Below are 288,358 nucleotides of genomic sequence, written 5' to 3'. Positions count from 1 at the left end.
AAATAATCCTAAAATTTGTATGGAACCAGAAGAGACCCCGAATAGCCAGAGGAATATTGAAAAAGAAAAGCAAAGCTGGCGGCATCACAATTCCGGACTTCCAGCTCTATTACAAAGCTGTCATCATCAAGACAGTATGGTACTGGCACAAACACAGACACATAGATCAATGGAACAGGATCGAGAGCCCAGAAATGGACCCTCAACTCTATGGTCAACTTATCTTTGACAAAGCAGGAAAGAATGTCCAATGGAAAAAAGACAGTCTCTTCAACAAATGGTGTTGGGAAAATTGGACAGCCACATGCAGAAGAATGAAACTGGACCAGTTCCTTACACCACACACAAAAATAGACTCCAAATGGTTGAAAGACCTAAACGTGAGACAGGAGTCCATCAAAATCCTAAAGGAGAACACAGGTAGCAACCTCTTCGACCTCAGCCGCAGCAACTTCTTCCTAGAAACATCGCCAAAGGCACGGGAAGCAAGGGCAAAAATGAACTATTGGGATTTCATCAAGATAAAAAGCTTTGGCACAGCAAAAGAAACAGTCCACAAAACCAAAAGACAACCGACACTATGGGAGAAAATATTTGCAAATGACAGATCAGATAAAGGGCTAGTATCCAAAATCTATAAAGAACTTATCCAACTCAACACCCAAAGAACAAATAATCCAATCAAGAAATGGGCAGAAGACATGAACAGACATTTTTCCAAAGAAGACATCCAAATGGCGAACAGGCACATGAAAAAGTGCTCAACATCGCTCAGCATCAGGGAAATCCAAATCAAAACCTCAATGAGATACCACCTCACACCAGTCAGAATGGCTAAAATTAACAAGTCAGGGAACGACAGATGTTGGCGGGGATGTGGAGAAAGGGGAACCCTCCTACACTGTTGGTGGGAATGCAAGCTGGTGCAACCACTCTGGAAAACAGTATGGAGGTTCCTCAAACAGTTGAAATTAGAGCTACCATTCGATCCAGCAATTGCACTACTGGGTATTTACCACAAAGTAACAAATGTAGGGACCCGAAGGGGTACATGCACCCCAATGTTTATAGCAGCAATGTCCACAAGAGCCAAACTGTGGAAAGAGCCAAGATGTCCATCGACAGATGAATGGATAAAGAAGAGGTGGTATATATACACAATGGAATATTATGCAGCCATCAAAAGGAATGAGATCTTGCCATTTGCAACGACGTGGATGGAACTGGAGGGTCTTATGCTTAGTGAAATAAGTCAATCAGAGAAAGACATGTATCATATGACCTCACTGATATGAGGAATTCTTAATCTCAGGAAACAAACTGAGTGTTACTGGAGTGGTTGGGGGTGGGAGGGATGGGGTGGCTGGGTGATAGACATTGGGGAGGGTATGTGCTACGGTGAGCGCTGTGAATTGTGCAAGACTGTTGAATCACAGATCTGTACTTCTGAAACAAATAACGCAACATATTTTAAGAAAAAAGAAAAAGAAGAAGATAACAGGAGAGGAAGAATGAAGGGGAGTAAGTCAGAGGGGGAGACGAACCATGACAGATGATGGACTCTGAAAAACAAACTGAGGGTTCTAGAGGGGAGGAGGGTAGGGGGATGGGTTAGCCTGGTGATGGGTATTAAAGAGGGCACATTCTGCATGGAGCACTGGGTGTTATGAACAAACAATGAATCATGGAACACTACATCAAAAACTAATGATGTAATATATGGTGATTAACATAACAATAAAAAAATTAAAAAAAAAGATTGGTATTTGTCCTGGGAATTAATCTTACAGAGGTTGTGCTAGAGTTCGTGCATGAGAGCTATTTTAGCAGTTTTCATTTTAGAAAGTGCTCTTCCCTTTTTGCCCCTTCAGTCTCAGGTGACTGGGGGCTGTGTTTACATTGCAAAGCCATAAGGTTTATAACTTTAAAGGACAGAGAAAGAATGCCAGTTGTTGTTGTTTTAAAGAGATTCAGTGTAATTGTTATCTTTTTGAAGCACGGGGCAATTTTGTTCTAATATCCTGATCTTTTGTAATATCTGCAAGCATTTTGAGAGAAATAGACCAAGTTTGGGGTTATTAAAGACCAGCATTTCTGGTGTTGTAAAGATCTGCAAGGCAGAGGCTGTTTTTACCTCCCTCCCAGGAACTGGATTACAGCCTGAATACTAAGTGACTGAGTCACCTTTTTAAATTAAACTAGATACTTCATATCAGGGAGATTTTACCTAAAATGGGAATCAAGAGACTTAGGACTTTGTAAAGTCTGTATAAAGTACTTTAACAAAAGCCTTCTTTCTGAGTACACAATTCAAACTTGGCTTCTATTAGTCCCTGAACATCAATCTTCTGCTGATCATTTTCAGGCAGACCTAGGAGATGTTTTGGTCACCTGTTTTCTGTGCGGGGGCGGTGAGGGGTGGTGTTGTGAATGGCCACTAATCTTCCTAATTCCTCTCTAAATTTGTGAAGGAGGAGGATGGAGGTAAACGGGCTTTATGATTGGAAAGATCTGCTGTTGTCCAGGGGACATTAATTCTTTTGTGTTGGGGGGGGGCGGGTCTAGGATGGCAGAACCTGAGTACAGAGCCCTGGAAAGTAGGAGCAAATCCGGCCTTACTACCAGTCTCTGGAGCTTGTGTGAAATTCATTTCCTGACTTTCAGCACTTACATGAGTCATCTGTGTACTCTGAGCCTAGACATTAGGCCAGAGTGCTCTCTGTAAATCATATAGGGAAAAGGAAGTTAAAACAGGGAGGTGGCACCAGAGGGTGAGAAAGATAATTTGTTAGATGTAGATCCTAATTTTTGTGTTAAGTCTAATTTCTGTTCTTTCATCTTGTCAAGGGAGTCCCTAAGGCTGTTATACCAATAAAACAATTGAGAGATCTCTGTAAAGAATTTTTTCTTTCAGATATAGCCACTTTAAAGAACTCATCTTCGGGCCATTGATACGTAGGATCCTACTAATCCTCAATTGCTACTCAGACCAATACAAATTTTTTATGGAAAAACATGGAAGCAATGTTCCAGACCATGGACACAAGAGGTAGCCCTAGGAAGGGCACAGATGATGCAGGCCCTGTGATACACAAGGTATACTCCCCAAAGTAGTTTACAAAGCAAAAACATTTTTTTTTTGCATAGGCAGTAAGGATGGTGTAGTAAGGCAGCATCTCAGAGGTCTCCTGAAATTGTGAGACACCTGTAGTCACAGACCCACTCATCTGTGACACTGGGCAAGCGCTAGTGGAATGGAACTTTCCAGTACTAACAAGCAACAAAGATTGAGATGATAAAGGTCCCTTAGGGGCTGGGACTTCTTATCACAAATTCCCCTGACAGCTGACACAGCCAAACAAAGAAAATGCTGCCTGTAATTTTGTGTCTCAGAATCCCATTCTATTCACCTGGCCACCAAGGCAAACCTAGGTCAGTGCACCCTCTGGATTGTGGAGACCAGAGGGAATAATCTTCCTGGTGATAAAGGCAAGCTCTAAGGACACAGGAGACAAAGGAAGAACTTCATTTTGTTTTCACATAGAGGACCCAAACAGCAAATTTTGTCCAAACAGATGCCAGTCTTATAAGAACCACGAACACACCATTTTCTGAGGCTGGCTTGAACAGTAGTCTTCTAAGGGCATAAGACCTGTGTTCTTTCTCTATGGTAATTCCTTCTTATAACAAATGACTCCAAAGACAGAGACAAAGAAAAACCATGACCATCTCTGTGAGGAAATGGATCAGTCATACCAAGAGTACTTTACCAAATTTACCAGAATCACTAAGCCCAGGAAACTAGTTTCACAAATATTTTCTCCTTCTGATCTAAATTTAGAAAGAAAGAGAAGATAGACACTCACCAATCTCACTCCATTAGACCAGGCAAGCTGAGATCAGGAGACTGATGTGATAATGATTTCTACCTTCTGCCAAGGATTCTTACTTTCTGCTGGCTGTTCATCAGATGTTCTAGGATTTCTCAGCTGCAAAAGCCTCAAAGCAAATAGTATCCAGTGAGGGAAGTTTATCCTACTGACTATGCCAAATGTTGGGGAGGAAAACTTTTATTCTACCCTTTGAGATTCTTCTAGGTGGCCTAAGAATTAAATTGATATGAGACATTAATAGAATTAAAAACCCCAAAGTTTATTACATGTGCACAGAGGCCCAATATTAAAATTGAGACCCAAAGAAATGGTCAAGTCATGCAGCATTTTTTTTTTTTTTTAAGATTTTACTTATTTATTTGACAGAGAGAGACACAGCGAGAGAGGGAACACAAGCAGAGGGAGAAGGAGAGGCAGAGGGAGAAGCAGGCTTCCCACTGAGCAGGGAGCCGATGCGGGGCTCGATCCCAGGATCCTGGGATCATGACCTGAGCCGAAGGCAGATGCTTAACCGACTGAGCCACCCAGGCGCGCCACGTGCAGCTTTTGGGTGTTTTAGTCAAAGAAATCTAAATCTATGAGGAAGTGACAGAATAAAGAAAACTTATGTTCAGGAGCTTTGATTAGTAAGGAATTCTAAACAGAATTTGGGCTGTGGTAGTAAATCAGTAAAAGTAACAAGGGTCATTCACATAGGCTTCCTTGGTCCTGAATTTCCTCTTATGATAAAGATGTTTCCAAACCTCCTGGTACAAGGAGGGTCCTTCATGTGAGAGATTTACTCATTGGTTTCTGGGGAAAAGGAGTATCAGAGTGTTCTTCCTGCACTGGCTGTTTCTTAAGTAACTTTAAATTATTAATATGCAGTTGTTGAACATTTTGGGGTGGGCTGCCTTGGAACCCTGCTCTGGTAAATCTGTGACCCCACCAGGCAGATCAAAGAAGACTGTCCAGTTTAAAGCTCCCTTCCCAGAAAGATTTTCTTGGTGTGGATTTTCTCTATGCTGGAGAGTAAGCAGGTGGTTTGGAAAGGTTGCATCTCCACAGCGCAGAGGTCCTAGGCTGCCCAATGCCAGCTAATAGGTAGGTACTCTGCATGCATAGACTACACGGATCTGTTAAGGTGTCAGGCAATGCCAGTCACAGAAGTGGGCTATTAGGGGTATAAAGTATCTTCCTAATTCCAAACTCTGACCTACACCAATATGCATATTCTCTCAACAGCAGAGCTGTGGGAAACTGGACCACCCTGCTTGGGTATAGCCTGGCAGGCTGATGGAATATCCTCCAACAAGAGATAACTGGGAGCCTTGGTAACTGGTCCCATTCTGGCAAGGCAGACTGGTTTCCGCCAGTGATGCCTTCAGGCGGAATATGGGCATTTGTTTAGGTTAGAACTTGGAATTAGGTAGATGCCATGGACCTCCAAGAGCCTGCTCTTGACACCTAGACTCTCTCAACATTTGCCCCATTCCAGGTACCTGGCTTCCCTGGCCTGTGTGGCTGGGACATGTGCAGTATATACCCTGTCAGCCAGCCATGGGTAGCCAGGCCCCCAGCCGTGTGGAGCTGGGGCCAGTAGCCAACCATTTACATAGCTTCCAGAGCAAAAGAGAATCCACTCCCAGAAAAATCTTTCGGAGGTGGCAGCTTTAAAATGGCTACACTCAGTACATATTTGGACTGGTTGCCTAACAGGGTCCGAGGCTTCTTCCATGTGTCTATTATTGGAGGATACCTGGTCCAGTCTGCTCAGCCCCATCCGGCAAGGCAGTCCAGTTTTCATCAGTTCTGCCGTCAGGGGGATTCTTCACATTTATGTAGGTTATGGCTTGGAATTAGGTGATGCCTTGTACCCCCAAAAGCCCTCTTCAGTGACCTGGCCTCTCAAGACCTGTGCTCTATTCCAGTTGTCTACCCTGAAGTGAACTGCACCACATGCTCAGGGCACATCCTGTTGGCCAGCCTTGGGAAGCTGAGGCCCTCCAGGCCTGTGGAGCTGAGGCCCGTGCCTAATCATCTGTATAGTCTCCAGGGCAGAGGAAGCCCACTGGTCATAAATCTTTTTGAGACAGCAACCAATTCCCATTTGGATTGGTTGCCTAATGAAGTTCTGGGCTTACCACTGATTGAGGCTCCCAGGTGTTTTTTAGTGAACGATCCCCTGGCCGGCCAGCCAGCCAATTGGCCTCATCCTAGAAAGGCAGTCAGATTCCTCCGTTGCTGTGTATTGGTCTGATACAATTTCAAATCTACTTGTTTATGACAGACAAAAAGTGTTTTCAGAGGTAAAGTTGTTTTGATATAAGAATAAAGTGAAATGTGTCAGGAAGTCAACATCTCATCTGTTCTCACTGATGAGAACTAGTAGCTCAGCAGCTGAGGGGCCCCACTGAGGGCTTATCAATAAAAACACATGAAGAAGTAAGTATGGCAAGGGTACATTAGTCTATGAATACTGAGAGTTTGTGAGCTTGATCTGCACAAGGGTATACTTTGCTGATCTAAAATAGCTCTCAGAAAACACTGGGGCAATTAGTTCTTGCCATGATCAAGGGTATTCCTTTACTGATGGTGGCAAAAACCATGCAGAAGCCTTGCTAAGGACATCATCTTGCCCATCAACACTCTGGCCATCAATCCCTAGCAACCTGCTCTAGCAACACAGGACTCTCTCCGCTGCGGCGGCAGCTGGATGTCAGCTCTCAGTCGACTAACCTGTCTCTCTCCAGTATCAACTCAAAATCAAAATCAAAAAAAAGAAACAAGTAGTCCAAAATGGAGTCCTTTGCCCTCAACCACAGTAAACCAAGACTTAATGAATTTTCACCATATCCCGGGAGTGTGATCTTCAATTTGAAATTTCCTGATCAGCACCAGTGAGGTGACATGGTAACAAACCCCGCGGGTCCCTTTCCCCTTAAAAGAAGATGTCTTGGCCTGAAACACAATCCTTTCTTTTGCTAATGACTTCCTTGCTCTCCCCTCCTTCTTATAAAAACCTTTCATTTTGTATAACTCCTTGGAGCAGCTCTTTGCTAGATGGGAGGATGCCTTATTCATGAATTGCTTAATAAAGCTAATTAGATATTCTAATTTGCTAGGTTGAATTTAGTTTAACAAAATGTTCACTTCGCCTAAATTTAGACTATTCCTTTCATTGCCCTTTGCCAGGAACAATAGTATGATTAATCTATCATTGATTTGGAATATATTTCTTTGTTGGCTTATTAAAAGACATTATTGTATATGCTATTGGCTTGTAAAATTCCACATTGAAATATAGAACACTTAAAATTTGGTGCTAATGTTGCCCACAATAGTTCCTTTTTTTTTTTTTTTTAAGATTTATTTGGGGGGTGGACAGAGGAAGAGGAAAGAACGAATCCTCAGGCAGACTCCCCACTGAGCACAGAACCTGACATGGGGCTGAATCCCAGGACCCTGAGATCATGACCTGAGCTGAAATCAAGATTTGGCTACTTAACCGACTAGCCACTCAGGCACCCCCACCCAATAGTTATCTTAATACTGATTAACCATATTAAAAACCATTTGGAATGCTCTATTAAGCATCTTGATAAAATATCATAGATCTTTGTGACTGGCAGGAGTAAATAGTAAATGTGTCTTAATCACAAACCCTACCAAAATTACTCAAGAGGTGGTTTAGGCATAGAATAGGTTGTGTGTTAACTTCTGAAGATCCCTAGAAACCTATTGAAGACTTAGTCTGGGCAAAACTTTAAGGAAACTCCAGATGTTGGTCTGATCATCCAACCCAGTTATATCCTGTATTAAAAAGAAAGAGCAACTGGAAAAAAAAAAAAGAAGAAGATAGCAGGAGGGGAAGAATGAAGGGGGGTAAATCAGAGGGGGAGATGAACCATGAGAGATGATGGACCCTGAAAAACAAACTGAGGGTTCTAGAGCGGAGGGGGTGGGGGGATGGGTTAGCCTGGTGATGGGTATTAAAGAGGGCACGTTCCGTGTGGAGCACTGGGTGTTATGCACAATGAATCATGGAACACTACATCAAAAACTAATGATGTATGGTGATTAACATAACAATAAAAAATTTAAAGAAAAGAGCAACTAAGGAAGACATTATAGAGCTCTTCTTAGGAGCATTAAGATACATAGACACCTACAGGTAGAAAAGAAGAGTGCTAGTGAGATAGGGAAACTGAAGGACTCTATAAAAATCTGTTTTTCCTCCTTCTCCTGCTTCTATTCTTGCTAGAACATTCACCCCCACTTCACACATGCCTCATAATGCAGATAGTATAGGTCTTCTTTATAAGGGACAAGCAGTTAATGATTTCTCTAGAATAGATAACATCTAAAGAAGGACAAGATAAAGCCATCGTGCACATATTCTAGAACACCAGCACTACACATCTCAATGCCAAGACCTCCTGGCTCCAAGAAATAACACATATGCCCTCGTCTTTGTTCTAACCAGTTCCTGGATGCCTGAGAGGACACATATAACAAACTCACAATCCTCAGTAAAAACCCCAGATCCCAAGCAAAGATGAGACTCTCTTTTGCTTTCTGAGTCTCCCAGATACTTCGTCTGTATCTTTATTCTCTATATACCTTTGGTTAACTCTGTTTTCACTCTTGTAGCTCACATGTCAATTCTATCCCGTGTGCAGTCATCACTGGCACAAAAAGGTATCTCCAGGGTAGACAGAAACACAGATCCTTTTGCCTCTAAGGGCACTAATCCACATCCTGAGGATGATAATTATTTTAACTCTTTTGACACCAGTAACATTAACTAGAAGCTAAGCCCATGGTAATAGACAAAATGATAAATTTGATAATATGGAACCAATCAGAGTCACTGGAGAGCTTATACCAGACAAGAAATGGTAACAATTAAAATAGAATTCTGACAAACTGATTTGGTCACAGAAATTCAGTGGCTATTAGATTCATGTTTCAAAGGAGGACAAAACTTAATCCTCACAGAAACAGAGGTTGTATACCTCAAACCCATGACCACTAATGCTAAATTGAATTAACATCTTAGAGCATCTGGAAAGGATAATATTAATCTACAAAGATCTTCATTTGGGTAGCAGCAACCTGGAGATTAAGATGGCCTATACCTAATATATTATCCCTTAAAACATCTCCATGGAAAACAGCAGGGGAAGCTACTAATATGATGAAAGTAAGACTATTAACTGTGATTTATGATAGGAACAGACACCCACACTGCTAGATGTGGAAGCAACAGAACAAATTAAGAGGTCATCTTCTAAGCTGCATCCTCATAGGATGGATCCACATTATTTGCAGGCACCAGAAACACAGGAAAACTGATTAGTATGAACAGCTCAAGAAGTAGGTCAAGATAAAGGCTAGAGGAGCACCTGGCTGCCTCAGTCGGAAGAGTGTGCGACTCTTGATCTCGGGGTTGGGAGTTGGAGCCCCACTTTGGGTGTAGAGACTGCTAAAAAAATAAACTTTAAAAGCAAAAGATAAAGGCTGTAGCTTTAACCCTCATGTATGTAGACAAAACAGGCCTACACCTAATAAAAATAGACCGAATCAAAATAGATCTAGACCCAAATCTACAAGGCCTTTTTGGCCACCTACACCATTTAGACCACCACCCTTGAAAACAAATGATAAAAGTAGAACCTCAGATACCCCACAAACTACATACGAGAGGCAGAGAAACAGAAACAACCAGCTCATACTAACAGACCTACAGAAAATAAACCCACATATACCCACTAGTCCATTTCCTGTAAATACCGTCCCTTTATAAAACCTAATCCCATTAATAGACAAATCACTGCTAGCCAAAGAGAGCAAACCCTATGAGCTCCCCATAGGGATTCAGCAGTCTCTCCTCTTGGCTCAAGCCAGAGACAATTGCTCATATCAACAGAAACCTCTTTTGCAAATAAAAACACTACCTATACCACTGTGTTGTTAGATACAGGGTCCTAATAACAATGACACAAGGATATCCTACTAATTTAGAAAACTTAAGCAATAAAAAGGGACCGATTTAAGGATGAGAAGGAAAATTAACCCCACACACATGGGTACATAGATTCCTAACAATGAGGACAGACTTTAAAACTAAATGCCCTATAAGTCACAATTTAGAAAACATTCTTGGAATGGATATAATAGGGCACACAAATAATAAGGAAAACATTCAGGAACTTGGAACAAATTCTTGTGCCTACTATCTCACCATATAAATAACTTAATTTGGCCTATCAAAAAGCCAGACAGGTGATATAGATTTACAGATTTTAGGAATTTAAACAGATAATCTCCCCAAGCTAAGGGAGCACTCCCAAATATAGGTGCTATCATAAGCAATATCACCACTGGATCTGGAACTGATTGCATGGGGATAGACTTATCTGACGTGTTCTTTGCTATTCCAGTTGCTAAGGAGAGCCAACCCATGACTGCATTCACAAAGGAAGGCAGATGATACCAGTTTTCTAGGTTACCAACAGGATATCTTAACAACCCAGTAATAGCCCACAATCTTCTAACACAAGAATTCCAAGCCTTTCAGGAAAACACACCACACACACAAATTAGCATTTCTTGTACTGATAACATGGTTATTTATGGTGATAACTTGAAACACCTGGGTTACAACAGAGTTAATTCAATTCTCTACACTCAGAGGATGGACAACTGACCCAAGTAATGTCCAAGGACCCCATACTACAGGAAAATTTCTAAGTATAATTTGGTTCTCTGAAGGCAGAAAAATAACAGACCCAGTCATAAACAAGATACATTGCATCCCTATTCCTACCACAAAAGCAGCAGCTCAGAAACTGATAGGACTGTTTGGTTGCTGGAAATAGCACATGCCACTAAATGGGGATAATATCAAAACACATTTATAATAGCAAAAAAGATAGGAAATTCAGACAGACAGAGACTCAAGAGACAGCCTTAACTTATTTCAAAATGCTCTCAAACTTTTAATACATTGGTATCAGCTATTGAGGACTCCTAATATAAACTAAAGTGCCTAGGGGTGCCTGGGTAGCTCAGTGAGCATCTGCCTTTGGCTCCAGTCATGATCTCAGGGTCCTGGGAGGGATCCCCCTGTTGGGTTCCCTGCTCAGTGGGGAGTCTGCTTCTCCCTCTCCCTCTGCCCCTCCCCTCAGCTCATGCTCCCTCACACTCTTTCTCAAATAAATAAAATCTTTTAAAAAAACCAAGAAACTAAAGTGCCTATATTCACAAGGGTTTGCAACATGGTGTCTATGGACTAAGACATCGCAGGAACTCAATTTTACTAGATTGAATTTTGGACTAAGATTTTCCCATGGTTCAACAGGTATCAGTGAATTGTAAGACTCAAATGGCACAGTATGAGGCCCTGAAAACTAGAGAGCCACTAACAGAAAGTAAGTTAATTATACTTAAACTCCAATAGCCTGTTCTGGAGTTAAGCAGACCCCTGAAAAACAGAGGGGAATTATTCCTGACCATAAAGTCCTAACATAGAGAATGTCTGTTTCCAAGCAGGACTAAATGACGGAGGGTCAGCCCTCTGCATGAACTGAGTAAACCTCCAAAATTCCGGAAGTGGACTTTACAGAATTTCTGAGGGATGAACCTATTTAAGCTTGAGCAGTTGGGCAATGGAGACAACTCTGGTCCATGGCACTCAATGATGAATGGGTTTTAGATGGATCGGCTTCCATTACACCATCTAAAGAAGGCTGGCACACTGTGGCCTTGAGGACTAATGATGGTCTTGACAGAATCAGGTTCTGGAGAACACAGTATGATGAACAAATAGCCATAAATTGATGAATGAATAATCTGTTAAGGGAAGTGAGTGAGGTATATCTTTTCTCAGACTCACGGACAGTAGCTAATGGAATAGGAATTTTGGACATGAACATGGTGGGAAAATTACTGTAAAATACCAAATAAGAACATAATGAGGTAAGGACATAGGGCAGAAAATAGCACTATCTCCTTATTTATCACAGATGTCTCTACACCTCAGAACTCTGAAGTAACCAAACTTAATAACCAGGTAGACAAACTCAGTAGGTAAAGAGGTAGAAATGTGTCAAAGTTTAACTTAACTAACCCAATAATTTATGGCTAGTGAGGAAACCAATTCAAAGCATAACTTTATATAAGCAAGAAGGACAATGGGCTTACAACCTGAACACACAGCTATGCCAAATAACAGAATCATTCTATGGGCACAGCATCAAATAGGTCATGCTGGCACACATTGCACTAGAATATGGTTAGAGGAAAAAGACATGTATGTACAATTAAATACCTCCAATTTCAAATTAAATAGGAGAATTGCTAAAAGTTTAAAGCATGGAGGTCATTAATAAATACTTCAGATAAATCAGACTATTCAAAATTATACAAATGATTATATAGGACACCTGCCTATATTAGAGAATAAACTGTATGCATGCATCATTGTAGACACATGGTAAGTACGATTACCCTATTCTTTCAGGAAAATTAATAAAAAATCTACAATCTGAGCATTAGAAATATGGATGCTTGCTCTGGTATCCCAACCATCATAAAATCAGAGCACCACTTTATAAGAACGTGAGTATAAGACTGGGCAAAGAAATAAGGCACAATGTGGAACTTCCACTTATCCTATAATCCTACATCCTCTGGGTCAACTGAAAAGTATAATGATTTGTTCAAGCAAAAGCTTAGGTTGCTTCCTAACAATCTAGACGTGAAAGCTTGGACTAAAACAAAATGGGAGGTGACAAGATCTCTAAAGCATAGATATACAAAGGATGGAAAAACTCCTATTGAATGTAAATACACACACACACACACACACACACACACACACACACACACACACGTTCCCTAGAACTTTAGGCCTACAAAATAAAAGCCACTATGCATCTTCAACTCTAACAATATTATGAAGTGGATCAGTGCACCATTCTGCTTGCTGGCCATACTATTTTACCTATTGCTCAGTATTGGATATCATACTTATTATATGTATGGGTTTCTCTTCTAACAGTTTCAGCAATAGTAGTTATGCTATCATTCCAAAGTGGAAGGCACCTTCCAGTCCCAATACAACTCCACTGTCTGTGATATCCTCTACTTCCTTCGCAGATCACCATCCTGGGTCACCTTATTTTAAATGAGGACTCGACAGCATCACTAGCATCATCTATACTACCATCCCAACCTCTCCATCTCACCTGTCAGGATCAGCACTATCTGCTCACTGAGAAACCTTTAATCAATGGAAAAACCAAAGACTCAGGGAATCTGATGAAGCAGTGGAAGTCTCCAAAGAATCTCTTAAATGATATCCCCTACTAGAGACTGACTTGAAGGATGAAGACTGGCCTAAACTACTAATTGGCCCTTGTTATAACCCAGCTTATATACCAAGACAATCAGATATTGACTTTTCTATGTTCCTTATCATATCTTACTGAATTGAGTACGCAGATACATGGCAGACTGTGAAAATAACCTCAATTTCATTTCTGAGATACTTTCTGTGCCAGTATTTTGTAAAACAGTAGCTGCTGAATAAGCAGAATGAGCAATTGTATCTTTAAATATTAATAGGCCAGAAATTGATCAGTTACTACACTCAATTAACTGAATCCATATTCATCTATTAGAAAACAATCAATCAATCCATGGATACCATGTTCAGTCTTTACAAGAATAGGGACAACCTGTTAGGTGTATAGCAACATGTAGAAAACTTAGCATATAACACATATCATTATCCTTTATGGTGTACATCAGGCTTCTCTCTCACACCACAAGTTTCTACCCTCAAGAACATGGGAATTGAGGTTAGTAAAACCTATCCTGGTCATATTGGAACGTACAATAGTAGGCTATGCTTTGAAATTTAGTATGCAGAACTTTCAAGCCAGATACAAATCCTGAAATTATGTTCCATTTTATCCATATGTCCAATTTATAACCTATGCCAGAAACAAATTCACTAAAGGAAGGAAATTCTTGCAGTTCCTTGTTGGACTTGCAGGAGGTTTACCTGGAGGAACGATGGCAGTCACTTTTTTATTAACATACTTAATTGTGAAAAGCTGAATACTTTTCTATTAAGATCAGGAATAAGACAAGGAAGTCCACTCTGTATTTTTACTCACATAGTGCTGGAAGTCCTGCTGCACCAATCAGATATGAAAAAGAAATAAAGGGCATACACAATGGTAAGGGAGAAGTAAAACTGTCACTATTTGCAAATGACATGATTCTATACATATAGAAAACCCCAAGGACTCCAACAAAAAATTATTAGAATAAATGAATTCTGTAACGTTGCAAGATAAAAAAAATAACATACAGAGCCCTGTTATATTTCTATGCACCAATAGCAAAGTAGAAGAAATAGAAATTAAGAAAACAACTTCCCTTACAATTATACCAAAAAAGGATAAAATACCTAGGAGTAAATTTAACCAAGAAGGTAAAAGACCTATAGTCTAACACCATAAAACACTGACCAAAAAAATTGAAGACACAAACAAATGGGAAGATATACCATGTTCACAGATTGGAAGAATATTGTTAAAATATTTGTATTACCCAAAGCAAAATCTATAGATTCAATACAGACCTATCAAAATACCAATTGCATTTTTTATAAATAATCCTAAAATTTGTATGGAACCACAAAATACCCAAATAGAGAAAGCAATCTTGAGAAATAACAAAACTGAAGATATCACATTCCCAGATTTCAAGATACACTACAAAGCTACGGTAATCCAAACAGTGTGGTACTGGCACAAAAATAGACACATCTATGGAACAGAGGAGACCTGAGAAACCCATGCTTGTATGATTAATTACTCTATCAGAAAGAAGGCAAGAATATACAATGGGTAAATATAGTTTCTTTAATAAATGGTGTTGGAAACACTGGACAGCTACATGCAAAAAAATGAAACTGCTTTCTTACACTATACATAAAAATAAACTCAAAATGGATTAAAGACCTAACTGTGAGACCTGAAATCATAAAACTCCTAAAAGAAAACATAAGTAGTAATCTCTTGGACATCAGCCTTAGCGACATTTTTCTAGATATCTCCTCAGGCAATGGAAACAAAGCAAAAATAAACAATTGGGACTACACAAAAATAAAACCTTTGCATAGCAAAGGAAAACATCAACAAAACTAAAGTCAGCTTACTGAATGGAAGAAGATATTTGCCAATGATATATCCAATAGGGGATTAATAGCCAAAATAAATAAAGAACTTATGCAACTCAATACCAAAAAAAAATTGATTAAAAAATCCTAAGACGACATACAGATGGCCAACAGACACATGAAAAGATGCTCAACAACACTAATCATTTAGAAAATGCAAATCAGGTGCACCTGGCTGCCTCAGTCCATACAGCATGTGATTCTTGATCTGAGGGTCATGAGTTCAAGCCTCATGTTGGGCATAGAGCCAATTAAAAAAAAGAAAATGCAAATCAAAACCACAATGAGGTATCACCTTACACCTGTCAGAATGTCTAGTATCCAAAAGACAAGAAACAACAAGAATTAGGATATGGAAAAAGGGAACACTTGTGCACTGTTGATAAGATGTAAATTGGTGCAACCACTATGGAAAACAGTATGGAGTTTCCTAAAATACCAAATGGTCCAGTAATTTCACTACTGGGTGTTTACCCAAAGAAAATAAAAACAATAATTTGAAAAGATATATGCACCCCTATGTTTATTGCAGCATTATTGATAATAACCAAGATATGGAAGTAACCTAAGGATATGTTGATAGGTGAATGTATAAAAAAGTTGGTATACGTACATAATGATGGAATACTACTCAGCTATAAACACTGAGATCTTGCCATTTGTGACAACATGGATGCACCTAGAGGGTATGATGCTAAGGGAAGTAGAGAGAAAAAGTAATATACCATTTGATTTCACTTTTTATGTGGAATCAAAAAAACAAAACAAATGAACAAACAAAACAGAAATAGAACCATAAATACAGAGAATAAACAGGGGATGGGCAAAATAGGTGAAGGAGATTAATAGGTACAAACTTCCAGTTATTAAATAAGGCATAGAGATGGAAAGTACAGCATAGGGAATATAGTCAATAATATTGTAATAACATTGTATGACTGTGGTAGCATAATGTATAGAACTGTTGAATCACTACGTTGTACACCTGAAACTAATATAACATTGTATGTCAGCTATAATAAAGATGGACATAAAATATGTTCCTCTAACTATAGATTGCCAGTTGTTACAATAAAGATATGTTGACGTGTGGAATACTCTTAGAATAGCTATCATCTTGGGGTAATACTGGTTGCCTGAGATAACAGACAGCCCAACAAGAAGTAAAGTAGATACCACATACCCTAATGGCTATGATTCCTTGGGCAACTGAAAATTAAAATATTGGCACTTAAAGGAAAAAAAAACATGATATTGGGGTGCACACTTTTACAATATCAACAGGGAGAGTAGAGCCTACAGGCCACAGAAAGCTCCCTTAGGGTAAAAGGAAAACATGTTCCTAAGTACATGTTGTTGTAATGGAACCATAGTACCTTTCTCACTGCTGGACTGTGGATATACCTATGGTGTAAGGACCTACAAATATGGCCTTGAAGCTTCCTCAACCAGTTATGTACAATATGGAACACTGGACCAGGATAGAATGTTCTAAGCCAACGCTCCCCCTAACCTATTGGCGTTCAAGGGAAAAATAAGGAACACAACATGATGGGATGTGTAAAACTATAACAGGTAATGAATCTCACAATAGAAAGAGACTATCCCAGATCGGTAGAAGATGAAGCAACTATTAAAATAACTGTAGACATATTTCACATTAGACCTCCTCAAATCAATCTGATAAATGTAAATATATTAGAAAACTTAGGATAAGTAAAGGCACGTTTAGAAGAGACTAATAAAGTCAAAATAACTTTGCAGGAATTGAAAAGGGAACAAAACCATGCAGCCCTAAAATAATGACAGGCTTGAATTCTGATGTTATGACAACTAAGTACGTATTTAATAGTGCTATGCAAGCTTGTAACCCTGGAGCTTTATAAAAATGGTCTCCACTTGGGTACATATTTGTCAAGGAAGTTCAACAGAGTGGTTTAAGGTTAAGTTTTTGTTCTTTGGTCTTTCAATATGGTACCATGCTAAAGAGTTCTTTATTATGTTTATATTGATAGTATTAGGAATATGGTCATTAAACTCTGGTGTAAAAGAATGTGCATCAAAGGAAAAATACTCCCCAAATATGATTAACATTATGTAATACAGAATCACAGGGTGGATTAATATTTTGGTGAACTTAGATTTGGAAATCACAGGGTTCAGTGTTGTATATATGATTTCCTATACACTTGTTTATGACAAAGACAAAAAATGCTTTTAGAAGCAAAGTTGTTTCAATATAAGAATAAAGTACGTTGTGTCAGGATGTCATCATCTCAACTGTTCCCACTGATAAGAACTCAATAATAGCTCAGCTGCTGAGGGGGCCCAGTGTTTATAAAAACATATAAAGAAGCAATTATGGCAAGGGGGCATTAAGACTATAAACACTAAGAGTTTGTGAAGATGATCTGAGAGTGCTTGGTCAGAGCAAGATGACACTTTGCTGAACTGACAGCTCTTAAAGACCTTGGGGCAATTAGCTCCTGCTTGGGAAAAGCCACTCTTTCACAAGCAGTGGAGAAAGTTCTACAGAGGCCTCACAAAGATGATCACCTTGCCTGTTAACACTAGCGTGGTCGTTCGCTAGCAGTCTGCTCTAGCAACACAGGAATCTTACTTTTGTACTGGCAGGTGGACTTCAGCTCTTGGTTGGCTTAGCCGTCTCTCCCAGATACCAACTCTGATAAAGATACACCTCAACTAAATTTCGACTTTACTACTTTCATCTCTCCTTGCCTAGAACCATAGTGTGATTCATCTAACATCGGTTTGGAGTATATTTCTTTATGGGCTTATTTATTTTTATTATTTTTGAGAGCAAGAGAGAAAGAGAAGGAGAGCCCAAGCAGGTGTAGGGGTAGAGAGAGCAGATTCCCTGCTGGGCAGGGAACCCGACGTGGGACTTGACCCCAGGACCCTGGGATCATGACCCGAGCCAAAGGCAGACGCCCAACCGACTGAGGCATCCAGGCACCCTCTTTACTGGCTTATTAAAAGACATTATTCTGTACGCTATTGGCATGTGAAATTTGCAGTGAATCAGTATTAAATACATTGTTGGCAAAGACAAAATCAGTCTTTGAGCATTATTTGCTTCCCTAAACAAAACAGCCTTCAGCGGGTATATGTGCATTTGTGTAGGCTGGGGTTTGAAATTAGGCAGATGCCTGGTACCTGCTGTACCTACTTCTGTACCACAGCCTCAACCAACATTGCCCTGTTCCTGGTCTCTGGCTACCCTAACCTGCCTCACCTGCCATGTGCAGTCTACACCCTGTCAGCTGCCCAGAGCCAGCTGTGGCCCTCCAGGACTGTGGAGCTCAGATAGGTCCCCAACTACCTGCATTGCTTCAAGGGCGGAGAAAATCCATCTCCTGAAAATCACTGAGGTGGCCACTGAATGGGCAACAGTCAGTCCCCATGCGGACTTAACTCTTCACTGGGTCCCAGCCTTCTGCGGCAATCAAGGCTCCCAGCAGTCTAGCATTGGAAAGTATGTCAGCCAGCCTACCTAATCCAGCCCCAGCAAGGTGGTCCATATTCCTCTGCTCTGCTTTCAGGGGGAATATATACATTTGTATAGGTTAGGCTGGTATCCCCAGTAGCCTTACCCTATGACCTGGCTTCCCCGTACATTGCCCTGTTCCATATCCCTGTCTACCCTGACTTGTGCATTCCATGCACGTACAGCCCACACCTTGTCAGTAGGCCTTTGGTTGCAGGAGCCCAGCAGGCCTGTGGAACTGAGACCATGCACAACTACCTACTTGCCCTCCACAGTAGAAAGAAGCCAACCCCCCCAAATTTGAGGTAGCCGGTTTAGTGACTGTCAATCTCCATTTTGGACTGGTTTCCTGATAGGGTCCAGGCTTCTCCAGAAATCAAGGTTCCTCAGAGTCTCTTACTGGGGGATACCTTGGCCAGCTGTCCAGTCCCCACCTGGCAAAGCAGTCCTCCTCCAGCTCTGCTTTAGCGTGAATACACACAGTTGTGCAGGTAAAAGCTTGGAAGTAGGAGGACACCATGTATCCCCAATAGCATGCTCTGTGACCTGACCTCACCCAATGGTGCCCTGTTCCAGGTCCCTAGCTACCCCAACCTTCATGCTGTGCACATGTACAGTCATTCCCATGTCACCTGGTTCTGGGATTCAAGGGAAACTCCAGGCCTGTGGGGCTCTGGCTGAACTCCAAGCTCCTAAATGACCTCAGGGTGACCTCATAATCTTTCTGAGGCAGCAGCTTTAAAGTGGTGGCAATTAGTCCCCTTTTGTGCTGGCTGCCTGATGAGGTCCAGAACTTCTCCAGCAATCTCCAGGCTTCAAGGTGTCTGTTATTGGCCCAGCCCTCCCGGCCTAATCCTGTTAAGGCTGTTGAGAATCCTCCAGCTTTAATTTCAGAGGGAATATGTGTATTTGTGTAGGTTAGGCCTTGCAATTAAGCAGCTACCATGGACTCCCAGCAGCCAGTTCCTGTTACCCAGCCTCTCTCAACACTTGCCCTATTCCAGGTCTCTGCCTAACCTGACCTGCATGGCCTGCTCTTGTGCAATATGCACCTGGTTAGCCAGGGCCTCTAGGCCTGTGGAACTTGGGCTTCTCCACAAATAACAGCATAGAAGTCAGGCTCAAAACAACTTCAGATCGAGGGCAGGCACTCTCAATCTTACAGATTTTCCTATAGTTTCTATGTCTCTGGTGATCTTTTTGAGGCTCAGAGAACAACAGGCATGAAGATTATCTATATATGAGCTATTGGGGTGACCTCCCTGAAGTTTTTATCAAGACATTCATATTCAGTTTGCAGGGCTTCAGGAAAAAGAGCTGTTTTAGTTCTCAATGATTCCAAGTTGAAAGGATGGAGAAAATTGAAAATGTTATTTTTGAGAGGTATAGCCAGACACAGGAGGAAAATAGAATTCAGAATCTGATTTACAGATGAAAAACAAAACCTCAAAGATGATTAACAGAAATAGAATCTAATATCCACAAAGGTGTGTTACTGAAATATAACTTTTCTCTCTTAAGTGATCACATTTTTAGAGTTGGCCAAATTAACATTAGTTGTAAAATAAATTTAGTTTTAATAAACCAGACCTGATCATTTACATAAGTACAAAATAACAATTGATGATATAGCCTCTTTTTATATCTGCTTTGCTGGAACTTTTCATAAGGAATCTGCAGATTGAACTTTTAACCTCTCAAGGGTAAAAAGCCAAATACTTGCCATCAGACTTGCCTGTAATACACACAGATTTAGGCTACTTCCTCTCTTCTCAAGGTGCTTAAAATATCCAGAGGTTCTAACACGTGCTTGGAAGTCATCTTATTTACTTACCTAGTAAGAACCCTATAAACGAAGTATCAGGCTGTTTTTCTAAGGGGCTTTATTGGCTCCCTAAAGTCAACCTTGGTTCCTTAAAACTGCCTGTTTATAACTGAGTTTGCATTTTTTTTCTCTCAAATATGATATTCTAGTCAAAGCTTTGGGGATTTAAACAATGCTTCCAATTATATCCTGTTATAAGGAGATTTTTTTTTTTTGATCATATGCTTTTTAAACTTCTGCAAATCAATATATGGCCCCACAAAGTGGTTCCTGCCCCACACCTGGCAAGCAGTCCTAGCCTGGTCAGGTATCAGTCCAAAGTGACTCTTGCCCTGGGGTCAGAGGGGTGGTGGGAGGTAACCACACACACCAGCACACACAGTTTCTGTGGCCAGATCTCTTGGCTGGCTGCACAGGGAGCAAGCCCTCCCCTTTGGTGTAGCTGCAGCTGCACCAGACAGGCTAACTGCAAGACAGCTACGTGGACTGCTAGCCCCATCCACCAATAAGCTTACAGTGGCCACAGCCAGGCCTCTGAATGGAACAGGGAGCAAACCCTGTCCTGTGTGCCCACAGAAGGCAGAGTGGGTTATTATAGCTGGCTGGACTGAAGGCAACTGAGGCTCATCCACAACAAGAAGACATACCCACCCCAGACAGGGGACACCCTGGAGTGCCTGGAGCTGGTGAGCTGGGGACCGGCGGGGGGGGGAGCAGGAATTGTGCTATAAGGCACCACAGGAGTTGTTCTATACAAGGCCACTATTTTCAAGACTAGAAGACATAGCAGATCTATCTAATACATAGAAACAGAGAACTAGACAAATGAGGAAACAGAGGAATATGTCCAAAATGAATGAACAAGGCAAAAATCACAGAAAAAGAACTACATGAAATGGAGATCAGCATATGTCTGATAAAGAACTTGAATTGTCATAAAAATAATTGACTTGAGAAAAAAGTGGATGACTCAGTAAGAATTTCAACAAAGAGATAGAAAAAAACAATTTGAAAGGACCAGTCAATAACAGAAATGAAAAATCTATTAGAGAGAATCAACAGCAGATTAGGGGATGCAGAACAGATCAGTGATCTGAAAGACAGGGTAGTGGAAAGCAAACAAACTGAAACAGCAAAAAGAAAACAATAATAAAAATGAGAGTAGGTTAAGGGAACTTGGTGACATCATCAAGCATTATAACATTCACATTATAGGCATACTAGAAGTAGAAGAGAGAGAGAAGGGGACAGAAAACTTATTTAAAGAAGTAATGGCTGAAAACTTTTCTAATCTGGGGAATGAAACAGACACCCAGATCCAGAAATCATAGAGAGTTTCTAACAAAATGAACCCAAGGAGGACCACACCAAGACACATAATAATTAAAATGGCAAAACGTAACGATAAAGAATTTTAAAGCATCAGGAGAAAAGAAAACAGTTACACACAATGGAAACCCCAGAAGGCTATTAGCTGACTTTTCAGCAGAGACTTTGCAGGCCAGAAAAAAGTGGCATGATATATTCAAAGTGCTAAAAAAAAAAGGAAATACAACCAAGAGTACACTACCTGGAAAGATTATCATTCAGAATGAAAAGAGAGTTTCCCAAACAGAAGTTAAAGGAGTTCATCATTCCTAACCCAGCCTTTCAAGAAATATTAAAGGGAATTCTTAAATGGAAAGAAAAGGCCATAACTAGAAGGAAAAATTACAGTTAAAAGCATAAAGATAGATTAATCACTTATAAAGTCAGTGTGGACTCATTTTAATTTACTCCCATCTTAGCCAGTATTGGCCAGACATAAATTTCCTTTTCAAAGATTCTTTTTCCATAAACCTTTATTTTAAAGATTTATTTGAGAGAGACAGACAGACAATGGTGTGGGGCTCCATACCACAACCCATGAGATCATGACCTGAGTGGAAACCAAGAGTTGGATGCTCAACAGACTGAGCCACCCAGGCACCCCTCCGCAAACCTTTTACAACTTTCTTTTTTACACTCAGATTTTGTCTTATGCTGTCCCTCTTTTCCAGCCTTTGAACAAAATTACTCTCTTTTTCCCTTAACAAAAATGCATTTCCATTTCTCATACCTCCCTTTAATCGAAAGCATACATCCTGCTATTTTTTTTTCATATGGAGATGTTTCCTTTCTTATTTCTAGTAGCTTTAAGCACATATATTAATTAGAATTCTTAAACCTTAGAAATTAATGTCTAGTTAGATTTAAGTAGTAAGCAATTATGAAATGTTACATCTGATTTTTTAGATTGACAAATTTGTGAATACGTTTTATTCTGGACATATGTGTGTCCATTTGTTTAAATAAACACAAAACATGTATACTCCCAAACCCAAATTTTATCGTTAGTTTAATTGGGAAGACAGAAGTAGATAAACCTATATTCAGTCATTAATGTTTCATTATTTTATCTTATTTGGAAATATAGATATTCAATGAATTTAAATTAACTCATCACCCAACTTAGCAAAATTGTAGTTTCAAGTGACCAAAAATTTTTGGAAGCTATTTTTAAGTATGCATACTGTAAAATATAATTGTTGTTGCTAAAAGTTAATTTATAAATATTTTACTTACATCTATCTAAATCCTTTGCTCCCAAGAATTGTTTAGATTACCCACAAGAACTTCCTGAGACATTAAAGTCAATTATTATTCTAAGATATTTGCTCACAAATTTTATAACAGGGATAACATGAGCTTACTTGATTAATAAACCTGTACAGAAGTATACTTAATGCTGATAACTTTAAAGATATGTCTACTTTTTTTTTCCAGTCGGCTCCACACCCAAAATCAGGGCTTGAACTCAAGAGCCTGAGATCAAGACATGAGCTGAGCTCAAGAGTCAGAGCTTAACTGACTGAGCCACCCAGGCACCCCAACACATCCATTTTTTTTAAAGGCTTGTCTGTTTTAATTAAACCAACCGACTTAAATAGTTTTAACACCAAAAATTTTCCCAGATCACATAACCTGAAATTCATCTGTAGGGTTTTATTTTTGAGAATTTTATGTGCTTAAATTTAAGCCAATTCAAGTTTCTTTACAAATTAATTTTGGCAATACCATCCACAGGTAGAAAAATACTAAATAATGTACAACATACATATATGGAGATGACCTTTAAGATTTGTATTTGTCCCTGGAAGTAATCTTAAACTGTGCTAGAGTTTGGGCACAAGGGCCCTTTTAGCTGTCTGTATTTTAAAAAGGCCTCTTCCCTTTTTTTCTCCTTCAGGCTCACATGATTGTGGCCTGTGTTTACATTTCAAAGACGTAAGATTTGTAACTTTAAGGAACAGAGAAAGAATGTAATTTTTCTTTTCCTAAGAGTTTCAGGGTAATTGCAATATATCTTTTTGAAGTACAGGACGATTTTGTTCCAATATCCTGGCCTTTATCTGCAAGCTCTTCGACAGAAATAGGCAAGCTTTGGAGGTTAGTAAAGATAGGTGGGCTTTGACTTGTTTCTAGACTTGCATTTCTGGTTTTGTAGAGATTTGCAAGATGAAGTTGTTTTTAATTCCCCCAAAAGAAATGGATTACAGCCTAAGTATTAAGGGACTGACCTACCTTTTCAATCAAACTTACTACTTTATATCAGAAAGATTTTGACTAAAATAGGAATCCGTATAAAACATTTTAATAAAAGCCTTGTTTCTGAGTACATAATTCAACGTTCGCTTCTATGAGTCCCTAAACATTCCTTCTGCTGATCTTTTGTAGGAGGGCCCAGGAGAAATTTTGGTCACCTGTTTTATCTGTGAGGAGAATGTTGTGAATGGCCACTGATTTTTCTAATTCCTCTCTAACTTGGTAGGACCTTCTGAAAGTGGAGGTAAAAGGGTTTTGTAATTTAAGAGATGTGCTGCTGTTCAGGGGACATGAATTTCATTTTGGTGGGGTATCTAGGGTACATCTGCAAAGGACATCACATAGGAATGCCTGAAGCTGGCAGAACCTGATTACAGAGCCCTGGAAAGTAGGAGCAAATCCAGCCTTAATACCAGTCTCTGGGCCTTGCGTTAAATTCATTTCCTAGCTTTCAGCATTTATATGAGTAACCTGTATATTTTGAATCTAGAGATTAGTCCAGAGTGCTCTCTGCAGATCATGCAGGGAAAGGGAAGTTAAAACAGGAAGGTGGCACCAGGTTGTGAGAAGGGAAATTTACACTAGATGTGGACATTACTTTTTGTGTTAAGTCTAATTTCTGTTCTTTGATCTTATCAAGGGAGTCCCTAAGGCTAGCTGTTAATACTAATAAGACAATTTTGAGAGCTCTGTAAGGATTTTTTTTTTCTTTTAAAGGATCCACTGGCTAGCCATTGACAAGTAGGATCTTACTAATCCTCAATAGCTACTCAAACCAATAAGCCTCTCTATGGAATGACCTGGAGGCAGTTTTCCAGGCTTAGCTCATAGATGCAAGAGGCATCCCTGGAGAGGGCAGAGATGATGTAGCCCAGTGATCCAAAAGTTTACTCCCAAAAATAGTTTAAGAAAGCAAAAGCCTTTGCTGCACAGGCAGTAAGGGTGGTATAGTAAACATGGTAGCTCTGGTCCCAGGAAAATTTGAGACACCTCTAATCAAAGGCCTGCTAACTTGTGACACTGAGCACATGCTACTGAAATGAGACTTTTCTAGCACCAACAAGCAACAAAGATTAAGATGATAAAGTCCCTTAAGGGCTGGGACTTCCTATGACAAACTCTTCTGAGAGCTGGTATGGCTGGCAAAGAGACTACTGCTTGCAACTATATATCTTGCAATCCCAGGCAATTTCACTGGCCACTAAGGTACATCCAAGTAAGTATACACTCCAGATGGTGGAGACCAGAGAGAATATTGTCACTGGTCAGAAATCCATGCTCTTAGGACATAGAACACAGTGAAATGAAAAACCTCATTCAATTTTTACATATAGGACCCACAGCAAAATTTGTCTAAACAGACGCCAGCCAGTTTTATGAGAATCATGAACTCTCTGCTTTGTGAACCTGGCTCAGACAGCGGGCTGATAGATCCTATGCCTGCCTTTCTCTATGGCAATTCCTTTTTATGACAAATGACACAAACAGAAGAAGAAAAACTGTGACCATCTCTGGGAAAAAATGGATCAGTCAAACCAAGAGTATGCTACCAAATTTACCAGAATTGCTAAGCCCAAGAAACTAGTTCCACAAATATTTTCTCCCACTGATCTAAATTTAGAGAGAAAGAGGACTTTCCCCAGGGCTGCTGTGATAAGAATTCCTTCTGCTGGCTTTTGTCAGATGTCCCAGGATCTCTCAGCTTCAGCAATGTCCAGCCAGAATTTTATCCTGCTAACTATGCCAACTATTGGGGAGGAAAGATTTTCCTTTATTATTCAAAATTCTTCTAGCTGGCCTAAGAATTAAATGGATAGGAGCCCTATTAACAGGAGAAAAAACCCAAAACTTAACTGTGTATATAGGCCCAATATTAAAATTGAGACCCAAAGAAATGACCAACGCAGGTAGCTTTCATACTTTTTAGACAAAGAAACAATAAACTTGTGAGGAATTGACAGTAAAAAGAAAAACTAATGTTTGAGGGCTACAATTAGTAAGGAATTCTAAATGGAATTTGGGCTAGGGTAGTAAATTAGTAAAAGTAACAATATTTATTTAAATAGACTTCTCTTCTCTGAATTCTCTATCTCTGGTGATAAGGATGTCTTTCTACCACCTTTCTACAGAAAGGGTATCTTTCATATGAGACATCTATTTCCTGCTTTCTCAAGATAAATGTTGAGGGGGGGTCTGGGTATTCTTGCATTGGCTATTAAATAACTTCTAATTCAAAATAATCAATATGCTGAAGTGGCACATTTTGGGGCAGACTACCCTTGACCCCCACATGCACATTTGTGTAGGTTAGGGCTTCGAATGAGGCAGATGCTGTGGACCCCCGAGAGACCGCTCTCGAGACCAGAATACTCCAGACACCCCCCAGTTCCAGGTCTTTGGCTTCTCAGCATGTGCAGCATGCATGTGCACAGTATGCACTTTAACAGCCATACTTTGGCAGCTGGGGCCCTCCCGCGTGGAGCTTGGGCCAGTCTACAACCACCTGCCTAGCCTCCAAGGCAGAAAAAGCCTACCTTCAAAATCTTTCTGAGGCATCAACATTAAACAGTCAGTCTACATCTGACTAGCTGCCTGATGAGGACCCAAGTTTTTCCAGCAATCACAGTACCCAGGTCTCCTACTGAGGGATACCCCTGCTAGACTGCTCAGCTTCACCCTGGAAGGGCATCTAGTTTCCTCCAACTGTAACTTCAGGGGAAATATGCACATTAACGATCGTTAAGGCTTGGACTTAGGCAGATGCTTTTGAACCACAAAAGCTCGCACAGTAACATGGCATCTTCCAATACTTGGTCTGTTCCAGGTCTCTGGCTGTCCTGACCTGCATGGCCTACACATATGCTATATGCCCCCCCCCCCAACATCTAGCCACAGGCAGCCAGGGCCCTCCAGGCATGTGGAGCTCAGGCTCGTCTCCAACCACTTGCATAGCTTCCTGGGTAGAAGGATCCCTCACCCAAAAATCTTTCTGAGGAGGCAACTTTAGACAGGCAAGTCAGTCCACACTTGGACTGGCTGCCTGATGAGGTTCCAGGTTTCTCTAGAAATCTAAGGTAACAGGTGTCTCCTATTAGAGGGTATCCGGCCATCTGTCAGACACCACCCTGGCAAGGCAGTACATCTTACTTCTGATCTGCCTTCATGGCAAATATGAACATCTGTTTAAGTTAGGGCTTGGAAATAGGCAGATGACTTATACCCTAAACAGCCCCATCATATGACCAGGCTTCTGCTGACATTATTCCTGTAATAGATCCTGTCTAACCCGACATGTACAGCCTGCAAATGTGAAGTATGCACCCACATACCAGCCTTGGGCAGTTGGGCACTGCAGGCCTCTGCAGCTCCAACTGGTCCTCATCCACCTGCATACCCACAGGGTACAGGGTGCAGAATCCCAAAAAATCTTTCTAAGGCATTAGCTTTAAGATACAAAGAGCTCCCATTTGGACCGGCTACCTAATGGGGACCTGGGCTTACCAATAACCAAGGCTCCCAGGTGTCTTTAATAAAGGTTTCCCAGTCAGGTCACCTGGCTCAGTCTTGGCAGTCCAGATTAATAGTTTTATCTTCAAGGAAAATATGCAAATTTGTGTAGGTTAGGATTTGCAATTAGGCAGATGCCATGAACATCCAAAAGCCCAATCATGTGAACTGGATCCTCCGACATTGCCCAGGTCCTTGTGCTTGGCTTCCCTGACCTGAGCATTCCATGTATGCTCAGTATGCCTTCTGTCATCTAGCCTTGGTTAGCCAGAACCATCCAGTCCTGTGGAGCTTTGATCAGTGCCCCACCAGCTGGCATTCAGTTTGGTGACAGCCCACCCCCCAAAAGTATTTCTGAGGCTCTATCCTAAACTGGCAATTGTCAGTCCTCCTTTGGGCTGGCTACCTGATGGGATCCTGAGCTTCTCCAACAATCAAGGCTCCCAAGTATATCTTTTCAGAGGGCACCCCAGAAATCCCACCTGATGCCTCCAGCTCTGCCTTTAGTGCCAATATGCACATTTGTGTAGCTTAATGCTTGGAATTAGATGCCAGGAACTCCCTGTAACCCACTCCTATGGCCCAGTGTCTCCAGACACTTACCTTGTTTTAGATCCCTGGCAAGCCTGACCTGCATGTCCCACACATGTGCAGTATGCATCCTGTCAGCTGCCCATGGGCAACCCAGGCCCTCCAGACCTGTGGAGCTCGGGCCGCTCTACAACTACTGCATAGCCTTAATGTTGGAGGGAAACCATTTCATGAAAATCACTGAGGTGGTTGCTAAAATGAGAGATGGTCAGTTCCCATGTGGACTTAATGTCTGCTGGGGTCCCAGGTTTTTGCACCAACAAGGCTCCTAGGTATCTCTTATTGGAGAGAATCCTATAGCACCCCACTTGGTTCTATTCTGGCAAGGCAGGCTAGATTCTTCATCTCAGTCTTCAGCGGGAATATGCACATTTGTATAGGTTTGGGTTTAGAATTAGGCAGATGCCAGGTACCCCAACAGCACGCTCTTGTGACCTACTCTCTCCCAAATCTTGCCCTATTTCAGTTTCTTGGCTGCCATGATCTACATGGTCCACACATGCAACAGTATATGCCCTGAAAATAACCTTTGGGTAGTCGGGGACCTCCAGGCCTGTGGAACTAAAATTCATTTCCTAACATTGCATTTCAAACATTGGTGGAGGCCTCCCTTCCTGAAAATTGCTCTGAGGTGGCTGCTAAGATGGGCAATAGTTAGTTCAGTCCCCATTTAGCCTTACTGTCTGAGGTCCCAGATTTTTATAGCAATCAAGCCTCTCAGAGGAGTCTTATTGGAGGATACCCCACCCAGCTAGCCTTATCCAGCCATGGCAAGGTAATCCAGATTACTCTAGCCTTGCATTCACTGCACTTGTGTGGGTTCGGGCTGGTAATTAGACAGATGCCATGCAACCCAACAGTATGAACTTAAGAGCTGCCCTCCCTGGATGCTTACCCTGTCCCAAATACTTGGCTACCCTGACTTGGAGATGCACACATGCACAGTTGTACCCTGTAAGCCAGCCTTGAGCAGACCGGACTCTCCAAGCTTGTGAAACTCTGGCCAGCCCCAACCACCTGTAGAGCTTCCAGTGTGGAGGAATCCCACCTTTTGAAAATCACTGTAATTAGAAAGCTGCAGGGCGCCTGGGTGGCTCAGTTGGTTGAGCGACTGCCTTTGGCTCAGGTCATGGTCCCAGGGTCTCTGGAATCGAGTCCTGCATCAGGCTCCCCCTGCTCTGTGGGGAGCCTGCTTCTCCCTCTCCCTCTGCTGCTCCCCCTGCTTGTGCATGTGCTCTCTCTCTGTCGAATAAAATCTTAAAAAAAAAAATTAGAAAGCTGCAATGGGTGGCAGTCCCCACGTAGACTTGCTGCTTGTTGGAGTCAGGGCTTCTCTAGGAACCAGGACTTCCAGGTGCCTCCCAAAGGAAGATACCCTATCCTGCCAGCATGGCTGCTCCATGGCAAGGCAGTTGGAAAACTGCCCTGAAGGCAGGGGGGGGTATTCCAGAATGGGTAGGTTGTCATTGCACATTAGGCCCATGCCTTGTAACCCCAAAAATGCCTCCTCTGGTGACCCAGCCCCTCCTGACACTGCCCAGTTCAGGTAGCTGGCTACCTTGACTTGCATAGCCTGTGAACTTCATACCCTGTCAGTGAACTTTGGGCTGTAAAGGGCTCTCCAGGCCTAGAGAACTCTGGCTGGAATGCAACCACCCGAATGGCCTCAGGATGGAAGGAACCTTGAAAATCTGTCTGAGGTGGTAGCTTTAACCTGGGGATGGTCTGTCCCCATGTGGACTTGCTGCCTGATGTGGTCCCAGGCTTCTCTAGGAAGCAGGATGCCCAGCTGGCTCCCAGTGGAGGATACCTTTTCCGCAGGCATGGCCTTTCCCCAGCAAGGCAGTTGGAAAACCTCCAGCTCTGCCTTCAGGGGAACTATGAAACAATGGGTGGGTAGGCCCTGTACCCCCAATAGCACCCCACCTATGACCCAACCTTGCCAGTTTTTGCCCAGTTCCAGGTCCCTGGCTATTTTAGTTTGTGGGGCTCATCCCAGGGCAATTCTTACCTTGTCACCTGGCCTTGGGATGCAGGGAGCACTCCAGGCCTGTGGAGCTTTGGCCATGACTCAACCCCCTGAATGGCTTCAGTGTGGTTTAGATTATGTGACAGTCTGTCCCTATTTGGACTGGCTGCCTGATGAGGTCCCAGGCTTCTCCAGCAATCAAGACTCCCAGCCATCCCAACCAGCCATGCCCTGGCAAGGCAGTCCAGATTTCTCCAGCTGTATCTTCAGGGCAACTATGTACATTTGTGTCAGTTGAGCTTTGGAATAAGGTGGAATCCAGGTCCCTCCTCCCCCCATTCAGCTCAGGTGACCCTGACACTTACCCAGTTATCGGTCCCTGTCTGTGGGGTTTGCACATGTGCAATAAATCCAAAATGTCCCCTCTGTGCAACCAGGGCTCTCCAGGCCTGTGGAGCTAGGAGCCATCCCTCACCACCTGCATTGCTCAAGGGTGAAGGGGGCCTACCACTTCAAAATCACTACGAGGCGATTGCTAAAATGGGTGACAGTCAGACCCCATAGACACTTAATGTCTGCTGATATCCTGGGCTTTTGCACCAACCAGTCCTCCTAGGTGTCTCTTATGGAAGGATACCCCAGCCAGCACCCCCGTCCCCCATCCAACCCTGGCACAACATTCAAGATTCCTCCAGCTCTGCCTTCAAGGGGATTATTTGCATTTGTGGAAGCTAAGGCTTGGAATTAGGCAGAATCCTGCTACCCCTATGAAACCGAGTAAAGGAAACCCTATTAAAAATTGAATGGGGGAAGCTCTGAAAAGGGAGCGGTCATACTCCTACCACTCCTCGCAGCCTGCATATCCGGCAAGGGGAAGGAAGAGAATTCTTACCTTGACAAGGGAGGACATTTTTCATATAGGAATTTACCTCCTGCTTTTAAGGAAGGAAGAGCTCTCCTTATCCCAGCAACAGTGCACTGACCACCTCCTATAGCCAATGAGAAACCACCACAACTTCGCACTTTTCTCCAATGAACTTTTGTTCAAAAACCCTCCCCACTGGGCACCTGGGTGGCTCAGTCGTTAAGTGTCTGCCTTTGGCTCGGGTCATGACCCCAGGGTCCTGGGATCGAGCCCCACATTGGGCTCCCTGCTCGCGGGAAGTCTGCCTCTCCCTCTGGCCTTCCTTATGTGTGCTCTCTCTGTTTCAAAAAATAAAATCTTTAAAAAAAAAAACCCTCCCCACTTTCCTAAAAACCTAATAAAAGCTGACCTTCCCTTTCTTCCAGCTCGCCTATGATTTGCCATAGTTTGCTTGTCCCGAATCGCAATTCCTCTATTCCCCACCCCCCGCAAAACTCGCTTTGCTAGTAAAAATAACTGGCACTTTTATTTTGAGGTTGACACCCCCCCACCCCCAGCCCTCTCCCATAACCCTGCTGTGTTGGATATTGCCTGTTCCAGGTGCTGGGCTACTCTGACCTGTTGGCCCGTGCACGTGCCGTCCCCACCCCGTCACCCATCTTGGGCTGCAGAGGGCACTCCAGGCCTGTGGAGTTCTGGCATGATCAAAACCACCTGAATGGCCTCAGGGTTCAGGAGCCCAACACCTCCCTCCCCGCAGCCAATTTTTCTGAGGCAACAGCTTTATCAACAGTCTGCCCCAGTTGGACTGTTTGCATGAGGGGGCCTGGGGATTCCCCAGCAATCAAGGCTGCACGCTGTCCCCTGACCTTGAACTACACGGGGTGGGGGGTGGGAGGGACTCCAGGCCTATAGAGTGGAGGCTAATCCCCAAATGCTTGAATGGCCTCAGGGTAAAGGGAGCCCACCCCGAAATTCTTTCGGAGGCCCCAGCTGTAATCTGGCCACAGTCAGTTCCCAACTGGACTGGCTGCCGATGTGCTCTGGTGTCTCCTACAGGAGGCTACGCGGGCTAGGCTCCAGGTCCCACCCTAGCAAGGCATTCAGGATTCCTCCAGCTCTGCTTCCAGAGAAAATACACACATTCTTGTAGGTTCAACGGTGGAATTAGGCAGATGCCAGGTCTCCCCAATAAGCCCTACCCGTGACTCGGCCTCACTGACATTGCCCTGTTCCAGGTCCCTGGCCACCATAACCTGCTCACCCTGCAATGCATTCTGCACGTCAGTTCTCCGTTTGCTTTCAGGGTCCTCCAGGCTTGTGGAGCTCATGCCAGTGAACAAAAACTTGCGAGACTTCAAGGGGGTAAAGAGCCCCACACATTCCCTTCTCTGGAAATATGAGGTTAAACTGGTAACTCAGTTCCTATTTGAACAGGCTGCTGCTCAGTGGGTTCTCAGGCTCCTCCAGCCACCAAGGCTCCCAGGTGTCTCTTACTGGGAGCAGTACCCCAGCCATTCTGTCTGGCAACCATCCTTAGGGCCGTCTAGGGCTGTGGGACTAGGACCCATCCTCAACCACCTGCATAGTCTTACGTGTGGAGGAGGCTGACCCCTGCCCCCAAATTGCTCTGAGGTAGTTGCTAAAATGGATGACAGTCCCCAGTATGCTTACCATCTGCTATTGTCCCAGGCTTTAGCAGCCATGAAGGCATCCAGTTGTTGCTTATTGGCCATCCCACCTGACCCAGCCCTCTCAAGGCAGTACAGAGTACTCCAGCTCTCCCCTCAGGAGAAATATGCACATGTGTGGAGGTTAACGCTTGGAATGTGGGAGATGCCAGTTTCTCCAATAACCCCTCCTGGGACCTGGCCTAGACCTGGCCCTGTTCTAGGTCCCTGGCTAGCCTGACCCACATAGCCCACATGTGCACAGTACCCACCCTGTCAGGCTGCCTTTGTGCTGGGGTCTTCCAGATCTGTGGAGCTCATGCTGGTACAAAACCCCCTGCTAACTTCGAGGGTAGGGAGACCCCACAACTGAACACTTTTCAGAGACTCTTGCTTAAGCTGGCCATTGTCTGTCTGCATTTGAACCAGCTAGCCAATGGGGTCTGGGGCTTCTCCCCTGACCAAAGCTCCTAAGTATCTCTTATTGAATGGTACCCAGACCGATCTGCCCAAGCCCACCCTGCCAAGGTAGTCCAGATTCCTCCTGCTCTGCCCTCAGGGGGAAAATGAGCCTTTATGCAGGTTAAGCCTTGATATTAGACAGATGCCAGGTACCCACACCATCCCCCTCCTGTGACAGGGCCTCTACAGGTGCTTTCCCAGTTCCAAGGACCGGCTACCCTGACTTGGGAGGCCCACACATGTGCAGGACCCACCTCCTAAGTCAGCTTTAGGCAGCCGGGCCCTCTGAAATGGGTGAGTCAAACTCCATGTAGACTTACTACCAGCTTGGGTGCTGGGCTTCTGCAGCAATCTAAGCTCCCAGGGGTCTGCTATTGAAGCTATCCCAGCCAGCCCACTGATCCAAACCTGGCAAGGCAGTCCAGATCACTGAAGGTCTACCGCTAGTGGGAAATGTGGATTTGGGTAGGTAAAGTCTTGGAATCAGTCAGATGCCAAGTACCTTCAAAAGTCCCTGCGGGTGTCCAGGACTTGCCCAACTCTGCCCTGTTCCGTGTCTCTGGCCGTCCTGACTTGTATGGCCTGCACATGCCCTACACCCCCCTGAAACCAGCCTCAAGCAGACCCAGCCCTCCAAGCTTATGGGAGTCTGGCCAGGCCCCAAACACCTGCATAGCCTTTAGCCTGGAGGGAGCCCATCTCCCCAAAATTGCTCTGAGCTGAAAGCTGCCGATTGGTGACAATCAGTCCCTATATGGATTTGCTGCCTGATGGGGTCCTGGGCTTCTCTAGGGACCAGGACTTCTCGGTGCCTCCAAATGGGGGATGAGCTGTCTTGCCAGCAGGTTCCCTCCCTGGCAAAGCAGTTGAAAAACATCCAGTTCTACCTTCGGAGGAAACAATTCCACAATGCGTAGGTAGGCCTTGTGCATTAAGTCGATGCCTTGGTAGCCTCGACATCCCCTCCTGGGACCTGGTCGTACCCGATATTGCCCTGTTCCAGGATCCGGGCAATCCTCGGGGCCTGCAATGCACATTCTGCACCCTGTCTGCCAGCTTTCGGCTGCTGGAGTCCTTCAGGCCTGTGAAGCTCAAACCAGTTGCCTATCCCCTGCTAGGCCTCCGTGGGGAAAGAGCCCACATCCCCACAATCTTTCTGAGGCTCTAGGTTAAACTAGGAACTGTCAGTCCCCATTTGAACTGGCTGTCTGATGGGCTCCCAACCCCTGAGCCGTTAAGGATTCCAGGTGTATCCTATAAGGGGGCACCCCACCTGGTCCTAGTAAGGCAGGCCGGATTCCTCCAGCTCTGCTTGTTGGAGAATGTACGCATTTGGGTAGGTTAAGCCCTAGAATTAGGCAGATGCCTGGTACTTCCAATAGCCTGCTCTTGTGACCTGGCCTCACACGACACTCATCTTTTCTCAGGTCCACGGCTATGTTAACCTGTATGGCGTTTGCCAGGAGTATGTGCCCCGTTAGCTATCCTTTTGGCAGCTGAGGCCACCAGGCCTCTGGAGATAGGACTCATCCTCAGCCACCCGCACAACCTCAAGGGTGCAGGGACCCAACACCCTGAAAATCGCTCTGAAACAACCAATGGGAGTCGTTCAGAGCCCAGAGAGACTTACCGTCAGCTGGGGTCCGGGACTTCTACAGCGATCAAGATTCCTAGGTGTCCTTATTGGAGGATACCCCAGCCAGCTCGCTGATCTAACTCTGGCAAGGCACTCGCTCCATATTACTCCAGGTCTGCCTTCAGTGGGAATGTTTATTTGCGTAGGTGAAGGTTTGGGATTAGGCAGACGTCGGGTACCTCCAAAAGCCTCCTCAGGTAACTGGGCCTTGCCCAACTTTGCCCTGTTCTGTGTTCTGGCTTTACCTGTGTAGCCTGCACATGCGCAGTATGCACTCGGAGGCTGAACTCGGGCAGACCCCGCCCTTTACACTAGTCGACCTCCCACCAGGCCCCAATCACCTGCGTAGCCTCCAGCATGGGGGAGCCAATCTTCTGAAAAATCATTCTGAGCCAGCCGAAAGCTGCAAATAGGCGACAGCCCCCATGTGAACTTGCAGCCAGTGGAGTCCTAGGCGTCTCTAGGGACCAGGACTCCCAAATGTGTCTAAATGGAGGCTCCCCTGTCCTGCCAGTGTGGCCCCTCCCTGGCAAAGCAGATAGAAAACCCCCAGCCTTGTCTTGTGGGGAAAACTCCACAGCGGGTAGGTAGGCCTTGCAGATGTAGGCTGTTGACCTGTACTCCTAAGCGCTCCGTCCTGTGACCTGCCCTCGCTCCACATTGCTTTGTTCCAGGCCCCTAGCTATCCCGACCTGCGCAGTGGGCACATGCAGTCCAGGCCTTGTCAGCGGGACTAGGGCTGCAGGGGACACCCCAGGCCTGTGAAATTCTGATCAGAACCCAGTCACCCGAATTGCCTCCGGCTGTAGGGAACCGCCACATGAAAATCTTTGTTGGGAGGGTGGGGGGCGGGGCAGCTTTAAATTGGCGACAGGCTGTCCTCATTTGGATTGGCTGCCCGTTGGGGGTCCTGGGCTTCTCCAGCAATCGAGCCTCCCAGGTGTCTCTTATCCAAGAATACAATGGACAGCCCTCCCCGCCCCCGAGGGCCAGGCAGTCTGCGTTCCTTCAGCTCTGCCTATGTTGTCTATTGGTTTGGTAGGATTTCAAGTCCACTTGTTTATGACAAAGACAAACTGTTTTTAGAGGTGAAGTTGTTTCGGTGTAACAGTGAAGTAAGTTGTTTCCATCAGAACTCAGCAGCTGGCGGGACCTGGCTGCCGGCTTATCGGTGAAAACATACGACGGAACCGTCAAGGAGACGTTAGAGCACTAAAACAGAGCTGTGCGGGGCTACTGGAGAATGCTTGCTCTGAGCAATCAAAAACTTCGCTGATTTAAAATAGCTCTCAAAGAACTCAGGACAGTTACCTTCTGCCCCAGTAAAGGCAAGTCTCTTTTAAGCAGGGGCACAGCCAGGTAGTGTCCCTGTGAACATCATCTTGCCAAACAACGCCACTGCCCTTGTTGCCTAGCAACAGAGGACTTTTTTTTTGCGCTGGCTGCTGGATGTTAGCTCTCACTTGGCTAAGCCTCTCTTGATTTCAACTCCTCTAAAGTGTTTAAAAAGAGAAATCCAGGGTGCCTGGGTGGCGCCCTCAGTTAAGTGTCCCAGCCTTGTTTCAGCGCAGGCGGTGATCTCAGGGTGGTGAGATGGAGCCCCGGCTGTGGAGCTTTGCACTCAGCATGGAGTCAGCTTGGGATTCTCTCTCGTCTGCTCCTTCTGCCCCTCCTGCTTGTGCGCACGTTCTCGCTCTCAAATTAAAAAAATATATATAAATTTTAAAGAGAAATCCAAAATGGAGTCCTTTGCTCTAACTCACGATCCTGAGATCAAGAGATGCACACTCTTCTAACCAAGCCGGCCATGCATCCAGCAATGTGACCTTTTATTTATTTTTTATTTATTTTTTTCTTTAAATTTTTTATTGTTATGTTAACCACCATACATTATATCATTAGTTTTTGATGTAGTGTTCCATGATTCATTGTTTGTGCATAACACCCAGTGCTCCACGCAGAACGTGCCCTCTTTAATACCCATCACCAGGCTAACCCATCCCCCCACGCCCCTCCCCTCTAAAACCCTCAGTTTCTTTTTCAGAGTCCATCATCTCTCATGGTTCGTCTCCCCCTCCGATTTACCCCCTTCATTCTTTTCCTCCTGCTATCTTCTTCTTTTTTTTTTCTTAACATATATTGCATTACTTGTTTCAGAGGTACAGATCTGTGATTCAACAGTCTTGCACAATTCACAGCACTCACCATAGCACATACGCTCCCCAATGTCTATTACCCAGCCACCCCATCCCTCCCACCCTCCCACCACTCCAGCAAGCCTCAGTTTGTTTCCTGAGATTAAGAATTCCTCATATCAGTGAGGTCATATGATACATGTCTTTCTCTGATTGACTTATTTCACTCAGCATAACAGCCTCCAGTTCCATCCACGTCATTGCAAATGGCAAGATCTCATTCCTTTTGATGGCTGCATAATATTCCATTGTGTATATATACTACCTCTTCTTTATCCATTCATCTGTCGATGGACATCTTGGCTCTTTCCACAGTTTGGCTATTGTGGACATTGCTGCTATAAACATTGGGGTGCACATACCCCTTCGGATCCCTACATTTGTATTTTTGTGGTAAATACTCAGTAGTGCAATTGCTGGGTCGTATGGTAGCTCTATTTTCAACTGTTTGAGGAACCTCCATACTGTTTTCCAGAGTGGTTGCACAAGCTTGCATTCCCACCAGCAGTGTAGGAGGGTTCCCCTTTCTCCACATCCCCGCCAACATCTGTCGTTTCGTGACTTGTTAATTTTAGCCATTCTGATTGGTGTGAGGTGGTATCTCATTGAGGTTTTGATTTGGATTTCCCTGATGCCGAGCGATGTTGAGCACTTTTTCATGTGTCTGTTGGCCATTTGGATGTCTTCTTTGGAAAAATGTCTGTTCATGTCTTCTGCCCATTTCTTGATTGGATTATTTGTTCTTTGGGTGTTGAGTTTGATAAGCTCTTCATAGATTTTGGATACTAGCCCTTTATCTGATATGTCACTTGCAAATATTTTCTCCCATTCCGTCGGTTGTCTTTTGGTTTTGTGGACTGTTTCTTTTGCTGTGCAAAAGCTTTTTATCTTGATGAAATCCCAATAGTTCATTTTTGCCTTTGCTTCCCTTGCCTTTGGCGATGTTTCTAGGAAGAAGTTGCTGCGGCTGAGGTAAAAGAGGTTGCTGCCTGTGTTCTCCTTTAGGATTTTGATGGACTCCTGTCACACATTTAGGTCTTTCAACCATCTGGAGTCTATTTTTGTGTGTGGTGTAAGGAAATGGTCCAGTTTCATTCTTCTGCATGTGGCTGTCCAATTTTCCCAACACCATTTGTTGAAGAGACTATCTTTTTTCCATTGGACATTCTTTCCTGCTTTGTCAAAGATGAGTTGACCAGAGTTGAGGGTCCATTTCTGGGCTCTCTATTCTGTTCCATTGATCTATGTGTCTGTTTTTGTGCCAGTACCATACTGTCTTGATGACGACAGCTTTGTAATAGAGCTGGAAGTCCGGAATTGTGATGCCGCCAGCTTTGCTTTTCTTTTTCAACATTCCTCTGGCTATTCGGGGTCTTTTCTGGTTCCATACAAATTTTAGGATTATTTGTTCCATTTCTTTGAAAAAAGTGGATGGTATTTTGATGGGGATTGCATTGAATGTGTAGATTGCTCTAGGTAGCATTGACATCTTCACAAAGTTTGTTCTTCCAATCCATGAGCATGGAAAGTTTTTCCATTTCTTTGTGTCTTTCTCAACTTCTTTCATGAGTATTTTATAGTTTTCTGAGTACAGATCCTTTGCCTCTTTGGTTAGATTTATTCCTAGGTATCTTCTGGTTTTGGGTGCAATTGTAAATGGGATTGACTCCTTAATTTGTCTCTCTTCTGTCTTGTTGTTGGTGTATAGGAATGCCACTGATTTCTGTGCATTGATTTTATATCCTGCCACTTGACTGAATTCCTGTATGAGTTCTAGCAGTTTTGGGGTGGAGTCTTTTGTGTTTTCCACATAAAGTATCATATCATCAGCAAAGAGTGAGAGTTTGACTTCCTCCTTGCCGATTTGGATGCCTTTGATTTCTTTTTGTTGTCTGATTGCTGTGGCTAGGACTTCTAATACTATGTTGAATAGCAGTGGTGATAGTGGACATCCCTGCTGCATTCCTGACCTTAGGGGGAAAGCTCTCAGTTTTTCCCCATTGAGAATGATATTCGCTGTGGGTTTTTCATAGATGGCTTTTATGATATTGAGGTATGTACCCTCTATCCCTATACTCTGAAGAGTTTTGATCAAGAAAGGATGCTGTACTTTGTCAAATGCTTTTTCTGCATCTATTGAGAGGATCATATGTTCTTGTTCTTTCTTTTGTTAATATATTGTATCACATTGATTGATTTGCGGATGTTGAACCAGCCTTGCAGCTCAGGGATAAATCCCACTTGGTCATGGTGAATTATCCTTTTAATGTACTGTTGTATCCTATTGGCTAGTATTTTGGAGAGAATTTTTGCATCCATATTCATCAAGGATATTGGTCTGTAATTCTCCTTTTTGATGGGGTCTTTGTCTGGTTTTGGGATCAAGGTAATGCTGGCCTCATAAAATGAGTTTGGAAGTTTTCCTTCCATTTCTATTTTTTGGAACAGTTTCAGAAGAATAGGTATTAATTCTTCTTGAAATCTTTGGTAGAATTCCCCTGGGAAGCCATCTGGCCCTGGGCTTTTGTTTGTTGGGAGATTTTTGATGACTGCTTCCATTTCCTTAGTGGTTATAGGTTTGTTCAGGTTTTTTATTTCTTCCTGGTTCAGTTTTTGTAGCTGGTACATCTCTAGGAATGCACCCATTTCTTCCAGGTTATCTAATTTGCTGGCATAGAGTTGCTCATAATATGTTCTTATAATTGTTTTTATTTCTTTGGTGTTAGTTGTGATCTCTCCTCTTTCATTCATGATTTTGTTGATTTGGGTCATTTCTCTTTTCTTTTGATCAGTCTGGCCAGGGGTTTATCAATCTTGTTAATTCTTTCAAAGAACGAGCTCCTAGTTTCGTTGATCTGTTCTACTGTTCTTTTGGTTTCTATTTCATTGATTTCTGCTCTGACTTTATTATTTCTCTTCTGCTGGGCTTAGGCTTTATTTGCTGTTTTTTTCTCCAGCTCCTTTAGGTGTAGGATTAGGTTGTGTATTTGAGACCTTTCTTGTTTCTTGAGAAAGGCTTGTATTGCTAAATACTTTCCTCTCAGGACTGCCTTTGCTGTATCCCAAAGATTTTGAACAGTTGTGTTTTCATTTTCATTGGTTTCCATGAATTTTTTAATTCTTCTTTAATTTCCTGGCTGACCCATTCATTCTTTAGTAGGATGCTCTTTAGCCTCCATGTATTTGAGTTCTTTCCGACTTTCCTCTTGTGATTGAGTTCTAGTTTCAAAGCACTGTGGTCTGAACATATGCAGGGAATAATCCCAATCTTTTGGTACCAGTTGAGACCTGATTTGTGACCTAGGATGTGATCAATTCTGGAGAATGTTCCATGGGCACTAGAGAAGAATGTGTATTCTGTTGCTTTGGGATGGAATGTTCTGAATATGTCTGTGAAGTCCATTTGGTCCAGTGTGTCATTTAAAGTCTTTATTTCCTTGTTGATCTTTTGCTTAGATGATCTGTCCATTTCAGTCAAGGGGGTGTTAAAGTCCCCCACTATTATTGTATTGTTGTCAATGTGTTTCTTTGCTTTTGTTATTAATTGCCTTATATGATTGGCTGCTCCCATATTAGGGGCATAGATATTTATAATTGTTAGATCTTCTTGTTGGATAGACCCTTTAAGTAGGATATAGTGTCCTTCCTCATCTCTTATTACAGTCTTTGCTTTAAAATCTAATTTGTCTGATATAAGAATTGCCACCCCGGCTTTCTTTGGTATCCATTAGCATGGTAAATGGTTTTCCACCCCCTCACTTTCAATGTGGGGGTGTCTTTGGGTCTAAAATGAGTCTCTTGCAGATAGCATATTGATGGGTCTTGTTTTTTAATCCAATCTGATAGCCTGTGTCTTTTGATTGGGGCATTTAGCCCATTTACATTCAGGGTGACTACTGAAAGCTATGAATTTAGTGCCATTGTATTGCCTGTAAGGTGACTGTGACTGTATATTGTCTGTGTTCCTTTCTGGTCTATGCTGCTTTTAGGCTCTCTCTTTGCTTAGCGGACCCTTTTCAATAATTCTTGGAGGGCTGGTTTCGTGTTTGCAAATTCCTTTAGTTTTTGTTTGTTCTGGAAGCTTTTTATCTCTCCTTCTATTTTCAATGACAGCCTAGCTGGATATAGTATTCTTGGCTGCATATTTTTCTCATTTAGTGCTCTGAAGATATCATGCCAGTCCTTTCTGGCCTGCCAGGTCTCTGTGGATAGGTCTATTGCCAACCTAATGTTTCTACCATTATAGGTTACATATTTCTTCTCCCGAGCTGCTTTCAAGATTTTCCTTTTGTCTCTGAGACTCATAAGTTTTAGTATTAGATGTCGGGGTGTTGACCTATTTTTATTGATTTTGAGAGGGGTTCTCTGTGCCTCCTAGATTTTGATGCCTGTTTCCTTCCCCACATTAGGGAAGTTCTCTGCTATAATTTGCTCCAATATACCTTCTGCCCCTCTCTCTCTTTCTTCTTCTTCTGGGATCCCAATTATTCTAATGTTGTTTCATCTTATCGTATCGCTTATCTCTCGAATTCTGCCCTCCTGATCCAGTAGTTGTTTATCTCTCTTTTACTCAGCTTCTTTATTTTCTATCATCTGGTCTTCTATATCGCTGATTCTCTCTTCTGCCTCATTTATCCTAGCATTTAGTGCCCCCATTTTTGATTGCACCTCATTAATAGCCTTTTTGATTTTGACTTGGTTCGATTTTAGTTCTTTTATTTCTCCAGAAAGGGTTTCTCTAATAACTTGCATGCTTTTTTCAAGCCCAGCTAGTATCTTTAAAAAAAATCATAGTTCTGGACTCTAGGTCTGACATCGCACTAGTGTCCATATTGAGTAGGTCCCTGGCTGACGGTACTACTTCTTGTTCTTTTTGCTGAGGTGATTTTTTTCGTCTTGTCATTTTGTCCAGAGGAGAATAGATGAATGAGAGAACAAAATGGTAACAGGTTAAGAACGTCCCCAGAAAATATACTCTAAACAAATCAGAAAAGACCTGAAACCAGGTGAAAAGAAAGGGAAAGAAAGGCAAAAAAAAAGTAAAGGATAAAAACAAACAAAAACAGAACAAAACAAAAAAAACAGAATATGATCAAATATGATCAGGCTGGTGCATAGATCAGTGCCACACACTAGATTTTGGGTATATTTTGGTCTGTTAGAAGAAAGTGCCTCCTAAAATTTTAAAGAAAGAAAGAGTTATATAGGGTACAAAATACGGGTTGATACGATGAAGGGATGGAATATGAGTGTAAAGATGAAAATTATAAAAAATCTTTAAAAAGGAATTGATAAGAAGGTGTTTGAAAAAAGAAAGAAGAGGATTAAAAAAAAGGAAAGAAAGAAAAAAAGGTGGGAGAGAATGTGATCAGGCAGGAGACTAGAATAAAGCCATACACTAGAGATTTAGGGTATATTTTGATATGTTAGCAGAAACTGTATCTCAAGATTTTAAAGAGAGAACAACTTATATATATATATGCCAAAAATAAGGGTAACTACTATGAAGGGATAGAATATGACTCTAAAAATGAAAAATAAAAATATTTTTTTAAAAAAAGGGATGAATAAGATGTTGTCTGAAAAAGGGAAAAAGAAAAATTAAAAAAAAAAAACAGTTAAAAAATTAACTTTGAAAGACTAATGAATCATGGTAAAAAAGCCATGAATTCTATGTGCAGTATTCCCCTAGCACTGGAGTTCCGCTGTTCTCATTGATTGGTATACTTGGTCTTGGCTGGCTCTTCATGCTGATCTTTTGGGGGAGGGGCCTGTTGCCGTGGTTCCCAAATGTCTTTGCCGGAGGCGGAATTGCCCCACCCTTGTCCATCCGGGCTAAGCCGTCTGCTCGGGTTTGCTCTCGGGCGCTTTTTTGTTCCCTGCAAGCTTTCCGTACAGCATTGGAGGATGACAGTGAAAATGGTGGCCTCCCAATCTCTGCCCCGGAGGAGCCAAGAACTCGGGGCCTAGCTCCTCAGTGCGCCCCCAGAGAAAAGCAGTCAGTCGCTCCCATCTCCCCCGTCTCCGACCACACTCCATGCTCACCCGGCCTGTGACTGAGCATTTCTATCTCTGGCACCTGACCCCTGTAGAGTCTCCAAACCCAGCAGATCCCTGCAGTGCGCTTCCGCGCCGCTCCTCCCAGGGGGAGGAAGGGGAGTCTCCCCGGATCTGCCGCTTGTTGGGTCCCTTGCTTCCAGAAAGTGGTTGCTTTTCTGTTCAGAGAGTTGTTGCTATTCTTTTCTTCGGTCTCCTGTTGAGTTCGTAGGTGTTCAGAATGGTTTGATCCCTATCCAGCTGAATTCCTGAGACCGGACGAAATCCAGGTCTCCTACTCCTCTGCCATCTTGCTCCGCTATTTATTTTTTATTTTTTAAAACATTTTTATTTATTTGACAGAGCACACACAAGCAGGGGGAGTGGCAGGCAGAGGTAGAGGGAGAAGCAGGGTCCCCGATAAGCTGGGAGCCCTATGTGGGGCGTGACCCCAGGACTCTGGGATCATGACTTGAACTGAAGGCAGATGCTTAACCTGAGCTATGCAGGAGCACCATAATGGGACCTTTTAAAAGTCAGTCTGAAATTTCCTCATCAGCTTCCTTAAGGTTATCTGCATGATAACAAACCCTGCTGGTTACTCTCCCCTTAAAAGAAGATGCCCAGGCCTGAAACAATCCTTTTTTTTCTTTTGCTAATAACTTCCTTGCCCCACCGTCCTTCCTATAAAAACCATCAATTTTGTACAACTCCTCAGAGCATCTCTCTACTTGCTATATGTGATGCTGCTGGATTCATAAATTGCTTAATAAAATCAATTAGATATTCTAATTTGCTCAGCTATATATTTTTCAAATTTTTTTTATTTTTAACAAAAGTGCACCTCAGCTAAATCTGGACTTTATTTCATCTCCCCTTGCCTGGAACAATAGTGTGATTCATCTATCATTGGTTTGGACTATGGTATTTCTTAACTGGCTTAGTAAAACACCTTATTCTGTGTGCAGTTGGCTTGTAAAATTTCACAGTGAACCTACTGATATAGGGAAGATGTTAGGATTCGAAGCCAATGGCCAAGAAAGTGTTCTTGAGAGGTCTTTGGTGCAAAAAGGTGATTTTATTAAAGCACAGGGGACAGAACCCATGGGCAGAAAGAGTTCACTGGGGTCACGAGGGGTGGTTGATTAGATATTTTCAAGCTGGGAGGAAGTTAGGGATAGCATGTCTCTAAGGAATTTTGGAAGCAAGGTTTCCAGGACCTTGAGGGGGCTAGCTATTGTTGGGAAAAGGTCATTTATTACCGTCTAATAAAACCTTAGTTATGAAACCCTTCAGATGTATATCGGTGGGTCATATGCTTGGGGATGATTGCCAACACGTATCTTGGGGGGTTTAGAGATAAAGGGAGTTTCCAAAGGAATTTTTATATGTTAAAGTAGACTCACAGTATCTTGGGGGTTGGGCTAAGATTGCCTTTTGCCCTTAGCAAAATATCAACATCAAAGCAGTTGAGTCCCTAGAGGAATGTCACTCTTCCTGTTTCAAGGACTTGTCAATGGGCTGTAAGTAGTAAGGAAATTTAATAATTTTTCTTCTGCCTTTGCTTCCCACATCACCTATGTTGAATAAATTTTTGGCAAAGACAAACTCAGTATCTGAGCTTTAATTCACCTCCTCAAACAAAACAAATGGTATAGTCTGCAATAGCCTGCAACCTGAACCAAATTAATAATAATTAACATTGATCATTGCTATGAAATATATGTCATATTCCATGTAAATTAAAAACAAGTGATAAGTTATAATAAGTTTATAATTAACCAAAATCTGATAAAGCCCATTAATGGCTTGACAAATTTTAAACTTAATATACTGTTTACTATCTATGGCATCCTACTGAGATTATAACCAGCCTTTGAATAAGTAAAATTGATAGAGCTACTATAATTTGGATGTTAATGGTGGCCACAACAATTATCTTATTCTGCTTTACCATATTATAAATGATTTGGAATCCTATTAGGCATCTCTACGATAAAACACACATTGAACACAGTTGTTAAAGGCAGCAAAGCAATAGCAAATATGTGCTTCACTTACTAACCTTACCAAAACTATTCAAGTGGTAGTTTAGGGGTAGAATGGATTGTTTATTAAAGTCTGAGGATCCATAGAGACCTATTGAAGACTTTGGGAAAAACTTAAAACCTCCAGATATTGGCTTGATCACCCAACCCAGTCAGTTATATCATGAATTAAAAAGAGCAACTAAGAAAGATAATCCAGTGCTCTTATCAGAAGCATTAGTTAACACAGATGCCAACAGGCAGAAAGGAAAAGTGCTAGCACAAAAAGTTATCTCCAGGGTAGGAAGAAATCCAGAGCCTTTTGCCTCTAAGGCACCAATCTAAACCCTGAGGATAATAACTATTTCAACCCTTTTGACCCTGGTATAACGAAGGATAGCTGGAAAAAAGGCAGGCAGGGAAAAGGACCCCTGCCACCCCCCCGACTCCCTCCCCTTCCTAAGGGGAAACTACTTTTTTTTTTTTTTAAGATTTTATTTATTTGACAGAGAGAGCACAAGCAGAGGGAGAGAGAGGGAGAAGCAGGTTCCCCGTTGAGCAAGGAGCCCGATGTGGGACTCGATCCCAGGACCCTGGGATCATGACCTGAGCCGAAGGCAGCCGCTTAACCGGCTGAGCCACCCAGGCATCCCTACTTTTTTAATATATATTTTATTTATTTATTTGAGAGCGAGAATGAGATAGAGCATGAGAGGGGGGAGGGTCAGAGGGAGAAGCAGACTCCCTGCTCAGCAGGGAGCCCGATGTGGGACTCGATCCCAGGACTCCAGGATCATGACCTGAGCCGAAGGCAGTCGCTTAACCGACTGAGCCACCCAGGCGCCCAGAGGAAACTACTCTTAAACGGAAAAAGACCCCATCCTGTTATTCTAGGCTTTACTCAGTGCCCCAGCTTTAAGTCTTCCTACTGGGAAGACTTACAACTTGTCAGAAAGGAAGAGAATGGCCTTGGGTGTCCTCACTCAGGCCTGGGGGCCAGCTCAAGAGCCAACGAAATATTTAAATAAAGAGCTTGATCGGGTGGCCTGCACTGGCTGCCATGCCTTAGGGCCACCTCAGGGATCAAGAGGCCAGGAAACACCACCCTGGAAGGAGCCCTCCCCCCTTTCCCACTTTCCCACATGAACAACTGCCTGGTAGGTAGATGAGCTTGTGGACAAAAACCTGATTGGGTGACAGGTGCAAGGAGGGTTAATCAGATTAAAACAGTCCACACTAAAGAGCCCATAAAAACCCTTAGATTTAAATGCCAAATTGGCAACCCTCTCTGGTCCCCTCCCTCTTCAGGAGCATGGTCTTATCGTTCAATAAATTTTACTATCGCTCAATGAACTTTGCTTTGCTGCCCGCCACTCTTCCTGATTACCTCTTCATTCTTCAAAGAGGCATGACCAAGAGCTGTGGGCACCAGGAAAAAGAAGTCCTGCAACAGTAACATTATTTAGAAGCTAGAAGCCCATGATAATAGACAAAACTACAACAAATGATTAATATGGAACCAATCAGAGTCACTGAAGAGAATGCTAATAACAGACAAGAAATGACAAAAATTAGAATGGAATTCCAACAACCTGCTTTGGACATAGAAGGTCCAAAGAGGACAAAACCGGATTCCCCCAGAGTAGAGATCATGCACTTCAAACCCATTACCACTGATGCAAAAATGAATCAATACCCTAAGAGCATCTGGAGAAAATAATACTAACTTGCAAAGATCTTTGTTTGGGTAGCAGCAAACTGGAGGTTAAGATGACCAACACCTAATATATTATCCCTTAAAACATCTCCATGGAAAACTACAGTGGAAGCCACTAATATATTTCATTATTTTAAAATTAGGACTATTAACTCTGACTTGTGATAGAGGACATACATTCTCACTGATACATGTGGAAGCAACAGAACAAATTAAAAGGTCAGCTTAAAACCTGTATCCTACAGGATAGAACAGCATTATTTACAGTATTTGCATGAGCCAGAAAAACAGAACTGACTGACCTGATAACAACAGCTGAGGAATTAAGATAAAGGCTATAGCTTTAAACCTCATGTATATAGACAAAACAGGCTTACACCTATTGAAAATAAACCAAATTGAAACAGACCTAAGTCTATAAGGCCTTTTTGGCTCCCTAAATCATTTAGATCACCACCCTTGAACACAAATTATAAAAAATAGAAACTCAAGAATGCAAGAAAGTATGTACAGTGGCAGAGAAATGGCAATTTACCCTGCTGGCCCTGGCTACTGGGGGGTGGGGCCTCCTGATTAGGTCTCCAGGAACTCCCACCACCAGGGTCGATGGTCTCCAGGCGCAAGGCAGGCAGCAAGCCGAGGCTTCGAGGCACGGACGGTGGGAAGGCCTGGGGACCAGGCAGCCCAGAGGACCCCTCCTCACTACTGCCCCGGCTGCCACCGTCATTGCTCCTGTTGGGGGCCACCGGGGGCAGGCGGCGGCTCTGGGGTGAGGGGCTGTGGCTGGCACCACGGCGTGCACGGGATGAAGGCCGCAGGACAAGGCCAGGGAAGCGGGCCAGGCCTGGGCTGCCGCTACGGTGTCTCTTGGACTTGCGAGGGCTGGGGCTACGGGACTTGGGTGCGAGCAGCTCCAGGGTACTGTCATTCTCATCCTCGGAACTGGCACTTGAGCTGTCTGTGCTGCTGCTGGCCGGCTCCAAGGTGGGCAGCGAGATCTGGAAGGGCTCAGTGACACCGATGACGCTGTGCGTGTGGCTCTAATTGCCCAGGATGAAATCTCCATGGCCCTTAGGCAGTGACTCCTCACCGAAGGTCACCTGGTAGATGTTCCCAGCCACATCCTCGTGTTTGGCCCGGACGTAAGGCATGCAGTACTTGCAGTGGTGGAAACCCACCTGGGGTGAGAGGATTCAGGGTGGTGTCTCCTCTGTTTCACCGTATTGCACTTCTCTTCACTTCTGCTCTAGACTGGAAGCCACCTCCCCAGACCTCCTCTCTGTATGTACATCCTTATCCCCCCATGGCTGATTCAGGCAGCCCTTGTAGGCAGGTCAGTGGCCTTAAAACAGCTTCTTTCCCCACCCCAGAATTACAGATCAGGTCTTCTTGGCTGACTGGCATTTCTCCTATGCCGTTTAGGACAATATGAAAAACTAGTGAGTGGGAAATAATGCAAAGAGTCCTCCCCCCAAAAAACATTGGTCTTATATACTGGTGTGCCAATATCCATGGCAGCAAAGAGTCTACAGAGGGTAGAGTTTATTTGCCATTGTCCTTGAACTGTGTCTTCAGTTTGCTTCTCCAGTTTGGTGACCCAAGGTAAGGAATAAATCATGGTCCTCCATGGTGAAGTTCTACTAGCCCCAAGGTTGAATAGCAACCAACCTGCCTCTTTCCCAAGTTAGGTGGTGTAATGCCCATTCAATGTATGCAATACAGATTCAGGTATGTTCAATGATTTGCCCAATGACACAGCCAGTGCCAAGGCAGGTCAAGGCCGGGGTCCTTCCAGATTTCAGTCCAGATTCTTGTATGTTTTTGGATGGGAAGTGAATTAAAAGCAAAACAAGACTTGTTGGGTGTTGGGTTTCTTTTTTTTTAAATAAGTAAGGTGAGTCAAAAATAACCAGAATGGAAATAAACTTGAGTTTTAAGATACAAATTAATTTTTAAAAAGAGTAATCAAATTTATTATAAGATTAATTATTGTATCTTATAAATCTAATTTGTATTATAATTCATATTATTTGATAAATAATACCATGAGAGCATCAGAAATTAAAAAAAACACCCACACACTCATTATGACAACAAACTATTTTAATATTCCATATTCCACCTCACTTTATTTACATGCATGGAAGAGTTTTGCATAATTGACTTTCTATTGTATTGCTCCATTGTGATGCTGCTTTTTATTTTATTTTTTTAAAGATTTTTAAAAATTTTATTTATTTGAGAGAGAGAGAGAGAGCACAAGAGGGGGTAGGGTCAGAGGGAGAAGCAGACTCCCCACTGAGCAGGGAGTCAGATGCGGGACTCGATCCCAGGACTCCGGGATCATGACCTGAGCCAAGCAGTTGCCTAACCAACTGAACCACCCAGGCGCCCTGCCTTTTTTTTTTTTTTTAACATATAATGTATTATTTGTTTCAGGGGTACAGGTCTGTGATTCATCAGTCTTACACAATTCACAGCGCTCACCATAGCACATACCCTCCCCAATGTCCATTACCCAGCTACCCCATCTCTCTCACCCTCCTCCACTTCAGCAATCCTCAGTTTGTTTCCTGAGATTAAGAGTCTCTTATGGTTTGTCTCCCTCTCTGGTTTTGTTTTGTTTCATTTTTTCCTCTCTTCCCCTATGATCCTCTGCCTTGTTTCTCAGTTTCCACATATCAGTGAGATCATATGATAATTGTCTTTCTCTGATTGACTTATTTCGCTTAGCATAATACCCTCTAGTTCCATCCATGTCATTGCAAATGACAAGATTTCATTTTTTGATGGCTGCATAATATTCCATTATATATATATTATATTATATATATATATGTACCACATCTTCTTTATCCATTCATCTGTTGATGGACATCTAGGCTCTTTCCATTTTGGCTATTGTAGACATTGCTGCTATAAATATTGGGGTGCGTGTGCCCCTTCGGATGTGATGCTGCTTTTTAAAAAACAATATATACAAGCATAGAGTCCCCCCCCAAAATTGGTCTTATATACTGGTGTATATTGATTTATAGTATTTAAAATGACTGTATAATATTCTATCAATTATGTTATCAAAGATTGTTTAAACATCTTTTGACTTATTTTTATTTGCTTCCTCTTATTAATATGAATAACATTCCAAGAAGCTACTCTAAGCACATAACTTCATCCTTTTGCAAATAAAAAAATTATAGTTGTTGCTTGAAATATGTGAAATATGTGTCTATATGTGTGTGTGTATGTTTAATTTTAGTTCATTGAAGGAAAGTTAATTTAACTTCATTTTTTTGATGATTTTATTTATTTGTCAGAGAGAGAGAATAATCAGGGGGAGCGGCAGGCAGAGGGAGAAGCAGGCTCTCCACTGAGCAAGGAGCCCAATGCATGACTCAATCCCAGGACCCAGGGATCATGACCTGAGCCGAAGGCAGTCACTTAACGACTGAGCCATACAGGCACCCCAAAGATGCATATTCTTTATGTAGTTATCAAATAATATTTGGGACTCATATATATATATATATATTATTAATAATAGCTTGAGTCACAGCATAATACTACTTCTGCATCCACTTCTAATCATGAATATTTTCTTATTTTATTAAATATTTGTTTGTAGCCTGCACCATGATTTATTTAATTGCATTCTTCTTGTTGGACACTTAGTGTTTTTCTTTTTTAATTCTCTATAGTAATGACACTACAATTATTTTGAAATTAGTCTTTGTAAATACCTATTATTCTTTAGAGTTAAATTTCTAGAATTGGAATAACTGATTTAAGGGTCTTCATATTTTTGTTTTATATTACCATATTGCTTTCCAGAAGAGTTGTATCACGTAAATTTCTCCTTTTTCTATATGAGGGTGTCTTTTTTCCCTCAGGCTGGCAAGAGGAAGTTTATTTTAAAAAAAGAAGAAGAAAAGACCCCCCAAATATCTTTGTCAGTTTGGTAGGTAAAAAATAGACTCTCCTGTATAATTTTGGATTTCTGTGACTACTCTGAAACCAAAAATTTATATCATCCATTTGTGAATAATATTTTCATGTAAATGTTCATGTTATTTCTCCGTTTAAAAAAATGTGAGCTGTTCACTTTTTGTCATTTTTAAGGAGCTCTTATATGGACTAATGATATTAATTTCTTTATCAAATATGTTCTATGCATTCCTCCATTTAAATTATATTTGAATTTTGTCTATGTAAAATTTTGATGAATAAAAACTTTAGATCTTTATGTATAATGATATATCATTAATTTTTTTCAGATTTTTACCATAGTGTCGTGCTTAGGAAGTCTTTCTCTTTCTGAGATTACATGACTTCACCTTGAATTTTCTTTATTCTATTTTTAAAAAACATTTATCTCCTTAATTTAACAGAAATACTTTTGGTGTATGGCCTTGCTTCACTTAAACTGTATATATGTGTTGAAGGTGGTTAAAAATTTCCATGGACATTTCCACTGTCACCACTGCTATTCAACATAGTATTAGAAGTCCTAGCCACAGCAATCAGACAACAAAAGGCATCCAAATCAGCAAGGAGGAAGTCAAACTCTCACTCTTTGCTGATGATATGATACTTTATGTGGAAAACACAAAAGACTCCACCCCAAAACTGCTAGAACTCATACAGGAATTCAGTCAAGTGGCAGGATATAAAATCAATGCACAGAAATCAGTGGCATTCCTATACACCAACAACAAGACAGAAGAGAGACAAATTAAGGAGTCAATCCCATTTACAATTGCACCCAAAACCAGAAGATACCTAGGAATAAATCTAACCAAAGAGGCAAAGGATCTGTACTCAGAAAACTATAAAATACTCATGAAAGAAATTGAGGAAGACACAAAGAAATGGAAAAATGTTCCATGCTCATGGATTGGAAGAACAAACTTTGTGAAGATGTCAATGCTACCTAGAGCAATCTACACATTCAATGCCGTCCCCATCAAAATACCATCCACTGTTTCCAAAGAAATGGAACAAATAATCCTAAAATTTGTATGGAAACAGAAGAGACCCTGAATAGCCAGAGGACTGTTGAAAAAGAAAAGCAAAGCTGGCGGCATCACAATTCCGGACTTCCAGCTGTATTACAAAGCTGTCGTCATCAAGACAGTATGGTACTGGCACAAAAACAGACACATAGATCAGTGGAACAGAATAGAGAGCCCAGAAATGGACCCTCAACTCTATGGTCAACTCATCTTTGACAAAGCAGGAAAGAATGTCCAATGGAAAAAAGACAGTCTCTTCAACAAATGGTGTTGGGAAAATTGGACAGCCACATGCAGAAGAATGAAACTGGACCATTTCCTTACACCACACACAAAAATAGACTCCAAATGGTTGAAAGACCTAAACGTGAGACAGGAGTCCATCAAAATCCTAAAGGAGAACACAGGCAGCAACCTCTTCGACCTCAGCCGCAGCAACTTCTTCCTAGAAACATCGCCAAAGGCAAGGGAAGCAAGGGCTAAAATGAACTATTGGGATTTCATCAAGATAAAAAGCTTTTGCACAGCAAAAGAAACAGTCCACAAAACCAAAAGACAACCGATGGAATGGGAGAAAATATTTGCAAATGACATATCAGATAAAGGGCTAGTATCCAAAATCTATGAAGAGCTTATCCAACTCAACACCCAAAGAACAAATAATCCAATCAAGAAATGGGCAGAAGACATGAACAGATATTTTTCCAAAGAAGACATCCAAATGGCCAACAGACACATGAAAAAGTGCTCAACATCGCTCGGCATCAGGGAAATCCAAATCAAAACCTCAATGAGATACCACCTCACACCAGTCAGAATGGCTAAAATTAACAAGTCAGGAAATGACAGATGTTGGCGGGGATGTGGAGAAAGGGGTACCCTCCTCCACTGTTGGTGGGAATGCAAGCTGGTGCAACCACTCTGGAAAACAGTATGGAGGTTCCTCAAACAGTTGAAAATAGAGCTACCATACGACCCAGCAATTGCACTACTGGGTATTTACCACAAAAATACAAATGTAGGGATCCGAAGGGGTACATGCACCCCGATGTTTATAGCAGCAATGTCCACAAGATCCAAACTGTGGAAAGAGCCAAGATGTCCATCGACAGATGAATGGATAAAGAAGAGGTGGTATATATACACAATGGAATATTATGTAGCCATCAAAAGGAATGAGATCTTGCCATTTGCAATGAAGTGGATGGAACTGGAGGGTGTTATGCTGAGTGAAATAAGTCAATTAGAGAAAGACATGTATCATATGACCTCACTGATATGAGGAATTCTTAATCTCAGGAAACAAACTGAGGCTTGCTGGAGTGGTGGGAGGGTGGGAGGGATGGGGTGGCTGGGTGATAGACATTGGAGAGGGTATGTGCTATGGTGAGTGCTGTGAATTGTGCAAGACTGTTGAATCACAGATCTGTACCTCTGAAACAAATAATGCAATATATGTTAAGAAAAAAAAGAAGAAGAAGAAGATAGCAGGAAGGGAAGAATGAAGGGGAATAAATCGGAGGGGGAGATGAACCATGAGAGACGATGGACTCTGAAAAACAAACTGAGGGTTCTAGAGGGGAGGGGGGTGGAGGGATGGGTTAGCCTGGTGATGGGTATTAAAGAGGGCATGTTCTGTGTGGAGCACTGGGTGTTATGCACAAACAATGAATCATGGAACACTACATCAAAAACTAATGATGTAATGTATGGTGATTAACATAACAATAAAAAAATTTAAAGAGAAAAAAATTTCCCTGGACATTTATTAATGTAAGCTGCAAAAAAATTATTTTACCAACTATATGTATATATATGTGTATATATATATACACATGTATGTATATGTATGTATGTTGTATATATATGTACGTATACATGCTTATCATTTGTATATATATAAATGCATTGAAGGACAACAATTATACAGAAGATAGGAAGGAGGAATTAGGAGTATTTTGTGAGTATAGGGAACTTACACCACCCATGAAGTGGTATAGTATTATTTGAAAATAGACTTGAATTAGTTATAAATTCATATTGCAAATTTTTTTAAAAAGTTCAAAAAAGAAGTATAACTGATATGCTAACAAAGAGGAGAAAATTAAATCAAGAAAATGAAATCATACAAAAAGCTCACTTAAACCATAAGAGACAGAAAGAGTGGATGACAATACAGAAATAAAGAACAAAGGCAATAAATAGAAAACAACAACAAATATGGTAGATAACAATCCACCTATATCAATAATCACTTTGAACATCAGTCATCTAAATATAACAATTAAAATACAGAAATTGTCAAAGTGCATCAAAAAACAAGACCTAACTACACGTTGTCTATAAAAAACTTGCTTTAGATAAAAAACACATATAGATTATAAATAAATGGATGGAGAAAAATACACCATGCTAACACCAATCAAAAGAAAGCAGGAGTAGCCATATTAATTTCAGACATAACAGACTTCAAAGAAAGGAAAGTTATTAGGGATAAAGAAAGAAATTAAATAATGGCATTAAGGATCAGTTCTCCAAGAAGGTGTAACAGTTTTTAACATATGTGCACCTAACAACAGAGTGTCAAACTACATTAGCAAAAACAAATAACTACAAGGAGAAATAGATAATTCCACTATCATAGTTGGAGACTTCACCCCCTATGTCAGAAATGAGCAGATTCAGCAGGCATAAAATCAGTAAGAATACCAGTTGAACTCAGTAATATTATCAATCAACTGGATATAATTGACATTTATAGACTACTTCATCCAACAGCAACAGAACACTCCTTATGCTCAAGTTCACATGGAACATTTAGCAATATAGATCACATTTTGGGTCGTAAAACACACCTTAAAAAATTTAACAGACTAGAAATCATACAATGTGTACTTTCAGACCACAGTGCATTGAAACTAGAAATCAGTAACAGAACAGTAACTGGAACATCCCAAAATACTTGGAGATAAAATAACATACTTCTAACAACACACAGGTCAAAGAAGAAATATCAGAGAATATTTTAAAATATTTTTAACTAAATAAAAATCAAAATACAACTTATCAAAATCTATGAGATACTGTAAAAACACCACTTAGATGAAAGGTTATATCCTTCAATGCATATGTTAAAAAATAAGAAAGACCTAAAATTAATAATCTAAGTTTCCACATTAGGAAACTGGAAAAAGAAAAGCAAACTAAATCCAAAGTAGGCATGAAAATATAAATAAGAACCAGAGCAGAAATCAATGAAACTGAAAACAAGAGATTAAGAGAGAAAATCAATAAAATCAAAAGCTGATTCTTTGAAAAGATCAATAATATCAATAAACCTCTAGCCAGGCTACTAAAAAAACAGAGAGAGGACAAAAATTATGAATATCATAAATCAAATAGAGGACATCATTACAGATCCCATGGACATTAATTGGATAATAAAGGAATACTATGAACAGCTCTAGATGACAACGTAGATGAAATGAACCAATTCCTTAAAATACACAATTTGCCAATAATCACACAAGAGGAAATAGACAATCTAAATAGGCCTATATCTACTAAAGAAATTGGATCAATAATTAGTACACTTCCAAAAGAAAAATCACCAGGCCCAGATGGGTTCATTGGTAAATTCTATCAAATATTAAAGAAAGAAATTATACTAATCTCTACAGTCTCTTTCAGAGAATAGAAACAGAGGGAATACTAACTCATTCTATGGGGTCGGCATTATCCTAATACCAAAATCAGACAAATGTATTACAAGAAAAAACATAATCAATATCTCTCTTGAACACAGATGCAAAAATCCTCAACAAAATAATAGCAAATCTAATCCAGTAATATATACAAAGTATTATATACCACAACCAAGTTGGATTTCTCTCAGGTATACAAGGCTTGTTTAATATTCAAAAATCAGTTAATGTAATCAATTACATCAAATGACTAAAAAAGAAGAAAAAACTACGTGATTATATCAATAGAAGCAGAAAAAGTATTTGCAAATTCCAATACCATTTCATGATAAAAATCCTCAGTAAACTAGGAATAGAGAACTTTTTCAACTTCATAAAGAACAGCCACCAAAATGCTACAGCTAACATCTTACTTAGTAGTGAGAAACTTAAGCTTTCTCACTAGGATTAGAAACAAAGCATGGATGTCCCCTCTCACCAGTCCTTTTCAACAACGTACTATAAGTTCTAGCTAATGCCATAAGAGAAGAACAGGAAATAAAAAGTATACATTTTGGGAAGGAAGAAATAAAGCTGTTTTGTTTGCAGATGACATAATTATCTATGTAGAAGACCCAAAATATCAACAAAAAATCTGCTGGAATTAATAAGTAGTTAAAGTAAGTTGCAGGGTACAAAGTTAATATACAAGCACCAATCATTTTCCTATATACCAGCAATGAACAAGTGGAATTTGAAATTAAAAGCACAATACCAATTACATTAGCACCCTCCAAAATGAAATTCTTAGATATAAATCTAACAAAATATGTGCAAGATCTATATTAGGAAAACTACAAAAATCTGTTGAATTAAAGAAAAAAGGAAATGGAGAGATATTCTATTTTTATGTATAGGAAGACTCAATATTATCAAGATGTCAATTCTCAACTTGATCGATATATTAAATGTAAAGTCAATAAAAATTCCAGCAAGTTATTTTGTAGATATCAACAAAATTATTCTAAAGTTTATATGGAGAGCAAAAGACCCAGAATTGGCAATATAATATTTAAGAAGAAGAACAAAGTCAGAGGACCTAATTTCAAGACTTATAATAAAGCAACACTAATCCAGACAATGTGGTATTGGCAAAAGAACAGACAAATAGATCAGCAGAAGAGACAAATTTATCAATGGATAAAACAGACAAATGGATCAATTTTCAGAATAGAGAGTCCAGAAATAGACCCATATAAAGGACAAAGGAGCAAAGGCAATACAATAGGGCTAAGGTAGTCTTTCCAACAAATGGTGCTGGGGCAACTGGAATCCATATGCCAAAAAATGAATGTAAGCCCAGACCTTACACCCTTCACAAAAATTAACTCAGAATATACTACAGATCTAAATTTAAAGTTAAAAATGATAAAATTCCTAGAAGAAAAACACAGGGGAAAACCTAGATGACCTTGGGTATGCCTATGACTTTTTAGATACAAAACCAAAGATATCAACCATGAAAGAAAAACTGGTAAGCTGGTCCTCATTCAAATTAAACACTTCTGCTTTGTGAAAGACAGTGTCATGAGAATGAGAAGAGAAGCCACAGACCAGGAACAAACATATGGAAAAGACATATCTGATAAAGGATGTTATCTAAAATTGTGAAAAGAACTCTTAATTCAACAATAAGGAAATAAATAATTTAATTAAAAAATAGGCAAAAACTTTAATGGGAACCTCATCAAAGAAGATATACAGATAGACAAAAAGCATATGAATAGATGTTCCATCTTGTATGTCATAAGGGAAATACAAATTAAAACAAGAACAAGATACTGCTACACATCTACTAAAATGGCCAAAATCTAGATCGCTGACAACACTAAATGGTGGTGAGGATGTGGAGCCACAGGAATTCTCGTTCATTGTGGATGGGAATGCAAACTGCTACAGTCATTTTGGATGACAAAACTAAACATATTCTTACCATATGATCCAGCAGTCATGCCACTTGGTATTTGCCCAAAGGAACGGAAAACACGTCTACCCAAAAACCTGCACATGGATATTTACATCAGCTTTATTCGTAATTACTAAAACTTGGAAACAACTAAGATGTCCTTCAGTAGGTGAATGGATAAACAGACTGGGACATCCCGGCAATTAACTATGATTCAGTGCTAGAATGAAACGATCTGTCAAGGCATGAAAAGACATGGAGGATCCTTAAATGCATTTTACTAAGTGAAAGAAGCCAATATAAAGAGGCTACATACTGTATGATTTCAATTAGATGACATTCTGGAAAAGGCAAAACTATGGAGACAGGAAAAAGATCAGTGGTTGCCAGAGGCTTTCAGGGGAGAAGAGATAAATAGGCAGAGCACAGAGGCTTTTTAGGGGCAGTAAGAATACTCTGTATGATACAGTAATGATGGCATGTCATTACACATTAGTCCAAACCCTTTAGATGTACAACACCAAGAGTGAACCTAATGTAAACTCTGGACTTTGGGTAATTATGATGTGTTAACGTAGTTTCATCAGTTGTAACAAATATACCACTCTGGTGGTGGTGGTGGGGGCGCTGATAATGGGGGAGTTATGCATGTGTGTGGGGTAGGAGTATATGAGAAATCTTTGTACCTTTCCCCAGTTTTGCCCTGAACTTAAACCTGCTCTAAAAATAAAGTCTTAATTAAGAAAATAATTTGATATAAGGATGGATTTTTATTCGACTATTACCAAATTCAGCTGCTCTAGAAAGCAAGACATACCTATAATGCTGATTTTTGTTTTAAGATTATATAAGTCTCAGTGTTATTATGCTAAATGGAAAGATGCTTCATGTTCATGGATTGGATGACTTAATATTAAGATGGCAGTACTCCCCAAGTTGAACTGCAGATCACAAAAAATGTTCTAAAATTGTTTGTATTGATGACTGTACAACACTGTGAATATATTTTAAAAGATGTAAAATGTCATGTAGCTATTTCCTTTGATAATACCAAAAGAACTGGATCTAGCCCACAGAAGGCTGACTAGAATGACCAAGAAGACAAAGCCCTCTGTACTTATTCTCATTGCCTATTTTCTCTCCTTCAGCAGTAAAATGTATGTGGCACCTGTCAGTAGTTCTCAACCCTGGCTCTATGTTAGAATCATGTGGGCTCCATCCCAGACCAATTAAGTCAGAAACTTTGTGGGCCCAGGTTCAACCTTTTAAAAAATCTCCCAGGACTTCAGTTTTCTGATCCAGCATATAAGGAGCTTAGAAGTCATCACCCCATTCTATCAATAAGTAAAAAAACTGAACAAACTAAAAAATCAACAAGCCTTCTTAGATCTATCAAAGGAGGAAGATCACAGGGCAAACTGAAACAGGTGAGTACAGAGAATCTCAACTTACCAAAGCAGAAACCCACCTCAGTGAGAACCAAAAAATGGGGGAAGAAATTTAAGCTGTAACTGATAAATTGCTAGAGGTTCTGTAAAGACAAGTTGGGGACATAAAACAAAACAAAACAAAACAAATCCCAGGAAGACTCAATCACAGGAGCAGGACTCACAGTTTTGTGCATTTTACCTCCAGGAGCTCTACCAGGTTCTCACAGTAAAGATCAGAGAAAAATCCTTTTGGGCTTCCAGGAGGGGAGGCAAAAAGTAACCATTTTGAACACACCAGAGAATTCTGAGAAAGGCATGCCCACAAGAGAAACTATTTTACCAGACCTAACATATTGGGGTTTTATCAGAGTCTAACCAACCCAAGTGAAAGAAAAATAGCCAACTCCAGCTACTCTAGACTTCCATGTGGGAGAAGGCAAATACACAAATCCAGCCCCCTCTGGCCATCCTGGACCACCTAAATGGGTAAAGAAAAAAAAAAAGGAAAAACTGCTAAGCATTTGCAAAATTGACAGTCCAGCAGCACAGGCTCACTAAAAGCCTATGATCTAATCATAAGACTATGCAAGCATACCTTGGCTATATCATAGATTCAATGCCAAACCACTACAATAATGTGAATAAAGTGAGTCAAGTGAATTTTTTTGTTCCCACTGCATATAAAATTTATGTTTGCACTATACTGTAATCTATTAAGTATGCAATAGCTTTGTGTCTAAGAAACAAATGTCCATACCTTAATTAAAAAATACATTATTGTTAAAAATGCTAACCATGATTGAAGCCTTCAGAAATTCATAAGCTTTTTGCTGGTAGAGGGTCTTGCCTCCATGTTGATGACTGCTGACTGATCAGGGTGGTGGCTGCTGAAGACTGCAGTGGCTGCAGCAATTTCTTAAAATAAGACAACAATGAAGTTTGTCACATCAATTGACTATTTCACAAATGATTTCTCTGTAGCATGCAATACTGTTTGACAGCATTTTACCCACAGGAGAACTTATTTCAAAATTGGAGTTGATCCTCTCAAAGCCTGCCATTGCTTTTTCAACTAAGTTTACACAATATTCTAAATCTTTGGTTGACATTTCAACAACCTTCACAGCATCTTCACCGGGAGTAGATTCCATCTCAAGAAACCACTTTCTTTGCTCATCCATAAGAAGCATCTCCTCATCCATTCAAGTTTGACCATGAGATTGAAGCAATTCAGTCACATCTTCAGGCTCCACTTCCAATTCTAGTTCTCTTGCTATTTCTACCATATCTACCGTTATTTCCTCCACTGAAGTCTTGAACTTCAAAGTCATCCATGACAGTTGAAATCAACTTCTTCCAAACTCCTGATAATGTTGATATTTGGACCTCTTCCCATTAATCACAAATGTTCTTAATGTTCATTTGTGAATACTTTCCTGAAGGTTTTCAATTTACTTTGCTCAGATCCATCAGGGGAATCACTGTCTATAGCAGCTATAGCCTTAAGAAATGTATTTCTTAAATAATAAGACTTGAAAGTCAAAATTACTCCTTAATCTGTGGGCTGCAGAATAGATGTTGCATTAGCAGGCACGAAAACAACATTAATGTCATTGTACATCTCCATCAGGACTCTTGGGTGGCCAGGTGTATTGTCAATGAGCAGTAATCTTTTAAAAGGAATATATATATATTTTTCTGAGCAATAGGTCTCAGTGGGCTTAAAATATTCAGTAAACTATGTTATAAAAAGATGTGTTATCATCCAGGCTTTGTTGTTCCATTTAGGGAGCACAGGCAGAGTAGACTTAGCAAAATTCTTGAAGGCCCTAGAATTTTTGGAGTGGAAATGAGTATTGATTTCAACTTAAATTCACCAGGTACATTAGCCCCTAACAAATGAGCTTTGAAGCAAGGGTTTGACTTCTCTCTAGCTATGCAAGTTCTAGATGGCATCTTTCAATATAAGACTGTTTTATCTACAATAAAAATCTGTTGTTTAGTGTGGCTACCTTCATTGATTATCATAGCTAGTTTTTCTGGATAACTTCCTGCAGCTTCTACATCAGCACTTGCTGCTTCACCTTGCACTGTTATGTTATGGAGATGGCTTCTTTCCTTAAGCCTCATGAACCAAACTCTGCTAGCTTCATACTTTTCTTCGGCAGCTTCCTCACCCTTCTCAGCCTTCATAAAATTGAAGACAGTCAGGGCCATGCTCTGATTAGGCTTTGGCTTAACGGAATGTTGTGGCTGGTTTGATCTTCCATCCAGACTACTGAAACTTTCCCTATATCTGCAATAAGGCCATTTTGCTTTCTTACCATTTGTGTGTTCACTGGGATAGCACTTTTAATTTCCTTTAAGAACTTTTCCTTTGTGTTCACAACTTGGCTAACTCTTTGCTACAAGAGGCCTAGCTTTCAGGCTGTCTCAGCTTTTGACATGCCTTGCTCACTAAGCTTAATCATTTCTAGTGGGAAGACATGTGACTCTTCCCCCCACGTGAATATTTAGAGGCCATTGTAGAGTTATTAACTGGCCTAATTTCAATATTGTTGTGTCTCAGGGAACAGGGAGACCTGAGGGGAGAGAGGCAGGGGAATAGCCACTTGGTAGAGCTGTTCTATCAAAATACACATGATACTTATGATTAAGTTTGCTGTCATATAGGGGCACAGTTTGTGCTCCCCAAAACAATTATGATAATAACAACAACATCAAAGATCACTTGATCACAGAGAACCATAACAAATATAGTAGTAATGAAAGAATTTGAAACACTGTAAGAATTTCAGGAATTCCAAAATATGACAGAGACCTGAAGTGAACAAATGCTGTTAGAAAAATGGTGCCAATAGACTTGCTCAACACAAGTTTGCCACAAACCTCAATTTTTAAAAAAAATGCAATGTCTGCAAAGTGCAGTAAAGTGAAGTGCAATAAAACAAGGTGTGTCTGTAGGATGTTCTTTCTTCTTTCACACCATACCACTACATTATAAAAGGCCTGTTTACCACACTTTTTTTTTTTTTTTTTTTTTACTAAGTACATCATGTCTGGCTTTCAACAAAAAACTACAAGGCATACTAAAAGGCAAACAACTCAGTCTGAAGACAGGGCAAGCATCAGAAACAGACCAAGATATGGCAGGGATGTTGGAATCATCAGACCACAAATTTAAAACCACTATGCTAAGGGATCTAATGCAAAAAGTGGCCAAAAGACAAGAACAGATGGGTAACATAAGCAGAGAGATGAATATTCTAAGAAAAAATAAAAAATAAATGCTAGAGATAAAAAAAAAACTGAACAGAAATGAAGAATGCCTTTGATGGGCACATTAGTAGATTGTACACGGCTGAGAAAAAATCTGAACTCGAGGCTTTGTCAATTGAAACCTCCAAAACTGAAAGGTAAAAAGAGAAAAAACTAGAAAAAGGGAAGAGAACATCCAATAACTGTGGGACAATTACAAAAGGTGTAACATTCATGTAATGGGAAAACCAGAAAAAAAAAAGAAAGGAAAAATATAAATATTTGAAGCAATAACGATTGAGAATTTCCCCAAATTAATGCTAGAAGCCAAGCCACAGATCCAGGAAGTTTAAAAGAACACCAAGAATAACTGCCAAAAAAAACTACACTTAAGCACATCATATCCAAACTACAGAGTATCAAAGATAAAGGAAAAAATCTTGAAAGAAGCCAGAGGAATAAAACACTTTAGGAGCAAAGATAAGAGTTACATCTTACTTCTCAGTAACCATGCAAGCAAGAGGCAAGAAGAGACTTCTCTACAGATCTCCATTAGCTCACCTGTAAAATAAATCTGGTGATTTCCATCCCAGCTCTCACATAGTAAATGCTCCATGAAGGGTTGTGAATATTTTAAAGTATCTGTTAGGGGCTCAGGAGGAAAAAAAAAATTTTTTTTACCTCCTATTAATAGTAGATTCATAGGATATAAAGGAAATCCTCCAAGTGACTATGTAGAAATTACACAGAAATTCATGGGTTTGTGGATGTCCTGGCTACTCAATGCTCATGAACTGCATGAAGAAAAGCATTCAGATTCTTTTCAGGATTTAACTCTTCAACTATGTCACTCCTGGTCAATCATTTCCTTCACGTTCCAGGAAATTTAGGGAAAAGGTAGAAAGAGGGGGAGCAACTAATGTCCTCTCTGCAAGCTCTGTGCCTGGCCCAATGCAGAGCACTTGGCCTACATTGTTCCAATTTGGTTTCCAAACAAACCTTGGAGGTAGACATTAACATCTTTATTTTACACTTGTTGGGACTCAACAAGGTTAAGTAATTTGCTGATGATTGTGAAGGTACTAAGCAGTGGAGATGGGATTTAAAACTACCCTGCCTCCTGGAAAAGTATGAGCTCATAGGAATGGCAGCCGGTCCTCCTGGCCCAGACTCTTGTTCAGGGGAGGACCCATGTGTCAGAGCTTCTGGATGGGTCTGGCTGGTCCATGGTCTTAATCCAGAATGGGAAGTAATATTTCCATGAATTTCTTGAATGGAAAATGACCTTAAGAGCCTCTGGGGAGCAACATATTATTTTCCTGTGCCCTTTCCTTTAAGAAGAGTATGGGAGGCCCACCAATTGCGAATATGGATATCTTTATTCTGGTTAATGATCTGCAGCTCTGGTTGAAGTATAGGGGTGAGGACTGGCCCCCCAAGGTGCTACACACAAGCTGCCCTTTCCTTTGCAGCAACACTTTGGACCAGTTGGAGGCTTTCAAAATGAAGGACAGACATTTTTTCACACTTTTGTAAAAAGAGGGAAGATTTTATGTCATTTCCTGACACATGCAGCTGGAAGGCTTCTGAAGGTGGAAGGTGGAAGGTGGATCTCTGTCTCTCTTGCTGTTTTCCCCTGCCTCTTTCTGTTACTATTTAGTTTGAATGGGTTGTATGAACTTCCTAAAAAAATAGAGAGTTCTTAAAGTATCAAGAGTTATTGGAACATAAAAAAAATTCATAAGGAAAATTTGACATTTCTTCTTTAATGGGCTAGTCACAATTAGATTTGATTACTGATTTGATTTTTCTGGTAAACATCACGGTCTACACTAATTGTGAAGTCAGCATAATTAATTGGAAGGTCATGGCAGGCATAAAGTGCACATTCTCTTTTTTCCTCTGCATTCCCAAACCTAGCACCCTTCATTTACTCGTGCTATCAGCATGTATTTACGGGGCAACTATTATCTGCACAACTATTATCTGCATGTCACTCTGCTAGGTATTGGAGGCATGAAGAAAAACAGGACATGGTCTCTGTCCTACAAAGGTTTATAGTTTAGTAGGTGAGGGATCTATATAAACAAGGATCTCCAAAGAGGGGGAAAAAGTGTTGCAGAAGCAGAGGAATTGATGGGAAGAGAGAGGAGACAACCAGGAGGCGTCACTGTTGGGATGTCTCTTATCACCTTGACTACCAGGGGGAGTGGGAAAGGGAAGGACATTTTACACTACGTTGCTGGGGAATGGAATGCATGAGGAAGAGAGGCAAGAGATGAATCTGGAAATCCAGATTGGGGTTAAATTGTCAGTGGTCTTATATAATATGTCATTAAGGAGTTGAGCCTTTTTCAGTCAGGCAAAGAAAGGTTGACAGCCAGCAAGGAAACAAAACCTCAGTGCTACAATGGCAAGGACTGAATTCTGCCAACCACCTGAATGAGCAAGGGGATGGATTCACCCCCAAAGCTTCCAGAGAGGAATGCAGTTCTGCACACCTGACATTAACCTGATGAGTCCCAGGTCAGACTTCTGACCTATAGCACCATAAGATAGTAATTTTGTGTTGTTTATTGGTAATTTGTTATGTTAGCTAGAATACTAATACTAGAGGAGGCCAGCATCCTTCCCTGGCCTTTTCCTTTGATGTCAGTGACCCTCATGGGCCTATTGTTTGGACTTCTCTTCCTCCCTTCTAATGTTTTCTAAGATAGACCCAGGACCCATACATAATTACAAGGGAAAGAAAAAGTTTAAAGCAAAGATTGCATTTGTTGGTCTGTGGGCCAATGATGCCCACAGCCAAGTTTTGTTTGACTTGCATAGTATTATAAAAACTTTAAATTTCATGTTTTCTCTTTTCCTTTTTGCCTTTTCTCTCTCTCCTCCTCTCTCTGCCTCCCTTTCTTCTTTTTCTTTATTTCCTTATTTTTGTCTTAAGTTAGGAAGCTCTGGCCACACTGAGGGTGACCATGGGATGAGAACCAGCCAAAGATTCAGAGTGGTGTGTTCTAGTCCAGACTCTGCCACTTACTACCTGGTGGTCTGGGGAAAGCCACTTACCTTCTGTGTGTGTCAGTTTCTTTATCTGTTTAAAAATAAGTAATTTTTAACTTGGTTACTCACAGGGTTGTGAGGATTTCCTAAGAATGGATGTGAGTCATTGTACAAGTGGGAGATCCTAGCATTAAGATCCCATCTGTTTACTGTTGATAAAAACAGCACCTTGTTTACTAAAGTGTTTAATGCCATCTACATACATTTCTCATGGGATTCTTTGACAACCGTGAGTCAGAGATTTGCTCAAGGCCATGCAGCTCCAGAGTGAATTAAGAACTCAGGTCTCTTGACTCTAAGAGTCAGGTGATCTGTTACATGCCCATTGTGGAAAGACCATCTCTGACAGGACCCCCAGGATCAAGGAGGGTAGAGGTGCTTCTGTTCATGCTCTCTGCTCACATCTTATCCACTGAAGTCCCATCCTACCATGTCTGGGCTGACATCCCATGGATCATTCCAGGGCAGATGACACCAGGGCTTTTCATTTCTGACCAGAAAATTTCTGTCAGTGTTAGGAGGCTTCTGAAAGATGATGTGCCTCTGTTGGGAGCCTGACTTGACTACTTTTTCTCCTTTTTGGTGCCAGGTAATTTTGGTCTGAAGGAAGAGAGAAGAGTGGCCAGTTATTAGAATGGCAATGAGGTAACTGGCATACTCTTGCTGGTTTGTTGCTGTCATTCCCTTTAGGAATGGCAGTGGTCCAAACCAAAACCCTTTGACCTCCGGATAGAGCTCCTTGCATTCTTATTCTCACCTTCCTCTCTAAGAACTATTAACCCCTGAAGCTATGCATTGTCTTTCTGTACAAAGAACTCCAAAGTTCCTGTCTTCCAGGCACCAGCACAGGCAAGTGATACTGGGGCAGCTCTAGACTCCTGTTGGCTTTGTAGAAGGTCTGAGAAGGTGGGATGGCTGGTAAGGAAACCAGGCCTTCTAGTCACGGAGCCTGCTATCTATAACCTCAACTTTCAAGTAGCTCTGTGGCCCAGCTGTGTTTTCCATGACCCCCTGGGGATTTTCTCAGAGCCCGAACTTAGCATTAATTCCACTTTGGTGCTTGTACAGAAGTGAGTTAGGCTGAATCAGATTTTGACAGGCTCAAGTCCTTCATGCTTTTTTCGCCAATATCCTGCCCAGTAGAACAATTCTTCTTCTTTCCATTTTATGCACCTTACCTTGAAGGCTGGAGTATTAGGGAGGCTGGTAATAAAAGATCATCTAGGACACTCTTCTCCCAGCAATAATGTTCTCCTGGAAGGTGGGTCGGGGGATCCAACTTCCTAAAAGTGCCTGTCTTAGCTGGGATACCCACAGAGAAACCCTTCCTTAACTATCTTGACTATAGGACTCTCTGGAAGAAGCAAGCTCAACTTCTTGGTTTCCATATGCTAAAGAGTGTCAGGATGTGGAGCTAGGTCTCTGGGAAGTTTCTCCCCCATCTCCCATTGTACACTTGGACAAAGCAGCTCCGAACTGAGGAAGAGGACTTCTGACTCTTTTCTACCCTAGGACAGGACACAGCTGCACGGTGGAGAGTGCATGTCTTGATGGGGTAAGGTAATATAGAGATATTATATAAATATATTATAAATATTTTTATCATATATATGTATGATAAGTATAGATAAATATAGAGAAATATAGAGATAAATATAGAGATAAAGATAAATATAGAGAAACACTGCTTCAGAACTTAGGGCACAGGCACTCACTGGAGGGTCTCCAGCCCGGGAAGTCCATCCCAGAACAGCTTCCAGGGAAACACCTTCGGGGAAGGAGTTGGGAAATGGAAGGTGAAGCAGTGATGCTCCAGGGACATTAAGGAGACCTGGTTTGAATGCTGCAATACCTTTGGTCTTAGGAGACATTTTATCTGGATGCAAAGGTCATGATGCCGACCCCACAGACCCAGGGAAGTAACATAAGGAGATTAAGCCAGATGAACACAGAATCACAAAACTTTAGGGCTGTTTGGACCCTATGGCTCATGGGCAATATTCCATCGTGGCCTCCCCCATTAAGCAATGAGGGGACATATGCAAATGGGCAGAAGAGGCAAGTTGGCATTTTATGTCCATAAGCAGTAGAGAGAAGCGGTATCTCCAACCTGGAAATAGAAGTGAACAATTGGTATAGAAAAAAAAAAAAGGCTTGTCAGGAGAGACCATGTGGAAACCAAGGCAACTTTAACACTTGGAAGTGGGATTAACTCCTTGAGGCTGAAGACGGAGGGTGAAAAGGATATAACATGGCTCAAATATGGGAGGCTAGGACAAGAGTGTTTATTACAGGGATAAGACGATCAGTAGCAGGCACTTCCAGGAAGCAGGAGGTATGGGGTAGAGGTCCCAGTCAAGCCAGCAGGTGCTCTCAGAGGGAAGGGAAAATAACAATTGGGACCTTATGATTGTGTCTTCATAAAGATCACAGACCACATGCAGAGAAGCCAGCAGAGATACAGAGAAGCTTAAGGCACCTGCCTTCAAGGGGCTATAAAAGAACTAGGAAGATACAATTATTCAGATGAGAGCTGTGCACAGAGCCCCAGAAAGGCAGTCAGGAGACCTGCTTCTCATCCCATCTCTGCCACTCACATGCTGTGTGGTTTGAAGCAAATTGCTTCACATTTTGGGGACCTCAGTCTCCTTGTGGTCAATAAGGAGATTGGCCAAACTGGATTAGTGTCACCATCTAAATAGATAGATCAGCGGGATTCCAACTCCAACTCACAATTTTGGACTGGACTTGTTACTACTTCTCGCTGTTGAGGCCGAAACCACTCAATACCTCTGAGTAAGGTGAATCTTAAGATGGCATGGTCTCCTGGAGAAGAAGGAGAGGGAGTATTAAAATCCCTTATAACACCCAACAAAATAAATGTTTATATGTAAGCAAGGAAGTTCTTGACAATATTCCCTGGAGTATAGGTTGTTAATGATAGACATTATCTAAATCCAAACCTCTGTATTTGAGGTCATGGGTCTGGGGTGGAAAGAGGAGAAGCAAGATGCTCAAGGTTCCTCAGCTCATACACAGTGACTCTTCAGGCCAGGGACCCAAGTGCCCTGACTCCTTAATTTAGGGCATCCTGTTACCCTCTTCCAATTTCAGACACCAGAAAAGATTTGGGGATTTACTCCCCTGGAGCTCAGCAATAGGAAATGAGCCAAAGGTGGAAGCTCTTTGGTTGCCACTAAGTTCTCGCTGTTCTGAGTATCATTTGCCCACCCTGCCTACCCACCTCCCTTTTCTTTCCCTCTTATTATGCCCCCCTTCCACCCCTCCACCCTTACCCCAAATAAGCCCTTGTACCCCCAGGGACACTTTTCCCCACATACTGAAAAGACTGCTGATGTGACATTTTACAAGGCAGAAACAAGGATACTGAGCAACATTCATTGACCATTGGGGCAGCTGCAGCCAGGGAGGTAGAGGATTTATTTCCTACTTAAGTGAGGAACCTCTTAGAGGGGCAGGAACTTAGCTCTACAACCAGCCAGAGCTGCTTCTCCCACTGTTCATGCAAGCTAGGGATAGGTTAAGGTTCAAAGGCCTCATTTGTACTCCCCAAAGGGGGTGGGATACTTGTTTGTGAGGAGGCTGGAAGGGGGGCAGGGTTAAGTATCTGTAAAAATGGACATGAGAACTGCATAGGTTTGAGCTAAAACCATGGAATGTTCAGTTCTCTCACAGGACAATTCTCTGGTGTCTTTAAGATTCCTGTCTTATCTCCAAATTTTGTTCTGATGCTGGTACTGTTTTCAGACTCACAGACCTGTTCTCTTTGGTTCTCAGAACCCTCCACTGCAGTGACATCCAGCCTTGCCCTCTCCAGGCACTGCTCTGTGCACCCTCCTCCCTCTCTTTAAAATTTCCTTTTGCTTAAGTGTTGATCTCAGTGCAGATATTAAGAAAGGGATTGAGTTCAACTGCTCTGCTAAGAAAACATATGTCTGTGTATGTTTTCAAACATATTGTTTATAAATATATTAATAATATACAACATATGAATAACATATTAAGAATATATTAATAATAAATATGTAAATCTCTCATAATCACACCATACAGAGATAATCCTATTAACACTTTATTTCTGAAATTTTCCCATGCTCTCATAAAAATTATATATATGCATAAAGATATATATATTTACCACATTAAATCATACCCTACATCCACTTTTTAATTTTCTCACAACACCATAAAACAGATGCTTTTCAAATGGCATGGTTTCTGGAGATGGTTGGAACAGGGGGCTTCTTAAATAGCAGTAAAGCAAGTCACCACCTCCATTTACCCACCACATGGACCATGACCTATATCCTGAGGCTATTGAAGAGGTACCGCTGGGGAGTGTGGTACATGGGTGGGGTACCCTTTTGCTGGTACTGATATCAACAGATAAAACACACTAATGCTTCTCTGAGAGCCAAGTTAATGAGATGCCCCCCACCCCTCCAGGAAATATCCTCTATGAAGTCTTAAGTTGGTCCTTTGGACACTTGCTTTCCCTTCGTGAGTTTCATTTGCTAGAGAATGGGGCTATAGGTCATGGTAGAGCTTACCTCCACTCCAAGGAGAATACTTGTGCATGGGCTTAGGAGAAGTTTGTTTATCCTTGTATGTCTTCCCCCTGTACTGGAAGTAAGAGCGGGTTGCCTTCCAGGAACAAAACCTGTGAGAAGATTGGCCTCTGGTCACATGGAGAAAGCTACCAGCTGAGGAGGCTGGAACACTGAGCACAGGGCAACTGGGTCAAGACCACTTCTCAAAGAGAGTGGAGTGTCCAATAGAGAAGAGGAAAGATTTGGCCTTGGAGTTCTGCCTGTCAGAGGCCCTTCTTCTGAGCCCTCTCTGTGTCCAGGCCTAGCTCCACTGAGGACCCGGTATGGACAGTATGTTGGGATTCCCTTCTGGAACCAGTGAATGGAGTCTGTAAAGAATCTGCTATATCCAGGTCTGAGGAGGAGTCAATCCCTCTGATGCTTGCTTGAGCATCAGACTATGAACTCCCCACTTAACCTCACCTGGTGCAGCCAGAGCTTCTGACTGGTTTCCTCTTAGGTCCCAATCCCTGGTTTCATCCTGTCCCTTACCGAAGGTCGTGACCCTGTCATCACATTCCCAGCAGCCCTTTCCCTGGAGTAGACCCCTGCTCCTCACATGAACTTGCATTCACATACCCACTGCAACCTGAGAACTGTTGCTCCCTGGAATCCCTCACAACACTCTTCATCTCTTCCTCCCTGGCCTCTAATGCCTTGCTGTTCCTCAGCCTACCCTTGCATTGGACCACTTGGAGGTTGGTCTTGGCAAAGATTGGATTTATTTTCTATCCTGCCTTTGCTCTGATAGTCTTAACTGGTACCCTCTTTCCCTTCTCCAAGGGGCATTCTATTTGATCACAGTTGGTTTCTCTAATTCCACTTGCTATAATGGGTCTACCTCCCATCATGGAGCTTCCAGTGTGCCACAATGCATTCTTTATGGTGTTTAAGAAAATAAGAGACCTGGTTTCTAATCCTGGTTTTACCACTTCCAAGTGATCCTAAGTGTCTCTTACCCCCTTTTAACCTCAATTTACTCATCTGTAAAATAGGGATAATAACACTTTGCCTCACCCACCTCATAGGGCTGTTGAGAGGTTCATCTGGGATAACATATGTAGACACAGTTTGTGCAATATAAAACTCTTTATATAGAAGTATATAGGAAAGTAAGTGAAGAACCAGTTGCATAAAGATTAAGGATTCAAAGCCTCCCTGAAGCACTCCTATACTTCCTAAATAGGTATGAGGCAGTGCTGAGCACTGACTCGAGCCAGAAGCAGCATGCATTTCCCAGGGGTTTCTGATCCTCCAGAAGGTTTCAGGACAAATTTCTATTTAATCCTGATTGGTAGAACTAGAATCAAGTCTAGACTTTGTGCTCGATAACAAGTGGTGTTCAAAGGATAAACCAGTTATCTTGAACCTCAATTTTTAATTCTTTCAATCCTGTATTAAATAATTTATTATCGTAGAGATTTCATTTTTTTAAAATGGAACTGAGTTATATTTATTTATTTTTTTCTTCCAAATTTTTATCTAAATTCTAATTAGCTAACTTATAGTGTAATATTGGTTTCAGGAGTAGAATTTAGTGATTCATCACTTACATATAATACCCAGTGCTCATCATAACAAGTGCTCTCCTTAATATCCATCAATTATTTAGCCCATCCCCCACCCGCTTCCTTCCATCAACCCTCAGTTTGTTCTCTATCATTAAGAGTCTCTTAGGGTTTGCCTCCCCTCCCTCCTTCTCTCTTTTTTTTCCCCTTCCCAAACATTCATCTGTTTTATTTCCTAAATTCCACATATGAGCGAAATCACATGGTATTTGTCTTTCTCTGACTGACTTATTTTGCTTAGCATAATACACTCTAGCTCCATCCACGTTGTTGCAAATGACAAGATTTCATTCTTTTTGATGGCTTAGTAATGTTCCATTGCATATATATATACCACATCTTCTTTATCCATTCATTCATTGATGGACACTTGGGCTCTTTCCTAGTTTGGCTGTTGTTGATCATGCTCCTATAAACATCAGGGCGCATGTATCCCTTTGCATCTGTATTTTTGTATCCTTTGGGTAAATACCTAGTAGTTCAATTGCTGGGTTGTCGGGTAGTTCTAGTTATCAAAGAGATTTTAAAATAAAGATTGGAGATTGGTAAGCAACATTTATCCTTCTCTTCTAATAAGGTAACATTTATGCATGTGTGTGTTGGGGCGGAGGGCATCCCCTAAGAGCTGGAATCACATAATAATCTAAATATCCTAATTAGCCCTGTCTTGGAACATTTCAGCTGCTCATCCTCTGGTCACTGTCATACAGGGCACTGTCATTCACTATGTGGAAGGTATAGGCTGGCGCTATAGTGCACTATAAGAGTAAATAACCATCTGGGAGAACCTGGGCCAGTGTCTCAACCCAAACCTTGACAAGCTAGGTTAGAAACCAGGAGCCACAGGTCGCATTTGTCCTGCAGATATTTTGTTTATTTCATTTTTGCTCTTTGGCCTTCATAATTTCCTCACCATGTTTTAGTTTTGAGTTAGTTGCCACATTTGCCACTTTAACATTGGGAGATATGACAGAGAAACCTAAATTTCTGGGGCACCCGGGAGGCTCAGTTGGTTGAGTGATGGTTTTGGCTCAGGTCATGATCTCATGGGTCATGAGATGGATCCCGGTGTCTGGCTCTGTGCCCAGCGGGGAGTCTGCTTGAAGATTCTCTCCCTCTCCACCTCCCTGCACTCACTCTCTCTCTCTCAAATAAATAAGTCTTTAACAACAAAAGAAATTCCTAAATTTCTAAGCTCCTCTTGAAAATGGAAATATCTAGCAACTGTGCCTCTAATGGTAATTATGGGATTTGGACATAACAGAGTAAAACTCTTCTGTCTTACTGTCTCACTGAAGCTCCTTAAGCACAAGTACAGTTGTGTTAACCTTGACAGAATTTCTTCCCAGGTAGCTACCTGGTCCATACTCACTTTTAAGTGAGGAACCTATGCCTAAGAAAACTAACATCTTAAAAAAAGAAAAAGAAGAAAATTAACATCCTTTTTCCAAACAAGCACAGGGGAGGTGGGGGTCAGGCACTCTGATCCCCAGTCTTAATTGGCCTTCCATCCTCTGATTCAGTTTCAGCGTGGGAGTGTGAGGGATGGAGTGTATCAAGTAGGATAAGAATACACCATTGTAGTTCCCAACAGACTGGGAACTGCGAAGCAGAGGGCTAGAGGAAGACAGAAAACTCTCTAGAAAGTCAAATGTGTTTTCCTGCCCTCATGGTCCTTGGGCAAGGGGAAATAGTTACCTTTTCCAGAAGTACATAATGACAGGGAAGAGAGACATGATAGTCCCGTGGAAGATGTTCCGATCTAGGTGGCCCTCTGCAATGGCAGCAAGGATGGCATCCTTCTGGGACTCAGAGATGTTCACCTACCCACAGAGTGAGAGCCTGTTACTGGCAGAGGCTCCAGGGAAGGCAGAAAACCTCTCCTGACCCCCAGGACCTATAAGACCACCCCCTCCCCAGAAGGCAGCAGCTTTTCATGCAACTGCTAGGTGAAGGACATATGGTTGACCCAAGACTTAGGAGGTGCTTTCAGAGTTCTTGTGGAAGAAATGCTTCTTGGCAAAAGCCCAGAGAGGAGTGGGAATCCCCCTTACCCTCAGCCTTGGAGGGATTTCAGAATGCAGGTAGAGCTTTAGGATGATGTTAATTTTGGACCTCATTAGGACCACATCATTCTCATTGTATGCCCGGTTGGCTTGCAGCACCTGAGCTGAACTCACCAAATCATTAAATCTAATGAAAAGAAACGGTAAGTAGGAAATCAGTGAGGAGAAGATAAAAGCAGCAACTAAATAGGGCAGCCAGCCCAGACCCATTTCTGACCTAAAAATGACAGGGTCAATCCTGGGCCAGGTTGCAACTTAATTCATTCAATCATAATGCCTCCATAGGCAAATACAAATTGAGCACATACCACGTGTCAGGCAATATGCTAAGTACTTCTTTAAGTGTATTTCTTTACCATAAACTCCCTTATGCATCCCATCCTGCCTCCATCCTGACCTCTGTACCAGTTTTGCCTCTGAAGACTTTAAGGGCTAAGGGTTATCTTGCTCTTTCTTTCCTCTCCTGTGCTGATGCTCTCACAATTACCACCACTCTTTGAAGCTGCATATTACTTAATTTTTTTATTATAGTAAAATATATGCAATATAAAATTTACCAGTTTAACCATTTTTAAACATACAGTCAGTGGCATTAAGTACATTGACTTTGTTGTGCAACCATCAACACAATCCATCTCCAGAACTTTTTTCATCTTCCCCAGCTGAACCTCTATGCCATTAAACAATAACTCTCTATTCTTCCCATATCCCAGCCTCTGGCAACTACCTTCTGTCTCCTAGCAACATATTCTTTTACTAACCATCAAATACCTGTCAGTTATACCTTATCTTGATTTAAGTACGGTTTATTTCTCTCAGGCCTCTTTAAATCTTAACCATTTGAACTTTTCCTAAGAGTAGAATACCAAGATTTTCCTATTATAAGCTTGTTTTGCATATCCACTTATTTATTCCATCAGTGGACATTTAAAAGGGTTTACTCTGTGCCAGGTGCAGTTCCAAGAGCAGGGATTCAGCAGTGAACATGGTAAACAAAGTGCTGCTTTTGTTTTTAGTTGTCTAAATGCACTTCTTGCACCTATCACCCTACTTCTTAACTCTCATTTGTGTTTTGTCTGCCATCCGGATTGGTTTGCAGGATCTTAGCGAATAGAGAGCATGTCTTTTGTATCTCCAATGTCAAATCCCGTGCCCAAGCAATCAGTAAGCATTTGTGGAACTGACCCTCATTGGGGTGCAGTGGAAGACCTCCTAACCAAATTCCCCTAACTAGTGTGCTGAATGACCAGGTGCTCTTCTGAAAACACACTGACCGATGCCTACGACATGCTCACTATATACACACTGGTTGTGCTTTCTGTAATATACTCTCACATTTTCCCAGTGAGTTGAGGCAGATATATACTGAGAATTAGTCATGTTTCTTCTCAAATATTTTTGTCTGTGGTACTTGTTACTGTAATTGGTAATTTATGAAAATTGATAAAATATGAACATAAAAGGAAAAGGTATTTGTTGTTTCTGTGAAAATAAATTTGAATGTATTGGAATGTTCCAGTAAACGCAAGTTGCTTTTAAAAAAGTTGCTGTTGAGTTAGGTGTGACAAAGCAATTTAAAACCTTGAAAAAACAAGTATAAAAATCCAGAAGGATTAAATTGCCTTTAAATTCTCACTCCACTTTAAAAAGAGAAAGTTTAGAATTAGCAGATAGCATTTTGGGTATAGTTTATGCAAGAAAATTATGTGGATCTCCAATTAGAGGAATGGCTTTGACTTTACATCAAAAGTTTGACAGGTGAGTGAAAGTACATTAGTATGATTTAACATAATAATATCTCTTTAAGTATGGATGTTCCTCACAAAATTAAAAATAGATTTACCATATAATCCCACTGCTGGGTATTACCCAAAGAATATGAAAACACTAATTCAAAGAGATATATGCACCCCTATGTTTATTGTAGCATTACTTATAATGGCCAAATTATGGAAGCAGTACATGTGTCCATTGATAGATTAATGGATAAAGAAAATGTGGTATATTTATACAATAGAATATAACTCAGTCATAAAAAGAATGAAGTCTTGCCATTTTCAACCACATGGATGGAGATAGAGGATATAATGCTAAGTGAAATGTCAGTCAGAGAAAGACAAATACCGTATGATTTCACTCACATTTGGAATTTAAGAAACAAAACAAAGAAAAAAAGAGACAAACCAAGAAACAGACTCTTAACTATAGAGAACAAACTGATGGTTAGCAGAGGGGAGGTGGGTGGGGGGTAGGGGAAATAGGTCATTAGAATATACTTATCATGGTGAATACTGAACAATGTATAGAATTGTTTAATCAATATATTCTACACATGAAACTAATATAACACTGTATGTCAACTATACTGGAATTAAAATTTTAAAAACCTAGTCAACCAAAGGCAAGCAAAAACAATAATAATAATGATACACAATGAGTGAAGTAATATAGAGGATTGAATAACCTGTATGTATGTACAGGAGACTTCCAACTTATATCAACTTAAATATCATTTATGCATCTCTATCTTTATTTTTAAATTAGTTTAGAACTTTTAACAGTTCTCAAAAAAAAAAAAAAGCCCACCACATTCTAAAATATAGACTCATAAGTCATTCTACTTTAGTACATAAGGTACCTAATGTAGTACCATCATTTCTATGGGGGAAATGTATTCCAAATTTCAAATCAGTATTTCAGGAACATGCCCTTCCTGATAATGGCAAAGATGTTCCCATTGATGAGGACAGAGAAAGAAGTAGAGACTCTTATTTCTTTTAGAGTCACTTGTTTCTATCTGCAAATGTTCAAGAAAATTTTAAGTCAATTCTCCCTTTCAGATGTGCTAGACTCGTGTTCCCAACTGTGCTGCACATCAGAATCACACGAGCAGCTTATTAAAGTACCAGTTCCCAGGCTCTACACTGGAACAGTGAAATCCAAATCTCTGGGACCTTGGCATTGGCAGTATTCACAAGCCCCCAGCGACCCTGATGTGCACCAGTGTTGAGAACCATTGACTAACTTCTTTACCCCAGTATGATTGTTTTGCAAGTTCAGGCCCTGGGCTCACAAATTGGAGAGATTTACACATGAGACACACGTGGTTAAGAATATCTCTAAGTAGAGAGGTGCCTGGGTGGTTCAGTCACTTAAGCACCTGACTCTTGATTTCGGCTCAGGTCATGATCTCAGGGTTGTGAGACTGAGCCCCGTGTTGGGCTCTACGCTGGGCATGGAGCCTGCTCAGGCTTCTCTTTCTCTCTCTCCTTCTGCCCCTCCCTGCTCAAAGAAATATTTCTAAGTAGAAACCACACTAAACAACAGGTAAGAATAATCTGATCCAGACCAAAAAGATGTTTTGCTCTATATATTTCACCAAAGCTGTAATGGAATGACCTCCAACTTGCTTTTTTCATAAGATGCATGAATAAAGCAAGGAATAAATAAATATATATATATTTTATTCCTATATATTTGTTTAATGTCATGCATACACATATAGACACACACAATTTTTATTATTATAATTCTTTGTTCTAACTAAGGAACTATTGGCCCTATGGTGCTCCATAGAGATCTTCTATCATATTAACAAATAATAAAAAAAAAAAGTGCTCCACTTTCTGGGTATAAATATCATTTCAATATTTCAATCATTTCAATATTGGCAACTCCATAATACTGAAGAGCTTCTAGGACCTAAAGGGAAGAATGGCAGAAATTGATACAGTGACAGACAGAATTCAGTGAGATTTTCAGTTGGAGATTGCAGCCTGGCAGGGCGGAAATCACTGTGGCACTTATAGGCCACTCCAGACTTTGCTGGATGGTACTAATCAGGGAAAGCCATGATAGGAAGAGATGGGAAACTTACTTCTCCATTTCAGAAAAAAAATACAAATCATTGATTGCAAAGTTGACAATGATAATTCTGTGGCCAAAAATACGGCGCCTCATAAGTATTATATCACCATTCTCAAGGTCTGCATTCCGGACGTTTGTGGCATATGCGGTTGGGCGTCCTGATACATTTGGTGATGTGGAGAAATCTGAGAGAGAAAGAAGAATTAAAATCTAGTTTGATGAAGTCACTCTTAAACTTGAAGCCTTTGACTTGGGCATAACTAAAATGAGGAAAGGAAACTGTGGACCCATCTTTGGGCCTAATCCAAATAATGATTTCCTACCCTTGGGCTCAACGTTTTACTTTGACTTGAAGGACTGATGAAAAAGCAATCTGCTCAGATGGTATGACCACATGCACACCAAAAAAAAAAAAAAAAATCAACCGAGTACTGAAAGGTGTTTTCCTGGTGCGTTTCTCATGGAAAATACAATTGTACCGGTATGCTAATCCCTAACATTTCTGCAGAAACTGAATACGCAGATGTGACCTTCAAAATGGAGTCTGTGGTTCTGATGATGCTTATTCTAGGTTTATCAGGGAAGTAATTTAGAAGGAAACTGGGAAAGCAGCACAACAAAAAAGCCAAAACATCAAGAGTAAAGAAGTTTATTGAAATAGAGAGTAGGGCAGTAGAGTAGAAAACAGACAAATGAGTAAAGAAGAAGATAGAAGATTCAAGAAGGTTTGGATTGTGTTTCAGAAAAACAAGACACTTATTTTAGAAAGTTTCTTGACTAGGATATATACAAAGAAACCCATGCATAGGGATTTAGGGCTGCGAAGACAACAGTTTTAGGTTGTATCTGGCAAGTAAACCCTGGTTAATTGCCTGGCTGGGTTTAAGAAAATTGTCTAATCCAGCTCTAGAATTTACTGTTCTTCCTATAAAATTCATTATTCTGGATATCCGTTCAGGAATCATTGATGTGGGTATGGTGCTTCCTATTGGTGTAAGTGGAATTCCTTTTGGAGAAGTGTTATATGTAAAATGGGAGGGTACTACAACATTGAATAAATAGCTAGCACGTCTTATGCTCCAGACCCTGTGCTAGGTCCTAGGGTTACAGCACCAAATAAAGCAGAGCCTCCTCCTTCCTATCCTAACAATCTCTATCTCTTAGACTTGAGTTCGAAGGGTAAAAAAAAAGTTTGAATAGTAGTGGAAGTTGGTATGATGGTCAGGGATTTTAGGAAAAGAGTGTGCTAAATCCACTCAAGAAATCTAGGAGCAGTGATATACTTGCAAACCAGCTCTGGTAAGGGTGGGGGAGATCTGATTTGTGGTATTTGCTGATTTCTATAATAAATACTTCCACCATAGTTGATTTCAGCTATTGATGGTTCACAAAAAATGTCCTGAACATTTAACAGTTGACTCTCAATTGGGTTAAGATTGTCAGCTTGTATTATTTTTTTTAAAAGCAAGACCCAGTTCTATGCTAGCTTTAGCATAGAATTTAAGGAACACTTTAATGAAGGGCAGAAATAGGTTATAAGTAGAGGAACTGAAAAAGATACCACATGCTAACACTAATAAAAAGAAAGCTGGATTGATTATCTTAATCTACAAGGTAGATTTCAGAGAAAAGAATATTACCAACGATAAAGTATTTTTTGTAATGATAAATGGGTCAATTGATTGAAGGACATAACAATCCCAGAAAAGTCTAAATGACAGTGAAAGAAAACAGACCACTGGCAGGTAGATCTCCCACTGAGCTACAGAAGCACTCTTCTTGGGCTGTCTCATACAAAGCTAAGGATGTGGGAAGCTGAAGTAGGGTGAAATTAGACTTTCTACTATTCTGGGGCATAAGGGTTTGAACTAATTTTATTTAAAAGAGGAAACAAAAGAGCTAGAACTATTCAAAAATCCTAAATGTTTGTGAAGCAGTTCCTAAAACATACATACAAAAACTTTTGCAAATTAGAAAATATCATAATATTAAAATTAAAATTCCAATAGAAAAATGGACAAAGGACATAAACAATTCAGAAAGGAATATGAATGACCAGCAAATAAAGGTACTCAATTGCTAAAGAAATATACATACGAATGGCACATTAGTTTTCATTTACCAGACTGTCAGTTTTTAAGAAATGCTTAATACCCCAGGTTGATGACAATGTGGCATTTACTTATACTGTTGGTAAGAATTTAATTAGTGTAATGTTTTTAAAGCGCTGAACTTTAACTATTTTTTTAAAAGAATTTATTTATTTATTTGACAGAGAGAGAGACACAGCGAGAGAGGGAACACAAGCAGGGGGAGTGGGAGAGAGAGAAGCAGGCTTCCCGCTGAGCAGGGAGCCCGATGCGGGGCTCGATCCCAGGACCCTGGGATCATGACCTGAGCCGAAGGCAGACACTTAATGACTGAGCCACCTAGGTGCCCCTGAATTTTAACTATTTTTAACCATTTACCCATTTCTCCCATTTTAGGGAATTAATCTCATAGAAATACATGATTGCAAAATATGTACGTTTTGCAGCATTATTTGTTATACTGACAACTGAAACAACTCAAAAGTCATCAAGAGAGATGAAGGTGATAGGCGTTGAGGAGGGCACTTGATGTTATGAGCACTGGATGTTATATGCAACTGATGAATCACTAAACTCTACCTCTGAAACTAATAATACACTATGTTAATTAATTGAATTTAAATTAAAAAAACTCAAAAAAATAAGAGAGATGAGATTTGTCATTATCAATTCCTCCAGTATTATCTCAGGCACTTTTGTCATCTCATTAATCTTACTTAATTAATCAAAATCATTAATCTCCGGTCCAACTGGCCTGATTGCCGTTCCTGCAATGTGCCATGCTCTTTCTTATTTTAGGATTCTATGCAGACCTAGAAATTGCTCCCCACCTATTTTGCCTGTCTAACTTGCTCATTCCAGAAGACAAATTTGTCATTTTCTAGAAGTCTTCCCTGATCCTCCTCCTTGACTAACTAGGGTCTCCCTACAATTACCATTGGGATTACTCACCACATAATAATAGCAATAATATTGGCTAACCCTTTTATAGTAATGGGTAAAGATGCTTTGTATGTATTAACTCACTCAATCCCCACAACAATCTATGAGATAAGCACCATTATTATTACATTCTGCAGATGAAAAAACTGAGGCACAGAATCTCTTTCACAAGGTCCTTCAGTTAGAAAATGGCATAGTCAAACCCAGGATATTTGGCTCCAAAATCTGTGGCTCTTACTTTCTGTCTTGCCCTCAAAATGTAAGTGCCATGAAGACCTATCCTATACTGCATGTTTACTACTGTATCCCCAGCACCTGGCAAAGTTCCTGCCATATAGTGGATTCTCAAAAAGTGTGTTGAATGAATGAATGAACTAACAAATGAAGTAGTTGAATAAATCTATACTATGGACAACAGTTTAGTGAAATGTAAGATCTTGCTGCACTGTAGACTAGTCATTTTTCACCCTTGCTGGCTCTGTCAGCAGAAGCCACTGGACTCACATTCTCTCTAAGCAGGCCTGAGCATGGCTTTGCACCCAGGAACTAGAGTTCTTGCTAGACCCCAGGTTAACACAGGTATGATGCAAAGCAACAGCTCTGCAGCTTCTTACCTGCGCTAACCCCTGTGTCTGAAATGTCAATAGGAAAGACAGTAAATAGAGAAGCGACTTACTTTCCTTGTTATTTTGTAGTTCTAGGTGAAGATATTCTTCAAATTCCTGGCGCTTCCTGGGATCAGACACAAATCTGCGGTACTTGCAAAAGCTCTTAATAAAGCAAATCATTTTCATCCAGCCTCTTCCCTGGGGAAAGAGAGACGGGTATGCCATAATCATTAGTATAGCTGATGTTCCCTAGAAGTCTACTATGTGCCAGAAACTTGACATTCATTATATTTAATCCTCACAACACCTCCTTTATGAGGAATAATCTTTAGCTCCAATTTAAAGGTGAGGAAAAACAGAGAATTGCAAACCTTCTCCAAATTAAGTGCCTAGTGGGCAGAAGATTCTGGCTTTACCCAGGCACGGGGCCATTGGCAATGCTCCTTCGACTACAGTCTTTCAGCAGTAAGATTTGAGATGCCATGATTAGGAGAGAGAGGGTGAGTGCTAAAAATAGGAAGAAACAGGGGTCGGAGATAAGCATAACTCACAAGAAGGGAATAATGGCTCAGGCAAATTTGAAATGTTGAAGAAATAAGGAAATGAATAAAATCATTTCTAATCATTAAAAAGAGAAAGTATAATTACATGCACATACACACCACACACACACAAATGCATTTTATAAGTTCCTTGCCTGTTTCTTAATACCCAGTGACCATTCTGTAATTCATTTACCCCTTGACAAATTGATATTTGGAGTCAGAAAGAATCTTATTGATCAACTAGTTCAGTTGTTTCATTCTACAAAGAGGGATCTTCAGTGTAAGCATGGCTTTAGAGGGCCAGTAGTGAAATACAAAAATCACTGGCTTTGGGATCAGAAACTTGGGAGTCTGGAGCTTAGCTTTTCTCTAATTGTGTAATTTGGGTCAATGTACTTAATCTGTGTCTCAGTGTTTCCATGTGTAAGAGAGAAACAATAGCCTTCAGGGTTGCGGTGAGGATTAGTGATTATATATGTAAACTCCAATGTAGTGCTTGGTACAAAGTAGGCACTAAATACGTGACAGTTTATTTTTATCTTTTCCTGTCTAAGAGCAACTGGAAGACTTGAAATTAAAACGAAGTCTGGTTCTGGGTGCAATATTCTTTTTAATGTCCTACATGAGCATTCATGGTACCCTGACACGGAGCTGACTCATGCATGGAGGGAAAAAAGAAGAGAAAGGAAGGAGTAGACATTTTCATATGGGCATAGTCCATTTTTATTTTCAGAAATATCTTAGCATGATTTTTGGAGTCAGAGCTGGGCTCAAATTTTTCTGATACTAACCAACTCTACAACACACTGGGCAAGTGATTATTTAAAAGGAACACGTATTTTTTTTCTCAAATCATATGAGGAGACTTTCCTGAGTAACATTCCTGTCTGGGGGGAGCATGTGTCTTACTGGACAGGCGTCTGAAGTGCACTGGAATTTACTGATGAAACTTCTTTGTAAAGACAATATTTAATTATTGCCATTTTCTTACAAAACTATATTTTGGAAAATTGTATACTGTCATTTAAAATGCTTTTGTGTAAACTGGAAAAAAATCCTGTCTCTTCCCCTGCCCTCCTTTTTTTTTTTTTACTGCTGTCATGGAGAAAGAATGAGCTAAATAACTGATGAGTTTGGAAGAAGAAAATGGGTATGTTCTGCTCCCAACCCTCTGCATTCTCTGTTTGCAGGATTCCTGTGTTTAGGCCTGCCCTTTGTCATTCAATAAGGGGTTCACCCAGGAGGCCTAAGTTGTTCCGTTATACCAGGGACTGCACATGTAACTAAGTTTAATTTGGCTGCAGAGAGGATTATTAAACCCATCTGGCTTTATGGCCAATCCATGTCCTTCAAACTAGTTTTTAGCAGTAAAAAAACCTGACATTTTGATCTCCATGTATCTGACCGCTGTGTCTATCACAAAATTGGTTCTAGACACAGAGTGAAGGCAAGGATTTTTCCTTAAATTCCCACCGTAACAATTTCTCTGAGCCTCAGGGTCCTCCTTTGTAAAACACGGAATAAGAAACATAACCAAAGAGTAAGTTGTTTGGGTAAATAAATAAACTAACAGGGAAACTCTTTGCATGGTTGACAATGCCTAAGCAGTGCTTTCCTTGTAACCCAGTGTCTTGTCTTCACTGTCTTCCTCACTGACCTGGGATTCCTGTAGGTGAGCTGCGGTTTTTGAGGGCTTCTTAGCAGTTTGTACTTCAATATGCCCTTCCCGAGGATAAGGTGGGAACAGCTCTTGGTAATCTTTAAACCTGCCAGAAGGAGACCAAGAACATCAAGAAGGCAAACACCTGGTACATAAAAGGTAACAATCAAGGCAAAACTATCTCAGCTTTTGGAGGAAGGCAAAGTGGGAACTGGGGAATGGTAAGACACTCACAAATACTCTTCTTACCATTTCAATTCTTTGCTAATGTCAGCCTATCAATACTGTACTGTTCACTGTTCAGGTAAATGAACTGAAGTGTGTATGTGCACGCACACACACATGCATGCACACACGTGCGCAGGTAGGTAGGTAGAGGATTCAAGATAAATTTGATTTTTCTCTTGTAGGGAAGCTCTGGAAGTGAACTGTAAGAATAAATTTGAGACTCCTTGAGTACTATGGCTTTCAGAAGCCAATAAGCAGCTCCAGAAAGAATTATTGCTTCACTGAGCAATACTTACCACTTTTCTTCCAGAGATTTCATGACAAAGCCCTGTAGCGTTAACAGTGTGGTTGTGCTGACATGACGCATTTGAGAGATTTCTTTGATAATAGGGGCATCACACTGCAGTATTTCTTCTAAAAAATGCAAGAGAGAGAAAAAAGTCATCATCTCCTTGTCTACTTTTTCTGAGGTAGCTGGTGTGTTCTTTCATCTTGGAGACTCAGTCCCTTATCCTTACTCTGGTTAGACTCTGAGCTCTCCAAAATTTGTTTGAAAATCTCAAAAGCATAATTGTAGAGCAAATACAGTCCTGGTTTACTTCCATTCAAATTTGAAAAATGAGTGCTTAAGGGGAAGGAAATATTTAAAAGACTCATTTCTGCAGCTAGCTTAAAGTGTTTGGTTTAGGAAGAGAGCAGAAGAGTAAAGGATTAAAGTTAAATTGCTAGGGCAGATGGGGAGGGAATCCAAGATTACAAATAAGTATCTTGAGGGCAATATGATTCTCCAGGTGTTCAGAGACTATTGTGTTCATTAATAAGACTTGAAAACTTATCAAGGACAAGATCTGCAAACTCTTCTTTGTCTTATTCCTGAGAATCAACAAGTAAATATTTCTTACACATAAACATTTGCCAGTTTTACCTTTTTTTACTTTCATAAAATTTATAACCTTATCTTGGTTATCACAAACAAATACACACACACACACACACACCCATTTGTTCCAAATTAAATTTGTGCCAAAATAAAAGACTTTATCTTCATTGCTTTGCTATAGATTTGTTTACTTCGAGGATGGGATTATGCTCACCTCCCTTTTTTCCCTCTAGAATAAGAGGTCAACACTTCACTTGCAACTTCTGTTTCTGGCCAAGATGAATTTACGTGGGTCAGATTGCCCTCCCTCCACAGGCAAGTAAACAAAATTTATTAAACAAAGATTTTCAGGGAGACAGTTCTTCCCAGGACAACTCTCTCTATAACCCATAATAGGTGAATACTCCAATTTTATACACAGCTAATTCTTGCTTTTGTATCTAAATTACTGTCCAGTTGATTTAAGGGTCAAATAACTTGAGTTTGAATTCAAGATTTCTGTGTTTCATCGTCCTCATTAGTAAAATGGAGATATTCATTCCTATCTTATGGAGATTAAATAAAATCCTATTTTCAGTGCTGAATAGAGTTAAAGAGAGGATCTATTTCACATTTAAGTACAAGTGTCTTGCGCTTGACTTCTCATAGTAGTATTTACTTTAGATTTATTATTGTTGCTCTCTCCTTTTATTGTCCCTCTTAATCTTTGTCTCAGTACTGCCCATGTGGCCACTGCTCTGTTCTGCTCTTTCAGGGGGCTCACATGAGACAGGTTCTCTGCCAAACTCTTCTCCTAAGATACTAAAGGGAGAAGGGAACGGGAGAAGAGGATGTATACCAGCTGAGGCTTTGCCATGGAAGAAAGTCTTGATTATATTTTCAAAGAGAGACTTGTACACTTTTTCATTTGTCTCAATACTGATCTTATGTATGGCTACCAGGAATTGCAAGGGGCTTTCAGCCTTCCGTTCTTTGAGGAACTCTCTGAAGAACTCCAAGTGGTGTGTATTTAGGAGGACTTCTGTTAAGTTTCTGGAAAACAAGAAAGCATCATTGGTGAAGAGAAAAGGATGGTGACCCCAGACTTTAGCCACGTGTGAAAAGTGGAGTGAATAAATTGGTTACTATGCCTATTTCCTTGGAGATAAATTTAAACTTTTATATAACTACCCTATAAACTTTTATATATCTATCGCCTTTTAGTAATCTCTTCCTCTAAGCATGGTCCAATCATTTGACAACCCCAATAGAAGAGGAAGAGAGGTATTTTAAAGGAGATAATGTCTTTTTTTCCAAGGAAACCCTCTTTTTACATTGTCAATTCAAAGCAACCTCTAACTGGCACTCATTTCAGTGAGGCAGAGCATGAGTGATCAGTTGTTATTGATCAATATTTCTAAATTTCTTTTACTGACTTATACTTTCACATTTTCTTAAATATAGGTGCTCCTAATGTTTTATCCTCAATCTTCTTTACTTTTGCTTTATGATTTCTTTCCCCCTGCGTAATGTCTGCATCCTCTGGGGTTTCAGTTTTCATTGCTATGAGGAAATGGTTTCATTTTATTTTGACTTTCATTGATAGCCTATCTCTAGTTCTCATGACCTCCATTTCAAAATTTCAGCTGTCCATTCAACTTCATCTTTGTCATAGTTATTATTTAAACCTCTATACACACATCCACATGTTGTCCAACTTATTCTTCCTCCTTTATATACCTATTTCATTAAGTATGATGTTAGCTGTAAGTTTTTTTAATAGATGACCTTTATTTGAATAAGATGGTATACTTCCATTTTAATTTTATTGAGAATTTTTATCATAAATGGGTGATGGATTTTGTAAAATGCTTTTCATTCACCAATTGGGATAATCATGTGGAGGTTTCCCCATTATTTTATTAATATGGCATATTGTATTAATTGACTTTTGGATGTTAGAGCAACTGTGCACTCCTGGGATAAATCCCACTTGGTTATGCTGTATAATATTTTTTATATCTTTCTGGATTTGGTTTGCTAATATTTTGTTGAGGATTTTTATATCTAGATTTGAGAGGGAAATTGGTCTGTAACTTTCATTTCTTATGACATCTTTGTTTGACTTTGGGATCAGGATAATACTTTTTTGACCTCATAGAATAATTTAGCAAGTGTTTCTTTTCCTCCATTTTCTCAAAGAGTTCATGGACTATTATTGGTATTATTTGTCCTTTAACTATTGCATAGATTTCTCCAATGAAGCCATCTGTATCTAGACTTTCTTCTGTGAGAATATTTTAAGTTACTAATTTAATTTCTTCTCTTGTTATAGATTTATTCACATTTTCTGCTTCTTGAGTCAGTTTTAGAAATTTGGTTATTTCTAGAAACTTATTAATTTCATCTAAGTTGTCTAATTTGTTCCTTGCATTTCTTCAAAAATCTAATTTCTGTAGAGTCAGTGATTATGTTCTCTTTCAGTTCAGATTTTGGTGATCTGTGTCATCTCATTTTCCCCCCTTGGCCAGTATAGCTATTGGTTCTTTTTTTTTTTTTATCTTTACAAAAAACCTACTTGTGCCTTGATTTTTTCTATTTTTTTGTCTACATTTTGTTGACTTCCACTATATTTACTTCCTTCTACTTTCATTGAGTTTAGTTTGAATATATCATTCTAACTTTGGTCTCCATTGTTTCTGATGTGAAGTAAATAATCTTTTTGTAGTTCCCTTGAATATAAGTCATTTTTCTCTTGTAGCATTTAAGATTTTTCTCTTTGTCTTTCAACATTTTGACTATGATGTGTCTAGATGTGGATCCTTTGAGTTTTTCCTACTTGGGATTCATGAAGCTTTTTGTATGTTTTAATTAGGGCTTTAATAAAATTTGGAAAATATTCAACCTTTATATGTTCAAAAAATTTTCTGCCCCTCTCTTTCTGGGATTTCCATTATTTGCATGTTGGTGTGCTTACTGGAGTCTCTCAAGTCCCTGAGGTTCTGTTTATGTTTCTGTTTCTGTTTCTTTATTCTTTTTTTCCTTTAGACTGGATAATGTCTATTGAGCTATTTTCAAGTTCACTGTTTCTTCTGCCAAATCTGTTGATTCTCTCTAGTGAGTTTTTCATTTTAGTTATTGTACTTCTCAATTCCACATTTTTATTTGGTTCTATTTTACAATTTCTATCTTATTAATATTTTCTATTTGATGAGTCATTGTCCTAAGACTTTCCTTTAATTCTTTAACATGGTTTCCTTTATTTCATGAAGCAATTTGCCTAGAAGACTTTGGTAAGCCCGATATCTAAATCACCTCAGAGACAGCTTCTATTGACTGCTTTTTTCCTTCTGTGTATGAACTATACTTTATGTTTTTTCTTGGGGGGTGGGGGGTATGTCTCATAATTTTTTGTTGCTGTTCTTTAAAACTGATGTTTTAGATAAAATAATTTACAGAGTTCTGAATTTTTTTGAGAAGTTTGTCCAGTTTTATTACTGCTTTAAAGGGGAGACAATTTGTGACGTTCTTACTCCACCATTCCAGAAGTCTGATTCTTCCTCTTCAGTCATTTTAAAAGCTGTATCTTCTCTTCCATTTCTACTCCCACTGTTTAATTAAGACTTTTAATATCACTTGTCTGAACAACTGCAGTGAACTTCTGACAATTATTTCTGTCTTCAGTCTCTGAATCTCAGACTCCTCATGTATCATTACTATTTCTGCCAGGGTAATGTTTTTTAAATCCATATAACAGTTATTTCTGGTACTCTTGTTCCAACAAATGCCAAGGAATTCTCATTTCCAGTTAAGCAATACAAATTCCTTAATTATTCATTTAAAACCTTCTTTCTATTATTTGGTCTCAATCTGACTTTCTAATCTTATGCTTTATGTCCCTTCACCTCATGCATTCTATGCTTTAACACCACTGGACATTTTAAAGTTTTTAAGTATTTTTATATTTGTGAGTTTATATGTTGGTGTCATTTCTTTAGCTTGGAAGGTTTAGCACTACCCCCAAAATACTCTCATTTCTTTGCACATGCACATGAATTTGTACATGTAGTTTGGGGCCTCTTCTGACTCTAACTTTTCCTAGTCCTCACTCAGAATTTCCTTCTCTTTCCTATACTCTTATAGTAATTAGCCAATATTTTATTATAACATTATAAGGTCAGCCTTGTATTTTATTTAGTTCTGTGTTAGATTAAAGGCAAGGACTACATTTCATTTTTTGTAACATTAGTGTCTGGGACACAGTATATGATCAATGACTGTTTATTATATTGAATGAGGGCTAGGGACAAAGTTTAAGAGAATTGCAACTGTGATAGCCCTGGGCCATTCTCTTTTGGTCTTAACTGAAGATATGAAACTGGACTATATGACTTCTGTGATATTTATACTCAACTAAATTGGAAAATAAGTATTTCTGTAGACATAATGGAGAGTGGTGAGTGGTACAAATTGGAACAGCAAAAGGAATAAATGATTGATGCTCAGAGAATAATTTCAGTTCCTTGAAGAGAAGGGAGGTCTATCTAGTGTATTTAGAAGAGACAGAGGACTTACCACTCTCAATGAATGTTATCAGTAACTGAAAGCATACTTCAGAAAGCTTTCTCTGTGCAAAATATTCTCCCAGTAACTTTGACTACCAAATTTGTATGTGTTACTACATTTTTATCTTCTTTAAGGACTTTTCATATACCTAGTAATTAATAGGTAATTACTGAATAAAAAAATGAATTATTGAATGGATGACATGGCCTACAAGAAAATCACAGTCAAGTTGAGAAGATGCAAAACATACTTAAAAAACAAAGAGCAGTAAAAAGTAGTACATGGTGTTTGTGTCATATTTCAGAAATTTAGTATTCAGAGAAGAGGAAATCATAGCATACATATAATTGAAAAACTTTGAATGTAGAGGTGGCACTTATGCTAAGGTAAAGTAGAAAGAAAGGTGAGTGGACACCTCTGAAAGAAAGGGCCACAGAGTTTTTTCCTAGCAGTGAAACCTTAATGAGATTGACTCTAGGACTGATTATAAGGGGGAGAGACATGAAGTAAGGAACCATTTAGGAGGCTTCTACAGTAGTACACAATCCAGAAAAACAAATAGCAAGGAAATATGTATAAAGATATTTATTGTGGTACTGTTTATGGCCATGAAAAATTAAAAATAATGTAATGTCCATTAAAAAGTCCATAAAAGGGCACCTGGGTGAGTCAGTCAGTTAAGTGTCTGACTCTTGATTTCAGCTCAAATCATGATCTCAGGGTCATGGGATCCACCCCTGTGTCAGGCTTCTTGCTCAGTGGGGAATCTGCTGGAGATTCTCTCTCTTCCTCTCCCTCTGCCCCTCCCCCCACTCCGTGCTCACCTTTTCTCTCTCTTAAATAAATAAATAAATCTTTTTTGTTAAAATCCATAAAAATGTCCATAAAAAAAGTTGCTGGGGACGCCTGGGTGGCTCAGTCGGTTAAGCATTTGCTTTTCGCTCAGGTCATGATCCCAGGGTCCTAGGATTGAGTCCCACATCAGGCTTCTTGCTCAGCAGGGAGCCTGCTTCTCCCTCTGCCTGCCACTCCCTCTGCTTGTGCGCTCTCTCTTTCTCTGACAAATAAATAAATAAAATCTTAAAAAAAAAACCCACAAACATGCTACATCTATACCATGAAAGGAGGTAGAACTCTACATACTGATATGAAATGATGTCCATGATAGTTTTTTAGGTTAAAAAATGTTATTGTATAATATATATTGCATGGTGTCAATTTTAGAAACAAATAATGGGTTTAAAATACAAAGTGTGTGTGGGGAGGAGTTAAGATGGCAGAGTAGTAGGGAGACCCTAAGCTTTTCTTGTCCCTTGAACACAACTAGATAGTTATCAAATCATTGTGAACACCCAAGAAATCAATTGGAGGTCTGAGAGAACAAAAAAATGCAAGTCTACAAGTAGAAAAGCAGCCTTATTTGGAAGATAGGAGGTGAAGAGAGTTGACTTGTGGGAGATATAGCTGTGGATACGACGGCAGGGAGGGAGCCTACTAATGGAGTCTACCACAAAGTGTTATAAGGAGCAGAGTGCAAAATCTGAACTTTTAGAAGTCTGCTACTATGAGGGATGTACCTGGCTTAAAGGTGCTCAGGTGGCAAAGTGGGGCAGAATCTGAGCAGTCACAGCATGGTCTCAGGATCCCCTGGGTTGCAAGAAGAATGGGTGGCACTAACCTGCTGACTGTTCCCAGTCATAGTAGGGGGTAAAGCCCGCTGAGAGCAGTGGGTCTTGGTGCTGGCTTTTGCTCTGTTTTGCCATTAACTTCAAACCACTACAGTCCTGCTATGCACGGTCATGTTACTGCTTTCCTGGGACTCCCTGGCAAAGGGCAAAAGTGCAGCGAGACCCTCCCCTGGAGGAGCAGCATGGGTCTGTGCTGCAGGAGTCCCTAAAATTTGGAGTTTTGAAACTCAGCCATGTGCCTGAGATATAAAAGCTTGGACACAGGCAGGGTGAACTCAGGGTTCAGATGGAAACTGGGGATACAAGTGAGGTGACTGATTGCTCTTCTGTAAGGGCTCACTGAAGAGTCGGGGGCATGAACTTTCAACTCCAGGGCTAGAGAGCGGGGTGCTGCCATATTCATCCCACCCATCAGTGCTGAAAGCTTTCAGGGAGCAAAACAGCACCATCTAGTGGAGACTGGAGCTGCTTACAGCAAACCCCGCCCCCTGTGCCCTGGAGGTGCATTTCCACTGAAACAAGTCAGCCAGAGAATCAGGGCAGCAGGCCCTTTACCCAGAAGACCAGCACAAACAACTGGCTTACACCAAGTCTACTGATCATAGAGTGCTTTTTCATTTATTTTCTTATTTTTTTCAATTCCTCTTGTTAATTTATTATTATTATTTTTTAAATTCTATTTATATATTACATATATATATTTTTGGTTTACTTTCAGGGTTTTTTCCTTTGTTTTTTTTTATTTTTTTTTTAAATTTTGGGATCTACATTCTTTTAACAGGCTGACCAAAACACACCAAGGATCTAGGGGTTTTGTTTGTTTGTTTGGGGTCTTTTTTTCATTGTTTTTTGTTTGTTTGTTTTTATTTTTTCTTTCTTCTTTTCTTTCCTGAACAAAATGACAAGATGGAGAAATTCACCCCAAAAGAAAGGTCAGGAAGTAGAACTCACAGCCAGGGATTTAATCAATACACATATAAGTAAGATATCTGAACTAGAATTTAAAACAACAATTACAAGGATACTAGCTGGACTTGAAAAAAGCATAGAAGACACTAGAGAATCTCAGAGATAAAAGAACTAAAATCTAGTCAGGCTGAAATTAAAAACGCTATAACCAAGATGTAATCCCAAATGGAGGCCATAAAAATGAGGATGGATGAAGCAGAGAAGCAATTCAGTGATACAGAAGATAAAATTATGGAAAATAATGAAGCTGAAAAGAAGAGGGAAAGAAAGGTAATGGACCAACGAAGGTAGACTTAGGGAATTCAGCAACTTGTTAAAACATAATAACATTCATATCATAGGAGTCCCAGAAGATGAAGAGAGAGAAAAGGGGGCAGAAGTTTTATTCAAACAAATTATAGCTGAAAACTTCCCTATTCTGGGGAAGGACACAGACACCAAAATGCCCATTAAATTCAACAAAAGCCGACCATTGCCAAGGCATATCATAGTCAAATTCACAAAATACACAGACAAGGAAAGAATCCTGAAAGCAGGACGGGGGGAAAAAGTCCTAAACCTGTAAGGGAGACAGATCAGATTTGCAGATATCTGTCCACAGGAACGTAGCAGGCCAGAAGAGAGTGGCAGGAAATATTTAACTTGCTGAATGGGAAAAATATGCAGCCAAGAATTTTTATCCAGAAAGGCTGTCATTCAGAGATAAAGAGTTTCCCAAACAAAAACTAAAGGAGTTTGTGACCACTAAACCAGCCCTGCAAGGAATTTTAAGGGGGACTCTTTAGGGAAGAAAAAAAGACCAAAAGCAATAAAGACTAGTAAGGACCAGAGAATATCACTAGAAACACCAAATCTACAGGTAACACAATGGCAATAAAGTCATATCTCTCAATAATCACTCTGAATGTAAATGTACTAATTGCACCAATAAAAAGACATAGGATGTCAGAATGGATAAAAAACCAAGATCCCTCTATATGATGCCTACAAGAGACTAATTTTAGACCTAAAAACACTTGCAGATTGAAACTGAGGGGATAGAGGGCACCTGGGTGGCTCAGTTGGTTAAGCGACTGCCTTTGGCTCACGTCATGATCCTGGAGTCCCAGGATCAAGTCCTGCATCGGGCTCCCTGCTCAGCAGGGAGTCTGTTTCTCCCTCTGACCCTCCCCCCTCTCATGTGCTCTCTCTCTCTCTCATTCTCTCTCTCAAATAAATAAATAAAATCTTAAAAAAAAAAAAAAGAAAGTGAGGGGATAGAGAGCCAACTATGATGCTAATGGATGTCAAAAGAAAGCCAGAGTAGCCATACTTAGACAAACTAGATTTTAAAACAAAGACTGTAACAAGAGATGAAGAAGGGCATTATATCATAATTAAGGGATCTATCCATCAAGAAGATCCATCAAGAAGATCCCAAACTGGGAGCACACAAATATATAAATCAGTTAATAATAAACATAAAGAAACCCATTGATAATAATACAATAATAGTAGGGGACTTTAACACCCCACTTACAACAATAGGTCATCTCTGCAGAAAATCAACAAGGAAACAGTGGCTTTGAATGACACACTGGATCAGATGGACTTAACAAATATATTCAGAACATTTCATCCTAAAGCAGCAGGATACACATTCTTTTTGAATGCACACAGAACACTCTCCAGAATAGATCACATACTGGGTCACAAATCAACCCTCAATAAGAACAAAAAGACTGAGATCATACCATGCATATTTTCAGACCACAATGCTGTGAAACTTGAAGTCAACCACAAGAAAAATTTGGAAAGACCTCAAATACATGGAGGTTAAAGAACATCCTACTAAAGAATGAATGGGTTAACCAGGACATTAAAGAAATAAAAAAAAAAATACATGGAAGCAAATGAAAATGAAAACACAACAGTCCAAAACCTTTGGGATGCAGCAAAGGCAGTCCTAAGAGGGAAGTATATTGCAATACGGGCCTATGTCAAGAAGGAAGAAAAGTCTCAAATGCACATCCTAACCTTAAACCTAAAAGAGTTAGAAAAGGAAGAGCAAATAAAGCCTAAAACCCAGAACAAGGGAAATAATGATTAGAACAGAAATAAACAATATAGAAACAAACAAACAAAAACCCAGTAGAATGGATTAACAAAACTAAGACCTGGCTCTTCAAAAGAATTAGTAAAATTAAAAAAAAAAAGAATTAGTAAAATTGATAAACTCCTAGCCAGACCTGTCAAAAAAAAAAAAAAAAAGAGAGAGAGAGAGAGAGAGAGAAAGAGAGAAAGGACCCAAATAGAGATCACAACCAACACCACAGAAATATAAAAAATTATAAGAGAATGCTATGAAAAATTATATGCCAACAAACTGGGCAACTTGGAGGAAATGGACAAATTCCTAGAAATCTACAAACTACCAAAACTGAAACAGGAAGAAATAGAAAATTTGAACAGACCTATAACCAGCAAAGAAATTGAACCAGTAATCAAAAATCTCCCAATAAACAAAAGTCCTGGGACAGATGGATTCCCAGGGGAATTTATTTGTTTGTTTGTTTGTTTGTTTTGGGGAATTAATTTAAAGAAGAGTTAATACCTATTCTTCTCAAACTGTTCCAAAAAAATAAAAATGTAAGAAAAACTTCCAAACTCATTCTATGAAGCCAGCATGACCTTGATTCCAGAACCAGACAAGGACCCCACTAAAAAGGAGAATTACAGGCCAATATCCCTGATGAACGTGGATGTAAAAATACTCACTAAAAATAGCAGTGAATCTAACTCAACAGTATGTTAAAATAATTATTCACATTGATCAAATGGGATTTATTCCTGGGCTGCAGGGGTGGTTCAATATTCACAAATCAATGAATGTGATACACCACACTAATAAAAGAAAGGATAAGAACCATATGATACTGTCAATAGATTCAGAAAAAGCATTTGACAAAATACAGCATCCATTTAAAACCCTCAAGAAAGTAGGGATAGGGGGAACATACTGCAACATCATAAGGCCATATGCGAAAGAACCATAGCTCATATAATTCTCTATGGGGAAAAACTGAGAGACTTTCCCCTATGGTCAGGAACAAGACAAGGATATCCACTCTCACCATTACTATTTAACATAGTACTGGAAATCTTAGTCTCAGCAATTGGACAAGAAGAAGAAATAAAAGGCATCCAAATTGGTAAGGAAAAATGTAAAACTGTCATTATTTATAGACGACATCATACGCTATGTAGAAAATCCAAAAGACCCCACCAAAAAAATTCCTAGAACTAATACATGAATTCAGCAAAGTTGCAGGATATAAAATCAATGTGCAGAAATCTGTTGCATTTCTATACATCAGTAATGAAGCAGCAGAAAAAGAAATCAAGGAATCGATACCGTTTGCAATTGCACCCAGAACAATAAGATACCTAGGAATAAACCTAACTAAAGAGGTAAAAGGTCTATACTCTGAAAACTATAGATAGCTTATGAAAGAAATTGAAGAGGACACAAAGAAATGGAAAAGCATTCCGTGCGCATGGATTAGAACAAACATCGTTAAAATGTCTTTACTACCCAAAGCAATCTATACATTTAATGCAATCCTTATCAAAATACCACCAACATTTTTCACAGAGTTAAAACAAGCAATCCTAAAATTTGTATGGAACCACAAAAGACCCCAAATAGCAAAAGCAATTCTGAAAAAGAAAAACAAAACTAGAGGCATCATGATTCCAGATTTCAAGCTATATCATAAAACTGTGGTCATCAAGACAGGATGGTACTGGCACAAAAACAGACACATAGATCAATGGAACAGAATAGAGAACCCAGAAATGGACCCTCAACTCTATGTTTAGCTAATATTCAACAAAGCAGGAAAGAATATCCAATGGAAAAAAGACAGTCTCTTCAACAAATGGTGTTGGGAAAACTGGACAGCAACATGCAGAAGAATGAAACTGGACCACTTTCTTATACCATACACAAAGATAAATTCAAAATGGATGAAAGATCTAAATGTGAAACAGGAATCCATCAAAATCCTAGAGAACACAGGCAGTAATCTTTTTGATGTCAGCCATAGCAACTTCTTAGTAGACATGTTGCCAGAAGCAAGGGAAACAAAAACAAAAAAGAACTATTGGGACTTTGTCAATATAAAAAACTGCACAGCAAAGGAAACAATCAACAAAACTAAAAGTCAGCCTATGGAATGGAAGATATTTGCAAATGTCATACCTGATAAAGGGTTAGTATCCAAAATCTATAAAGAACTTACCAAATTCACCCCCCCCAAAATAATCTAGTTAAGAGATGGGCAGAAGACATGAATAGACACTTTTCCAAAGAAGGCATCCAATGGCTAACAGACAAATGAAAAGATGCTCAACATCACTCATCATCAGGGAAATACAAATCCAAACCATGATGAGATACCACCTCACACCTGTCAGAATGGCTAAAATTAACAACACAAGAAACAACAGGTGTTGGTGAGGATGCAGAGAAAGGGGAACCCTCTTGCGCTGTTGGTGGGAATGCAAACTGGTGCAGCCACTCTGGAGAACAGTATGGAGGGTCCTCAAAAACTTAAAAATAGAACTACCTTATGATCCAGCAATTGTAGTACTAGGTATTTACATAAAGGATACAAAAATACAGATTCAGGGCGCCTGGGTGGCTCAGTTGGTTGAACGACTGCCTTCGGCTCAGGTCATGATCCTGGAGTCCCGGGATCGGGTCCCACGTCGGGCTCCCAGCTCAGTGGGGAGTCTGCTTCTCCCTCTGACCCTCTTCCCTCTCGTGCTCTCTATCTCTCATTCTCTCTCTCTCAAATAAATAAATAAAATCTTAAAAGAAAATGCAGATTCAAACCGGTACATGCACCCCGATATTTATAGCAGCATTATCAGCAATAGCCAAACTATGGAGAGAGCCCAAATGTCCATCAACTGATGAATGGATAAAGATGTGGTATATATATATACATATATACATACATATATATATATATATATATATATATATATATATACACACACACAGTGGATTATTACTCAACCATCAAAAAAAAAAAGAAAGAAATCTTGCCATTTGCAATGACATGGATGGAGCTAGAATGTATTATGCTAAGTGAAATAAGTCAGTCAGAGAAAGTCAAATACCATATGATCTCACTCATATATGGAAATTAAAAAGAAATCATGAACATAGGGGAAGGCGGAAAAGAAAAAAGGAGAGAAGGAAACAAACCATCAGAGACTCTTAATGATAGAGAACAAACTGAGGGTTGATGGAGGGATGGGTGGGGGATGGGCTAGACGGATGATGGGTATTAAAGAGGGCACTTATGATGAGCACTGGTGTTGTATGTAAGTGATGAATCACTGAATTCTACTCCAGAAACCAATATTGCTCTGTATGTTCACTAACTAAAATAAAAATTTTTTAAAATAAATAAATAATAAATAAATAAATAATAAATTACAAAGTGTATCTTGCATATGTGTATGATATATGGAAAGAAGTAAAAAATCCATATACAGGAAGATAAATTCAGCATTAAACATACTGAGATTAAAGAGAGCTTGTGTCTGAAGAATATTGCTTTAACTAGATCCTATGTCTTACCTGGGTCTTAATGAGGGCTTCCTTGCACCAGTCTTTCTTAGGAAGGACATTTTCCTATGTGAGGGTGAAAACACCTTTGGTTCTCTGACAATTTCCACTGCAAAATCTAATGAAAAATCACAAATTTAGGTAACACCATATTATAAAGAACATTTTAGAGAACAAGAAGGGAAAAATTATAAAAAGGATATTTATCAGACATTGAGTGCATGTGGAAAAACCACAGTCCCCACAACTGCCAGCATCTCAAGACATTACTGCTGAAAAGAGACTTGGGGATGATCTTAACCCTTGACTTCAGTCCAGATTGTTTTCTAAGTCTGTTGGCCATTAGGCCAAGAACGCACCTTCCTCAGAAGACTCCTAAGACCAAGTCCATTGTATTTCTTTTCATTTTAACACCAAATGTTATCTATCCTTCCCCTAATTGGCCATTTTGACTAGACCATACTCCACAAGACATTCAGTCGGCCTTGACACTTCTGTTATCCCATCCTATGCCCTTTCACTTGCTTTCTGGAACTCCTGCTCTGTAATCAGCAAACTCTCACAGAATCTTGAGCTCTTTAAGTGTTCCCTCTATCTTCTTGCTTTAACTGAAATCATTCTCTTTCCTGAGGACACTGTTTCCACTGCAAGCTTCTTAAAAGGTATTCTATCATGCCATACACAATTTAGAATGGGTGTCTGGTTCCCTATTGCCATATAAAAACCATTATTTCAAAAAGCATATTAAAACATTACTACTGAAGAATAATAGATTCCAAGGATCTCAGTATCTTAGGAAAGCCCTTTGAGGCGAGTATTGTAGAAGAAAATATAGACTATCAACTCATTAAGGGCAAGGATGATATATTACTTATCTCACCCCCAGAAATTAGAACATGTCCTAGTTATGTAGTTAATGCTTTAAAATGTTTATTAAATAGACTATACTCCCACAGAAAATTTTTGTATGGTTTGGTAATACTAGCAGTGATAGCATAGAAAAAAGATTTGAAAGCAATAGAAGTATATACTGGTTCTAAATAAATGCAATTGAATAGGTGAAAAAAAAATCCAGACTATGGAAGACTAGATATAAAAAAAATCCACACAAAAGAAACCTGAAAACCTCCCGATACAAATACTTATAAATGCTGGATAAAAAAATAACACATTTTTGAACTCATAAATAAGCTTGTAGAAAATTACAACAAAACAAAATAAAAACAGAAATTAGAAACAAAGAGGATGTTAGAAACCAGAAAGTTAAGCTGATACCCTAGAGGTATTTGCAGTGTTAAAACCACAACAGGTCAGAAGACAAAACCATTGGCCTTTAGAAAATGAACCAAAAACACCCCTGGAACTGCTTTTATTCTCAAGACACTTATCAATTATGGCAGGTGCTACTGAAAAATTTAACAGGCTTTTGGCAGAGTCTCAGCAGAAGAAGGCAAAATTGCAAACCAGCAAAGGAAAAGGGGCTCTGATAAGTATCCCAGTCTTTCAGTTGTGATCCCAAGAAGTCAGGGAAATCAGAAATAGCTCATCCATCAAAAGGAATAAAAGCCAGCTTTGAACCAACTCAGTCCCTAGATGGATTAAGGTTATTTGGATGCTACTAGTTTAGTGTATGTCAGATGTTAGATAAAATCCTCTCTAGAGGAAAATAACATTACCCAGAGACTCAAGTTATCTCTACAAAAATTTTTTTAACCAAATATGTTCACAAATAAAGCAGAAATAACAAGGTATTTAAAAAGACCTGACCAAAAACCAAGGGGAAAAAAATCGATAGTTGAAATCAATATAGAAAATCCAAATATGGACTTTAAAATTACTATTATTAATATAGTTCAAGGAATTAAAAGGAGTAAAATATCAACATAGACTAAGTATCATACAAAGAAAAAATTTTGAAAATAAAATTTTAATGACTGAAATTAAGAAAATTAATAATTAGTAAATTGGTTTAGTGACAAATATACACAACAAAGTGAGAATTACTGAACTAGGAGTTAGATCAAAAGAAAATATGCAGATTGAGACATATGGAGAAATATACGGAAAATAAAGAAAAAATCATATAAGACATAAGCAGTATTTTGTCAAAAATACGTGTAGTAAGATTATCAGAAAGAGGGAAGAAATAAAATGGAGCAGGACAAATATTTGAAGAGATAATAACTGAAAATTTTCTAAAACTGACAAATGACATCAAATCAGAAATGCAAGAAGTCCTGAAACCACAAGTAGTATAAATACTTAGATATATCTTAGTACAATTGCATGAAAGTAAAAACAAAGAGAAAATGGGTGGGGGGTGGACAGTGAATAAAAGAAATATTTCCTTCTACTAAACAATGCCAATGAAGACTTCAGGCTGACTTCTCAAAATGAACTAAGGAAGCCAAGAGATAGTAAAATGATATCTTCAAAGTGCTAAAAGAAAATAATTCCAACAAGAATTCTACAGCCAGAGACTGTATTCTTAGCAAATAAAACCAAAATAAAGATAATTTTAAAAGTCACACTAAAGGAAATGCCAAAAGGTGTTCTTAGAGGCAACTTAGAGGAGTAGGAAATGATGAAAAAGAAAGAAAAAGTGAAAATGTGAGTAAGCCTAACTGAATATTGATTTATAAAACAGTAATATATATGCAATAAAAGTAGTAACTTACATTAAACTTTAATATGTCAAGGATGCATTTTGAAATCTATATGGTAACCAGTAAGAGAAGAAAACATGTGAAAACAACACATTAACAGAAAGAGTATATAGAATTATTAACAAAAAAAAAATTGTAATCTTAAAGAAAGCCAAAAGGAGAGAAAAGAGAACATAGAACAGAAGGGACAAATAGAAAACAGTAAGGTAACATTTAAAGCCTAATACATGAGAAGTTACAGTGAATCTGATCAGACTAAATAATTAGAAGGCAATTCTCAAATTGGATTTAACAAAAATGCAAATACCAAAAAAAAAAAAAGAGAGATTCTGCTTAGAAGAGGTTCACCTTAGATATAAAGGAAAGAGATATTAAAAAATAAAAGTATGGAAAAGGATATAACAGGCAAACACTACCCAGAAAGAAAGGTGATGAGTATTAGATATAATCAGATATCTAATTAGATTAGATAATACTAGACAAAGTAAACAATAAAGTAAGAAGCATTAATAGAAATAATGAATTGCTCTACCAGAAAGCTATAATGATTCCAACTTTGCTTGTATCTAGAGGTGTAGCCTCAAATAATATAAAGGAAAAACTGCAAGTTGTTTTTTTAAAAAGAATTATTTATTTATTTTAGGGAGAGAGAAAGAGAGAGAGTGAGTGTGGGGAGGGGCAGAGGGAAAGAGAATCCCAAGCAGACTCCCCGCTGAACGTGGAGCCCAGTGGGGTTCAATCTCATGACCTTGAGATCATGACCTGAGCCAAAATGAAGAGTTGGATGCTTAACTGACTGGGCTACCCAGGGGCCCCCAAAACTGTAAGTCTTAAAAAAAGATGGAAAAATCCAGAGTGGAGATTTAAAAATTTCTCTTTCAATAATGGATACAAATGTAAACTAAAACTAGCATCAGAAATATAGAAAATCTGGGGCCTGGGTGGCTCAGTTTGTTAAGTGTCTGCCTTTGGCTCAGGTCATGATCCCAGGGTCCTGAGACTGAGCCCCTCATTGGGCTCCCTGCTCAGCAGGGAGCCTGCTTCTCCCTCTCCTTCTGCCCCTCTCCTCCACTCATGCTCTCTCTCTCTCTCTCTCTCTCTCTCAAATAAATAAATAAATAAATAAATAAAATCTTTAAAAAAGATATAGAAAATCTGAACATACTTAGTCAAATACATCTACTTGCATATACAGAATACTATCCAACATTATATGCCTCATAGATAATTAATTGTAATAAGAGGGTATCATAAACAACAAAATATTTGAAATTTCAAATGAAATCAACAAATTTGTAGAAAATACAAAATATTAAAATGACACAAGAAGAAATAGAAAGTCTGAAAGGTCCCATATATTTTAAAGAAATTAAGTTTGTAATTAAACCTCTCCCTGAGATTGAGACAAGTGTGCTTGCCAACACCATTTCTATCTAAAAGGGTAATGGAGGACCTAGTAAGACCAATGAGGTAATGAAAAGAAATCAAAGGTACAAATATTTTAGCACAGTAAATACAACTCTTTATTGGCAGATGGCACAATTGTGTGTATAAAAATCAAACAAATTTTTAGAATTTATAATTTAATAAAGCAGTAGAACACAAGACCAATATGTAAAAATCAACATATTTCTACATGCCGGACACAATTTAAAAAAAGAAACTTTAAAAATTATACCATTTACAAGTGTATCAGAAAACATCAAAGACCTAAAAACAAATGTAATGGAAGCTATAAAATATTACATGGAAAAACATAAAACATTATTTTTTTAATTTTACATATTTTATTTATTTATTTGTCAGAGAGAGAGCACAAGCAGGGAGAGCAGCAGGCAGAGCAGGCAGAGGGAGAAACAAGCTCCCTGCAAGAAGCCTGATGTGGAACTCGATCCCAGGACCCTGGGATCATGACCTGAGCTGAAGGCAGATGCTTAACCCACTGAGCCACCCAGGTGTCCCCATAAAACATTATTGAAAGAAATTAAGGAAAACTTAAATAAGTAGAGAAATACACTAAATTCGTGGATTAAAAAGTACAATAGGGAATGACATCACAGAAAATGATAAGTAGGGAGCTCCAGGGATCCATCTTCCATAAAAGCAACTAAAAATGTGGCAAAATGGTCATAATCAGGGTTTTACAGAACTCTGGACCTGGTCAAGAACTTATAATAACCAGGGGAAGGCTTAGTGAAGAAAGAAGAGGCTGAAGTCTGCTAAGAAAGTGTTGTGGCATTTTAAGCTGTCCACCTACCGTTCCCCCATCCCACATCAGTGGTGGCCATATGACAGCAGCCTACATTCTCAGTGCAGGTTGCTATTGCCAGAGATAGCAATATGGATCTAATTTTCAAATAATGTGTTTGTCTTTTTTGAAATGAAGTTGTCTTTTGGCTCCCTGAAGGACTAGCATAAGGATTAGCCTTTGTTTTTCCCGATTTAGAGTATTTTCAGGGCTGAGAGGCATCTCATGTGACTTTTGTTGAAAGCATTTATAGGCACAAGTACTGGCTACAGTAGTCTGGGCCTACAGTTGGGACATCAGACAACATAAAGTTGGGGAAAGGTGAGGTTGTAAAAGTAGATACATGGAAGCTCCCCCATATAGTGGGGAATCAAGAAAGGTATTCACATGCCCAAAACTGGATGTGTGCTCAGAAAAGTCATGAGAAGATCCAAAACTTTCACCTCTGGCTGAACTTCAGCGTCCAGGCAAATGGAAAATGAAGGCTAAGGCAGAGTTGTAAATAGCTTGATTGAGCATTGAAAGAGTATTCCAACACATAGCTAATCTGCAAAGACCAGTAGAGTAATTTTTCCTTTTGCTTTATTTGTTTCCTTTTCTTTTTTCTTTCTTTCTCACAGTTAAGGAAACTCTCAAAACACTGGTTGGCCACAAGCTAGCAGAACATGAACTTCAGTGGTCACACATAACAAAGAATACAGACTTTACAAAAATAGTTGAGAAATTTCACCAAAGAAAAAAACAACACCCACAAAAGCAGCCGTAGCAAACTTGAAGGAGAGGGGACAATCTGATTTTCATAGTTGCCACATGATAATGTCCAAAATGTCCAGTCTTCAACGGAAAAACTATAAGGCATATAAAAAAAACCATGTATGGCCCATTCACAGAAAAAAAGATATCAATAGAAAGTGTCCATGAGAAGTCCAGTCATTGTACTTACTAGACAAAAACTTTATTTTATTTATTTATTTATTTTTTAAATTTTATTATATTATGTTAGTCACCATACAATACATCATTCGTTTTTGATGTGGTGATCCATGATCCATTGTTTTCGTATAACACCTGGTGCTCCATGCAGTACGTGCCCTCCTTAATACCCATCACTGGGCTAACAAATCTCCCCTCCCCCCTCCTCTCTAAAACCCTGTTTGTTTCTCAGAGTCCACAGTTTCTCATGGTTCGTCTCCCCCTCCGATTTCACCCCCTTCATTTTTCCCTCCTCCTAATGTCCTCCCTGCTATTCCTTATGGTCCACAAATAAGTGAAACCATATGAGAATTGACTTTCTCTGCTTGACTTATTTCACTTAGCATAATCTCCTCCAGTCCCATCCATGTTGGTGTAGAAGTTGGGTATTCAGTCATCCTTTCTGATGGCTGAGTAATGTTCCATTGTATATCTGGACCACATCTTCTTTATCCATTCATCTGTTGAAGGGCATCTCGGCTCTTTCCACAGTTTGGCTATTGCGGACATTGCTGCTATGAACGTTGGGGTGCATATGGCCCTTCTTTTCACTACATCTGTGTCTTTGGGGTAAATACCCAGTAGTGCAATTGCTGGGTCATAGGGTAGCTCTATTTTTAAATTTTTGAGGCACCTCCACACTGTTTTCCAAAGTGGCTGTACCAACTTGCATTCCCACCAACTGTGTAAGAGGGTTCCCCTTTCTCCACAACCGCTCCAACATTTGTTGTTTCTTTCCCTGTCCATTTTTGCCATTCTAACTGGTGTAAGGTGGTATCTCAGTGTGGTTTTGATTTGAATTTCCCTGATGGCTAATGATGATGAACATTTTTTCATGTGTCTGTTAGCCATTTGTATGTCTTCTTCAGAGAAGTGTCTTTTCATATCTTCTCCCCACTTTTTGACTTGATTATTTGTTTTTTGGGTGTTGAGTTTGAGAAGTTCTTTATAGATCTTGGATACCAGCCCTTTATCTGTAGTGTCATTTGCAAATATCTTCTCCCATTCTGTGGGTTGCCTCTTTGTTTTGTTGACTGTTTCCTTTGCTGTGCAGAAGCTTTTTATCTTGATGAAGTCCCAAAAGTTCATTTTCGCTTTTGTTTCACTAGCTTTTGGAGATGTATCTTGAAAGAAGTTGCTGTGGGTGATGTCAAAGAGGTTACTGCCTATGTTCTCCTCTAGGATTTTGATGGATTCCTGTCTCACATTGAGGTCTTTCATCCACTTTGAGTTTATCTTTGTGTATGGTGTTAGAGAATGGTCGAGTTTCATTCTTCTGCATGTGGCTGTCCAATTTTCTCAGCACCATTTATTGAAGAGACTGTCTTTTCTCCATTGCATGTTTTTTCCTGCTTTGTCAAAGATTATTTGACCATAGAGTTGAGGGTCCATATCTGGGTTCTCTATTCTGTTCCATTGGTCTATATGTCTGTTTTTGTTCCAGTACTATGCTGTCTTGGTGATCACAGCTTTGTAATATAACTTGAAATCGGGCAACATGATGCCCCCAGCTTTGCTTTTCTTTTTCAACATTTCCTTGGCGATTCGGGGTCTTTTCTGATTCCATACAAATTTTAGGATTGTTTGGTCCAGCACTTTGAAAAATGTCATTGGAATTTTGATCGGGATGGCACTGAAGGTATAGATTGCTCTGGGTAGCACAGACATTTTAACAATGTTTATTCTTCCAATCCATGAGCATGGAAGTGTTGTTGTTAGTGTATAAGAAAGCAACTGATTTCTGTGCATTGATTTTGTATTCTGCCACATTACTGAATTGCTGTATGAGTTCTAGTAATTTGGGGGTGGAGTCTTTTGGGTTTTCCACATAAAGTATCATGTCGTCTGCGAAAAGAGAGAGTTTGACTTCTTCTTTGCCAATCTGAATAGATTTTATTTCTTTTTGTTGTCTGATTGCTGTTGCTAGGACTTCTAGTACTATGTTGAACAATAGTGGCGAGAGTGGGCATCCTTAATGTGTTCCTGATCTTAAGGGAAAGGCTCTCAGCTTTTCCCCATTGAGGATGATATTCGCTGTGGGTTTTTCATAGATGGATTTTATGAACTTGAGGTATATTCCCTCTATCCCTATACTCTGAAGAGTTTTAATCAGGAAAGGATGTTGTATTTTGTCAAATGCTTTTTCTGTATCAATTGAGAGGACCATATGGTTCTTCTCCCTCCTCTTATTACTGTGTTCTATCACATTGATTGATTTGCGAATGTTGAACCACCCTTGCATCCCGGGGATAAATCCCACTTGGTCGTGGTGGATGATCCTTTTAATGTATTTTTGGATCCTATTAGCTAGGATTTTGTTGAGGATTTGGGAATCCATATTCATCAGGGATATCGGTCTGAAATTCTCCTTTTTGATGGGGTCTTTGCCTGGTTTGGGGATAAAGGTAATGCTGACCTCATAGAATGAGTTTGGAAGTTTTCCTTCTGTTTCTATTTTTTGAAACAACTTCAGTAGAATAGGTATTATTTCTTCTTTGAATGTTTGGTAGAATTCCCCAGGGAATCCATCAGGCCTTGGACTCTTGTTTTTTGGGAGGTTTTTGATCACTGCTTCAATCTCGTTACTGGTTATTGGCCTATTCAGGTTGTCATTTTTTTCCTGTTTCAGTCTTGGCAGCTTATAGGTTTCCAGGAAGGCCTCCATTTCATCCAGATTGCTCAGTTTCTTGGCATATAGTTGTTGATAATAATTTCTAATAATTATTTCTATTTCCTTGCTGTTAGTCGTGATCTCTCCCCTTTCATTCATAATTTTACTAATTTGGATCCTTTCTCTTTTCTTTTGGATAAGTCTGGCCAGTGGTTTATCGATCCTATTAATTCTTTCAAAGAACCAACTCCTAGTTTCGTTGATCTGATCTACTGTGTTTCTGGTTTCTAATTCATTGATCTCTGCTTTAATTTTAATTATTTCTCTTCTAATGCATGGCTTAGGCATCATTTGTTGCTTTTTCTCTAGTTCCTTAAGGTGTAGAGTTAGTTGGTGAATTTGGGATTTTTCTACTTTTTTGAGTGAGGCTTGGATGGCTATGTATTTCCCCCTTAGGACTGCCTTTGCAGTATCCCATAGGTTTTGGACCAATGTGTTTTTGTTCTATTGATTTCCATGAATTGTTTAAGTTCTTCTTTGATTTCCTGGTTGACCCAAACATTCTTGAGCAGAGTGGTCTTTGGCTTCCAAGTGTTTGAATTCCTGCCAAATTTTTTCTTGTGATTGAGTTCCAGTTTTAAAGCATTGTGGTCTGAGAATATTCAGGGAATAATCTCAATCTTTTGTTATCAGTTGAGATCTGATGTGTGACCCAGTATGTGGTCTATTCTGGAGAAAGTTCCATGTGCGCTTGAGAAGAATTGAGTATTCTGTTGGGATTTTAGGGTGGAATGTTCTGTAAATACCTATGAGGTCCATCCGGTCCAATGTATCATTCAAAGCTCTTGTTTCCTTGTTGATTTTCTGCTTAGATGATCTGTCCATTGCTGAGAGTGGAGTATTGAGGTCTCCTACAATTAACGTATTGTTATCAATATGACTCTTTATTTTGGTTAACAGTTGGCTTATGTAGATGGCTGCTCCCATGTTGGGGGCATAGATATTTACAATTGTTAGCTCTTCATGTTGGATAGACCCTTTAAGAATGATATAGTGTCCTTCTGTGTCTCTAATTACAGACTTTAGTTTAAAATCTAATTTGTCTGATATAAGAATTGCTACCCCAGCTTTCTTTTGAGGTCCGCTGGCATGGAAGATGGATCTCCATCCCTTCGCTTTCAGTCTGGATGTATCTTTAGGTTCAAAATGAGTCTCTTTTAGGCAGCATATGGATGGGTCCTGTCTTTTTATCCAATCTGCAACCCTGTGCCATTTTATGGGAGCATTTAGCCCACTCACATTGAGGGTGATTATTGAAAGATATGAATTAATTGTCATCATGTTGCCTGTGAAGACGTTGTTTTTAGAGATTGTCCCTGTAAATTTCTGTTGTATATCACTCTTGGGGTCCTTCTCCTTTTATAGAACCCCCCTTAATATTTCTTGCAGGGCCGGCTTAGTGGTCACATATTCTTTCAGTTTCTGCCGGTCATGGAAGCTCTGCATCTCTCCATCCATTCTAAATGACAGCCTTGCTGGATAAAGTATTATTGGCTGCATGTTCTTCGCGTTTAGTACCCTGAATATGTCTTGCCAGGCCTTTCTGGCTTGCCAGGTCTCCGTGGATAGGTCTGAGATTATTCTGATGTTCCTCCCTCTGTATGTAAGGAATCTCTTCCCCCTAACTGCCCTTAAGATGGTTTCGTTGGTTCTAAGATTTGCAAGTTTTACTATTACATGCTGGAGTGTTGGCCTGTTTTCCTTCATCTTGGGAGGGGTCCTCTCTGCCTCTAGGACGTGAATGTTTGTTTCATTCCCCAGATTAGGGAAGTTCTCAGCTACAATTTGCTCAAATACATCTTCTAGTCCTCTCTCTCTCTCCACTCCCTCCGGGATTCCAATTATTCTGATATTGGAACGCTTCATGGTGTCACTTATTTCTCTGATTTTATTTTCATGGATTCTGAGTTGTTTTTCCCTGACCTCCTCTTTTCCCTTTTTGTCTATTATATTGTCTTCCAGGTTGCTTATTCGTTCTTCTGCCTCAGTTACCCTAGCTGTTAGATTATCTAGGTTGGATTGGATCTCAATTATAGTATTTTTAAGTTCTGCCAATTCAGCTTTCACTTCTGCCCTTAGAGACTCTATGTTGCCATTAATTGATTTCTCCATTCTAGTCATTGTCTTCACAATTGCTAACCTGAATTCCTTCTCCAACATCTTGGTTATATCTGCATCCATTTGTAAATCTGCAGCATAAGTCATAATCTCTGAGTCTTTTCTATTTTGGGGGCTCCCCCTCCTAGTCATTCTGTTGATGGGTGTTTGAGGGAATGTATAGAGTCCAAATTATTGACCAGAACCCAAGCAAGATGCAGCTGTTTTCTTGGGACCTTAGGGTTGCTGGCCTCTTGTTTTCCCAGCCTGTCTTCTGGGGGAGGGGCGTGCCCTGCTGTTACTCAGGCAACCCTGTTTGGGCGGAGTTGCCCTGCCCCCGTGTGGCAGGGGATGGGCTCAGCAGGAATCAGTTTTTGGGGCTTTTGTTCTCTGGTGGCTTTCCCTGGCAGCTTCCCATGTCTCTTCCACGAGTCAGAGCAGAAGAGACTGTTTCCAACCCTCTGCCTCAGAACAGAGAGATCGCAGTCTGTTCTTCAGTGAGCTCTCCAGGTCACGCTGTCTCCGTTTCTGTCTGTGCTGCTATAAACTGCAGCGTCCTGGGTTGTGCGCCCCTCTGCAGTGCCCCCAGTCCTGCCTCCAGGTCGGAGCACGTCTCTGCCCTTTGTGCTTCTAAAACGCCAGCGCTCCCAGTTCACGCGGGAGACTCTGCCGCTCTGGGTTTCCACCCTGGGGGCTGTCCTAACGTCTTTCCCCGCCTCTGCGAGTCTGTGCCCCGTCCCCAGCGCGCGAGGCTGTCGCTCACCTGCGGTGCAGGATCCCCATGGCTAGGCACCCTCCTGCTGCCATTTATCCTCTGATATCTGCCCGTGGAATCACAGCTCCCTGCTTCGTACCTCGAAACCAACCTCCTGTGATACCCTGTTTGTAAAGATCCAGATCTTACATCTCAGGCTGGTTTCGTGGGTGCTTAGAGTGGTCTGGTAGATATCCAGCTCAATTCCGGGGACCAGTTGAAATAGGGTCCCCTACTTCTCTGCCATCTTTCCTCAGCTCCTAGACAAAAACTTTAAATCAACTGTCTTAAATATGCTCAAAGAGCTAAGGGAAGTCAAGAGAATGGTGTCTCACCAAATAGAGTATCAATAAAAAGATAGGAATGGCAAAAAGAAATAAAATAGCAATTCTGTAGCTGAAAAGTACAATTTTGAGCTAAATGAAATAAAAAACGTCACATGCCAAAACGTATGGGATGTAGCAAAGCACTGCTCAAAGGGAAATTTATTCTTGTAAATGCAGATATTGAAGAAAAAAGATACCAAATCAGTAAATGAAACTTAACATCTCTAGGAACTAGACAAAGAAGAGCAAGCTAAACCCAAAGTTAGCAGAAAGACAGAATAATAAAGATTAGAATGGAATTAAGCAAAATAGGGAATGGAAAACCAATAAAGAAAATCAACAAAACCAACAGCTTTTTCTTTGAAGAGATAAAAAAAAAAACCTGATAAATATTTAGTTAGACTGAACAAGAAATAAAAGACTCAAACTACTAAAATCAGAAATGAAAGTAGAGACATTACTACCAACCTTATAGAAATAAAAAGAGACTATTATAAACAACTGTATGCCAATAAATTAGATAATCTAGGTAAATGGAAAAATTTTAAGAAATGTACAACTATCAAACAGACTTAAGAAGAAATGAAAAACGTGAACATACTATAACAAGAGACTGAATCAGTAATGACAAACCTCTCAACAAAGCAAAAACAAGGACCACATGGCTTCACTGGTGAATTCTGTAGTATAACATTTAAAGAGTTAAGACTGTAGATCTTAACATTAAAGGCAATGCAAAGAAGCTTATGGTTAAAAACATGAGTATCTCTATGGAGTAAAGCTACTTGGAGTAAAGAAACAATTGGATTTAACTGGATTATAATTAAGAGATTCTGTTTGTTAGAGATACCATTGAGAAAGAGAATATTATCCTTATAAGACATGTGACTGATAGATGACTCATGTATAAAATATATAAATAACCCATACAAATCAATAAAAAAAAGATAGAAACCAAATAGAAAAGTAGGCAAGAGACTTAAATAAGAATGTCACGGACACACACCTCATATCCAATTAAATATTAAACAAATATAAAGCACTCAGTATTATTACCCAATAGGGAAATAGATGTCAAAACAACGAATGAGACATCACCACATACCCACAAGAATAGCTAAGAATGAAAATTTGGTACATCATGTATTGGTGAAGTTGTGGAGCAACTGGAATTCTCATACCTTGTTGATAAGACCATAAACATGTACAAACACTTTGCAAAAGTATTGGGAATTATTTACAAAAGTTGAATATATGCACATCTTATGACCCAGAAATTCTAGGTACATATTCAACAGAAATGTGTTCATATGTGCATCAAATAATATGCACAAAGATGTTCATAGGAGCATTAAATAACTGAAACAACTCAAATATTCATCACTTTTGAATGAATTAAAAATGGTATATTCATATATTAGAATATTCTATAGCATGCATTCTCAAAGGATGATATTGTTTCCAATAGGTAAAAATTAGTTTTTGAGGGTCAGAAAAGTCTTACTCTTTTATATACCACAGATATACAGTATATCTATGGCATTAAAATTCATGTCTAAAGAGGCTCCTTGGGGGGGAAATAATGAAAAAAAATTTAGGTGAGGGTTATGCAACTGCTCTGCATTACTAAAAATAAATCAACAATGGCTGCATTCAACATGATTGAACTCACAAACATAATGATGAATTAAAGAAGCCAGTCATAGGAGTACATACTGCATGACTTAATTTCTATAAATATAAAAAAATTATGTAAATTTAAAAAACCAGATAAAACTAAATTACCATTACATTTGGGAAATAGGAAGGGATTAAAAATTGGGAGGTAACATAAAGGTGACCTTTGTTCAAAAGGGCAGTTGATGATCAAACATATTCTTCCTTTTCCTATTCTTCACAATTATTAGTAATTATTAGAAAAGAGGCAAATAAGGGCTAAGAAGAGAGAAAAGAACAGAGGCTGGGTGATTTGAAGTAGAAATTTTTTAACACCATATTGGGAAAAATTTTAAAAAGCCATGGTGCTTTGGCTCTTGATTCCCTTCTGTCAGGGAGAACAGAGCTGAGATATTGGGGTGGGAGCACGCTAAATGCATGAGGTCACAAGATCATATTAAGAGATTATTAAGCTATGCACAGAATAAAGTTATATAAACTATGTACATAGGAGTAGAGCCTGGAGAAACACAATCAGAGTAGACATAGAAGTTCTCCCTGTGACTATACTGATTTAACCATGCTCGTTAATATATCCTAAACTTCTTCTGGGTCAAGAATACTGCAGTAGATGCTGTAGTATGCAGCTCAGATCCCACCCCACCCCATCTAAGTTGAAGCATTCCTTCTCCTAACCTGCTGTAAACTTTGCCTGGTGATGGTACACAGTTGAGGCCCTCAGCTGAAAGAGGAGCTGCTCAACCCAGGGAAGTGAGCCTTTCATAGGAGCAGTGAACCTAGCCAACATGTATTGGCAAAAGCTAGGAGACAATGTATGGGAATACTGCTGAGGGTGCTGGCTCAAAGGGGACAGAATATAAACTTGGTTAAGGGAGAGTTGATTAATATGGGACTGTTCTCCTAGGATATAGGATTTAAGAGCCTAGCAGGGATCCTGGGAAGCATTGCAACACTGCTAGGCTGACTCTTAGAAGTTCGGAGAAAGCAATGGCTCATACTAAGTAGAAATTCTAGTGGCCAAAACAAAGAGGTGAGGAAGACATCAAATGGCTCATAAAACTGAGACTGCTACAGAAGATAAATTGCATAAGACTAAAAAACCCACCAGCCAACAATGTGCCACAGAAGGCTCAATCCTTTCATTAAAGCCAAAGAGTGGGGGGCGGGGGGATGGAGGGGGAAGCACTGATGAGAGCAGCATTAGCCATCCACTGAGGAGCTTCTTGGTGACTTTCTGTGATGACAAAACATCCATTTTGAGTAGCTGCCTAGGCATTTTTGCAGTGTTGACAATTCTGCGCACACCCAGAGTATGGACATTTAGATAAGGACCCAAGCTTAGGATTTTCACCCCAAGTTCCCGCCTTGCTTTTCCTGGGGTGTCTTTTAAAATGGCCATTCAGAGTTGGGTCCATTAGTGACAGCTGCCCCAACCTCCTTATAAGTAATAGGTGTTTGCTACCCTGCTTGTGCTCTCTCTCTTGCTCACTGGTGACCTGGGATGTGGGAATGCTTTTCCTCTCTCTCATTGCACCCCATTTTGGGACTTGAAAGTAATAAATTTTGTGACTTTACTTTTTCTGTGTGAGTGTATCGAAACTGTATTTTCAATCAAAATGGCCCTAGGGTTTTCTCTTCCCCACAGTGGGAGCTCAGGTGCCAAGGGAATTACCTGCCAACCCTGTGGGGGTGGCTTGAGCTTTCTCACTCAGCAAGTCATAGTCTGCATATTCTTAACACACCAACTCTGGGTTTTCCAACAACACACTTTTCTCTGTAGGTCAGGGCTAACTATTACTAAATTGAGGTCTCTGATAGCAATGGAAATCAAATCCCAAAATCATAGAGGTGAGGTGGAGGCACTTTACTGCCAGAAGTAAGGAAGATGCTACTATTGTAATGAACAATCAATTGGCAATAGAACAACAGGGTGGTAGCTAGGACCACCTGACCCTCAGCAAGCTGTGGGTATGGTTAATAGAACATGGTGTTCCTAGAGATTAAATAGATAGGCAGCCAAAAAAAAATTACTGCTTAATATATACAACCAAAAGATACCAAGGATAAATAACTGAGAGCACTTGCACCAAGGAAAGTCACAATCCCTTGCTCAGTTTCTAAACCTGAGAGACCTTGAATGCACTGACTGAAGAAAGGTCTCCATGAAGGAAGACCCTTCAACATTATGGAAAGCAAATTCTAATGATACTCGTAGTCCCTCTCCATGGGACCTTTGGGCATTTATTCCAGTAACTGGAAGGGAAATATCCAGTCATTTTAAGGACTATTGAACACAGGGTCCTAGTTAACACTATCTGGATCCCCAGAATGTCATTATCAACCCCACTAGAGAAGGCACTTATGAAGATCAGGTAATAAATGGAGTCCTGGCCCAGGTACAGCTCACAGTGGGCACAGTGGGTCCACTGGGCCCACAAATCCATTCAGTAGTCATTTCTCCAATCCCTGAATGTATACTGGAATGGAATTACTTGGTAGCTGCAGGATCCCCACATTACTTCCTTGGTCTAAGGCGTAAGAACTATTATGGTGAGAAAAATCAAGTGGAAGTCTCTTAAACTCTTTCCATGCCCCTACTCAAGATGATAAAAACAATATCACATTCTGGGGATATGTGGCAGAGACTAATGTCACCCTTAAAAAACTGAAGAGATGGCTTTATACCCTAAAAAATTAAGTTATGAAATCATTACTAAGGGCAGAACAAGATAGGTGTCAGCACCGAAAGGGAGAAAGAGCCACAGATTCCAGGTACAGTAAGGGGGACTTTCCCCACAGAAGTACTGCCTTACACTGGGTGCTAAAGGCCAAGCTGGGTGAGGAGAGTATCCACATGAAGGGCAACTTGGATTGGAGAATTCAGAATTCAAGAAGGATGAGGAGGGCATCTACACAAAGGGAGGCCCAACATATGAAGTTCAACTGAGGTGAGAAGGGCACCCACATTGGGACACAAAGGAGAAGACCAGCATGAAGTGTGGAAACTTGAACAGAATGAGAAAGATAAGGGCACCTGGGTAGCCCAGTTGGTTATGTTTGACTCTTGATTTTGGCTCAGGTTCTGATCTTGGGGTCATGGGATCAAGCCAGGTGTCTGCTCCATGCTCAGTGGGAAGCCTGCTTCTCTCCTTCTCTCTCTCTCTCTCTGCCCCTCCCTGGCTCTTGATGTCTCTCTCTCCCAAATAAATAAATAAATAAATAAATAAATAAATAAATAAATCTTAAACAGAAAAGAATGGGGAAGATATTCTCATTAGGTATGGCCTAGCATAGGGTATCAGAACCTGAGCAGGTTGAGGACATCCATGTTAAGGGGTCACCTGGTGCCGGGTGACAGAGTTCAACCAAGATGAGGAGAGAGTCTACACAAGAAATGCGGGCAGCCTGGTATGGAGCATCAGTGCCTGAGAAAAATAAGGAAGACCTCTCCATGGAAGGGGGATGGCCAGGTGTGGGAAGTCAGAGCCCCAATGGCAAGGAGGAATGGCTACATGTAGCAACATCTTGGCAGAGGTCATCAGAACAGAGTGAGGAGTGTTTCCCCAAGAAGAAGCATCCTATAAATGGTGTTGAAATTCAAGCAAGGTGAGGAGGGTACCATGCATGGAAAGGGCCTGGTGTAAGGTGTTGGAGTCCAGGTAAGGGGAGGAGGGCATCAGCAAGAGGAAGGTGGTGGCAGTGTAGACAAGGTGTTAGTTACATAGAAAGAATTAATCAAATAAGTAAGTACATTTAGGGCAATGGGAGTCAATTTTCTCATTGTCAGAGAAGAGATGTAAAAATATGGAAAAGTAGAAAACTAGAATGAACTCAATTGTGTTGGATTAAATTGGAGATATTGGTGGGATCTCATGTTTTTTTTTATATAGATATGGAACAACATAGCTATAAATGTGTCTGTGTATGCATATGCACATACATACAAACATATATGTTCTCTAGTTCTGTCCATTGAGAAGATCTGATTGCAGTGATCTCAATAGCAATGAACTAACCTAATTCCTGGATCTTGACTTCTAAATATCATTCTCTAAGAGAAGGAATCACACTCTTTAGAGAAATGGCTGATTCTAGGGCTAGATTAGGGAGAATGCAAGATGAGCTTGGAACAAATATCTCATACAAGAAACCAAGACAATGCTCAAGAGACATGTCAAGAGGAAACAGAAGCCTGATTTGAATGGAGTGACACTGACCAAGTAGGAGATAATTTGAACACCAAAATAAATAACCATAGTAATAGATTAAAACCCATCAAATAATATCAGTAAATACTGAATCTCTGTATCCATTTATCTACCATCTATCTATCATCTATCATCTATCTATCTATCTATCTATCTGTCTATCTATCTATCTATCTATCTATCTATCATCTATCTATCTATCTATCTATAATCTATCTATCATCTGTCATTTATATGTCTAAATGAATAAGTTATAAGTGTGGTAAAGAATGGGATATTTACATAATTTCAAAGTACCCTCTCTCTTCCACACACATAATATTTATTAATTACAAAAGGGAAAAATTAATTTATAGTGGAAAATCCTAGAAGGCACCATATAACTAAGAGATCAAAGGAAATATTACCAGTAATGGAACAAAGCAAAACTGTGCACCACCTACTGCATTGAAAAGGACTGCAGTGATAGTTCTGAATAACCTGAATGTATAATCCAAGTTTAAACATGAGAAAACATCAGACAATACATTGAGAGACATCTATAAAAATAACCTTGCAATTTTCAAAAGTGTCAAGGATATAAAAGTCAAAATATTTGAGGAACTGTTCCAGATAATAAAGAGACATTTGGTGAAACTTGAGCATAGCCTGAAAATTAAAGGATAGTAATGTACCAGTGTTAATTTCCTGGCTCTTTTTAAGTTCACAGTCCAGAGGCATAGGCTTACTAAAAGACTGAGACCTAGGACTACAGAATGCTTGCCCTCCCCCCACACCTCACCACCACATTACTAAAGATCCATTTACAGCAGTTCCTTTTACCTGGTACATCATGTCCTACTATTAGAAAAAAAATATGAGGCACACCAAAAGGAAAAAGCCCCATAATTTAAAGAGAAGAGCAAACATTAGAACCAAACATGGCAGAGATTTGGGGATTATCAGACTAGGAATTTAAAACAACTATGACTAATATGCTAAGCACTCGGTTGGATTAAGTAGGCAACATGCACAAACAAATGGGCAAAGTTAGCAGAGAGGTGGAAATTCCAAGAAAGAACCAAGAAGAAATATTAGAGATCAAAACCACTGACAAATTAAGAATGCCTATGATGACCTCATTAATAGATTAGAAATAGCTGAGCAAAGATCTCTGTACTTGAAGATATCTCAATAGAAACCTTGAAAACTTAAAAGCAAAGAACACAAAGAGACTGATAAAAGCCAAAACCAAAACCAAACAAGATATCTAAGAACTGTGTAAGAACTACTCAGAAGGTGTAACATATGTATAATGCGGATACTAGAATGAAAAGAGATAAACAGAAGAAATATTTGAAACAATAATGACTGATGACATCCCCCAAAGTAATGTTGAATACACTCAGAGAACACCAAGCAGAAAAAAATGCCAAAAAAAAAAGCCCAAACAAAAAAACCAACTACATCTATGCAAATCATTTTAAAACCATAAAAAATCAAAGGTAACAAAAAATTCCTGAAAGAAGCTGGGCAGGGGGAGACATCTCACCTAGAGAGGAACAGACATAAGAATTACATCTGACTTCTCACAAACTATACAAGCAATAAGAGAATGGAGCAAAATATTTGGTGTTGACAGAAAAAACTCCTCACCAACCTAGAATTCTCTATATTGCAAAATTATTCTTTAAAAGTGAAGGAGAAATAAATGCTTTCTGAGACAAAAAAAGGGGGAGGAATGAGGGAATTTCTTGTCCGTAGACCAGCTTTGTAAAAAATGTTAAAGAAATTTGCTAGAGAGAAGGAAAATAATATAGGTCAGAAGCTTGGACATACATAAAGAAAAGGAGAGCATCTAAAAGGAATGAGTAAGGACAGTTAAAAACTTATTTTTCTTCTTCTTAGTTGATCTACTGGGTAACAGTTTGTTCAAAATAAAAATAGTAACAATGTATTCAAATAATAGTAACAATGTGTTCAAATGATAGTGACAATGCATTCAATGATATAATGGATGGGAGAAAGGAATTAAATTATTTTGTTATTATGAAGTATGCAAAATACCTGTGAGTGTTATATAGTTATTTGAAAGTGTACTTGGATTAGTTGTGAATGTATATTGCAAACTCTAGGGCAACTACTAAAAAAAGTTTAAAAAAAGAAATAACCAATATGCTAAGAAAGAAGAGAAAATGGAATATAAAATGCTCAAATTATAATCATAAAAGGCAGACAGAATGGAAGGCAAAAATAAGAACAAAAAACAAGGGCAACAAATAGAAAACAGTTACAAATATGGTACATATTAAACCAACTATATCAATAATCACTTTGAATGTTAATGGTCTAAATGTATCAAGTAAAAAACTGATTGTCAGAGTGGATCAAAAAACAAGACCCAACTCTATGTTATCTATAAGAAACACACTTAAAATAAAAAAACATATATAGATTGTAAGTAAATGGACAGAAAAAGTATACCATGCTAATATTAATCAAAAGAAAGTAGTAGTAGCTATATTAATTTCAGACAGAGCAGACTTAAAGAAAAGAATGCTATCAGGGATAAAGAAGGGCATTACATAATGATAAAGGAGTCAATTCTCTAAGAAGACATAACAATCCTTAATGTGTATGCACCTAACAAACAGAGCATCAAACTACATGAGCAAAACTGGTAGAACTGCAAGGAGAAATATATAAATCCACAATCATATGTAAAGACTTCAACATTCCTCTATCAGAAATAGATCCAGAAGGCAAAAAATCGGTAAGGGCATGTTGAACTCAACAACACCATCAATCAACTGGATATAATTAACATCTATAGACCAAATCCAACAGCAGCAGAATATGGACTCTGCTCAAGCTCACATGGAACATTCACCAAAATAGATGATTTTCTGGGCCATAAGACACATCTTAACAAATTTAATAGAAATTATACCATATCTACTTTCAGACCATAATGCAATTAAACTAGAAACCAATAACAGAAAGATAATTGGAAAATCTCAAAATACATGGAGATTAAATAATATACTTTTAATAACACATAGGTCAAAGAAGAAATCTCAAGAAAAATTAAAGTATTTTAAACTAAATTAAAATAAAAACATAACATCAAAATTTGTGGGAATGCTCAGAAAGCAGTGCTTAGAGGGAAATTTATAGCATTGAATGCATATATCAGAAAAGAAGAAAGATCTAAATCATCTAAGTTTTCAATGTAGGCAACTAGAAAAAGAAGAGCAGATAAAATCCGAAGTCAGTAGAAGAAAAGAAATAATAAGAATCAGAGTAGAAATCAATGAAATTGAAAGCAGGAAAACAATAATCTATGAAATCAAAAGCTATTTTTTTTTATTCTACAATGTTTATTACATGCTTTTTTTGGATTAAAAAGTTTTTTTTATTGTTATGTTAATCACCATACATTACATCATTAGTTTTTGATGTAGTGTTCCATGATTCATTGTTTGTGCATAACACCCAGTGCTCCACGCAGAACGTACCCTCTTTAATACCCATCACCAGGCTAACCCATCCCCCCACTCCCCTCCCCTCTAGAAACCTGTTTGTTTTTCAGAGTCCATCGTCTCTCATGATTCGTCTCCCCCTCTGACTTACTCCCCTTCATTCTTCCCCTCCTGCTATCTTCTTCTTCTTCTTTTTTTTTCCTTAACATATATTACATTATTTGTTTCAGAAGTACAGATCTGTGATTCAACAGTCTTGCACAATTCACAGCGCTCACCATAGCAAATACCCTCCCCAATGTCTATCACCCAGCCACCCCATCCCTCCCACCCCTCACCACTCCAGCAACCCTAAGTTTGTTTCCTGAGGTGAAAAATTCCTCATATCAGTGAGGTCATATGATACATGTCTTTCTCTGATTGACTTATTTTACTCAGCATAACACCCTACAGTTCCATCCACATCGTTGCAAATGGCAAGATCTCATTCCTTTTTATGACTGCATAATATTCCATTATGTATATATACCACCTCTTCTTTATCCATTCATCTGTCGATGGACATCTTGGCTCTTTCCACAGTTTGGCTATTGTGGACATTGCTGCTATAAACATTGGGGTGCACGTACCCCTTTGGATCCCTACATTTGTATCTTTGGGGTAAATACCCCGTAGTTCAACTGCTGGATCATATGGTACCTCTATTTTCAACTGTTTGAGGAACCTCCATACTGTTTTCCAGAGTGGTTGCACCAGCTTGCATTCCCACCAACAGTGGAGGAGGGTACCCCTTTCTCCACATCCCCACCAACATCTGTCGTTTCCTGACTTGCTAATTCTAGCCATTCTGACTGGTGTGAGGTGATTCTCATTGAGGTTTTGATTAGGATTTCCCTGATGCCGAGCGATGTTGAGCACTTTTTCATGTGTCTGTTGGCCATTTGGATGTCTTCTTTGGAAAAATGTCTGTTCATGTCTTCTGCCCATTTCTTGATTGGATTATTTGTTCTTTGGGTGTTGAGTTGGATAAGTTCTTTATAGATTTTGGATACTAGCCCTTTATCTGATATGTCATTTGCAAATATTTTCTCCCATTCTGTCGGTTGTCTTTTGGTTTTGTGGACTGTTTCTTTTGCTGTGCAGAAGCTTTTTATCTTGATGAAATCCCAATAGTTCATTTTGGCCCTTGCTTCCCTTGCCTTTGGGGATGTTTCTAGGAAGAAGTTGCTGTGGCTAAGGTCGAAGAGGTTGCTACCTGTGTTCTCCTTTAGGATTTTGATGGACTCCTGTCTCACGTTTAGGTCTTTCAACCATTTGGAGTCTATTTTTGTGTGTGGTGTAAGGAAATGGTCCAGTTTCATTCTTCTGCATGTCGCTGTCCAATTTTCCCCACACCATTTGTTGAAGAGACTATCTTTATTCCATTGAACATTCTTTCCTGCTTTGTCAAAGATTAGTTGACCATAGAGTTGAGGGTCCATTTCTGGGCTCTCTATTCTGTTCCATTGATCTATGTGTCTGTTTTTGTGCCAGTACCATACTGTCTTGATGACGACAGCTTTGTAATAGAGCTGGAAGTCCGGAATTGTGATGCTGCCAGCTTTGCTTTTCTTTTTCAATATTCCTCTGGCTATTCAGGGTCTCTTCTGGTTCCATACAAATTTTAGGATTATTTGTTCCATTTCTTTGAAAAAAGTGGATGGTATTTTGATGGGGATTGCATTGAATGTGTAGATTGCTCTAGGTAGCACTGACATCTTCACAACGTTTGTTCTTTCAATCCATGAGCATGGAACGTTTTTCCATTTCTTTGTGTCTTCTTCAATTTCTTTCATGAGTATTTTATAGTTTTCTGAGTACAGATTCTTTCCCTTTTTGGTTAGATTTATTTCCAGGTATCTTATGGTTTTGGGTGCAATTGTAAATGGGATTGACTCTTTCTTCTGTCTTGTTGGTGTATAGGAATGCCACTGATTTCTGTGCATTGATTTTATACCCTGCCACTTGACTGAATTCCTGTATGAGTTCTAGCAGTTTTGGGGTGGAGTCTTTTGGGTTTTCCACATAAAGTATCATATCATCTGCAAAGAGTGAGAGTTTTGACTTCTTTGCTGATTTGGATGCTTTTCATTTCTTTTTGTTTTCTGATTGCTGTGACTAGGACTTCTAATACTATGTTGAATAGCAGGTGGTAGTGGACATCCCTGCCGTGTTCCTGACCTTAGGGGGAAAGCTCTCAGTTTTTCCCTATTGAGAATGATATTCGCTGTGGGTTTTTCATAGATGGTTTTTATGATATTGAGGTATGTACCCTCTATCCCTATACTCTGAAGAGTTTTGATCAAGAAGGGATGCTGTACTTTGTCACATGCTTTTTCTGCATCTATTGAGAGGATCATATGATTCTTGTTCTTTCTTTTGTTAATGTATTGTATCATGTTGATTGATTTGCGGATGTTGAACCAACCTAGCAGTCCAGGGATAAATCCCACTTGGTCATGGTGAATAACCCTTTTAATGTACTGTTGGATCCTATTGGCTAGTATTTTGGTGAAAATTTTTACATCCATGTTCATCAAGGATATTGGTCTGTAATTCTCCTTTTTGATGGGGTCTTTGTCTGGTTTTGGGATCAAGGTAATGGTAGCCTCAAAAAATGAGTTTGGAAGTTTTCCTTCCATTTCTATTTTTTGGAACAGTTTCAGAAGTATAGGTATTAATTCTTCTTGAAATGTTTGATAGAATTCCCCTGGGAAGCCATCTGGCCCTGGGCTTTTGTTTCTTGGGAGATTTTTGATGACTGCTTCAATTTCCTTAGTGGTTATAGGTCTGTTCAGGTTTTCTATTTCTTCCTGGTTCAATTTTGGTAGTTGATACATCTTTAGGAATGCACCTATTTCTTCCAGGTTATCTAATTTGCTGGCATAGAGTTGCTCCTAATTTGTTCTTATAATTGTTTGTATTTCCTTGGTGTTGGTTGTGATCTCTCCTCTTTCATTCATGATTTTGTTGATTTGGGTCATTTCTCTTTTTTTTTTTGATAAGTCTGGCCAGGGGTTTATCAATTTTGTTAACTCTTTCAAAAAACCACCTCCTAGTTTCGTTGATCTGTTCTACTGTTCTTTTGGTTTCTAGTTCATTGATTTCTGCTCTGATCTTTATTATTTCTCTTCTCCTGCTGGGTTTAGGCTTTATTTGCTGTTCTTTCTCTAGCTCCTTTAGGTGTAGGGTTAGGTTGTGTATTTGAGACCTTTCTTGTTTCTTGAGAAAGGCTTGTATTGCTATATACTTTCCTCTCAGGACTGCCTTTGTTGTATCCGAAAGATTTTGAACAGTTGTGTTTTCATTTTTATTGGTTTCCATGAATTTTTTTAATTCTTCTTTAATTTCCTGGTTGACCCATTCATTCTTTAGTAGGATGCTCTTTAGCCTCCATGTATTTGAGTTCTTTCCGACTTTCCTCTTGTGACTGAATTCTAGTTTCAAAGCATTGTGGTCTGAAAATATGCAGGGAATAATCCCAATCTTTTGGTACCAGTTGAGACCTGATTTGTGACCTAAGATGTGATCTATTCTGGAGAATGTTCCATGGGCACTAGAGAAGAATGTGTATTCCATTGCTTTGGGATGGAATGTTCTGAATATGTCTGTGAAGTCCATTTGGTCCAGTGTGTCATTTAAAGTCTTTATTTCCTTGTTCATCTTTTGCTTAGATGATCTGTCCATTTCAGTCAGGGGGTGTTAAAGTCCCCCACTATTATTGTATTGTTGTCAATGTGTTTCTTTGCTTTTGTCATTAATTGCCTTATATAATTGGCTGCTCCCATGTTAGGGGCATAGATATTTACAATTGTTAGATCTTCTTGTTGGATAGACCCTTTAAGTAGGATATAGTGTCCTTCTTCATCTCTTATTATAGTCTTTGTTTTAAAATCTAATTTGTCTGATATAAGAATTGCCACCCCCACTTTCTTTTGGTGTCCATTAGCATGGTAAATGGTTTTCCACCCCCTCACTTTCAATGTGGGGTGTCTTTGGGTCTAAAATGAGTCTCTTGCAAACAGCATATTGATGGGTCTTGTTTTTTAATCCAATCTGATAGCCTGTGTCTTTTGATGGGGGCATTTAGCCCATTTACAGTCAGGGTAACTATTGAAAGATATGAATTTAGTGCCATTGTATTGCCTGTAAGGTGACTGTGACTGTATATTGTCTGTGTTCCTTTCTGATCTATGCTGCTTTTAGGCTCTCTGCTTAGAGGACCCCTTTCAATATTTCTTTTAGGGCTGGTTTTGTGTTTGCAAATTCCTTTAGTTTTTGTTTGTCCTGGAAGCTTTTTACCTCTCCTTCTATTTTCAGTGACAGCCTAGCTGGATATAGTATTCTTGGCTGCATATTTTTCTCGTTTAGTGCTCTGAAGATATCATGCCAGGCCTTTCTGGCCTGCCAGGTCTCTGTGGATAGGTCTGTTGCCAATCTAGTGTTTCTACCATTGTAGGTTACATATCTCTTCTCCTGAGCTGCTTTCAGGATTTTCTGTCTCTGAGACTGCTAAGTTTTACTCCTAGATGTCGGGGTGTTGACCTATTTTTATTGATTTTGAGAGGGGTTCTCTGTGCCTCCTGGATTTTGATGCCTGTTTCCTTCCCCACATTAGGGAAGTCTCTGCTATAATTGGCTCCAATATACCTTCTGCCCCTCTCTCTCTTTCTTCTTCTTCTGGGATCCCAATTATTCTAATGTTGTTTCGTCTTATCGTATCGCTTATCTCTCGAATTCTGCCCTCGTGATCCTGTAGTTGTTTATCTCTTTCTCAGCCTCTTTATTTTCCATCATTTGGTCTTCTATATCGCTGATTCTCTCTTCTGCCTCATTTATCCTAGCAGTTAGTGCCCCCATTTTTGATTGCACCTCATTGATAGCCTTTTTGATTTCGACTTGGTTAGATTTTAGTTCTTTTATTTCTCCAGAAAGGGTTTCTCTAATAACTTGCATGCTTTTTTCAAGCCCAGCTAGTATCTTTAAAGTCATGATTCTGAACTCTAGGTCCAATATCGTACTAATGTCCGTATTGAGTAGGTCCCTGGCAGACGGTACTACCTCTTGTTCTTTTTGCTGAGGTGATTTTTTTCGTCTTGTCATTTTGTCCAGAGGAGAATAGATGAATGAGAGAACAAAATGCTAACATTTTAACAACGTCCCCAGCAAATATACTCTATACAAATCAGAAAAGACCTGAAACCAGGGGAAAAGAAAGGGAAAGAAAGAAAAAAGAAAGAGAAAAAAAAAAAGAAAAAGAAAAAGATAAAAACAAACAAAAACAGAACAAAACAAACAAAGAAAAAACAGAATATGATCAAATATGATCAGGCTGGTGCATAGATCAGTGCCACACACTAGATTTTGGGTGTATTTTGGTCTGTTAGAAGAAAGTGCCTCCTAAAATTTTAAAGGAAGAAATACTTATATATGTACAAAATAAGGGTTGATACAATGAAGGGATGGAAGATGACTGTAAAGATGAAAATTATAAAAGGTTTTATAAACAGAATTGGTAAGATAATATGTTTGAAAGAAGAAAGAAGAAGATTTAAAAAAAAAGAAAAGAAAAGAAAAAGGGAGAGACTGATCAGGCAGGAGACTAGAACAAAGCCATACACTAATGGTTTAGGGTATACTTTGATCTGTTAGAAGAAACTGTATCTCAAAATTTTAAAGAGAGAAGAACTTATATATATATGCCAAAAATAAGGGTAACTACTATGAAGGGATAAAATATGACTCTAAAAATGAAAAATAAAAAATGTTTTTTAAAAAAAGGGATCGATTGGGCGCCTGGGTGGCTCAGTTGGTTAAGTGACTGCCTTCGGCTCAGGTCATGATCCTGGAGTCCCGGGATCGAGTCCCGCATCGGGCTTCCTGCTCAGCAGGGAGTCTGCTTCTCCCTCTGACCCTCTTCCCTCTCGTGCTTTCTATCTCTCATTCTCTCTCTCTCTCAAATAAATAAATAAAATCTTTAAAAAAAAAAGGGATTGATAAGATGTTGGTTGAAAAAGGGAAAAAGAAAAATTCAAAAAAACCCCACAAAAAACAGTTAAAAAATTAACTTTGAAAAACTAATGAATCATGGTAAAAAAACCATGAATTCTATGTGCAGTATTCCCCTAGCGCTGGAGTTTTTCCATTCTCCTTGATCGGTAAACTTGGTCTTGGCTTGCTGGCTGTTCGTTCTGATCTTCTGGGGGAGGGTCCTGTTGCCGTGGTTCCCAAATGTCTTTGCTGGAGGCAGAATTGCCCCGCCCTTGTCGGTCCAGGCTAAGCAAGCTGCTCGGGTTTGCTCTCAGGAGCTTTTGTTCCCTGCAAGCTTTCGGTACAGCTTTGGAGGACCAGGGTGAAAATGGTGGCCTCCCACTCTCTGCCTGGAGGAGCTGAGAACTCGAGGTCCCTCTCCTCAGTGCGCCCCCAGAGAAAAGCAGTCAATCACTCCCATCTCCCCGGTCTCCGGCCACACTCCGTGCTCACCTGGCCTGTGACCGAGCGTGTCTATCTCTGGCACCCGACCCCGTGTGGAGTCTCCAAACCCAGCAGATCCCTGCGGTGCGCTCCCACGCCGCTCCTCCTGGGGGAGGAAGGGGAGTCACCCCGGCTGCTTGTTGGATCCCTGCTGGAGGCGCAGTGGCCCAGCTGGGCTGCGGATCACAGTTTATGGCCACCCCGAGCTGAGAGTCCACGCCTCGGCTCCATCTCTGCAGCCGGCTTCCCCGCTCCGATACCTGGGAGCTCTGCTGCACTCAGGCACCCCCGGTCTTTCTGTGACCCCCAGGGTCCTGAGTCCACACTGTCCCGCGAGGTTTCCACCTCCCACTTAGCCACTGGAGTGACATCCCTCCGTGGAGCAGACTTCTAAAAGTTCCAATTTTGTGCTCTGCGGCTCTAGCCTTTGCCAGAAGCAGCCGACGGAGGCCCCCTCCCCCGCCGTCTATCCTCCCGAATATTGCCTCGGATTCACTTCTCCGCACGTCCTACCTTCCAGTAAGTGGTCGCTTCTCTCTTCAGAGAGTTGTTGCTACTCTCTTCCTCAATCTTCTGTTGAGTTCGTAGGTGTTCAGAATTGTTTGATCCCTATTCAGCTGAATTCCTGAGACCAGACGAAATCCAGGTCTCCTACTCCTCCACCATCTTGCTCCGCCCTCAAAAGCTATTTTTTTTTAAAGATCAATACTGTCAGTAATCCTCTAGCTAGGCTAACTAAAAAAAGAAAAACCAAACAGAGAGAGGACATAAATTACTATTATCAAAAATGAAATGGGGGACATCATTACAGAAATCACCAGACCCAGATGTGTTTGCTGGTGAATTTTACCAAACATTTGAGAAAGAAATCATTCCAATTCTCTACAATCTCTTTCAGAGGATAGAAGCAGAAGACATACTTTCCAACTTATTCTATGAGACTAGCATCACCCCAGTACAAAAGTCAAAGACATTATAAGAAAAGAAAACCACAAACCAGTATCTGTCATGGACACAGCTGCAAAAACCCTACAAAATATTCACAAAGCTAATCCAACAATTTATAAAAAGTATTATATACCAGGATTGTAAGCAATCCTGGTTCAACATGTAAGCAAGCCTGGTTCAACATTCAAATATTAATGTAATCCATCACATCAACTGGCTAAGAGAGAAATATCACATGATCATATCAATAGATGCTGAATAGCATTTGACAAAATCCAACACCCATTCATGACAAAAACTCTCAGTAAACTAAAAATACAGAGACATTTCTTCAGTGTAATATAAATATACAAAAAAACCTTACAGCTAACCCCATAATTAATGCTGAGAAACTTAAAGCTTTTTAACTAACATCATGTACAAGGATGTCCTTTTACCACTCCTTTTCAACATTGTGCTGAAAGTTCTAGCAAATGCAATAAGATAAGAAAAGGAAGTAAAAGTTACACAGAGTGGAGCTTCTACACGATCACGCTGAGCTAGTACATGGACCTGGAATCGGGCCGCAACCTCAGCCACGCCTGCCGCCTGCCGCCTGCCACCGCCTCTGGACCATGGACCCCCACAAAGTGAGCGAGCTTCGGGCCTTCGTGAAAATGTGTAAGCAGGATCCGAGTGTTCTGCACACTGAGGAAATGCGCTTCCTGCAGGAGTGGGTGGAGAGCATGGGGGGTAAAATACCACCTGCCACTCATAAAACTAAATCAGAAGACAATAACAAGGAAGAAAAAACAGATAGTAAGAAGGCAGAGGAAAACATAAAGACAGACGAACCATCAAGTGAGGAAAGTGATCTAGAAATTGACAATGAAGGTGTGATTGAACCAGATACTGATGCCCCTCAAGAAATGGGAGATGAAAATGTAGAGATAACCGAGGAAATGATGGATCAGGCAAATGATAAAAAAGTGGCTGCCATTGATGCCCTAAATGATGGCGAACTACAGAAAGCCATTGACTTGTTCACAGATGCCATCAAACTGAGGCCTCGCTTGGCCATTCTCTATGCCAAGAGAGCCAGTGTCTTCATCAAATTACAGAAGCCAAATGCTGCCATTCGAGACTGTGACAGAGCTATTGAAATAAATCCTGATGCAGCTCAGCCTTATAAGTGGCGAGGGAAAGCACACAGACTTCTGGGCCATTGGGAAGAAGCAGCACATGATCTTGCCCTTGCTTGTAAACTGGATTACGATGAAGATGCTAGTGCAATGCTGAAAGAAGTTCAACCGAGGGCCCAGAAAATTGCTGAACATCGGAGAAAGTATGAGCGAAAACGTGAAGAGCGAGAGATCAAAGAAAGAAAAGAAAGGGTTAAGAAGGCTTGGGAAGAACATGAGAGAGCCCAGAGGGAGGAAGAAGCCAGACGACAATCAGGAGCTCAGTATGGCTCTTTCCCAGGTGGCTTTCCTGGGGGAATGCCTGGTAATTTTCCTGGAGGAATGCCTGGAATGGCAGGGGGGATACCTGGAATGGCAGGAATGCCTGGGCTCAATGAAATTCTTAGTGATCCAGAGGTTCTCGCAGCCATGCAGGATCCAGAAGTTATGGTGGCCTTCCAGGATGTGGCCCAGAACCCAGCGAATATGTCAAAATATCAGAGCAATCCAAAGATTATGAATCTCATCAGTAAATTGTCAGCCAAATTTGGAGGTCAAGCATAATGCCCTTCTGACAAATAAAGCCCTTGCTGAAGGAAAAGCAACGATCACCTAATGGATGTCGCAATAATACAAACCAGTGTACCTCTGACCTTCTCATGAAGAAAGCTGGGGTGCTGTGAAGAGAATCCCTACCCCTCTGCCCCACATGCAACTGAAACATTCTATAGTGGTTTGCCGTTAGGGTATTCATTCAGATAATGTTTTCCTACTAGGAATTACAAACTTTAAACACTTTTTAAACCTTAAAAATATTTAAAAACTTATTAAAAGGGTGTGTTAGTCCCTACATTTTTCTTTACTAATCATTTCAGTTTTTTTCCTTTGGATTAATTGGGCATGGAAGATACTTCATTGTGGAAGATTTATTGCTCAGTTTGAGTGAAAGGTTTATTAGTGGGAGGTAGATACAACATTTAAATAGATGAAGTCTGAGTTGGAGATATGGTTTCTGAGGCATTTTGACTTGTCTTTTTAAAAGCTTTATTTTTTAAACACAATTCATTTGGATAAAACCATTGGGACCACCAGTATTGCAGTATGACCTGGGTAGGGACCGGAAGTGCTTGGCAGGGCAGCAGCCACCTTACTCCTTTTATATAGTGTGCACCCTTGTGCAGATGCATTTAAATCTTACACTGTGGTGAAGGGATAATTTTTATAATGCTGCAGTAGAATTGGATTACTTAGCTGTGTTCTTGTCTGATATAGAAAATAAATGTTTGCATTATTTCCACACACACAAAAAAAGTTACACAGAGTGGAAAAGAAGAATTAAAACTTTTCTTGTTTGTATATGTATGACTATCTATGTAGAAAATCCAAAAGAATTGACAAGAAATCTTCTGGAGTTAATAAGCAATTATAGTAAGGTTGCAGAATACAAGGTTAATATGCAAGTGCCAATTACTTTCGTGTATACTAGAAAAGAACAAATGGAATTTGAAATTAAAAACACAATGCCATTTATGTTAGCACAACCACACTGAAATGCTTGTTTCATTTAGGCATACATATAACAAAATATGTACAAAACCTATGTGAAGAATTACAAACCTCTATTGAACTAATTCAAAGAAGAACAAAATAAATGGGGAGGTTTTCCCTGTTCATGGATAGGAAGACTCAGTATTGTCAAGATGTCAGTTACTCCCACCTTGATTCATGCAGTTACAATAAAAATTCCAGCTACTTATTTGTGGATACAGGCATACCTTAGAGATATTTTGGATGCAGTTCTAGACTGCCACAATAAAGTGTGTATCACCATAAAGCAAACGACATGATATTTTTGGTTTCCTAATGCATGTAAGGGTTATGTTTACACTATTCTGTAGTCTGTTTGGTTTATTAAGAAACACTTTATTGCTAAAAAATGCTAACCATCATCAAAGCTTTCAGTGCATTGTAACCCTGGTAGAGGGTCTTGCCTTGATGTTGATGGCTGCTGACTGATGCAGGTGGTGGTTGCTGAAAGTTAGGGTGATTGTGCAAATTTCTTAAAATAAGACAACAATGAAGTTTGCACATCAATTGACTCTTCCTTTCACAAACAATTTCTCTGTAGCATGTGATGCTGTTCGATAGCATTTTGCCCACAGAACTTCTTTCAAAATTGCAGTCAATCCTCTCAAACCTTGCCATGCTTTATCAACTAAATTTATGTAATATTCTAAATCCTTTGTTGTCATTTCAACAATCTTCATGGCATCTTTACCAGAAGTAGTTTCCATCTCAAGAAACTACTTTCTTTGCTCATTCATAAGAAGCAGCTCTTCATCCATTCAAGTTTTATCATGAAATTGCAGCAATTCAGTCACATCTTCAGGTGCCCTTTCTAGCTCTAGTTTTCTTGATATTTCTACCACATATGCAGTTATTTCCTCCACTGAAGTCTTGAACACTTCAAAGTCATCCATGGAAATTGGAGCCAACTTCTATTAAACTCCTGTTAATGTTGATATTTGGATATCTTCCCGTGAACCATGAATGTTCTTTTTTTCCTTAAGATTTTTAAAATTTATTCACTTAAGAGAGAGAGAGAGAGAGAGAGTGAGTGGGAGAGGCAAAGGAGAGGGAGAAGCAGACTCCCTGCTGAGCAGAGAGCCCAGCTCAGGGCTCCATCCCAGGACCTGGAGATCCTGACCTGAGCCAAAGCCAGATGCTTAACCATTTGAGCCACCCAGGTACCCCAAATCATGAATGTTATTAATGACATCCAGAATGGTGAATCGTTTCCTGAAGGTTGTCAACTTCTTTTGCCTGAATCTACTAGAGGAATCACTATGTATGGCAGCTGTAGCCTTAAGAAATTTATTTCTTAAATAATAAGACTATAAAGTCAAAATTACTCCTTGATCCATGGGCTGTAGAATGAATGTTGTGTTAGTAGGCATAAAAATAGCATTAATCTTGTACGTCTCCATCTGAACAATTGGGTGACCAGGTGCATTGTCAACGAGGAGTAATATTTTGAAAGGAATCTTTTTCTGAGCAGTAGGTCTCAACAGCGGGCTTAAAATATTTGGTAAACCATGTTATAAACAGATGTGCTATCATCCAGGCTTTGTTGTTCCATTTATGGAGCATAGGTAAATAGACTTAGCATAATTTTTAAGGAACCTACACTTAAAAATAAGAAAGGTAAATGAGCATTGGCTTCAACTTAAAGTCACCAGCTGCATTATACCCTAACAAGAGAGTTAGCCTGTTTGTTGAAGCTTTGAAGGCAGGCCTTGACTTCTCTCCAACTATGAAAAATCCCAAATGGCATCTTTTTCCAATATAAGACTATTTTGTCTACACTGAAAATCTGTTGTTTAGTGTAGCCACCTTCATGAATTATCTTAGCTACACCTGGATAGCTTGCTGAAGTTTCTACATCAGCACTAGCTGCTTCATCTTGAACTTTTATGTTATGGAGATGGCTTCTTTCCTTAAACCTCATGAACCAACCTCCGCTAGTTTCAAACTTTTCTTTGCAGCTTCTTCACCTCTCCCAGCCTTCACAGAATTGAAGAGACTTAGGACCTTGCTCTGCATTAGGCTTTGGCTTAAGAAAAGGCTATGTCTGGTTTGATCCTCTATCCAGACCATTAAAACTTTCCATATCAGCAATAAAGCTTTTTTACCTTCTTATCATTCATGTATTCACTGGGGTGTCACTTTCAATTTCCATCAAGAACTTTTCCTTCGCATTCACAACTTGGGTAGCTGGTGCAAGAGGCCTAGCTTTCATCCTATCTCAGTTTTTGACATGTCTTCCTCATTAAGCTTAATCATTTCCAACTTCTGATTTAAAGTGAGAGATGTGTAACACTTCCTTTCAGTCAAACACCTAGAGACCACTGTAGGGTTATTAATGGCCTAATTGCAATATTGTTGGGTCTCAGGAAAGAGGGAGGCCCAAGGAGAGGGAATGGCCAGTCATTGGAGTAGTCAGAATACACACAAATTAAGTTTGTTATTTTATACGGGTGAGGTTTGTGGCACCCCAAAAACACTTACATTAGTAACATCAAAGATCACCGATTACAGATCACCATAACAAATAAAATAATAAAAATGTTTGAAATATTTTAGAATTACCAAAATATGGCACAGATACACAAAGTGAGTAAATGTTATTGGAAAAATGGCACCAATAAACTTGCTCAACATAGGGTTGCCATAAACTTCCAATATGTAAAAATGTAACATCTGCAAAGCATAATAAAATGAAATGCAATAAAATGAGTTACACCTGTGTGTAACTCTAAAGTTTCTGTTGGTAGGCAAAAGACCCAGAATCACCAACACAATATTGAAGGAAAGCAGTTAGAAGACTAACACTGACTTCAGGACTTACTATAAAAAAACAAAAAACAACTTACTGTAAAGCAACAATAATCAAGACAATGTGGTATTGGTGAAAGAACAGACAAACAGAACAATGGAACAGAAGAGAAAGCCCAGAAATAGGCCCACATGAATACAGACAGCTGATATAAGACAAAAGAGCAAAGGCAGGTCTGTCTTTATGTCATAATGCTGCATCTCTAGAATGCAGCAAAGATAGTCTTTCTTTTCTTTTCTTTTTTCTTTTGACTTTTGTTTATTTATTTGAGAGGGAGAGGGAGAAGAAGACTCCCCCCTGACAGAGAGCCTGACATGGGGCTGGATCCCAGGACCCTGGGATCATGATGTGAGCAGAAGTCAGATGCTTAACTGACTGAGCCACCAGTGCCACAGAGATAGTCTCTTCAACAAATGGTGCAGAAATTACTTGATATCCACATGCCAAAAAAAAAAAAAAAAATCAATGTGGACAGAGACCTTATACCCTTCATAAAAAATTACTCAAAGTGGATCATAGACCCAAAAGTAAAATGCAAAATAATTAGACTCCTAGAAGATAACATAGGAAAAATTTAGATAATTTTGGATCTGGCAATGACGTTTTAGATACAATAGCAAAGGCACAATCCATGAAAAAAAAGAATTGATAAGTTGTATTTCATTCAAAATAAATACTCTGCTCTGTGAAAGACAATTAGAAGACTAGAAGAAGGGAGAAAATAGTTGCAAAAAGACATATCTGATAAGGAACTGTTTTCCAAAATATACAAAAATCTCTTAAGGCTCAACAATAAGAAAACAAATAAACTGACTAAAAAGTCAAAACCTTAACAGATACTTCAACAAAGGAGTATACAGATAGAAAATAGCATTTTTAAGAATACTTATTTATTTGAAAGAGAGAGAGTGCACAAGTGGGGGGGGCAATGGGAGAGAGAATCTGAAGCACATTCTGCACTGAGCACAGAGCCCAACCTAGGGTTTGACCCCATGAGCCAGAGATCACAACCTGAGTCGAAACCAAGAGTTGGATGTCTAACCAATGGCACCACGCAGGTGCCCCGAAAATACCATTTAAAAAGAAGCTTCACATTGTATATCATCAGGAAAAAGCAAATAAAACAACAATGAGATACTACTACACACCTATTAGAATGGCTCAAATCTGCAAAATTGACAACACCAAATGATGTAAAGCAACAGAAATTCTCTTTCATTACTGGTGGGAAAGCAAAATTGTACAACCACTTTGGAAGACAATTTGGCACTTTCTTATAAACCTGAACATGCTATTGTCGTGAGATCCAGCAATTGTGTTTCTTGGTATTTACCCAAAGGAGTTAAAAACTCATGACCGCACAGAAACCTGCACATGGTTGTTTATAGCAGCTTTATTCATAATTGCCCAAACTTGGAAGCAATCAAGATGTCCTTCAGTAGGTGAATGGATAAACAAACTCTGGTACATTAAACCAATGAAATACTATTTCGTGCTAAAAAGAAATAAGCTATCAAGACAAAATTTGACATGGAGGAAGCTTAAATGTATATTACAAAGTGTAGGAAGACAATCTAAAGAGTTTATATATTATATGATTTCAACTTATATGATATTCTGAAAAAGGCAAAACCATGGAGATAGTGAAAAGATCAGTGGTTGCCAGGGGTTGGCAGTATGTGGAGGGATAAATAGGTGGAGCTTATTAGGACTTTTAGGGCACAGAGGATTTTTAGGGCGATGAAAATACTTTGTATGATATGATAATGATGGATACATGTCATTTGTCTGAACTCATAGAAAGTACACTACCAAGAGTAAACCCTAAGGTAAACTATGAATTAGGGTGATTATAATGTGTTAATATAAGTTCATCAATTGTAACAAATGTAGCACTCTGATGGGGGATGTTGATGATGGGGGAGGTTGTGCAAGTGTTGGAGCAAGGGCTATATAGGAAATCTCTGTACATTCCTCTTAATATTTTTGTGAACCTAAAACTACTCTAAACAAAGTCTTTTTAAAAAAGAATACTGGGAGTAAGGAAGACACATGTGGATGAATCTTTGAGAGTAAGCATGAAGAACAAAAATAATACTCACTAATAAACAACCACTGTGAAAGAGGCACTTAAATAACCAAGTAGACAAAATGACTTGGATGGTTGATGTCAGCAAATCTGTGTCATAATCCACCTCAGTGCTGGCACAATGAACTCATGAACAGAGTAGCTAGATGGCAGGGATGGAAATTGTATATGCACCCAATGGCATGGGCCCCATACTCACCAAGGCTGATTTAGTTACCACTGCTGCCAAATGTTCAACTTGTCAGTGACAGGGACAGATGCCAAGGCCACATATTTCAATAACTCTCATAGAAAACCAATCACCCACTTGGTGACAAATTGATGACACTGGATCACTTCTACTCTGGAAAGGGCATCAATTCATCTTGCCTGTAACTGACAAGGATTCCTGCCTGCAAGGCATCAGTGAGCATTGCTATCAGGGGACTTACAAGATCCCTGAATGAGATCCCATGTAAGGTTTCCTCTGACCAAGGGATACACTTACAGCCCAGGAGGTTGACAATGGACATATGATGATGGGATCCACTAGTTCTATCAACAATGGAGGGCTGCTGGTTTGGTAGAACAATGGAGCCATTTCTTGAAGGTGCAACTGTGAAACCAGCTTGATTATGATCTTGGGAAATGGTACATCATCCTCCAGGATAAAATGAAGACCATTATAAGGTATCGTGTCCCCAGTAAGTAGAATACAAGGGGTATGGGGACAAGGGATAAAAGTAGGAGTGAGCCATTTAACATCAGTGTCAATGATTTACTTAGGGAAATTTCTAATCCTTACAACGTTAGGTTCCATGGGTCTAGACCAGTGCTGTCCAATAGAAATATAACATGAATCACATATATAATTTTAAATTTTCTAGTAGTCACATTAAAAAGGATAAAATAAAAAGGATGAAGTTAATTTTAATAATATGTATTTTGTGTAACCTATTTGTATCAGATACATTTTAAGTGTTCGATGGCCACATGATACTAGTGCTCCTGTACTGGACAGTGCTGGTCTAGAGATCCTGGTTCCCAGAGGGGGAATGCTTCTACTCGGGACAGAGTAGGCACTCAGTCGCTTTAAGCTCCTTAGGTTAAGAGGCTAGCAGGCAAGAAAAGGAGTTACTGTATTGAGAGGGTAATTGACTCTTAGCATCAGGGTCATCAGTAACACAGCAGGAGCAGTGGAAAATTCATTTGGCACTCTTGGTATTCTGCTGCCCAATTTTGATGATAAATTGCCAAGCATAGTAACTATAGTCTGAGAAGTCATGATGACCAGGGAGCTCAGGCCTCTTAGGGATGATAGTCTATGTCATCCTCCCAGGTAAGTCTCCCAAGACCAGCAGAGACACTAGCTGGAAATAAAGGGACTCTAGGATGGGTAGCAAAGGAGGGTGAAGAGGAGTATTCGTTGTGGTCTCCAGATAAGCCATAGGAGTGTGAGTCAGCCCTTCTAGTCTAAGTTCCTTAGGAAAAGGAACCAACCAGAATCCTGGGGTAGCTATTCCAAGATGGAGTGAAATTTCCATACAAAGAAAGTCAACAGGATGCTGTGGTGCACAGCTGATGCACAGCTTAAATCCTCCTTTTAGGACCAAAGCATTCATTCCCAGCTGCCTGGGGTGTTGGCTACAGACAGCTCATAGTTGAGGTCCCCTCCGGGCATTGTCTCAGCCAAAGGGTGCTGCCTGACCCTAGGTTATATCCTCCCCGCAGGCAGCAAATCCCTTATGAGTCAATGTGAATGTAAAAAAAAAAAAAATCCTTTGTCTCAGTGAGGGACAAATCTGAAAGGCCATCCTAGTTTTAGAGCTTCTTCTGTGGATCTGCTGAGGTCTATTGTAACTGCCTTGCAGTTCAGCCTCTACCTTTCCAATTCTGCTTTCCTTATTTCTTTAAAGGGGTTATTACTAAGAACACACGCCAACAAATCTCCTTCCACACATCTCCAACTCTAAGAAACTTGGTAGAAGACAAATCTGCATTATAAAACCCCAGAATGATAACTAGGTGAGAAGGTAGGAATTAACAATTTTCATCACCACCCTCATTCATTTATAAATTGCCTGTCAGTTTCATGATGCACTTCTGTGGCTGTGTAGGAGAAAAAAAGCCGTGGCAATTCTCCCCTGACCATCCCTCATTTCAAAAGAAGCATGGTTCCTCTCTTGGCTTATGCCTCTTGCGGTTGGAGACTCTCTTACCAGATTGTCTCAACTCTCTCTCTGAGTTGTCAACTCTTACCTATTTTAGGTGCTTTTTCACAATATATTTTGTAGTCGTCACTGATCTTCTGTATGGCCACCTTTGGAAACTTATAGCAGAGATCCTCAAAGGACATTTTCTCTATGTCTGTCAAGTAGGGGAAAAAGGGATAGAGCCTGGTTTGTCCACTCTGGTTCAAAGATTCATACACTTTTATTGAAGGTGTTACCTTTAAAATGTTATTTAAGTAAGATAATAATGTTTTAATAAAATGTTTACACAAGGAATACAAGCTCCTCAGGCCAAATTAGAAGCAAGGAAATAAAGCCTTCCCTCCTCTCCAGAATGGGAGGATTCTGCCCTTCTTGGGGACACCTGACCCATGGAGATATTCTGCCTGAGGGAGACTAGGGTAACTGAAATATGATTTTGAAAGAGGTACTAATTGTTAACACATATACAAGAAGTAATTTATCCAAATGAACACTGACCCCTTCAAAGTAGCCATCTGTTGTGGGAAAGAATTGCAAATGTATTTCAAATATTCTGCTATTGCTTCAAAGAATCTGACACACTTAGGGATAATATATGGGAGATAACATGCTAGGAACTTTCTCTCTTGCTTGGCTCTGTCTTTGGGAATTACTTCCACAATTGACAGCTCATATATGTGAATATCATTAATAGTTGCAAATCATTGTCCTTCAAGAGCAAATTATTTTTTCTAGAAATAGCATACATTATTTATAGCTATACATAGTTAATTGAGAGGGAATATACCTTTTTGCATCCAAAATAAGATGAGGCAGGAAGGCTGAGACATCAAGGGAAGTTTTAGTCATGTACTGGACAATAGATGCAGATTAGCAGCACCTTGCCTCCTACCAAGGTGAAAACACTCAATCATGTTGTGAGTTCTGGAGTTTAAAGTAAGTCTAAATGCACACAGTTCTTCAGAAACTCTCCCAAGGCAGTCCAGTACTTTCTGAAGATTATACTGGTGGGAGTCTAGAAGGAATGCTGGCGTACGGACCCACAAATGTTAGTTGTTCTTATGTCAGCATTGTCATTGTTCTCATTATCATCTCTCAGCCCGGGGAATCTGGCTGTAAGTTGTAAGAGCAGTAGATCATTCCTACAATAGATCAGGTTTCTAGTCCTGGACCAATCCCTCCCTTGCTAAGCAAACTTGGCCAAGTCTTTCCACTTCTCAGAGACTCATTTTCTCATATAAAAGCTGAGAGTATTCTAGCTCTGATGCACTGTGAGTTTATGGGGTACCCTGAGTGGAGGCATCAGCCTACCTAGGAGTCAGGGCCCTGGGCTAGGCATATATATAGGAGGACTTTATCAGGTCAGACTTGCATTTCAAAAAAAGCAGTGGTGGAGGAAATAATGATGTATGCTGGGGGAGGGAAGAAGCATCTTCATGGAGAGTGGTTCTCACTCTTCCTGGCCATCCCTGACACTCCAAGTCCACCAAAGCAATGCCTATTACCAAGTATGTGTGCGGCGAAATTTACCAGCCATCCTTTCTTCCACCTTTCTCTTGATTTCTGGGACAGGTTCTGGCATGTTCAGGATTTAGAGAGAAGGTGAAACTCTGATATGAAACAGAGGGTTTGTTCATGCTAGATTTAATAACTCATGCCCAAGCATGGCTCTGAGAGGCAAGCATTCAAAGCATCTTGTTTTGTATATGCAGTGCACATCAAAGTTTTTAAAAAGCTGAGTGTTTTTTAGTATAATCTAACAAGTACTTATTGAGCACCTGTTTGCTGTGTAAATGCATTGCCTCCAATCCCCTCAACAATCCTACCACGTAGGGGCCGTTATCCCTACTCTATAGTTGAGAAAATGAGGCTCAAAGAGATGAAGTAACTCGCCCAGGCTCATTGAGCAAGGAGGCAGTGGAATTGAATTTTCAAAGCTTTGGCTTATTCCTCTTCTGTGTTTTTAAAAGTGCAGGTCATGACTCAATAATACGTCGAAAAATTGTCATTGCCAGCTTTTACAAAATGAAATAGAATAAAATAGAATAGAGAATATTGGAGGAAATCATCTTATATAATAAGGGTAAGTATTGCTTTGTGAAAATGTTTTTCCACATATATGCACACACATATATACAAGTACATGTTCCCTGAAGTTAAATGTGTTTATTGTGGATTGAAGCTTGAGAAATACTGCAGTACTCTGACTGCCCCAGCATAGATAATTAAAGCAGTTTGTTCAATTTGGATATTAATGGCTGACATTATTGGACTTTTAACTATTGCCAAGCATTGTGGTACTAGCTTTCATAGGTGACGTTGGTGCTTCTTCACAACAAACAGCAAACTTATTATGATTAGCCCCATTTTAAAGATGAGAAAACTGGGGCTTACAAAGAGGTTAAATACATTGCTCAAGTTTACAGTCACTAGTGGACCTAGGATATAACCCAGTCCTCTGGGAAAGCAGAGCCTTGTGTTCCTACCCACTCCTCTCTACTACCTGAGTGAGCTGCTTTTGTTATGTTGGGAGAGAGGAGTAGCTATTAAAAATCTATTCACAGAAATGCTTTGGACCTTACTATGGAGGAGGTGTGGTAAGGTGGAATATGCTTATCAGATGTACAAAAATGAATTATTCTGTAACTAAGGTGATGCTTTGATGGGCACGAGTCTGGCCAAACTTAAGTGGCCAGTCAGTGAGATCCTGGCTCTGCCACTTACTGTGTGACCTTGGGTAGGTCACTTAACCTCTCTGTGCCACTGTTACTCAGTACTTACCTCATAGGTTATTTTGAAGATCAAATGAGGCAATCTTTGCATTGCACAGTGCTGATGTGCAGTAAATAATCACTAAATGTTAAATATTAATATTTCCCAGTTGCCTATATGTTAGTAACGGTCAAAAAATTATGGTGACTGCCCTTACCTGCTTGGAACACTGGAGACTTTAGTTCTACCTGGAGAGACCCGCCTTGTCTCAGGTCCTCAGTAGCTATCTTTTGCCACTGCATAGAATCCATTTCCTCCATGTTAGCCAAACCCTGGCTTAGCTCCAGGGATTCCTCACACCTCTTGTAAAGAAGAATGTTCTCTTCTTTACTTACAGATCCTTTTTTATGCCATTTGCTGCTGATGAACTTGGTCTGAGTCTAAGAGAAGGGGATGGGGGCAAAGAGCATTTGCTATAGGAACTACACCAGCAGCAAGATTTTTGTAACAGCCCAGTCCTCCTGTGCCTCCTTGTGGCATGAACTTATGCTGATTGCTTTCATTTTGTTAAGAACCATTGCTCCTTTACACACCAACCTCCACCCTCTTCTAATCAAACCCATTTCTATAAGGGAGAAATTCTATATGAATGTGACTTCTTCACAATCAGCTATTGCACTTGAGTCTTTTCCCTTGAGGTTTATGTTTAGACTATCAGGGACCATGTCAATGCCCAGTGGCCTCTAGGAAAAATAAAAATTTCATTTACTTTGACAAATAAGGCTTCTAAGAGAGCAGTTACTCTTTTTTCTTCCCACAACCTCATGATTCTTCCCCAACTCAAAGTCCCTCCTACTGTAAAAATGAGAAACCAGTAGTCCTCTTCATCCAGAAATTCATCATACCAGGAGCTGAGCACCTGAAATCCGAACAGGACATAAGCGTTATGAGGTGATGCTCAGTTTGCTGCATCTCTTGTGCTAGTGATCATGTGGGAGAAGAGCAGACTGCAGATTCTGGATTCTCTAATTTGGAGCTATAATGGAACAGCAAACATTAGCCATGACCAACCAGGAGGCAACCTATGTCTCCCTGAATATGGCAGCTTGTGCAGTCTCTCTCTGAATCTCAGAGAATCGTAATTGATATTTACCTAAGAAAAGAATAAAAAATTACTGAAAGACAATTACTTGGCATCTTCATACTTCCTTGTTCTTTTCTAAATAAAGTACCATCTCATTTGATGGTCCTGAAAACCAAAGATCTTTTTTGAAGTGTCTTCTCTCAATATCTCCCACTTGAAGACCTTACCCACTTGTGAAGAATATTTCATTACATTAAACAAACAAAAAACAACAATAACAACAAAAATACCTAAGAGCTAGTGCTCAGCTAGGTTTATCTGTCTGTACTCTCACCTTTATTCATTCATCTATTTGAAAAATAGTTTCTGAGGTCCTCCTTTCTGCCAGGCGCTATGCAAATGGCTGGGAATATACAGATCAATATGCTACAAACCTTGTTCTCAAGGAGCTCACCTTCTAGCATGATGCACAGCACAGGACAGCACATGCCACAGTATAAGGGTGAACAAAGTTCTCTGGGAGCAGAGTCCAGGAAATCCAGAAAGAATTCATAAAGGCAAGGAAATTTTAACCAGAATTTGCATATTGCAGGATAAGTAGGAGCTCACCATATGGAAGTTGAGTAAAGCACATTCCAGGCAGTAGGAGGCACTTAAGCAAAGGCACAGAGATGGGAAAGGACATGTTTAAGGATGACGAGTACTCCAGCATGAGTACTCTCGCATAGGCAAGCTATACATCCTGCAAAGAGCACAGGGGTGGGGTAGTGGCAAGGAATGAGGCAGTGAAGGTTGGTTGGGACTCTCCATGAGGGACTCGAATGCCTTGCTCAGTAGTCTAGGCGTTATTTTGCAGGAAATGAGTCAACAACAGTAATTTTTAAGGAATATAAGATTGTTTCCACAAACCGCCCCAGTCATGCTGCCTAAAGGTGAGTCGAGGAGTACAAGTTATAGTAACTTCATCAGATCTCCTGGGCTCCTGGGGAACTGGAGTGAACTATATTCCTGAGAAAAATCAGCTCAGTGATTTAATATCAGCAATATATAATGTAATATGATGTGACTGACCAGTGGATAATCTCTAGATACATATATGCTAAATATGAATAATAAATAAACATGTGTGAAATGAGTACCCTGTTAATGTTCCTTCTAGCTTAAAAGATTTGTGACTCTAATAACTAGTGAATAAGTGATCTAATTGGTATCTTAACAAACAGTGCTTAATAAACATTTTCCATTAGAAGAAATAGTCAGATTTGCAGCAAAATAATAGTAATAAATAATAGATATAATAAAACAATATCTAAACCTATAATTACTTTTTAAAATTTGACCTATGAAAAATGTCAATGGTATTTTGATAAGGATTTCATTGAATGTGTAGATTGCTCTGGGTAGAATAGATATTTTAACAATATTTATTCTTCCAATCCATGAGCATGGAATGTTCTTCCATTTCTTTGTGTCTGCCTCAATTTCTTTAGTAAGTGTTCTGTAGTTTTTAAAGTACAGATCCTTTACCTCTTTGGTTAGGTTTATTCCTAGGTATCTTATGGTTTTTGGTGCAATTGTAAATGGGATCGATTCCTTAATTTCTTTTTCTTCTATCTCATCATTAGTGTATAGAAATGCAACTGAGCTGGAACAAATAATCCTAAAATTTGTATGGAATCAGAAAAGACCCCAAATAGCCAGAGGAGTGTTGAAAAAGAAAACCAAAGCTTGTGGCACCACAATTCCGGACTTCAAGGTATATTACAAAGCTGTAATAATCAAGACAGTATGGTACTGGCACAAAAACAGATGCATAGATCAATGGAACAGAATAGAGAATCCAGAAATGGACACTCAACTCTATGGTTAACCAATCTTTGACAAAGCAGGAAAAAATATCCAGTGGAGAAAGTATAGTCTCTTCAATAAATGGTGCTGGGAAAGTTGGACAGCTACCTGTAGAAGAATGAAACTGGACCATTTTCTTACACCATACATAAAGAAAAACTCAAAATGGACGAAAGATCCAAATGTGAGATAGGAATCCATCAAAATCATACAGGAGAACACAGGCAGCAACCTCTTTGACCCTGGCTGCAACAACTTCTTGCTAGACACATCTCCAAAGGCAAGGGAAAGAAAAGCAAAAACGAACTATTGGGACTTCATCAAGATAAAAAGCTTTTGCACAGCAAAGGAAATAGTCAACAAAACTAAAAGGGGAGAAGATATTTGCAAATGACATATCAGATAAAGGGCTAGTATGCAAGATCTATCAAGAACTTATCAAACTCAACACCCAAAGAAAAAATAATCTCCAAAGAAGACATACAAATGGACAACAGACATACAAAAAAATGCTCCACACCACTTGGCATCAGGGAAATACAAATCAAAACCACAATGAGATACCACCTCACACCAGTCAGAATGACTAAAATTAATAAGACAGGAAACAACAAATGTTGGTGAGGATGCAGAGAAAGGGGAACCTTCTTACACTCTTGGTGGGAATGCAAGCTGGGAGAGCCACTCTGGAAAACAGTATGGAGGTTCTTCAAGAAGTTAAAAATAGAGGTGTTATTTGCAACTAATGAATCATTGAACACTACATCAAAAACTAATGATGTACTATATGTTGGCTAATTGAACATAATAATAATAATAAAAAGCTTAAAAAAAAAAGCTTAAAAAAAATAGAGCTACCCTATGACCCAGCAATTGCACTACTAGATATTTACCCGAAGGATAGAAATGTAGTGATCCGAAGGGACACCTGCACCCCAATGTTTATAGCAGCAATGTCTACAGCAGCCAAACTGTGGAAAGAACTGAGATGTCCATCAATAGATGAATGGTTAAAGATGTGGTGTATATATACAATGGAATATTACTCAACCATCAGAAAGGATGAATACTTAACATTTACATTGACATGGATGGGACTAGAGGGTATTATGCTAAGCAAAATAAGTCAATCAGAGAAAGACAATTATCATATGTTTTCACTCATGTTGAATATAAGAAACGGTGCAGAGGATCATAGGGGAAGGGAGAGAAACCTGAATAGGAAGTCATTAGAGAGGGAGAAAAACCATGAGAGACTCTTAACTATAGGAAACAAACTAAGGGTTGCTGGAGGGGTGGGGGAGGTAATTGGGTGATGGGCATTAAGGAGGGCATGTGATGTGATGAGTACTGGGTGTTATATGCAACTGATGAATTATTGAACACTACATCTGAAACTAATGATGTACTATATGTTGGCTAGTTGAAACCAAATAAAAAATAAATAAAATTTGACCTATTCTTTTAAAGATTTTATTTATTTGACAGAGAGAGACACAGCCAGAGAGGGAACACAAGTGAGGGAGAGGGAGAAGAAGGCTTCCTGCTGAGCAGGGAGCCCGATGTGGGGCTCGATCTCAGGACCTTGGGATCATGACCTGAGCTGAAGGCAGATGCTTAACGACTAAGCCACCCAGGCACCCCTGACCTACTATTTTTAATATATATGTATTTTTTCTATAATTGTTTTTTTATTATGTTATGTTAGTCACCACACAGTACATCATTAGTTTTTGATGTAATGTTCCATGATTCATTATTTGCATATAACATCCAGTGCTCATTACAACACGTGCCCTCCTTAATACCCATCACCGGGCTACCACATCCCCCCACCCATCTGAAACCCTCAGATTGTTTCCTGGAGTCCATAGTGTCTCATGTTTCATCTCCCTGTCTGATTTCCCCCATTTCAGTTTTCCCTTCCTTCCCCTAATATCCTCCGTGCTATTCTTTATGTTGAAAAAGGGGAACCCTCTTACACTGTTGGTGGGAATACAAGTTGGTATAGCCACTTTGGAAAACAGTATGGGGGTCATCAAAAAGTTAAAAATAGAGTTATCCTATGACCCAGCAATTGCTCTACTGGGTATTTACCCCAAAGATACAGAAGTAGTGGAAAGAAGGGGCACATGATCCCCAATGTTCATAGCAGCAGTGTCCACAATAGCCAAACTGTGGAAGGAGCCAAGATGCCCTTCAACAGATGAATGGATAAAGAAGATGTGGTTCATATATACAATAGAATATTACTCAGACATCAGAAAGGATGAATACCCACCATTTGCATCGACATGGCTGGAACTGGAGGGAATTATGCTAAGTGAAATAAGTCAAGCAGAGAAAGACAATTATCACATGGTTTCACTCTATAATTGTTTTCCATTAAAATGTATTAGGGTTTCCTTCAGAATTCATTTTGTCCATCACTTGGTAAACTCTCCTGTCCCATCCTGAGAGCAGTGAATAAAAGGCCAGATAGTAAATAGTTTCCAGTGTCTGTGGAACTCATTACTCCTGCCATCTTCAGTACCTTCTCTCAATCCTCCCCTCTTTGGTTAGAACCCAAGGCAATTTTTATTTATTTATTTATTTATTTATTTATTTATTTATTTAAAAAGACTTTATTTATTTATTTGACAGAGAGAGACACAGCGAGAGCAGGCATACAAGCAGGGGGAGTGGGAGAGGGAGAGTGGGCTTCTTCCTGGTCCTTCTTCCGAGGACCAGGGAGCCCGATGCAGGGCTCGATCCCAGGACCCTGGGATCATGACCTGAGCCGAAGGCAGACGCTTAACGACTGAGCCACCCAGGTGCCCCGAACACAAGGCAATTTTAAGCTGATGCTCTGTCTTCCAGGTTCACACCTACTTCTGTCTACCCATTTCCTTTTACAGTATAGTATTCCTACTGTATCTATAAACTTATTAAATCTACAAATACAATGACAAAATATGGTTTTGTCCCAATTCTCGTTTTATATATGAGGCAAAGAGACCTAGGGAAATTCAAGAATTTAGACTTTGGATTTGTTCAAGACCACAGAGCCAAACAGTGACACAGCCAGAACTTTAAAAACTTTTCCCCCTACTGCTCATAGACTGTTTTCACATTGGTGAGTTGGAAGTTAGGAAATGGACATATCAGTGGGCATGCTATAAGCAATTCACAAAAGTTGATTGGATAATTGGAGGATTATTGAAGAGATGGATGAAAATCAGAGTTCTCACAGAATCTAGTTGTCTCCAAACAGAAAAGATAGCCCTCGGCAAGGCCAAAAGAGGGACCATTGCTAACTGGGATTGACTAGTTCAACAGACATCTATTGAGCATGAATGTTATCAGCACTATCAAGCACTGAATACTATACCCTAAGGTAGTGTTCTAAGTGCTGGGGAGACAGTACTGACAAAACAGATGAAAATCCCAGCCCTCATAGGGAGAAATAAGCAAAATAAGTTAAACATATATACATATTATGCATCTATCTGAAAAATAATACAAGTATATGTGTATATAATAGATGTATATTGTATGCACATACGCATACATGTACATTGTAAGGATTATACATGTATTATACACGCACTCACACAGAGTGTATGTATGTATGTACATATGTATGTAAGAATGGATGGTTGGATCTGAATAATGATAAGTGCTAAGTAGAAAAATAAAGTGGGGATGGGATGCAATTTTATATGAAGTGGCTAAGGAAGGCCTCACGAGATGACTTGAGCAAACAGCTGAAGGAGGGGGGGCACAGTTGTGTGAGCATCTGCACTTTATGCACAGTCGGAGCACTGCCACTGAGCAGGCAGTATGCCTAGCATGGCTGGAGTGATGTGCCCAGAGGCAGTGGCAGATGAAGCCAAAGAGGGGAGGTAGAGGAGAAATTATGTAGGCCTTGTCAGTTTTGGCAAGGACTTTGTATTTTATTGAAGACAGAAAGCCATCTGTTTTCAAGGTCCCCACTCACTTCCTTTTACTTATTTTCAGTTAAATTACACAATTTATGTTTTTGCAGAATCACCATGGCCAGTGTGGAAATAAGCCCGCTTGTCATCTCCGAGGACAAATCCACAGGCATCAGTTAGGAGGCCACTGCAGTAACCCAGGTGGCACTGGATGGGTCTTGGACAAGAGTGGTTGTAACAGGGAAGAGGAGGCATGCCAGATTCTGGATATATTTTTAAGGTCGAGCCAACAGGATTCACCAATAGACTATACATGAGTGTGAGACAGAAAGGCAAGTCATAGATAATATCAAGATTTTTAACCTGAGAAACTGTGATAGGCTAGTCTTACCTATATACAAATACCATCAACATCTTTGCTGAAGACCAAGGTCCAGGCAGGGGGCTTTGCTGTGTGTATCTGCTGATCCAGGAAACACAGCCCCAGTCTAAGCCTCTAGCTCCAAATACCTCTACAAAGAAAAGCGGGGCCTCTGGCCTTCCACTAAAGAACTGTGCAAAGGAGAGCTATGGTGGCTGTGCATCCACTGGACTGACCTACTCAATGTGTAACTGTTGATAACTAAGATGTCCTGGAAATTGTGCTGGTATTAGAGCCAAGACCTCCTGGGTTCTGACCCTGGTTTCTCTACTAGTCTGCTGTGTGCCTTTGGGACTAATCCACTTACCCTCTAGGAGTCTCATTCACCTCCATTGTACAACAGTGGCAATAGTACTACCCTGTCCGCCTCTGAGGTTCTAAGAAGCCTAAAAGAGGTAATATGTTTACACATGCTTTATAAGGCAAATACATCTTAATGCACTAAATAAGTTGTTTATATCCACCTGCCCTTCCAGATCTACTCTCTATCCTTCTTCACTACGCTTGTGCCTTGGGAAATTAACCTGTATGGACCACATCAACAGGCTCCCTTGACCTCACATTGGATTGATCTAGTTAGGAGTCCTAGCAGGAGATGGGAAAGCAGGAGGAGAGTGAGCTTGGGATTAGCTATTCCCCTTGATCCCTTCTGGCCAGATCACAGAGGACTGGCTATACAGTTCTACTGACAGTTAGAGTTCCTGCCAAGTGTCCCACCCCATACACCTCTTTCTCTCCTGGTTCTGGTAACTGCTCCTTCTCCTCAATTCTTCAGGTCTTGGAGGGAGAGAAGTGACCCACCCTTACTGGCCCTGAGGTGTTACACTATCTCCTGTGGTTTCCCTACCCTCATGCCCTTTCCTTTGTAAGCAGTCCCTTGTATCAGGCTTTCGTCTGCTACCCAACTCGATTCTGCCATTTGTTTTCTGCCAAGATATTGACCCTACAATATTCAGGCTATGGCCCTCATCTCCTGTGAGTCTTCAGGATAGTTGCATAGTTTTTATCTAATGTTTTGGGATAAGAATAGACTCCTACCAATTGGCCATTTCCTTAATGGTTAGTCTGGTTTACCCTGCATTTCAATATATAATGTTTGGAACGGAATTCTTAGAACTTCCCTCAGTAGAACACTCTGAGGTTCCTGGTTTTGGAGATTCCATATAAGGGGAAATTAAAGAAGAAATAAAAAGTGGAAGTTGGCCACTCGCCCACTTCCATTCTACCTTGGATTTTGGCTGTTTCTTGGAAATTTGTATAGCTTTTTCCTAAGAGATCAACCAAGTCTTCAATATGTGAAGAATTATGTAGGTAATTATATCATTAACTTAACCAGTCTAGATGACCATATAGGATTTTTGGTCAGTCTTGACCTAACCTTCCAGATACTAACTCATTTCTGTGAGGCATGGCCTACCTTGCAGATCTCCCTCTGGGCTCTGGGAATCCAGGGGTTTATATCCCCAGAAGGCAGCATCTCCTTCAGGCCTTCAATGGTTTGCAATTTAAGCGGTAGGCATGGACCAACCTGTTCATTCAGGTAGAGCTCACAAATTCGGTTCCCCAGCATGTGCCGAAAGGTGGCATTCCCAGTCTTCCTGTTACTCATCAGGACACTGAGAAAATGGTGCAGGTCCTGCCAGAGGTCCAAGAGTTGGATCTCCACTTTCAAATTCTGCTTTTTCAGGTGGTCCCGGAAGGGACTCCCTGCACAGGCATCAGCACACAAGGCCCAGTGGGTGTACCCTAAGGAGATGCCTTGCTTGATGGCCTTCTTGACTGTCATCTGGGGGGGGTGATTAATGATGGGGGTGACAGTCCTCAGGTGTGTAGAGAACGTTGCCTCAAAGAGGCCCTCCATGTGGAGGTGGCTCTTGGCTTTCTTCTTCGTGTTGGACTTCCTGGCACAGAAAATATCCTTTTCCAGGGAACTGATTATTCTCTCTTTTGAAGAAGTGACTTTTGGGGAAGACATTTGCATATATTTGTATTTGTATGTGTCCTTCTCTGGAGAATACAACTCCTGGGAGGGCATAATGTTGGTGTCTGGCTTGGTATCCATTTCCAGAGTAAAGCCATGGTCTATCAATTGCCACATCCTCCTCTTGGTCTTCCTGCTCGAGTACTGCTTCTGGGGGTGGTGGCACTTCTTGATGCTCATGTTTAGAGGGAGTCCTCCTATGTGAGTACAGCAAATGGTGCACAGGCGAGTCTCATATTCCCGCATCAGACCTTGGCATGATTCCTCCTTGGCCATAACTGTCCTGGCATGGGTGTAAAAGTTGGGGAGCCAATAGCTCTGAATTTTGAACAGAGCCACTTTCTGCATGTGGCTCAGGATCTCCCTCCTGGTGGTTGACTGGTTGGGATGCCAGATGGAGAGGTTCAGGAGGGACTCTGGAAAGAAAAGAGACATAAAGGATGAAAATGATGTAGTGGTACTGTTGGTGGGAATGCAAGCTGGTGCAGCCACTCTGGAAAACAGTATGGAGTTTCCTCAAAAAGTTGAAAATAGAGCTACCATACGATCCAGCAATTGCACTACTGGGTATTTACCACAAAGATACAAATGTAGGGATCCAAAGGGGTACGTGCACCCCAATGTTTATAGCAGCAATGTCCACAATAGCCAAACTGTGGAAAGAGCCAAGATGTCCATCGACAGATGAATGGATAAAGAAGAGGTGGTATATATACACAATGGAATATTATGCAGCCATCAAAAGGAATGAGATCTTGCCATTTGCAATGACGTGGATAGAACTGGAGGGTGTTATGCTGAGTGAAATAAGTCAATCAGAGAAAGACATGTATCATATGACCTCACTGATATGAGGAATTCTTAATCTCAGGAAACAAACTGAGTGTTGCTGAGTGGTGGGGGTGGGAGGGATGGGGTGGCTGGGTAATAGACATTGGGGAGGGTATGTGCTATGGTGAGCACTGTGAATTGTGCAAGACTGTTGAATCACAGATCTGTACTTCTGAAACAAATAATGCAAGATATGTTAAGAAAAAAGAAAAAGAAGAAGATAGCAGGAGGGCAAGAATGAAGGGGAGTAAGTCGGCAGGGGAGACGAACCATGAGAGACGATGGACTCTGAAAAACAAACTGAGGGTTCTGGGGGGGGCGGATGGGTTAGCCTCGTGATGGGTATTAAGGAGGGCACGTTCTGTGTGGAGCACTGGGTGTTATGCACAAACAATGAATCATGGAACACTACATCAAGAACTAATGATGTAATGTATGGTGATTAACATAACAATAAAAAATTTTAAAAAAAGAAAATGATGTAGTGGTGGTGATGATAATGATGTTGGGAGTGTTTTTTTGAACTTTTCCAAATGTCATTGTGTATAGCATTTCATTTGTTCTTCATGCAACCCTGGGGTGTGGACAGGACAAATATATAATAAACACATTTTTAGGGTTTTCTCAGGGAATGGTGACCCCTTTCTCTGATTACCTTCCTTCTTCCCCATAGAAATAAGCCAGTTTATGAGATTCCTTGAATTATTTTTTTAGACAACTGGATATTATTGTAGAGAAAAGCAAAAGGCACAAGGAAATATGTTCAAGAACGGGATTTCTGAGTCAGATCTGCCTGTAGGAAGGGGTTTAGATTGGATAATTTGAAGGAGTCATTACTAGCCCTGAGTTTAATGTCATAAATTCTCAATTATCTCTATGAATAGAGGAGTGTGACTAATCCCAAACAGCAAATATTCTGGAAGACACTTACATTTGGGTTAGGAATGTCTCCTTAATTAATAAATAAATAACTAAACAAACAAAGAAATAAATAAATTTAGATGAATCTGATATTCTAGAGAAGAGGCTGGCAAACCTGTAAAAAGCCAGATAGTGAATATATTAGTCTTTGAGAGCCATATGCAGGCTCTGCTTCACAGTCTTCTTCCTTAACCCTTGAAAAATATAAAAACATTCTTAGCTCATAGGCTACATGAACTGTGTTTGGCCTGTGAGCTGTAGTTTGTTCTAGGGAATCTCAGTTTAAAAAAAGACAAGCCATGCAGTCTCAGAAGATGCAGGAGCTGTTTAGTTACCCTGTCCCAATTCCTCCTCACTCCTTCCAGCCAATCTTTACTGGCGAGTAATATCTCAGGAAGAAGTTTAAGGATAACTGGTCTCTTGCAACCCTTCCCTGTTAAGGGTTCCCAATGGCATCCCTGATACATAGAAAATGGAGAGGGTAGCAGTCGGCAAAATGAGAGACTGAGTGTTATCAGACGCTGAATTGATTTCTTTGTTACATCCCCCAGTGATTTCAGTTCAGATATGCTTTATAATTCTTACTGATGTTCATGTTGCAGAGAGTTACCACTCTTGAGCCCTCCTGTAGATGGGTAGCCTTCAGCACAAGGAGGAGGGACAGATAGTGGTCTCTCATTTCCAGGTCCATCTCATCTATGCTCAAGATCTTCTCAGCAAGGATCCAGAAATCCACCAGCTCTTCACCTACGGATTAGAAAGGGTAAGCACAGAGCTCCCTTGCCCTTTCAGTGGTTGCATCTGGGTGTAGCAGCTGATACCACTCCCCACCATCAGCCTGCTCTGTCGCCTCCAATATCACCATTAGTCACTTCTTTAGGTTAAGCCATCATCTCTAGTAATGTCATAATGTAGGGGCAGATGGAGGCGTGGGGAAAATGGATAGGGATCTTTGTGACTTCTGTTGTTGTGAGAAAAACTGTCACTTTAGGGAAAACTGCTAGACTCTGAGGACGGATCATGAGACATTTGAGCTTTATCCAAAAAAATGAAGATGAGAAGAAAAAAGAACATTTGCTATATCATGGACTAGGAACAGCCAGAAGAAGAATAATGGAGCCCAAAGGTGCCAAAGACTACATTCCCTGTTTCACAACTTTGCCAGGGCTGGAGTCTGAGTGACAAACTAAAAGATAGTCTGTCTAGTTCTTCCCTATCTGCTCCCCGGAAATACAGGATTTTACCCGTAAACTAGAGCTTGTGCTTGGATGAAACTTAACGCTGCTGAACTGGAGTGTCCGCTAGTGCTGGCTGCTGACCTCCCACATTCATCAACCACTGGACCCAACAGAACAGAAAGCAGTGCATCTCAACACTTGTGCTATAGGGATTTGTTTATTTACTTGATCCTTGTCTGTTTCCCCACTGTTGTGGCAGCTTTATTAAGTGGGGATTTATGGCTCTTGTTCAGTGCTCAACAAACACTGTTAAATGAATGGATGGATGGATGAATAAAAGAAAGGCACTCTGATTGCTTTTGCCCTAATCTACACTGTGGACCCATTTTCAAAGACTTCTACCCAAACAACAATATAAAACATTATATTTCCCATATACACACTTTACTGTCAATAAGTGCTCTGGGGCATCCTGGAAGTTGTTAAGAACTTGCAAAGGCTCCAGAAACAACTCCAAGAACCTACCTGTACTGCTGTTGAGGTAGGTACAGAAGCGCCACATCCCTCTGACCCCACCAATGCACTTATGGAGTAGCCACTGGTCTGCTTTTCTCCATCTCATCATCTTGGCTGCCAGGAAAAGTCCATGGAGGGAGGGAGAGAGAGAGAGAGAGAGAGAAAGAGAGAGAGAATGATCTCTTTCCCCAGCACCTCTCTCAGCCTTTCACAGCTAGACCCCCATTCAGTCAGAGTGAGTGAGGAAAAATAGTGGCCAGTTAGATGAGTCGGTTATGAGTATGTGGTACTCTTGAAGGTAGAAAACAGACCCCCTTGGGCACCTGGGTGGCTCAGTCATTAAGCGTCTGCCTTTGGCTCAGGTCATGGTCCCAGGGTCCTGGGATCGAGCCCCACATCGGGCTCCCTGCTCAGCGGGAAGCCTGCTTCTCCCTCCCCCACTCCTCCTGCTTGTGTTCCCTCTCTCGCTGTGTCTCTCTCTGTCAAATAAATAAATAAAATCTTACAAAAAAAAAAAAAGAAAACAGACCCTCTAGTGACATGCATAATACGAGGGACCCACAAACACAGTACAACCCACAGATTAAAAACACCCTCTGACCAAGACCTCTTGCCTTCTATAATCCCCACCTGACAGTGATTTTGCCAATCCAATATATATATTGAAGGAAGGAGATGAGTATATTGGGTGTTTTGTTACATTTTACTCAATGGTGTCTCCTGAATCTTGACTTTTCCCAGGGTGGAGCTGAGAGTCAAATGATCAACTCAGCCCTAGATGGAAATGTTATTAATTCATTCTTTCAACAAATATTTATTACATGTCTACTACTTTGTACAATTCTAGGTGTTTGGGATACATCAGCGAACGGAAAATCCCTGCCCTCAAGGAGCTTACATTCTGGTGAAAGAGACAGATAATAAACAATAAGCATAATAAATACATTATCTGGTAAGGCTGAATGTTATAAGCACTACAGGAAAAAAATGAAAAAGTAAGAGAGGTAAAGGGGGGTGAGAGTGCTAGGGCAAGAGTTGGATGAGTGGACATTAGGGTCATCAGGGTAGCCTCCACCGAGGAAGTGAGATTTGCACAGAGATCTGAAGAGGTGAGAGAAGGAGCCAATGTGGATATATGGAGAAAGAGCATTCCAGGCAGAGTGAACAGTCAGTGCAAAGCCTTGAAGTGAGAATGTGTCCAGCATGTTTGAGGAACTGCAAGCAGGTCAAGTATAACTGAAATGGAGTAAGCAAGGTGGGGGGAGTAGGAGCAGATGAGGTCTTAAAAGTAATGGAACCACATCTCTAGGACCGTGAAGGCCATTGTAGGGGCATTGGATTTTACACCGAGACAGGAGTCATTGGTGGGGGTATGGAGCAGTGAGCAGAGGAGTGACATGATCTGAACTAAGTTTTAAAAGGCTCTCTTTGGCTGCTGTGAGCAGGAGAACAAGAGAAGAAGCAAGGAGACTAATTAAAAGATGATTTCAGTAGCTAGGTGAGAAACGATGGTGGCTTAGACCAGGTTGGAGCAATGATGGTGGCGAGATATGTTGATTCTGGATATATTTTAGGCAATTTTGCCATGTTGTATATCCACCAGTAATTCTCTCATTTCTGGCTGTAGTGAGACAACTAATACACACAACCTATCTGATTCCTGCTTATTGCTCTAGGTACCAATTTTTCAGCCTAAGATTTCACTTACTGCTGTAGTACAAGCTGAGACACCCTCACATCTAAGGCTACAAAGGTGGCCAGTATTTGTACCTTACTATAGAACTAACAGGGACAGGACAGAAACTAGAAGCCTAGTTTCCCACATTTTTCCACACACACACTCTCATGCTTACCTCCTTCTGGGGAGTTAATGAAACTGATGAGCTCCTGACAGAGAATGTAATGGAAACACAAGTTGGTTTTACAGAAGAAAGGTAACCGGTATTTTTCCAACCAGGTCAATAATCCTTTGTACTTTGCCATCTAGAGTCCAAACAAAATGGGAACAGAAGAGAGAAATGGAACTGAACTGCTAAGAAATGCAGCTTAGCAAGGGGCAATAAATAACTTCATACCTGCAGTATCTGGCCCAAGGCAGAGGTATGTTGATTAAAAATAGTACCTAAGGGGAGTGAAGACTTGAGCTGAGGCTCCCAAAGGAGTGAATGAATTGGTAGGAAAGAAAACCTTGGTCTTTTATCCAAAAATTTTCCTTATTCCTGAGTGAAGTTGTTTAAGAAAAGATCTAAGTCTTGCTGTGTAGAAGAGAAGCAGAAGAGATTTTGATCTGTGGTGTCAAGTCATAACTCTATTCAACTTGCTTCTTTGTAAGCACACTTATAATTCTCACAAGTTCCTAACCCATATCAAATGCATAACATGTACAAAAAGACACAAAGACTCACACTTAATGTCATTTAGAGTACGGGTTGGATCCCTGAGGGATTGAGCCACCAGAGAAGGAAGAAGAATATAATTTTTCTTTTTGCTTGTACCTCTCACTTCTCTTCACCCATTTTTTTCATCCCCCCATCCACTTCCTAACTGGCAACCACCAGTTTGTTCTCTGTATTACAGGTCTGTTTCTGCTTTTGTTTGTTCATTTGTTTTGTTTTTTTAGATTCCACATATAAGTGAAATCATACAGTATTTACTTTTCTTTTATTTATTTCATTTAGCATAATACCCTCTAGTCCCATCCATGTTGTCACAAATGGCAAGATCTCATTCTTTTTTTATGGCTGAGTAATATTCTATTGAATATATATACCAAATCTTCTTTATTCATCTATTGATGGACACTTAGGGTGCTTTCATATTTTGGATATTGTAAATAATGCATAAACATGGGTGTGCATACATATTTTCAAATTACCATTTTCATTTTCTTTGGGTAAATACCCAGTAGTGGAATTCTTGGATTTTATGGCAGTTCTATTTTTAATTTTTTGAGGAATCTCCATACTGTTTTCCACAGTGGTTGCACCAACTTACATTCTCACCAACAGTGAATGAGGGCTCCCTTTTCTCCACATCCTCACTAACACTTGTTATTTCTTGTCATTCTGACAGGTATAAGGTAGTATCTCACTGTGGTTTTGATTTACATTTTCTTGATGATTCATGATATTGAACGTCTTTTCATGTGTACGTTGGTGATCTGTACACCTTTTTTTAAGATTTTATTTATTTGTTTGTTTGTTTGTTTGCTTATTTATTTATTTTAATGAGTGAGAGAGACCACAAGCGGGGGGCAGGGGCAGAGGGAGAGAGACAGGCAGTCTCAAGCAGACTCCACACTGAGTGCAGAGCCTTACACAGGACTCGATCTCGTGATCCTGAGATCATGACTTGAGCCGAAATCATAAGTCCATTGCTTAACCGACTAAGCCACCCAGGCACCCCCATCTGTACATCATTTTTGGAAAAAATGTTTATACAGGTCTTTTGCCCATTTTTAATTGGATTTATTTTTGGTGTTGAGTTGTATAGTTCTTTATATTTTTGGCTATTAACCCTTTCTTATATATATCACCCGCAAATATCTTCTTTTTTCACTAGTTGCCTTTTTATTTTCTTGATGGTTTCCTTTGCTGTGCAAAAGGTGTTTATTTTGGTGTAGTCTCAATGGTTTATTTTTGCTTTTGTCTCTCTTGCCTGAGAAGACATATCCACAAATACTTCGCTAAGGCTGATGTCAAAGAGATTACTGCCTATGCTTTCTTTCAGGATTTTTATGGTTTCAGGTCTCACATTTAGGTCTTTAATCCATTTGGAGTTGATTTTTGTGTATGGTATAAGAAAGTGGTTTCATTCATTTGCATGTAGCTGTCCAATTTTTTCAACATTATTTATTGAAGAGACTATCTTCCCCCCCATTGTATTTTCTTCCCTCCTTTGTCATAGGTTAATTGACCATATAAGTGTGGGTATATTTCTGGGCTCTATGTCCTATGGATAGAGCTATGGATAGATTTATCCATAGATCTACCCACATTGATCTATGTGTCTATTTTTGTGTCGGTGCAATAACATTTGATTTTTATAGCTTTGTAGTATATTTTAAAATCTAGGATTCTGATACCTTCAGCTTTGTTCTTCTTTTGCAAGATGGTTTTGGTTTTCTGGAGGCTTTTGTGATTCTATACAAATTTTAGGATTATTTGTTGTAGTTCTATGAAAAATACTATTGATATTTTGATAGGGATTACATTGAATCTGTAAATTGCTTTGGGTAGTATGGACCTAACAACATTAATTCTTCCAATCCATGAGCATGGTACATCTTTCCATTTGTTTGTGTCATCAATTTCTTTCATCAGCATTTTATAGTTTTCAGAGTATAGGTCTTTCACCTCCTTGGTTAAATTTATTCCTAGGTATCTTATCGTTTTTGGTTCAATTGTAAATGCAATTGTTTTCTTAATTTCTCTTTCTGCTATTTCATTGGTAGTATACAGAAACACAACAGATTTCTGTTTACTAATTTGTATCCTACAACTTTACAAAATCCATTTATTACTTCTAACATTTTTTTGATCGAGTATTTAGGGCTTCATATGTATCATGTCATCTGCAAATAGTGACAGTTTTACTTCTTCCTTAACAAATTGGATGCCTTTTATTGCTTTTTTTCCACTCCAACCGGTAATCTATTTTTTTTATTATTATTATGTTATGTTAATCACCATACATTACATCATTAGTTTTTGACGTAGCGTTCCATGATTCATTGTTTGCGTATAATACGCAGTGCTCCATGCAGTACCTGCCCTCCTTAATACCCATCACCGGGCTAACCCATCCCCCAACCCCCCTCCCCTCAGTTTGTTTTCCCTCCCCTCAGTTTGTTTTTCAGAGTCCATCATCTCTCATGGTTCAATACCCCTCCAATTTTCCCCCTTCATTGTTCCCCTCCTGCTATCATCTTCTTTCTTTCTTTTTTTTTTATTTGTTTCAGAGGTACAGATCTGTGATTCAACAGTCTTACACAATTCACAGCACTCACCATAGCACATACCCCCCCAATGTCTATAACCAGCCACCCCATTGCTCCCACCCCCCACCACTCCAGCAACCCTCAGTTTGTTTCCTGAGATTAAGAATTCCTCATATCAGTGAAGTCATATGGTACATGTCTTTCTCTGATTGACTTATCTCGCTCAGCATAACATCCTCCAGTTCCATTCACATCATTGAAAATGGCAAGATTTCATTCCTTTTGATGGCTGCATAATATTCCATTATATATATATAGATAGATAGATAGATAGATATATCGATATATCGATATATCTATATATATATATCACTTCTTCATCCATTCATCTGTCGATGGACATCTTGGCTCTTTCCACAGTTTGGCTATTGTGGACATTGCTGCTATAAACATCGGGGTGCACGTACCCCTTTGGATCCCTACATTTGTATCTTTGGGGTAGATACCCACTAGTGCAATTGCTGGGTCGTATGGTAGCTCTATTTTCAACTTTTTCAGGAATCTCCATACTGTTTTCCAGAGTGGCTGCACCAGCTTGCATTCCCACCAACAGTGGAGGAGGGTTCCCCTTTCTCCACATCCCCGCCAACATCTGTCATTTCCTGACTTGTTAATTTTAGCCATTCTGACTGGTGTGAGGTGATTCTCATTGAGGTTTTGATTTGGATTTCCCTGATCCCGAGTGACGTTGAGCACTTTTTCATGTGTCTGTTGGCCATTTGGATGTCTTCTTTGGAAAAATGTCTGTTCATGTCTTCTGCCCATTTCTTGATTGGATCATTTGTTCTTTGGATGTTGAGTTTAAGAAGTTCTTTATGGATTTTGGATACTAGCCCTTTATCTGATATGTCATTTGCAAATATCTTCTCCCATTCTGTCGGTTGTCTTTTGGTTTTGTGGACTGTTTCTTTTGCTGTGCAAAAGCTTTTTATCTTAATGAAATCCCAATAGTTCATTTTGGCCCTTGCTTCCCTTGTCTTTGGCGATGTTTCTAGGAAGAAGTTGCTGCGGCTGAGGTCGAAGAGGTTGCTGCCTGTGTTCTCCTTTAGGATTTTGATGGACTCTTGTCTCACATTTAGGTCTTTCAACCATTTGGAGTCTATTTGTGTGTATGGTGTAAGGAAATGGTCCAGTTTCATTCTTCTGCATGTCGCTGTCCAATTTTCTCAACACCATTTGTTGAAGAGACTGTCTTTTTTCCATTGGATATTTTTCCTGCTTTGTCGAAGATTAATTGACCATAGAGTTGAGGGTCCATTTCTGGGCTCTCTAGTCTGTTCCACTGATCTATGTGTCTGTTTTTGTGCCAGTACCATACTGTCTTGATGATGACAACTTTGTATTAGAGCTTGAAGTCTGGAATTGTGATGCCACCAGCTTTGCTTTTCTTTTTCAACATTCCTCTGGCTATTCGGGGTCTCTTCTGGTTCCATACAAATTCTAGGATTATTTGTTCCATGTCTTTGAAAAAAGTGGATGGTATTTTGATGGGGATTGCATTGAATGTGTAGATTGCTCTAGGTAGCATGGACATCTTCACAATATTTGTTCTTCCAATCCAAGAGCATGGAACGTTTTTCCATTTCTTTGTGTCTTCCTCAATTTCTTTCATGAGTATTTTATAGTTTTCTGAGTACAGATTCTTTCCCTTTTTGGTTAGATTTATTCCCAGGTATCTTATGGTTTTGGGTGCAATTGTAAATGGGATCGACTCTTTCTTCTGTCTTGTTGTTGGTGTATAGGAATGCCACTGGTTTCTGTGCATTGATTTTATATCCTGCCACTTGACTGAATTCCTGTATGAGTTCTAGCAGTTTTGGGGTGGAGTCTTTTGGGTTTTCCACATAAAGTATCATATCATCTGCAAAGAGTGAGAGTTTTGACTTCTTCTTTGCTGATTTGGATGCTTTTCATTTCTTTTTGTTGTCTGATTGCTGTGGCTAGGACTTCTAATACTATGTTGAATAGCAGGTGGTAGTGGACATCCCTGCCATGTTCCTGACCTTAGGGGGAAAGCTCTCAGTTTTTCCCTATTGAGAATGATATTTGCTGTGGGTTTTTCATAGATGGCTTTTATGATATTGAGGTATGTACCCTCTATCCCTATACTCTGAAGAGTTTAGATCAAGAAAGGATGCTGTACTTTGTCACATGCTTTTTCTGCATCTATAGAGAGGATCATATGGTTCTTGTTCTTCCTTTTATGAATGTATTGTATCACATTGATTGATTTGTGGATATTAAACCAACCTTGTAGCTCAGGGATAAATCCCACTTGGTTGTGGTGAATAATCCTTTTAAGGTACTGTTGGATCCTATTGGCTAGTATTTTGGTGAGAATTTTTGCATCCATGTTCATCAAGGATATTGGTCTGTAATTCTCCTTTTTGATGGGGTCTTTGTCTGGTTTGGGGATCAAGGTAATGATGGCCTCATAAAATGAGTTTGAAAGTTTTCCTTCCATTTCTATTCTTTGGAACAGTTTCAGAAGAATAGGTATTAATTCTTCTTGAAATGTTTGGTAGAATTCCCCTGGGAAGCCATCTGGACCTGGGCTTCTGTTGGTTGGGAGATTTTTGATGACTGCTTCAATTTCCTTAGTGTTTATAGGTCTGTTCAGGTTTTCTATTTCTTCCTGGTTCAGTTTTGGTAGTTGATACATCTCTAGGAATGCATCCATTTCTTCCAGATTATCTAATTTGCTGGCATAGAGTTGCTCATAATATGTTCTTATAATTGTTTGTGTTTCTTTGGTGTTGGTTGTGATCTCTCCTCTTTCACTCATGATTTTGTTCATTTGGGTCATTGCTCTCTTCTTTTTGATAAGTCTGGCCAGGGATTTATCAATCTTGTTAATTCTTTCAGAGAACGAGCTCCTAGTTTTGTTGATCTGTTCTACTGTTCTTTTGGTTTCTATTTCATTGATTTCTGCTCTGATCTTTATTATTTCTCTTCTCCTGTTGGGCTTAGGCTTTATTTGCTGTTCTTTCTCCAGTTCCTTTAGATGTAGGGTTAGGTTGTGTATTTGAGTCCTTTCTTGTTTCTTGAGAAAGGCTTGTTTTGCTATATACTTTCCTCTTAGGACTGCCTTTGCTGTATCCCAAATATTTTGAACAGTTGTGTTTTCATTTTCATTTGTTTCCATGAATTTTTTAAAATTCTTCTTTAATTTACTGGTTGACCCATTCATTGTTTAGTAGGAATGTCTTTAGCCTCCATGTATTTGAGTTCTTTTTGACTTTCCTCTTGTGATTAAGTTCTAGTTTCAAAGCATTGTGGTCTGAAAATATGCGGGGAATGATCCCAGTCTTTTGGTACCCGTTGAGACGTGATTTGTGACCTAGGATGTGATTTATTCTGGAGAATGTTCCATGGGCACTAGAGAAGAATGTGTATTCTGTTGCTTTGGGATGGAATGTTCTGAATATATCTGTGAAGTCCATTTGGTCCAGTGTGTCATTTAAAGTCTTTATTTCCTTGTTGATCTTTTGCTTAGATGATCTGTCCATTTCAGTCAGGGGGGTGTTAAAGTCCCCCACTATTATTGTATTGTTGTTGATGTGTTTCTTTGCTTTTGTCATTAATTGCCTTATATAATCGGCTGCTCCCATGTTAGGGGTATAGATATTTACAATTGTTAGATCTTCTTGTTGGATAGACCCTTTAAGTAGGATATAGTGTCCTTCCTCATCTCTTATTACAGTCTTTGTTTTATAATCTAATTTGTCTGATAGAAGGATTGCCACCCCAGCTTTGTTTTGGTGTCCATTAGCATGGTAAATGGTTTTCTACCCCCTCACTTTCAATGTGGGGGTGTCTTTGGGTCTAAAATGAGTCTCTTGCAGACAGCATATTGGTGGGTCTTTTTTTTTTATCCAATCTGATAGCCTGTGTCTTTTGATTGGGGCATTTAGCCCATTTACAGTCAGGGTAACTATTGAAAGATATGAATTTAGTGCCATTGTATTGCCTGTAAGGTGACTGTGACTGTATATTGTCTGTGTTCCTTTCGGATCTATGTTGCTTTTAGGTTCTCTCTTTGCTTAGAGGACCCCTTTCAATATTTCTTGGAGGGCTGGTTTTGTGTCTGCGAATTCCTTTAGTTTTTGTTTTTCCTGGAAGCTTTTTATCTCTCCTTCTATTTTCAATGACAGCCTAGCTGGATATAGTATTCTTGGCTGCATATTTTTCTCGTTTAGTGCTCTGAAGATATCATGCCAGTGCTTTCTGGCCTGCCAGGTCTCTGTGGATAGGTCTGTTGCCAATCTAATGTTTCTACCATTGTAGGTTACATATCTCTTCTCCTGAGCTGCTTTCAGGATTTTCTCTTTGTCTCTGAGACTCCTAAGTTTTACTATTAGATGTCGGGGTGTTGACCTATTTTTCTTGATTTTGAGAGGGGTTCTCCGTGCCTCCTGGATTTTGATGCCTGTTTCCTTCCCCAAATTAGGGAAGTTCTCTGCTATAATTGGCTCCAATATACCTTCTGCCCCTCTCTCTCTTTCTTCTTCTTCTGGGATCCCAATTATTCCCATGTTGTTTCGTCTTATCGTATCGCTTATCTCTTGAATTCTGCCCTCCTGATCCAGTAGTTGTTTATCTCTTTTTCTCAGCTTCTTTATTTTCCATCATTTTGTCTTCTAGATCACTAATTCTCTCTTCTGCCTCATTTATCCTAGCAGTTAGATTCCCCCATTTTTGATCGCACCTCATTAATAGCATTTTTGATTTCGACTTGGTTAGATTTTAGTTCATTTCTCCAAAAAAGGTTTCTCTAATAACTTCCATGCTTTTTTCACGCCCAGCTAGTATCTTTAAAATCATCATTCTGAACTCTAGTTCTGATATCTTACTAATGTCCATATTGATTAGGTCCCTGGCAGTCGGTACTGCCTCTTGTTCTTTTTGTTGAGGTGATTTTTTTCTGTCTTGTCATTTTATCCAGAGGAGAATAGATGAATGAGAGTACAAAATGCTAACAGGGTAACAACGTCCCCAGAAAATATACACTAAACTATGCAGAAAAGACCTGAAACCGGGGGAAAAGAAAGGGAAAGAAAGAAAAAAGAAAAAGAAAAAGGTAAAAACAAAGAAAAACAAAACAAAGCAAAAAAACCCAGAATATGATCAAACACAATCAAGCTGGTGCATAGATCAGTGCCACACACTAGATTTTGGGCGTATTTTGGTCTGTTAGAAGAAAGTGCCTCCCAAAATTTTAAAGACAGAAAATATATATATACACCAAAATATATAAATATATATATATCAAAAATAAGGGTAGCTACTACGAAGGGATAAAATATGACTCTAAAAGTGAGAAATAAAAAATATTTTTTTAAAAAGGGATTGATAAGATATTGGTTGAAAACGGGAAAAAGAAAAATTCAAAAAAGAAAAGACAGTTAATAAAAATTTAATTTTGAAGGACTAAAGAATCATAGGGAAAACGCCATGAATTCTATGTGCAGTATTCCCCTAGCGCTGGAGTTCTGCCGTTCTCATTGATCAGTAAACTTGGTCTTGGCTGGCTGTTCTTGCTGATCTTCTGGGGGAGGGGCCTATTGCCATGGTTCCCAAATGTCTTTGCCAGAGGCGGTTTACCCCGCCCTTGCCGGGGCGGGGCTAAATAATCTGCTCAGTTTGCTGTCGGGAACTTTTGTTCCCTGCAAGCTTTCCGTACAGCTTCGGAGGCCGAGAGTGAAAATGGTGGCCTCCCAATCTCTGCCCTGGAGGAGCCGAGAGCTCGGGGGCCCACCTCCTCAGTGCGGCCCCAGAGAAAAGCAGTCAATCACTCCCATCTCCCCAGTCTCCGGCCGTGCTCCGTGCTCACCTGGCCTGCGACTGAGCGTTTCTATCTCTCACACCCGACCCATGTGGCATCTCTAAACCCAGCAGATCCCTGCAGTGTACTCCCATGCTGCTCCTCCTGGGAGAGGAAGGGGTGTCCCCGGATCTGCCACTTTTTGGGTCCCTGCTGGAGGAGCAGTGGCCCAACTATGCCATGGATCACGGTTTATGGCAACCCTGAGCTGAGAGCCCGCTCCTCGGCAGCCTGCTTCCCTGCTCCGATACATGGGAGCTCTGCCGCACTTAGGCATGCATGGTCTTTCTGTGACCCCAAGGGACGTGAGACCACATTGTCCTGCGAGGGTTCCATCCCCTGCTTAGCCACTGGAGCGATGTCCCTCAGCGGAGCTGACTTCTAAAAGTTCTGATTTTGTGCTCCACGGCTCTATCACTTGCCAGAAGCAGCCGACAGAGGCCCCTTCCCCCGCCGTCTATCCTCCCGAATATCACCTCGGATTCCCTTCTCCGCACGTCCTACCTTCCAGAAAGTGGTTGCTTTTCTGTTCAGAGAGTTGTTGCTATTCTTTTCTTTGATCTCCTGTTGAGTTTGTAGGTGTTCAGAATGGTTTGATCCCTATCCAGCTGAATTCCTGAGACCAGATGAAATCCAGGTCTCCTACTCCTCCGCCATCTTGCTCCCAACCATTGGATGCCTTCTATTTTTTTATCTGATTGCTGTGGTTAGGATTTCCAGTTCTGTGTTAACTAAAAGTGGTAAGAGTGGACATTCTTGTCTTATTTCTGATCTTAGAGGAAAAGCTCTCAATTTTTCATCATCAAGTATAATGTTAGCTGTGGGTTTGTCATATATGGCCTTTATTATGTTGAGGTATGTTCCTTTTAAACCATCTTCATTGAGAGTTTTTATCATGAATGGATGTTGAATTTTGTCAAATGTGTTTTCTGCATCTATTAAGATTATCATATGATTTTTATCCTTCATTTTGTTAATGTGTTATATCATGTTGATTGATTTGCAAACACTGAACCATTCTTGCATCCACAAAATAAATCCCACTTCATCTTAGTAAATGATTCTTTTAATGTATTGCTGATTTTAGTTTGCTAATATTTTGTTGAGTTTTGCATTTATGTTCATCAGAGATATTGGCCTGTAGTTCTCCCTTTTTGTAGTGTCTTTGTCTAGTTTTGGTATCAGGGTAATGCTGGCTTTATAGAAGGTATTTGGAAACTTTCCTTCTTCTATTTCTTAGAATAGTTTGAGGAGAATAGATACTAATTCTTCTTTAAACATTTGGTAGCATTCACCTGTGAATCCATCTGATTCTGGTCTTTGATTTGTTGGAAATTTTCTGATCACCAATTCAATTTTATTACTAGTAATTATTCTGTTCAGATTTTCTATTTATACCTGATTCATTTTTGGAAAATGTATGTTTCTATGAATATTTCCATTTCTTCTGGGTTGTCCAATTTTTTGGCATATAATTTTTCATAGTAGTCTCATAATTCTTTGTATTTCTGTGGTGTTGGTGGTTATTTCTTCTCTTTCAAGAAAATAAAGATTTTGAGTTTTGGGGTTTTCCTAGGGAAATCAAATATAAGAATCAGAGGGGAGTGTCTTTCTAAGCTCTCCAGGTTTCAGAGAAAAACAAAATCTTGTTGTGAGTATGGCTTAGTGATCTTTCTGATCCCACATGCCACTGGTACAGCATGCTGAAGTTATTGGTAAGTCTAAGGTGTATGTAGTGGAAAAGGAGAACAGGAAGGGAGAAAAGGAGAAGAGAAAGACAGTAGGAAACATATAAAGGAAAAGGAAAACATATAAAGAGATAAGAAGATTGGGAGAAAGACATGTTTCTGAAGGAGAATCGTAGGGTGGGCATTAGGAATTGCAGAGTGGCACCTTACCTTAGCTATAATTTATAATGCAAATAATCACTGTGGCCAATGTGGCCAATGGGCTGCCACTTCCTATCCTGCACCCATGGCAGGCATTGACAATCAATTCTCAGACTTTTTCTTGATTAGGTACGGCTCGAGAGTTCTAAATGGTGTTCCAAACATTTGCTACCCTATTATCACAGTGGACATGAAAGATGGATATCATTTGCTGACCATAGACTAGATTATAGAGGAGATAATTTACCAGCAATTGTCGCCCAAGTGGTAAAAACACAAAAAGGAGAAATGTCTACTTGGCTTGATGCTGTTTGTAAGGTCCTGCTTACCTGCTTTAGAGTTTCTTCCAGAGTCACCCTCTGGGCTTCCTCTTCCTTTTATCTCTCCATCTCTCAATCCACACTTCAAATTTAGCGCCCTCTCTCCCCATCCCAAATGCTCTGCCATTCAAGAATCTTACCAAGTCATAAGGTATTTCTGGCCACAAGCTCCACTGCGAATTGTCAACAGTATAAAATGGTGTCTGACCAAAGACCTGCAAAAGAAAGCTAAGAAATAGCCAAAGACGTAGAGCTTCTCTTCACAAATATGTTACACTCCAATGGTAGCCACAAGGGAAGGGGGTTCCATTGATTTCCTATTTTAAGGGACATTAACTCTTAAATTCATTCCCCTAAATAAACTTGCCTTGCAGAAAAACACCCAAAGTAGACTAAACTGCAAGATTCATCAATCTTTTGGGTCTGCCCTGTCCCAACCTGGGAGTTATCTTGACTGTGTATAAAGGCCAAAGCCCATGATATTAAAAGGTATTTACTTTTGCATTGAATTATTAATTTCATTTTTTTAAGATTTATTTATTTGAGAGAGAAAGAGAGAGAAAAAACGAGCAGGGGAAGGGGTAGAGTGAGAAACAGAATCCTCAAGTAGACTCCCCAGTGAGTGCAGAGCCTGATGCAGGGCTCGATCCCAGGACCCTGAGATCATGACCTGAGACAAAAACAAGAGTCGGACACTCAACCGATGAGCCACCCAGGCTCCCTGCATTATTCATTTCTGCATGGATTTAGAGAGTTAGAGCAAAGACTTGAAGCCTTTTTATGAAGAGAAACAGTTTTGGATTGGCCTAAACTCTTGAACTGGAGAAAGTAGAGGGGCCTAAGGATGAGGATTAGGGGTACAAATTACTTAGTGGGGTCATTAAGAGTGTCCAAAATTGATAGATAGTTCTATGTTACTGTCCTGGAGAAGGGACTGTGACCCAGGCAACCAGCTTTGAGACTAATGGGCAAGGGCTTCTGTGTTTACAGATATCTAAGCTTAGCAGTCTCAACATAGGCACCAACATGTCTCAAAGTATCCCCAATCATTTGTGATAAACTAGAAGGGCTGAAGCCCCAAGTCCTGGCTGCACTTTTAGCACATTATGTCAGCCTGACCATTTCCCCAAGACTATCAGCCGCATATTTTGTCAGTCTGAGGCCCTCTCCTTTTCTCCCCTTTGTCCTTGACTATGAGATATAAAAGGAAGGCAATGGTACTGATTGTTTACAAATATCAACCTGTGAAGGAGGCTCAGTCCTTAGTGATCACTCTCTGCTCAGCACTCGGGGTTTGACATGACACGCCCTGCCCAGCATGTGAAGTTGTCTTTATGAGATGTATGGTAGGGCTATGTAGTCATGAGATTATGTGGGAGTAGTGCATGGAGGCAGTTTCACCATGTGACATTTGTACCACAGAGGGCATTAGGCTGATGCCAGGTATATACATGCCAGGTATAGAGCCTCAGAACCTGGTCAGATCCCAGAACTTCCCCAGACTTGCCATGTGTTCTTAGTCAAGTCATTTAATTTCTGAGATCCATCTGTAAGAAGGGAATGGTGTCCATCTCACAGGGTGATTATAGAAATTAAATGGTCAAAATTTATAAGTTGACAGTGGTATTCAACGTGAACTAATACTATCTCTCTAAATAGACCACAGCTGCCTAAATGGCCAAAACTTTCTCACATTCTTGGCTGGGATTCTACTTCCCACCTCATTCTCACCATTTCTAGAACATTATTGTAGACTGCATAAATTGTGTTGATGAATTAACTAACGAAAATGCCTCAAGATTACTTCTGTAACCTTTCATTAAGACAGTGATACCACCTTCCACCCAGGCACCTGACTCCTCCCCTCGTTACCACCTCTCACCAACATTCAAACAGTGACAAATCCAATATTTTTCTTTGTAAAAAAAAAAAAATCTCTCTTATTTGTTCCATTCTCTTCATTCTCTTGCCTTTAGGCCCCCATCACTGAAATAATCTCCTAACTGGTCTCCCTGTCTCCACCATGATCCACCTGACAGCCCAACCTATGGTCAGACTTCTGCAGAAATAATTTCCCCAAATGAAAGTCTGATCATGTTACTTCTTTACTTGAAGCCCTTCGATGGCTGTCTAGTACCTTCAGGATGATGCTCTCAGAGTCTATCTATGCAGTTTTGTCTCTTGCTATGTCTGCCTCTCACAACTTTTTCTTCAGCCTGCCTTAGTTGCTTAGAGTTTCTCCCCAGGTGCCATAGGATTATTTTCCCTGGTGCCTTTACTTACTCTATTCTGTTTGTAAGGCTTCTGCTTCTTAATACTCAAACCCTCCCCCACCTCCGTCTTTTCCTCCTACCTCTTTATCCATATTTTTCTCATTTTCTTCCCCAGTCAATTGTCAAATATGTTGTCTTCTTTAAAAACTTGGCTTGTATCACCTATTCATTGAAGCCTTTCCTGACCTATGAGGTAGGAGTGGCCTCTCCAGCTCTGATGCACTTATACTCTTGCTGCCTTCTAAACACTCCTATCATGTCACCCAGAAACCTTTTTGCACTCACCTTAAATACTACTTTCTCTCATTAGACTGGGAATTCTTTGAGAACAGGGATGGCATCATTAATATCTGCATCCCCAGTACCAAGCCCACTGGCTCGCACAAAGTAACTACCCAATAAATGTTTGTGAGGTAGTATAAAGTGTTCTTCCCCCAATTGTATGAATTTCACCTTTTAATAGGTAGTTTTCCATGGAAAAGGACACACTGAGTCACAAATTATAAGGCACCAACCTTAAGATATAACCAGAAACTTAAACCAAAAAAGATATGGAATCAGTCTAGGTTTGGATCTAAGAATATTTTGATGTTTGAGATTTTAGTTGCACAGGTTAAGAAAATACATGTTTGGTTTCAGGCAACAGCTCAAAAAGTGCTAGGTGCCAAACAGTTGGTAAGAAGAATAGAGCAAAATAAATAATCCAAGGTCCTTCTCCTGCAGGAATTCACATTCTCACAATTAAGTGGGAGAGACAACACCCATATAACACAAGAGGGTTGGAAAGTGCCAAGGGGCACAGAGGCAGGGAGAAATCAATTCTGGTTAGGAGAAGATAGGAATTTCTCAAAAACAGGATTTAAGTAGAGATTTGAAAAATGGTTAAGACTTTGGTAGGTGGAGGGGTGCCTGGTGGCTCAGTCAGTTAAGCGTCTGCCTTCAGCTCAGGTCATGATCCTGGGATCAAGCCCAGCATGGGGCTCCCTACCCAGAGGGAAGTCTACTTGTTCTTCTCCCTCTGCCCCTCCCCCACTCATGCTCTCCCTCTCTCTCTCAAATGAATAAAATCTTAAAAAAAAGAAAAGACTTTGGTAGGTGGAATTATAAAAACTAACAACACAGCCAAGAAGGGGTGCAGAGGTGAAAGAATGCCAGGTGTACTCGATGAGGGTACAGTTGCTGTCACTGCAGATCTGAGTAGCAGCAGAGGGTGTGATGGGAAATAACCGGACAGGCAAGGGCAATCAAGGAAGCTGAGGATTTGGGATTTATCTGTAACACGAAGCTCCTAGAGATTTTAAAGGAGATTCAGGTTCCTATTTATTTGCTCAAATTTAAATAGTTTTGAGTTAGTAGCAGTTTATTTATTTATTTTTTTTAATGTACTCAGCTCTGTGAGATTCACTATTTGACTGTTGATGAAACATTTGAATTTAATTCTGGGAATACTTACCGGAAGAGAAAGAAATGTGTTGAAAAAATCAGCAAAGATTTCATCCTCTAGCAGAATTATAAGATTTGTAGAACCGATTATCTCTATATAGGGAGAAAAAAAAAAACAAAACACCCCATGAACTAGGGTTGCATTCAGGATGAGAAAATGAAGCAATAGGATGGATTATTTCACATGGCCAAATCTCAGCATTTGATGACCTTTAGGGTCATCTATCTTGATTTTTCCCTCTGCAATACCACTCTGCAATATCACTCTGCTTAAACACTCCTAGCTGTGGGGACCTCACAGACTTACAGGGCTACCATTCCATTTATGAAGAAATGAAATTGTTAGGAAGATTTTCCTACTATAAAGTGCCTTCTTTTATCTTCTTTCCATTTGTAGAAATTCTGCCTTCTGAAGCTCAACAGAATTCATCTAAGTCCTCTTAAGTGGGTCGATGCTCCCATATTTATAAAAACATCTCAACCTTCTGTCCACCTCCAACCCCTCTGGCTAGTCAGTCACTAAGCCATTCTTCAGCCATTCCTCACATGGCCTCCTTTCTACCTGGGTCCTCCCTCTCTGGCTAGAGTGGCACCCACAACTCAAATACTCTGCATGCTTCCCAGGGAAGAGCATAAACAACTTTGCCCATTTATATGTTCTATTAGTGTGGCCCAAAATAGGATTAGCTTTGGGTACTCTCACATTATACTATTAACTCCACTATCCTTTATTTATGCAGTCACTTTTCAGAAACCAAGGGCAGGAATTTACATTTATTCCATTTGAATTTCCACGTGTTGATTTGGGCCCAACAAGAACTTTTTTGAATACTGATTTGGTCATGCAAAGTATTTATTACTCTTTTCAGGGCTGATCATTGTGTAGCAGAATTTAATCTGAGGAGATGAATGTTGAATGTCACGAAGCCAAGCATAGAGACCACAGGTGGACTAGGTGCCCCCCCCAAAGTTTGCTCTAACTCACTCTCTATGCTCTTTAATGCACAATATTCAACTAGTGAATAATCCAGTTGTTTTATCAATGCCCAGCATTTTTCTACCAGACCCAAAGTTTATAATGAAAGACTTGTAAAATGAGCAACATAAATACTATATTAGTCCTATCTCTCAGTCTAGTTAAATGTCTGGTGAGAATAGTAAGTGCCACTCACAATTGTTAGAGTGTAGTTATGATAATATAAGAAAACTGAACAGTCCCCTCATCATTTTTCATGATGATGGTAGTTATTGTCTTTGTATAATAGAAATAGGAACCCAGACAATTAAACACTATTGTAACAGAGCTGATGTCAGTTTTTGCCCTTTGCTACACAGATGCCTCTGCTCTTCTTTTTAGAAGCATTCCCCGATCTCTTTCATATATTCCACATGAATGATTCCAAAACATATGTTTTGAGTCCAGACTTTTCCTTGGCTCTAGTTCTAAATATCAAATGAGCTATGGGACATCTCTCCATGGACATCTACCAGCACTTCTATCTCAACATTTTCAAAGCTGATCTGATCATTTTGCTTCCTAACCTAATCTTTTTCCTATATTCCCAGTCTCAATCACTAGAACCACCACTCTTCCAATCGTCTAAATCAGAATCCTGAAAATCATCTTTGATTACCCCCTTGTTCTGTTTCTCTTCCTCTCAAACACTCCCATATGCAATGGAGGACCATGTTATGTGGTCTCTCCTCCTACATATCTCTGGACTCTATCCTCTCATCTCCATCCATTAAGTCACTGTCTTTTTTCAGGTCCTATCATCTCTCACCTAATGGTCTCCCTATTTTTCCTTTCCAAGCACTTTCCACACACTGCCACCATAGTCTTCTAATGCTGTTATTGTTAAAGCCCTTCAAAGACTATTCACTGTCCTACAGAATCTAAAGCTTCACCAGATCTGACTTTTGGGTTGTGTGCCAACACCACCTCCTACCGCACCATACCATGCTTCCTCCTGTTTGCCAGCCAAGATATTGCTCTTTCCTGCACATGCTATACACTCTCACTTCCAACCTCCATATCTTTGTTCCTGCATTCCCATCACTTAAAATGTCTTCTCAACCCATCTCCTTTGCACATCACTAGTCATCTCTCAAGAACTGGTTTACATATGATCTTCTTGGTGAACCAAGCATGGTAGAATCTACCACGATGGTAAAATCAATCACTACTCCCCTGCACTATTATTTACATCTCCCATAATTATAATTAACAAGTCACTGTTTTCTTCCATTGATGTATCATCTGTCTTCCTCAATAGACTGAGCTCTCTGAGATGAGGAACTTTGTCTTTTCACCTTTCTTTCCCTAGGCACTAAAATTGCTTACATAATATCTGAATTCTATAAAAGTTGAACAAATTGTTCTTTCAAGAGTTCTTCAATCTTTTGAGCTTTTGTTCAATTGTTGGTTTGTCATTCATAGAGCCTGACAGGGATTTTTTTAATAAGATTATTGAGACAATCTGAATGCAGGAAAGTAGGGTTTGCAGAAATTTCCCAATTGATTGTGTTCCATAGCTATACACACTGTTGGTGACAAGGGGCTTGACTGTGACAGAATTTGCCATTAATAAGACAGTCTTAATGGGGTATAGCAACAAGGCTTTCCACATCTTCCCTTTCCCTATCCTACTATGTATTCATTCCTGTGTTTCCATTATCACCTGTTCTGCCTTGAAACTTCCTAATAATTTGGGCAGGCCTTCAACATTCACACCATACAATAAAAATACTGATTTCGGAACAAAAGAAATCATTGACCCCAAACCTCATGCTAGCCCTCTCCCTGGAGGAGACATGGCACATGATAGCCCAATCTGCATTTTTCTTTCTCCTTCTTAGTTGCCTTGTTGTTTTATGAATGGAGCTCTGTCCTATTCTTAAAGATCAGGTGGCATAAAGTGGGGGTGGGAGGTGAGAAGGAGAAGAAGAGAAAAAGAAAACAAAGGGCATGAAACATAAAAGCCACATGTGGTTTAAGACCTGGCAGGTGAGAGGTTTGCCTTATGGAAGAGGAGCTAAAACCCTCGGAAACATCCCTTTTAGATACTCACCAGCATTGCTCATGTTGCCATGCTTTCCCTGCCACTGTGATTGATTAGGAGGCAGAATTTTAGCCCCCAGTCAACAGAACTCCACCCCTTGTGAACACGCAGTGACATCCCCTCCAAGGGGTTCCAGATTCTATCAGGAAGTGGCCTCTTTATCTCTGGTGTAGACCTCAGTCTGAAGATGTCTTCGTTACTGATCTCCTGGATCTCCTGGAATGTACCAGACTCTTCCTATACTTAGGCTTTTAGTCCATACTATTTTGTGTGCACTGATAGGTTCTTTATAAATTGTTTTCCAATTATATAGATCCCGAGTTTTAGTTCTGTCTCTTTTAATGTGACTCTATGCTTCAGGGAAGCAAAGATCTATTCATTTATTTCTAATGTGTCTTTTGTATCTAATATCCTTCTAGAAATTTAACAGGTATTCAGTGAATGTTTAATGACTTATCTTTCAGATAAGCTGGCAAATTCAACCAAATATCCAAGTGTGTTTTCCACACTCTCTCCTCTTTCCCAGATAGTTTCTCCTCTGGCTATGGGTTACTTCATAATCCATTGGCTTTGAAAAGAAATAGAATAAACATTCGTTGAATATCTTCCATGAGGAAGAACCTAGGCTAGGTATTTATACTTTGTTCTCATTCAATTCTTAACCCCACAAAATAGAGGTTATTACCTCCCTTTCACTGAAAGATAGTAAGTACAACACAGATTTTAGTCTGCCCATTTGATGCAAGAGCCCATGTTATTTCAATATGCTAGTAACTCATACCTACTTTTCACATAAAAATGCATTTGAATGGACTTAAAAATAAGCCCCTTGGACTTCCTCACAATGATCTATTTTTCTGTATCATTCCTCCTAACACTTCTTGGGTGTATCTTTCCATGTTTAATTAGACTTTCTTTCCTGCAGATGTTACAAAAGAAGTAAACTGTATCTCCAAATCTATATGGAAAGGAGATACTTAGAAAAAGTAATCCCGTATATCTAATAATTTACCAGAATATTGAAACAAAGCCATTTAACATTTTCATCAAATCATAGCATAGGCAACAACTGGAGATTTTCTGTGACCAATTTTGACCCCAAAGTTTCTAATCCTGATCAGTCCCCCATTCTTCTAGACCAATTACGCCAGAAAAGACAGAAGTAAGCAAGAGGCAATATGGGGAAAAAGCTATATTTATTTGTCTTCCATTTTAACTTTTCTCAAGATGGTATAAAGTTTTTCAACTGTAAACTAGGCCAAGCCTGCTTATGCACTATCATGACCAATTCAAAGAAAAGAGCAGAACACTTTATCCACATAGAAATGGTCCTAGAAATGAAGAACAATCATAAATGAAAAGAAAGGAGAAAGAAGAATTTTCTAGAATATTTCCAGTTTACCAAGGTTTAAAATGTTTGTTGCAAGTTGTTGCAAGTTGGAGCATAAGTTTGCTCACAGAGAACAACTTGTGGTAAGATAAATGTTTAGAATAGCTTAATACGGAAATTAGATTTTGTTACTCATTTTTTTTATTGCCTTAAATGGGTTTGAAGATTAAGATCTTGTTCATTTCAAGGATAGTTAACTCATTTTTGGGTAGTCCAGGATTTGGGTCTGATTTACCACATTTGGATCTTTCCTTGCACTGTCCTGGGATACCTGTAAATTAGCCCAAAGAAGGTCCTGAACACTGAGTGGGGTCAGGAGAAAGTATGTTTAGTAGGGTTTTCTGCTGTTTTGTATCAGTCACTCAGTTTCTGACCACTTGTCCTATTTGGATGAATCTTTCTGCCCTGGCAGAAAGGACACGACACCTGCCCTAGACTCCACCCAGAACTTTTCATCTCAGAGGCATGACTCAAAATCTGAGAGGCAGTGAGAGACTATTTTTGATGGTGCCTATGAAAACCAATGCTCAATGGTAGGGTGCCAGCAGCAGTGGCACACTGTGAATGGCCACAAATGCTGAAAGGAGATGCTCTACTTGAAAATGAGCTTTGAAGGATGCCTGGGTGTCTCTGTTGGTTAAGCATCTGTCTTCGGCTCAGGTCATGATCCCAGAGTCCTGGGATCAGGCCCCGCAATGGGCTCCACACTCAGTGGGGAGCCTGCTTCTCCCTCTGCCTCTGCTTCCCCTGCTTGTGCTCTCTCTCTCTGATAAATAAAATCTTTTTAAAAAAAAGAAAATGAGCTTTGCTTTAAATGGGAGGTGGTGCTTACCACCAATGACAAAATATATTGGGTACCCAAAATATATTGGGTATATACTGACAAAATATATGTGGGTATCATAATAGCAGCTATGGCAATGTGGGTATCAGAATGATCTAACCCACAGATTCTTTGTGATGGCTATTGATCAGAGGATCCCTTGGAAAAATGTGTGGGTATGCCATTAGGATTCTACTTCAGAACATAAGCTCCATGATGACAGGGATTTTGGGCTGTTTAATTTAATGATGCATCCCAAACTAGTGCAGTTTCTGTCACATGGAAGTACTCAATAAATATTTTGTGAAGTGAATGAATTAACATAAATAGGACACTATAATTAATATAAAAATGAGCCATCACAGTGGAATATTGGGTCCCTCATTCAATTTTCAGTCCTGAGTCAGACACAGGAGTTTTAAGTAAAAAGAAAGCATTTTTGCCCTTTAGGAAGAACTTTTGCAATATTTTCTCAAGAAATTACTGTGAATCTCTTTCCTAATCTTTGCTCAAGGGATGTGCTGCCATTTCCAGGGTAAAGATACCTGGGGTAAAGGAGACACCCAGAGCTTTGGGAAATCATTGCATTGTAGATCGGACCCAGCACACAGCCACTAAGTATCAGAGCTGAGATGTGAACTCCAATCTATCTAATTAAAAAATTTCCTGTATTTGCTGGACAATAATAATCCTCTTGGGGCACTTGTAAAATATATGGATTCCTGAGCCCCACCCCTGCCCTTCTAAATCAGAATTATCAGAAGAAGGACCTGGTAATGTATAAGTACCCCAGATGATTCTTATTATCACACAAGTTTGTGTGATAATATCTGATTCCCTTCCCTTTCAGCAACTAGAAGGTCTTGAAGGGTCAGGGATCAAGCATTTCAAGCCTGTAACCCGTGATCTTGGCTTTTAGTCCTTGCCATTGTTGGAGTGACAACACTCCATTAAGTTGTTAATGGCTCTAGTAGTTAACCTCTGGGCTGTGAGGAAGATGGTGGATCAGTGATAAGGAGTAGAGAATGCCTGCACACAGCTTCACTGAAGATAAGTCTGAAAGCACACTGTGTTAAGGAATGTGGGTATATATCAGTGTCATATATGGCATTCTTTTAGGAAGAGACTGAAAGTTTTTTTTGTTTTTTTTGTTTTTTTTTTTGCCCAGGTTGTGATAGCTCTTTTCCAAAGAACATGATAAGGAATAGATGAGATTAGTAAACCATCCAGAGCTTCATCCTGATCTCTCTTAAGATGTGTGTGTGTGTGTGTGTGTGTGTGTGTATGTGTGTATTATATTGATTAACAAATGAGGTAGTTGATAATTGATTGTCATATGATAGGCTACTAACTCGTCTTGGAACACAAAACATCAAGATGTAATGAATGTCTTCACTTTAAAAATCAAAATCACTTTAAAAAAGAGTATTTGCTGGGTGATGGGTATTAAGGAGGGCACGTACTGCATGGAGCACTGGGTGTTATACAAAAACAATGGATCGTGGATCACCACATCAAAAACTAATGATGTATTGTATGGTGACTAACATAACATAATAAAATTTAAAAAAAAGAATATTTGGTCTTTACATATACTAAAGAAAGCATAAAACTTTTTCAAATGTATATGATATATTTTTGGTGGTTCGTTATTAACATTCCTTCCAGCTTCCAAAGTTCTTCTCTTTTATGGGACAACAAGGGTTTTTAGATATGACATGCTTCCCAACCTAGAACTTCTCAAGTCTTTTAACCATCTCTTGAGTATGACACTGAATGACTCTCTTCTCTGTCACTTTTGGTGAAATTATTAGGGTTTATAGAGGTGATGGTCTTTCATCTGAATATTCACTTCCTATGAGAAGAGAGCAGAGAAATGGAAGAATTGTTTAATAAGATAACAAAGTGGCTGACAGCCCTTTAGAGAAAGGGAATTCAAGCCTCTTGTAGGCTGATGTTTTCAGTGAACAGAGTGTCCAGGAGATATTACTTGTCAAAATAATATTAATTAGTTTACAAAACCCTTGGAAGCTGAGTTTAGTGATTCAAAAGTCACAAGGTTGGAGAGGATGGAGTCATCCGGAAAGGGACTTAAGTAAGGTTGTTAAACAAATAGAAAGCTGGATGACAATAAATTGGAATAGCTGCCCCCTTGCAATCTGTTCTCTCAAACTGGCATCCTATTTTAACAGTAGGAAAAGAAATCACAATAATTAGGAATTGGATGAACTCAGCTGAAAGGAAATGGTATAGAGGCAGTGGTACTCCACATCCTGTAGTGCCCAGCAGTAGTAGGTGCTGGATAATGTTTGTTCAGTTCAGCTGAGAAGTGGATGTGAAGGCAATATGGAAAGCTTGAAGTCCTGCACAAAAATAAAGACCTAAAAATTGTGATTGAGGAATGGGGACACTGAAAGAGGGTGAGGGAGAGACAAAGCAAATAACATAGAGTCATTGTCCCACTGTTAACTTACAAAAGCTTTAGATATAATATTGATAGACAATAGACTTCTCAGCAAACTGTGCTTTATGATTCAGAACTTTGTGTTCGTTGCTACTCCTTGTTAGCTACCTAAGGAAAAGATACAGCATGTAGAATTTAGATCTTATTCCTAACGGTTGCCATCTTTGCTGATGTAATAGATTTCAATCAAAGACTTCAGAATGGTGGTCAATGCAATACACGTAAGTTTTAAAGTCAAAGGAGGTGCAGTTTCATCCTAGATAAAGGGTTCGAAATGCCATTGGTACATAATAGGTCTTGGTGCAATTATCTACAGTAACACGGAAAGAGAATAAAAACTGGAAAAGTCTTCCACTAAGATACCCTATTTAGCTAACAATTCATTTTAAGGAAAGATACTGAGTTATAAGAAGTACAATCTTTTGTGACTGGTGATTAGTGAAGTCTTCGCCAAAGGCAAAAACAAAACAAAACCAACCAACCAACCAAACAAACAAACAAACAAAAAAACACACACAAAAAACAAAAAACCTCATGGATATAATCATACAAAGGGTTAGTCTTGATCCTATATTCTTTGGCCTAAAATATGTATTAAAAATTCTGAGTTTTGGACAGAGAAGCCTCAAGAAGTTGGCAACAGTAATTTTATTTTTTTTTGGTTGAATGGGTAAATTTAAATTTTAAATTTCATAATATGAAATGACTAAGGAATTTTAACTAACAAAATTTGGAAATGGTATCTTTTTAGGAAAATTTGATTTATCAAATGCATGATTTTATTGAAATATAATGAACAAATGATAGCAATTTTAAATAATATTACATTTATAAATAATTTTATATGTCAATTTTAAAAATTTAATAATTAGTATATTAAGTGTATGCCTAATATATTGAATGTTGATTACAATACAAGTAATTGCAATTATTTTTGTTGTTTTGGCATAATATTCCCCTTCAATTAGTAAGAGCCCATTAATAATCTTTTGCCTTCAAATTGAAAAGTAAATTATTAAACTTTTCATAAAACAATTTTGTGTGGCTCTTCCTTAGCCACCCACCCTAAGGGACAGGAACTTAGTAGTTTTCTCTGTATCATTGGGCCATGAAATTCCATCCCTGGAACTGTACTGCTAAGCTTTTGTTTGCTGAGCTTTGGTGTCTGAGCATAGGAACATACAAGACCTCAGAATTTCTGCCCTGAACTGCTCTAACAAACTCCTACTTATCCATCAAAACCCAGATCAGAATTAAACCAACATTTCATCTATGTTACACCTGTACTAGATACTTTATTTACTCATTCACCAATATTTGTTGCATACCTATTATGTGATGAGCTAAACAAGAACATTTTGATTATTTTATAAAGTTGCTAAACAAGAGTAGCCATTTCAGCTCAAAGGGCATTGTACACGGTTTTGTTTTTGCAATACACATATATCTGTATGTGTACGTGTAGATATCTATACATGTATATACCTATATACCTTATGTATCTATGTACCTGTTTCCTTTATCTTATCCACATATAATCTATATTGATTGAATTCTATGCTTATTCATGTCCACACATCTAAGTTTAACAAGAAACAGACCTTCATTATGTTTACCAGATGCCTGGATGACACTTGGTTATGTATTTTTTTGCCTTCCTCTTCATCCCTTCATTTCTTTTAAATTGATACTTCAACACCAAATGGAGAGCAAGGGCCTTTTCCAGGCTCATGTAAAGATGATGGCCTCTGGTGGACAGTGGTCAATATTACACCTTTCTCTCCACAACTCTGGGTTTTGTTGTTGTTGCTGTTGTTGTTTCCAAACTTATTTGCAGTTGGCTTTACATTCCAAAATGATTAGGATTACCTTCAGAGTGCTCATACCGACTGTGATGTGAAGAGTACAGAAAGGCCCTTTCATCCAAACACCAAGCCTGTCCATTCCACCATTACATCAGGCCTCAGTAATAATTCTTTGTGGCTTTGTAAGACCCTGCTAATCTTTATTATTTTATCTCAAAGGTACATATTGTGAGACATGAGAATATTGGGAGGCATTAATTGACTACAAGAGATGAGTTTATCAGCATCTAACAGGAGCTCAAAAGTACTCAGAAATGGATAGATCTGTCAATAGATGGCTTTGGTATCTCTCGAACTTCTATCTTTGTAGAGAGATAATATCTTGAAATATTAATATATTAATATTAGGTTTTGCTTTTCCACCCTTGTAAATAACTTTTCCCCCAACTAGTGACAGACATTCTCTCAAGATGAGGTCTGATTGTAATTGTAAAAAAAGAAGAGTCGATTTTTAGTTTAAAAAAATCCAAAATATGCTCTTAATACAAAAATAGGAGGGCTGAGTGAAGTAGAAAATAGGGGTTTCCCATATCGGTAGGAAAGAATGTAGAGGAAAAACAGATTCCCTGCTTTCCCCATCTCAAGACACTAGAGGAGGTTCAACTTGGGTTCAGGACGGAGATGCTGCTAGGCTAGGCCAGGCCTGAAAAATACCCAAGGTTGTGGGGGAGAAACAAGGGGAAGGGACCCAACAGTGACAACCAGGAACAGGGAAGAACCTACAGGGAAAACTGCAGAGCTCCACTGGTCACCAGGACCAAGGAGAAGCACAGAAGCTGAACTAATGCCTAAGAAATATTTTATTTCCACCCCAGGGACCACTGTTCATTTCCAGTGGAGAGCAGCATTGTTACCTGGTTGGATATCCCACTGGTGCAAGGTGAAAGCCTTCCATGGAAAGTTGCTGCCTGCTGGTCGCATGCCATCCCGCATTCGGAGACATTGCTGACCAGCATTGAAATGAGAAGCACCTCCCCCTTTTCAGTAACTCAGAATGCTCACAAGTTCCTCAAACCACAGAGTAGAAAATCTTAACAACCAGACAATAATTCACCCCTGCTACACCTGAGCTTTTAAACAAGAAAATTAACAAGGAAGATTAAGGCCAGAACCAAAGGAAGACAAGTATGTCTAGTTCTCCGAAGGACCAGAAGCAAAAGGGAAACTAGAAGGATGATGACCCCCCTAGAATCCTTGCCCCAGCCCCGCTCTGTCCTAAGCCCAGATATTATAACCATGATCAAGAGTAAGGGAAGCCTAACAGATTGTCCATATCCTGCAGACAGCAGGGAAAGAAGCATAACAGATGTCATAAAGACATTCTTTTGCAAGTTGCCAACAATTTAACTCTACTACTCAGAATTCCACCTCCCTTGACACCCAGATATAGTATTATGTGACATAACTAAATAGCCTTAAGGTAATTTTTTAACCCTTTTGAATTTTAGATTATCATCTATAAACCTACATGACAAGATAGTTGTGAGGATTAAAAAGAAAGTTTTGTGGAATAAATAATCCATTGAATTTTACTACACATGAGAAACAGGAAGGAGTGGTTCTAGGTGAATCTACTACTTGGAAATTGACTGAGGCTGATTTACCCAGGTGGAAGAATCTGACAGATTCTTCACTCAAGGAGACTGATAGATCAATTCTAGAAGCACATGGATCTTTTTGTGTCCTCACTATGTGCAAGATGTTGCTCTGTTCTTCTAGACCCCGCAGAGAAAATTGCCTTCAGGGAGTGTGGTGATGTTATCATGGTATCACATATGTCCAAACTCATCAAAATATATACATTAAATATATGCAATTGTTTGTAAATTAAGTATATCTCAATAAAGCTGAAAACAAAAGATCTCTTAGTTGGACAAATCATAATCTAAAGAAAGAATTCAACAATAGTTCTCTGAGTCCTTTATCATTAAAATAACAGTTTAGATTTAGTATAGGTATTGAAGAGATCCAGAAAGAGAAAGGGTGAGGAGGTGGTTATTATGATGGGTCAATTATTATGATGTACTAAATGTAACTAGTGGTCAGTATTATCTCTCTGAGGATATTTATAAAGACCCAAAGGCAGGATCTAGTACATTTATTTTCATGTTCTCCTGGGAGGGATGTGAAGAGTACAGAGAGGAGAAAGGCAAGGAGAACACCTTGGCTGGAGTTTAGGAGAGGGAGGGGAGGTGGGTGAAATAGTTGGGGAGCTAAGAGTGAAGGTCATAGTAACATGCCTCCTGTGTTTCATTTGCCTGTCCCGGCGCACTGCTCAGCAAATGAGACTGAGATGAAGCCAGAAAAGGAAAGGGGTATGTCCATCTCAGCAGAGGCTGTTGCCTTGGTCATCTCCCTCTCTAACACTCTCCACTTCCCACAACTTCTCATCCAGGTGTTCCAGAATGTGCAGGTGATAGGAACCATTCTGGGTTTACCCAGGTTCAGACATCAACAAATGTAACAATACCACAAAAAGGAGAAGCCATAGACCCAGATCATCAAAATGGCAATGAAAGCCACATGCCAGCAGAAGAAAGTGGTGACAAATATAATGTTGTTTTTGTCATCATCCATCCATTTGTAGCCAGAAATTGGTTTGTACAGCATAAAGCCTATCTGAATCAGCCAAGAGCCTGTCATCATATAAAAAAAGGCCTTCATCACCCAAAGCTGCAGTCTATTGGGAGCCCACAGCTCTGCAATCACCACCAGCACCAGCAGGAATATGGCCTGAGTGAGCAGGATGTGAGACTGCAGCTCCACACCTTCTGAGTCCTGCATGTGAGACACCATCAGAGGCAGAAACAGACACATGCCCAGGGCTTGGGCACCTTGCTCCAGAGCAGCACACCTCTGGGGCAGCAAGTTCTGGCTCACCACATCCACACACCCGCTCAGGAAGAAGGTCATATATAGAGTGAGATGTTGCCACTGTTTGCGGTACAAAAAGTTTCTCTGATGATATATCTTGCTGATAAGTACAAACTGTCCATGTATGTTATGCAGCTCTTGGGCTGCTAAAATGAAGGCACTTAATATCTTCACCAGTCCAACATAGTATATTTGCTGCAGTCTTGCCCATTTTCCTTTGCTCCAGGGATGACGTGGCAGATACTGGACAGGGTAGTTGCATATTAAGGCCCTGGAGACTAGTCGTGCATGATAAAGTCCATAGAAGAAGAGAGACAGCCCCGGGTACAGATGACCCTCAAAGCCTCCCATGGAACTGAAGGTAGATCTGACCAAAGGTAGAGGCAAGCAACTCAGGAATGGTCACCTCAGGTTCTAGAGTGTGGAGGGAGCTTCCTGAAGCCTACTTATATCTTCTCTCCAGCTCATTGCATCCACATACACAGGGGAAATGGTTTTGGAGGAAACCCAAACTTATGGTGGGGTGGGTGTCATGGTTTCCGTTCTGGTCTTCTGCTCTGGTTCATTGATAGCTAACCAACTGTTGCCAAACAGTGAAATAAGCATATTCTCCATCACAATGCCTGGACATCGGTAGTTCTCAGAGATTATGCTATGGACTCCCCTTGCCTCTCCTCCTACTTGTCCTTCATGCTATTGCTACTTTCCTTACTTCCCAAATTCATAGAACGTAAGGAAGAACTGAGAGAAAGCATGGAGAGCATACAATGTAGGGCATATCCCTTAAGATTCCTCACATATAATCTCATACAAGTCCTAGGTACAAATATATTCTCCTGGGTATAAATAGTCTTAAGTAAACACATAAAATACTCAATTTCTCTGATGTTTGAGGTTTGCCAGAAAAATATTCACTCCTGAGAATCTGTCTTCTGCTGATCTCCAGATCAGAAATGAGGTGCCACAACCTGACATTCTTTCCTTTGTGCTGAAGCAATGTTTTTCCAAGTTAAAATGCAAGTAAGTTCTACTCAGAGGTACTGATTCGGAATTTCTTGAGGTTGGTGTCTCGAAATAAGCATTCCAAGACACCTTCCCAGGTAGCTCTTAGGCAGACTAAATTTTGAATCACTGAGTAAAATGTATGTACTGGTTAGAAAGAAGATCCTATTAAGCTAAGCTTAGTGTGAATTAGCCATCAAATATTTTCTCTCATGAAATAAGAATTATTTAGTTTTAAGAATTATATATAGAATTATATAACTTATATATAAATAAGAATTATTAGTTAGAATGTAATGGTCATATTACTCTTCATGACAGTCAGTCAAGTACAGGAATGTCTCAAGTTAAATTTGTCTCATATTGATCCTACAGATTTCCATTTTGGTTTATTTTTTGTAAATTCTCTTTTGTTCTTTCTATCAACGGATCTTTCATTTTATTTTATAATTTTTACTGATATAAAAAACCATAATTTTAAGATCGATCTTCATATTAACCATCTTGTTGCATGGACCTACTGCTCTTACTAACTTTCAAATTATTTTATATAATCATATTAACTTCAATAGTAATGAAAAAATGATCTCCTTTTAGATATACCTTTGTCTTTTCTAATTGTCTTTCCCAATTGCATTAGCATGACAGAATTCTATTGTTGTTTTAACTATGAAAGCTCCCCTCTCCTGGGAAGTGTTTCCTCAAGCCATGTAGGTTAATGGGAGCTGTCATTTGCTGACAAATCCTGCTTTCCTAGTCACAGATCAGTCAAGGGATTGAGCACCTAACCCAGTGAGGCTAATCTAAACCCTTCACCAACAATTTAACTAAAGAAAACAGCTTTCAGCCCTTTCATAGATTATACGAATTCTGTTTACAGAAGAACTAATTCGCATATTTGGATTATATTTCCTTCTCCATGGATCCAATAACGTATTCATTATCTGTTGCTGTGTAAGAGTTTAACACAATTTTAACTCAGTGGCTTAAAACAACATGCATTTACCTCACTTTATGTGGGTCAGGACGCAGAGAGCTTTGTTGGTCCTCTCCTCAGAGTCTCACGAGGTACAGTCATGGTGTCAGCCAGGCTGCACTTCACGCTGAAGCTGAGTCCTCTTCCAAGCTTACAGGGTTGTAGCAGAATTCAGTTCTTTGTAGCTGTAGGATTGAGGTCCCTATTCGCTTGCTAGCTATCATTTCTCATCCACCAGACTGACAAAAATTAGCTTGACAACTGTCTGACAATGTGAAACAAATAGAAAAATTAATATATTGCTAGCAGGACTATAAGTTGATGTAATCACTATGGACAAGAATTTGATGTTATATGGCATTATATAGAGAATTGAAGATATACATCCTTACTTGTTTATACTATACAGTAACGCTCATACATCCATACAAGGATCATATGCAGGAATGTCCCTAGCAGCACTGTCGCTATAGCTGGCAGAGAGAAGGAGGAATAATCCTTCTAATAATATTGTCCTTCAATATTAAAAATTTATAAGATATTCATAAAATAAAATATGATAGAGAAATAAAAATGAAAAATACAGCTACATTCAACAACATTGTGATAGTTAATTTTATGTGTTGACTTAACTGGCCACAAGGTGCCCAGATTAAACATTATTTCTGGGTGTATCCGTGAGATTAACATTTGAATCAGTGGATTTAATAAGTAGATTGTCCATCCCAATGTGGGTGGGCCTCATCTAATCTGTTGGGGCCTGAACAGAACAAAAGGCAGAGAAAGATGGAATTCATTCCTTTTTCTTCCAGCCTGTCTGCTGGGCTGGGACATGGGTTTTCTTCTGCCCTCACACTGTGGTTTATACCATCAGCTCCCTTGGTTCTCAGGTCTGTAGACTCTGACTGGGATTATACTTCAATGTCTCCAGCCTGGAGACAGCAGATGGTGGATTTCTGTGCCTTCGTAATCACATGAACCATTTCCTCATGATCAATCTCCATTATATATATCTTCTATTGGTTCTGCTTCTCTGGGGAACTCTGGCTGATACCAACATGAAACCTCAAAAATATAATTTTAGATGAAAAAAGAATGTCACAAAATAATATATACTGTATGTTTCCATATATATATATATATAAATACATATTTAAAGTTCAAAAACACACAAAATTAAACAATGTGAACACATACATGGAACCATAAACAAAATTCAGGAAAGTGGTTATGTCCCACTAGGGGCAGAATAGAATAGATTTGAGAGGGACACAGGCATGGCAAATAACAATGTTTTTCTGCTCTTATATTTGGTGGGGACCACAGGAGTGTTGACTATATGCCAACTCTGTAGAGTTTACATCTATTCTATAAATGTTATTTTGTATCTACTCAATATTAATTTTTTTTTTTACAAAAATAAGAATTCTAAGTAGAAGCACTGTAGCAGATAAGTGTGACTTGATGTCCATTCAGCCTACTTTAGGGGGAGAAGGTAGGACGAGTAGGAAGACAGCTGTTTGCAATAGGCCTCTCCCAAATCCCAAATGAGTTTTCCTCTAGAACATCAACACTTATATGTATCATTCTACTACTGGCTGTTTTTCACTCAGTCACAATATGCTGGAGACAGAACTATTTTGTTATATATATATAGAACTATTTTGTTATATAGACAGTAATACTGATGCATTTAATACTATATTCTTTATCTAGTCTCCTAGTGATGGACGTGTTAGTCTAGCTAAAATTTACTTTCTTTTCAATTTTTTTCAATTTTTTTCAAAATTTTACTTTATTTTATTATGTTATGTTAGTCACCATATAGTACATCATCAGTTTTTGGTGTAGTTACTTTTAAACAAACAATGCTGAGTAAATATTCTTCTTTAGAGGAAATAACCATAACTAGCATTTCTGAGTCATAGACTATTACCTTCTTAAAATTTAATAACTAATGACGAATCTCTCCCTTCAAAGTGATGGTACCAATTTTCACTCACCCCTACAATATATTAATCAACAAGTTCTCCGGATTCTTTATCTCCACCTATACTGTCTTTGTCCAAGCATCCCCAACTCTGCATTGTTGCCACATCTCTTAACTGGGTTCCAATCCTCATCTATTCCTATCCACATTGCAACCAGAGGGAGCCTTGGGAAGAGAGAACTAATAATGCCACTGGCTGATTTAAATTCTCTAATAGCATCACATGGCTTTGTGGATAAAATCCATACCCTTAGATTACCCTTGAAGGTGCCTCTTGCTTTGGCCTGGACTCATTTCCAGTCCCTTCCCACATGTACCATCATTGTCTCCGGGCATGTCAGAAGCTTCCAAGTTCAGCCTGGAATGGACTTCCTGTTCCACCTTCTTTCTCTATTTGGGGAAATCCTCCTTTCTCTTTCAAAGCTCAGCTCAAGTACTGTCTCCTCCCAACAAAGAAGGATACCTCTCTATGCAACTTATACACAGCTCTATAGTTACACTTACACACATACACTTATACACATCTCTATAGTCACATGGTTTTACCACTCCTTATTTACTGGGAAGCATTTGAAGTTGGAGACCATATCCTGTCTTCTTTGTCTCTTTAGAACCTAGCCCCATGACTGGAGGTGCTCAATGAGAGTTTGATAAATGAATATATGAGTGAACTATCACATGAACACATGATCTCTACCATAAAATGCTTTATGATCTAATTATAAAGACAGAACAGATACATACAAATGATGCAAGGCCACTAATGCTAAGAGCTAAATGCCAAATAAGTGAAACAAATGACCAGGCCTATTCAATTAGAGGAAAGAGCTCACTCCAGCTGTAGAAGTCAGGGCAAATATGATCATTCCCAGTGAACAGCTGGAGACACTAACATATGTGAGGTCAAATTTTATCTTCGACTCCTTTGTCCTTGGATGAAAGGGTATGGAGGACTTAGAATAACTAACACAAATACTCTCTTGGGGGCAATATTCCCTGTACTGAGAGCACATAGTATAAACCAAGGGAAGAGTGTAATCCCAGCAAAGAGCTTGGTAATGCAGCACAGGGCTCATATTCAAAGAATATTTGTCTTTCAGTGATAGGCACTGAGGGTTCATTAGTGAGGGGTAGACTAGATGGCCTCAAACCTCTACCAGATTCTGCATGTGTGGCTGTCAGAGCCCACAGATTTCATGGTGAAAGTCCTGGGGTATAGTAATTAGAAAACTCATGTTCTATTAGAGGGACATAAATGAAAATTTCTCTCCTCTTACTCCTTTCCAGCCAGTAACAGGGGGACAACTGTATGAAAGAAGGAAGTGTCATCTAAAAGGATGAAAGGAATGGTGATTCCATCTATTGATTTGGGTGTTTGTTGTCAAAAATAGGTGGAATGTAAATCAAGAGCTTCTGTTTGGCCAAATGTGGCAGATGCAAGGAGTTCCCTGTATTGAGCCAGATATACCACTGATGGGGCAGACACCTGGGATGGGGAAGGAGCAAGTGCCAAACTCACTAACTGATATTTCATAACCTACAAACAAGGCCTCCACCAGAGGCAACCCTCCTAGTACTGTAGTGGATACTTGGCTATTCATTGACTCACCCCTAGGGACAGGGTCTGGTGGGTACAGGCCCCATTAGTAAAGTATGGACCTTGCTAGTCACAATAATTATCTCAGAAGAGGTTTTAAAAATACAGAGTACTAAATTTTCACCCTGACCCTACTGAATAGTGTCTTTTTATTCAGAAACTCAACAGAAAGGAAAGAAAGGGGCCTAGGAATCTGCATTTTGAGTTATAACCAACCGCGCCCCCCATTGGTGATTCCAATGCAGGCCATCTTTCCTGAGACTTGGAAACCATTGCACTATATTAGAAAACACCATCCTGATCATTAGGCCATGCTTGGGTACCATCTTCCTGCCCTAAACAACCCATAGATTCACCCAGGAGTATGGGGGTGACATCTTTATAAAAGCAGAACCCACAGTGTTTATCAAGAAAAGCTGACATGGGGGGCACCTGGGTGGCTCAGTTGGTTAAGCGACTGCCTTCGGCTCAGGACATGATCCTGGAGTCCCGGGATCGAGTCCCACATTGGGCTCCCTGCTTGGCAGGGAGTCTGCTTCTCCCTCGGACCCTCCTCGGAAAACCTTATCAGGTAGTGATTAAGACAATGAGGAGTCTGATTGGTGTTTGAGACCTAGTTTGGCCATTTGCTAGGTGGATGCCTTAAGACAAGGTATTCATTTTCTGTAAGATTCATTCTTCTCATAGGTAAATGTGGAATTGTGGGGCCTCCATGAAGTAGTGTATTTTAAAGCAGGTTATAAATATAAAGTATTTTAAGTTGGTAATCTTAGGGCTGGATGAGATCATAGAGCCTATTTCTTCCAAATCTCTGAAGATTCACAAAGGAAGGAAGGAACTGAAGCACAGAAAGTGATTCACAGGATGTCACATGGTTAGTGGGTTAGTTTGTAACAAAGTCTATGCTGAGATACTTAGTCACAAGCTGACTGTCACTAAGAAGTACAAGGCAAGTCCAGCTCAACTTGAGGCAAAGTATAAGTGGGGCAAGGCTGTGAGCCCCCTTTTCACCTAGCCCCTCCACTGATGGGGCCCAAGACCCCAGAGAGACACAAATACTTGGAAACAAGAATGTATCTGTCTTTATCCATCACTATCTAAGAAGACTATTGGGAGAAAATAAGCACTCTATTATAGAAGTAAAGTCTTTTTGGGAAAGGGACAATTTATCAAGCTTTTCTTTCTTTCTCTCTCTTTTTTTTTAAGATTTTATTTATTTACTTGACAGAAAGAGAGCACGCACAAGCAGGGGAGTGTCAGTCAGAGGGAGAGGGAGAAGCGGGCTCTTTGCTGAGCAAGGAGGCCAGTGCAGGGCTCGATCCCAGGACCCTGGGATCATGACCTGAGCCAAAGGCAGAAGCTTAACTGACTCAGCCACCCAGGCGCCCCTGTCAAGCTTTTCTTTTACCTGCAAGTTCATTTAGTTATCTACATTCAGTCAAGGTTCTGAGCTAAATTATCCAGAGCCACTTTGATCCTAGGGTGAGGGGTTGGGGGCAGGGAGCATGGATGGGTGGTGAGGAACAGGAGAGTATCTCATTGGCCAACACTGGTATTTCCATCACTGGAAAGACAGATCCTCTAATGCTAATTAATATATTGGCCTTCTGGTTTACATATTAGTGTCACTCAGTGTTTTAGAATCTAAACAGACTGATAAAATTGAGTTTCTGGGTCTGTAATGCTGATTTATCCTGTCTTCCTATGAACCCCAAATCCTGCCCCACCCCACTTTCTGCCACCCCAGGTACAGCTGTCTAATGCTGCCCACATCCCATATTTGCATTTAAAGGAGACACCTCAGAAACACCAGTGCCTTAATTTGATTCATTTCAATTCAACGAATGTGTATTAACTACATATAATCAGCCAGACACTGCGCTAAAAGCTGGTATTACAAAGATGAATAAGACACGACACCTGCCCTCAAGGAACTCAAAAACAGTACCTTGCCATTCAAAGTGGCCCACAGGCCACAAATGTCAGCATCACTTGGGAGCTTGCTAAAAATGCAGACTCCCGGGCCCAAATCAGACCTACCGAATCTGAATCTCTAGGTTATTTGCATGCATATAAAGTTTGAGAAGCACTGATTTAGTAGAAAAGACACAACTAAAGCCATTTTGAATTAAATTTTATGTTGAATAAACCAAGCATGATGGAAACATAGGGGAGAGTGTGGTTAACTCTGACGGAAGGGCAGACATTTGCACTGAAATTTAAATTCAACAGGCCAACAACTTGGGGGTGGGGAGCAGATGAGAGAAGGTGGGGAGGATTCAGGTGTGGAAAATGGCATGAACAAAGCTGTGAATGTGTATGGTGTCTGAGGGCAGGGATGAGGGTGAGGGTAGGCCACATGCAGAGCCAGACTAGGACAGACTGGAACAAGTCTTTTAACAGCTTTTAGATCTCATCCTGGGATGGATGGCACCGTCCAGGCTTAGATGCCATACACTCCTTTGCTCTGACTTGGTTGGCGAGTCTCTCCCTACCCTTGTTACCAGTCTTCCACACTAGGAGCTGATCAGGGTGTGGACAGGGAGAGACTTCTCAACCTCTAGCCCTCAGTGACCCCTCAGGGATGAGGGGCTGATGTTTGCAGTCAGCAAAGGATGCCGAGTCTCAGAACTCATGCCAGGCCACCTGGTCCCTGGCAGCAACTCTGAAGAATGACCTTGGGAGGGAGTGGATGCACAGATTCCCACACATTCCCACGGACTCTCACGAATTCCTGGCAGCCCAAAAGGCTTTTAGGGAGAGGAATTCCCTCTTACTCAGGTTGTTAAGGGAAGTTGACTATGGAGAAAGTCAAGAAAGTAATGACAAACGTTGGAAAGGGATTGAAGCAGGGTCTGGAGGCTGGGTTCCAGTCCTGGCCTGGCCTCTTGAACATGAAGAAGTCTGGGCCTCAGCTATAAAATGAAGAAGATGTATATATGATTTCCAGGGAGCCCCAACAGCCTGTGATTATGGCACTTTCCAGTTTTAGAAAGGGCTGCCATTTTCCCATTCTCAAACTACTTAGATTCTCTTGATATTCACTGCCCAGTGGCAAAATAAAACATTCTTCTTGGGGACACGGTCTCCACCGAACACAAGGGCATCTGGGTTAGATTGTCCATCAGGGTTATATTTAGGGAAATATATATATATTTTTTTACAAAGCCTCCTTTACTCTGACTTGGATGGGGAGTCTCTCCCTACCCTTGTTACCAGTCTCTGGGTGTTTTCCTTTGCACAGCAAATAGTCAACAAAACCAAAAGACAACTGACAGAATGAGGAGAAGATATTTGCAAATGACATATCAGATAAAGGGCTAGTATTGAAAATATATATTAATATATATATTAATCATGAAATATATATTAAATATCTACTCTGTGTTTTGTTTGGTAGCTGAATTGGGCACCAAAGAAGCAGAAACTTGGGTTCTGGCCAAAAATATTCTCATATATATATTTGGAGAAATATGACACATCTTAGTAAAGAAGAAAGCAGTAAATAATTTCACAATGAAGTGTTTTCTTAATGATAATTGTTAACATTTCACAGTGCTAAACACTTTATAGGAATTACCTCATTTATTCACATAAATCTATGAGGTAATAAATCACTTAGGATGTTTGGGATATAAATAATAGAAAACCCTGATTCCACTGACTAAAACATTAAGAAATATATTCTCTCACTTAACAAGAACTTTGCAGGTAATGCAGTCCCAGAGCTGGTTAGTACAGTGACCGAGTGAAGTCATCAAGGACTCAGATTCTCTCTAGTTTTTCTCTCTGCCATTCTCTTTGGTCTTGTTCACAGATTAGCAACCATCATGGTTTCAAGCTGCTGCCACACTTCCAAACAGCATATCCTTACAGAATGTCCAGAGGCAGAGAAGAGAGCTTTTTTCTTCATTATGTGTATAAAGCCACCCAGCCTGGACATATATAGATATATACATAAAGGCTTTCCTTATGATGGGGACATTTTCCTGACTGGACCTGGATTTCATGTCCACACCTAAACCCAACACCAACAAGGGAATCACCAATGGGCTCAACCTGCTTCACTCTCTGCAGCTGGGGCTGGTGCCCAGGCCCACCTCCTCTGATACACAGAAGAAGGAGGAGAGTAACTAGCGTGCACACACACACACACACACACACACACACAAAACTGGTGGGGGAGGAAGATGTTTCTTTAGGATGAAAGAAGAGGCAGGGGGCTATTAAGAAGGCAAAAAAATAATTGTTTCCATTTTACAGTTGAAGAAACAGAAGTTTTGAGAATTACATAATTAGTTCAAGGTCATACAACTTGTACACAGAAGAACTGGAATTAAAAATGGAGCCCACAGCTACAGACATGCTAGACATGTCTCCAAAGGTAAGGGAAGCAAAAGCAAAAATGAACTATTGGGACTTAATCAAGACAAAAAACTTCTGCACAGCAAAGGAAACAGTTGACAAAACCAAAAGACAACTGACAGAATGGGAGAAGATATTTGCAAATGACATATCAGATAAAGGGCTAGTATCAAAAACCCATAAAGAACTTATCAAACTTAACACCCAAAGAACAAATAATCCAGTCAAGAAATGGGCAGAAGACATGAACAGACATTTCTCCAAAAAAGACATCCAAATGGCCAACAGACACATGAAAAAATGTTCAGCATCACTCGGCATCAGGGAAATACAAATCAAAAACCACAAAGAGATACCACTTCACGCCAGTCAGAATGGCTAAACTTAACAAGTCAGGAAACAACAAATGCTGGCAAGGATGTGGAGAAAGGGGAACCCTCTTATACTGCTGGTGGGAATGCAAGGTGGTACAGCCACTCTGGTAAACAGTATGGAGGTTCCTCAAAAAGTTAAAATTAGAGCTACCCTAAGATCTAGCAATTACACTACTAGGTATTTACCCCAAAGATACAAATCTTCACCCCAATATTTACAGCAGCAATGTCCACAATAGCCAAACTATGGAAAGAACCCAGATGTCCATCAACAGATGAATGGATAAAGAAGATATGGAATATATATACACACACACACATATATATATATAATGGAATATTACTCTGCCATTAAAAAGAATGAAATCTTGCCATTTGCAATGATGGGGATGGGACTAGAGGGTATTATGCTAAACGAAATAAGTCAATCAGAGAAAGACAATTAACATATGATTTCACTCATTTGTGGAATTTAAGAAACAAAACAGAGGAACATGGAGGAAGGGAGGGAAAAATAAAACAAGATGTAATCAGAGAAGGAGACAAACCATAAGAGACTCTTAATCATAGGAAACCAACTAAGGGTTGCTGGTGGGGGGAAGGGATGGGGTAACTGGGTGCTGGACATTAAGGAGGGTACATGATATAATGAGCACGGGGTGTTATAAACAACTGGTGAATCACTGAACGCTACCTCTGAACCTAACAAAAAAAATAAATGTGAAAAAAATAAAAGAAAATTAAAAAAGAAAAAGAAAATGAAGGCAGAGATGGAGGTGGTGTTTCTACAAGCCAAGGAGCACTGAAGACTGCAAGTGAACCACCGGAGACCAGGGAAGAGGCACAGAATAGACTCCTCCTCACAGCCTCAGAAGGAACAACCCTGCTGACAGCTAGAACTCAGATTCTTCACCTGCAGAACTGTGAGAGAACAAATTTCTGTTGAAACCACTCAGTTTGTGGTACTTCATTACATCACCTCTAGCAAACTACTACAGTCTCCTTCAGCAGGGGGCTATAAATTGATTGTGAACCCACTTTTCCTGGGGTTACTTTTTCCTTTTGGAGTTTCATTTGCCTCTGCTGGACACCCCATGAGTTTCACTAGGCTGGTGCTAACTATATTTTACATTAATTTCATGGCTTGAGATTCTTGTACCTCCCATACTTGAATAATGTGAATTCAGAGAGGCTTCAGATTCTCACTTGGGCCTTGTTTTATTTTCTACCCTGGGCTCTTAGAGAACAGTTTCCTTACTTCCTGAGCTGGTGGGAAGAGTTGGTTTAGTCTCTTACACGGACAGGACCATTTCCAAATCCAGTCTTTATGTAGAAATCTGTGTTTTAGTTTTCCCAATGTCTGAGCCCAAGCCCATAACTCCTGTCCGCCTATTGGCATGAAAACCTCAGCTAATAGGGCCTCTATCTGGGACCAGTCAAACCCTGCCTTCCACAGAATCAGCTTACAATCTTGCCATCTATGTCGGAGCTACAGTTGTTTTTTTTTTCTCACTGAGCAGGGTTTATTTATTTATTTTTTAAAATTTTTTATTGTTATGTTAATCACCATGTATTACATCATTAGTTTTTGATGTAGTGTTCCATGTTTCATTGTTTGTGCATAACACCCAGTGCTCCACGCAGAACGTGCCCTCTTTAATACCCATCACCAGGCTAACCCATCTCCTCACCCTCCTCCCCTCTAGAACCCTCAGTTTGTTTTTCAGAGTCCATCGTCTCTCATGGTTCGTCTCCCCCTCCGACTTACTCCCCTTCATTCTTCCCCTCCTGCTATCTTCTTCTTTTTCTTTCTTCTTAACATATCTTGCATTATTTGTTTCAGAAGTACAGATCTGCGATTCAACAGTCTTGCACAATTCACAGCGCTCATCATAGCACATACCCTACCCAATGTCTATCACCCAGCCACCCCATCCCTCCCAGCCCCCACCACTCCAGCAACACTCAGTTTGTTTCCTGAGATTAAGAATTCCTCATATCAGTGAGGTCATATGATACATGTCTTTCTCTGATTGACATATTTCACCCAGCACAACACCCTCCAGTTCCATCCACGTCGTTGCAAATGGCAAGATCTTATTCCTTTTGATGGCTGCATAATATTCCATTGCATGTATATACCACATCTTCTTTATCCATTCATCTGTCGATGGACATCTTGGCTCTTTCCACAGTTTGGCTATTGTGGACATTGCTTCGGAGCTACAGTTTTATCACTTGGGGATTGGGAGTTTGTTCTTTAGATCTTGGATAAAAAAAATAATAATAATCTTGTTCTGCTACATCTTATTTATTTTATCCCCTATGTCTTTTCCTGTGGAGGTGGGAGGGGGGTTTAGATCAGTCTGTTATGTTGCCAAAACCAGAGGTCCTTACAGTAGTTACTAAAGAGAAGCTCATCTTTTAAAGGGAGCAAAGGTGTTTGAATTGGGGCAGTTCACACATCTAGGTGGGTGCTTGGCTTTCTTCTGAGGGCAGGGTGTTGCTGGTCCAGCCAAGCCACTGTGTGCATGGGGCTGGGACAGAGTGTTCCACAGTCTAGAAAGAGCCTCCTCTGGGGGCTGAGGTTGCCCCGATAGGAGGGCCCCTAATGTAACTAACTCTCTTTCCTCCCACATCCATTCCTGTCAGGAGCTTTACAATACTCATGAGAAATCAGAGAACATTGCTGGACTGCAACTGAGTCTCAAACCATCTGAAAAGGATTTTGATTTCTCCTTTCATTGGGAGGATAGTCATAAGGGAGCCAATTACAGAAAATCCTAACTACTTAAGTCAGGGTTACAGCCATCAGAAATATCCCACCAAACCCATAATCTGTGTTAATGATCATAACTAAGAGGACCTACCCGTTCTCATTAACATTATCTCCATCATGAGCTTAAGAGACTCAAGCCCACAACGAGCCCAATTTCTCATGTGAGGGAAGGAGTAGAGGGTCTATTACTTTAAGGCCTTCTGAGAACCTCAAGTCCCCCGAAGTGTTCTTTGCAATTCCATCTGCATCTACTAGATCTGGCACTGTGACGCTTCAGCCAGCAAGTTAGCCAGCCGAAGATGCTGGCCAGCTTTCAGAATAACCCTAAAAACTACAAAGTACTCCACGCGGTATGGAAACTCATTTCTCACAACGGGGAATTCAAGCAAGTTTCCTCTCTCGGAGGCACATCCAGGGTCCAGACTTGATTTTTATGTGTTGCAACACAAGGCTCTTCTGATTTATCTTCGGCTGGCTGACTAGCTGCGTGAAGCATCACGGTGCCAGATCTAGTAGATGCAGATGGGATTGCTAAGGAAAAGAGCATCAGAATGACTCATCTCCTTTGAATGGCCATAAGAATGGATGGTTTGGTTATATGAACACCAGACATGAGAAGATCTAGCCCTTTTCCTTCATCTCCTAACTGTACAGATATAAAAAATTATACATAGACTGTTTCACACCCTCTGGACAGAAGTAATGTCACTCACTTCTGAAATGAAAATACAACTGGCTCCAGCCCCAGTCTACCAGATTGTCAGGAAATGGATCCTTCATCATCTACCACTACCTATCCCCCTCCTTCTCCAAGAACCCCATGACTAACGCAGTCCCATAGTCTGTCAAACAGCCTTTCTCGGATAGAGGAGAGACATGATACAGTATTCTTGCTGTTGATACAGCAACAATGTCCCTGCCCCTCCAGCTCGGGAGGGGCACTGAATCTCTATGTTTCTGGTGATTTAGCCTCAGTAAGGTAGTGGCTGCCACAGTCCAGTCCCTCTTCAAGCCCGCAGAGGCCTTTGAAGGAGGGCCACTCTGAGCAACACCGTCACTCGGTATGGCCTCAGACACCAGTGCTTGTTACCTGGGCCCCAGGACCTTGTCTCTTCTATTCAAGCCTGTTGGACCCCTGGTGTCCCTTCCAAGGCCCTACTCAGAAGAAGTGATTACATTTACTCCCAGTCCCTGGGATTTCCTCCAGGACCAGGCTGCTCCTCGTTTTTAACTTCCTGAAGCCCAAAGGTCCGTTCAGACACTTCTGCTTCAAGAGTCTGAGCACCACCAGGAAGGGTCTGCATTTTCAGGACAAAAAGAGAGCCGTCCACCCTCCCAAGGAGGAGGATCCAAACTTTAGGAACACAAAGGCCTATTTGCCACCCTGGCAGCATAGGCAGGACAGTATCTTTTACTCCTTCTGGATGAGTTTCTACCTCTTTTCCCAGGACAGAAAGGGGAACTTTTACTGCAGCAGGGACACACACACACACACACACACAACATACAAGTGAAAAGTCCCACCAGGTCTTCCTGATGCACAGAAACAGAAAATTCAAGGTGAGTTTTTCATGGCTTACTCTTTCGTAGCAGGAAAGGATGTGCCATGACTTTGAGATCCGACCCACTGGTCCTCTGCACTTAATAATGTTTATGCAAATGAATTACTTTTTAATGACAATAAAACCTAAGTTTGTCTGCCATCCAATTGCCCAGGAAATTGGAATAAAAATAGGCTTTCTTTTTATTCAGTTTTTTAAAACTATTTTAGGTATGATTATTGCTAAAATGTATTAAAACATATCTTCTACCTTTGATAAGGTATGATGAATATATTTTACTTTTTTATCTTTTTATGGCTCAGTTAGTTATCTTCTTCGGGTTATCATATAGGAAGGCACACCATGAAGCAGGGGATAGGATGTGGAGGGAGCACTGCGAGTATGTACCCTTAGACCCAAACTGTTAAATTCTTTTAAGTTTTATTCCGCTTGTCACAGTTTTGTTTTGTTTTGTTTTCTCTTGTCAGGCCACCAACTAGTTCTTATCTGCTATCAGTATGTGAATTTTCTTCTTCAGTTGCTATGCTGCTTCTAATCTATGACCTAGGGAATGAATCAGTAAGACAAATTAACATTGCATATATAGAGAGAGTAAATGGGTTTTGAATGAGATTTTTAGGTACCTCTATGCATAACTGTCACTGCTTTAACCTTAGAACATTAACTCAAACTAAAATTTTAGGGGTGCTCCTTTCTTTTCCCTTGGACATTCTTTACATTCTGAATACTGGAGGTTCCTATATATGATCTTTCAAAGGTGAGTTGAATGTAACTACAGCTCTATTCTCAGAGATTCCACTAGTTAACATCTAATTCCGCATAAAAGTGTGGATTTGGGTGCCCTCTTATTTTTCCTTCTGTGTGCCCTCCCATTCCCACCTAATACTGCTCCGTCCCCTTCTTTCCAGTCATTCATGCTGGCATCATGTGGTGATAAAATAAAATTGGCATTGAAGTTGGACCACCCCATCGAATCCTAATTTTTCTTATGACATGAACTTGGGAAGTCACATAGCTTCTCTGAACCTCAATGATCTAATTAAAAGGAGTGATGACTCTTATATATTAGGGTGTTTTGGAAATTGACAGTGATAATGCTTGGGAAAGCATTTTCCAAAAATGTTGTTATTATCCCAATGTAACATTCTTACATCTCCTTGTTGCTAACATTTATTGAGGTACTCTGTGACAGACACTGAGTTAGGCTTTATTGTTTATGTGGGTTTTTTAAGGATTTAATTTATTTAATTTATTATTATTATTATTATTATTATGATGTTATGTTAGTCACCATACAGTACAGCATTAGTTTTTTTTTTAAAGATTTTTATTTATTTATTCGAGAGAGAGAGAATGAGAGATAGAGAGCACGGGAGGGAAGAGGGTCAGAGGGAGAAGCAGACTCCCTGCAGAGCAGGGAGCCCGATGCGGGACTCGATCCTGGGACTCCAGGATCATGACCTGAGCCGAAGGCAGTCGTTTAACCAACTGAGCCACCCAGGCGCCCCCAGTACATCATTAGTTTTTGATGTAGTGTTCCATGAGTCATTGTTTGCATATAACACCCAGTGCTCCATGCAGTACGTGCCCTCCTTAACACCCATCACTGGGATAACCCATCCCCCAACCCCCCTCCCCTCTAGAACCCTCAGTTTGTTTCTCAGAGTCCACAGTCTCTCATAGTTCGTCTCCCCCTCCGATTTCCCCCCTTCATTTGTTGCTTCCTTCTCCTAATGTCCTCCATGCTATTCCTTATGTTCCACAAATAAGTGAAACCATATGATAATTGACTTTCTCTGCTTGACTTATTTCACTTAGCATCATCTCCTCCAGTCCCATCTATGTTGACGCAAAAGTTGGGTATTCATCCTTTCTGATGGCTGAGTAATGTTCCATTGTATATATGGACCACATCTTCTTTATGCATTTGTCTATTGAAGGGCATCTCGGCTCTTTCCACAGTTTGTCTATTATTAGTTTATTAGATTTTATTTATTTATTTGACAGAGAGAGAGAGAGACAGAGAGAGCAAGAGCACAAGCAGGGTAGCAGCAGAGGGAGAGGGAGAAGCAGGCTCTCTGCTGAGCAAGGAGCCCGATGCAGCACTCAATCCCAGGACCCTGAGCTGAAGGCAGACGCCCAACCAACTGAGCCACCCAGGCATCCCTAAGATTTTATTTTTATTTATTTATTTGAGAGAGAGAGAGAGAGAGAACGAGAGCATGAGCAGGGGAGGGGCAGTGAGAGAGAGAAAATCTTAAGCAGTTCCATGCCCAGCATGGAGCCCGTCAAGGGGCTCAATCCCATGACTCTGAGATCATGACCTGAGCTGAAATCAAGTGTCTGACACTTAACTGACTGAGCCACCCAGGTGCCTCTCGACTTTATAGTTTTTTATCATTTAATCTCCACAAAACTATCTGAAATTATGCTAATAATAATGCTAATTATTGTCCTCACTTCGAGAATGAGGAGACTAATGATGAGAAAGGCTAACTAATTAGGGGCACCTGGGTGGCTCAGTTGGTTAAACATCTGACTCTTGATCTCAGCTCAGGTCTTGATCTCAGGGTCATGAGTTCAAGTCCTGCATTGGGCTCCATGCTGGGTGTGGGGCCTACTCAAAAAAAAAGAAAAAAAAAAAAGAAAGAAAGGCTAACTTATTATCGCAAGTCCAGCTAATAAATGCTAGAGTCTGGGTTTGAGCTCCAGACCCCAGGTCTGGCTCTCCATACAATGGCAGAATTCAGGTATTTTGGTTCATGGAGATCAGGAAAAGAGAAGAGGCAACTTAGAAGAGATTCTGGAAGGCCCTTCAGATCACACCTTGGTGTGTGGCTGTCTCTCCACCTCTCTCTACAGGCACAGAGGCTGCCCTGGGCCCCAGTTCTCATGGCCAGCCTTCAAAGTTCTACTTGAAGAATAATTCAAACTCCTTTCCAGATGGAGGGGTCATACTCAACTCCCTCACTGGCCATGCTGAATTCCTGTGGCTGCCCATAAGTAGCTGGCTACTGCAATTTTTCCATGATGGAATGGGGCAAGCCAGGCTCTCACACTCATAGAAACGTATCTGATGTCTCAATCATCCTAGCCAGCAGTTGATGATCTAATAGAAAGCTACAGTTTAAGCTGCTTAGAGAGTCCAAAGTCACCTATTTACATTTTCTTTGCCTGCTCATTCCCTGCAGTTATGCACCTGCCTAATCTCTCTATGTAAAAAGCCCCAGGATCCAAAGAGATACTGATAATTAGATTATTGATATAATTGAATAATCTAAAAAAATAAATCAGAAATGACTGCAATCTCCTGTTTGAGCTTTCCTTATAACCCGTACCTTGTGAACAAAATAGGATTGCCAAAGAGTGCACTATAATTTGAGACATAGAGGGGTTTATCTAGGTAGAACCATCATGTTCCAGCCTAAAACTCTGCTTCTCCCCCATTGTTCTCCATTTACTCCATCATTTATTGCCTGGACAGAATTTAAAAACTAATGGTAGTAATAAATATTCTTCTTATCAGCAAATGCTGGTGATAACGAATCCTTGCAATCAGCATCATCTCTATTTGACAGATAAAGTAATCAAGGTTCAGGGACTTGCCAAAGGTCACATAGGCAGGAGATAAAAGATTGGAATTCAAACTCAGGTCCAGATGGAGCCACTTAAACCAATCTTCACCACTCATTCCCCTGTGTTCTGGGACTGCACCAATCGTACCTGATCAGAACCTCAAGGCCATATGTGACAAGATGAATGGCCCTGACTCTAAAATATCCTGTGAGGTCACTGTTTCCTCACCCTGATTCATGGAAATGGGAGAGACGCCATTAAGGTATACACACCCCTGCCTCAGAAACCAGAAACAGCTGCTAATGGGGCTAGCTGAGAGAACAGTCCCTGGATTTCTGCAGAAACAGTCTGTTTTTAAGCCAACATCAAATATGGTTATTCAGAGGACCCCTTCTCCCCATACCTCCTTAAATCCCGAAAGTGAGTTTCTCTTTTCTATTAATCTTTATCCCTAGAATTTTATTCCTAGGATTGTCCTAGCCTAGAGAAGAAACTAAAGGTTGGAGTTAGCATAAAAACATGTGCTTCTCGTTAGATTGGAACATGAGTTGTAACCTGCCCAACTTCAACACTTGGAATAGAAGCACAGCACGTAGTTAAATATATAATTAATGCTATATTCCCATCATGTCCCCTGACTGCTCAAGATCTCTGGCTCCCTACTGATTCATCAGACTCAAAATAAATGCCACAGTCTGGCATTCAAGGTCTTCTGTCAGCTGTGTCTCCAGGTCCTCCTCTTCAAGCCTCCTATTTGGAAACTCCCAAACTCCCTGGCTTGGCAGACAGGCTGCTCCTCCCTCAACATCTCTCCAACTTGGTTCCCTGGTTTGTGCCTGAAACACCCTCTCACCTCTACACTCCTCCTCTAACTCCATCATTTCTTTAAAGCTCAAAAAAAAAAAAAAAAAGACCCCAAGAAGCCCTTCCCGACAAGCCCCTATGCCTACATGTCTTTTTATTAGTACCCAGTCAATAAACCATTTCCTGAGCACCTCCCATGGTTCATCAAGTTCCTCTTCTGACCAACATGTACTGAGCCCTTTCTGTGTGCTAGGTTATTGTGCCCAATGCTCTGCATATCACCCTATTGCTCTGCTCCCTGTTACAGAAAACCTCCTCAAAGAAGTTGTTTATACTCCTGTCTCAACTCCTGTCCTCTCACACTCTTTTGAACCAGCTTCAAACAGACTCTTGTCCCCACCTCTGCACTGAAATTGCTCTTTTCAAGGTCACTAATGATTTCTCTGCTGCTAAATCCAATGGTCAGTTTCCAGTGCTCTTCTTCATTGATATCACAGCAGTATTTGTACAAGAATCTGACTATATTATATCATCTCATAATGAATGAGTTTTAAGGGAAGTTAGATAATATTCCAAAAAAAATCTTCATATTTGACCTTATGAAATAAAGGTAGAATAAATATATATACACATACACATAATATCACTATAATTGTGTCAACTATAATTGTAGTCTAAGTACAGCTGCTTGAATAACTGGTGTTGCTGCTAGCAATGTAGTTTTTCCCATAAATGGTAACTTTGATAGAATTCTAAACAAAGGAAAGTACAATGTTCCTTTGATTTAAATGATTAAATATCAAGTGTATAGTAAGCTATACTGAAGATATTTTGTAAAGTAGAAATAGAGTCTAGACTCAAATAATTCAAATAATTATATATTTTTTTCACTAGGTGAATGCTTGACATTAAAAGTTTTATGGGACATGAGATAAGTCTCTTTGTGTGATATTGCCCATATATTACAGGATATCTAAAATCCCTGGTTCCTGCCTATGAAATGACAGTAGCACCTCAATCATTATAAAAACAAAAAGTGCCCCTTAAAATTACCATAGAGTTCCTTAGGGGGTGATACCATGTGGAGAAACTATTTTTCATGATGTCTTGTGTTTCTGTACAACTCATGAGCAGAGATGATGACTGACTTTATTCTGAAGATGTTTGTATAGCAAACAGATTTTAAACACAGAGATAGTGTCCACTCAGAGCAAAGGGTAGGCACACTTACTGCCTATTACAAAAGATTCAGGTTTCCTCAGCCTGGGGTTCCTCTCCTGTCATGCAATCCACTGCATTTCAGGTATCTCTAGCCCTTCCACGTTGCCCTGGGGAACTGAGACTCAGGGAACCAGGGAAGGAAAAGGTAGATACTCTGCCTACCATGGTTATTGTAATAAAGGTCTTTATCTATGACCCCAGAGGCTCATGTCTTCTACCAGCATCCATGACATTGTGGTAGGCTGACTTGTTGGCTTGTAAATCAGGTAAAACTCAGATCCTTCAAAGTTCTTGACAGTCATTCCACTGACACTCACTAGAAGTATAAGCTCACTCCCAAATTGATATTCTAGTCTTGACCTCTCCCTGAACTCCAGGGATTTCTAATTAATTGCCATCGCTACTTGAATATCGAACAGGCATCTCAAACTTCAAGTGCCCCAGGTAAACTCCTTATCTTTCTCCCAAATCCTTTTTCTCCTGAAGCTTTTGCCAACACATAAAAAAATGCAAATTCATCTTTCCAGTTTTTCAGACTGAAAATCTTGGTGTCATTTTTGGTGCCTTTCTTGCTCTCATATTACTCATCTAATGGCTCTCTCAATCCTTTTGACACTACCTTCAAAAACATGCAAAACTGACCACTTCTCACCATCTTCTCACCCCTCCTCCTGGTCCATAACACCATCAGCCTCCATGTGGATAACTGCCATAGTCTTAACCAGTCTCTCTCCAAATATCCACGTGACTCACCAGCTTACCACTCAGGTCTCTGCTCGAATGTTACCATTATCACATTGGCCTTCAAAAGATGAACCCATTTAAAATAGCAATCTCTCACAGGCCTAGCAGGTCCTATTCCTTTTCCCCATTTCATTTTTCTCTCTGGCCTTTATCAGCATCTAATACATAGATGCTCATTTTTTATTGTATTCCTCCTTCCACTAATTTCTTTCCCATTTCCCTATATTCCATTGGAATGCTACTGTCAGTCTTTTCAGGGTGTGCCTTTTATTAAAGGTGTTCCTGTTCTTTAGCAGCTCCCGGATTGCAGGTACTGGGGTGTGTTCACCTTGTGACTCCCGCAGCTCCTAACACAGTTGTGGTTATAGCATAGGCTCTAGTTGGTTAAATGAGCCCAAACTATCCAGGTGCAAGCTGGAAACAATTTATTCTTTCCTACCATGGCCCCCTAAAACCTGCTCTGTGGAACCAATTTTCTTTGCTCCTGGGCCAAAATCTCAGTCACTCAGATAAAAAAAAGGTCCAGTCCGGCACATTCATCAAATAATCTAGCCCAGTTCATATGCATTATCTAAACTCTGAACTTTTGTCCAGTTTAAAACTCATCTACCTTGAGCTGCTTTAGGCTGAGTTCACAGAGGTGGTGGAGGTGGCTGAGGTGGTGTGTGGTCGGTTTCTCTCTCTTCCTTGCTTCACCTGTCCACTCTCTAGCTACCCTTCCTGTTCTGTCCCAGGTCGGCTCAGGGAAAAGGAGACTGGGGAAAGGAGCATGGTCTTATGAGGCTAGTATATTTGTCCACGTCCTCTTCATGATCCTCCTTCTAGAGATACCTCTGTTGCTTCCTCAGAGATTGTGCACTAAGGCTACCTCAATGCTGGCTATGCCCTTCCTTCACATGACCACCTGTGACTCCCCCTTTCAATTCCTTAGGTCCCTTCAGGCCTCCAGGGGGCTTTCTAGGGAAATAACCCTTGAAGAAGCCCAGTCCTGCCGACTTCCATAGGGTTCATATGCCGACTTTGGACACAACAGCCATTGCCCTTCTGTCAGTGGGCATGCACCCCACTCCCTCTGTGCCACCTCTCACCACTCTGCACCAGATAGGCACAACCCCATGAGAGCCTCTTGCCACTGGACTCCCAGGTGAGAGTCAGACTTAGGCCCTCCATCCCTCCAGGTAACACATGTCCTGCTCTCCTCACAGCACCGCCTGGAGTCCCTGTCACATTCTTGATGTAAGGGGAGTAGACCTTCATCCCTCCCACTAGCCAGTGAGGATGATGCAGGAAATGCACAGGACACTGACAATTCCCTGCAAAGAAATCCTCACTTTCCAATCTTTTGTCAACCTCAACTTCTTAGATGAGCTAGAGCTGTGTGGTGAGCAAAAGCCAGCAGCATGACTCCAGGCCTTTCCTTCGAAAGTCTTGCATGGAGGCTCCAGCACCTCCCCTTGGAATGACAATGGGGTTTCCCACCAACAGTTTTGTTACTAGCCTTTGAAACTCAGAGACAAAAGGATGAGTTACAGTTAAGATCCTGTTTCAAACATTTGTTGAATTGAATACCAAAAATGGATAATAACAAGATATAGCTCCAAATGAGGTCTACTACTCTTGAGACAAGTCCAAAGGCCAACTCTGCTAATCTGCTGGATTAGATCATCAGATGGATTCTTAAGCACCTTTCTGGCAAAGTCTTCAACCAGAAGCCTGGAGAAGCAGTGAAGGAATAGATGAGTTTTTTGGTGGTGTGGCTGTAATGGAAACTTGGAAAAGATGACCATGCCAGCCAGGAGTTTGTAATAGGACAGAAACAGTGGGAATAGTCAGTCTAGGACTGGTTCTATCCAGGACACTAGGGCCCTTTTATGATAGGAGAAAATTGCCTCTGCTGAGGACTACCTGTGGCAATCCTAAATGTCCTTCTTTAAACATTAGTATTGACCTGCAGCTCCCTTTATTTTTTGCCCCCAAACTCCATATCCCAGAGAGAAATTCCTGGGGATATGCTGCTCATCAGCTTAGGGACTGGGAATAAAGGAGAGAAACAGAAATAAGCATGAGGGACATTAACTACCATTATTCAAGCACTACAACGATCTACATGTTTGCCTATTATAAAACAAGTCATCTAATCTTTGCAATTATTCTGAGGAGTAAATAGAACTAGCCCCCAGGAAAACTGAGGCTCAAACTGATTAAGAGATTTTCTCAGGAACACACAGATAGAAGAAATAGAGTAGGTACAACTTGCTATTACCAAAACATTCCCTGGATTTCCCTGCCAGCTCTCACAGTGTGCTCCACCTGAAAGACCACTGCTCACCCCTACCTGTCCAGATCCCACCATTCTTAAAGGGCAGCTTCTATCTACCTTCCTGCATATGGCAGTCTTCGTTCCCTCCAAGGTGGAAGCAATTGCTTCTTCCTCGATCTGGGTGGAAATTTGTACTTCTTCTGGAACATGTCACAGTCTTCGCACCCTCCCAGTCCCAACACAGAATGTGGTCATTTGTGTGTACCTTATTTCCTCTACTGTGACAGTGCCTTATCCACCTTGATATTAACCAAAGCATATACTAAAAGCCTTAGAGCACATTTCTTGCTCATAGCAGGTATTCAACACATGTTTATTGAATGAAGAACACAGAGGCATTGCAAAAGATGAGATCTCAGGTATACTGATTTCTCAGAGCACCTTGTTTGCAGCTCAAATGAACAAGATCTGAAGGTTCGCTGTCATCAAAGGCAAACGCTGGCCCATCTCCAGAGGGCATCTACCCAATCCTGGCTTCTGCTTCAAAGTTTCCCCTAAGTTCCAGTCGCAGCCTCTTGATCTTCCCCTGTTTGCTCATTAAAGTTAATTTGGGACATGAAAAGGTCTAGGACTGAATATTCCATTAAGGTCAGGTCTTCTTAATGCAGCAACTGCAGACAAAATGTAAACACGGGACAGAGGTTGCCAGTACAAGGCCAGTGCCCGTAGCACCTGTTTAAACCCCAAATCCTCTGTTCATGGACTCACATCTTCAGTCAGCTTTGGGAATGCTAAGAATACCAAGAGAAGTAGATTATGCCTCTTCATGAGTCTTCAGTGAGCTCCAAGGTTCTCCTTCAGGGAAGGGGAAGGGCAATAAGGAAACAGCAATTTGTATGAAAATTGTCTGTCTAGAGTCCTGGGTGTGGACTAAGATAATTGCTAACAATGTCAGCTACCATTTTCTGAGTTTTTATTGTGTATCAAGGAATGTGCCTAATGTTTTTACATGTAATATTTTTTTCTAATCCTCACAGTAACCCCCTAAGGAGATATTATTATTGACCCTATATTATACTTATGGGGAATAAATAAAATTCCAACCATGGAATAAGGCAGAGTACTCCTAGAGTCTGTACTACTAACTGCCTCACTCTATTGTTTCTTAGGATATCTCAGAATGTTCTAGCCTTTCTTAGCAGGCAAGAAAAGATTCTACCCAATAACTGGTGCATTGGATGGTGTGGCTTTGAATGAGATACTGGTGAGGTGAGGCCTTGATTTTTATTAAATTTCATATATAAAAATTCATTTATGAGGAATGAAAGAATAGAGGGTGTCACTTCAACTACTGGTGCTACAAGAACCACAAGAACCCAAGGACAACTTGGCCTTATGTGACATGCCCAGTGGCACATCAAGTTTCCAAGATTCCACAGGATTGTTTGTAAAGTTTAACAAAGCAGGAGCCAAAGGGGTGAGGAAAGTTGGAGAACAAAGAAACACAGTAATGTGTCACCAATCTCAAGTCCCCAAACCTTCAATTCTAACAGACATGTTTATTTCAGTGGAAATTTTAAATCTAGTAAATGTAAGTTACTCATTCCTATGGAAATATTTTCAAAGGAGGAACTGGGGTCAGGACCAAAAAAGGAACATGCAACCATAAAAGAAATCCAAATATATCAATGATCACAGTAAGAGTGAGTATCTTAAATTCCCCTGTTGAAGTAACAGACTTTTCAGAACAGGTTAAAATACAAAGTTAAGCTAAGTACATGACACACTTCAACAGTGGGCACAGGAGGGTTGAAAACAGAAGCATCTAAGTATACTAGAAAAATAATAAAAGAAAGTAGATGTTGAAATGCTAATATCAGATGAAAGAAAACTAAAAATGAGAATCATTAATAAAAGGGACAAATGTGTTTTCTTCTATTATATTCAATTCACTGAGAAGACATGATGATTATGAATTTAATGTATTAATATGGGCAGCTATATGCATAAAATAAAAACGGGAAGAAATAAAAAGTGAGTGAACAAATTTAGAGTCATAGTCCAAAAACCATAATACAGGGGCACCTGAGTGGCTCAGTCGGTTAAGGGTCTGCCTTTGGCTCAGGTCATGATCCTGGAGTCCCGGGATCCAGCCCCACTTTGGGCTCCCTGCTCAGCGGGGAGTCTGCTTCTCTCTCTCCCTCTGCCCCTCCCCCTGCTCCTTCTCTCTCTCTCAAATAAATAAACAAACAAATAAAATGTTTAAAAAAATGACCTTTAAAAAAAAACCATAATACAGCCATCTCAGAAGTCATCATATCATATCAAAATGAATAGAAATATAAGAATATTCAAATACTTCTCATGGGACATTTATGAAGAAAAATGACAGTAGTTTTAAAAAGCAGAAATGACATCAATGTAAAAAGGATAATTTAAAAAGGATGCAATTTGTTTGCAAATTAAAAGATGTTTTCCTAGATAACTTTTGGATTAAGTAGAAAATAAAAATAGAAATGTAAAAATTGAAAAGTGAATGGTAATGAGAGCACTGCATATTTCAAAACTTGTAGATGCAGCTAGAATGGACTTAGATAAAAAAAAAAAAAAAAACGCGTCCTTGCCATTCCCCTGAGCCTTCAGACTTCCTGCACTAGAACTGCACCTTTCAATAACAATGGCTATTATCCACATGTGGCTAGTTAAATTTAAATAATTAAAAGGAAAAATTCAGTTCCCTAGTTGCATTGGCCACATTTCAAGTGCTCCATAGCCACAGGGAGCTAGAAGTTATCATATTGGACAGGACAGATTATAGAAAATTCCCATCTTTGCAGAAAGTTCTCTTTGGCAGTGCTTCTCTAGAGTTTGCCAGGGAAATTCCAGTATGTCAACTTCACTGAATGTAAGCCACCATTAAGTCTAGGTTTCAATCGGCCAACCTAGCAGACTATGGTACACCAGAATCTCAGGAAAGTAAACTCGTGTTGATGACTGTGGCTCTATCAGTGATCCAATTTCACTTGACATGGTCAAACATCTTTAGAATTTATTCACATCCATGCTCCCCACACTCTTGCCAATACTGATTGGTGAGGCCTTATAATTTTTTTGGTGTATTGGTTTCCTCTTCCACTTCAGATGAGGACTTGTACATCCTTGTCTGGGCTATACCGAGATCTAGTCTTGTTAAGGGTATGGAGTTATTAAGAGTGATGGGAGTGGGTCCTACAGAAACTGGCATCCCCTTGGACAGGACTCTCCCCGATGCAGACATTGAAAGGTGTTCATGCAGAGGAAGACTTCTCTCAGTCGGGAGGAGGGGTTTCCTCCATCAGAAAGGCAAGTCCAAAGGAACTGAGGAGGTCAAAGTTCTCAGCCTCACCCATGACCTGGTCCTGTCCCAATCCTACTCCTTCTGCTATTAGTGCCCTTGATTTAGAGACCAGTGGGCCAAGCACTTGATTGACCCTGCCACTCTAGAACCCATATGCTATCCTGGTTTCTTAGCCATATCTGCCCTGTAACAATAAGAAATGAAGGATTCCTTGAAAACTGGTATAAAGGCTTTTGAAAGAACCTGACACTAGAACATTCCCTGAGTTACTGACAGTTTTCTAGGACATATCTAGGGATGATTCTGCTTAAACTTGAACCTCCCCCATGAACAACTCCAGTCAATGAAATCTCCTAAAATGCACTCTATACACCACTCAGCATGACATTCTCTAATTCCAAATAATTCTGTAATTAATGTCTATTTGTATATTTTCTGTGTGTGTCGTGTATACTACACATTTAACTCTATTGTAAGCTTTGTGAGGACAAGCTTATCTCACAGCATTTAGTAAATTCATGTTCACTAACTTCCTGAGGACATTCTTGCTCACCCTGGCATTTCATACCAGACAAGTGTCAGTGGTTGTGCCTGAGGCTCCTTGAGAATGGGGGTGGGAGGGCAGGTCTGAGGGGCGTCTCAATGTGGAACGGGCAGGACATGAAGGGCCTCCAGGGGCTCCTGTGGTCAAGCGGAGTTTCCCTCATGAAACAGCTGTCCAGGCACTCATTGTCCACAGACCCTGGAGCTGTCTGCCAGTTCTGCTAATCATTCACCACCTTTGGCTTCCTTCTCAGCTACTTGTGGGCAGTGTCTGGTTTGGGACGGGCGATTCCTATCTTCAAAGCCCGAGATCAGGATGTTCATGTTTTAATGAGCAACATGTAGTGCTGGTGCCTGGCCAAGGTGGGGGGCCTGAGCATCCCAGATGGGACCTTAAGTGGAGCTACTTGTCCTCATTCATGCCACTTCCAACCTCGCGTTGCTATTGGGTCAGGGCTGCTCATCTCCCTCCTCCCCTGACCACTGCTTCACAGCCGCCAGGAGTGACCAAACATGGAGATAAATGCAGTGGTCGGGAGATGAATGGTATCTGCTTGTCGCTCAATGTCTACTATGTCCATTAACTCACAGCACTGAGGTGCTGGAGATAACATTACTAGTGACCCCAAATAGTCTTTTCTGACACCTGTCCCACCTAGAATGGGCTACCCAGAAACACACTGGCTCTTTGCTGATGGTAAATACTTAGTAGAGCAATGGGTTTTGCTGTACTGAGAGCCAATTCCCCTCAGAGCAGCTCAACAATTTCCCAGGTCAAGGCAAGAACCACAGAGAGTACCAGAAATTTCTCCTCCCTAGTCCACTGGATCACAATGTCATACCCTTGGCTTTCCTCTGTACCTCCTCACCCTGAGCATTTAGCTCTTTGATGTTTCCTGGGTGTTTTGACCACTTGCTGAAAAGGAAAAATTGTGGGGTGACAAAATTACTCCTTTCTATGCAAAAACCCCTAAGTGTTTCCCTCCCTCCTCCTCCCCATCCATCCCTCCCTCTCATCTTAGAGAACACAGATGTCACAGTTTTTCTTTTCTTTGATAGAGAAGCCAGAAGCCAATTAGGGGAAAACTGTGATTGGAATCCTGGTCTCTCAATTTCAGTCATTTTTTTCCCCCAAAGCTGGGATTTTACAGCAAAATGTTAACAGTGGTTATCATCAAGTTTGGAACTGCAGGTGTTTATTTTTCTCTCATTTTGCTTATGGATTTTTCTAATTTTTTTCTATAAATGCTATGTGTTAGTTTTGCACTTGCTTAGCAAACAGATGTGAAAATTTCCATTGCTCAGGAAAAACAGTTCATTCCTTGTTTATTTATAGTCCAAAATTAGTGTTCCTGAACAATGTATAGTTTCCTAGGAGGAGTAAGCCAGGAAACCTATTCCTTCCATCCTAGGGCTCCTCCATCCTCAACAATATATAGTAAGCTGTGATATTTGTATAAAGCCAGAGAGAGGAAAATAACATGGAAGAGTATGTGAGGGAGGATGTTATGGGCAAGACCAGGAAGTAATCTGTATCATTTCCATTTATACCCCATTGGCTAGAACTCAGTTGCAAGGCTACATCTAACTGCAAGGCAGGGTAGGAAATGTAGTTTATCAATGCACAAAGAAAGAAAAGGAAATGAATATAGTGAATTGCTGGCCAATGTATGCCATGCTTGTGTAAGAAAGGAAAGTTGAAATTAAAATGGAAGAAGGAAGTCAAGTCCCTCTGTAAAGCAATCTTCAGCTCTCTCTTACACAGCACTTTTACCTCCAAATCCTCACTCTCCCACTGTCAAGAAATGGCCTTCATCCCCAAGGGCATGGACAGATTGGATTTTTTTTCTCCCTGATACTAAGTGGGTGTAGGAAAGGGAGATAGGTGGTGAGGGCTCAGAATCAGGGCTGTGACCTGGGTGTAAATACCCCTCCTCCCCACTGGGGGTGCTATCCGCATACAGGTGCTGCCTCTCTGCTCCACAGCATTGCTCTACCCTAAGGACAAATCATTATGCAGAAGACTGTGATGTCAGCATCCTTCATGTTGAGTGATGAACTTCCTCCTCCTCCACACACTTAACACTGTCAGAGTAACTCCTATTCCATGTACCTCCTGCAATAAAGCCAGAACCACTTCTGTGCCAAGGGCCTGCCTCACATTCCCTGTACCTTGCTCTCTACGATTCCCTCTAAATGAAGCCTCTTGTCCTGGATGCATTGCCTTAGATGCAACTGGTTGTCATCTATTGCTTAGGACTTTTTCTACCTATATGTATTAGACATAGTAAATGATAATTAGAAAATAAAGTTGATGAGCAATTCACATATAAATATAAGTAGACAAGTTGAATCTACTTGTCTAAACATATCTACTTTTTAACAACAAATCACACCTTAACATCCCAAAATTGATCTCAAAAAGTGGCTTTTCAAGTTTATCTACTATCCACTAGAAAGAGATTTGGGGGCAGGTGAGGGGCTTTCTTGGTGGTCCCCCCAAATCTGTTATAGAAAAATACAGAGGCCAGGTAGATGCTCAGTGTGTGTATACATAAGCACATCCCCAAAAGTTTATAAATTTCCATATCTGAAAAGAATATAGTTGCTTTCAATATATGGCCAAAGATGTGAGTATGGGTTCTTAAAAGATGCACAAATATTTGTGAGTAGCCCAGGCCATTTCTGGGTAATCTCCAGTTCATGTACCTCTCTACTGCTCTAGACAGGAACAGAAGAAAGCATGCCATGGGAGAGAGAGACGGTGTGACCAGAAGCATCTCAAAAGTCCAAACACAGAGCTCATGAGAGCATACATTCTCACAGTTGCATACTAGGAAATACTCATCTTCCTTTTTTTTGGCAGAAGTCAGTTTGTTCCCAGTGTACTAGAATGGAATGGAACAATGAGACTCATATCACCAAAAGTATAGGCTCCTGTCCAGAACTTTGCATTCTCTCTGGGAGCAGTGGGCAGAAGGAGATGATAAAAGTAGGTAGAAGTTAGCTCTGAATATGCAGTCCGAAACTTGAAGGGCTCTCAACGGAGAGAGAGCAGAGAGGTCCTGAGTTTTGCTCCTCACTCTGTAGTAAGACACATCTGTAATTTCATGGGAAAGTTCATAGGTCATTTATGCCCAGGGCTGTATCTTTTTTTTTATGGACTGTATCAGGCCACAGTGGTCTTTAAGGCCATGATAGTCAATGACTCACTCCTTTATCCTTCATGCCCCCCCAGGAATAAAGGAATATGGGCCAGGCTGTGGAAAATATCCTATAGAGGGTTGCTGAAAATGGTGACTGGTTCCATCTTAATGGTTTATGTGGTCTTCTGTCTTGATGTGATGACACTCATGGATACGAAGAATGCACTAAGATTTATGTACCCCAAAGAGTGGCAGCACCTCACCATGTTCATCCTTCTCACCCTCAGTGGCTGTGCAGATGTCATGAGCAAGAACTTGCTGCCTCAGAGGTGTGTGCTTCTAGAAAAAGGTACTCTGGCCCTGACCTTCTATGTGCTCCTGCTGTTGTTGACGTCACATGTCCAGGACTCAACAGGGATAGAGCTTCAGACACATCGTCTGCTCATCTTGGTGGTGTTCCTACTGATGCTGGTGTTGACTATAGAGCTGTGGACTCCTGACACACTTCACCTCCGGCCGATTGAGGCTTTTCTGTTTCTGATGATGGGCTCCTGGCTGATACAGGCAGGCTTTATTCTGTACAAGCCAGTCACTGGCTACCCGTGGCAGGATGATGACATCAGCGACATCATGTTCATCACCACCTTCTTCTGTTGGCATGTGATGATCAATGCTTTGTGTCTGCTGGGAATCTATGGCATCTCTTCCCTTTGGCATCGTTGTTATGGTACCAGCTTGAAGCTGTTGGGATCCAAAGAAGCTCCATATCACAGGAGCACTGTAGGATCCCTCTACAAATTGCTGCAGGAAGTGGATCCATCAGAGAAAGATGACCAGGCTCTTCTCCTTTCAAAAAACCCTTCCTGAGACAGCCTAGAATGCCTGGCACATTGTCCACCCATCTTCCACCTTGCAGGTTCTCAGACATGTGCACTGTACCCTTTTTGGTCCCCAGTGAAGGTAATGGCCATGAAGGGGTGCAGTTGGTCTCCATCTGCTGGTACATCTCCTGCCCTTGAATGTCTAATTGCTGAGGAGATGAGGAGAGAGGAGCCTGAGAAAGGGATGCTGATGGGATTGGGGGTGGGGTGGGGAGAGCATCAGGGGAGTAGATGAGTGTGCAAGAAAAGCCACGGGGGACAGAGGATGTAATAGAAGGGAGGCTTTCAAAGGGAGGAGAGCAGAGTCCAGTAGTCATGCCATCACCAGCTACTTCTCCAGGTTTTACTCAAGGAATAAAGACTCTTCACAAATCAAAACTGCTATGTTGGGTATTTCTATTTTCCAACTAAAGTGACAACATCATGTAACAGATGTGGTACAATTCACTTATCCCACCTGGCTGAAGTGGTAAGAATCTCATGTATACTTTTTTACTTGGATAGATTCATATCATTTCAAATTTTGTACATACATGTGAGAGTCAGTACTTTCATATCACAATTTTTCAAGTTTCCATAAGCCAAATTTTCATTAAATGCCATCACATATCTTATCTCTGACTTCTAATCTAGCCAAAACAAGGTGCTTATGAGTTACTGTTTACCAGATGTCCCACCAGCAATCTACTAGATTCTAATTTACTATATGCTACACTTGTGCCTTTGCCAAATAATATGTATGGTGTATGATTTAGGAAAAGCCAGTGCCAGTCACATATTTAGTACACAGAGTTATTTTATATTCAGCATTAAATCTCCTTGCACTGCTACCACAAAGAATTCCTTCTCTAGAAAAATTTTTTATGCTCCTTTGATCTGGAACTCCAGAACTTGTCTAATTCTGCTCTGTTATTTTGCCCATGGTGCTGATACATTCAGCTGTGTCCTGTTTCTCATGGACAAGTTTTTGTCTCACTGAAAAGTAAGCCCTTAAGAGTGGAGAATTTGTCATATCCTAGTTACCTAATTTGCTTTGCATATTCCAGGATATCACATTGTCCTCTACATGATTGATGCTCAATAAAGTTTCACTTGCTTCCAGAGCCTCCCTTTCCTGTCTCTGCTAAATATAATGTTTGACTGCTCCATGAACTCTCAGAGAGGCCTCTATAGTCTAAAGTTCAAATCATCTGAATGGTGGGTCCACTCTCTTCCTGGTCTATGTGTAAAAAAACCCCACTGACCTATTTGAAATAGTTTCTCTGTATATTATTGCTTAGAATATCTGCATAGGGTACCTCCTGTTGGCTTTCCAGAAGTTTCTACAACTAAAACTCCGACAGACTAATTTGTTCAAAGATTCATGGCTGGCCAGAAGCAGGAGAGAGACTTAAGCCGGTAGGTCTGAAAGTCAAGTCCCTTCTTCTGTTGACTGATCCAGACAAGGAAATGGGGAGAAAGTAGGCAGCAAGGAGACCCACTGTGCATGAGTAGAACAGTGCAATTATACCCACTCCTCCTACAAAGTTTATTTATCTCTACCCCCCTGGGCTCCTTGGGGTTATGGAGAGGCTGATGGTACCCTGCACTTCTGGCTGGGGCTTACATTTCTGGGTACAGGTCAGAGCAGAGCCTGAAACAACATGTTTCTTTGAGTATTTCTAATCCTTCTTGTTTCTCCTGTTACACCTAATTCCTGAGTGCTTTCCCATTGTTTTTTTTGGGGGGGGCTTCCAATTTTTTTTATTGCCATTTTTTAATATACTCATGGTAAATGATGAAGAAATAGAGAAAACACCTCATCGTTCTTTTTTTTTTAAAGATTTTATTTATTTATTTATTTATTTGAGAGAGCGAGAATGAGAGACGGAGAGAGAGCACATGAGAGTGGGGAGGGTCAGAGGGAGAAGCAGACGCCCTGCTGAGCAGGGAGCCTGATGTAGGACTCAATCCCGGGACTCCAGGATCATGACCTGAGCTGAAGGCAGTCGCTTAACCAACTGAGCCACCCAGGTGCCTCCACCTCATCGTTCTTAACAAGTTGTTTGTGCCCGAGTTCTAAACTGCTAAGGAAATCTCTAATAATAAGTGAATTCCTTCTAACATAATACACCATAAAACATATCTCCCAGGTAACATACCTGTGTTTACAGAAACATATTTAAATTAAATGTACTTCCAGTCAAAACATTCTCCAAGCGACTTAATGGAATCAATGAACCTACTCTAAAATATATCTGGGAAAGAAATATAGAGAAGAGCCTAGGTCTTTTTTTTCCTAGAAGAAAAAAAAAATGAGGAATAAATTGCTTTGTCAGCTTTTATAATACATTATAAATATTCAATAATTATAACTGTGGTGTAGGAGTGAGTATCATCATAGAGTCTCAAATTGACATAGTGTAATGAAACAGAGACTCCAGAAACAGAAATATGTAGTGGGAGAATTAAATACATGTTAAAAAGGGTCTCTTCAAATAATGTGAGGAATAATTAGCTCTCCACTTGCAAAAACAAAACAAACAAACAGTAGCTTAAGTTTTACCTCATACAACACACACACTCAAAGAATTATAGATAGACTGAAAAGTTAAACATGAGCAACAAGACTATAAAAATATTTTGAAGGGATTTAAGGATATTTTATAATGAAAGACATGAACATTTTTCTTGAGAAAAACTCTGAAAAGATTACTCATTTTATTTAGATTTCCTATAACTAAAAGACAAGAGAAAGAGATAAAAGGGACACTGTGAAGAATACTTTCAACATATAATAATCCAATGCCCAGAATATATAGAGGTGTTCAAACATTAACGAACAAAAGAGCAGGGGCACCTGGGTGGCTCAGTCAGTTAAGCGTCTGCCTTCGGCTCAGGTCTTGGTCCCAGGGTTCTGGGATGGAGCCCCACATCGGGCTCCCTGCTCGGCGGGGAGCCTGCTTCTCCCTCTCCCTTTGCTGCTCCCCCTGCTGTGCTCTCTCTCTATCTCTGTCAAATAAATAAATAAAATCTTAAAAAAACAAAACAAAAGACAAAAGAGCAACCTAATATTTAAAAAAATGGGCAGAAGATAGAAATGACTATGTCTCAGAACAAATGGCTAACAAACATTTTTAAAAAATTGTTAATCTAACCAATTTTAAGAAAAATCAGATTTTTAAAAAGTAGGATCTTGTTTCTCACTGTCAGGTTGTCAAAAAAAAAAGGTCAGAAGTATTAAAGAAATACTACTATCCATTGCTGGAAAAGATGTAGGGAAAGGGATGTAGGGAATTATCATACACTGTACATTTCCTTGAAGTCAGTTTGGCAGAGAGTGCCAGAATTTAAAGTGTACATATCCTTCAAGCAAACAATTCCACTTCTTGCTGTCTGCAGTGGACATCTGTCATATAAGCCTAACACCATCTTTGCAAGAGCCTCCTAACATTTTGGACAATTTCCACATTATCAGGCCTGCCTTTTTGGTAGATTTTTATTTTTAATCCCCAGCCTCCCTTGTAGCTAGCTAGGGTACAGGCATGTGACTTAAGACTTCCACTCACAAGTGAGCAATGTAAGGAAATTGGCTGTACATGGGGTTTCTGTTCTGTAGAAGAGTGGTGGCTAAGATAGGAACCTATGTTCATCATTATACTGGTCTGCCCTGTAGTTCTGGGGTTAGTGCCAAAGGCAGCAACCTAAGCCCATTTTGTGAACTAACTTAGCTATTTAAAGAAATGCCTCCTCTTAAACTAGACAGAACAGCTTCTTACTGTCTGTAGCTAGGGACTCTGATATAGTACCTCGTCTAGAAATATACATCTATATGAAGAGCATATACAAGAACGGTCACTGAAGTATTTTTTTTTTTCTGTCCAGAACTTTAAATAATAAACTTTCACTAGTAGGGAAATTGTTAAATAATTTATGGTGCACTATATAGGAATTAAAAAGAATAGAGAGATCTGTATGTCCTGACATCAAGATCTCCAAGATGAAGTGAAAAGAGCTAACTCCCAAAAATATGGGGTGTGTGATCCAGATTTTGGAGACAGGTATGTTCTTGTTGACCTCAGAAGGTCTTAATTTTTCTCCTTACACCTGCCAAGAATGGCCAGGACCATGGAGCAATCAGGAGAGATGGTATCCTGATGGTGTGGTGACTCACTTCACTTAACATATCCTACAGAAAACTCTCTATCCATTTGAATACTAACCTATAACTAATATGACCATATATAACTTATCATTCAAACCTGGATACTTGAGAAAGAAAAGGCAAAATTAATATTTGCACTGGGACAACAGGTAAAAACCAACCTGTACAGACACACTGGGATTTATGGTTACCCTACCGTAAACCTAAAAAGAGATGTGCTGTATATCTTCAGTTTGCCCCTCCAAATTCACCTTTCACCTCCATCCTGTTCTGTCTCCCAGGAGACTGCCCTGGTCTGTAGCACATCACTGAGCTCCTTATCCTCTGGCTTCAGGGAACATTTATTTGGCCAGTGACGAACCCCAGGAGGAGGAGGATGGATTAGAGAGTCAGATTAGAGTTTTTATTCTTTTAGCTTCTGCTTCTGGGGTAACCTAAGCCTGGCAGTACCCTGACCCCATGACACCATTAGTATCAGTTTCCCAGGCTACCATAACAAATTACCACAAACTTAGCGGCTTAAAACAGAAATCTACTCTCTCACAGTTCTGGATGTCAGAAGTCCAAAATCAAGGTATTGATTCCTTCTAGAAGCTCTCAGGGAGAATCTGTCCCATATTTCTCCCCTAGCTTCTGATGACTGCTGGCAGTCTTTGGCATTCCTTGGCTTGTAGATACATCACTCCAATCTCTGCTTCCATCTTCACATTGTCTTCTCTTCTGTGTGCTTCTGTGTCTCAGATCTTCCTCGGACTTTCTCATAAGGTTATCTGTCATTGGATTTAGAGCCTACCCTAAAACCAAGATGATTTCATCTCAAGATCCTTCACTTAATTATATCTACAAAGACCCTTTTGTCAAATAAGGTCATATTCACAGGTTCTAGGGGTTAGGACTTGGAAATATCTTTTTGGGGGCCACCATTTAACCCCCTACACTGTCCTTGCATATACCAGAACTTTTCCTATTCTATGTCCCTTGGGGACTAGAGTTAATAACAGCTCCAATTGTTACTCAGCTATCTCTTGTGGTCTCCTTCCACCCTGCTGACATCTGCATAAGAAGTACCTTTATGAAACCCTCCTTGAACTATACCAATTTGTGTTGTCATCTATTTCCTGTTGGGACCCTATCTGAAACACCAGTGGAGCAATTGCAGAGGAGGCCAGAATCCTTAAATAAAATTCATCCTCAGATATTCAGAATAGTGACAACAGAAAAACTACAATTGAATTTCACAAACGTGAACATACAATGAAGGAGACTAATTTGTAAACATGTGGGTAATAAATTAAGGGAGTCTTCCAGATTCAATCAAGACAACCAAAGGATTAAATTAATTTATTAAAAAATCCTAAACGGCTACTATTTTCCAGGTACTATGCAGGGATTAGCAATATAATAAGGAGAAACATACAAAGATGTACACAATTACACAGCAACTCACAATAAGGATGGAAAGGAGGGTTGGGTGGTGTGGTAAGCAGAATTCTAAGATGGCTCCCATGATTCCTGCCCCTGGCGTACACGTTCTGTACCATCTCCTCCCCTTGAATGGGACCAGTGAATATAATGGGTTATCACTCCCATGACTGGTTACTAATTGGGTGAGTTTGAATTACTGAAAAGAGAGTTTGTCCTGGATTGTCTGACTTTGTCAGGTAACAAAGTAGGTAAATCATCAAGGAGATATACTCCTGTTGGCCTAAAAGAAAGCAAACAGTCATGTTGTGATCTTCCTGTGGGGGGGGGTGGTCACATGGCAAGGAACTGTGAGCAACCTCTAGATGCTGAGAGCCGTCCTGGCTGAGAGCCAGCAAGAAAACAATAGCTTCAGTCTTAAAACTGCAAGGAGCTGAATTTTGCCAATAGTCAGTGAGCTTGCAAGAGGACACTGAGCCTCAGATCAGAATCATAGCCTCAGCCAACACCTTGATTTCAGCTTAGTGAGATTCCCAGCAGAGGTCTCAGCAAACCCATATTGGATTCCTGATCCATGAAAACTGTGAGAAAATAAATGCCTCGCTTGAATTCCTAAATTTATGTGAATGTGTTACGCAGCAACAGAAAACTAATATCGCTGGTATTAGTTTTGGGTGAAGGTGTATTCAGCACTTGTCAGTGATTAGAAACACTGTATATCATTAAGATGTGTGGCCCATTGCTGAAAGATTGTAACCAAAATGAAGCAGGGATCCTAATGAGAATGAGAAGCCTCAGGACTATCAAGTTCTTTTGCTCTCTGTCTATAATCATAAGGCAGCCTTTGTGAACTTAATTTCCTGGGCTTCAGAAACAGTGGCTTGGATAGGGCACATGAGGATAATTCTAGACTTTGAGATACCGAACGAAGGCAGAGGAGCTGGTTGGGACAAATCAACATAACCCTTCAGGTAGTTTGTCACATCAAAGTTGATGGCCAAGTGTTGAATTTACATGAGCTTCCAGGGCCCTCTTGGAGGCTTGGCAATGTATACTAACTAACTGATTTAAAACAGATAAATCCTTAAATCTTACTGGCTTAAGACAAAAGAAGGTTATTTCTCCCAAGCTTATAAGGCTTCTACCTGGTCTTTCAGATATGACTCCTCCCATCTTGTGACTTTGTCCTTCTCTAGTGCCTCACCGTCCTCTGTAATCAGCCAGTAGATATGGAAAAATAAAGGGTGTAGAAGAGGAGGAAGTTTCTAGAGGCCCTGTCTCGAAGTGGTGTACATCACTTCCACACACAGTCCACTGCCCCAAACTGTCACTGAGTGGCTGGGAAGTGTGGTTCCAGAAACACCCTACATTGTGGGAGGGGAGCAAGAGTATTCAGTGGTCAGATAACTATATCTCTCACAGGGAATTTTAAAATTTACCATGGAGTTTCCAAATTACAGAATTAAGAATTCTGAACAAGAGAGAGCAAAGGTTAACTCCTAATTTGGGCATGCATACCTGGTTTAGAAGAGGTGATCTATGGAAAAACAGACTCAGGGTCCTTGAGTTCTGTCCTCAGCCATGGGTATGAGTTAGTCACATAGTCATAAAGGAAGAAATAGGTATAGCAGAGGTAAAGTGAGTATATACTTCCACTTTGCCAAAAGTTTCCAGAAGAAAAAGAAATTTGCAGCTATTGAACTGTGATCGTCGAAAAGTACCTATCGATTATATAAACTGTGAAACCTAAGTCATAATTAGGCAATGAGGTATAAAGCTCACATTTTAGAAAAATTCAAAGAGGAAAATTATGGGCTAGTGTGCCAAGAGAAATAAAGTACATATATCCTTTCAAACTAAGAAAATAGAAAGTTGTTTTCCATCTTCTGTGAGCCTTGTTTTGGTAAGTCAATGACAAACCCCAAGGCTTAGGAACCCTTACTTGAAATAAGATGAAAGTTTGGCCCATGAACAGATGGGCTATCTCTGACCTTGTGCGTATATTTCCATGTACCCAATTCCTGCGTGGTTCTGCTTGAGTTCCCAGCCTCTGGCTTTCTTTCTTCCTGTGGTGTATTTCTGCCTTGCAGCAAGGTGAGTTGCAATCATTTTTTGTTGATGATGATGAGGATATCCCTCCTAAACAGAAAGGAGATAAATTAAAAGATGCTTTTGGAAAGCATCATACTGAAACCTCACAGCTATTAAGAAGTTTATAGTATAGTCCTCTAGATGCCATTTTTAAAAAATATTTTATTTATTTGAGAGAGAGAGAGAGAGAACGAGTGGTGGGGAGGGGCAGAGAGAGAAGCAGGCTCCCTGCTGAGCAGGAATGCCAATGGGGGCTCGACCCCAGGACCCAGAGACCATGACCTGAGCTGAAGGCAGATGCTTAACCGACTGAGCCACCCAGGTGCCCTGATAGATGTCATTTTTGACCAAACTTTTATCTCCTCCATGATCTGTTCTTTTCACTAAAACTTTAAAATTTACTCAACCTGTCATTCCATACTGTCTAAATCTGCACAATCCAATATGGTAGCTGCTAACCACATACTGGTATCGAGTGCTTGTAATATGGCTTGTCTCAATTGAGATGTAAGTATAAAATATACACTAGAGTTTGATGACAGTATGAAATGAGGAATCTGACATACTTCATTTATAATTTTCATACTAATTACATGTTGAAATAACATTTTGGATATATTGGGTAAAAATAATATCTCCTTAGAATTAATTTCACCATTTTATGTTTTCAATGTGCTGTTAGAAAATTTAAAATTACATGTAATATTTGATTTCTATGGAACAGAGGTAGTCCAAATAGTTTCTAATGTCTGTTTTGTGTGTGTGTGTATGCAGAGGTCTATGTCTTCAACTAAATTGTAAGCTCTTTGAGGGTAAGAACTATGTCATATACTTTTTTATATGCCCTGTTATACTCATTAGAATCCATAGCAGTAGCAAATTCTTACTTACTGAATTCCTAAAGACCTTCTTGCTCATTCTGGCATTTCATGCCAGACATGTGGGGTGGAGGGTGGGTCAGGTCTGAGGGGCGTCTCAATGTGGAACGGGCAGGACATGAAGGGCCTCCAGGGGCTCCTGTGGTCAAGCGGAGTTTCCCTCGTGAAACAGCTGCCCAGGCACTCATTGTCCACAGACCCTGGAGCTGTCTGCCAGTTCTGCTAATCATTCACCACCTTTGGCTTCCTTCTCAGCTACTTGTGGGCAGTGTCTGGTTTGGGACGGGCGATTCCTATCTTCAAAGCCCGAGATCAGGATGTTCATGTTTTAATGAGCAACATGTAGTGCTGGTGCCTGGCCAAGGCGGGGGGCCTGAGCATCCCAGATGGGACCTTAAGTGGAGCTACTTGTCCTCATACGTGCCACTTCCAACCTCCCATTACTGTCGGGCAGTGCTGCTTATCTCCCTCCTCCCCTGACCACTGGCAACCAGCTCACAGCTGCCAGAAACAACAGGGGAGATGAGTGTGGGGGCTGGAATGAACCCTGCTGCCACCATCTTGTATGGGCCACAGCCTTAAGTATGAGGAGCAACAGTAAAAGTGACTAAATGCAGCTCCCTGGGGCCTGTAGACTATGCATTCCCCAGTCCAGCCCTACTATTACTTAGGGGAGTGATGAACCCTGTGCTTCTCCCAGAGCAAGTCCAAAACCACCAAAGAGAATCCCTGGGGTCCTCTCTTCCCTGACTCACTTCAGAAGTGTCACTCGGATTTTCCCTTTGAATCTCCTGCTCTGAGCATTGAGCTCTACTGTGCTCTCCAAGCATTTTGATACTTCACCAAAAGGAAGAGAAAAACAAGAAATAAATATGCTCACTTCTATGCAACAATATGCATGCTCTTTTATTTTCGTTTCAATAGAAAGTTAAGTTCAACGCTCAATTTTTTCAGATAAGAGGTATGACATTCAGCAAATGAAGGGAGAACTGGAATTAGAACTCAGATTTATGACTTCTAGTTGATGCACTTTTCACTGCCTTATGCTGTCTTCTTAAAACTGCATTTCTATACCTCAGTGGTGGCAATGGTCACCTCCAGGTTAGAAGATTAAAGATGATTTTTAATGTTGTTCTTTTTATTTATATATTTACCTGATTTTTTGACAATGACTATACATTAATTAAAAAAAAAAAACAACAAACCTGGGGTGCCTGGGTGGCTCAGTCAGTTAAGCATCTGACTCGGGGTCCTGAGATCAAGCCCCACATCGGTCTTCACACTGGATATAGAGTCTGCTTAAGATTCTCTCCCCTCTCCCTATGCAACTCCCCCACCCCCGCTCACATGCTCTCTAAAAAAAACAAAAAACAAAAAACAAAAAAACCCTAAATTTTAAAATAAGCAAATTCCTTCATAAAACAGAATTGTTTCTTTTTTCCAACTTGCCTTCACCTCTCAAATCTTAGCCCCATCTAATCTCTCAATAGTAAGAAGCAATCTGAATTATTGTCATCCTCAAGGGCAGAGAGAGATTTAATTTTTTTGGAATTAAGTGAACTTGAGAAGAAGTTCTTGGATGGATAGGAATAAGGGCTCAGACAGAGTGCTATAACCTGGGTGTAAATTCTCCTCCTCCCCTCTAGGGGCACTGTTGGCACACAGGTGCTGTCTCTCTCCTCCCACGACATTTCTTGTACTGTGAGGTCTGATGACTTTGCAGAAGACTGTGATGTCAGCAGGGCTCATGCTGAATAATGAACTTCCTTCCCCCTTAGCATAATTGCTATGCCCCGAAAAACTCCTATTTCAGAACCTACTGCAATAAATCCAAAACCATGTGTGGGCCCAGGGCATGCCTCACATTCCCTGTACCTTTTTTTCTCCACCATCCTCTCTGCTTTATTTTCATTATTTTTTCCATCCTCTCTGCTTTATACTCAGCTGCCTATTACCCAATACCTAGGAATCTGTCTTCTTAGATGCATTTAGACACTAGCGGAGTAACAGATAAATGAAGGTGATGGGCTAAGTCACATTAAAATAAAATGGCCAACACCAACTCACAGGAGTCACTCACTCAACAGTACCTGCATTTTAAGGATTTGACCTTAATCCCTTGTATCCATAAGGGATGAATCCTGGGAGCAAAGTGATATGAAATATGAATTTCTTATGGCTATTAGACCTTACACATTTGTAGCGGAGAAGTCTATGGAAGGCTGCTGTGTAATGAGGCCCAAGGTCATTTCAGGTCAATGTGGCAGCAGTCAGGAGGAAGAATACTGCAGGAAGTTAGGGAAGAGCAAGGACAAACTGAAACCTATGAGAACAAAATGGAACCTGTGTCTGCCTCTTGCCACCTCATACTTCAATGGCAAGTGACCTGCAGAAGAAGCTGGTACCCTGACTCTAAGAGAAGTGAAGGGAGCTATAGGTTTGGCTGCTGCCCATGCGTAGGAGATGAGCCAATGGATCAGGAACAGAATGCATGAGCTACAGTGGCACCTGGCACCCTCCACCTTCAGTGTGTGCTCAGGCTGTTGCTTCAGAATCTCACGTAAATTCAGATTCTCATGTAAATCTCTCTTGTAGCCAACTCAACCTGGAGCCATATAAGGAAGGACATTCTGGGAAATATGGCTTAAGCTTAGTGAGGTTAACACACTACAAAACCACCACAGTCCCTGAAAATCAATTGTCACAGATCCATTTATTGGCCAGTAGAGATGTCGATGTGGGGTTGGGGCACATGGAGATGTGAAGAAGTAAGAGAAGGAGGTGAAGGGAGATTTCTTGGGGATCTTCAGAATGTGTCTATAAAAGAATAGAAAAGCCAGATTGACGGGGCAGAGCAAGATGGCGGAGGAGTAGGAGACCTGGATTTCGTCTGGTCCCAGGAATTCAGCTGGATAGGGATCAAACCATTCTGAACACCTATGAACTCAACAGGAGATCGAAGAAAAGAATAGCAGCAACTCTCTGGACAGAAAAGCAACCACTTTCTGGAAGGTAGGACGTGTGGAGAAGGGAATCCGAGGCAATATTCAGGAGGATAGATGGCGAGGGGGCCTCCGTCGGCTGCTTCTGGCAAGTGATAGAGCAGCGGAGCACAAAATCAGAACTTTTAGAAGTCGGCTCCGCTGAGGGGCGTTGCTCCAGTGGCTAAGCAGGGGGTGGAACCCTCGCTGGTACAGTGTGGTCTGAGGACCCTTGGGGTCACAGAAAGACCAAGGGTGCCTGAGTGCGGCAGAGCTCCCAGGTATCGGAGCAGGGAAGCCGGCTGCAGAGACGGAGCTGAGGAGTGGGCTCTCAGCTCGGGGTTGCCATAAACTGTGATCCGCGGCCCAGTGGGGCCACTGCTCCTCCAGCAGGGACCCAACAAGCGGCAGATCCGGAGAGACTCCCCTTCCTCCCCCGGGAGGAGCAGCGCGGGAGCGCACCACAGGGATCTGCTGGGTTTGGAGACTCCACACGGGGTCAGGTGCCAGAGATAGAAATGCTCGGTCACAGGCCGGGTGAGCACGGAGTGCGGCCGGAGACCGGGGAGATGGGAGTGATTGACTGCTTTTCTCTGGGGGCACACTGAGGAGTGGGGCCCCGAGTTCTCGGCTCCTCTGGGGCAGAGATTGGGAGGCTGCCGTTTTCACTCTCGTCCTCCAAAGCTGTACAGAAAGCTTGCAGGGAACAAAAGCTCCCAGGAGCAAACCCGAGCAGATGATTTAGCCTGGACCGGCAAGGGCGGGGCAATTCTGCCTCCAGCAAAGACATTTGGGAACCACAGCAACAGGCCCCTCCTGCAGAAGATCAGCACGAACAGCCAGCCAACACCAAGTTTACCGATCAAAGAGAATGGCAGAACTCCAGCGCTAGGGGAATACTGCACATAGGATTCATGGCTTTTTCCCCATGATTCTTTAGTCTTTCAAAGTTAATTTTTTTAACTGTCTATTTTTTTAAATTTTTCTTTTTCCCTTTTTCAACCAACATCTTATCAATCCCTTTTTAAAAAAATATTTTTTATTTTTCATTTTTAGAGTCATATTCTAGCCCTTCATAGTACTTACCCTTGTTTTTGGTATATATAGGTATAAGTTGTTCTCTCTTTAAAACTTTGAGATATAGTTTCTTCTAACAGATCAAAATATACCCTAAATCTCTAGTGTATGGCTTTGTTCTAGTCTCCTGCCTGATCACATTCTCTCCCCCCCTTTTTTTTAAATCCTCTTCTTTTTTTTAACCAACTTCTTATTAATTCCTTTTATAAAATCTTTTATAATTTTCATCTTTACAGTCATATTCCATCTCTTCATCATATTAACCCTTATTTTTGTACATATATAAGTTTTTCTTTCTTTAAAATTTTGGGAGGCACTTTCTTCTAACAGACCAAAATATGCCCAAAATCTAGTGTGTGGCACTGGTCTATGCACCAGCCTGATCATATTTGATCATATTCTGTATTTTTTTGTTTTGTTTTTGTTTGTTTTTATCATTATCTTTTTCTTTTTTCTTTCTTTCCCTTTTGAAATATTCCCCCAGTTTCAGGTCTTTTCTGATTTCTTTAGTGTATATATTCTGGGGATGTTGTTACCCTATTTGCATTTTGTTCTCTCATTCATCTATTCTCCTCTGGACAAAATGACAAGACGGAAAAAATCACCTCAACAAAAAGAACAAGAGGCAGCACCGACTGCCAGGGACCTAATCAACATGGACATTAGGAAAGTGTTGGAACTAGAGTTCAGAATGATGATTTTAAACATACTAGCTGGCTTGAAAAAAGCATGGAAGTTAGTAGAGAAACCCTTTCTGGAGAAATAAAAGAACTAAAATCTAACCAAGTCGAAATCAAAAAGGCTATTAATGAGGTGCAATCAAAAATGGAGGCTCTAACTGCTAGGATAAATGAGGCAGAAGAGGGAATTAGTGATCTAGAAGACCAAATGATGGAAAATAAAGAAGCTGAGAAAAAGAGAGACAAACAATTACTGGATCATGAGGGCAGAATTCGAGAGATAAGTGATACCATAAGACGAAACAACATTAGAATAATTGGGATCCCAGAAGAAGAGTAAAGAGAGAGAGGGGCAGAGGGTATAATGGAGCAAATTATAGCAGAGAATTTCTCTATTTTGGGGAAGGAAACAGGCATCAAAATCCAGTAGGTACGGAGAACCCCTCTCAAAATCAATAAAAATAGGTCAACACCCTGACATTAATAGTAAAACTTACGAGTCTCAGAGACAAAGAGAAAATCCTGAAAGCAGCTCGGGAGAAGAGATATGTAACCTACAATGGTAGAAACATTAGATTGGCAACAGACCTATCCACAGAGACCTGGCAGGCCGGAAAGGACTGGCAAGATATCTTCAGAGCACTAAACGAGAAAAATATGCAGCCAAGAACCTATATCCAGCTAGGCTGTCATTGAAAATAGAAGGAGAGAGAGAAAGCTCCCAGGACAAACAAAAACTAAAGGAATTTGCAAGCACAAAACCAGCCCTAAAAGAAATATTGAAAGGGGTCCTCTAAGCAAAGAGAGAGCCTAAAAGCAACATAGACCAGAAAGGAACACAGACAATATACAGTCACAGTCACTTTACAGGCAATACAATGGCACTAAATTCATATCTTTCAATAGTTACCCTGACTGTAAATGGGCTAAATGCCCCAATCAAAAGACACAGGCTATCAGATTGGATTAAAAAACAAGACCCATCAATATGCTGTCTGCAAGAGACTCATTTTAGACCCAAAGACACCCCCACATTGAAAGTGAAGGGGTGGAAAATCATTCACCATGCTAATGGACACCAAAAGAAAGCTGGGGTGGCAATCCTTCTATCAGACAAATTAGATTTTAAAACAAAGACTGTAATAAGAGATGAGGAAGGACACTATATCCTACTTAAAGGGTCTATCCAACAAGAAGATCTAACAATTGTAAATATCTATGCCCCTAATATGGGAGCAGCCAATTATATAAGCCAATTAATAACAAAAGCAAAGAAACACATCGACAACAATACAATAATAGTGGGGGACTTTAACACCCCCTCACTGAAATGGACAGATCATCTAAGCAAAAGATCAACAAGGAAATAAAGACTTTAAATGACACACTGGACCAAATGGACTTCACAGATATATTCAGAACATTCTATCCCAAAGCAACAGAATACACATTCTTCTCTAGTGCCCATGGAACATTCTCCAGAATAGATCACATCCTAGGTCACAAATCAGGTCTCAACTGGTACCAAAAGATTGGGATCATTCCCCGTAATATTTTCAGACCACAATGCTTTGAAACTAGAACTCAATCACAAGAGGAAAGTCGGGAAGAACTCAAATACATGGAGGCTAAAGAGCATCCTACTAAAGAATGAATGGGTCAACCAGGAAATTAAAAAAGAATTAAAAAAATTCATGGAAACAAATGAAAATGAAAACACAGCTGTTCAAAATCTTTGGGATACAGCAAAGGCAGCCCTAAGAGGAAAGTATATAGCAATACAAGCCTTTCTTAAGAAACAGGAAAGGTCTCAAATACACAACTTAACCCTACATCTAAAGGAGCTGGAGAAAGAACAGCAAATAAAGCCTAAGCCCAGCAGGAGAAGAGAAATAATAAAGATCAGAGCAGAAATCAATAAAATAGAAACCAAAAGAACAGTAGAAGAGATCAACGAAACTAGGAGCTGGTTCTTTGAAAGAATTAACAAGACTGATAAACCCCTGGCCAGACTTACCAAAAAGAAAAGAGAAATGACCCAAATCAATAAAATCATGAATGAAAGAGGAGAGATCACAACCAACACCAAGGAAACACAAACAATTATAAGAACATATTATGACCAACTCTATGCCAGCAAATTAGATAACCTGGAAGAAATGGGTGCATTCCTAGAGATGTATCAACTACCAAAACTGAACCAGGAAGAAATAGAAAACCTGAACAGACCTATAACCACTAAGGAAATTGAAGCAGTCATCAAAAATCTCCCAAAAAACAAAAGCCCAGAGCCAGATGGCTTCCCAGGAGAATTCTACCAAACATTTCAAGAAGAATTAATACCTATTTTCTGAAACTGTTCCAAAAAATCGAAATGGAAGGAAAATTTCCAAACTCGTTTTATGAGGCCACCATTACCTTGATCCCCAAACCAGACAAAGACCCCATCAAAAAGGAAAATTACAGACCAATATCCTTGATGAACATGGATGTAAAAATTCTCACCAAAATACTAGCCAATAGGATCCAACAGTACATTAAAAGGATTATTCACCACGAACAAGTGGGATTTATCCCTGGCTGCAAGGTTGGTTCAACATCTGCAAATCAATCAATGTGATACAATACATTGATAAAAGAAAGCACAAGAACCATATGATCCTCTCAATAGATGCGGAAAAAGCATGTGACAAAGTACAGCATCCTTTCTTGATCAAAACTCATCAGAGTATAGGGATAGCAGATACATACCTTAATTTCATAAAAGCCATCTTTGAAAAACCCACAGCGAATATCATTCTCAATGGGCAAAAACTGAGAGCTTTCCCCCTAAGATCAGAAACACGGCAGGGATGTCCACTATCACCATTGTAATTCAACATAGTATTAGAAGTCCTAGCCACAGCAATCAGACAACAAAAAGAAATAAAAGGCATCCAAATTGGCAAAGAAGAAGTCAAACTCTCTCTTTACAGATGATACGATACTTTATGTGGAAAACCCAAAAGACTCCACCCAAAAACTGCTAGAACTCATACAGGAATTCAGTCAAGTGGCAGGATATAAAATCAATGCACAGAAATCAGTGGCATTCCAATACACCAAGAACAAGACAGAAGAAAGAGAAATTAAGGAGTCGATCCCATTTACAACTGCACCCAAAACCATAAGATACCTAGGAATAAATCTAACCAAAGAGGCAAAATATCTGTACTCAGAAAACTATAAAATACTCATGAAAGAAATGGAGGAAGACACAAAGAAATGGAAAAACATTCCATGCTCATGGATTGGAAGAACAAATATTGTGATGATGTCAATGCTATCTAGAGCAATCTACACATTCAATGCAATCCCCATCAAAATACCATCCACTTTTTTCAAAGACATGGAACAAATTATCCTAAATTTGTTTGGAACCAGAAAAGACCCTGAATAGCCAGAGGAATGTTGAAAAAGAAAAGCAAAGCTGGCGGCATCACGATTCCAGACTTCAAGCTCTATTACAATGCTGTCATCATCAAGACAGTATGGTACTGGCACAAAAACAGACACATAGATCAATGGAACAGACTAGAGAGCCCAGAAATGGACTCTCAACTCTATGGTCAATTAATCTTCGACAAAGCAGGAAGGAATGTCCAATGGAGAAAAGACAGTCTCTTCCACAAATGATGTTGGGAAAATTGGACAGCCACCTGCAGAAGAATGAAACTGGACCATTTCCTTACACCATACACACAAATAGACTCCAAATGGTTGAAAGACCTAAATGTGAGACAAGAGTCCATCAAAATCCTAAAGGAGAACACAGGCAGCAACCTCTTCGACCTCAGCCACAGCAGCTTCTTCCTAGAAACATCGCCAAAGGCAAGGGAAGCAAGGGCAAAAATGAACTATTGGGACTTCATCAAGATAAAAAGCTTTGGCACAGCAAAAGAAACAGTCCACAAAACCAAAAGACAAACGACAGAATGGGAGAAGATATTTGCAAATGACATATCAGATAAAGGGCTAGTATCCAAAATCTATAAAGAACTTACCAAACTCAACACCCAGAGAACAAATGATCCAATCAAGAAATGGGCAGAATCCATGAACAGACATTTTTCCAAAGAAGACATCCAAATGGCCAACAGACACATGAAAAAGTGCTCAACATCACTCGGCATCAGGGAAATCCAAATCAAAACCTCAATGAGATACCACCTCACACCAGTCAGAATGGCTAAAATTAACAAGTCAGGAAATGACAGATGTTGGTGGGGATGTGGAGAAAGGGGAACCCTCCTCCACTGTTGGTGGGAATGCAAGCTGGTGCAGCCACTCTGGAAAACAGTATGGAGGTTCCTCAAACAGTTGCAAATAGAGCTACCATATGACCCAGCAATTGCACTAGTGGGTATTTACCCCAAGGATACAAATGTAGGGATCCAAAGGGGTACGTGCACCCCGATGTTTATAGCAGCAATGTCCACAATAGGCAAACTGTGGAAGGAGCCAAGATGTCCATCGACAGATGAATGGATAAAGAAGTGGTATATATATACAATGGAATATTATGCAGCCATCAAAAGGAATGAAATCTTGCCATTTGCAACAATGTGGATGGAACTGGAAGGTGTTAGGCTGAGCAAAATAAGTGAATCAGAGAAAGACATGTATCATATGACCTCATTGACATGAGGAATTCTTTATCTCAGGAAACAAACTGAGTGTTGCTGGAGTGGTGGGGGGTGGGAGGGAGGGGGTGGCTGGGTGATGGACATTGGGGAGGGTATGTGCTATGTATGGTGAGCGCTGTGAATTGTGCAAGACTGTTGAGTCACAGATCTGTACCTCTGAAACAAATAATACGTTATATGTTAAAAAAAATAAAAGGGAAGAAGATAGCAGGAGGGGAAGAACGAAGGGGGGAAATTGGACGGGGAGATGAACCATGAGGGAGGATGGACTCTGAAAAACAAACTGCAGGTTCTAGAGGGGAGGGGGGTGGGGGGATGGGTTAGCCTTGTGATGGGTATTAAGGAGGGCACGTTCTGCATGGAGCACTGGGTGTTATACACAAACAATGAATCATGGAACACTACATCCAAAACTAATGATGTGATGTATGGTGATTAACGTAACATAATAAAAAAAAAAAGAAAAGCTAGATTGACACTAGGTGTGTATTATATGGTCACATATCCAAATGTTTATAAATATAGGTGTTCAGAAAGAAAGCCTTACAACTGGACCAAAGCTATGTCTGAATGGCCAAGCTACCTCAGGATACCACAGCAAACCCTACCCCTATCCCATGCCCCTCTCTCCTCGTTTGAGTGCTGGGCAGCAGAAGGGGCAGGAAGACATGCGAGAAAGGGACAGGGGTGCACAGGAGTACTTCAAGGGCCACAGAGAGGCACCTCTAAAAGCACATTCACAAGCTTTCTTCTTTGGCAGAAGTCAGTTAGTTCCCAATGTACCGGAATGGAATGGAACAATGGAGGCTTTACTCCACCAAAGGCGTAGGCTTGTTTCAAGAAACATTTCCTCTGTCGGGGAGCAGTGGGTGGGGTGAGATGATAAAAGTTGGTGGAAGGCAATTCTTTCCAAAGGCCAGACCTTGAAGTGGCCCCAGAAGGTGTGGACTTGCCCAAATTTTGCTCTTCTTTCCTTTGTTAGACAGAGCTGTAGTTCAATGGGAACCTTTATTGGTCATGTGTACCCAGGACTATTTCTAATCTTATATGGACTGTATCAGGCAATAGTAGTCTCCAAAGCCGTGATACTCAAAGACTCTCTGCTGGATTCTTCATGCCATCCTAGGAATAAGGGAAGATGGGCCAGGCTGTGGAAAATATCCTATGGAGGTTTGCTGAAGATGGTGACTGGCTCCATCTTGATAGCTTATGAGATCAATTGCATTAAAGGAGGGTTGATACTGATGAACAGAGAGTTGCCACCAAGATTTATGTACCCCAAACAGTGGCAGCACCTCACCATGTTCATCCTCCTCACCCTCAGTGGCTGTGCAGATGTCATGAGCAAGAACTTGCTGCCTCAGAGGTGTGTGCTTCTAGAAAAAGGTACTCTGGCCCTGACCTTCTATGTGCTCCTGCTGTTGTTGACGTCACATGTCCAGGACTCAACAGGGATAGAGCTTCAGACACATTGTCTGCTCATCTTGGTGGTGTTCCTACTGATGCTGGTGTTGACTATAGAGCTGTGGACTCCTGACACATTTCACCTCTTGCTGATTGAGGCTTTTCTGTTTCTGATGATGGGCTCCTGGCTGATACAGGCAGGCTTTATTCTGTACAAGCCAGTCACTGGCTACCCGTGGCAGGATGATGACATCAGCGACATCATGTTCATCACCACCTTCTTCTGTTGGCATGTGATGATCAATGCTTTGTGTCTGCTGGGAATCTATGGCATCTCTTCCCTTTGGCATCGTTGTTACGGTACCAGCTTGAAGCTGTTGGGATCCAAAGAAGCTCCATATCACAGGAGCACTGTAGGATCCCTCTACAAATTGCTGCAGGAAGTGGATCCATCAGAGAAAGATGACCAGGCTCTTCTCCTTTCAAAAAACCCTTCCTGAGACAGCCTAGAATGCCTGGCACATGGTCCACCCATCTTCCACCTTGCAGGTTCTCAGACGTGTACACCGTACCCTTTTTGGTCCCCAGTGAAGGTAATGGCTATGAAGGAGTGCAGTTGGTCTCCATCTGCTGGTACATCTCCTGCCCTTGAATGTCTAATTGCTGAGGAGATGAGGAGAGAGGAGCCTGAGAAAGGGATGCTGATGGGATTGGGGGTGGGGTGGGGAGAGCACCAGGGGAGTAGATGAGTGTGCAAGAAAAGCCACGGAGGCGGGGTGGGGGGGAAGACAGAGGCTGCAATAGAAGGGAGGCTTTCAAAGGGAGGAGAGCAGAGTCCAGCAGTCATGCCATCACCAGCTACTTTTCCAGGCACAAGAGATTGCCTTTCACCTGAGAGTATAATGATTTCTCACAATTCAAAACTGGAATCATTCAAGTCTCATCCTGATAAAGTGGGTACTTCAGTTTGCTCACCAAAGTTGCACCACCATGTGGAAGTGATATAAACAGAATTTAGAATTAATGTATACTAGTTGAAAGTATGCTTTGTATCCCCCCCCACCTTTAAGGATTGCCTTCATTTCAAATCCAAATTAATAAAGTGAGACTTTATTAATGCTTTAATTTAGTAACACTTCAAATGTGCAGAATTCAAATATAGAATTCAAATGTTCAGTACTTCTTCAACTTCTTATTCTATTACTCCTGTTCCAGTCAAAGCTTACCTATTTCACCACCACCACCTCTGCACATGTAATTTCCCAGATTGTATACTTGGGTCTTTGCAAATTCCACTCCCTTCCATCCTCACAGAAAGCCATCAGACAATCACATGTTTATCATGTCGTTTGGTACCCAGCATAAAACCCACCTTTACCCTCACTCTACTGAGTACCCCCAAGGAGGCCCTCTCCAAGAACTCTTACTGACTCCTTTGTTCTGGAACTCTTAGGTGCTTATATGAAATCCGCTTTGTTAAGCTGTTCATATAGCTGATACATTGTGCTTTGTATGGTCTCTGAAATCATTTCTTTGGGGGAGGTTTTTCTCACCACCTAAAGACTCCTAAAGGGTAAGTAAGGACTTTGCCAGATCCAGGTTACATAATTTCCTAATGCCCCGAATACGTAGCATAGGTGATGTTTAATAAAGGCTTATTTGTTTCCAGAATCTCCGCCTACCCCTGTTCCTTCTAAATGTTTTTCAGGACAGGTCCAGGATTCTGTGAACCTCTGGGAAACACCAACAGTCCTAAAGCCTGAGTCATCTCCTTAGTAATGGGCCCACTCTCTTCCTCATTCCGGGGATAACAAAATCCACCAACCTATTTCTAAATTGTTTATTCTGTTATTGCTTTTTAATCCTCCAAAGTGTTTCTGTAAGGAACTTCCTCAAAACTGAGACCCAGCAGGTTGACTTATGCACGTCTTAGAGCTGGTACAAGGCAAGAAAGGAATTCGAGTACAGGTGTGTCTGACTCAAGCCAGTGGCTGTGTCCTCTGGCCCACAGTGACTTCGCTAATAACAATGGTAAAGGAAGTGATCCTCAAACTGAAATTGTTTTAAAAAAGAAAAAATAAAAAAAAAAGGGGGGGAGGAAGGAAGGAAGAAAAATGGTCACCCAGAAGGCCCAGCTAGAAAGAGTGGCACTGCGTAAATACTCTAGGAGTCCCCTAAAGGGCGTGTCTATGTCAGATTTCGGTCCATCACCCAATCCCCCCCCCACCCCACCCCGGCTTCCCCTGGGAGCGAGAGTCTGGCAGACTCTCAACTTCTGGCTGGGTCTTAAATTTCTGGGCTCAGATCAGAGTGAGGACTGAGGATAAGACTTGTTTGTAACCATGTTTTCTGATCCTCACCATTTCCCCCCTAACACTTGGGTTCTAGACTCTTTTCAGTTACTCTTCTTGGCGGACTTCCTTTTCTCTTTACCTCTTGCACACACTGGTGGGAGATGAGGAAAAAGCACAAAACACTCTAAAGCTGCTCTTTCCTAGTCATTTGAAGCCTAATTTTATAATAATAAACAAACCTCTGATAATCAATTGATACTCCCAACATAGTATCTCTTAGGTATCCAATGTAGGTAATAAACTTACATGTTATTAATTTACTGTATTTGAGATAATAACACAGAGGCCCTCCCCTCGAAGGCCAATCGAAAAAAAAAAATTCCCACTTACAGTTCGGGGAGATTCTCCAAAAAAATTACACCAGAGGGCGCTACGATCACACAGCCCCAGCTAAGCCTCTGGCTCTCCAACCTGGTAAACAAGTCTCGGAACTAGTTTAAAAGTGGGGGGAGGGGAAAGGAGGTCAGGAAAAATAAGGAACTAAGTCTAGGTATTGCCCAAGCAAGCAGCCCGAGAACGTACCCCAGGGTTGTTTGTTTCCCATTGAAATCTGGCATGTGAACGTGAAGTAAACAGGGATTCAAATCAACGAATGGGATATAGGGTAGGGAGGCAGGATTGTGGAACCAGTTGAAGCTATCTCTGGGAAGAGTACCAATTAAAGGTCACATTCCGGTCCAAGCAATTTTTTTTTTTCTTTTACCACAATGCTAAATTTCCTAAGCTTTTAAAAATAAGCTTCGCTAATGTTCCAATCAATCTAGAGAACAAAGAGAGATCCACACATATATTAATAAGGAACAAGATTTATCTATGAAAATCCCAGATTCACGAAATAACAAAACTGGGGACAGATGATTAAATACGCAAAATGTTCTCCAAAGATTCCTTTAAAGAGAACCTGACATAGAGCATCCCCCCTACCTCCCATCATCTAGTTATTCACAAAAAGCATATAGAATGTCCACCATGTGGAAGACACTGGGCAAGCCACCATGTAGGATTCCGAGGTAGACTGGCTGGTCCCCTCACTGATCTCGTTCCTCAGTGGGTACGAGAGGGGTTGCAGTGTTGCAATGGAGGTGGGGGCCCAGGAATGTACCCACAGCAGCATGGGGCGACTGGACGGAGGGAAATGCAAAAGGCTCTCAAGGGAGTTACACCTGGGATGTGCATTTGGCTGTGAAATATTGCCCTAAGGTGACTTCAGCAAGCTATTACAGGTATTGGGCGCCTCAGCCTCCTCATCTTTCAGAATGATGGGCAGATTTGTTCCAGAAGTGCACAGCTTTAATTTTCTCAGTAGGACTTATTTCCCCATGTTCCTAGCTAAGATGAACTTAATTCCTCCCAGCTCCCCAGGTTCCTATTGGAGCCAAGATCTGGAGTAGGGATCAAGCCCAAAACTTCAATCATCACACACACTTTGGGAAATGGAGTGTTCCCTATATTCCAGTGATTTCAAGGGGCCTCCAACAAATCTCAGATTAGGCTAAAGAACAAATAGCTGAGACTTGAACTTTTAGTTTTCTAACCTGAGCTTAAGAATGTCAAACAATTGGTCTAGGGCCATACCATCCTGGACACACCCCATCTCGTTCCATCTGGGAAGCTCAGCAGGGTCGGGCCTGATTAGTACTTGGATGGGAGAACATCAAACCACCAGAAAAGATATAAAGAACAATTCTTCTGTGTTCACTGTTAGGTACTGAATTGAGGTAAAACTTGGTCTTTCCTTCTTTAATTATGGAGAGTGAAACTGGAAAGCTTGGCCAATGGTAGCTTCTCCCCAGAATTTGGTTTAAGAGTCATGACATCAACTTCCAAGGCTGTTTGTTTTGTTCTTTTTTTTTTTTTTTTTTTTTTGACATTATACTATGGTCTATTCTTTGGGAAAGAACTGGTGTTAGTTTATTTTAAAAAAAAAAAGCATAGTTTACAATTCTGGGTTGAGTTTCCAGGGTGTTCCTCAAGTCTGGGTCTCAGCTATGTTTCTTGAGCCTGAGCTAAGAGTTTTGTTGAATGCTTACTGAAATCATTCAAATAAAGGGAAAACTCCATTTCCCAAACTGCCTGTTATACTTGAAGGTTTTACTATGTTTGAGCCCTACCCTCAATCCTGTCTATGATGAGTGCAAGACAACCACAGAGGTCCTGAGAAGGCACTTCCCAGATCACTAGATTAAGAACTTTACAGGGCTCCTAGGTGGCCCAGTTGGTTAATCATCTGCCTTTGGCTCGGGCTGTGATCCTGGGGTCCTGGGCTCTCTGCTCAGCGAGGAGCCTGCTTCTCCCTCTCCCTTTGCCTGCTGCTGTGTCTGCTTGGGTGCGCTCTCTCTCTCCTGCTGTCAAATAAATAAATAAATAAAAATCTTTAAGAACTTTACAACTTGCAAGTGAGAATCGGCCCTGTAGAAGAGAGAAAAAGAAATTGCAAGAAGAACTCACAGATAAAACCCACCCAAGACAAGGCCTTTATTACAGGTAGCAGGACAACACAGAAGGGATATCCTCAGTGCTTTCTGCAGATTCTGAACAAAAAATGTTTACCTGTAATACTGCTCTCCCACTCCACTAACCTGTTGGACATAGCTACCCTACTCTAAGAGAGAAAAACCTGACTTCAAAGCACATGTCCTAGGACCCCCTATCGGCTCTGATAATCAGTGTACCAAGAGATGGAACAGTTCACCAGTTCATGCATGCTAATGCTCTTTTATGGAGAGGGTGGAAAATGGGGGCGAGTGGCAATTTAGGGAAGGGGGAAGACAACAAAGGGCCGCAGACACAGCAAAGTCCAACTGAATGGAACAGGCAGTCCTCCTTTTAACTTCTCTAAAAGTACAGTCTGGGTTGCTGGGGGTGAACCAGTTAGCTTCTTCTGCTTTTTCTTCCCCTCATACTCTTTAAAGCTTCCCTGATCAGTCCCCAGACTCATCTGGGCCCTAATTGGGCTGGTTTCAGTAACTATGGGGTTGACCAAGGACTAGGCCTCTTGTTCCCTCCTGAAAGACTCACTGGTCATGTGTTACAGTTTGTAACCCTCACAAAGTATGCCTCTGGTCACATGAATGGATCAAAGCAAATCCATTTGCATTCTCGGAAAAGCAGCTCAAAGCACGCGTTTTCTTGATGGTGCCGCTGTCATTTCTGTGGATCAACAAACATCACTTATTGAACACTCACTCTGGACACAATTGGGGAATAGAAAGATGAGTCAGTTGCTCAAGGAGGTGAAGATACCTAGCAAGTGAAGCAGGTCCTCACACGGCAAAATAAAATACCAGAAGTTTTAAAAACTGCACTTGCTTCCTCCTATCCCACTTTCTATTATGTTTGCCCCGTGCATCTCAGACGCTGGTGGTGATGACTGCAGAAGGCTCTGGTTTACGCTGAGGCAGTTGGGCATCTGAAAACTCCCATCTTTTATAAAATAAAAACATTACCTTTCCTCTCCCCCACTTCCCCTTGTCAACTCAAGACTGAGTCAGAAAGTTGTACTTCATGGGTAGTTATGGGGAAAGAAAGAATCCAATCTCTTTGGACTACCTTGACCCATAATAATTACAATTACTGTTTTCTAAGTTTACTATATGCATCTAGTGTATATGTTTATCAGATGGAATCCTTACAACATACAAAGTAACTCTTATCCCTATTCGATAGGCAAGAAAATGGTGGTTTCACGTGGCTAAGAAAGCTAACACAAAGCTGTAAGAAGTGAAGCCCAGATTTGAACCCTTGTTTGTACGACCTGAAGCCCAGCCTTTAACCACATCATAATACTTCAACATATAGCACCGAAACTTAAGATGGACTCTCTTACGTTTGCAAGGAAACTTTACCCAATGCAGAATGTCACCTGTCTGAAATATATCAAAATCCCGTTTGAGGTGAAAGCTCCATCTGTCACTTAAAAGCACTACAGTGTGAGGCACTCTGGAATGGAAGGATGTTGACCAAAGAAGCCAAGTTCTGTGTGTGCGGTCACAGGCAATATTTCTTTTCCATATTTGTGGTACGAAAGATAACCACAAGAACAAACTTCTTCCCTTCCTCTTCCAAAGGCAATGAAGCCTGACTTGGTCTTCAAACAGAAAAATTTCCAAGTCTCAAATACTGGGGCTCCTGAAAGATGCAAAAAAGACTACACACTATCAGGTGTATTTCAGGCAATAAAAATAGATACTCAAGCAAGGGCACTGGTAGCAATGAAAATACCGTATGTGTGCGTGTGTTGTGTGTGTGTCTCTATATAGACATTGAGTTATTGTGCATCTGTTGACAAGCATCCACTTCAAGATTGTGTTCACATACACATTTTCTCAACCATCACAGCAAGGCTGAGAGGAGGTAGGGGTAGATTCTAATTTTCCAGATTAAAAAGAAGGCACAATAAGTTACTTGGAAAGCAAAACAAAGCATTATTTTCCAAAAATCCTAAAATTTTGACGTACCCTGGGCTTCAAAGGGGGCATGCGAAGACCTCACTTTTCTTTCAGCCGCCCTTGGGAAACAGTTTGCACACAGAATTTCAAATGTGGTGGGCAGCTCTAAAGGTCCTCTCTCCAAAGGCTTTATTTGCAGATGAGGAAGCCTGGGCCCAGACAGTCGCTGAGAGACGTGTCTCGGGAGTGACAGAGGCGAAATCTGACAGGTCTCCTGACTGTTCCTATGCCGGCCAGGCTCCTCTCTATGGCAGGACCTAAGCACAGCATGTTAATTACTGATGTGAGAACGCAGGCTGCCGTTCCCTTCCCCAGTCCCGCCGCGAGGGCGGGCGGGCGCGCCACAGGCCCACCTCGGGCAGCCCCCTGGGTGCCCCGCCACCGCCCCGGCCGCGGCCCCGGCCGCCCCTTCCCGCACCGCGCCTCAAACCAGACGCGAGCGCCGAGGAGGTCTGGAGGTTCTCTAACAACAAAAGGCAAAATTACGTTCCCGGGGATCAGAATGTCCTTAGGGAGCCGTGGGGTCTGCAGTACGACCTCGAAAAAGAGAGGCCTCTCCTGCAAAACTATCCAACCTGAAGGCGGCAGGGGTGGAGGCCGGGCGGTCTGTTGGGCGCCCCGCTCCGGCCCGGGGGTGGGGGCTGAGGTGGACGACCCCAGGCCCGCGGTCGGCCCGCAGAGGCGAGCGGCAGCCGGGGCAGGCGGGGTCCTTCCTGCCAGGAACTCGCCCGTCGGCGCGCCGCGGGCCAGCCCTTCCTCTGCTCCCCTCCCCCCACACGCCCCCTCCCCCCGCCCCAGGCCCTTTCCCTTTCTTTCTTCCCCGGCCCTCGCGCCCCCTCCCCGACGGCGCCCGCTCGACCGCTCGCCCAATGGCAGCCGGGCCCCGGCGCGCATCAGCCGATCCGCCCCGGCTCCCGGCCGCTGGGAGCCAATCAGGGCGCCGGGGGCGGCGCGGGCCGACGATAAAGAGTGCGGGGCTCCGAGCAGCCCCGCAGAGCCGAGAATGGGAGAAGAGTGGAGCTTTTGAACAGCAGCACACCGGCCTACTCTCCTCGCCGCACCTCGCTCTCGAGGCCTGCCCGCCCTGCCGCTTGTTCGCCGCCCAGGTAAGCGCGCCGCCGGCCTGGGGGCTCGACGTGGTGCGCGCCGCCCCTGCAGCCCCCCAGCCCCCGAACCTCCCGAGCCCCGCCTGCGGGCCCCGTGGCTCGGGGCAGCCCCTTGCACCTCCTGCTTCTACGGTGCTCCTCTGCCCCCAAGCTCTCCGCGTGCTTTCGCCGTCCCCGGCTCCCGGAGGCTGGCGATTGTGGGGTGCGCTGATCGCCAGGCTTGGAGGAGGGCGGGGAGTTGTTTTGATCTTTCTCTCGCTGCTCGCGGCCCTAAGCGCCGCCCCTGGAGGTCGCTCAGCGAGGCGAACGGTGGAGCTACTGCTCGGCCCAGCGCTCCCAGCTCGGCGGTGTTGTGTGCCTGCGGATGGAGTGGCTGGGTGGCCCCACGGGAGCCTCGCTCTCCTGCCCCGCGGTGGCGGGCCTTGGGGGATCGTCGTGGTCTTGAGGATCTCTAGACGCCTACACTGAGGCGAGTGGCCGTGAGCGTCGCTAGTACGGGCCGCTGCTGCGCGGGGTCCCGGGGGCCTTGCACTGTGACTGAACAATGGGGAGCCCGAGCTGCGGCTTGGCCAGCGGGCGCAGCGGGCGGAGAGGTCGGGCCGGGCCGAGGCAGCGGCGGTGCGCTGTCTCCCCGCCCCCCCCCCCGCCCTGACTCCCCGACTCCCTCCCAGCCTCTGCCCTCGGAGGGTATGGCTCCTTCGGCCAGGCCTTGAGATCCGGACGGGGGCCCGAGGGGCGGGGCGCCGACTTTAGGGACATTTCGGTGGGAAAGGGCTACCCTCAAAGTGGATTATCCCAACTGCCCGGGGGGCGGGAAGCGGGGAACCTCCCCCAGCCGCAAATCCGCCAAGACCACAAACAACGAAGATGAAGACGACGTGGAGTCGCGGTCCTCGGAGTCCCCCTCCAACTGCTTCGGCTTCGTCGCCTACTCCATGAACTCCGGAGAGAAATCACGAGTCAAGATTAAGACCGTGACCCACCAGCCCTCGTATTCCTCCTCGTCCCGATGCGATCCCGAACGCTCCCTGACCCCCTCTCCGTCTCCGTCTCCGTCTCCCTCGCCCAGAAAGCTCCGGTGCATGGACCAGCGAGAGCCGGAGAACCAGGAGAGGCGCGAACGCACCTCCAAAAGGAGAAGGGCCAGGGAGGGCTACCCCAACGATCCGATTGACCTTCTGTGGCTGGGGTGAGTGAAGAGACAGGGAGGAAGACCCCGGAGCCGGCGACAGCTGCAGAAACAGCTAGGAAGTCCAGAATCCCATTTTTACCCTACATAAACTCAGGGCAATGGGTTACCAGCCGATAACAGTAGACTAGAATGTTGGCATCCAACTCATCTCACGGAAAAGAGCAGGAAGCCTGGAACTGAGGCTTAAAGGGATAAAGTGTGGCTTGATATTGTTGGTGTTAACAGGTTGGGGAGGAAGGCCAGAGACTGGGTTGTAGACTTTTTAGTGGGAGCTGAAGGGGTCAGGTGTTGTTCCTCCTGGCCTTTAAAGGCGGGGGTGGGGGAGGGTTGGGGGGCAGTGCGTGACCGAGACCTCTGCCCGCCTGGTATGCAAAGGGATATGGAAAAGGACCGGTTCTGCAGTGCAGTGTGGGAGATCGGCCGGTGGAGGTTCTGCTCTTCCCCAAGGGAAGGGGTGAGGCTCCTGGAGGGAGAAGCAGTTCTGTTTTCAGCTGGGCAAACATGGACGGTTGCCCATAGAAACTTAGCCACTGTACTTCAGAAAGTTGCCCAAGTCGTTGGGGAACAAAGTGTTCCGTTTCCATCCACTCTGGGCCACTGAGCTGGGGGGTGGGGTACAACATTTCCTCTTGTGTTGGGTTTCTCTTCTTTCAGAGGTTTTGTGGCGGTGGCTTGCAGTTTTTAGCGTGCTTCAGCTTTTGAAAACCCAGATCTTTTTGTTAACAGAAGTGGGAATTTCCTCATTAAAGTTCTCTGGAATCTGAGAATGTCCGTTGCAAATGTAAATCTGCCTTCCTAAGTGAGAAGACCAATGGAAATGTTGGCAGTGTGCATCTTAGAATCCAATGTAGATTAGATCTTTTGATACCTTGGGGATTTGTAATGCCTGCCCTGCTCTTAGGAAGCCCATCAGCCTTTTGAATCTTCTGGCTGGCCCCCTTGTTTCTTCTTCCTACTGTCTCAGTGTGTGGGGGTGCTTTTGGGAGAGGTGGAGGAATCTCCAAAAAGGGTTTTTCACAGAGGTGCTGGCTAGGATGCAAGGAAAAGACAAGACTGACCCAGACACCATAAGCAGCCAAGCTTTTCTGTGGCTGAATTTTACTTGTATTGGGAGAGAGCTACCTTCTGTAAACACTCTCTTTCTGAACTTCAGTGTTTTGCCCATAAAACACTATATAAAAAATAAAACACTTCCCCTACCCTGGCTACACTGAGAAAATAGAGCTTAGTCCTCACAAGGGTGGATTCTAGCTCGAGGAAGCCTAGAGGGAGATTTTTGTCTAATATAAAAACTTAAATCCCTCTGAAAGCAGCATGAGTTAACTATACCCTGGAGAGTGTGGCTTCCAAAGGGAGGGGACGACCTTCCCATTGTGACTTTTTGCTTTAATTGTCCTCACTGAGTCATTCCTGCAGAGGATCAGTTTGGAGTCGGTTATCATTGTTTGGTCGGTTCTTCTCCGCAGAACACCGTCCACCATGGCCACCTCCGCGAGCTCCCACCTGAACAAAGGCATCAAGCAGTTGTACATGTCCCTGCCTCAGGGTGAGAAAGTGCAAGCTATGTATATTTGGATTGACGGGACCGGAGAAGGATTACGTTGCAAGACCCGGACCTTGGACAGTGAGCCCAAGTGTATAGAAGGTGAGAGACCAAGCAGAGTGGGAGCCATGTGGGGGTGAGAGCAGCCTGAAACCAAGCCACTTTAGATTTAGATTTGGCCACTTTATTATTCTGTTTGTCAAGCTTCCCTAAGGCAGGGTTTCTCAGACTTGAGTCGACGTTAAGCTCCTCCACTGCATCAAAGCATAGCAACAATAGACCCCTTTATTTCAATAGAATCTTCCATGCAAGCCAGTATATTGAAGAAAAAAGATTGAAAGTCTAGTTGGGGCAGGAGGGGGGACCGGAGACTTTGCTGACTTGGGCATCCCTGCTTAGTTGGCTCTAAGGCATCCATCCCCAAGATCCCGGTTTGAAAACCACTGCTCTACCCTGACTATGCTATCTGCTTCACAAACTCTTTGGATGCTGTTTCCTGTTCCTATCAGTGAGGTTCTAGATGCAAAGCAGACTCTGTAAAGTGGTTTCTAAATAGGACTGGCCGTTCATTTGTTTCTAGTTGATTCTACTTTTGGAAATTCTTAAGCCACCTGATTGCTTATCACACTAGGAGCTCTTATATAAGTTGTGACCTTCAGTTTTCAGTCTGGAGCAAGCCATAGCCCTCCTCCTTCTGGAAGGGGACCAGAGAAGAAATATCACCTCTCACCTACTTTCCGGATGGCTTACTCTTTTGATAGTATTCACACTGGAGTGAATGCATGACCATAAAATAAAGTATATAGTGTGTACCTGCTGTGTAGCAGATCTTAGACAGGAATTGGGTGGGGGGGGTACAAGGTAAGAGTCTGGTCTCTCTGCCTTCAGAGAACTCATAGTCAGCTTGAGAGATGAAGAAACCCACCTTTAAAACATAGTGGGGAAAGTGGATAAGTGATAATGGGAGCACCCTTGACTAAGTTACCCTGCTAGTTGTCCATTTCCTCATCTATAGAATAAGGACATAACTTGAGCTAGAACAGTCGCTAGATGCAGTGGGGAGATGAGTTAAAGAAGCAACACAGGTGGCCTAGTAGGGGAATCAGAATCTGTTTCTCCTATTCTCATTTTTTAAATGATGACTGATTTCCTGATTATGTCAGAATATTTCAGTTTGTCTCCTTGGTGTCTAGTAGATGGACTTAGGGAAGATACATCAGTTACTCTCAGGCTGTTTTTGTGACTGTCGTTTTCTTAAGGAATTGATGCAGAGTGGTCTTACTTGCCTCTCACATAGGACATTAAAGCTATGTGCAGTTGTCAAGAATTTGCATATGAATAGCAGGAGTTCTGCATCTCTGACTTTCTGGAGAGAAAGTGTAGCTCTTTAGACATGGAAAGGTTAAGTAAGGGGCTGTACTCTTGCCTGAAAAGCTCTGCCTTTTTAACTTAATTTTCCCTTTTCTTTTTCCCCCAGAGTTGCCTGAGTGGAATTTTGATGGCTCTAGTACCTTTCAGTCTGAAGGCTCCAACAGTGACATGTATCTTGTTCCTGCTGCCATGTTTCGGGACCCTTTCCGCAAGGACCCCAACAAGCTGGTGTTCTGTGAAGTCTTCAAGTACAACCGGAAGCCTGCAGGTGTGTATAGGATAGGTATGGCTCCTCAATCCATGAATGATGTAAAGGGGAAGGACAAGAGATTCCAAAATTGGTCCTGGGAACACTGGACTAGACTATCTCATGTCTCAGAACTGTTTTCAGGAGTCTGGGCGATTGGACATGGCATCTCCACTCCACATTTCCTCAGAGAGGTAGTGTGGTCCATCTACCCATAGTTTCCTATTGGTTGTATAAAACAACAGTGAATTCCTTTAAATCTATCTACCGGTAGAGTTCCCCATGACGCAGCCCTTCCCGCCTGCCTCTAGATTTAACAAAACATGGATTCTGAAGTCGGAATGGTGGGTTTGAATTCTGGATCTGTCACTTAACTGGCTGCGAATCTTGGCAAGTTATTTATCCCCTGTTCTCAGTTTCCCTGATTTTAAAAGAGGGGAGGGGGACTAAAATCCATCTCCTGTCTGGGCTCACCGATAACCTACATGTACCTCAAGGTTCACTGTAACTGCATTTTTGGTTTTTGCCTGGTGTGGCCGTTGATCCGGATTCCCTCGCCGTTCATGTTTTTCTCTCAGTGGAAGTGCCCCCCCACCCTCCCCGCTATTTAGTCTCTTGCTACACTCTGCCAGTGTGAACTTGCAACGAGTCACTTCGTGCCTGGACCTTAAGTGCCTTTGTTTTGAGAGGCAGTACCGTATTGTGGTAAAGGGCACGAGCTCTGAAGCCAAGGTAGCCATGGACTTCCCGGTTCTGCTACATGCCCTGTAAGCTGGGTAGGCTGCCTGGTGTCTCTGAGCTGAGCTGCAGTTTTTCCTTTGTAAAACTAGAGGCTTTAAAATACTTCCCTCAGGGTTGCTAGGAAGACTCTGCTGTGGGTTTTCCTTAATGCAGAGGTCTTAAAATGTTTTTTGGGACATAGTTAAGCAGCTGATGATAAGTATTTATTTTAAAGTTCTTTTCTAGCTTAGAAATTGTTTCCAGTTGAGCTCATCTCATCTTAATATTTTACTTTTGTGCTAGCCGACTTAGCCCTTCATCTTCTCACCTGGAATGGGAGGCCCACAATAGACAAATGATTCTCTCAATGAAAATTGTAGGTTTGGCTCTAAATACTTGTGAAACTAGGGATAAGTCTGACAACTAAAAGCGGCTGTCTTGTGCGTAGAGAGTTTAAGTGCCTTGACATGTGGTACTTGGGAGGTGGCCAGCATGCCGATAAGGTGCAAACTTGGCTCTGTTCTGGATCCATGGTCATGGGATTTGTTTGTCACCCAGGAGTCTCCCTATAGATGTATGATTACCGCTTCTCCCATTTCCTCCACTTAGGCTGATGGGACACAAAAAAGGTTTATTATTCTGTGTCAGTTCACCTTATAGTCCACACTTCAGCTTGTGGAATCTAAAGACCTTTTTCCCAGCAGCACTGGGGTTCAGTGGATTTGCCCATATGTGTCTAATGGTACATTGACTCTTTTTTTCTAGAGACCAATTTGAGGCATACCTGTAAACGGATAATGGACATGGTGAGCAATCAGCATCCTTGGTTCGGAATGGAGCAGGAATATACTCTCATGGGCACAGATGGGCATCCTTTTGGTTGGCCTTCCAATGGCTTCCCTGGGCCCCAAGGTAAGTCCCCCCGGTGAGATGTGAACCTCCCGTTCCCTAGTTGCTTCATTGCCAAGGAAAGACTCCCTCCCCAGAGCTGACAGTGACTCATTATGGATCAGAAAAGCTATGGGAATACCCTGAGGCTGGCTGAAAGAATATGGTAAAGAACCCTCCCGTTACCCAGATCCGGACATGGATATTAAGACATTAGCATGGAGGGGGAAACCCTTTGGGCTCCACTGAGGTTATGGTCAAGAGGAGCCCCCTGCATGCCACACCCCCACCTCCCAGTGAAGGTAGGCATAGTGATTCCAGAGAGCAAGTGTTGAGAGCTTTCTGATTTCTGACTTTTGTGGAAAGGGATTTTCTTGGTTTCCCATCTCTTGACCTCTCATCTTAATGCCCCTGCAGGTCCATACTACTGTGGCGTGGGAGCTGACAAAGCCTATGGCAGGGATATTGTGGAGGCTCACTACCGGGCCTGCTTGTACGCCGGCATCAAGATTGCTGGGACAAATGCTGAGGTCATGCCTGCCCAGGTAGATGACTTGTTCCTCTGTAGGACGTATGGGCCAGTGGGGACTTTTGCTGGCACCCCTCGTTTACCCCGAACTTAGGTGGGTTGGAATAGAGGTGAGAAAAGAGCAGGGTTTGGAGCTTGTGAAGTGGGGTAAGAAGTTGGCATTATTTTAAAGGCCAGGCGTGTTGTTCTCTCTAGTGGGAATTCCAGATAGGACCCTGTGAAGGAATCGACATGGGAGATCATCTCTGGGTGGCCCGTTTCATCTTGCATCGTGTGTGTGAAGACTTTGGAGTGATAGCAACCTTTGACCCTAAGCCCATTCCTGGGAACTGGAATGGTGCAGGCTGCCACACTAACTTCAGCACCAAGGCCATGCGAGAGGAGAATGGTCTGAAGTGAGTGCCTTCTCCTGATGGGGCCATCTTCCTTTCTTTGCCAGCATACTTGCCAAGGGTTGGATGTGTTGGGGCTAATAAGTAAGCCGGACTTCTCCATTTGTACGTTAGCTTTTAGCACTTGGCTTTGAAAGTTGTCTTCTAATTCTCTTGTTTGTTCCTGTTGGAAGAGTATCAAAACATACTCTAGGAACAGAATCCAAGGATAGCGATTGGAAAGGGATTGAAAAGACCTAATTTAAACGTGTTTGAAAATCTTCGGTATGAAATAACTTAGTAACAGTAAAAGCATGTGAATGAACTTAACCCTTCTGGGTGGGGCAGGGTCTTTGATTAGGGTCTTTTCATTCAACAAATACCATCTACTGAGCGTCTGGCACCCTTGTGAGGCATTGGGTGGGACACACAGGGAAGAAGGCCGAGTTGCTGCCCTCGTGGATTATTTGATCAGTGGGGACAGTGTTCTGGTGAATTGTGAACCGTCTTTGAGAGACGGGTCCCTCTATTCTTAGCTCCATACTTCTGCCCCTGCCGTTGAAGGGCAGATTTCCTAGTGCCAGGTTGGACCCTCATCTTTTCTCTTTCCTCTAGGTACATTGAGGAGTCCATCGAGAAACTGAGCAAGCGGCACCACTACCACATCCGAGCCTACGATCCCAAGGGGGGTCTGGATAACGCCCGGCGCCTAACTGGATTCCATGAAACATCCAACATCAACGACTTTTCTGCCGGCGTGGCCAACCGTGGTGCTAGCATCCGCATTCCCCGGACTGTCGGCCAGGAGAAGAAGGGTTACTTTGAAGACCGTCGCCCCTCTGCCAACTGTGACCCCTTTTCAGTGACAGAAGCCCTCATCCGCACATGTCTTCTCAACGAAACCGGCGATGAACCCTTCCAGTACAAAAACTAAGTGGACTAGACTTGCAGCCGTCAAACCCCTCCTAATTCTCCATCTTGCCTCCGTGTTTGCCCCTCTCTTGACTGTCCTAATAGCTGTAACTCAAAGGGCGGAATATCAAGGTCTTTTTTTTATTCCTCATGCCCAGGTTAATATCTCTTTGCTTTCTTTGGCCAGGATAGAGGGATCAGGTTCTTAATCTTTTTACAACCCGCCCCCCCCCTTTTTTTTCCTGTCACTGAGGCTGTCTAGTAAGTTAGTGGGGAGGGGGTGGGGAGACATGACCACTGTTTCCATTTAATCAGGTGTGTTTGTCCAATAGGCGTAGCTACCCGGACAGAGCATAGTGTTTGTGAAGGGAGGGGGAGGGCTCTTTCTTCGAGGTAGCTGAGTGTTGGGGGACGGGGGGTTACTTACTCTGGGGTTAGGTTAGGATTTCCCCCTCTTGGTAGGAAGTTCCGCTTTGTGTAAGGTTATAACCAACTTTTTATTAAAAGTGAGACTTAGGAGAGAACCAGGCAGGAGAATGCACCTCTGTCCTGGTACAGTGCTCCCCTTAGCTGGGGCGAAATGGCCCTTCCCTGAAGACAAGCTCAGCAGAAGGATGGATTGACCTTCCTTAGAAGAAAAAGTTCTTACTGCTTGGTCCTCCATTTATAACACAGCAGAGTAGTATTTTTATATTTAAATGTAAAAACAAAAAAAATTATATATATGGGCGTGCAGATATGTGTGGTTTTTTTTTTTTTTTTTTCCTAAAGGAGGAGGAACATTCTGGTCACTGGGAGCCAAATTCGAGGTGAACAGTCTGGTTGGAAAGAAGGATCTCCTATTGAGTGGGGGTGAGGGAGGCAGTGCTTACAAAGCTGGCTGTCTGGGGCTCTGCTAGTACCTCGCTGCCACTGTAGGGTCCTCTGTGCTCTGCCCACTCTTCCGGGGCGGGGGGGAGAGGGGGATGGACACCAGTCAGGTAACAGGTGGAAGCACGTTGTGAAGGAGCAGTCGCCTGAGCCCCGTGGCTTTGGTTTAATAAAAGACACACACGTCCACACAGGTTTAGAAATAAGAGTTGGCTGGTCAACTTGAGCATGTTACTGACAAGGGGGGTTATTGGGATTATTTTCTGGTGGGACTAGCATGTCACTAAAGCAGGCCTTTTGGTATATTAAAATTTTTTAAAAAGCAAAACCAGAAGTTTAGATTTTAATCCTGTTCGTAGGGTTTCTGAGCCTTTGTTTCTACAGAATCGCTTGTTTGCTTCAACTGTCTCCTTCTCATGTCCGCTCTGTGAGGAGGTGGGGACAGCCCTGGAGTCAGAACACCTGTCATTTTGTATCCTGGTGTCTATTCTCTGAGTGTGAGATTCTCCTTTCCTTTGTTAAGATTCCTGAGGAGTTACTTTTTCTTTTATAATAAAAAGCAAACCCCACCTTCGTCCCTACATTTTCCCTCCTGTGTCTGGCTGTTTTCGTGTTCACGTTGGCTGCAGCAGGCCAGCCGTGGCTTTCTCTTGCCATGACGACTTCTAATTGCCATGTACAGTATGTTCAGCGTTAGGTAGCTCCCATTGTAAACAGACTGTTTTAACTGCCCAGCGCAGCTCTTATAAATCAACCTAACATAAGATCTCTTCTGACTTGGTTCTTTGTGTCTTACATCCCTATGTGCCTTTTGTTTTATGTCCTACCCAAAAAGGGGAATTTTTTTTTTTTTTAAGAGACAGAGGAAGCTCAAGTTTACTTGTTCTAGGAATTTTTAAAAATCTATCCTGAGTCACGTTGCCAACCAGCTCTTCCCTGTTCTTTGGGTGTTTGGAATCTCAGGATGAAGGCATATCCCAGCCCTAGAGTTTAGTAGGAGGGTACAAACCCCAACCCTCCCCTCCTTGTGCTCCAGAGCTTGGCTTTGATCTACAATGCTGTAACATTGTCTTCAGCACTCCTCTGGCTTAATTTTATAGCAGCCGGAAATATTTCAAAGGCTTCTTAGTAACCCTACTGGTGTTTTTTTTTTTTTTTTTTTATGGGGAAGATTTTTTTTTTTTAATATTTTATTTAATCATTTGGGACACAGAGATACAGAGAGCACACGTAGGGGGAGAGGCAGAGGGAGAAGAGGCTTCCCACAGAGCAGGGAGCCCGACGTAGGGCTCGATCCCAGGACCCTGAGATCATGACCTGAGCGGAAGGCAGGCGCCCCTCCCTCCTGGCCTTGATTTCATCCTTACCCACCTGCCAGTGGTTCTTCTAAACAGCACATGTTGACCCTGTGGCTACCGTGTTTGAAACCTTCCGAGGCTGGCTGTGTTCAGGGCCAGCTAGCCCAGATAGGCCTTGGACGTGCCTTTCCTGGCACTAGCCCAATGAGCTGCTCAGGATTCCCCCAAAAGCTCCAGGTGACACCTCTGTGCCCTTGTTCTTGGTCATTTTACCTGGAAGTTAGTTCTCCCACCTCACCTGGTTTATTCCTACCTTAGTTCATGTCCATGCCAGGCCAGGTAAGAGCGCCCTTCTCCATAGTGCTGTGCATGTACCTCTAGCCAAAAGCACTAGTCATCCAACGCTTTAACCTAATGTGCCAGGTATTGTGTGCAATAGTAATTACTGTCTTTAAAAGGTACTGTCCTCTATCAGTTTGGAAGTAGGTGGGTCCTGTCACAGCAAACTTAGAGATCACCATTTTCTTCAGGCAAGTGTGTATTTTGCTCTAATTTTTTTTTTAATTTTTTTTTAAAGATTTTATTTATTTATTTGAGAGAGAGAGAATGAGAGATAGAGAGCACGAGAAGGAAGAGGGTCAGAGGGAGAAGCAGACTTCCTGCTGAGCAGGGAGCCCGATGTGGGACTCGATCCCGGGACTCCAGGATCATGACCTGAGCCGAAGGCAGTTGCTTAACCAACTGAGCCACCCAGACGCCCCTATTTTGCTCTAATTGTAACCAATCTTAGATACTCATGTTTTGTTTGTTTGCCTAGGAAGGTTGGCTCCCCACATTTTCAAAGTAGGATGATCTTACTGGTTTGCTGGGTATGATCCCAGTTTATATTGGTTATTTCAGCATGATTATTAAGAGTGCCCTCTGTCACTCAGCATTCTCCTGGTTTTGCTGATAAATTGTGGGGTGTTCTTTCTATTGAAGCTGTACTTCCCTCTTCCCAGCTGAAATTGGCTTCCCTTCTCTGGAGTACCCCTTGCAGTCCCTGGGGTTGGGGGAGGGGGGAGGAGGAGGAGGAGATGTCATCTGCAGCACAAGCACGAGATCAAGGCAGTGGCCTGAGCAGAGTTCCCCAGCAAAGATTACATGAAAAGGAATTCTAAATTAATGTGATCAGACTTAGCTGGAAATGAGTTTATTTCCTTCTCTACCCTCGCACCTAGAATTAGCTTGGACCCACAGGTCGTAGGGCAATCCCCTTGTGTTTCTAAGGTTTTTTTGTTTTTTGTTTTTTGTTGTTTTTTTTTATAGCTCATTTCACAGACACTGGGTTACCTGATAAGTTATCAGTGATAGATTAAGCAGAATGGCGGCCAAGCCTGCAGCCTTAAAGAGACAGGCCAGTGTTCACAAAAGGAGTTCTCCATTTTAAACATGAAGTTTCCTTGATATCATCCTGCCAGTTACTGGCTAGGAACTAAATGATGGCACAGGCTAATAGAGGAATGTCAGGGAGCAAATGGAGGATTCCATGGCAGTCCTTGGATGGTCACATTGGGGCCATTTAACAAGCCGGATCTGTGCTCCTGGGTAGGATCACACAGGAGTATGGAAGTTCCTGAATACACTTGTGGCACCAAGACTTCAGCTATCTCACCACAGGCTTCTCTTAGCTAATTCTAGCTATTGCTCGGCCCTCACGCCAATAAAGTCAAGTCTAGAAAGTGACTTGCTATCCTAAAGAAAGCCCATCCCTCAACAGGACGTTTTGATTATAAACTTCAGGAAGGCAGGGGTCCTGGTTTTCTCAGCACTATATCCCAGTCCTGTCATGGTGCCTGAAGGACTTGCTTAATTAATTATTTTTAAGTATCCGTTTTGTGAGTTCTAAGCCTTTGGCTCTATTGGTGACATCGAACCCATGAGGTCTCTAGTGGTCTGGGGGTGTTCTAACCCAGGTCATGGCACTGAAATTAAGTTCTGTTTTAGTGACCTTAAACGACGGCTGGCTTGGTTCACTCTGGCTGGAGTCAGGCTGCCAAGAGCCTTGTGTTGCTTTATGAGTAAGTGGCAATTCATTATGTAAGTCCAAAGGCTTCAGGTAAATTGCAACTGTAAACAGATTTGAGCTGACGAGAGCCCTGCCGTTTTATAGCTTTCAGCTCAATCACCAACCACTCATTTAAGAAAATGTCATACTTGATTTTACGATATGCAGATAAACGCACATTCACATAGCCTGTGACAGGCATACACCATATTTGGACATGCATATATGTACACGTGAGACACGCAATACAGGCACCCTACATGAACCTGTTCCCCAAGATACAGCATCTTATGAAGGAGACAGGAACTTGGGAGTATCTCTTCTAGAAGGAGCCCACCCTCAGGAGAATTCACTGGGCTGATAAGCTGTCACTAGGAGCAGGCCGGCCGGCCCTAAGTCTTCAGGCATGATTCCGCCACCAGCCCTTTCTCTGCTTCATGGGTAGGAGATTTTCAGGCACTGTCAACTTAGAAGTATTTGTCTATGGTGCACTGCCCAGAGCCCTCTGATGTCAGGAGCTGTTGTCCTAGTGCCGCTTTACCGAGGAGTGCTGGTGTGGTTCCTACTGCCATTTCATGAGTTGTTTTCTGGGGGCCCTGGACCTCAGCAAATTGTCCTCTTTCTCATGGGTCTCAGGTTGAGTTACTTGCATTGTCTTGAGATGGCAGCTTGTCTCAGTGTGCTCAGCTCCTGCACCTTATCTGTGGCCTTGTCGGCAGACCTGTGCACTTCCCTCCAGCAGGCATGTGCTCACGAATCTAAACTCTGCCTGGAAGACTTTCTGCGTTTGCCTTTCAGTAAAAGTTCAGAGTAACTTCTTCCTTGTAACTATTATACGTCTATTATATTGACATTAAATGGAAGAGGCATTCAAGATACCTCCAAAATTTGATAGGCACTATTTGGGGTATTTTGGTGCAAGCACATGAATGAAGGGATCAAATCAATGGAAATTGTTCTCTTTCTCTTATGCCCTCCTCTTCTTACAGGTAAAAGAATGTCATTGGCATCACCAAGCAATATGGGACTTCTGGTCCTATCACTACGTATACTAGCTTACCCTCAAATGATTTTGCAAGCTGTTTCGATAACTCAAATAATGTTATGTATACAGAAGTACAGTATTATATTGGTAGAGGGGAGAGAGGAGGATTGTTTTTTGTTTGGAAGAAATGAACACTTGTCTCTGGGAAGGAATCTGTGATTTGTTAGGAACTAAGTTTAGAGAGACAGTACTGTAGGCGTATCTACTTCTTCAGGTCTTTCTTTAGAAGAGGTCATAAAATTAACATATTGGAATTCTCCCCAAAGAACCTACCACCAGACTCATTCCTAGATGGGCTTAGGATCCAGAACCGCCGACTTGGAAACATTTTTATATAACTATATTATGACCTAGCCCACTATAGGTACTTAGCCAAGTAAGCCTTCAGTAAATGTTTATTGAATTAGATAATTAGAGAAAAGTCACTACCAATATCACCGGCTAGGGGAAGTGGATAAAAGCCTGGGGCAGGGTAGGGGGCAGTTTATTCACAAGCATCACTCTTAGGTGCTAATGGCTTGTGTATGAGTTGCCCCACTGCTGCAGTTAATCCCAAAGTACCTGGTCCAGAAATGTCTTCTCCCTCTTCCAAAATGCAGAGCCTTTTGGGGTGATCGCCCCAATTGCTATATCCTAGTAGCAGCTGAGTCTTCCAGGTTATTTTCTTCTCTTAAGGAAGGGATGAGATTCCTTCCAGATTTAGAATTCTGTGCTATGAACTATCATCTCCAAAACTGAAATAAAGCAGTTCAGTCTTAAATTTGCTTTCTTGGAGGATGGGAGTGATCTTCCAGTTTATGATTACTTATTTGCCATCAACGTTCTCAGCTGAACTCAGAAAGTCAGATATGTTAGAGAAGTCTGAAAGAAATGACCAAGCCATATCTTAATACAGCGTTTCTTTGGGGAGAAAATTATGAGGTGACATTTTAGTATGAGTACTAATAGGAATATTTAACCCTAAGTCATTTCTTCCAGGTTAGAGAGAATCATTTCTCTGTTCAAAGACTCCAGCTTCATGTAGAGGCATTCTAAAGCTGGGTAGGAATCTTCCCTAGGTGGCTCGGCCCAGTGCTCTCCATCCCTGAGGGATGCCTATCATTTGAAAGCACCCTAAGTGTGTTATCTGGGATTGCATAACAAATTACCCCAAAATGTGGTTCCTTGAAACAGCAAATATTTGTGATTTCATATAGTTTCCTAGGGCCAGGAATCTGGGAGTGACTTAGCTGGATGGTTCTGCCTCAGAGTTTCTTTGGAGGTTGCAGTTAAACTGGCAGGACTGCAACCCATGAAGATTTGATTAGAACTGCAGATCATGTTTCACATGACTGTTGGCAGGAGGGTTCAGTTCCTTGCCACGTGAACTTCTTCATAGCGCTGCTCAGGACGTGTCTTGCCCCAGAGTGAATGAATCAAGAAAGCAAATCAGAGAGGGAGAGAGAAAGAGAGAGAAAAGAAGTATATGGAAGCCACAGTCTTTTTATAACCTAATCTTTTTTTTTTAAGATTTTATTTATTTATTTATTTGAGAGAGAGAGAATGAGAGACAGAGAGCACGAGATGGAAGAGGGTCAGAGGGAGAAGCAGACTCCCCGCCGAGCAGGGAGCCCGATGCGGGACTCAATCCCGGGACTCCAGGATCATGACCTGAGCCGAAGGCAGTCGCTCAACCAACCAAGCCACCCAGGCGCCCTTTATAACCTAATCTTAGAAGTGCTAGCCCATCACTTTTTGCCATACTCTATATGCTAGAAGGGAGTCACTAAATTCAGTCCACACTTAGAGGAAGGAAAAGCTCCACCTCTTGAGGAGATGTGTATCAAAGAATTTGTGGGTAAATTTTAAAATTCACCACAATCGACTCTTGCTCCCACCCTCCCTTGTCAACTTTGGCTCTGAGGCAGTAGTAAAGAGTCAACTTTTATCCTAGGGAGAAAGTCTTTTATTTAAGCTTTCCGGTTTCTTTCCTCTGACTCTTGTTCTTCATTACGCCCTTTTGTTTGTCAAAGAGTGGGATCAAGGATTTCCAGTACATTGTTGGCACTTCATTGGATGTGAGGGATAATGTTGACTACTTCTCTCCCTTTCTCCATCTCAAAGAGCAGGAGGGTCCTCTGGGAGCCATTGAGGGAACCTGGAGCAGGCAGGAACAAAGAGACAAATGGCTACAGGGACCAAAAAAGCCCCAAAGAGTGTGTTTATGCATATCAAGTATATGGCTATCCTGGACATTTCTTTGGCCTTCCCAAACCACTTGCAACAACTGCCTTCACATTAGACCCACCGCAAGCCCGTGCCTGCATGCTTCTCTGTGACACAGCTGCCCATCAGAGATGCACTTGAGAGTCATTGTAACGACATTTCACCTGGATTAAAGGGTTGGGAGAAGACATATACACACAATGTGATTGATTCCCTCCTTATCCTAGGCTAACCCTTCTCTAATCCCAAAGCCAAAATAAAACAAAACAAAAAACTCCATGAACCAACCCTTCTTCTGATACTTATGGAAGAAAAACAAATCCTCAGCGGAAAGAATATAAACTCAGAAACCCCAAAAGACTTCTTTATTCTTGCCACAGGGTTCCCTGGAGGGAACCTAAAGGGGCCCAATTAATATTTCCGCTCGAATAATCAGGATGTGGGAAGCCAGGGACATCCCCCGGAGGACAAGGTTATCATAAGCCATTTTAGGACACTTCAAAATACCGGTCTGGCCCTGCCCTTTTGTCTACACAACCATTGGAAAGGCAAGAAACACTTCCAGGGCCCACTAAACTGATGTGGATCATGCAGTTTTTAAGGAGAGATGCGGACTAGGCAGTCACCGAGGGTGGAAAGGATGGAAGACCCTTGTCCCCCGCCTGTGAGTCAACCATCGGGTCTCCCCTTACCAACAGCCACTCCGCCGCCACCCGCCCTTGTCTCTGGCCTGTTCTTTGCCTTTTAGCAGATCGGGAAACGCCAACACCTGGCGCAGTGCACCTTGGGAGAGGCTCAGGGGTCCGGTGCCCTCAGGGCCCGTGATCCCGGGGCCGCTGCCCCGCCTTGCGAACCGTCCCAGAAAGTCCGAGAGCACCAGGTGTTTCTGTTCGTTCTGGGTCTCGCCCAGCCTGGCACGGCAGGCGGCAGGCGGCAGGGTTATTTTGCTTTCATAAGCCACATTATGTAAGATCTGGAACAGTGACGCTGAGCCAACTTAGGGGTCACAACAGAAGGGGAGGAGAAGAACAAAGAAATGGAGAGAGAATGAGGAAAGAGCAAGAAGGGAGAAAGAGAAGAGAGAGAGGACAAAGGGATGGGAGGGTGGAGACAGAGGGAGGCCGTTTAATTTTGACCACCTGTTCATATGTTCTTGGTCTCCAGTGACAGCGTATGCTACCTGTGAAGTTCTCCCCGCCTCATTTTAGCTGTGCCAGAGGCCTCCCTGGGTTTGCAATCTGCGGAGGATCTCGCTGAGGGCCAGCTGCCTGCAGGCGTCACCCCGGGGCCCACTGGTGTCTCCGTTGGAGGCCGCAGCCCCTGGCACAGCGGAGCACTGATTGTTCTTGTGGGAATACACACAGGGGTGACCTTGTCTCCATTCCTGAGCCTCCATCACCGTGCCATGCTTGCTGGCGAGTGGGGAAGCTCCAAAGGGAGCTGGAGACCTGACGCATTCCTCCTTTGTTGTATTTCAGAAGGTGATAGCCCACTCCCAGGAACTTGGATAGACAGGAAGAGCAGGTGCCAAAGTTAGGGTAAAGGGTTCTGAATTTACACCCACAAAACATCATTTTGAATTAATTCAGAGCTCTCTACCCTATCTTTGGCACCTGAAGTCTATCCAGTATCTGGGAAAATACCCAATCAATGTTTTCGAACGAGTAGATGAGTTCTTATGGATCTGAGCTGCTCATCTTTCTTCCTCTTCTACCTTTTGAGCATCTGCTTTAAAAAATTATAAACTCTACAAAAATCTGTATCAGGGATGCCTGGGTGGCTCAGTCGGTTAAGGGGCTGCCTTCAGTTCAGGTCATGATCCCCGGGTCCTGGGATCGAGCCCCGCGTCGGGCTTCCTGCTCTGCGGGAAGCCTGCTTCTCCCTTTCCCACTCCCGCTGCTTGTGTTCCCTGTCTCTCTGACAAATAAATAAATAAAAATCTTAAAAAAACAAAAACAAAAACGCTGTACCAGGAAAGACTTTATCTGTAAAGATAAAGATGAAGATAAAGATTTTATCCTGCATCGGTAATTACTGCATGTCAGGTGCTATTGACTCATTTCACTGTACAACAGCCATCTGTAGCTGCCTTACTCTTATTACTCCCATTTTACAGAGAAGAAGGCTGAGGTACTGAAAGATGAAGTGACTGGCCAAGGGCCGCACACTAGTAAGAAGCAGAGTCAGGACCTGACCCCAAGCAACCTAATTCCACAGTTTGCCAGGGCTCAGTCTGTTTGCTCATCTTGAACGTGGCAGTGAGAACTGGCCCGTGGCTGTGAGGACAGAGTCAGTTGAAAGTTCTCTGAAACTTGTGCAGTGTGGCATCAAGGTACATTTCTTAGACAAGAGATACAAGAGTCACAGGTCCCTTACTTTTCGTCTTACCTTTTTTTTGTGACATGGCCACAGTTTTGTTTGAGAGCTGGTGTTCTCGGTGCCTGCTCCTTTGTCTTCATGTCTCCCAGGAGAGAGCATTTCTGAAGCCGATAAGGTGTTTGCCTTCCTGACGCTTTCTTCTTCTCCCTTACAAAGTGCAATCTCCCAATGTATATCTTTATTTTAACACTAACTGGGAAGCAACCTGGCACTGGGATGGAGAGAGGAGGGGACAGAGAAAGATCCTGAAGGGAATATGTCATATCCACTTAGCTGTCTTGTGTGGTCTGAAAAGACTGAAGTGTAACAATGACGACTCAGTTGTGTTCTTCATAGAATTTTATTTTTATTTTTTTAAAAGATTTTTATTTATTCATTTGACAGAGACAGCAAGAGAGGGAACACAAGCAGGAGGAATGGGAGAGGGAGAAGCAGGCTTCCCACTGAGCAGGGAGCCCGATGCAGGACTCGATCCCAAGACCCTGGGATCGTGACCTGAGCAGAAGATAGACGCTTAACGACTGAGCCACCCAGGTGCCCCTGTTGTGTTCTTCAGCAACTGCAACCAGGGACTAAAATGACCCCATGCATGAAGAAGGAAAACCAGCAGCATGCATTTTCCACTATGATTCTCACAGTTAACTTGGTTCCTCACATCTAGGTATTAGGAGGTGGTCCTACTAGCAGGCAACCTCTTGCATTCTTAGGATATCCCTAAAAGGCAGGTGGAAAGGAAGTTCAGTGAAGAAAGGAACATGGAAAGTAAGTGTGACGTCCCCGAGGTCCCTCAGAGGATGCTTTCTAGATGTGGAAGTGGCAAATTACTTTACAGTGGGTGTAGTCTTTGACCATATAAACGTTGCTCTTCCAAAAAGGCAAAGGACTTACTTGCATGCTGTTTGTTTTTAATCGGCAGGGAGACATTAGTCTAAGCTATAACTAACTTTTCACTTCTGTGCCACCTTTTCCTCAAATTTTGCAACCATATACAAGATGGTCTTCTAAAATTCCAAACTAACCAAAGGGTTCTGTGCTCCTAGCACTATCGTCTTCTCACAACTGCGGTAATGGGGACAAATTGTAAACTTACAGAGTCAGGGACCTCACCCTAAAGCTAACTACATAGTAATCTCCAGAGGAGGGAGAGGAGTATATATTTGTAAGAACCATCCCAAATCGACCTCAGGAAATACCTATTGGCTTTAGAGGGCTGAGCAAAGCCATGACTTGGGTCTCCAGGGACCTGAGTTCACTCTCTACCTGGCATCAGTTTACTTGAATTCAGCAAGATTAATTGTCCATTCTCGTAAAGTCAAGCTTATAATACCTCAAGCTGCACAAGGGGGTTTGTCGCTACAAAGCCTAGTCTGCTCCCACAGGCATTGATGATTCTGGACCCTACTTTGAACTGATTATCCTACACTAATTCCATCAAGCCCACATCTCTATTTTTCTCAAACCAGCTAGAATTTCAAACCTTAGCCTTTATCACAAAGTCTCTCATGTCCGCACTCTCCGCACATCCCCTAGTGTGGACCCATTCATTCCCCCCTTTCTCCACGTCTGACCCTTCCACTGGGCTCTCTGGTACTAGTCCTAACTTATTCTCTGCATCGGCCCTCCAGCTCATTGCCTTTACCAAAACCTTCAGGACAATGCTTTCCTTCTGGGCCAATTGGATGTATGAATCCAGAACTCTGGATTTGCAGATACCTCTGTGTGTTCTTGGCCCCTCCTTATCTCCCACGTCTCACATCCTTTCCTTTTCTGTCTCCCTCACTGGCTCCTCCCCGCCTTGACTGGCTTCAACCTCTGCATTTTAGAGAGTTTCTAGGGCTCTGTCCTAGACTTTTGAAACGTACATCTCCGCCCAGGTAACCCTCAGCCTCTGTGCCCCAATTTTTCTCTCCTCTGGGCTCTAGACTTCTGTATCCAACTCCATACTTGATAACTCAGTTGGCTGGCTACTAGGAACCTAAAACTTATAAATGACCAGTATGAAGCTTTTTATTTCAAAGCACCCTTTCCAAGACTCTTCCTCCCCGTCTCTCTGGCACCATCCATTCTTGCCCCAAACCTAGTCATTAATTTTTGTTCTTCCTTTTCATTCATGACATGCTCTCTTCCAGTCTTATCCCTCAGCAAATCTGTACTTTTTATTTACAAATATATTTCGAATCCTTCCATTATTATTCACCTCCCTCCACCATCACATTCCCAGCCCGAATCATTACATCTCTTACTTGTCCTTCAACTTTAGCCTCGCAAATGGCCTCTCTCCTTCAACTCTGAGCTCCAAGTAATTTATTTCCCAACAGCAACCAGAGTAATCTTTCAAAAACCTAAATCAGATGATGTCCTATCTCTTCTAAAACTTTTCAAATGGTTTCCCATTGCTGTTGCAATGAAATGTGAGCTCCATTCTGCTGTCTGTTAGGCTCTGCATTGATCCGCACTCTTTCTGCTCTTCTGATTTCATTTCAGGCCAGAGTGCCCTTCCTCCCTGTGTTCAGTCCTACTGTCCCACTCTCTGGTCTGTGAACACACCAAGATGGTGATCGTTGAGTGTGTTATTTCCTCAGTCAGAAAAGCATCTTCCCCATTTCCAAGCAGAGCTGTCTGATCCTCCGGGTCTCAGCTCACTGCCACCTTTCCAGAGAAGGCTTCACTGACTGCACTTTCTAAAGCCTCACTCTGTCCTCTGTTTATTCCATCATGTCAGTCTTAGGGTTTCTTTCATCATAAGTATCATAGTCGGCATAACATTACCAATCTATTGTACCAATCTACCAAGCTAATCTATTTGTGCATTCATTATCTGTATTCCTTGCAATAATAAGTGTTATTCAATTATACTTCAATATGATGTACTAGAAAGATTTGGGGATGTGGAATTTGATGGAAGATTAGTTGTTGGTCCCATTATTTAACTATTTTGTGATATTGTGATTTACTCTCTCTCTCTGTGCCTTATTTTTCTCATCAGTAGAATGGGATTAACAGAGCATTAAAAGGTTATTGTTAGGATTAACGATACAACATCCATAGAGGGCTAAGCAGAGTTTTTCCTGCTACTACATATTGGTCATGGTATTTCTAAAGATGCTCACTTTCCTATAATTGCATCCCAAGTAAAATCTTTTAAGAATTATTTAAGATGTCTTCATAGAAATGTCCCATTTTTATGATATGAATCAAGGAAATGCTGTGGGCACCTTCATCACACAAACCAGTAGAATCAACATGAGTAGAATGGCCATCATCCTCAGAGACCGGGGAAGGAAGGCAAAGCTTCCTGGGTCCACATGGTGAAACATTGCCCCCAGATAAGCCCAGGAGACCCAGCAGAGACAAGGTAATGTTTTCAAGTAACTCTATGTCTGCTCTGGGCTATGAGGCTCAGAAATAAAGCTGGTCATTGGAGCCTAGGTTGTTTAGTGATTTGTTCACAAGTTTGGATTGCTTTCTTTACTCCTAGGAGCTAAGCTAGGTAGAGACAGTATCCCTTCTATTTCATCTAAATTCTGACTTTCTCCCACCTCTTTTAGACCATGTCTGTGTGGAAGTCAACTTTTGCATAAAAGTAAAAATAAACACTAGACTTAAAACCAGAAGTCTTGGGTCTGGGCACTGGTTCTGTCAGATACAGCATAGAAAGAGATTCTGGACCTTTCTGGCGGGTTGGGGGAATCACTGGCAGTCTTGTAGACATTGCTAGTGGAAGTATGAATTAGAACATCCTTTTGAGAGGGCAGTTTGGCAGTTTAAATCATTATTTCTAATGCACATATCCTTTGGACACCCAGCATTCTCTTTCTAGGAATGTACATGCTTCCATATGTGCCTAAAGACATGTACAGGAAGGATCATTCCCCCATTGTTTATATTAGCAAACTATTGGAACCAATTGGTTAGAAAAATATGGCCCACCCATATATATTATGCAGTTGTTAACAAGAATGAAGGAGGTCTATTTGTACGGATAGGGAAATAGGAGCTATATTGTTAAGTGAAAAAGCAAGGTGCAAAATAGCATACTGTATTCTACCATTTGTGTGTGTGTGTGCATGTAACAGACACACTCACAGACACACAAATTTATACGTTTATATTTATAAACTATTCCTGGAAAAACTTACAAGTACTAATGGTAGTGACTTAACTTGAGACAGGGGTAGGAAAGAATTGCTTTTGGTTGTTTTTCCCCACAGTTTGGGGTTTTAAAAAAATCATGCATTTGTGATCTTTCGAGAAAAATAGTCTGTACTTTTTAGCGTCATGGCACTGAGTCTACAACACTTAGTGAAGGAGAGGTGTCTAATCCTATTATCTTTGGGCAAGTCACTTAATCTTGCTGAGATTTTTCATCACCTATAACATGATTGTAATGATGTACAGCCCTCAGGATTAAGTCAGGCCACCATGTGGACGTGCCAAAGCACACTAGTAGGGAACACAGCAAATGTCTAACGATTGCTTGTCAGGCCCGCCCTCTGTCCACCCGCACCATAGGTAGAGCCATGGGCACATCATCTCCCATGGATTGGGTTTCCTTTCTTAGGCCAGGAAAGTTGCTGTGGATGCCATAGCTATTTAAATCAACTGACCTTTCCTGCTAAGGCTCCAGGACATCTCTATCTTAGGCTGGGGATGACTAAGGTTGCTGATGACGGAGGTTGCTGGGGATGTGTTAGGAGGTGGGGCAGGGGTGGGGCCGTGCCTTCCTCAGACCCATATGACCTACTGGCTCTCATGCTCTGTAAATTTCTCTTGATAGAGACACCTGCCAGCCAGACTGGTAATCTCTGAAAAGATAGAAATAGTAGAGCTCATGGCTCCAATTCCCATCCTCTCCTTGGCCTGAAGTCTTTCTCCCTGTTGCCAGAGTTTTAATTTCCTTTCTCCATTGTTGCCTTGTGGCTGCCTCAAGCCCTCTCCTGAGGGTATGGAGCTTTGTCAAAGCAGCAGGGTTGGACCTGCAGACTTTCTGGAGAACAAATGCCTTGATCTAGAGAAACAGACAGGGACATTTCATTTTCTTCTTAAGAGACACTGTCAGGATTCCATTGTCCTGCTGGGTCCCTTCAAGCCAAGTGACCCCACCAAGGGAAGTCATGTGATTTAACCACCCCCCACCTCAATTTCCATCAGATCTACTTGCTCCCACGCCCATCTTACAACCTAAAAAAGCAGTGTGCTTGCTAACTCCAGAGAGTAAACCCACCTCTCACACCACCACCACCTACTAGAAAACTCTTGGAGTTAAGCTGACCATGCTCAAGGTTGAAAACCTGACATGGTTTCCTCAAAGCTTTGCACAAATACCATTATGGTATGAGAAACAATTTATAGAGGTTCATTTGATCCTTTTAGCTTTTATTTATAAAAAGCTTTTACAAACTGTTAGTTTTATGTATCAACTCGGCTGAGCCATGGTGCCCAGATAGCTGGTCAACCTTATTCTGGATGTTTCTGTGAAGGTATTTTTGGATGAAGTTAACATTTAAATTGGTGGACTTTGAGTAAAGTTTACCCTCATCCAATCAGATGATGGCTTTTAATGGAACAAAGCCTGGCTTTCTCTGAGCAAGAAGTAATTCTGCTTTGACTCAAATTGCGACTCTGCCTGAATCTCCAACCTGCAGGCCTACGCCATCAGGTTTTAGACTCGCTAAGCCTGCATAATAGTGTGAGCCATTTCCTTAAAATAAATCTACCCCTTCTTCTCCATTTTCCTCCTTCCCTCTCTCTCCCTGTCTCTGTCTCTCTTTCCTCTCTCTCTCCATTTGTATTTACAATTTTCTCCTATGAGCAAATAAAACCCAATTAGATAGTTTTTATCAACATCTTACCAAAGTCAACACAAAGAAAGGCATGCTTTGATAAACCTGGAAAAAAATATGTTAGATGTGAAAATTAAATGGTGGAACAAAAGTTGATTTTCCTAGATTTTCTAAGTGTTGAATCGTGAAAATATATTACTTTATAATAAAAACATTTAACATTCATTTCTTAATAGGGAAGCTTATGTTATGACAAAACAGAATTTTGAATTCAAAGTAAAACAAAACTAAAGAAAAAAAACCAGCCCTGTATTTGCTCTACAAATCTAGCTTTAAATCAAATAGCCCAAGGCTCTCTTTCTACCAGATTCTACCCCTAAGATCCTCCATCTGAGAGTCTTGCCATTGCTCCCATGTTCCTGATTTGGCAGTCTGCAAAGGCTATTTGCCAAGCTCGAGCTGGGCAAGCACTTGGTTGCAGCTAGTTTCCATCTGATTCTCACTGCTATGGGAGAGGTAGGTTATTCTTACATAAGAGATCAAGAAGCTGAGATTCCAGGAAGTAATGTGATTTGCTTAAGGCCACACAGCTAGTTAAGAGGCAGAGGCAGGGGGCGCCTGGGTGGCCCAGTCGTTAAGCGTCTGCCTACGGCTCAGGTCATGATCCCAGGGTCCTGGGATCGAGCCCCGCATCGGGCTCCCTGCTCAGCGGGAAGCCTGCTTCTCCCTCTCCCGCTCCCCCTGCTTGTGTTCCCTCTCTCGCTGTGTCTCTCTCTGTCAAATAAAATCTTTAAAAAAAAAAAAAAGAGGCAGAGGCAGAATTTGAACCCTAGTTTCCTAACTCCATCCCCAGTGCTCTGGCCTCTGTATCATGGCTGTATTTCCCTGGATCCTAGGAGATATGGGAAAAGGCAACAACATGAGTCTGGTTCATTCTAGATCAGCCTTTGTATTGATGGGGATGGGATGTTAAAAAATGCATATGATCAGAATTTTTCATACCACCTCCTGGGGCTCATCTTCCCCACCTCACCAAGTCTCCATGCTCTACGCTACAAGAGCTCCAAAGGAAGGCCAGTTCACCCCTCAGACCCAGGAGGGGCTGTAGGCCCTGATCCTCTTTGGCTTGTGCCTCAGCCCCTTTCTGGCCTCCATGGTGGCCGGGTAGGTCCTTTTTATTCTCCCTTTACCATCGTTTTCACACTGGAGAAAACCATCTTCCTACCCTGCCTCCTTTAGAGGCTGGGAGCAAGGTGAGGACTTCTGTGGACATTGAAAGGAAGGGGTGGGGTGAGGGAATGGGAGGGAAGTAGAGGGGTGGGGCACCGTGGAGGTAGCTTGGGAGAGTGGAGTAAAGGTTGCTGAGGGACGCAAGGGAGAAGTGGTCAAGAGCACAGAGTCTCTGGAGCAAGATTATGTGTGTTCAAATCCCAGTTCTTCTCTTGACTGTCTCTGTGTGACCTCAGCCGAATTACTTTGCCTGTCAGAATATCTATGTCTAGGGCTGATGCAAAACTTACAGGAATTAATGGATGTACAAGTACAAAGTTCCTGCTATATGTGCTGTGTATTTGCTTTCATGATCCCCAAACCAGCTGCGTGACTCACTTCCTTTTTCTGACCTTCATTTCTTCTCACTGGTAAATTAAGGGGGTTTTGGATTAGGTGATCCAGATTCCTTTCTAACTTTCAAGTTCTAGGCTTCTGACCTCTTTTTAGTCATTGGAAAATACTCTCAGGTTTCTATCCAGTGCTGGCTCTATGTAGAGTCCTTTGAATGACCATTTAAATAAAATGTCATTTCAATAAAAGTCACTTAAAGGATCACACTACCCTCCTTTACTCAGCATCTACCATGATAACTTTGTGTCTTTGGACATGACAAATGTTTTGAGTTTTAAGATTTTCTAGTTGAAGTTCAAATTCTCTGGGAGATCCTAAAAGCCAAAAAGATTGAAGGACCCTAACGGCCAAAAGGGAGAACAGGCACCCTGGGAGGTGAGTGGCAGAGGGTCATGGCTACAGCCTGCCCCAATCTAACATCCCCGCTCGCTTGGCCCCTGCAGTCCAACCAGCTACTTCCTTTGCCTAGATAGGCCTCCCTTCCTCCCTTGCACCGTGTTGTTAAGCCACTGCCCTTTTGTTGCTTCATTGACAGACGTTAGGAAAGGATGGTCAATCCCAGCTGCCTACACTCCCTGGCCATCTGCCTCATGTCCCCATCCTCCCTGGCCTCTCTAAGGAGCTCCACCCACTTGACTCTTTCTCAAAATGCTCCTCCCACTTTAGAGTCAGTGACTGACAGTCCTATCTCTTCTTCAGCTCTTTTTCTGTCCCCCTTGGACTTTCAGACAGCCTCTAACTCTGCTGGAGCTGAGACTCGGACAAGCCGGGCCCTTGGGGGTGGTCAGGCTCAGGGCACTGCCTTGGGGAATAGAATCCTCAGACAGTCAGCCCTCACTACTCCGTTTCCAGGGTGTGTGCCTCTCTTCTTTTCCCCAAGCTCCTTCCCCTCTCCCCTCACCCCCCCCCGAAAGGTCCCCCCCCCCAACCCTTGCCTGGTTTTGAAACAAATGTTCCGGGAGCTGCCCAGGCAGGTTCAAAACAAGCAGCTGCCAGAGCCCTGCCCTTCCCCCCTGCACAACTTGCTGGTGCTATAAGTAGACTGGGATCTATAGCTCTCAACACTGGAGTCAAGTTGCAGGTGCTCTCCTCTAGTGGACTGTCCTTCTGCCCTGTGTGCTTTTTGCTGAGGGGGATTTGAGGCCCCGTGGAGCCCCTGGCTCCATTCCACATTTCCCTGTGTCTTTGGGGACGGACGCTCTGTCTGATGGCCGGCTTTTCCTGGCACGTGCCCTGGGCCCGGTGGTCCCCAGGGAACTTGGAGCGACCAGCCAATCTCTTACATTTCCAAAGCCAGGTGAGGCTGAGACCTTTCAGGCATCTTGTTCTTTCCCCCAAATGAGCCTCTCTAGACCCCCATGTGTGCTTTAGACTGCATTCGTCAGCATGGAACCTGACTGCAAGCTTAACCTAAAAGAGGTTTATGTTTCTCACACAACAAGAAGTCAGAGGTAGGTGCCTGGGCTCTGCAACAGCTCCAGGATGTAAATAATGTAGCAAACTCCTTTTAGACGGTTTTTGCCTCTCCAGGATTATTTCTGCATTCTAAGCAAGAAAAAGGAGCAGAGGTGAAGGGCAAAAGGCCAATGTGGCCCTTATGAGTGACCCTGGCTGCTTTAACAGGCTCTCCTGCAAACAGGCTCGGCTTGCATCTCACCGGCCAGCACCTGGCTGCCCCTATGTGCAGAGGGGCCTGGGAGAGTTTTAAATGAATTCGGACACCTAGCACCAAGTCAGGGTTCTCTTAGTGAAAAAGAAAGGGGAAATGAATATTGTGTATGTGGCTAGCCCTGTCTGCCATAACGGGTGCGCCCCCCCTCAAGGGCCCCCGTTCAAGTTCACAAACATTTCCCGCTGTCCTGCCATAGATCGCATGCAGGTTAAGAGTCTGGACTCTGGAGTCAGAAGCATATGTGTTCAAATCCCTGTTGTGTATTCACTGGTATTATGGGCTTGATCAAGTCACTCAGCGCCTCAGTTATCATACGTGCAAAGTAGGGGTAATAATTGTTCCTACTTTTAGGGCTGTGGTCAGGATGAAATGATTTAATAGATAGCCCATGGCACATAATAAGAACTCAACAAATGTTAGCTATTGTTATTTGATTGCTGCACAGATCATATTGAATTATATTTTAATGCATCATTTAAAAGATTGTGAGCCTGCTGAGCAAGGATGCTGCCTTTTCCTCTTCTCTGCTTTTAAGTATGAAAACAGCTATTTTCACTAAACAACTGATCCATAAATTCACTTGCTTTGTCAAAGTTAAAAATACTACAGAGAAGGCTAAAGGTACCTTTGACAGCCCCATCGCTTCACCATCCCTCTCCCCAATCCCTAGAAGTGAACACTGATCACTTTGTTTTTCCTTCAGACCTTTCCTTATACATTTCCTATATGCATGTGTACCCACGGAAAATATGGAGGTTTTTTTTTTAATATTTCATTTGTACCTTATGATATGGGTCAACCTTCAACTTCCTTTTTCTTTTGTTTTCAACTCAACCATATATCTTGGCAATCTATTCTTTTATTATCTGTAGCTTTCCCAAATTGTCTTTTATTTTCCTTTGCCAAATTGCTTTGTGGTATTTCCTAATATGGATATATAATACTATCTAGTTTATTTAGCCAATCCCTATTAATTGACACATAGGTCATATCCAACTCAGGCTGTTGAAAACAGTGATGCAAAGCTTATCCTATGCATATGCCTTTTTTGCACATGTGGACACCATAAAATGAAATTTCTGGGCTTTAGGATGTGGGCATTTTAAACCTTTAAGATACTGCCAGGTAACTCTCGCTCCCTTACAGAGATAGTTGTATCTAAGAATGTGGTTTTTTTCATCTTCAACTCCGGTCTACCTTTGGGTCTAGCACAGCCTAAGCTCAATAAACTTTTGTTGAATTGCATGCTCCACCAAGATTTTGTGTGGAGATTACACAGAGAAGGTGATATATTTGGAGCCCTCCTTAGACACATGACCTTAGATAATTCTTTCTGTTGAGTCTAATATTCTCTCCTCTCTCTCTCTCTCTCTCTCTCTAATGTTACACTTTGGTTCTTTTCTACTTCTAAGAACCAGGGAGAACAAGACTAATTCCCATTTCACATGATGTGCCTGGCCTATATCAAACTATAATTCTTGCTTCCTCACTCCACTGTTCCCATTTCAAATTTTTCAGGGTTTTTGTGAAGATAAATGAGATAATATTTGTGAAAGTAGCAGGAGTTCTTTTCAAGGCTGGAATGTAAGTGTGGCAACGATATGTCCTACATTTCTTAGAACAGATTGATTTTTATCTGATGAACTTGCATTTCCCATTCTTTAAGCTTTTGAATATGGAATACATCCACGTGGCTGAAAAATCCAGAAGTCCAAAAAGGCACACATTGAAAAGTCTTGCTCCCACCCTGATTCCCCATCTTTCCAGTTACTGACTCCGCTATCCATGCCCCCGGGTAACCACTTTCATTAATTTCTTAGGTATTATTCTATAATTTCTTAACTACTTACATATGTAAAAATAAGAACGTTTCCCCACTGCGTGCCCTCTCATACTGTCCCTCCCTTCTTTCCGTTCATGTTGTATCTTCGAGATATTTCCATCTAAGAACATAGAGTGCTTTGCAATGATTACTTTTGACTCTTTCTATCACAGAAATTTAAAACTTGGTGTATAAAAAAAAAGAAATTTAAGATTTTATTTATTTATTTGATTTTAGAAAGAGAGAGAGAGAAAGCCGGGGGTGCGGGGCGGGGAGGGAAGCAAAGAGAGAGAGAGAATCTCAAGGATACTCCATGCTGAGTGGAGAGCCCGGCCTGGGGAGGGATCTCACGACCCTGAGATCATGGCCTGAGCCGAAACCAAGAGTCCGATGTTTAACCGATTGAGCCACCCAGGTGACCCAAAACTCAGTGTATAGAAAATTTAACCTCTCATATAACCTCCACTCAGCTTCAGTAATTGGTAATTTGCCTATTTTTAAATCGATTCTTCTACTTTAAAAATTTTTGTTGTAGGATTTTAACACAAATCCCTTACAGCATGTCATATTGCCATTTTTGTTTTTCTTTATTATTTTTACTGGATACACAGATACTCTGATATAAATATATGTACCATAACGCATTTTAGCAGCCCTCCATTGATGGATATTGAAGTCGTTTCCATAGTATAGTTCTTTTTAATAAAAGGGAACTGCTATAAATGTATGGATACAGGCTACTTAAGAATTTCATATAAACAAATTCACTAATCAGAAAAAGAAATCCTTGGGGCGCCTGGGTGGCTCAGTCGATAAGCGTCTGCCTTCGGCTCAGGTCATGGTCCCAGGGTCCCGGGATCGAGCCCCACATCGGGCTCCCTGCTCGGCGGAGAGCCTGCTTCTCCCTCTCCCACTCCCCCTGCTTGTGCTCCCTCTCTCGCTGTGCCTCTCTGTCAAAAAAATAAATAAAATCTTAAAAAAAAAGAAAAAGGAAAGAAAGGAAAAGAAATCCTTGATCACTCAGTTTGGAGTTCATAAAATATAATCACTGAAGGACCCGAGCTGCAGCTGTGGAGGCTCCGATGTGGGAAACTAGGAACAGCCCTTTTCCTATTGCTTCTCTCAAAATGCTGTAAGAGCTTTGGTTTTAAGTACCTGCCTATATTAATATTCTCCTCACATTATCATGATTAAGAAAGCTATGAATTTCCTGAATCCCATCTTTTGTTTTTTCTTTGCAAGGCCTTTCTCGGCTTACCCAGATTTGGTCCAGAGTTTCTCAATCTCAGCACCATTGACATCGGCCTGGATAATTTTTTGCTTTGCGGGGCTGTCCTGTGCATTGCAGGATGCTAAGCAGCACACCTGGTCCCTATCTCTTAGATGTCAGTAGCAGTCTGCTCCCCCAGTTCCATTGTGACAATCAAAAACATCTCCAGACATTGCCAAATGTCTCCTGGGGAACAATCTCCCCACCTTGACAACTATGGCTTTGGACTTAGGGCAAAAGGAGGAAAAATGGATAAGAAGGCCAGTAGCAGACATAGAAACACCTCATGGTCTACTAGTTAATATCTAAAGAAGAAGAGCAATTGGACTGAATTATGACTCAGTTTCATTTTCTATTCCAGAGCCAATTGCTTATCTGTTTATTTAACCAAGAAGTTCTAATTTACTAATTTAAACAAGGTTTGGGAATAGAAGTAGAAGCAGAAGGCTAATGAATGAATTTGTTAATCCCTGTTTCCAGACTGTGACCTTGATTGATAATATTTCTCAGCAGTGACATATCTCAAGTACTCTTTATCTTTTTACCTCTGATAAGTCATATTTTGTGCATTTATTTTGTGATTCAATGCCTTGTTTTCCATTAAATGTCTCATAGTTAACTCGATGAAGTTGAAACATTTTTTTTTTTTATATGTGACATGTATTTGTATCCAAGTCTTGGTTAATTTCTGCATCAAAAGCTCTGTTTTAATCTCAGGTCTCTGTGGCTCTCAGAATGTGTATTCAGTTTTAGACTTGGCCACTAACTTCATATGAGAAAGTGGAAGAGGAGAATGAGGGAGTCTCCTTCATCCTCCTTTTTGAGAAACAACTTGTCTTCTTTGCAAGGGGAGAATGGAACTGAATTTTCCCAGTTTACATTCTAAACACTGAATGTTTAGAATGTAAACATGCTGTCAGATGCCTAGAAATCCTGCCTAGGTATGAAGGATCAGGTCCCTTGCCTCCTCTTCTGTGAGGTTCTTGCACCTGCTAAGCAAAATGGTCTGTCTCATCCTCTCTGCTCTGACAGTGTTTTAAAACTGCCTGAGATCATGGCAAAGTGGGGACACATGTTCCCCTTTAACCTGGACCCTCCGTTTGGTTATGAGCACCTGAAGAGCATGAACTCATTTATAGAAATCCCTGTAATCCTCAATATCCATTATCTTATTTGGCACAACTAGTTGTCAAATAAACCTCAGTTTGGTTTGAATTGGTTAAATAATTGAACCCCTTCTTCTCAAAAGTTCTGACTGCTTGACAAATATTTATTGGTTACTCCTTTTGGAGTTTATGCCTTTGGAATATTCCCTCCATGCCCTGGGGTAAGCACTGCTGTGTTGCATTCAGTGTCATCATCATCCTCATCATCTGCAGCATCATCATCATCATCACTGTTAATAAATGCCTCTTAGGGACGCCGGGGGAGCTCAGTCAGTTAAGCGTCTGCCTTCAGCTCAGGTCCTGATCCTGGGCTCCTGGGATCGAGCCCCACGTCAGGTTCCCTGCTCAGCAGGGCACCTGCTTCTTCCTCTCCCTCTGCCGCTCCCCCTGCTTATACTTTCTCTCTCTCTATCAAATCTTAAAAAAATTATAAAATAAATGCCTCTTACATGCCAGACATTTTGCACATAATCTCATCTGAAATTTTGTAATTGCATTGCAAAGTAGGCATTCTCATACCCATTCTTCTGATGAATTAGAAAACTAAAGCTCAGAGAGGTTGACAAACTTACCCAAGATCACCCACCTCATAAGTGGGTAAGCTAGAATACAATTTGGATCTTTGACTGCTAAATGCCTGCTCATTCCACTGCGTCATTTCACTATGGGATAGAAGGGAGTGTCTGGCGAAGGCCCAGTGTGGAGTAAAAGCTTTGGTCAAAGACATTCTTATTTTCCTTCCTTATAGGACATTCAGAACCTTGGTGATCCCTCAGACTTCTCCTCCACAGGTGTGTCCTTTATCTGTTACGGTTGGAAAGACATGGGTCACCTGCACAGAGGCTTAGTTTATTTTCAGTAATGTGGGGATCAACAGGAAGGGTCATCTGGGGTACTGAGAACCCTCCAGCATGCTGATCTCATTTCCTCCTGTCCTGTAGGTCATAGCTCCAGCATTGTGCAAGGAGAAGTATGAGCAGCATGGAAGGCAACATCTGAGGCAAAGCCGGCAAGAGAAGTTGAGGTGCGGCAGACCCTGAGAACATCAAAGCCCTATTGAGGCCTTTCTATGCCCACTGCTCGGTGACCTCTTGAGCAAATTTTTTTTTTTTCATTTTCCCACTCCTTTGCTCCTTTGGATAGGAGGACTATGTCACTTATTATCCAAACAAAGATTATTTTGAAAAAAGAGCACTGTTAATAATACACAGGGATATCAGAACTCTCCTGGGGACACCAGGATGCATGGTCTCCCTATCTGGAAGTCCTATTTCCATAACATTTCAGAAACCCAGAGGTGAGTGTCCTTGTCACCTTTAAACACAGAGAACACATCTGTCCAGGCTGGCTAGAAAACCCCATAAGGCAGTCAAAACAGATGGGGCCTTTTCCGAGTTGCATGACCTCCATTCCGCCACACTGAACTCAGTGTTCTCATGTATATAATGGGCATGATGGTGTTTATCTTAAGGGGGTTACATGGAATAAATAAGATGTCATACGTACTATGTCTGGTGCCCAGTAGTGTCTTTCTCAGAGGGGTTGGGGCCCCTGGTGGCTGGTGGGGGCAGGGGGACCAGTAAACATTCGGTCCAAGTTCAAGGGGAACTTTGGAAAACTTGAGAGATGATCTGAATTTCAGGCTCCTGTGCTTTGAGGGTTCTTGGCTCACTCTTAGTTGATGGAAGTGGAGCCCACTCATTTTTACTGGTTAAGAACTAGGCATCCACTAACTGGGAATGAGGAGGGAACAGAAGAAGAGAAGAAAGAGCTTCAAGAACTGCTCCTGCTGCCCCGGAGACAAGGAGGGGAAGGCTCAGGGGAGGCGTGGACACAGTCCCACCTGGGTCAGTGTGGAGAGACTATGGAAGCTAATCTTGGTTGCTGTGTTGGCAGTTTCCAGCAGAATAAAAAAAGAACTAAAGGAAAGAGTTGAGATCCTAAACATGGGCTGGAAAAGTCCTCAGTTTTGACCTCTTACCTGTTTTCTTGGGCCTGGCAATAGGCTTGCAATCTCCTGATTGGGCAATGATCCTTCAGGCATCCAAGGTCAGGGAGCATTTTCCAAGACCAATTAGAGTTTCAGAGAGACAGTCTGCGCAGAGCTTCCCTGTTAAAATGGCCTCCACCTTAGGCTTCCTTGTTCTTCGGGAAGGAGAGGAGTGCGGGGACCCCGCTAGCCTGAGACCTACCAGCTTTGCTTAGAAAGTAAGACCGGTAAGCCCGATGCTTGCGTGGGTCAGTCCTGACTTTGTTAGTTATGCTGGAACAGCTAGAAGATGGGCCATGTGACGTCTGTTCCCTGAGACTAACTGGAGAACACCAAGTAAATAACAGTCAGGAATTCCAGGGAAAGGGGCAAGGACACAGGTGACTCGGGTTATAGGCTTTCAGAACAGCCCGGCATGCAGCTGGGCCCGGCCTGGTGCCCAGGGGCGGGCAGATTGTCACGCGTTCTCCTCATCTTCCCTACTTTTAAGCCCCTCTGCAAAGGGCTGGTGTTGTCTCTCTTTTTCTGCCCTCCAGGCTTCTCTGCTCTTCCAGTGGGATGAGGAGCAAATGTGCTGAAATGCTAGAAGGCACATGGCTGGGGTGCTATTTCTGGCTTGAGCTGAACTCAGAAGTCCTAGAAAGAATGTTTCTGACACCTCTTGCCTTCTGATAATTCATGAGGCTCAAGGACAAGTTCTGCCTGGCTGTGCTCGGTACTCATTCAATTGGCTTGCAGACCGTGGCATCCAGAGGGACCAGGGCAGGAGGGCGATGGAGGTGGTGACCTGGCCCCTACGTTGCTCCCCAGCAGCAACTCTGGTTCAGAGCAAGCCAAACCCCTGGCTGCTCCATTTATTTATTCATCCATGCATTTATTAAGCAGCTACATCTGCTGCCAAACATTGTTCTGAGCACTCGATTAGACATAAAAGAGCAAAACAGACTTGCCATTCCTGCTTTCATGGATTTTATATTCTAGCAAAGGGAAGATAGATAATACATAGTAACATAATAAAATAATGAAATGTTTAATGTTAGGAAATGTGAAACACCCTGGAAGGAAGAAAGAGTGGAGCGGAGGAAAGGGGCTGGGGAGTGCCTGTGAGGAGGCTGCAGTCGCAGTCAGACTAGATGTCATGGAGAAAGAGATTTCAAAGTCTTGAAGGAAGTGGTTAAGTTAGTTCCTATCTGAGGAAGAGTGATCGAGGTAGAGGAAACCATTAGAGCAAAGGCAGAAGACGGGAAGATGCGTGGCATGTTCAAGGAACAGCAAGGACGCTAGTGGAGCTGGAGCAGAGAGCTCAGACAGGAGAAGAGCATGAGAAAGGGTCTGGGAAGTGAGTACGGGAGAGGCCTTGATCCTGCAGGGCTTCATAAGCCATCATAAAGACTTTGGCTTTTACTTTGAGTGAAATGAGAAGTCATTTCCGGATTTTTTAAAAAAGATTTTATTTATTTATTTGAGAAGGAGAGAGAATGCACATGAATGGAGGGAGGAGCTTAGGGGGAAGGAGAGGGAAAGAATCCCAAGCCGACTCCATGATGTGGGGCTCCATCTCACAACCCATGAGATCATGACCCATGAGATCATGACCTGAGCCAAAATGAAGAGTCTGAAGCTTAACAAATTAAGCCACCCAGGAGCCCCTTTCTGGACTTTTGAGAAGTGGTGTGATCTGACAGGTTTCAGAAGGAGCACTCTGGAAAGATGCCGGCTGCAGGGGTAGCATAGTATTTGGACATTTCTGAATCCCCACATCACACTGACCGAGAGACTGGAATGAAAACTAAAAACCCTTGGACAATATTTCCCTCAAAATTAGGTGACAAGGTACTCTCACAAACCCCCATATAGAAGTCGGCAGAAACCAGTCATCCAAAGCCATAAGACCTGCATGGTATCGGCATCTCTGCAGAGGAGAGGGACGGGACCTGAAGACAGGAGAGCCACAAAATAGTCAACAGTTATTCACTGGAAGGCGCAGGAGGCCAGTCTGAGAAGAGCATTCCACTGGTGGAGGAATATGGGGCCCTGAAGCATTCCAGCCCCCTGAGCTTTTGAAACGGCCCACTCCAGGCTCCCTTCCTGAGCAGGTCCTACTTGAGGAGAAGCTGCTGGGGGTGGATTCAAAATAGAACAAAGGAGAACAAAAGAGACGTGGGAGGAGGAGCTCCAGAGCAAAGCGGTGGAGGAGAACAGAACCAGGAGATCAGAGAGAGCAGGCTGCCACAGTTCCTTTTGTTTCATTTTGTTCGTTTTCCAGTACTACACGGAAACAATGGAGGAGGAAGCTCTGTGACATGAGAGAAGCTACCTTACATCAAGTCTCCTTCTAGCAGTGCTAGAAAATTTAGTCCATGTAACAGTGAGCAACAAAAAGTGTCAAATTTAAATCCATGCAAAATCATGGATGAAATCATGCCAAAATGTATGCTCAAAAAAATATACATATATATCAAAAATAGAATATGTTTTCTCAAAATGAAACAGAACACTAAGAAAATGTCTTATATCAGAATTAGGCATGTTCAGAAATGAGGTGACAAAACTCAAGAAAGGATTGGAAATAAAAGGAAGAATAACCAAAGCATTATCAAATTAGAAGGCCCACAGAAGCAAATGAACATACAAAGTAACACCTTAACAGAAATAGAAAGTAAAAAGACACCTTTTTCTTTTCTTTTTTTTCATTTTATTTTATTTTTTTTTCATCATGATAAATGCACTCTTTAATCCCCATCCCCTATTTCATCCCCCCACCCACCTCCCCTCTGGTAACCACCAGTTTGTTCTCTGTAGTTAAGAGTTGGTGGTTTATTCCAGAAGCAAATGGAATGCTGTGTTTAAGGTACTCAAGGAAAGAAAATATGAACTAAAGATTTTTTCTTTTTTTTTTTTTGAACTAAAGATTTTAAGTCCAGCAAAACTTACCTTAGAGTAGGAAGGACCCTGACACATGTATCAACATTGTAAGACTCAAGGAATATTGTTCCCATGAGTCCTTCTCAAGGAATTTTCTGAAAAATGTACTTTCTTCTTATTATTTTTAAATTTTATTTTATTATGTGATGTTAGTCACCATACAACACATCGTTAGTTTTTGATGTGGTGATCCACGATTCATTGTTTTCGTATAACACCCAGTGCTCCATGCACTATGTGCCCTCCTTAATACCCATCACCGGGCTAACCCATCCCCCCACCCCCCTCCCCTCTAGAACCCTCAGTTTGTTTCTCAGAGTCCATAGTCTCTCATGGTTCATCTTTCCCTCTGATTTCACCCCCCTTCATTTTTCCCTTCCTTCTCCTAATGTCCTCTGTGCTATTATGTTTCACAAATAAGTGAAACCATATGATAATTGACTTTCTCTGCTTGACTTATTTCACTTAGCATAATCTCCTCCAGTCCCATCCATGTTGACGCAAAAGTTGGGTATTCATCCTTTCTGATGGCTGAGTAATATTCCATTGTATATATGGACCACATCTTCTTTATCCATTCGTCTGTTGGAGGGTATCTCGGCTCTTTCCACAGTTTGGCTATTGTGGACATTGCTGCTATGAACTTTGGGGTACATATGGCCCTTCTTTTCATTACGTCTGTGTCTTTGGAGTAAATACCCAGGAGTGCAATTGCTGGGTCATAGGGTAGCTCTATTTTTAATTTTTTGAGGAACCTCCACACTGTTTTCCAAAGTGGCTTTACCAACTTGCATTCCCACCAACAGTGTAAGAGAGTTCCCCTTTCTCCACAACCTCTCCAACATTTGTTGTTTCTTGCCCTGTCAATTTTTGCCATTCTAACTGGTGTAAGGTGGTATCTCAATGTGGTTTTGATTTGAATTTCCCTGATGGCTAATGATGCTGAACATTTTTTCATGTGTCTGTTAGCCATTTGTATGTCATCTTCCAGAGACGTGTCTGTTCATGTCTTATGCCCATTTTTTGACTTGATTATTTGTTTTTTGGGTGTTGAGTTTGAGAAGTTCTTTATAGATCTTGGATACCAGCCCTTTCTCTGTAGTGTCATTTGCAAATATCTTCTCCCATTCTGGGGGTTGCCTCTTTGTTTTGTTGACTGTTTCCTTTGCTGTGCAGAAGTTTTTATCTTGATGAAGTCCCAAAAGTTCATTTTTGCTTTCGTTTCACTAGCCTTTGGAGATGTATCTTGAAAGAAGTTTCTGTGGCCAATGTCAAAGAGGTTATTGCCTATGTTCTCCTCTAGGATTTTGATGGATTCCTGTCCCACATTGAGGTCTTTCATCCATTTTGAGTTTATCTTTGTGTATGGTGTTAGAGAATGGTTGAGTTTCATTCTTCTGCATGTGGCTGTCCAATTTTCCCAGCACCATTTATTGAATAAAAATGTACTTTAGACAACAACATGACTTGAGAATAATCAGCCTAAAAACTGTTAGTATTAAATATGTAGTTACCTGTAGAATTAGATTAAATGAGTTAAAAGACATAGGCCATAGTATATATAATAGCTATATGTTCTGACAATGTAAATTTAGTATAATCATTTTAAAAAAAGTGAGAGAATAGGAATAATATGACCAATGTTTTAAAATTGTTTTAGTAATCAAAACTGGTGGTGGTAGTATTGGTATTCTGAAACTGTTGTATTTATAACATAAGAAAAAGCAAGTAAATTTTTGTAGGATATTCTGTTTTCCCTAAGTCCTTGAGAAATAGGACTCTCAGAATTTGAACTGGAAATATCATTATGTATTCATGAGAATTTTGCCTTCATTTTATCTTCATATATGTTTATTCCCCGCCCCCCCCCAAGTTCTGTCTACTAAAATGTTCAAGAAACACTCCAGATCTGGGCCACAAAATGGCCAAGATGAGCCAAGAACCTTTTTTCATACCAGAGAGTGAAAAAGTTATCAAAGGCTATGTTTTAGCTTCCTAGGGTTACCATAACATAGTATGACAAACTGGAATGCTTAAAACAATAGAGATTTATTCTCTCACAGTTCTGGAGTCTAGAAATTTGAAATCAAGATGTCAGCAAGATTGGTTCTTTAGGGAAGTTCTATGGGAGGATCTCTTCCATGCTTTTCTTCTACCTTCTGGTCATTGCTGGCAATTCTTGGCTGGTAGATGCATTACTCCAATCTCTGCCTACATGACGTATTTCCTGTGTGTCTGTGGGTCCAAATGTCCCCCTTCTTATAAGGGCACCAGTCCTATTGAATTGAAGGCCTACCCTAATTCAATGACCTCATCTTAATTTGATTACATCTACAAAGACCCTGTTTCCAGATAAGGTCACATTCATAGGGTTTGGGAGGGCACAGATTTTGGGAGGACACTATTCAACCCACCACAGACTGCTAAGATCATGTCAAAATAACTCATCTTGAAGAAGCTTTCTTTCTTTTTCTTTTTTTAAAGATTTTATTTATTTATTTGATTGAGACAGAGACAGTGAGAGCAGGAACATAAGCAGGGGGAGTGGGAGAGGGAGAAGCAGGCTTCCCGCTGAGCAGGGAGCCTGATGTGGGACTCGATCCCAGGACTCTGGGATCATGACCTGAGCCGAAGGCAGACATTTAACGACTGAGCCACCCAGGTGCCCCTGAAGAAGTTTTCATTGGCCAAAATTTGGATAAAATAAAGCATTTTCTTCCAGAGGAGCCTCTTCAACTTGGATAATTATTGGCAGACAAAGAAATGGGGAAAAAAGTCACAAATCTAAGATGAAAACTAAAGGGTCATGAACATCTTTTCATTTCAGTGAATTTGGTTGGAATTTCTGATAAATATAAGCATTTTTGAGCTTCAGTAAGGATAAGAAATACGAAGAATTGAAACTCATCATATATGTTTAAATCTATGAGTTCGCAATTATACACACACGACACAAAAATTGGTCAGTTTTTAAGGATGACAGGAAATCAATTCATTATCTTGAAAACCAAGGAAATAAATGGGAAGAACCAAGCACATATCTTGCCTATCCTATGTAAACTGTAATACTAACAGAAGGAAACATCTCCTCATACAATTATTCCACCTAATAAATGGAAACAAAATCATGCAATTAGGATATGCCTATTTTGCAAACCCTAATGAATTAATGGGTCTAGGCAATGAGCGTCTTTGGCTGCTAACCTCAAAAAGAGTGAAAGCTAAGAAATGAAGTTTATTAAAAACAATAAAACAAAAAGAATGAATGCCAGACTTTATGTGTTTCCTATTGAAAGAATATACCATAGCTTGCCAAAGGAATCAGACCAGACTCTGACCTGACTCTGGATCCAGCTTTCTTTCTTTCTTTTTTTTTAAACAGTTCAGGGTTTTTTTCTTTTGTTTTGTTTTTAGATTTTATTTATTTACTTGTCAGAGAGAGAGAGCACAAGCAGGGCCAGCTGCATGCAGAGGGAGAAGCAGGCTCCCTGCTGAGCAAGGAGCCCAATGCAGACTGGATCCCAGGACCTGGGGATCATGACCTGAGCTTAAGGCAGACACTTAACCGACTGAGCCACCCAGACGTCCCAAGATCCATCTTTCAATGTGCAGGACAACAAGAGGGCAGAGGAACGTGTTGAAATGCATCGTGGTGTTCAATCTATAAAAACCCACACTATGGGAGAGTATGCAGGTCACATGGCCCAGGTTCTTCAACAGGAAAAAAAGAAGGAAAAGAAAGTGATGGAGGGGATCCTGTAGATTAAAAGAGACTCAGAAAACATATCAAGTTTTAAAAATTAGGCAAGTCTGGGCGCATGGGTGGCTCAGTTGGTTAATCGACTGCCTTCGGCTCAGGTCATGATCCTGGAGTCCAGGGATCGAGTCCCGCATCGGGCTCCCTGCTCGGCAGGGAGTCTGCTTCTCCCTCTGACCCTCTTGGATCTCGCGCTCTCTCTCTCTATCTCATTCTCTCTCTCAAATAAATAAATAAAATCTTTAAAAAAAAAATTAGGCAAGTCTGAGCTGTGGTATGTGGGGATGCCCAGGTGGATGATAAAACCATGAAGAAGCACAAGGAAGTAAGGGCTATACAAGTCAGGATAATGCCTAGTATTGGGGACACAAAAGGACTATGTGTTTGGGATGGGGCACATGGAGGGGGGCCTAGGGTGGCCCATCACATTCTTGATCTGGGTGGTGGTTGCAAGGGTGTTTACCTCATACAGATTTGTTAAACTAGACATTTGTTTGTAGCTTTTTGTAACTTTGTGAGTTTTTTTCACATTAAAATGGTAAAAAAAAAGGTGGTGATCACTCTGGCTATAGTGTTAAGAATAAATTATAAGGTTACAAGGGTAGGAACAGGGATACCAAATAGGAGGCTCTTACTATTATTTGGGTAAGAGAGAAGATGCTGGGTCATACTAAAAGAAATGGTACCAAGTGGTCAGATTCTGGATGTATTTTGAAGATAAGCCAAGAGTATTTCCTGATGGTTTGGATGTGTGATCTGAGAGAAAGGGGAGGAGTCAAGGACGATTCTGGGAATTTTGGCCTGAACAACTGGAAGGATTAAGTTGCCCTTAGTTGAAACAGCAACCACCATGCATGTTAGAGGTTTTTGTTTTGTTTGGGGAAGTAGGCAACTTAAACATGTATCTGAGATAGCTTTTGGAGGTGCAAGTGTTGAGTGAGGAGTCCTGGGAAACTCCTTCTCCTCCTCCTTCTTCTTCTTATAAAGAAATCAGGAGTCTGACAGTCAGGAGAGATGCCTGGGCCAGAGGTTCTATCTTTGGGAGCCCCTAACTTGCGTGCATGTAAAAGGCAGATGGAGTCAGATGACTTGAGGGTTAATCTCCTTCCTTCTGGCTTGTGCCATCCTTAGCAAATTATTCATTGCCATTGTACCGATAGTGGTACCTACCTCATAAGGTTGTGGTGCTGTGAGTCTATAATGAGGAAAAGTGTCCCAGCTGCTTAGCAGAGTTTTTACACAGCAAAGTGCTCAGTAATTGTTGGGCATGATGATGTGATGGTGATGTTCTCACCTCACAGCCTGCTTCCTCAGGCATCCAGTGAACCTCGCTCAATGCCTCAAGCCCTTCCAGAGCCCCACCCCAGTCATCACTTCTGGATAGCTATTCCACAGCCCAGTTTCTTCCCAGTTTTCTAACTATCCAGTGCTCCATTTTCTTTCTTTCTCTCTTTCTTTCTTTCTTTCTTTCTTTCTTTCTTTCTTTCTTTCTTTCTTTCTTTCTTCTTTCTTTCTTTCTCCTTCCTTCCTTCCTTCCTTCCTTCCTTGTTTTATTTATTTATTTATTTATTTATTTGAGGGAGACAGAGACAGAGAGAGAGAGTGAGCTCAAGCAGGGGTGTGGGGCAGCAGAGGGAGAGGGACAAGCAGACTCCATGCCAAGTGCAGAGCCTGACTTGGGTCTCCATCTCAGGACCCTGAGATCATGCCCTAAGCTGAAATGAAGAGTTGGATGCTTAATTGACTGAGCCCCCCACGTGCCCCTGTGCCCCATTTTCTTAAGCCTCTGTTTCTTGCTAGTTGATCTGATAGATAACATTTGAATCCATTAATGTTGGTATTTAAGGAGCTGTTTAGACAAGATCAACACATTTCCACAAATATTTTTGAAGCCATGACTTAAAGGAGGAAGTTCTGAAGGAAACATTTGGCATTCAGGGGAAGCAGTGAGACCACACTGCCAATAAATCCTGTTTTCTCTGCCAAATGAAAGTCCTCTCTTGAGTCTTGCCCTAAGAATAAGCTCACAATGAATGCATTGCAGGTGGCAAAAGTATTTGCTCTGATTCGACCCTTACCCAGACCTCTCTTCCTTCCTCTTAGCCTTAGTAGATTAAGCTCAGTTATTTTCTTGTTGAGCCATTGAGCAAGGAGAAGGTAACACAGAGTGATGGAGAAGGGACACTGAGTCCAACTTCTGAGGGACTTTGCAGAATAAAGGTGCAGAGTCTTATGCTCTGGGATCTGGGGGACCTGGTCACTGTCTGCCAGGGCTGGTCTAGGCTCAGGGTTCACAGTCATGGTTGTGTGAGTAGAATTCACTGCCTCTATAATCTCTGGCTCACCCCATAGTGCAAGGCTGCAGAAGCATTTGGTGATGGAAACATTGCCTGCATTTTCCTTGCTCCCTCCTTAGCACACAGCCGCTGTTCTCTTGGTCAGGCAGTGCTCAGAGATCTATACTCAGCGCCCATCCTCCCTGACACACCGTCCAGGCAATGGGCAAGAAAGTGGGTCCAGCCAGCAGACAAGTGGAGACACCCCTCCCAGCTCCAGCCTTACACTATGCAAAGATTCACAGTTCAGTTCCCAGAAGTCATCTCTGGCTTCTGAGACGGGGGTGGAAGGGTGTTTGTCCCTTAGCGGAGCGTGTTGGTGTGGTTGAAGATTTTCAGGGTTGGTGTCTCCTCGCCTCCTGTGGATTCCCAAGAAGCAGGCGTGGGCCTTGTGATCACTAATCCTTTACATTATAGAACTTTTATTTTGAGATTTATATTAGCCCTCAGAATATCTAGAAACCTGAAATTATGTGAAAATTTGGTAAAAGAGTGTATTTTTCTCCTAGAGTTTTAGTTTTTTTCAGATTCTTGTGTGTGTGTGTGAGAGAGAGAGATCAAGAAGTTATTAATAAAAACAATAACAACATGTCCTTTTGATACCTCTTTTCACTTCCTGTCACTTTCTCTCATTTTCTAACCATTAAAAAAATTGATAAGAAGCACTAACAAATGTTTGTCCAGACATTTAGAGTATCCAAAGATCTCGATGAGCGCTTCTTTAAAAGCCTTCAGAGAGACCCGTGAGGTTAGGTAGAATGACCACCACATTTTACAGAGGAGGAAACTGAGGCTCAGATAGGCAGGAAGATGATCAAATGTGGATCCAAGCTTCAACTCAGGTCTTTCTCACTTGGAGGGTGGTTCTTTTCTCACTCTATCCAGAGCTGAAATTGTACATCATGCCACTTTATTTGTACCCAGACGCCAAGAAATTGCATGTTGAAAAAAGTCCTACTAAAGCAGTGGACACTCAGTTTATGGTGGGAAAGAGTGATTTGCTTCCTCTGTAGACAACTTTCCTTTGACACGTCTTATAGGGTATGCGTGGGGGGTGGGCAGGGTTCTGCAAGGCTGCTTTTCCAGAAGCAATCAAAGGGCTAGGGTGGAAAAATATTCTTACAAAGGAGAGTATCCACGAGTTCTCAGGAATGTCTCCTACCATAGCCAGTCTCTTAATCTTCATCTGTAAAGGGGTCTTGACTGAAAGGAGCTTTGCAGCAAAGTTCAAACGGCCACCCACTCACATTTTTCCTAGCCCACGGGCTGTTTCCCTCTCCAAACAACACCGTCCTATGTCATTGCAGTGCTATCTCTTGTGTCTGTGACAGTACCCCGAAGACATTGCTTAGACAGTTCAGGAGTTCACATTTTTATGAAGTTCCTCATTTGCCACCTGTGATCTTTTTTGGACTGGCTTCACATTCCCCAGGCGGCGAGAACAGGCTGCGCGGGACCGGTGCCTGGCTGATGGAAAGCTAAAGTCCCATGTGTGGCCATTCTCGTTCATCTGCATCTGTAATCCGAGGAGTCCTGCCACGTCCTGCATGCATGCGTGAGCCCTCTTGCTATCTCCTGGGGCCACAACGACTTCCTGACACCGCCAGACCCCAGGGTCCCCAGGACTTCCACCTCCCATGCCTCCACCGCTGCCCCCAGGCTCACTTCCTTCTTTTCTGTCCCTGGAGCTTGAGCCTGATGTACAAACACTTGGAATCAGGCTCGTTATGTAAGTTTCCTGGTCCCTGAGCTGGGTGACTCAGCATGAGGTGGTGCCCTGCTCTTTCCCAGCCTGGGGCAGCATGCTAACCAGGGCCAGGCCAGCAGCAAACTGGAATGGAAAACAAGGCCCGCTAATGAGGTCCAGCTGAGCAGCCTGCATTCCCAGTGGTGTCTGGTGAGCCCAGGAAACCCATGGAAACCATTGGAGGGCCCTTGCCAACAAATCCACGGGTGGAATTCTCCATCTCCCTGCTCATTTCCTGTTCTCTCCTCTTATCGCTTTGGCCGAAGATTACAGAAGGTTCGCATTTGGTTCCTCTTTGCCCTGAGGCTGCCACTTTTTGGGTCCCTGTTATAAACTGAATGTTCGTGTTACCCCAAAAATTCATAGGGTGAAGCCCTAACCCTCCAGTGTCATAGTGTTAGGAGGTGGGGCCTTTGGAGGTAATTAGATGGAGTTGAGGTCATTAAGGTAAGAGCCTCCATGCTGGGATTAGTGCCCTCCTAAGAAAAGGGAGACCAACGTCTTCCCCTCCACACTCCCCCATGTGAGGATCCAACAAGAAGATGGTCACCTGAAAGCTGGGAAGGGGTTCTTCACCAGGACCCCGCTGTCCTGGCACCCTGATCTCCAACTTCTAGCCTCCGAAACTGTGAGGAAATCAAATACTGTTGAAGCCACAAAGTCCGTGGTATGTTGTTAAAGGAGCCCAAGCTAAGATAGTCACAGCTAACCTCGGGTCCTAGCGAGGCTCAGGCAGGAAGTGATGCTGGTGCATTAGGATGCACCCTTGGGTGCAGCTCAACCTGGACCCAAACTCTCTCTCTCCTCTGCCCCAGGTCCCAAGCACAGAGTTGGAAATGAGTTGGAAACACTGCTTATAGAGAGGACAAACTTTGGCACTGAATTTGGGCTTGTGTCTGGCTCACCCTCATTTCTCTCTCCTGCAAGCATGTTGGTGAGTTTTCTTTCCTTTGCAGGATGGGGACAGGTGCTGGCTTCCTGTGAACTCTTGGACTAGGAGCTAGAGACCTCAGATTCTGTAACAGGTTTTGCCACTAACACACTAACCAGGTGTTCAGGGTTAGGTGGCAAACTTTCCTCTCTCTGTGCTCCAGCGATTCATCTAAATGACTCCTGCTTAGAATCACTACTCATTCTTTAATAAAAATTGTGTGCTGGCTCTGTCCAGTGTTGGGATACGGCGCTAAACAAGACACCTTGCTAAAAAACAAGCCCCTGCCCTCATAGAGCCTGCCTTCTAGAGTGAGGAGACAGCCAGGAAACACGTAAATAAGATAATTACTGAATGTGGCACGTGCTCTGAGGGAGACAAACAGAATGATGAAATAGAGAGGAGGGGATATTTATTTAAAAGCCTCCCCCTGCAAGCTGAGAGAAGGTAGGACTGTCAACCAGGCAGAAACTTTCCAAGCAGAGTGATGGGCTAACAAAAGTAAACAAAAATGCTTTACAAAACATATAGATAGCCAGCTACACAGATATCCAGTTTGATGTGAGTTAGACCACCTTCACTCCCTGTGGCTGCTTGCCCCATGTTGCCAGGTCAGAATCTAGAGGCCCCTGCTCCTCCCACAGCCTCCCATCGCCAAGTGTTTCAGCTCTTTGTCACCCATCTTCCAGCACGCAGCTGGTATTTATGGAGCACCTGCTGAGGGAGAGGGATCCTCCCCTCCTCTGAGCAGGAACTCAGGAAGTAATGCGCCCTCCTCCGTGTCTGAGGCCTAAGGAGGTCACTTCTCCCAGCTGTTTGTGTTTGAGTCCATGGTGGCTCCAGTCCATTTTATGTGTTATTTTGCTCTTCAGCGAGATTCCTTTTGGGAGCCAGTGGGGCTCCAAGCATGCTGTGTTTGTAAATCGATGCCATTAACCACCCAGAGGGGCCATCTCGGGGCTGGAATGTTTCAGCATGTGAGTTCTCTCTCTGGACAAATGCCCAGAGGTGTGTGCAGTGGCCGTGCAGCACGTGTCCCTCAGGGGACCCCAGCAGCTAAGTTCACTGACTGACCCGCTGAGCCATCCTCAGCACGGCGGGCACAGAGCAGCCTGCTTTAGATTCTGTCTGTGTGCATTTCCTTAGGACCAAGGATACTGGACAGGGAGCCGCAATGTCGGGGTTTCCACGTCCTGGGCATGGGGCCTGATCTGCGCTTTTGTATCTGTGAGTTATGCCCTCTCGGCTCTCCCATCCTCTAGCTGCATGACTTTAGGGGGAGAGTGGTTTTCGAATGTCAGCCATCAAAGTTCTCGAAGAGCTGGTGAAAGTGCAGAGTTCTCACACCTGCTGAGTCAGCAGCTCATTGAGTAGGGGTGCAGGAATTTGTATTATTAACAGACATTGAGAAGTGCCTCTCATTGCAAGTAAACTGCAGTTTGAAAAACATGGCTGCTTAACATGGCTAACCACCAAAGCGCGATCCAGTCAGTTCCTCCCTTACAGGGCTCATGGTTCCTTGGCTAGCCTTGAAGCCAACTGCCAGGCAGCAGTCCTGGAGGCAGCACATGTAAGGAAAATGGCTCCCCAGAGGTAGCCCCGACACGTCACACAACGCCAGCGCCCAGAGCCTGTGCTCAGTAATGCTGGTTGAATGAATGAGGGGCCCAGTGACGTGGAGAGATGGGGAAGGGAGTTGGGCTAGACTACTCGTATGTGCCACTAAAATGCAAATTCCAGAAAAGTAGGGGCTGTGTTCTTAATGATTCCCAGGGCCTGATATACTCAAAATGCTGAATAAATTAATGGCACCACCTACTTCTCTCTCTCCCTCGGGGGAGAGAGAGGGTCCAAAAGCCCATTGAAGTAGACTTACCCTGTCTGAAGGAATTCCCTATTTCCCCAAATATCTAATTTAAACTGACTAACAGAATCAGCATTGCAGACTAAAAACCAAATTCAGGTTAGGACATGAAGGTATTTTTGATACCTAGTGGCTGGCAAACATATCACTTGGGCGTAATAAAGTGAGTCATACAATTTCTTTTATAATAAGAAAAGATGGGGTAATTTATTTCCCTTAAACACCAGGGCCAGAACAGCTGGGCCATTTGGAAAATTTGCTAAATAACACAACTCATGACAGACAAAGAAACAGCAAATTGAACTGATCATGCAAAACCATTTTACACCCATCAGATGGGCAAAAATTTAAAAATATGACAATAGCAAGTGTCAACAATAGCATGCGGTATAATAAAAACGTTGGTAGACTGCTTGTGATTCAACCCCTTTGAAAAAGAGGGGACACCCTGAAGTAAAGTTGTAAACGTGCCTGCATGCTTTATGACTCAGCAGTTCCGCTTGTAGGGAGGTATGCAATTCTTGCACATGTACAAGACACACAGAGAAGAATGCCCATGGCAGCATTGTTTTATAGTCAAAAACCTGAAACAAGGGGGTGCCTGGGTGGCTCGGTTGGTTAAGCATCCAACTCTTGGTTTTGGCTCAGGTCACGATCTCAGGGTCCTGGGATTGAGTCCCCCACTGGGCTCCGTGCTCAGCATGGAGTCTGCTTGAGATTCTCTCTCTCTCCCTCTGTCTCTGCCCCTCTCACTAGTGCTGTCTCTCTCTCTCTCTCTCAAATAAATAAATAAAATCTTAAAAAAAAAACAAACCTGAAACAAGCAACCCAAAATAGTAAAATGAAGTGATCACTAATTAAGAAATGATGAGTACGGGGTCCCTGGGTGGCTCAGTCGTTAAGCGTCTGCCTTCGGCTCGGGTCATGATCCCAGGGTCCTGGGATCGAGCCCCGCATCGGGCTCCCTGCTCAGCGGGAAGCCTGCTTCTCCCTCTCCCACTCCCCCTGCTTGTGTTCCCTCTCTCACTGTGTCTCTCTCTGTCAAATAAATAAATAAATAATCTTTAAAAAAAAAAGAAATGATAAATATGACTTGTTTGTAATATGATTTACTTCATTAAAAGTTTATGTATGTTTTCAAATGCATGTCAACAGTAGAAGAATAAATAAACCAGTAAGTGGATACAATGTCAAACTCTATAAGCAGTAAAAATGAATGAACAGATGAAATCCAACAATATGATGCTAATTGAAAAAACCAAGACATAGAAGCATATATACATCATGATTCCTCTGACATAAAGGCCAATAACAGAACAAACAAAGCAGGGTGTGGAATTTGCACAAAATGTTTTATGATCTTTGTGGAATCTTTTCCTGGAATTCCCATCCCCATGGTATTTAACTTGAAAACTTCTCCTTCTTTCCTTCAGATAAAACTGAAGTCACTTCCTCTACAATGCCTTCCCCAATGGCTCCAGGTGAAGCTATTGCTCCCTATTTCCTGATAAATCCTTGCTTTGCATGTACATTATCATAGCTCTTGTCATACCGTATTGCAAACACTGGCGATGTCCAAGCCAGTTGTGTGCTGGTAACTGGCTCTTCATGGATAAAAAAAAGACATATAAAGACATGAATATTTTCTCAGGTTTCTATGCCGTTGACAATAGAGTAGCTACAGATAGGACACACTTTGAGTTTTTACCCGTGTCATTTACACTTTCTTCATTACTTACGTCTGACAGTCAACAAAACAATAAATCAAGCATGGATTTGTAGTGTTTGCCGATCTCCATGGTGTAAATGCCTCCTGTGTAGAAAATTCAGGGTTTTAACTTGAAATCATTGAATGAGGAGCTGCAGAGATGCATGGCTACCCCTGTGCTGAGGAACCCTCTTTTACACTTTCATTCATTCAGTCCACAAATATCTGCTGAAGGCCGAGACCACAGTAGTGTTCAGAACAGGCAATGTCCTCAACCAGAAGGAAATGAATGGAGCCAGCAAAGAACAAGAGGAAGATTGTTGTGAGTGTAGTGAAGGAAATAATAAATAAGGTGGTTGGTGAAATAAACGAGGGGGGATGACCTAGAGAGGCCAGTGAGGCCTTCCCTGAGTTGATGACATCTAAGCTGTGACCTCTGAAGAATGAGAAAAAGCCATCCTTTTAAGGAGCCCAGAAGAAGACTATTCAGACAGCAGGAACAGCAATGTCAAAGCCTCTGAGAAGACAAAGAGCCTGGGCTGAGAGGATGAGACAGAAAGCCGAGAGGGAGGAACATATTCGGTGGTTGGTGCACTTGGCCGCAGTCAGGTTGCAGTTGGATTTTACTCTGACAGCAGTGGGAGCTCATGAAGGGAGTCTTGTAGGCTGGTTTCTGTTTAGGGTGCATGGCAAGAACTAAGGACGTGTTCAGCCATCAGTTTTGTTCCTGGGTCTGACCCTTAAAATAGACAAAATCACAGCATTCGATTTCAGGTTGATTCCTTCTAGGGCACACACAATTTCCCTTAGTTCTTGCCATGGTGTGCTGAGAGACCATAGTTTGGGAGATACTGCACAAGATCACACTCCACCTGAACCCCATTAAAGGGCATCTTTTGGCCAGTCACAGGGAGGAGCCTAAGAGGAGGGATCAGTTTGAGAAAGAGAAGTCAAGGTAAGTTGACCTCAAAGTTACTGTGGAAAAGGTAAGGGCCTCCAGGACAATGGTCAGGTCTCTTTCTACACAGAGATCCTGGGCCTCTGAGGTAAAAGGCTATTTTTCTGATGAGGAAGCCCTGGTGGACAAACAGATCATTGTCTCCTCAGGGGCCAGAATAAGCAGAGCTAAATAATGGTTTAGAGGCCCCCAAATGAATACCCATCATATCCTTGAGTGGCTGTGGTGACCTGTGTTCTAAATCCATTCTGGCACAGATGTAGAGAAAAGAAGGGCCATATGCACCCCAGGGTTCACAGCAGCAATGTCCACAATAGCCAAACTGTGGGAAGAGCAGAGATGTCCATCGACAGATGAATGGATAAAGAAGCTGTGGTCCAGATATACAATGGACTATTACTCAGCCATCAGAAAGGATGAATACCCAGCTTTTACATCAACATGGATGGGACTGGAGGAGATGATGCTAAGTTAAATAAGTCAAGCAGAGAAAGTCAATTATCATATGGTTTCACTTATTTGTGGACCGTAAGGAATAGCAGGGAGGACATTAGGAGAAGGAAGGGAAAAATGAAGGGGGGTACTCGGAGGGGGAGATGAACCATGAGAGACTGTGGACTCTGAGAAACAAACTGAGGGTTTTTTTTGGGGGGGAATGGGTTAGCCCGCTGATGGGTATTAAGGAGG

The 288,358-nt window shown here is 41.3% G+C and overlaps 5 protein-coding genes, 1 long non-coding RNA gene and 2 pseudogenes across 8 annotated transcripts; 5 read left to right on the top strand and 3 right to left on the bottom strand.

The window, feature by feature from the left end:
- Positions 1-46,392: 46,392 nt before the first annotated feature.
- On the bottom strand, positions 46,393-47,915 carry LOC148162801 (phosphatidylinositol 4,5-bisphosphate 5-phosphatase A pseudogene; annotated as a pseudogene).
- Positions 47,916-65,736: 17,821 nt separating this feature from the next.
- On the bottom strand, positions 65,737-170,681 carry RGSL1 (regulator of G protein signaling like 1). 2 transcript variants are annotated; one of them, XM_088016642.1, is made up of 22 exons: positions 170,669-170,681; positions 167,608-167,690; positions 164,022-164,096; positions 152,703-152,832; positions 150,859-150,963; positions 149,741-149,902; positions 146,840-147,819; positions 139,009-139,071; positions 138,370-138,592; positions 135,487-135,594; positions 97,075-97,180; positions 85,076-85,269; positions 83,654-83,771; positions 83,127-83,235; positions 80,993-81,122; positions 77,295-77,469; positions 73,406-73,544; positions 73,050-73,174; positions 69,745-69,854; positions 67,893-67,999; positions 66,681-66,733; positions 65,737-65,773 (listed from the first exon to the last, which is right to left on the bottom strand). In XM_088016642.1, the coding sequence occupies exons 1-22, from the start codon at positions 170,679-170,681 to the stop codon at positions 65,737-65,739; spliced, it is 3,345 nt and encodes a 1,114-aa protein (XP_087872768.1). The 2 variants fall into 2 exon arrangements, with proteins under 2 accessions (XP_087872768.1, XP_027977342.1); XM_028121541.1 differs by lacking the exon at positions 150,859-150,963.
- On the top strand, positions 126,203-127,327 carry LOC114222864 (hsc70-interacting protein pseudogene; annotated as a pseudogene).
- Positions 170,682-179,652: 8,971 nt separating the features above from the next.
- LOC114222865 (transmembrane epididymal protein 1) lies at positions 179,653-180,426 on the bottom strand. Its single transcript, XM_028121543.2, has one exon. The coding sequence runs from the start codon at positions 180,424-180,426 to the stop codon at positions 179,653-179,655; it is 774 nt and encodes a 257-aa protein (XP_027977344.1).
- A 29,889-nt stretch (positions 180,427-210,315) lies between these two features.
- Positions 210,316-211,218, top strand: LOC148162800 (transmembrane epididymal protein 1-like). The gene has a single exon (XM_088016998.1). The coding sequence runs from the start codon at positions 210,316-210,318 to the stop codon at positions 211,216-211,218; it is 903 nt and encodes a 300-aa protein (XP_087873124.1).
- An 18,970-nt stretch (positions 211,219-230,188) lies between these two features.
- LOC114203855 (transmembrane epididymal protein 1A-like) lies at positions 230,189-231,094 on the top strand. The gene has a single exon (XM_028097143.1). The coding sequence runs from the start codon at positions 230,189-230,191 to the stop codon at positions 231,092-231,094; it is 906 nt and encodes a 301-aa protein (XP_027952944.1).
- A 7,284-nt stretch (positions 231,095-238,378) lies between these two features.
- GLUL (glutamate-ammonia ligase) lies at positions 238,379-247,909 on the top strand. Of its 2 annotated transcripts, XM_028121471.2 has the most exons (8): positions 238,379-238,502; positions 239,572-239,691; positions 241,161-241,339; positions 242,715-242,876; positions 244,341-244,487; positions 244,881-245,008; positions 245,188-245,387; positions 245,979-247,909. In XM_028121471.2, the coding sequence occupies exons 2-8, from the start codon at positions 239,585-239,587 to the stop codon at positions 246,295-246,297; spliced, it is 1,242 nt and encodes a 413-aa protein (XP_027977272.1). In that variant the 5' UTR covers positions 238,379-238,502; positions 239,572-239,584; the 3' UTR covers positions 246,298-247,909. The 2 variants fall into 2 exon arrangements, with proteins under 2 accessions (XP_027977272.1, XP_027977273.1); XM_028121472.2 differs by lacking the exon at positions 239,572-239,691.
- Positions 247,910-268,969: 21,060 nt separating this feature from the next.
- On the top strand, positions 268,970-270,963 carry LOC114222894 (uncharacterized). Its single transcript, XR_003612032.2, has 2 exons — positions 268,970-270,246; positions 270,397-270,963. It is a non-coding gene; the product is annotated as an uncharacterized LOC114222894 (long non-coding RNA).
- The last annotated feature ends 17,395 nt before the right edge of the window (positions 270,964-288,358 follow it).

This window comes from Eumetopias jubatus, unplaced genomic scaffold (genome assembly GCF_037043125.1).
Source record: "Eumetopias jubatus isolate StellerSeaLion01/CBP00866 unplaced genomic scaffold, mEumJub1_p1.0 scaffold_12, whole genome shotgun sequence".
In the NCBI taxonomy this organism is placed as follows: Eukaryota; Metazoa; Chordata; class Mammalia; order Carnivora; family Otariidae; genus Eumetopias; species Eumetopias jubatus.
Note: the sequence above shows the minus strand (reverse complement) of the source record. Positions and strands in the feature narration are given on the sequence as shown.

Excerpts from the sequence above, each read along its gene's own strand:
- RGSL1 (XM_088016642.1), bottom strand. Across the intron at positions 81,123-83,126 it reads CTCACCTACAGGAATCCCAG|GGAAGAGGCTGGATGAAAAT; the intron begins GTCAGTGAGGAA and ends CTCTTTCCCCAG. Across the intron at positions 65,774-66,680 it reads CAGCTGTGTCCTGTCCTAGG|ACCAAAATTACCTGGCACCA; the intron begins GTAGAAAAGAGT and ends CTCTTCCTTCAG.
- LOC114222865 (XM_028121543.2), bottom strand. The coding sequence starts at position 180,426 with ATGGGAGGCTTTGAGGGTCATCTGTACCCGGGGCTGTCTCTCTTCTTC.
- LOC148162800 (XM_088016998.1), top strand. The coding sequence starts at position 210,316 with ATGGGAAAGTTCATAGGTCATTTATGCCCAGGGCTGTATCTTTTTTTT.
- GLUL (XM_028121471.2), top strand. The coding sequence starts at position 239,585 with ATGGACCAGCGAGAGCCGGAGAACCAGGAGAGGCGCGAACGCACCTCC. Across the intron at positions 244,488-244,880 it reads TGGCTTCCCTGGGCCCCAAG|GTCCATACTACTGTGGCGTG; the intron begins GTAAGTCCCCCC and ends ATGCCCCTGCAG. Across the intron at positions 245,388-245,978 it reads CGAGAGGAGAATGGTCTGAA|GTACATTGAGGAGTCCATCG; the intron begins GTGAGTGCCTTC and ends TCTTTCCTCTAG.
- LOC114203855 (XM_028097143.1), top strand. The coding sequence starts at position 230,189 with ATGGGAACCTTTATTGGTCATGTGTACCCAGGACTATTTCTAATCTTA.